At 38.9% G+C, this 288,358-nt stretch overlaps 3 protein-coding genes, 1 long non-coding RNA gene and 1 pseudogene across 21 annotated transcripts in view; 3 read left to right on the plus strand and 2 right to left on the minus strand.

Moving 5' to 3' along the window:
• Window positions 1-31,656: 31,656 nt before the first annotated feature.
• Window positions 31,657-34,937, plus strand: LOC306800100 (annotated as a pseudogene). The gene is made up of 2 exons: window positions 31,657-33,265; window positions 33,351-34,937. The product of its transcript is annotated as an uncharacterized misc_RNA (transcript).
• Window positions 34,938-96,830: 61,893 nt separating this feature from the next.
• Window positions 96,831-103,316, plus strand: CCK (cholecystokinin). Its single transcript, XM_079299942.1, has 3 exons — window positions 96,831-96,976; window positions 98,483-98,740; window positions 102,653-103,316. Exons 2-3 carry the CDS (start codon window positions 98,485-98,487, stop codon window positions 102,787-102,789), a joined length of 393 nt encoding a protein of 130 aa, XP_079156068.1. The 5' UTR covers window positions 96,831-96,976; window positions 98,483-98,484; the 3' UTR covers window positions 102,790-103,316.
• A 4,678-nt stretch (window positions 103,317-107,994) lies between these two features.
• On the minus strand, window positions 107,995-232,283 carry TRAK1 (trafficking kinesin protein 1). Of its 6 annotated transcripts, none has more exons than XM_079299930.1 (18): window positions 208,877-209,033; window positions 187,710-188,002; window positions 172,546-172,740; window positions 147,453-147,529; window positions 144,173-144,289; window positions 138,417-138,517; window positions 137,502-137,610; window positions 135,683-135,761; window positions 135,173-135,303; window positions 134,594-134,668; window positions 133,193-133,330; window positions 131,557-131,633; window positions 129,304-129,540; window positions 128,054-128,370; window positions 123,638-123,853; window positions 114,935-115,037; window positions 113,546-113,632; window positions 110,822-110,961 (listed from the first exon to the last, which is right to left on the minus strand). In XM_079299930.1, exons 1-17 carry the CDS (start codon window positions 208,960-208,962, stop codon window positions 113,590-113,592), a joined length of 2,394 nt encoding a protein of 797 aa, XP_079156056.1. In that variant the 5' UTR covers window positions 208,963-209,033; the 3' UTR covers window positions 110,822-110,961; window positions 113,546-113,589. The 6 variants fall into 6 exon arrangements, with proteins under 6 accessions (XP_079156054.1, XP_079156053.1, XP_079156052.1 ...); XM_079299929.1 differs by having other exon boundaries at window positions 123,524-123,853; XM_079299928.1 differs by lacking the exons at window positions 113,546-113,632; window positions 208,877-209,033 and adding an exon at window positions 232,074-232,283 and having other exon boundaries at window positions 107,995-110,961; window positions 123,524-123,853.
• Window positions 232,284-234,553: 2,270 nt separating this feature from the next.
• LOC306799224 lies at window positions 234,554-240,365 on the minus strand. Its single transcript, XR_013773559.1, has 3 exons — window positions 238,793-240,365; window positions 238,053-238,157; window positions 234,554-235,244 (listed from the first exon to the last, which is right to left on the minus strand). It is a non-coding gene; the product is annotated as an uncharacterized lncRNA (long non-coding RNA).
• An 818-nt stretch (window positions 240,366-241,183) lies between these two features.
• The window catches only part of ULK4 (unc-51 like kinase 4), a 217,325-nt gene continuing 170,150 nt past the window's right edge, over window positions 241,184-288,358 (plus strand). For 6 of the 12 annotated variants that reach the window (XM_079299920.1, XM_079299912.1, XM_079299915.1 and 3 more), the window contains exons 1-19: window positions 241,184-241,270; window positions 242,663-242,863; window positions 244,989-245,088; window positions 247,844-247,983; window positions 249,393-249,552; window positions 251,085-251,186; window positions 252,004-252,087; window positions 252,718-252,793; window positions 253,441-253,536; window positions 255,266-255,390; window positions 255,510-255,579; window positions 258,937-259,036; window positions 259,474-259,578; window positions 261,664-261,724; window positions 263,599-263,780; window positions 265,201-265,247; window positions 266,062-266,140; window positions 277,444-277,551; window positions 281,832-281,915. In XM_079299920.1, coding sequence (XP_079156046.1) covers window positions 242,726-242,863; window positions 244,989-245,088; window positions 247,844-247,983; window positions 249,393-249,552; window positions 251,085-251,186; window positions 252,004-252,087; window positions 252,718-252,793; window positions 253,441-253,536; window positions 255,266-255,390; window positions 255,510-255,579; window positions 258,937-259,036; window positions 259,474-259,578; window positions 261,664-261,724; window positions 263,599-263,780; window positions 265,201-265,247; window positions 266,062-266,140; window positions 277,444-277,551; window positions 281,832-281,915 — 1,857 coding nt within the window. In that variant the 5' untranslated portion in view covers window positions 241,184-241,270; window positions 242,663-242,725. The other 6 variants (XM_079299917.1, XM_079299922.1, XM_079299919.1 and 3 more) reach the window with 6 other exon arrangements.

Consider the following 288,358-nt stretch of genomic DNA (forward strand, 5'->3'; position numbering starts at 1 on the left):
TTTTATGGTGTGCAGTCATCTCACAATAATTCTGTCTAATAAAAGCTCCAGAGTATGCTTTCAGGAAAAAGCCTACCAAGAGTGTAGAGAGCAAGAAAGATACCTGAAGTGTGACAGAGGGAGAAAGAAGTAGCACAACAGAAAGGTAAAAAATCATTTTCAAGCTGTTATGTGCTTTTGGAGATGCTCCAGGGAAAAAGAGTCAGGCAGTTCTAACCTCTTTAGGATGAAAAACTGAGTACTGTAGGGAAGCCCATCTTTAGTGATGAAGATCCATTCATCTTTGGATTAATTTTGGCTGTGAAGTTTTTCTTTATCAGCACACTACATTGACATAAAAATAAATTAGGAAGGAATGAAAGAGAGGAAGAGAAAAAAGAAACCTAATAGGCAGGAAGAGTGAAGACAGTTAAACTGGCCTTTTATTACTGCTATTCTTTTCCTCTCTGCAAGTGATGTTCTGCTATAATGCATGGATCAGCAAATGGCAAAGACCATATAGTGCTGCCATTAGAAAAACATCCATAAGATTTTAAGTTTTTGTAGCAATCGGGTTCTTGAGGGAGAGGAAGGCTGGGAAGAGATAAAAGGAGCAAATGAAAATAATTTATTTGATTGATTCGCTCATCTTTTTTCTGAATATAACGTCAAACAAACTAACCATGTTTTCCCCTCCAAATGAGTCACTATCCAGTTGTCTCTTCTGCAGTGACTCTAAATGAGGGAAAACTGCATGCAGAGTGAATGAGGCACAACTGTTTAATAGTATCCTATCTCTTATTGTAACACATACTGACATTCTTTAACTCTTGTTCTTACCAGAACTTTCAGCCTGGGAAAATGGTTCCCCACTGTCAGAGATGGGTATGTCAATTCACAGGTTTTTGGAAGGATGCAAGTCCATCCCCTTTGAGGTTTGCATGGCAAGGTTTTGGCAGTGGTGTGAGGGGCTACAGGGGTGGTTTCTGCAAGAGGCAGCTGGAAGATTTCCCTGTGTCTGACAGAGCCAATGCCAGCCAGCTCCAAGATAGATCCTTTGCTGATTAAGGCTAAAACCATCAGGGATGGAGGCAGCACCTCTGGGAGAACATATTTTTTGTGTGTTTGATCCCTCTGTGGATCATTCACTTACAAGTTGGATTTGATGATCCTTGTAGGTCTCTTCCAACCCAGAATATTCTGTGATTCTATGATATTAGTGAAAGGGGGAAAACAGGACAACAGCACCTATAGCCAGAGAAGAGCAGAGTGAGAAGGTGTGAGAGAGCAACTGCAGACACCAAGAACAGTGGAGGAGGGGATGGAGCAGAGGTTCCCCTGCAGACCATGGTACAGAGCAGGGTAAGTCAGGCTGTTCCCTGCAGCCTGTGGAGATCCACAGTGGGGCAGAGATCCACCTGCTCATGGAGACACCCACGATGGGGCAGGTGGATGTCCTGTAGGAAGCCTGGAGCGGTTTTGCTGGCAGGACTTTTGATCCCAAGGGAGACCCATGATGAAGTTTGTGGAGGACTGTCTCCCATGGGAGGGCCCCACTCTGGAGCAGAGGAAGAGTGTGAGGAGGAAGGGGTGGCAGAGACAGCGTGTGATGAACTGATGGTAACCCCCAGTTCCCATCTTGCTGCCCCTCTGTAGGGGAGGAAGGAAAGAAAATTGGGAGTGAAGTTCAGCCTAGGAAGAAGAGAGGAGGAGAAGGCAGAGGAGGAGGAGCAGCAGCAGCAGGAGGAGCAGCAGGAGGAGGGGGAAGGCATTTTTAAGGTTTGGGTTTATTTCTCATTATCCTACTCTGATTTGATTGGTAATAAATAAAACCTATTTCCCCAAGTTGTGTCTGGTTAACCTTTCATTATATTTTCTTTCCTCTGTCTAGCTGAGGGGAGTATAGAACAACTTGGTGGAAACCTGGCATTCAACCAGGGTGAACTTGTCACCAGGCAATTTAAAACATTTTTACTGGGTTGCAAACATGTTTATCTCAGTCAGGTTTTTCATTAGGAATGCCACCTTGTTTTGTGCCACCTTGTTTTGTGCCACCTTATTAGTGCCATGACTAGCAGAGTTCTTCTGAGTTTTTACAGGAAAAAATGTGCCAATATCTGGGGAGAGGTGATTGTTTGGTTTTTGCATTCATATCAAGCAACTTTTTGCCCCACAGCTTTGAGCTACAAGTAGGGCTGGTTCTAATACAGCCAAACCTCCACAAACCACACCTCACCCAACAGTAACATTGCTGCTTTTCAAACAGCAGAAGACAGAAAATGAAAATAGTACTTTTCCTGGCTGGTAACCAACACTAGCAGGATGCTCTGCTTCAGGAGGTGTTTTTTTTTTTTTTTTTTGTCATATACTGAGCAGTAGAAAAGGGAACAGTACACACTGATGCAATAACAGTTTCTCTCTGATAATTTATGTTTGATGTTACAGAGCCTGTGGGATCTATAGGCAAGGAAGGACATGTCAGACGTGTGGAGTCAGGTGAGTGTGCAGTCAGTTGCAATAAAACATCATGTCAGTGGTGTCTATATATTGGAGCACAGCAAAAGAAAGGCAGTGCAAGTATGAATTTTCATGGGAGGTTGCTTGGAGTTTCTTGATTGGTTTGGTTTTGTTGTTGGTTTTTTTTTTTTGGTTTTTTTTTGTTTTTTTTAGTATTTTTGGGTTTGTTTTATTTTTCTGTAGCATAAAACAACACAGAAACAAAGCTAAGCAGAAACACAGTTCCTTATCCTAAAAAAAAAAACAAAAAAAAAAATTAGAAACCAACACCCCCCCCCCCCCCGCCCAACAATACTAAACAAAAAAACCTAACTGTGACTGAGAACAGAAGGCAGCATTTGTGATGGAGAGCAGAAGGGAGAACAGACATGAGACAATTCATAACAAAAAAGAAGGAACTCACAGGTCAATTGCCAAAGAATGTGAGGCCAAGAATATAACACTGCTAGCCAGAAAAAGGGTGCAAAACACAAGGGAGTAGGGAAGACAGTGCCTGATAAACTCTCATATGGGAAGAGAAAGATGCTGCACTGAATTAATCAAAAATGAAGTACTGAAAGGCTCAGAGGAAAAGTACCACTGTTTGAGAATTTGGCAGGAGGTAGGTCTGTGGGTCTTTACTAGAAGAAAATAAAAACTTGAGATGAGGAAGGTACAAGTTCCTTTCAGACTGGTGTAATGCATAAGATTTTTAGGGAGTTAATTATGGCTTCACTTACTGTAAGATTGACAGTCTACAGAATGAAAACTCCCCAGATCTCCTCTCCTACCCCTGACACTGCCACCCCTTCCATTTTGGCCCTGTTTGCCCAGTTCCAGCTCACTACCTACAGCCAGGTAGGCTGGACCTTTCTTTGGATGGGAGTGTGTGCAGCCAAAATCTCTGTGGCCAAAGCAGGATAGAAACCCCCCTTCCTTCCCTCCCTGAGAGAGTGCTCAGGTGGGGGTAGTGCAAAAAGAAGGTGTCCCACCATCTGCCACACCTTCTCCTCCTTATTATCTCATTTGTTTGTGTGGCCATATTTATGCACTATATTAATCTAACAAACATTGCAACACATGCATTCTCTTCAAGGAGAGAATTTCTAGCTCAGGTTTCTGAATCCTAACCCCTAACACAAACTACTGGCTGATGCCATGTGGATCACTGTAACATCTCTCATGGGCAGGTCCCATATCATTATTTTAAGTACAAGACAGGGAAGGAAACAATTCCAAAATAAGAGAAAAATCCTAGATCTTGTTTTGTAGCTTGCACTGCATTACATCATGCTTCTGTGGAGCAGTCTTGGAAAGGTACAGTGCCAAGAAGCAGGGGGTAAGCCTTAAACATCGTGATTTAAATCTGACTTCTCGGCCAAGCTCCTGTTGATGGCACTAATGATGAGTCTGCATGTTACTGTACCTCTAAATAAAGGTGATGTAATTTTTTCAGCCAAATTGCTTTTTGCTGCCTGGAATAGTTACATTATTATGTTGGATTATAGTTACACTACTCAGCAAATATGACTGCTGTGGTCAGTATTGCATATTGTAAATAGCTTTTCTGGATTTAGTGTATAAGCTCCATACTGCTAGTGTTCCTGAGAGAATACATCTGATGAGTACTAGGAATATGTATTGAATAAGTCATTCAATTAGGGCTATCAGTATTGTGTAATCACAAATTAAATTTATTAAATACAGGTCATTTCCCCTTGTTGCTTGACCTGCATTAGTCATAATGCAATTGTCTGGATACTACTCTGTTGAGCTTATAGGCACAATACCTCATTTCAAGTTATTTTCCTATAACATGGTTTTCAATTTCTGATGCATTCTGAACTGAGATCTGATCTGAAGTAACACCTCCACACAAGCCTCTGAGAGCATCTCTTTTCTTTTCATGAGCTGCAAGTGAACCCAAGTGAAATGCAGGTGATGCAGCAGCCCACAAACTTCATTGTGCTAATGACAGCAGCCATCAATTTGCTAATTCTAAATTGAGCAGAGGATCATGAGGTATAGATATATCAAGTTATGCAGCATATTAATTATGTGTATGAGCAAATGCACTGCTTTGTCTCACTTTGAGGTCCTGATCTTTGAGTGTCACCTTTTAATGCCAAGAATTAATAAAGGAGATGATACCTTCTGTCAAAAGATATTGGTACTGACATGACCAGGGGAAAAAAAGCAGACAAGCTGTAGGAAGTAAAAGCCTTTCTTCAGATCTGGAGTTTACTTATTTTAATGCTAAATAAGGATGGAGAATGATCATTCTGAATTTGTGCATGTCAGACCATTTGAGTGAAGTGGTGGTATCAAGATGGAGGTGGCAGCAAGTTTACTTACTCTGTGGAAGTAAACTTACTTATTACTAACTTGAGTAAGTTTATTAAGTTTATATTATATAGTTATTACTATACTCTATGGAAGAGAAAGAGACAGGACTGAGACACAAAATATTTTTTAAAAGATGAATACATGAATGAATGAATCAATCAATCAATCCATGCTTACGAAATGTGAAATTGTGCACAGACACATAGGAAATGCAGTGTGACATAAAATGTGTGTGACATAAATGTATTGTGACTACCAAGTCTGTGTGACTGTTTTTTTAAAAAAGACTATAAAATGACACTTCAAGTAGCTTATCATAGTCTAAGGCCATGCCTTCCTGTAAGACTTTGTTTCTTAGGCTATGTCTTGGTGTGAGCCCAAGTACTGCCATGACATAATAATAAACTGTCTCAAGGAGCAGTCACAGACTCACACATAATTTAGAGAACAAGAACTATTGTAATTTTGAGCAAGTCTATTTGCCTGTATAATCCAATTGGATCCAAAATTCATAATTTCACTTCAAAACAATAGTTAACTCTATAAAGCCTTGACAAGTTACCATCAGCAGTGTAAAATGATCAATACAGCAACGGAGTCTGCAGTCCTCATGTTTTAGAAAAGGAATTAGTGCAGGAAGTAAAATGTTCTCAGAGGCATAGAAAATCAAATGCAAATTTCAGTCTAAAGGTCAAGAGCAGATAACATTAAATACAACCTTTCATATGCCATAAATGCACTGAATATATTTCCATCTATTTTAATACAGATAAAGGGACTTGCATTCACTCATATTTTAAAAGCAATTTTTAAAACAGTAACTCTCTATGCAATGCTCTGGCTCCATTAACTCTTTTGTATAGTTTTGGGCAACAAACCTGAGATGTCAAGGGCATGGAATAATTCAGCACTTCATATTGACTTCAGAAACACAAAACATATAACTTTTCTGGGTTTTGACATCTTTTTATTCTAAAGCTTTTGTTTTTACTTAATGATTACAATAGTTTTATGCCCTAAATGGAGGATATAAATGTTGCTAAGCTATTTCTTGCCATATTCTGCTTTTGAACCATTATGGCTAAACCTCCACTGGCATCATAAATTTAAAAGCAGGGTATTTGAAGGTGGAAACATGGAGGAATGAACCTTTATACTGACATTAACATGATCCCTTAGCCAAACACCAACATAAAAAAACATATGTTGCTAGATTAGATGACTTCTTTCTCACAAACTCCCTTCATGGCATGACATATGGCATATGGTTTCTGTAAAACAAGGGAAGGTTTAAAACACACTGCTAGGAAAGATGGCTAAAAAAACATATGCAAAACACAGGACATTTATCAACCAGAGACTGTCAGAGGTGTGAGGTAAGGAAAGCAAAGGAGAAAATGCACAAGAGTCTAGGATGATGCAGCAATTGTTTGCTTTAATCCCTCTTTAACAAATAGAGAGAATAAAAAAAAGTTGATAGCATTATTCCTATCAGAACTTAGAAGAACTAACTGTCTCTTTGCATGGCAGCATGTATTGTGCAGAGCTCAGCCAGTCAAGCAGAAACTGGAATAATTCCTGTTGTTTCTTCCTGCTGGAAAAAGGGAAAAACCTCTTTTGCAGTACAGCTGGTCTCACTTTTCACATAGCTATTTTGAAATTTTATCTAATTGTATGTAGATTTTCTGCAAAAATGCAGTCTAAATAATAAATTAATTGAGTGAAACTTTTTATAGACATAAGTAGCAAATAGCAGAAGTGTTTTTCTTACGCTTCTGCTGGATGACTTACACTGCAACTAACATAATCAATAGAATAAACTTGACTTTTTTAATATAAAATTAGTTTCCTCCAGAGACCTGGGGGGGAAAAAATTAACAATAGGATTTAATTTTTTTCTGTAGTTCTAACTTTTAAAAGCTATTGAAAATTGTCCAAAGTGGCATTTATTATTATTTTCTCTTTTTTTTTTTTTTTTTTTTTAATAATCCATAAATTCTAAAACAATTTTATTCTTATTTTTGGGAGAGAAACTTAGTTCACATAATTGGGCATCACACTTGGACAAACTAATGTATTATTGCATCTAAATGCTTAATTAATAATCCTCTGTGTGTGCTGGTGTCTGAAAATGCTGGAGGAATACTAGGCAGAGGAATGTGCTAGGGTATTAATCCATTTTCCCTTTTTTTCTTCAACTTGGCATTTACACACGCACAAAACATAAAGGCAAGTAAAACTTTTAAAATGTTTGCTGTCCTGCCAATTGTAAAACACAGCCCCAAATCCTGCCTGAACATTTAACTTCATTTCTAGAGTGTAACTGAGGTCCTCTCTCCCTCCTTGTTTCCAGAACTTCACTGGGATTTCCTGTCATGGGCAGCAGTGTGATCTGCTCTTGATAAGGTGTGGACATCCCCCAATCTCTGAGCATTCCCAAACCTAGCCACTTAGGGAAAAAAACTGGATATTTCCCTGCCCAGATATCCTGATGGGGTAGAAGAGGCAGAGGCCTTCAGAGAATGTACCATGAGCTGGTACCCTGTAGAGGCAGAGCATGCTTAGAGGAGAGGAATAGGATACTTATGCGTGGTTTTGTTCCTCATTTGCTCCTCAGCTGCCTGTTTAGAATCCCATTCTGAGGTTTAACACTGACAGAAATCCTTAAGCACCTCTTTCTGGTTTCTTAATTCTACCATATCCCTAAGTCATCAAGTGATGACTTAGCTGAAAAGGGCAAGCTCTAAGATGTGCTCCTCTCACCAGTGTTAAGGTCAGGTGGCACCTTCATCAGCTCATGCAGGATATGTTTTGTCCTACCTGGTCTTCCCAACATGAAATAAAAGCACTCAAGGGACCAATTTGCATCTGTGGATTCCTGTAAGCAGCAGACCCCTAATACTTGGAGAAGGAGCATGGTGAAACTTCCATGTACCTTTTCACAGGACTGACTGTTACTGCCATGCTGGGCCAATATTCCATGGGCAGTGGCTAAAGTCCCATGAAGAGAGATGTTTCTAAAGTTGGAATTTGGAGGAACAAGGCTTAGCAGTCTGGTGGAGTCTCTTAGCTCTTCAATGGTGAGGTGAAGAGAAGCCCAGGAGAATTTATCCCTTCACAGTGTTGACAAAACATTAAAGCTGGGCCAGCTTTTACAAGCAACAAGACAGGTGCAAAAAATATAAGAACCTTTTTCCCTTGATGAATCCATGTGAGCAAAATAAAATATTTACGAGGAAAATATAAAGGAGAATCACCTCACTTGCTGAAATATTCAGTTGAGTTTCAAGGGGACTTTTAAAACATTCATTTGGAAGGTTTTTCCAGGTGAGAAAGACACAATTGTTTGGCACTCTCTCCCAGAAATCATACCTAACTTGCGTTTCATCTCCTTTTCCTGCCTTTAGGGCTTCAGCAACTTTTGGATTTGTCTGTCCACAACATCCTTGCTGGTTTTCTTGATTTCACTTGAGATAAAATAAGCCATCTCAATTCACAGAAGAACTGACCCCTGCCTTTAGCTATGCTATTCCTGAGATAAATCAATGTATCTTCTTCACAGTTCCCCCTAGATTACCTATCTGCTATAAATGTTTGCATCTGTAGATTTCATTATGGGCATTCTGACTACTTCCTGCCACAAAGGGGGTATCTCATTTGTTTTAATGGTTGTAACCATTCCCACTGGTGTAGGACACAGACAAAGCAGTACATACTGTGGCTGCCCATAAGCAAGGGAAGAGGAACAGCCCTGTCCAGACAACCTGAAGTTGCCCTCCTTCACCATCAAACCCCAGGGTCACTAAGTTCTGGGCTAGGTAAATTGTTTGCAGTCTTACCATAGCAGTGTGGACCTATAGCTCTTAATGAGAGTCATGGAAATTAAATTGGTTTTGCTTAGACCATGTGCACAAGAGGCAGAATCATCTCTTCTCCCTGAAGAGTGAAGGATAACCAACAAGCCCAAGGAAGGCCTTTCAGCTCCATACACACATTCAGGTTTACAACAGCATGTGTTCCAGCTTTATGACAGGCTTAGCCCAGGACACTTCTGCACATAAGCTTTCAAACAGCACTCAGCCTGCTAACCTTCATCACCACTCCCACTATCACCCTTTTTCTCTCTGGCGTGGTGCTGTTTATTACACCCCTTATCCTGCTGGAATTACAAAAGCATTTAATGTATTTCTCACCACTTGAACAGAATCTATCCCTGAACTGAATCAACCACAATCAAAAGGGAACATTTAAGACCAAGAGCTACTACATTTCCAGGAGTGACCTGGAATCACTTAAAGCATAGCAGCAAAGGCTGTATAAAGAAAAGAGCCTGATCATTCCCAAGATCTCTTTCTAGCTAGAGTTCCTGATCTTTTAATTGGATACAATCCCTGGTTGCTATTACCAAAGAGAACTGAGTAGATTTCATTTTAGCTCAGAGTTATTTAGCTTAATTACCCAGCAAAAGGCCTCGAGGTATGTATGTAAAATATAATTAGCATATTTTACTTGAGGCAGTTAAGTTGTTCAAAGATATTAGGGATTAAATATTGCAGTAAGGTCCTATAAGTACACATTAAGCAAGCTCGTGCAGTGTTCCTTTAAGCAATGTGCACCAGTTTAAAAAAGGCATTTGTCAGTGTACCTTAAGAAAATCTTAAGAAAGAAGAGTTTTATCCTTGCTGTATTGCAGCCTCAGGCCAGGACAATAAAGGAATGCTGTTTGCCTTCTCTGTGTGCTCAGGAGACCAGAGGTAGCTCAGATGCTCCTGCTTCCATCTGGCAATGCAACTCCATCAGTTTTTCATGGCAAGGCCAATTCTTACTCTGAACTGTAAAAACTAGAAAAGTGGTTTGAGTAAATTAATGTATACCCTGAATTGCTCAGAGAGAGAAAATGAGACTGAGACAGAAATATCCCTCTCCTTGAATGATGTGTCCATTGGACAAATTTTGATATATCTGCATCCAGCACTTACTGATACTAATTGGGGAGTATCTATTAAATGCCTTACAAGCTCAGATTGTTTTCCTCACCCCCTTTCTGAATTTTGATGGAAATGATTTGATTTAATGCCCACTGAGATCCACAGGAAGTCTAAAAAGGGAACAGGACACAACCCCAAAGCTGGACTACTCTGATATGGAAAAATGTTAGAAACATTGCAATAAATAGTGCTATTGACAATGCAGTCATTAAAGTAATGAGCATCAGATCCACTGTGGTCTCTTGTGAAGCTTGTGGAAAGGTGTCAAGAAGCAGCTGCACTTGAAACTGACCCCCAGTCACATTTCAGGTCCCACTTCAAAGACTCTGGAAACTTTGGACAAGATTTATATCAATTTCTATTCTGTGGAGATTCCCAGATTTATCATTCCATGGAAAGACTTATATGTTCATTTCTCTGATAGAAACTGTGAAATTTGCCACCTGTTAAGGGAAAGTAGCTGCTCAGACACAGTCAATTCAATCTCAGTGGTTCAACAAATATAATTGACCAGCTGGGTCATCTTAAGCCAGCGTTTTTTCTATTCAATATGAAAAGAAATAAAGTGAGAAAATGTCAAAATATTGCACTTGCATCAACTCAGCTTCAGACCACAGAAAACATGGAACTGTAATTTAAGCAGTTAGATTTAACAAGGCAGAGAAGAAAATGGGAAAAATCCTCAAGCCCAAATCATAAGCAGTAAAGCTTATGGAAGCTTAAAATAGAAATGATGAATAAAGATTTTTTTAAAATTAGTTATTTATGATATTTTAAATATTTCTTTACATCTGCTACCAGAAATTCCTTTCATCTCTTCTGTGTAAAGCAGTACTGCTTTGGAAAATGTCAAGTGAAACTGATCACTGAGGAATAAAATGTTGATAAATTTGTAATAAGGATACAATAAGTAATTAAAAAAAATTGTATTCATCAGCTCAGAGAACTGACTTAGTTCTATCTTAGTACAAATCATTGAAAATTAGCATGGCTGTAAATCTTTCAATCCATATGCCACTTAGGGATCCATGTCCATCTTGGAGCAGAAGAGTTATTGCACAGTGATGAATTTGCTTTCTCGACACCATTATTTCAGGAACAGCACAGCAAAATTACATCTTCCACAAGGCGAAAATCATTAAATACCGTGTGAAAATTATTTAATTCAGAAGTGCCACATAGCATTCAATTGAATGGGTATAGACAGTTCATTTATTTTGAAATATTTGTATTTGTCAAGCTGTCATGAGAGCATGCACCCTTGAGGAAAATTCGCTTTTGCCTCTGCTACACCATCTCAGACAGAATTTGTCATTTGATAGGCAGCTGTTATTACTTGGCCTTTTACACTGGGCAGGGACCTGTTTAGCAACAGATCAGTCCAGTGGGGCCCCCCACGTCATTGAAACAGACAGGAAAATAAGCTTAAACATGAGAGAAAAAAACCCCATTTTTACTGTGAGAGTCATCAAACTGTGTCAGAGGTTACCCACAGAAGTTGTACAGCCTTCCTTGTTGGAGATATTCAAAACCTGAGTGGCTATGGCCCTGAAAACCTGCTCTAGCTGACCCTGCTCGGAGCAGGTGTGTTGCACCTGATGATTTCCAGAGGTCTCTGTGCTCTCAGACATGCTCTGAGTCCATGAACACTTTCTAGCTCATGTTTGGCACCACAAGGACAAAGCCCTTTTCCCCCTGTCCCCACATACCTCCACACTACAGTGCACAGGAGACCCTGAAAAGAACTCAGCAGTAAGCAGGGCTTGTGCTGCTTCCATGACCAGCTGTGATTGCACAGGGAAGGAAACATTCCTCTCTAGGTACACTTCAGAACCTACAGACTGAGCTTTGGCACATTCTTTAATAAAAACTTAGAATACTTTTTCCTCAAAAAAAACTCTCAACAAACCAACCAACCAACCAACCAACCAACCAACCAACCAACCAACCAACCAACCAACAAAAAAACTACAACAAAAATAACAACAACAAAAAAACAACAGAAGAATCTAAGGCAATTTTTGCCTTGGCATGCAGCTTTGAAACCTTATATTAACCACCTGTTCCTTACTGCCTTTATGCTCTCTCCAAGATGCTTTTCTACCACATATGTTTTCCCTATTTCTCCTCCCATGGCTTTTCTTACCCTGCATCTTGGATGGCCCTCATGTGAGGACACTTTCCTTCCTAGCTCTACTGCTTGGACCTCACTGTCTCACTGGAACCATTCCTGTTTTATAGGCACCTGCAGCTTTGGAATGTAGAGCATACACCTGTGTGTACATGTATCTGTATGTGAATTTATGTCCAGTCAAAATGGAGGTCTTCTCTGGAGAAGGACTTTAATCTTATTGAAATAAGGTTAATCTGAAATTAGTTTAAGAGAAAAGACAGTATCATATTGCTAATTGGATGATTTTTAATCTTGCAGGTTAGGTCAAAATTTTCAAGAGAATGACCACTCTGCTGTCTTTGAAATCAATAGAGATTTATCACTAGTTGATCCTTTTGGAAATGATCACCTTAATGGATATTAATAACAACAATCAACTCATGATTAAATCATCTTACTGAGGAATTGCCCATTCATTCAGCAGACATTTTGGAAGAACAAAAACTCCCTCTGCATCTTCTCTCATGTTCTTGGACTCTTGCCAGAAACAGCCCATGTGTTTATTCTCCTGTCAAACAAACTGAATAAAGAAACCAAAGTTGGGAAGGAAAGAGCCTACAACCCCAGGACCTCCAGAGCCTCAGGCACTAGCCTGTGTTCTGCAGAACACGCACATTCTTCTGGTCCTCTGCTCACCTCTGCTCTTGCACATACTCTGTTTGCATCGATGGCACTGCTTGTACAAACAACACAGGGATTAGACCCACCTAAGTATCTGTCCAGGAAAAGAGAAACAACTCAGGAATTCCAGTAGCTTCTGCCTTGGGTCATTTGTTAACAGCCTCTTGAGAGGAAACGACATTGCTGAAACTGCAGGTTTCCAAACCTCTACCAAAGCAATCAATTTGAGAAAAAAAAAATGCTTTCAGGTGGCAAATTCTGCTTTGGCCCCGCAGGGAAAGAACGCCTTTCTTTTTCATTTATACTCATGTGCCTGTCAAGCAATACTCATGGCCAAGTATAAATCCTTCTGAAAGTGCAGACACTCCATAGAGGTGGAGTGCCAGTCCCAGGACCTGTCTATGCACCCTGGGTGCAGATGCAGTTAATTTTAATTCCTTTGGAATCTACAGTCTGTTTAAATATAAAAAAAACCCACAAGCATTTGACAGAGACATCACTCCCCCTAAGTGCTGATAATACCAGTGTCAAACAGATTTCTATGGCTTTGGGGAAAACTGCAAATATGATTCGTATTAGACTTACCTAGCAGAAAGATCTCCTGTGTTGTTAACATTATTTCTTTCTTATACTTACAAATTTTATTTTAAGCTGAAAAAACCAAGCAGGGAAATATAATAAAAATGAATGGGTGGGAGCCTGCTTTGAAAGGGAAACAAATTCTGGAAAAACTGCAATGAGATTTCATCAAGGCCTATCTGCTTCTACTACAATCAATTTATTTTGCTACTGATTTTGATTGTTCATTTTTATCTGTAAGCTGCCTGAAAGCACAGCTGTGTACTTCTACATTCATCTCATCCACAGAGCAGCATGTGACTGAGGCACCTGAGACAACAGAGGAGTAACTTGGTAGGCACTCCATGGGCAGAGACCAAGATGATCACTGCAGGATGTGACCAAGACCACCAAAAACCTCTCACTGACTGTGCTGAGATTGGTACAAGGACTCTTTGTGGGAGCAAATGCAACTTTCTTATGCGTGCAGATTGTAATTCACACATTCCGCAAAAAATTAACTTCCAGACCACAGAAAGTCTTGGCCTTGAGAAGGATCTTCTTGTACATTACACAGACATTAAAAAAAAAAAAAAAGTGTTATATAATGACTGTGGAGTTGCTGTATGAAGTCTCTATATTGTACTCTCTGCACTGAATTTTACCTCTTTATTATCTCTACACTACTTCTCTATGATAAATTGGATTATAGCACAGATAGGAATGGTTACTGCAAATATCCTCTGGTACTGCATTCAGAAACTTCTTATTATTTTGTACTTGACCTCCAGATTCTATGGGTGTTTTTCTACTGAAAGGAAATGAAATGGAAAATTCTTATCAGCCTTCACACTTTGTTCTTCTAGATCACTTCACTTCCAAACAATCCCTGCTGGCACAAAGATACCCCTTAATTCCAGGAAATCTGGTAAAAGGGATCATATTCAACAGAGCATAAGAAGTTACAGGGAGCTGCTGCTTTGGGGGAATTTCTCTTTTGGGGAAAATTTTATTGCAATGTTCATGCTTGTCATTCCTTCTCCTTTTTTTTTTTTTTTTTTTTTTTTAGGTTTTTTTTTGTTTGTTTTTTGGTGGGTTTTTTTTTGTTTGTTTGTTTGTTTGGTTTTTTTTGTTACAAGAATTTCTTATCCTGGCATGTTTTTTTTCTTATTTTACACTCTGAAATACGACACAACCGAAGAGGTGTAAATTCTCCTATCTTAAACTTATTTCTCTGAGTTGTTTTACATTTGCTGCTTTTGTAATTCTACTGGACAAGTATTTGCTCTTTCAAAGAAATGGTAGAAAACACTCATCTTAAAAACTCTGTGGTATTCAAAAAGCATGATTATGAAGAGTTACAAGAAAGGAGCCAAGAATAAAACAATTTTGTATACCACAGTATAAATATTTTTCCCCTTATTTTGATACATTATCTAGTTTAGTTACCCAGTTTCCCAAAAAGATCCAGTACAAAAATAAACACAGATATAGCAAAAAAGGCTGGCTAAAGGTAAGTCACAAAGAGAAAAGCAAACTCAGGGTTTTTTAGACAACACACTTTCTAAGATAAGTTACATATGGGAAATGTAGAAAACATTTATAAAAATAACTTCTACAAAGTTATTAGAGAATCATAAATTACAGACCTTAAAAAGAACTGCTAACAAATTTGGGATAACTTGTTACTTTAGATTTCTAATACTTTTCTCTACTGAAAGAACTAGTCTCCCTATTTTCAATTTTTTTCATTTTAATTATAATTCCAGCCTTATTTATATAGTTATTTATTCCTACATAGGCACACTAATTAAGTGCAAAGGTATGACATATCAGACAGGAGAACTTGGACCTTTTGGCCTTAGTTTAACCATATGTTCTGTGTGACAACGCAACCTTGTGCACACTTGCACACCAACACACAGACAGACACACTCCAGCATAATCAGAGCCTAGATTTACCACCAGCCTTCTCTGTCCATATGACAATACACATGAAGATCTGCTCTGCAGAAAAGTTTGTTGGGGTTTTTTTCTAGTTTATCTCTAAATGCTTTATCTAGGACAGTCAGGACACGTAGAAGATTAGAAAATCCATAGAAAATTCAGTTGTGTTTTGCATAGGTGGATTTGAAGATATTAAAGACTAGTGCCAAAATAAAATAATTTAAATTATAGATCTTAGCATCTGAAAAGGAAAGACAATATATGGCTTTGGGCAGTTTGGCTCAACTCCCATCAGAAACCCTGAATGACAGTTTGCTTTTAATGAGTAGTTTAAAGCTGCATTTTTATCTTGTGAATGGAGCACTGACGTCAAGAGCCATAATTCTGTGTACATCTATATTTGAAAATGTGGGGTTTGACATTGTTTTTTTTAAAGATGTCTTGATGAGACACTTGTAAACACCAAGCAGTTCATGTCCTTGCCCTAATCTTCATTGACATTTGACCATTTGCTCTGCTGTCTTGCACAAGATGCATGTTGACATTAGGCTGCCATAAACAGTTGATGATGGTGGAATTAATGGGCCGGGAAGAGAAGGCCATGTTGTAAATTTAATCCTCATTCTGGATTATAGGTTGATCAATGGTACTGCATTGTGGCTGCCCTATTGATATGGGAAGCTCAGGATTCAATGTGATACTTTCTTCAATATTGTGACTGGCGTTTTTTTAAAAACAGGCTGGCACAGCTTTGCTTTCTCTATACTTTCTGATCAATTATATCTACTGCAGGATTAAAGTGTGCCATTTGAAACAATTTAATGATTGAACTGAAAAGCTTCCTTTTTTTTGAAAGGGAAATGAAGAGATGATGCATCTTAGAAAAAATTTTGCTGTCTGTAGTAATGCCTCATAAACTTGCTATAGCTCTTTATAGACATTAGAAAGAACTAAAGACTCTTTGTTGACCCGATTTAGTTTTTCACTGGCAGCTTAGGGTGTTAGGTGACAATAATATCTGTTCCCTGAACCCAGAGGATAGTCTGTCCTAGCTGCTACAGAATAAGGCCTCTTTCTCCATAAGGCAGAAGGTAAAGAGCACAAAGAGCTTGCCTACACTGAAGGCAGTTTCTGTACCTCAACCTATGCACAGTGATACCTGTCCTCTATCTCCCAGGAGCTCTATCACATACTTCCATTTTTCTTTGAAAATCAGTGTTTGTAAGGTCTTCTCTCAGTACATTTAAAATTATTTCCTGAGAAGATAAATATTAGGAAAGAGATTTTTCAATGTGGTCAATTTTCTGTGCATAAATGCACTTGCAGGGATGCAGGACAGGCTCAAAGTGAAACTTTCAGGAGCACAGTAGGGAGATTCTAGGCATTCTTGGGGATCTAGAAGCTTTTAGGTGCTTTTGGCAGAAGGCTATCCAGCAATTAGTGATTTCATATGTGCATTAGTCTTTGAACAATATTTCTGCAGATACTCTGCAATAACTCAGCAGATTCCTCAATTCTTGGGTCTTTTCCCCAAAGTTTGAAAACAAGGCTAAATGCTTTCAAATGTGGAACATGACTTTCAAAGGTGCTGGCCTGTTTTAAATAGCTTATCATGTCTGGAGTTATGAAAGCAGGGTGTTACTTCAAATGTATCAATTCACCAGGAGCACAGTATGTAAAGGCTAAAGGGTCCCAGCCTGCAGCATGTTTTCACATCAAGATGGTCATTCACCACAGATCAGAATAAAACGTTCTGTTTTCACAAAGCTTTGTCTTCTCTTGAGGGAGGATTTTCTGGTGTGTTTTATGATCTGATTCCTCATTATCATTTGTGGTAATGAATTAGTGGTACTGACTTGCAAATACTGGTTGTATCCCATGGAAAAGTAATCAGTTCTGATTGCATCACTTCTGGAGGGCAGTTTATCGCACAAAATAGATGAGCTGTGGTCATGGAAGGTGTATTGCTACATGCATAAAATAGCACTAATGCATAGAGAAAATATTGGTTTCTATACCTGTGAATGCTGTTTTTAAAGCCATATAAAAACTTCAGTTTTTGCAATAACAGTTCTTTCTCCCGCTAACATTTCACACAGATTTTTCCTCTTTATTAAACTTACTGTTGTTGGACTGAAACAGGCTGGAGAGGATTTGCTCTCCTTGGCAGCTGCTGAGCACAGCTCAGGCTTTCCCAGGGCCTGGCTCTCCTACAGATGCCCCAGGGCTGCCCTGGCTCCAGTGAACACCCTGCCAGCTCCTGTTGGCATGAGGCAGAGTGGAGCCCAGCCATCAGCTCTGAGCAGAGTGTGTCTGGGGGTGCAGCAGGATGTACCCTCGACCCAGCCAATGCCGGCAGCACCTTTAGCTGGTGCCCGGCCCCTCCCAACCCTCAGGTGAGCATTTTCACTTCCATGGCTGGGGTGTGGGACATGCAACATGCAAGCTTCCTTCCCCAGGTATAAGGAAGCTGGGAGGAAAGCAGTGGCTCTGAGGTGCCAGCTACCTGGAAGAGCACAGCAACACACCACACCTTGCTTTGAACATGCAGGTACAAACCCTAAACATGAAAATGTCTACTCTAACTCCCTCATATCTGTATTAGATTTAAATTGCTGCTGTGTTTTGGCCTGACGACAAATCAACATTGAAGTAGTCGCCTGGATTCTTGGTTTGGGTCCATTTTAAAAGGAAGATTTGAGTCTTAGAGGCTGGTAGTGATTCTCAAATATATTCATTTTCAAACTGTTCCTTGATCAAAACAAACCAGAGAACAGATCAAACGGGTTACTCATATCTTCAGGCATCACCTGCATTTTTCCATCTCTAGGAATACAGACACAAAAAACCACAATTCAATGAAATAGGGAAGAACTGAGGGGTCAATAAGGAGGAAAGGAAAGAGAAAAATGCATCACAGACTTGTTAGAGAAGGATTCCTAAACAGACAGATGAGGATAACATGTTATATCTGCCAAAATGATGAAAAACAGATTGCAAAATAAATTAATAACAAAGGGCAGCATCTGCTGAAAGATGAGAAAAGTGGCTACATAAATTTCTGATTTATTCCAAGGGGAAATATGACAAACCCACAAAACTAAATCAGAATATATTATAATTTTAAATTTCTCCTTCAATGCTCTCAGTCTGATGAGCTGTTGTTTTCCTGTGCACTGCTCAATAGTAGACAAAATAAATTGATGTGTGGATAAGATTAATCACAGTTTGTTAACCATGAACAAGTTTAATTAATTAAAAGGGAAGAAGATAGACGGACACCCATCTCAAAAAAAAGCTTGCTGTGTGATCTGGAAAGCCAGCCAGTCCAATCAGGAATCTGACTTCCACATTAGGCAAGCTCATGGAAATTATAATAAAGAATCAGCTCAGTAGACACAAGAGCAATATTCAAAATAAAGCAAAATCCTTTGTAAAATACAGCTTTAAATCAGAAATAACTTGAGTGCTATGACCAAAGATGTTTTTGTTAGTATGGTTTATAATGTCATGAGAAGGTCCCTTACTGGGTGCTTTTTGACACCTTGTTTTAATGTAATTCAGCAAATTTGACTAAAATTTATATTTGGGATTTAGATTACTAGAGTAAAAGTCTATGAAATGTCAATCATAATTTTTAGGCAAGGATAGAAATATATGATCAATTTTAAAAATGGAAAAGGTTGTCAGTGGTACTGATGATTTGATCTGTGATGATCAGCAGATTAAGCAGTCCTAGAGTAAATAGTGAGATAGAATAATTTATTACTGGACAAAAAATATTCAGGATACTGAAAATGACTGAGACTCATGATACTGAGAGGCTGGTGACCTCTCTGTAAAACAAAACCATTTAAAAAAACCACGATATATACACCATGATGGACTCTAAATGAGTTATATTGTATCAGAAAAAGGTCTTGAACTCAGTGTGGATGGGTCCAAAATTTAAAGGAATAATAGTTACAATCTAGAACCTCTCCAGACGCCTTAAGAGGTTACACATGAGAAATAGCAGCCATTGCTCTAGTAGCATACATTGAAAAACAACTTGAGCAGATTTCATGACCCTAAGTAGGCTATTTAATTTATAGGGGGAGGGAAAAAAAAATCAGAATATCCCAAATATTGCTGTCCCAAAACAAGTTGTTTCACCCACTGTGCAGGAGGCCAATCCCCATACGAAGTTGAGGTATTTGATTTATTTACAGTTTTGCACAGAAAAGGGTGCTGCATGCCAAATTCACAAAGCCAGAACTATGATTATCAAAATTTTCACTATTTGTATATCTTAGCAAACAAAGGCACTAATTTTTTTTTTTGGCTAAGAGTTATATGGTTCTCTTAATAACTAATGTTCTATGTTCTGTTGGTTAAAAGATTCCCTCTCTTCTTCTGCTGATTAAGCCACGTGTTCAGTGTTTATCTTGGTTTGATGGGTTTCTTGAGCAGGGGTTCTGTGAGGCAGTGGTTGTAATTTCCCCCTACCTTTTCAGCTGGAGCTGAATTCAGTAGTGTTGTTGAGTTGCTTTAATAGTTTCTTCCCTATCTTGGGTGTTCTGCCAAGTGTCCTTGTGGCCCATAAGTTCTGCATTCTTTGTGTCCACCAGCAGTGGTACATCTTTCTCCTCAAGCTTTGTCAGTCTTCCCCTAGTTCTGAGATCATTGAGGCTGTAAACCTTCACAAGGCAATTCTATCAACAAGTAATCTAACTTCCAAACACCTGGATATCAGCATGTCCCAGCCCTTGAGCTGATGAAAAACACCTTACATTGTGTACCTGGTTAATAACATCCTTCACCTGCAAAATACATTAAATTCCCCAGCATTGGTAACATATGACTTAGAAATCAGCCACTGCCCATAAATAAACTATGCCCATGTTTATGTGTAGAAACTACTACACAACTCATAAAACTAGCAATGCCATATCTGTAACCAAGAATTAGATATTAACTGAATATAGTAAAGAACAAAGCACTGATTTCAGAGCAGATGTACATTATATAGGATGTTTGATAGACACTGCAGGCCATCCTAAAAAAAATAAGAGCTTTGTTCTGGAAAGAATATTTCGTGGAGAAATATAATTAACACATTCTCAACCGGACAGTCTTTCTATTTATTTTCAAAATAAAACAGTCAAAGTTGTTCTCAGAGGGAACAAATTAAAAGGAAAAAAAAAAAAAAATCCTAAAACATTCAAAAAACAAACACAAAACCCACAAACAAATAGCCCCCCTCCCCCCCCCCCAAAAAAAAAATTGCTGCTGCCCCAACTTCCTTCCCTATTTCCATTCTCCCTGCAAAGGATTAAGCTTCTCCAGTTTGTTCTAAAGAAAGTGCCCTAAAAATCTTATTTTACTGACAGCACAGAAAGATCAAGCATGACAGGACAGTGTCAGTTCTAATAGGGGCCTGGATTAAGTGAGATTGCATTGATTAACATTGGAGAGGATAGTGCTAAAATTCAGGGGTAGTGTCTGAGAGGTTGTGCCAATTTAAAGCAGTTCAACTCCTTACTTGGCATCAGAGGAAATGAATACCAACTTATAATTAACATAGCTAAATATGAAGGCACATGTCAAAAATTGGAAATTAAATTAAAATAACTTGCATATGTTGCACAGTTATTCCAGTGCCCACTTCCAGGAAATGTTGCCAAAGAATAATTGCACAAAAAAATAAAATTGAGCATTAAAGAGCTGGAGTCTTTAGGATTGTATTAAAGCAAGCAGTAACCAGTGCTAAGGTTTCTCATAATTTGAAAAAGTGTTTTAAGGGAAATAGACATTTGTAGACAGTACCAGACTTGATAGCTATACACAAAGAAAACCCTCATCCACAGATACTATTCAGATGTTCTTCTTTACTTCAGACTTAGGGCTCTGAGGCTCTTTTTTTAACCTGCCAATCCCTAACTTTACATCCATTCACAACTACTTTTTCCTTGCTTTCTTACTGAAGCTGGAATAAAACATGACATGGTTATGTGCTTTCAGAAGTTTCTCCATCAAACTCATGAAATATCTCTGCCAATGAACAACAGTGAGCTCCTCCTTCTCATTACACTGGCATCTAAATTCCCCGAGGATTACTCAAGAAACAGGAGCTGCAACCATCATAAATATTCCAGTGTAAAAACATTCTAGAAAAATAAGAGACTGTGTGTAATGAGTAAATAGGAAGAGTGTGTGTATTACATGGTAAATTAATCAAAAAGTTCACTAGAACTAAATCCTTGTAGTGGCTAGAACATCGATGAAATCACTGGTTTTTTCTTCTTCTTTGAAGAGACATGACAGTTCTTCAGGGCTTAACCTAACACTGGGCTCCTCAATTTCCTGCTAAGTTGTTAGTAACACTGGAAAATCACTTTCACTTCTGGCAGATGAGCTGTGTAATATGGACACAAAGACAGTGTGCTCAAACAAGAAATAATTGGAAAATTCCCAAGGGGGCTGGTTGGTCATTGGTTTCTCTACCCTAGTTTGGAAATGCAAAATATTTTTAATTCAGTTAGATTCAGACCAAAATAATTTTTTTTCTTGACCTTTTTCTCACAGTCTGCTTTCCATAACCTGCCTTTCTTGAACATATTAAGGAAGACTTTTTGGTTACTCAAAAAAGGGTTTTCAAAATACAAGCTACTGCCTCAGTAAGATGCAGAAATCAAGCAATTTCTTCAGAATGTTACAAAGTAGAAGTCAGCACTCAGTTTATGAATGTGTCTTTCTCTATTATAAGCTTTAAAAAGAGAAGGGACAATAACAGGATCAGGACCAGGATTAGCAAGAGGTAACCACCTTCCAGAGAGTCCCTTTGTCAGCTACATTCAGCTAAGTCTGAATGCATCAAAGGTTTTTCTCCTTTCACATTATTCTTGGAGCACTGTAGAGTGAAACAGCCCAAGTGTCAGGAGCTCACAAGTCATCTGCTTTTCTGGACAAAAACTTGGAATTAGCAGATTATGAGTGCAGAAAAAAGCCTATTCAAAAATCTTGGTGAGGCTGTTCTGCTGTTCCTTGTCCCAGCATCCATCCACAGCAAACATAATGAGGTCACTGCCACACAAATGCAAAAACAAGTATTTCTGTTTTCATGGCAGGAACAAGTAAAATCTGTTCAGAAAAGCCACCAGAATGTACAATGGTACAATGTCTTAAATGACAAAAAACCCCTGCTGATTTACCCAACCAGACTTTACAGTGCCAAGGCCTAAAATAAATGAGGGTGGCTCTGAGAAACAAGGAAAAAGACAACACCTGGCAGCTTTTCTGACAAACCTCTCAAGCAAATCACTCTTTCACAATTCAAATTCAGAAGCATTAGAAACAGAGTATACACACATTCTTTGAATGCTCTTCAACCTGATCAGCCTCACCTTTGTTCTCATTTGTTGATCCAAAATATTTTGCAATATTCTATATCATAGATATTAATTACTCCAGCCACACCATTTCTGAAAATCAGGATTCCTCCATCCCTATCTCTTCTGCAAGGATAAATCCAGCAAACAGAATGCTTTGAGCAGGTGAGCATGATTTTAAACAAGTTCCTGCTGCACCACATTACCCTCTGCAATAGATGGATGAGAAATCATTTTAAAATTGTAATTTATTTCACAAAGTCAAGGGTATAAACAATCTTCTTCTGCCTCTTCAGCTGTGGGCTCATCTCTCTCTGGATAATGAGATATATAGATACAGTTCTTTATGAGGAAGAGACTTGATTAGAAATTAGAAAATACATTCTAACTGGTGAATGGAACAGATACAGGATTATTACCCTTAAGGTAGTGGACTAAAATCCAAACCTCATCTTTTAAAGACTAGCAGTACAGATACATAACAATGCAGAATATTTGTCAGGTTTTGCTGTTGCTTAAGTCTGGGTAAAAAGAAAGAACTGACAGATATGGATCCCATTTTGCTGATGTCTTCTGCCAACATTTGGTGAAGGAAAATATTTTTATTTTGGGATAGTGGTGTAAATATATCTATTGTAAACTGAGGATAAGCCTGATAGTTTTCAATCCGTGTGTCTTCTGGAATATATAAAAAAAATTACTTTCAAATTTTCAGTGTTAATGTTGTAATCAGCAATCTGGCTACCTAGCAAATGGGATGGTCCTGACAGAAAAGAAAGACCACAAATACCTTGTCTACAACTTCTCCTGTCTTATCAAGAGGTCTTGAGAAGAAGGGAGCTCTGGAAAATTAAGATATGCCATTAATGAACAGAAAACTTCCCCTGGAACAGAGTATACCCTTTGACCTCTGGGAGCTGGGTCCTCTCAGCTGTATGGAATGAGTAGGACAATCATAATTAAACAGCCATTGTCTGTTTTAAACTGAAAGGGTGATTTGCATAAAAAAGAAAAAGTGGCTTCTCTCTGTAAAGGGAAAATTATTCAAATAAGAGGATTCTTAACTCAGGCTATTCTTTTTAATACAGAAAAGCTGTTTGATTATTTGAGTCACTGAGGTTTATATTCATACTGTCCAAGATGAAGATACTTCAGTTAGTTAGATTTTGGTAAAAATCATGTTTTCTGACTTGCATTCTTCTTGCAGAACTCCATGCTGCCTTTCACATTTCTAACAAACCCACAGGAACGTGTACTTATGTCACTCTTCGGAAAAAGCTGAACTTAATTATGTATTCCTTTTCCTCATGTGGCATTTCTCTGCTTCCTTTCCCATATTTAGTACAGGAATACTACTACTAAAATAATTTACAGGGAGATACAGGAGAAAAAAAATGTTTTCATGACTGTGAGAGGTCTGATACTATACTAGAGTTTGAATTTTAGCTGGTTAAACATTACCCTGTGTTTTGGAAACAATAATGTTACTGAACTTCACAAGGGAGGCTTTGAAGCGAAATCAGCATTAGTTTCTTCATCACCCACTTAAACAGATCCTTTTCCTGCCTTGCCCTCAGCTGATGTCAGCAGAGACTTGTCATTGCTCTGTCTTGATCTCACACGAGTTAATTTTCACTCACAGCTTCATTAGCAGTGCAGTAGCAGCAGCAGAGAGCTGACAGACTGCTCAGCTCACCAGATGAGATGAGTAAATACTCCTGTGGTCAGGCAGGGCAGAACTTCATGCTGGTGCAGCTCCAAGCTGTACCAAACCAGCTACTTTTAAGCCATGCTTGGTATAGGCACATTTGCTGCAGTTTGTCACAGAAGCTGAAAATCAGTAGAAGTAAAATTTCATGTTGATTTGCATCCTATGCAGTGCCACCAACAAGAATAAATTATATTGCTGAATTTGAGTCCCTGAATGTAAGTCGAATGGACATTCTTTGGAAAGCATGGAAATGTGCTTTGTTTCCCTGACATACTTTAATTGGCAATTTGTGATACAAGTCACCAGGATGGTGATGAATGGGGTACTTTCCCCACATTCAATTTTCTTAGCCAATAACTAGGGAAATAATAAACCAAATTCTACTTGAAACTACACTTGGTGCTATCTCATTTGGTTGAATTATATTAAAGGACAGATTTCTGCAAAGCAGCCACTCCTCAAGCTAAAGCATTACAGTTTTAATTTTTTTCCTTTCAGGTGTACTTTGGAAGTAATTACTGCATCTCAAAAGTTTCTAAAGCAAATTAACTATTCAATTCTGTTCTTGTAATTTTTTCTTCTTTTTTACTTTCCTAAATAGTACAAAGTCCACTTCCATTTCCAGTTTTTTTCCTCCCCATGCTCTCATTATGACTTTTCATTTCTTTTCCCCAGTCTGTCTCTCCTTCATCAATCCTGCCTTCACTGTTTCTCTCTTCAGATTCTGCTACCCAACCTGCTGTGCCATTGTAGCTTGTGTCATTTTGGACTCACCTTCTCAATGGTGAGAAGAGAGAAATTCCCAAGTGTGGGTTCGTTTCACCCAGCTTCAGGTATTGAAGGGCTGAGTCTGAAGCTGATGACCCTTTTGGAAACTCATTTTTAATCCATAGAAGAGAAATGAGCACTTTTAATGACCAATTTCTCCTATCATTAAAAGGACATCCAACGGGTTGCCCTCCACACAATGGTACTATTCCTAACTAATCTGTGGATAAATACAGCTGAGATGAATTCTGAAGCTGCTCAGGTTTGACAGTGAGAAGGTCTTGGTGCTGTGAGTGGCTCTAGGGGCAAAAGGAGAGTCTGAAACAGTTCACTTGCTGACAGCTGATTGATTGCTGAGCACCAAACAGCAACAGTAGTCAAATGGAAGACAACAGATGGATCAGTTGAAAATTCCCTAAATTAAATCCAACTGCAAAGGTGTCTACTGCATTTACTTTCTACCTGTAGTAAAGGGGAAAATGTCTAAAAGGAAGAAAATTTGATATTAGCCACATTTATAACTATAGCTAGATTTTGAATACACGGTTAACTTACTCAGATAGCAACAGCTGTGAAAGATATTAGAAAGGTTCTGCATTTTAGCCCTGCATATAGAACTGAAATTGGAGAAAAATGTGAAAAATAAGAAGATTCAAAACTCAGTGACACTGAATCCCTTAGAAGAGACTGGACTGTTGATAGCAGCCACTAAGAGCTCTCTTTTATACAACTGAACCCCAAAGGTAGACCATTTGGCAATGCAGTTTAGATTGGTGAACCAAAGACATCAACCATGTTCCCATCAAGAATAACACTTGAGAAGGGCATGTATGGTAAGCATAACAGAGGGTTCAAACAGCTACAAGAGCTGAGAGGGCACAAAGAGCTTGCCATCTCTCCTGGGTACTACTGGGTAGCTTATACCAGATAGACACTTGGTATATATTCATTAAAAACTTTCTGAAGGGCACTTTAAAACATTCACAAGGGCAAAACCTTCAGGAGGCTTCCTTTCAAAGCTAGAACAGATTGCTTCCTTTCAAAGCAGATTGTAAATATTTCTAACACAAATATTCTGCCAGACACTCTAGCGAAGTAGCCTGATACATCACAACTGATGTTTCCCTTCTCACCATGCAATCTTCTACCAAGTCAACAAAATCCAAAAAGAAGCCTCTCTAGCCAGCATAGCTTGAGGACAGTACCCATAGTTTGATAGACATCATATCTCAAACAGATTTGGCCTTGGGGCAATGGAACAGTTGGACAGAGTTTCTGCTGGAGATTTTACTACAAAGGCAGAACATAAAACAGGTTTTGTGAACTTGCTATCACAACAAGGCCTGAGACCCACCTGGAGTGCAGTATCTAGCTCTTCAGTCCCTGACACAAGAGGAACATCAGCATGCTGGAGTGAGTCCAGAGAAAGCCTCCAAGATGATCAGAGGGATGAAGCACCTCTCCTATGTGAAAAGGCTGAGAAACTTGTGTTCAACCAGAAAAGAGTTAGGAGAGGCCTAATTGCAGCCTTCAAGCACCCAAAGGGAGCTTACAAGGAAAATTAAGAGGTCTGTGCACAAGACTATGTAGTGACAGGACAAGGAGGAGTGGCTTCAAACTGAAAGAGAGTAGGTTTAGATTAAATATTGGGAAAATGTTCTTCACTGCAAGGAGGGTGAGGTACTAGAACAGGATACCCAGAGAAGCTGTGGATGTCCCATCCCTGGCAGTGTTCATGGGCAGGCTGGATGGGACTCTGAGCAACCGGATCTGCTGGAAGGTGTCCTTGTCCAGGTCAGGGGTTTGGAACTGGGTAATCATAAAGATCCCTTCCAAACTAAACATTTTATGATTTCCTGATTCTATTCAGGCACTTTGCTTTGAAGCCTTGATGATTTTTTCCTTTGATTTTGCCTAGGCATTGGGCGCAGGTGACCAGGTGCTGGCAGTGGGACGGCTGTAAGGGTGGCTTCTTTGAGAAAAGACCAGGCTGCCCTGTGCCAGACACAGCCATTTCCAGCCAATGCCAACATATTTATCACAAGACATAGCTGACACAAGAGAGAAAAGCTATGTAAGTCATAGCCATACAGCCAATCTTCTTCCAGACACTGCCTTCTGCCATGTCAAAGCAGCATCTTTGCCTAGTTCCATCCTGTTGCTTGTTAGGTTCTTCATCTTCCAGTCTCCCATTATTACTTTTTCCTGTGATCACTGTGGTCACTGTGGGGTGCACCTGCATATATCTAAGGAGTTCTTCATACTTCAAATGAAATAAAATAAAGTTTTGCTAACTTGATGCATTAACTGAATTCATTTTTACTGCAATATAAGTAAGGAGCAGGATTTTTGCATCTGTACAGCAAAAGACTTTGAAACAAATCTAAAATTAAAAGAGGGGGGAAAGCAAGAGTAATCAGATTACAAATTAATTCATGGGTCAAATTCATTTTTGCCATTTCCCTATCTTGTCCAGAATTCAGTATGATCCATGAAAGTCTGAAGCAAATAAACCAAATTTCTCTTTTACAGAGGCACCATACAAGTATGGATCAGAAAAAAAAAAAAAAAAAAAAAAAAGGTGAAGTGCAAGCAGCAGAAGCAGACAGCACAGCATGAAGGGATATCCTTTATGATTTATAGTAAATCAACTTCATAAGAACCTTGCTCTTACATGAAATATCTGGGAACAAAACCTGATGTAGCAAATATTTTTATTTCTCAATCTTTTTGCATGTAGCTGATTTAGAGGCAGTTGAAAAGCGCTCAGCTAAAGTATAGTCTAAGTGACTTTTCTGCACTTGAATTTTTAATAAAAAGTGGGAAATAACATTAGTTTTAACATTTCCAAGGGTTCAACAGCAACTATGCAGGTGGTGGGAAATTGACTGAAAATTAAAAAGTACAGAAAACCAGAGAAAGTTTTAAAATCTCAATTGGAACAGGAAACAGTGGACTAAACAACTTACCTAAAAAAGAGATTTTTGAGTGTAGATCTGCGTCAGAAAAAAACAAGATATAACAACTATTGGTTGTACCCGAGCTGAAGTGGATTAGTAATTATGGACTAAGATGGTAATTATCCATAGGATTCATTTACGTGGAGATCTAGGGATTACAGCTGTCTTTGCAGATGTACTAAAGACTGAAGAAGAGCTGGTGGCTGAGTGCAGAGAATATTGCTGACATTCTTCATCTTGGACAAGTGAAAACTTGGAGGTCACTACTCAGAGTGTTTCACTGGATCCTTAAAACTAGGAAAAGTTGCAAGGGAGTTACCCACTCTCTCTCTATAGATCTAGACGAACAAAACTTTCCAGTCTAACCAGCAGGTCACACTCTTCTCACTTCCCCAAGCTGCATAGCTTGGCCTTCAGATGCCTCTTTAAGAATCCTGAAGTTTTTTGTTGCTCAAAACGCCTAAGCACCACAGATTTAAGATACTGATTTTCTTAATCAGTATTAGCTTTCATGACACCCAACACCATTCCCATCAGGTTCCCATCTCCTTTCTTCAAAGCCTTTTTGGGGAGCTCCAAAAGAGATGAAACTCAGCACAGACAAGACAAAAATGTAATGGACTTAAAATCTTGCTCCAAGCACTTTCCACAGATTGGAAACCTGACAGATGCAATTAGACTGTAGGTCAGTAACAGAGCTGATACTCCCTAGAGACCTATTTTTTTTTTTACCAGGGAGATGACAGTAGAGTTTCTGAGGTTTATCACATTAAATGTCCATTTTCATAAACACATCTAAATATAGAAATTAGATGAGCTAAAAAAACTACAGAAACAAAGCTTATGAATGAAAGCAAAAGGGCTGCCAACAATTAACTTAACTTTACAGTAATAGCTTCAACCACAACATTTTCCTGAATGACTCTCTTGCTCTCTGAGGCATCAGTTCACATAGAAATGTAGCATTTTCATACAGCTTTTCAGCTAAATGGTGAAGATGAGACTGAAGAATGTTAAAACTGGACAGTTTTTATTTTTACACCTGGGCAAACCAATCCAAAGCTGCCTTACAGAACCAAAACAGAGAATATAGCAGTGCAGAAGGCTAAGTGAACGCATCTTACTGGCAAACATTTAGGAGAAACCCATCACCACTGTCAGTGGAATAAGTCCATAGATCAAACAGTTTGGATTATAGAAGTAATATTTTTCTGCATACTAGTATTTTCAAGATGTGTTTATGTGCCTCAATTATACAGAATTTAATGGTAAATCAATAAAAGTTTGGCTAGGGGTGCTTTCATTCCTTAGACTTAACGTGACTTTAAAATGATGTGGAAGAACTGGTGGAAAATACTGTGTTCATGAGGGGCCAGTGTTTTATATTTGTGGGGTGAAAAATATTAGTAGATTTATAGGAATTTGTATTACCATAGCTCTGTAAAAAGCTTTGGGAAAGCTCTCTGTGAAGTTGAGGTTTCAGCTTCATATGCAAAAATATGAGACAAGTTACAACAGACTTTTTTCCTCTGTGTTTCTTTAAGAAGAGCATTTTACCTGATAGGACAAGAAAAAAAACCACTGACTTGCAAGATCTAAAGAAAAACTGCTTTTTCCATCAATGACTTGTCTGGTCCTTAAGAATACTACATACTTACTCAGGATGGTTCTTTATGTTCCGTAGTAAGGGAATGAAAAATTAAAATTATAAAACCTTTTAATTTACTCTGCAAACATATTATGATGCCTCACAGCCGTGACAAGTTAGGCAGTGAAGGGACATGATTCATCCTAGGCCTGAACCACCAGGATTAGATACTGTGGGATTTTGTCAAAGAGAGCAACAGACTCACTACATGTGACAAGAGATGCTGCTGCTTACATGGGTTTTGGAAAATTACAAAGTCACTTATTTTATTTTTAGTCCCAAACCAGCAGCCATGAGGGACACTTGGGGCCAGGTGGCTCAGTGGTGAATTACAGAGGATCATCCCAGTGGGAAGAAGAGCCTGAAAGTCATCCCAGCCCCACTGGCACTCTGCACCACCAGCATCAGCCTTAAACCAGGGCCCCATCCACACAGCTCTTGAGCACTTCCACAGAAAGTGCTCCACTGCCTCCGCTGGTCAACTTCTTCCAATGGCTGACCACTCATTCAGGGAAAGAGTGTTTCTGACCTTTAAGTCAGAACCTGCCCTGGTGGAATCTAAGGCCTCTAACCTGGAAAGAACTGCATGCTGATCCTTTGGGATTTATACATGAAGAATGAGAGCAGAGAGAGGTGTTGCTCCCTGGACTACACAGCACACTGAAACAACTCTGACACCCTACAACTCTTCAAGAAGAAATGAAAGTTGGCTTTAAGATGGAGTAGTAGTAAAACAAATAAAATAAAAACTTAAAAAAAAAACCAAACAAACAAAAAAAATAGAGTAAGGATAGGAATAAGAATTAGAAGATAAAGAAAGAGTAGTAGGAAAGAAGAAGAAATAGCTATAGAAATTGGAAGAAGAAAAGAAAGAAAAAGTGGAAGAAGAAGAGGATAAAGCAGAAGAAGGAATAGTAGCAGCAGTAAGAAATATTAAGAAGAAAAAGGATAGGAAGAATAAAAAGAATAGGAAGAATAGAAAGAATAGGAAAAATAATAAGAAGAAACTGTAGTAGTAGTAAATTATAATAATCATAAATCTAGGAATAAGAATAGGAATAAGAAGAACAGGAATAAGAAGAATAGAAATAAGAAGACAAGAAGATAAAATAAAAGTAGTAGTGCTTTCTGTCCTCTTGCTCTGTCTCTGAGACCTCTTTGCTATTTCTTTCTATCTCTCTACCTCACATTTCTTTACACTTGATGCAAAGTGATACAACAGATCCAGAGTCTGTTGCAAGAGACTGTGTCAAACTTGGCCCCTGCCATGGGAGGTCCCTAGGCATTCCTACCTGGCCCAAATGTATATCATTCCAGGAACTCTAGGTTTTAGGGGTACCCTCACCACCAAGAAGGCCTAATGGACAGCATTCAGGGGAATGGCACTGGGATGCACAGAGCAATGAGGTTTTCTATTTCTTCTGTCTCTGTCACTTGTTTTTCTCTTTCTCTCTTTGTCTCTATCTCTCTCTCTCTTTCTTTCTCCTTTACTGTTCATTAAACCCCATACTATTGGCTTGGGTATATAATGGCATTTGCACCTTAATTTGTGCAGAGGCATTTCCTCATGTTAATAAGCAGATCATAACAAGGGCCTAGAAGCCCAAAGGTCCAGGGGCTGATCCATGACACTTGCAGTGGTTTTAGCTGTGGAGGGGTTCTGGGGTGACCCCTTGTGACAGACGCACCTTGCGGCATGGCCCTCAGTGAGGTGGGACATTGTGACACCAGGGGTCTTGTGACATGGCAGAGCCACATCCTGACAGAGGGGGTCTAAGGGGCACAGAGCCCTGGGGTGCCCAGTCCCGTGAGAGCCACTGTGTCGGAACAAAGCAGCTCCTGGGACCTCGGCAGCTGCTGCTGAGGAGGAGCCCACCAAGCCACTGACTCCCGAGGTGGAAAAGGCATCAGGTTCTCTTGTCCTCAGTGACAAGGATCCAACAGCAGAGACACACAGGTCAGTCCTGCCACACACAGCCCCTCACACGGCAACCAGGCCCTACTGGACTTGGCCCAGCACGTGAGCTCTGGGACCACGAGCCAGGCTGTTATGGGTTATGTTTTGACTAGCTCCTCTCCCTACCCTGGTCCTTTGGGTGGTTCAGTCAGGGACGTAAGGCCACCAGCTGGCTCACAAGAAAAACGTCCACTCCTTGGGCCTGGTTTGATGACTCTGTGGTCCAGTCTGACATGAAGCACTGGCCCTTCACTGTGGTGAACGATGCTGGCAGGCCCAAGGTCCAGGTCGAGTACAAAGGCGAGACAAAGAGTTTCTACCCAGAAGAAATCTCTTCCATGGTTTTAACCAAAATGAAGGAAATTGCAGAAGCATACCTTGGAAAGACTGTTACCAACGCTGTAGTGACTGTCCCAGCCTATTTCAATGACTCCCAGCGCCAGGCTACAAAAGATGCTGGAACTATTGCAGGGCTCAATGTCCTGCGAATCATCAACGAGCCCACAGCAGCTGCCATTGCCTATGGGCTGGACAAGAAGGTTGGTGCTGAAAGAAACGTTCTCATCTTCGACCTGGGCGGCGGCACCTTCGACGTGTCCATCCTGACCATCAAGGACGGCATCTTCGAGGTGAAATCCACAGCTGGGGACACCCACCTGGGCGGGGAGGACTTCAACAACCGCATGGTGAACCACTTCATCGCCGAGTTCAAGCGCAAGCACAAGAAGGACATCAGCGAGAACAAGCGCACCGTACGCCGCCTGTGCACCGCCTGCGAGCGCGCCAAGCGCACCCTGTCCTCCTCCACCCAGGCCAGCATCGAGATCGACTCCCTCTACGAGGGCATCGACTTCTACACCTCCATCACCCGCGCCCGCTTCGAGGAGCTCAACGCCGACCTGTTCCGGGGCACCCTGGACCCCGTGGAGAAGGCGCTGAGGGACGCCAAGCTGGACAAGTCGCAGATCCACGACATCGTGCTGGTGGGGGGCTCCACGCGCATCCCCAAAATCCAGAAACTGCTGCAGGACTTCTTCAACGGCAAAGAGCTCAACAAGAGCATCAACCCTGATGAGGCCGTGGCTTACAGGGCAGCTATGCAGGCTGCCATCCTGTCTGGAGACAAGTCAGAGAACGTGCAGGACCTGCTGCTGCTGGATGTGACTTCCCTGTCCCTGGGTATTGAGACAGCTGGAGGGGTCATGACAGTGCTGATCAAGCGTAACACCACCATCCCCACCAAGCAGACCCAGACCTTCACAACTTACTCTGACAACCAGCCCGGGGTGCTGATCCAGGTGTATGAAGGGGAATGTGCTATGACTAAGGACAACAACTTGCTGGGCAAGTTTGAGCTGACTGGCATTCCCCTGCTCCCAGGGGGTCCCTCAGATCGAGGTGACCTTTGATATTGATGCCAATGGCATCCTGAATGTCTCTGCTGTGGATAAGAGCACTGGCAAGGAGAACAAGATCACCATCACCAATGACAAGGGCCGGCTGAGCAAGGAGGACATTGAGAGGATGGTGCAGGAGGCAGAGAAGTGCAAGGCAGAGGATGAGAAGCAGGGATAAGGTGTCATCCAAGAACTCCCTGGAGTCCTATGCCTTCAACATGAAAGCCACTGTGGAGGATGAGAAGCTCCAGGGCAAGATCTCTGATGATGAAACAGAAAATCCTGGACAAATTATTTTTGGTGGCCCGTACAGGGCAACCAGGCCCTACTGGACTTGGCCCAGCACGTGAGCTCTGGGACCACGAGCCAGGCTGTTATGGGTTATGTTTTGACTAGCTCCTCTCCCTACCCTGGTCCTTTGGGTGGTTCAGTCAGGGACGTAAGGCCACCAGCTGGCTCACAAGAAAAAACGTCCACTCCTTGGGCCTGGTTTGATGACTCTGTGGTCCAGTCTGACATGAAGCACTGGCCCTTCACTGTGGTGAACGATGCTGGCAGGCCCAAGGTCCAGGTCGAGTACAAAGGCGAGACAAAGAGTTTCTACCCAGAAGAAATCTCTTCCATGGTTTTAACCAAAATGAAGGAAATTGCAGAAGCATACCTTGGAAAGACTGTTACCAACGCTGTAGTGACTGTCCCAGCCTATTTCAATGACTCCCAGCGCCAGGCTACAAAGATGCTGGAACTATTGCAGGGCTCAATGTCCTGCGAATCATCAACGAGCCCACAGCAGCTGCCATTGCCTATGGGCTGGACAAGAAGGTTGGTGCTGAAGAAACGTTCTCATCTTCGACCTGGGCGGCGGCACCTTCGACGTGTCCATCCTGACCATCAAGGACGGCATCTTCGAGGTGAAATCCACAGCTGGGGACACCCACCTGGGGGGAGGACTTCAACAACCGCATGGTGAACCACTTCATCGCCGAGTTCAAGCGCAAGCACAAGAAGGACATCAGCGAGAACAAGCGCCACCGTACGCCGCCTGTGCACCGCCTGCGAGCGCGCCAAGCGCACCCTGTCCTCCTCCACCCAGGCCAGCATCGAGATCGACTCCCTCTACGAGGGCATCGACTTCTACACTCCATCACCCGCGCCCGCTTCGAGGAGCTCAACGCCGACCTGTTCCGGGCACCCTGGACCCCGTGGAGAAGGCGCTGAGGGACGCCAAGCTGGACAAGTCGCAGATCCACGACATCGTGCTGGTGGGGGGCTCCACGCGCATCCCCAAAATCCAGAAACTGCTGCAGGACTTCTTCAACGGCAAAGAGCTCAACAAGAGCATCAACCCTGATGAGGCCGTGGCTTACAGGGCAGCTATGCAGGCTGCCATCCTGTCTGGAGACAAGTCAGAGAACGTGCAGGACCTGCTGCTGCTGGATGTGACTTCCCTGTCCCTGGGTATTGAGACAGCTGGAGGGGTCATGACAGTGCTGATCAAGCGTAACACCACCATCCCCACCAAGCAGACCCAGACCTTCACAACTTACTCTGACAACCAGCCCGGGGTGCTGATCCAGGTGTATGAAGGGGAATGTGCTATGACTAAGGACAACAACTTGCTGGGCAAGTTTGAGCTGACTGGCATTCCCCCTGCTCCCAGGGGGGTCCCTCAGATCGAGGTGACCTTTGATATTGATGCCAATGGCATCCTGAATGTCTCTGCTGTGGATAAGAGCACTGGCAAGGAGAACAAGATCACCATCACCAATGACAAGGGCCGGCTGAGCAAGGAGGACATTGAGAGGATGGTGCAGGAGGCAGAGAAGTGCAAGGCAGAGGATGAGAAGCAGAGGGATAAGGTGTCATCCAAGAACTCCCTGGAGTCCTATGCCTTCAACATGAAAGCCACTGTGGAGGATGAGAAGCTCCAGGGCAAGATCTCTGATGATGACAAACAGAAAATCCTGGACAAATTATTTTTGGTGGCCCGTACAGGGAAACCAGAAAAGTCAGGGTAGGGAGAGGAGCTAGTCAAAACATAACCCATAACACAGGCTGTGCCTGAGATGCAGCAATCCAGCCAGCAGCCGGAGCAACAGAGGGAACTGGAGCAAAACATGGCTGCAGAAGCTGAAACAGGAGCTTCAGCAGAAAGGGAATTGGTCCCGACCTCTGCCCCTGCTTTCAGCTCAAGCTGCAGCCAGGCTCAGCTAGACTTAGCCCAGCAGAAGAGCTGTGAGAGTGTTCCTTGGAGAGGAACAGAAGGACCTGGAGCAAAGCATTGCTGTTGTGATGAGTTAGGTGTGGTGTTGAGGACGAGATGTTGAGTATGCTAGGGAGAGGTTCTGTTAGGCTTGGCATTGCTATTGACATGTACTTTTGTTGTTTCAGTGTGGTTTTGAACTCTTTTCTGTTCCCCCCCACCACCCCATTGAGTGGTGGCTGTCTGGCAGCTGTGGGTGGCTTTTGGGGCATGTGGGGAAGGGACAGTGCTTGCCCCTTGTGGGAGGCAGCAGGGAATGGGGGACACTTGTTGGGAGGCCCCACAGGTGAGAGTAGCATCACCAATCAAGATGTGACAAGAGCTCCACCAGTGAAAGGCATGGAAGAACCTAGAAGGACAGCTCATGGATGAGAGGAATGTCACATTTGTCTTTACAAACAAGCTGTAGATCTGCTGGTAGATAAGGCTAGCACTAAGAGATAAAAGAAACAAAGGGATGGATTCCACTGATTGATGAATGGAAAAAGATATTTGCCTTTACAAAAAAACTGGAGGTTTGCTGATAAATGAAATTGGATACTGGAAGATGAAAGAAGCAATGGGGTAAAACTATGAATTCTATAAGAATTAAAAATTAAAAGGAAGGGTTATCCATTAGAGGGGAATCTCAGGTATTAGGCGTGCAGGGAAGTCTGTGCCTCTCAAGTACCTCAGCCAATGGGGAAAGAGAGAGGGAAATGGAGCTGGGAAAATAGGATAAAAAGGAGGCTGCTTCCTCCAAAAATTTGAGAGATCCCAGGGGAATTCCCCATGGCCTCTCCTTTTATTTAAATAAAGCAAAGGACTCCTCTGTCTCCTTTTTGGACATAAATTTCTGGTGTTTGTGGTTTTATTTTCCTGCCATGGATATTCATGAGGCTGATGGAATCTGGGGGTATAAAGGGCAGAGACACCATTTTGTAAGCTGAGCCTCTGCTGAGCAGGAGGAGTCTCACTCCAATCCCAGCACTGCCCCCTCTTTGTTTTGTAAATTTTGATGGCTTCTAATTAAATTTTATTTCCTCATTCTGGCCCTAGGTTTGCGTCATTTCTAACTGCTGGAAAAGTAGAAGCAGCAGCTTCAGGAGAAAGGGAATTAGTAGAAAAGAAGAAGAAATAGGAATAAAATTTGGAAGAAGAGGATAAACAAGAATAAGAAATAGCAGGAGCAGTAAGAAATATTAAGTAGAAACAGGATACAAAAAATAAGAAGAATAAGAAAAATAAGAAGAATATGGTGAATAGGAAAAATAGGAAGAATAAGAAATTGTTGTAGTAGTAAATAATAATTAGTCTAGGAATAAGAAGAATTGGAATAGTAAGAAGGCAAGAAGATGAAAAAGTAGTGGTGAATAAATAAAATCATTGTAAAGATAATAATGATAATAGATATCCAGTTTAAATACACATCCACACATCATCTAGTCTCACAGAATTGTTGGGAAGGTCCTTAAAGATCATCTAGTTCTTTGCCTGATTACCTTCTGCTCTCATGCTCTCTCTCTGAGACCTCTTCCCTTTTTATTTCTGTCTCTCTTCCTCACATCTCTTTTTAAATAAAATCCACCTTTGATAAAATTTCTATGTTGTCATCATATGGTCTCAGTTGCACCTCAGTTCTGGCAGAGCACCTCTCTATCATCAGGAGATCATCCCTCATTCTCTGTCCAGCCTGTCTTCACAGCAGAGGTGCTGCAGCTCTGAGGATCTCCATTACTCTCCTCTATATTCATTATAACAGGTCTGCATCTTTTCTCTGCGGGGTTCCCCAGACATGGGTGTAGTCTTCCGGGTGGGCTCTCACAAAAATAGACCAGAGGGATAGAATCACCTCCCTTCACATGCTGCTCTTCACTTATTTCCGTGCTGCCTAGGACAGGGGTGGTTTCCATACCTGGGAGCACAGATTTCAAGCTGACCAAATTTGTTTTCACTGCACTTTAAAATTTGCATCTGGAGGAAGTTACCACATGATTTCTTTCACAGAACATTTTCTTTGTGGGTCATATTGCACTTAAGACAGCTATGGTTAACTGCATTGGCAAATTTTTAGGCCATCTTTCGCCAACCTAAAGATATTTTTGTAAGCCTTCAGGATGCTAACTTAAATATACTGGCTAAATTCCTACCTGAAATAGCATTTCTATTTTTTTCCCCTTGTCAATACCTCATTGAAAATTGAATTCCAGTCTAGCTGTTTGTCAGGGCACACTCTCCTGCCATAAGGGCATTTAATTTTGATTTGCATTCCACGCTGACATCACTGTGACAGAGAGATTAACATCTTGTCTCTAAAAATATCTGCAAAAAGTCGCAATTTGGTTTGTTACTATTTTAATTATTATTTTCTCTGGTTACAGAGAAGTTTTTCCTCCTCCTCCAGACTCAATGTGTTTGTTAGTGCCTCTTCACTGTCATGCTGTGCTAAGTTCAGAAGCCTTGTAGCAAGTCATGATTTAGCTCTTGGTAAAGTCAATGGATGTGCTCCCATATCTATTTGTTACTACAGAGCCAGGTTGTAGTAACATTTAGAGGTGGTGAAGATGGGTATTCTACATCTGCCTCATCCAAAAACACTAGCTTGAATAATATTAGACTTGCTTAAATGACAATAAATTTCAACTAAGTGTATTAAGAGTTATCACCTCAGGCTTCTCTAACCAGCCACAGAATCGCTCTACCTTTCACCATTGTAATGTGATACATGTAGTGGAATTTCACAACCCCAAGCTGTGAAAACCTCCAGAAGGCAGTTTTTTTAAGTTTCTATGTCCAAAACCTTCCCTAGAGTTCCCAGTAATGATATTAAAACTATTTTATAATAGATTGTGTAAAATCTAAACAGGAGAAATTAAGAAGAAAAAATGAAGTACACAGATTTTAGTATTTGAGTATTTTTAGTATTTAGTATTTTTAGTATTTGAGTTGTTCCTATCAAATGTGTTCAATATGTCTTAAAAAGTGCAGCCTTTTGTCTTACCACTTGCCTGTAACTTCTTATATTTTCCCAATTTGTTGACTCGGAGTCTACCTGCACTCAAACTGCTCACAACACGTAATCCCATAAAAGAAGGTGATTCTAGGATTCTTTCCTCTTGACTGAGCTGAAAAAGAGTTGCTGGTATAAGGTATTACACAAAGCAAGAACACAGAACAGGCTATAATCTGTGGTGGGGTCTTATTTTATAAGCTGAACAGCAACTTTAAAAATAGGGTCTTTTCACCCCTTTATATCACTTTCCTGTTGGGCTTTTTCTTCTGCTTTTCACATGTAGTAAAATTTGATCAGTCTTTCAGCAACTCTTCTAATTTCTGGTTCCAAAGGAAGATCAACTCCTTGCTTTCCATTTTTTTTGTGCCAATAGCAGCAAAATATTGCTGTGTTTTCCCATCCCATTCTCTCCTCTCTTGCTGTTACCATCCAAGTTACAGTTGAATTACCATACTCTACTGAACATCAAGGCAAGCACTGAGTCATTGGTTTTAATTGCCACCAGGTACAAAAACATCCAGACAGGAGAGTCCCATCTTAATGTTATCTATTTCTTTTAAGTTTTCCTTGTCACTTTGTTCTGCTTGTTTTGGCCCTCCATTACTCCTTAGGAAAAATAAAAGTGGTCCCTCTGGTAACAGAGCAGATACCTGCTCTGCTAATCAAATGGAATAATCACTTACACTATCTGTAATACAACATTAAAAGGCCAATTAGATCATTACTATCTAAGAGAATAACCTTTCAGTTTAATGGCATCCTCCAGATACTAGATTATAAGACTACATGAATTATTCATATTAACAAAATAAATCAGCTAAGGAGGGGAGCAACTGATTTTCCTAAATGAATGACCTGAGCATCATAGAAACCAAAATTATTAATTCTTGTTTAAAGACAGTAATTGAAAACAAATGAAAAACAATCAGGGCAACTCTGAGAAGAAGTGGACAAATTAATAACCAAGATATTTTAAACAGAAAATAACTCGAGGTATTATTACTCTAGGTGAGAGTACTGTGATCTCATGGGGAAGCTGACACCCTGCTCAGAGAAGAAGCAGCAAGGGGCATCATGAAGGAAATTCATTATATGCTTGTGATAGTATCTCCTGAAGGGCTCCCCTAAACTCAAGTGTAATATACTTACACAAAGTACATTAAACAAAGGCATCCTCCCATCCTCAGGTCTCTTGTAGGTTGTGACTCCCATCCTTCAAATCTAAGGGCTCTGTCAAAATGGTATTGCCACAGGGCTGATCCACAGCATTAGCCAGACACCACAGGACTGCACTCTGCCAAAGTTTCACGTTGCCTGATGGATGACTGACAGAGGACTAGAGCTTAGACAATTCTGCTGGCTTGAAAGTGGAGGCAGTGAAGCCTGTAGCTTGTCAGACATTAGTGTCTGAGTCCAAGAGTTTAAAAGAATCATCATCTTTTCTATGGTTCATTTCTGTCATTAACTTTCTAGCCATAGAACTAACTTCTTCACTATACAACCTTTTGGATCATTTCTATATCTCTTCTCAAAAAACTCTCCTACATAAGCTTCTCCACAGTCACAGAACATGATTTTATGAGACATCAATTGTCTTTTAAAAGACATATCAAATAAAACTGCAAAATATATCCTTCCGTCTTTTCAATCTTTTGCAATTCAAGGAAAAATTTCTACTTAAATCAGTTCAGCCTTCACATGTTCATGTCTCTTGATCATCATTGCTACCCTGTGCCTGATATTCTTGCCTGATAGGTTACCATCTTCTGCTGCCATATTTGCAAACAGCCTAAGTTCTGGCATCCTCAGCCTCCTTCATGGACACTTCCTGAGGCCAAACCCCTCATTAATATTTGGATTACTAATTTACATTCTATCTGTCTCACATTGCAGAGTCATTTATTGTTGACTGACTCTCTGACACCTTACTCAGCTGACTTCAGCTTTTCTTCATTTTCTAAATTCAAATTCTTATGTATAAAGAGCCAAACTGTAGAAATTTCTACATTCTACACATTTCTACAGCTGGTAGAAATGCTCTCCTCACTGGGATGATGTGCATGTCATCACTGCAGAACTCAGACTCAAAGGCCAAAGGCAGCTCTGTAAGTAATTCAAATGATTGACCATACAACAAAGAAACTGTCCAGAAGCAAAGAGGACAAGAACAGCCATTTCATATTTGTTTGAAGCCTGAGACTAATATATGTTCTCTGACAATGACTAACTTTAAACATCCAGGGAGAAATACAAGAATAAGGCAAGTATGAGACACCATTCCCAGCAGTTTCTGCCATAGTCTATCCCTGTAATTTTGATTAGTTTGAAAATATTGCAATACTGGGGGAAGGGCTCTCCTCCCCTCCTGCATGGTTTCATTGCATCATGTACAATCCTGTTTTTTGTGACACTGAATTTGAGAACATCAACCTCAGAAGTCTTCTGAGAGGAAAATGTTATGTAATTACACTATAAAAATCAATGTGGCATTAGAATTTTAAGGAACTGAGTCTAATCTATGTAAGCAAAGAGATGGACAAGAAGAAGGAGAAGACCACACTAGGAAAAACAGGAGTATAGAAGATTGAGGTACAGCCATAGAACAAAGTTTAAAACCATAGGGGCACAGACTCCTCAGGCAGTTAGAACTGGATACAAGATTCTTCAGTTTGAGTAGTCCTCTCCTGTATAAAGGAAATGTATATTTCATCCTTTGTTAGAGTTGACAAACTTTTATTTTTACCAGCTAACTTCAGGAGTGGATGTAAATGTAGAGAATAGTAGTGAATGGTTATATATTTCTGATAAAGCATGGAGAAATCCCTAATTTTGTTCAAGGCAAGGGTATAGTCTAAAAAATTATTCTTACAGGGTTCTGGTATGTACCATGAATTTTGCCATGTGAATATCCCCAACAGTAGGAAAGGTAAAGATTAAATTTTGTTGTAGACATAAGTCACATAAACACAGGGCAAATGTTGCAAAAATTAGGTGTCTTGATCTGAAACCAAGAAAAGGCTCCAACCAAGACAATGAACACATGGAAACTCAGATTTCTTAACACTATCAAGGACCAATCAGCTGTTCTTTCAATACTTAAATGTGCACAAATGGACTAGTGCTATTCCTGCTATCTAAAGTGACATAAAATTAACTTTCTAGATATGGGTAATCTTGTGTTTAAATTTGATCTGCCATACAATGCCTTTGCCTTTCAAACCATCACTTGCTCCCTGATTAATGATTTAAATACTGTTCCATAGGGGAAAAAAAGAAATTATAGTCCTATTTGCTCATGATGTTGCTGACTTTGTAAAACTAGCACAATGTGTTTACCAATAGGTAAAGACATCGTGCTAGTTTTACAAAGTCAGCTTGAGGTGTCTATTTAAAACAGTTAAGGGAAAAAGGATTCAATTGAGGCTGTCCATTCACATACACAGATGCAACAAAAAGACATTATGTTGTGAAAATAACAGTCTGTGTTTTTTACATTTAATATTGCTATATAATCAGTTCATGTAGATGTGGTCTTAAGTTATAGCAAGCAAAGGTACTCACCTTAAATCAAAAAAATTACTTGGATCCTAGGCTCTGGTTTGAGATATGCTACATCTGAACAGTATTGTATATAGACTGACTTTTAGGCAAGGTTTTTTGTTACTTCCCTATTCAGATTCACAAGTAAAGGAATGATAAAGTTATCAAAACTACTGGAGAGTTTTGGTTCCTTACCAGGGGAAAGGTTGGAAAGGAAGTGTTGCACTTTCTTCTCCTCTTTGCACTAAACATAGCATTAGCTTTTGAACATGTTTCAAACAAAGCCTTTTTCAGACTGAGATGAAAATATGCCAGTTCTTCTGAATCACCAGCAGATAAATAGGTCAAAAGTACTCTCACTTCACGTCAAAGCAAAGGCATTGTAAATTACTCATGGTTTTTAAATTACAAAGACAAATTTGTCTATGATGATGCCAGTTATCCATTATATACCTGCTTCATGCAGTTCACCTAGTATTTTCCAATCAATATTATTGATCAGCTGCCAGAACTACTTAGTCTCTTTCCTTCTTAAGCTCATCATTACATCCCTACCAAACAGTCTTTAATCCTCTCGTGACAAAGTCCAGTGTAGCAAAAGCTGGAAGCTGAATTTCTTCACTGTTGTTTTCCTTCAAAAGCTCACTTTTACTAGAAGAGCTGAGACAAATACAATACAACTGGGATAGAACTATGCCTCTGTCTCAGTGTTCAAAGTGATTGAGACAAAAATTACTTTGGCTAAAGAACAATTTGGTGAGGGGGATAAGATGTATCAGAAGCAAATGACAAAAGACAGCCCGTTATAGTTTGTACTGTGTTCAGGTAAATCCATGTTGCAGTAAGAAAGGATTAATGAATCCCAGTACATCCATCTCATACAAGTATTAGAAATTTTCAATGTTACTTTATTATATGTCATGGGCTGTTACTAGAAAAGCATAATATTAGGCCAGGAAGAGCCCTGCAGGCTGGGACTTTCTAGAAAAATAGGGGATAAACCATCTACTTGTTTAGTAGATATCCACACAAAGAACAGTATTAAAGTAGTTTTAGATTTTATAGCTAAAGAGGAATGAAAAGCAGTGTACTACAGCAGGACATACTGAAATATCTCTTGATCAGGGCTCGAAACCCTGAAGGAAAATAGGTAAAAAGATTCAGAGTTCTGCCTGTCCTCTGGCTCTGTCCAAGTTAATTGCAAACTCCTGTTGATTTCAATAGGATGGGGTTGTCTGAGGGCAGCAGAGGAGCAAACCATTGAAGATAATAACCTGGCTTATAGACAGAAATTAATAAAATTTTAAGTTAGTATCTGTCCTCAAATAGTTTAAGCTGGATTTGTCCAGAAACACTGTTAGTGCTAGGGACCATTTACATCCATTAAAGGTCACATCATAACATTGTAGTTGCATCTTTTAACATGACATCAGATTAGCATTTGTAGTTCACATTCATAGAAAATGACATTAATTTACAGGAAGCAGAAGTATTACTCACAAATACATGATCTGACTGGACCACAACAATCTCTCTGAGGTAACACACAGTTTCTAAGATGAATATTTCTCAGCAAAGAGTATGAACATTATCAGCAAGACAGTAATCTTATTAAAAAGATATTAGAACCCTATTTTTATTTCTATGTGCAGTACATTACAGTTTTTTCAGGAGAAAGATCAGGAAATTGATTGCTTTGGTATTTATGCTCAACAAGATAGAAAAGCATCAGGTCACTTGGAATCTCAAATGAAAATCAGCCAAAAGCTATTACCCACAGTAAATTTCAATTACCTCTCTGATCATATTTTGTCTGTCACAAGCATCAATGATCCATCAAACAACCTTCATCTATATGCAAGAATCACAAGGTGGTACATAAGGTGGAAATTCTGTGCAGGACATTTCCAAATTCTGACTCCTGTGGTTACAAGCCAAGCTGAGTTTTTCTGTACACAGTATGTTTTCTGTTGTGATGTATACACACAGATGGTGACACTGTAAGACAGTTTCCTACTGTTGTAGGCAGAACCTCAATCCATAAGGACTTTAGCAAGGCTTCTCATTGAGTAGTAATACTAAGGAGCATGAAGTTTTACAGATTCTCCCACCACCCAACACTCCCCCCAGAAAGTTTTCTTTAAGGTTGTCCTAGTCTGACTGTCATGCAGTGTAATACAAAGACAATAATGTCTTTCTAGTAATGCACTGAGACAGCATAACCCAATTTCAATATATGTCATATAGGTCAGTATATGTATGCTATATGACTTCTGAAAGAAACTAATTTACTAAAAGAAACCAATTTACCACACATGTATTTATGAGGACAGACAAGCATTCACTTTCTTTTAGTTTAAAGGGGTTTTTTGTCTTTTTTTTTTAAGTCTTTTTGTAAGACCAAATCTCCTTCTGTCATGGCCTCATTTACTCTGTCAGTCAGCTTCATACTGCTCACCATTACCTTTTTACTCTAGTTTGATGGCTCAAAGGGACTGTAAAGCAGATGTAAATTAACCTTATTTCTACTCTGAAGTGTTTTTTCTTTGCAGTAAATGAGAATTGGGCTCGTTCTGTCTTTTCTCTCTTCGTACTCACAGACTCTGACTTTGGATCTTACAAACTTAATATAAGGTTTGAATATTTCAAACACTAAATGAAATTACATAGAATTTTAGAGGTAAATACTTGCCAAGAAACAGGATCCCAGAAAAGTTGCTGGAAAATTAACTCTAGGAATAAACTAAAATAATTTGATTTACTGATCAGTTGTGCATTTTTATGGGATTTTTCTTTTTATTTTTGCTTTCATTACTTTGGAATTCATTAGATAAACACTACTTAAAACTAAAAACAAACACTCAATAGCAGATGTCAACTACAGTTCTGGATACTGGAATGAAATTGCAGGGATTACAAAGAGATGTGGATCTCCACTCTTCCAAACTGGCCATTCACAGGTTATTTGTGGACTGTCCTCTGCTCTGATACCACCTGTGAAACAAGCAGTGCCATCTCTGTCTAAGGCTCACATGGATCATCTTTCTGTCTACCACTTGAAGGACACATTACCTTGCCCTGAACAGCACAGAGCCATGTAAATCATTATATTTCTGCTGATAAGTGACATGATAAATACATTTTACATTATAAAATAGTTGGTGAAAATCTTTTCATTGCTACATTTTCTAAAGAAAATGTGTGTGCCATGGCTACTTCACCACAAGACTCAGTCTTTGAATTTATTTTCACTCTTGCTGGGTCACAATCCAGTGGAATCTTCAGAACCACAGTGCTGCATCTTTAGGCCAAGTTCTTTTCATTATGATTCAGGGTAAAACTACAAGGGACTATGTTGGATCTACTTCTGTACAAATGATCCAGGTAATAATTTAGACACTTAGAACTCTGCCTGACACGTTTACTGCCTTGCAACATATAGGGAAGTAGAAGTGTTTAGTTGGAACTATATTTTATTGTACACTGAAATTATATATGTAAAAAATTTAAAAGGATGGCTTTTGACTGCATGCTCGTATTAGAATAATTTCACAGTTGCTCTGATTTATTCTCAGGGAGAAGAAAACATTGGCAGCAAGCCACAATTTATTTATTGTGCTTACACCAGAAGTGACTATAGCATTTTTAGTATGTCCCTTAGGACATACTAAAATGAAATCTCTTTTATTTCTACTCTCCTCCTTTTTTTTCTTTCTCTTCCTGAAAATTTTAGAAAGGACATTCTATGAAAGGATGTGACTCAGCTTGTCTCTTTTATCCTTTTTACAATTCATTCCTTTAGGGATTAAGAGTTCTCACAGAAATGTTGCACTGAAACAACCTTTAGGCAAGATGTAGAAAAAGTGCCAGCACTGAGATGGAATTTAAGCAATATGCTGGTTGATTCTAATGGGGAAGGACCAATCTTGAGAACAACTGAGGTCATTGCAACTTGCATTGACCGCAATTGAACACAAACCTTGAGTTGTAAATAGTACTATCTTCATACTTCCCTAAATATATCTTAATTTAGCATTAGAACATAGTCCAAGCAGCTGATTCACTAAATGCTTCACTGGCACAAATGAAGCAATTACATTTGACACAAATAGCCTGAGCAAATTGGATTACAATAGACCCTTTCACAAGCAATACCAGGCAGACTATGTCAGGTTATGAATAGCACTCCATCAGTTTATCTTCACTCAGAACTGAACTTTTTCTCTATGCATAATTTATCTACCAATTTCACACTAAGAATATATATATTTTCTCCATGTCAAGAACTCCTGAACTCCTGAAGAATCTATATTATACCTGAACATGCTCAAAAATCCATGTAGATTTAAATTAGTGTCTTATGTATGACCTTAAGTCCAGCAGGTTTTATCTCCATTTCTTCTGCACTGTTTCCCAAGTCTGTCACATAATGCATTTCCTCATTACCAGCTCATCAGATGTCCATGAGAGCCATGTTTTCCATTGTTCAACCAGTTTCTACTACTTTTCCTACTTCTGCTTAACCACTACATTGTCCAGTAGAACTTGCTGTAAAAATAGATGTTTCTTCAGTTCTCCATAATCATTTATTTACTTTTTTTTTTTTTTTGCCAAAGCTAAAAGATAGAAATTCGTCATTCCCCACATCTTAATTCTTTCCTTTTTGTCTGAGATTGGACCTTTGAACGGAGGGGATTCCCTGAGCTATGACACCTTTTATTTTTCTCAGAGCAACCAGTGCAATAGGAGATGGAGATAACTTTTTTTTAAAATAGAAAAGTTTGCTACAAGAAATCGGGTGGGGGCTGATGATATCAAACCACATGGCAGCTATGCTTCTGCTCCATTTCAGTTTCATTCTTCCTAAAGATATCCTTGGACTAGAAAATTACATGAGGATTTCTCATAATTAATTCACATTCTTTTTGCCCTGGTAAGACCTCACCCCTGTTGAAGCATTTGAAAATATAAGGTAGCTGCTCTGAAGACGGGCATTTTGGCTTAGTTATGCTTTTTGTTTTATGATGGTTTATAGGTCTTTTATCGTCCTGATGGAAAGAGAATGCAAATGCTAATGAACCCTTGTGCTGGTTCCACATGGAAGGATGAAAGGGCGGAGGTGCCGGAAGGAATGGAGGGGCTGTCCCCTCTCTGGGAGCTTCCCCTGTGGGATGCAGGGACCAGTTGGAGGCTGATTTGGGGATTGGCATCCCATGTGGCCAATGAGAGAGTAGTTTCATTTTCATAAATCACATTGGGATGGGGTGGGGCGCTCTCTTTTGGCTTCTGGCCTCCTGGGAGGTGCGGTGGCCTCTGGCTGGGGCCCTGGGCCAGCTTGGCCCAGCACTGGCATGGCCAAGGGGGAATGGGGGAGCCACAGAGGGCTCTCCTTTCCCCCCCTCCCCAGTTCTAAGAGGAGAGGACCTCAGCTGACCATGCGGCGTGCCTGAATGAGACTATGGATCTCCTGAGCTCCTCAGAATGAGAGGAATGAGGCAGAATTTCTACTGAAGTCAGTGAAATGGAAGCTGTTTTCAGATGGGAAGAGATTGAAGAGTTGCCACTGTTAAGTAGCTGAAACCCTTTTCTGTGGGTTATAAGGGGACTGTGACTACATTAAAATTCCTTTGAACTGTGAAATATACTTGGGGAGGCTAAAGTGCTTGAAAAGAAGACCTTTTTGCTTTGAGGAAATGGGGCTCTCTGTTTTGGGACTGGAAATATGGACAGAGACATTTAATAGAAAAAGAGATAAAGAGAATTTTGGTTTTCAGCAGCTTGCCTTTAAAAGTGGTACCCCAAGTGTGTAACAACCCATAGCACAGCTCTGGAAGGACTGTGGAGATGAGAGGAGAGTCATAATCTGCAATATTTCCTGGGTGGATGTAGATTGTGAAAGTGAAATACTCCCTAAGCCTAAACCAAAAAAGGAACTTTTCTCTCTAAAGTGGACTGAAATGATTATTTGAGTAGATAACCGACTGAAGTGTTTTCTGTATGTTGTTGTTAAGAAATGTGGAATGAAGGAAGGGGGAGGAGGGAATAATCTAGGAATCTTATTCTGAATTCTTTTTTGTGTTATTAATAAATTTCTTCTTATACCATTTCAAGTTTTAAGTCTGTCTTGTCTCTGCTCCTAAATCTGATCTCTAAAAGAAATTAAATATATTAAAATTGGCAAACCCAAGTCACACTATGACAACCCTGCACTGTGACATAGGAAAATCAAAAGGTAAAATTACTGTCATATAGCTTTCACTTTTAATTTTAAGATAGGTTTTGTTTTTTTCTTATGTATAAGACAACCTGAACCTTTTCTGAAACCAATTATGATATGGAATTTTTAAAAATATCCAATATTTCAATATCTCTAGTATGTTACCATGACACAAAGTGCTGCTACTAACCTTGTGCTGTACCAATTACCAAAGAAAAACATTTCATCCACATGACTGTGGGCATGCAGGCCAATGGCTACAAAGAGGCCTTTTTGCCCTTAAGGTTGCCACTTAAAGAAGGGCCAATACTAAGGCCATGTCTTTGTTCATGGCAAGAGAACATGCTCTAATCGCAGGATGACCAATGAATGCAAGGTCAACTCAGAGAAGTCAAATTACCTCAGATTTTCCACTATGTAAATCTTCTGTCATCTTACACCGAATGAATATAGTGCTGGCCTTTCTCTTTTGGGCTAGCTCATCTAATAGCTAAGGGTAAAAAAGGAAAACATTTTCTTTATTAACTAAAATAAGGCCTCAAAAAATTATACCTGACAGCCTCATATCAAAGTAATAGCAATACACAACTCATACAGAGTTGGTATACTTTCGGATGCAGCTTTGCAGAAGAGGACTTGGGGGTCCTTCAATGTGCCCTTGCTACAAAGAGAGCAACGGTATCCTAGGCTACATTAGATATAGTATACCCAGCAGATCCTCTCTACTCAACACTGGTGAGGCCACACTTGGTGTGCTGTGTCCGGTTCTGGGCCCCTCAGCACAAGAGGGAGATGAACATATTGGACAGAGTCCAGCAAAGGGGCTCCTGTTACTGAGGGAGACACTGGAGCATCTTTCCTATGAAGAAAGGCTGAGGCAAACAGCACTGTTCAGGCTGCAGAAGACTCCAGGGTATCTTAAAATGTATAAATGCAGGAAGGGATGTGCAAGGAGTACACAAGGCAGGCTCTGTCAGTGGGGTACTCAGTGGGACATGGTGACAAGAGATGCCCAGATGATGGGCACTATCTGAAACAGAGGAAGATTCCCCAGAACAGCAGGAAACATGTTTTCACTGAAGGGGTAACAGCATTGGCACAGGTTGCCCATAGAAATGGTGAAGTCTTCCTCCCCAGTAGCATTCATCAGCCAACCTAAACATCACCATTAGCAACTGGTTCCCAGTGACTTGAGCAGGGAGGCTGCTCCTAGAGATGATCATCTAGAGATGACCTCTGGAGTCCCTTTCATCTTCAACTGTTCCGTGATTTAGGGAAATACAGTCTGAAATTTCCAGTGATCGTTTCCTGAATGAGTTGTGATATCACCTCAGGCATTAGCTCATTAACAGAGATAGTGATGGATATGCCACTTCTCAGCATCACAAATTTTGGTCTTAGTTTCAGTCTCATCAGCTGTTTAATTACCATAAGAAATTGATTAACCACTGACAATTCCTTTTAACATCTTCTTCCTCTGACAACTCCAAACAATTTTTTATGACACTATATCCAGACCATTCAAAATGTGAGGTTATGCTGATTGTTAAAGGAGTATGAAACTGGCACAGTTAAGGAAATAAAAGCAGGTTTTGTCAATTTGTACAGGAGTAACGTTGAAAATATGTCTATTCCCTGCAGAAGAAGTCATGACTTTATCACTATTACAAGTTGCAGACCGAGACAGAGAAAGATAAACTGACCCATACCAAAAGAGCAGGCAGAACCATCATGTGTTGAAACTTATATCTAATGCTGGTTTCGTTGAGAACACAGTGATTGTTACTCCATAGACCTACAATTTGCCTTCAGTGGTTTGTCTGCTTTATTTAGGCTCTTCCTTTGTGAGGGAAAGTTTCATCCAATAACATAAGCAGTTGCACTGTACTTTGCTTTTGAAGCTGGCAGTGGCTATGACAAAGGATGGATAGGAACATGTTACAGCACTAGAATAATTTAAGTCTTAACAGAGGTGATTATCAGTCTCACCCTGGTTTTTCCTAAACAGCATTGACTTCATGCTTCAAAAACACTTTAGTGATGCATCTGCACTTAGCCAAATTTGCATTTGGGAGCTATTTTTAAATACAAGTTTAGAAGCAATTGTAACTTCAGCATATGGAAGACACAGGCAAGTACAGGGTGCTACTTTTAGTTTCCATTTTTTAGCATTCAGGACTACTAAGACATATAAGTGAGAAAAAAAAATTGAGCTGCAATATTGTTTCCCATCAAGTCAAAACAAAACAAAAAAAAGCTCCTGACATATTTACCTTTTGCAGAAATGTTCTGGAGAGGTGTGCTGAAGTTACTAACAGTGTTGTTAGGATGGTTTCAGTGGTCCATGTTGGGATTTCTCTTCAACAGCAGCTTTCCCCCCACAACCCCAGACCTTCAACCACTGTGCCATACACTGCATACTGCAGGCTCAAGCAATTTGAGTGAGTGACAGCTAAGCAGCCTCAATTCTTATTCCACTTTGCCAAGAGAGGAGGATAGCTTAGGTAGTAATGTTTTGAGAGAACTTACTGAACCCGGGAGAACATGAGCCTTCCACAAACAGATATCAGACCAAATCACTGTGACTACTGCCTGTGTGGAGTCTCAGAAAAACACAGGAGAGGGAAAGGGCTTTTAAAAATTTAATTCCACTCTATAATAGGACGAAACAAAATGTGCTGATTTCTCTGTTTCCATGGCATTGAACTGCTATTTCTAGCTATTTTTATTTTCTAAAGGTTGCAAATCTTGTGAGGCTGGATCCACCTAAGGTTGCTGGCAGAAGTGCTCAGCAAACAATTATCATCAATCCTGGCTGACCAGGGAGCTCCCAGTTGACTGGCAGTTAGTAAATGCGACACCCATCTATAAGAAATGTTCAAAAGAGGATCTGGAGCCCAATAGATCATTCAGTCTGACCTCAGTGCCAGGGAAAGTCATGGAGGATATCACCTTTGGTGTCATCATGCAGAATGTACAGGACAGCCAGGGGATCAAAACCAGCCAGCAGGGGTTTAAGAAGTGCAGGCTCTGTTTGACCTCCATCTATGATGAGGTGACCAGCCTAATGAAAAAAAGGACAGATTGTGGATGTTGTTTACCCAGACTTCAGAAACATTTCCTGCAGAATTGTCCTGGAGAAACTGGCTGCTTATGACTTGGTCAGGGCCACTCTTTGCTGAGTTAAAAAAACCCATCCGAATGACCAAACCTAGGGCTGATGGTGAATGCAGCAACATCCTGTTGTGGCCTGTCCCCCAGGGCTTTATCCGTGCTCTGGACAAGGTGATCAAGTGCACTGTGAGTCAGTTTGCAGGCAACACATAAAGTTTGGTGGCAGTGTTGATCGGCTGGAGGGCAGGAAGGCTCTACAGAGGGATCAGAACAGGATGGTTCAATGGGTTAAGGTCAATTACATGAACTTCAACAAGTGCCAATTTCTGCACTTGGGTCACAACAACCTCATGCAATACTGCAGTCTGGGGACAGAGTGGCAGGAAAGCTGCCTGGCAGAAAAGGACCTGGGGGTGTTGTCAACAGCCACTGAACATGAGCCAGGGTGTGCCCAGGAGGTCAAGAAAGCCAATGGCATCCTGGCCTGGAACACCAACAGTGTGGCCATCAGGACCAGGGCAGTGATTATGCCCCAAGTAACAGTCAACAGGACAAGGCAAAATTACCTCAAGTTGTGCCAGGGAAGATTTGGATCTAATACAAGACAAAATTTGTCCACCAAAAGGGTTGTCAAGCGTTGGAACAGGCTTCCCAAGGAAGTGGTCGAGACATCATCTCTGGTGTTATTCAAGAGATGTGTAGATGTGGCACTTTCCCATGCTTTAGGGGTGGACTTGGCAGTGTTAGGTTAATAGTTGGACTTTATGCCCTTAGAGGCCCATCTAAATGATTCTATGAAAATTTTGTGCTTGAAATAGATAAAACAGTTTCAGTTAATATCTGATAAGGCTGATAGTCAGATAACATTTGAAACACAGGGACTCTTGGCCATTTCTTGTATGCTTGATCAATAAAATTGGACAGAAATGCCTACAAGCCAAAGTTTCAAGGTTCTCCTTGTTTATCTTTGCAATCACGGTCAACACAGGGAGAATGATTCCTCCTTCTCTTGTGGTTTGTACTACATTGCATATACTAAAATGTATGTTTGGGTTTTTTTAATTTACTGGGAATTCCTATACCTTTTGTGATGACATTTACCTTGTTTAGAGATGATAAATGTCTCTGCCTTAGACCCTTATGATTGGTTACTTGTCTTCCACGATGTCAGCAGATTGACTGTGACACAGTCTTACAGGGTTGCTCTTCTCACTAAGCCAGTGTGTGGGAAGCATGTCAGAATCAACAACCAGCAATATGTTCTTGTGTTGGTTTCCTTCTGTCGTGTACACTCATATTTAGAATACAGATGGGGTTTATTATGCTTCAGTTGGACTTTAAGCACACATTCACAGGGGTCACTAGTGAGCACGTAAAGCCAATACAGATTACGTCTTTGACATAGTGCAAAATGCCATAAATAAAAGTGGTTTTTTGCAGAGATTTTTCTGGGAAGAGTTTTAAATAGTTTATGGAGGAATCCACAAAATAAGGGTTACAAACAGGGCTTCAGAACTTAGATCAAAACTCTGAGAAGTGTGACATTTTTATGCAATGAAGGCTCCCAACACAGACATACACGTAAGTGATTTTCAAAGCTATGAGAGTCTGCTTCTATTTTCTTCAAAGGATTCTACTGGGTGCTCAACACAAAGAATTTATCCAGATACAGACTTTTGACAATTCTTGGCTGAACTATTACAACAGAAATTCAGCTAGGTTGAGCACTTTCATATAAGAGTTTAATTGAGAGAGATTTTAGTTTCAATATCTCAATAATTATAATGTGCAGAAATTTGTCTAGAGACAGGAAAGATTATTTTCAATATCATATCATTATTCTTTCCCTAGTTATAGTACTTGAAGCACCAAATATCTCTGAAGTTCCTCAACAGCCTCTTTAACAAAATTCTTTTTATCTTCAAGGGATCATTTGGAATAAAACAACTGCTTTTCTTGACTCAGTCTGCTTCCTACATGACACTTTGCTCTCACCTGGGTTACCTTCAAGAGAGCAAATTTTTAACATTCTGAAAGAGAATTCTATATTTAAGGTGAATAGATGAACAGAGAGTTCAAGCTGAAGTTTCTTGCAGGATAAATGCATTTCTAGGAATTTTGAGGGTTAACTTTGTTATTTAAACACAGAGTGCATTAGAGAAGGTAGTGATTGGCACCACTCATATTCTTAAGCATCACTAAGTTAGATGCAGGTAGATATTTAGTCTGCAAATGTTCACAGCAACTTAAGTCATGCAAGTATCAGAGCTTAACTCAAATCATCTTTCACAACAATCATAAACTAACTGGTTGAGTCTACATTGAATCACGTAAGGAAGGCTTGGAAATTGTCTTCTATTGATAGGCCAAAAGAGGTGAAAAATTCCAGTAAATGGACAACTGCAATTTTTTTTTTTTTTTTTTTTTTTTTTTTTTTTTTTTTTTTTTTACGAGGATTGCATCTTTAGCCACCAGATGCATCTGCCAAATAAATGTGTCTCAATTGCTGTTTCTGCCTCCAGAATAGGGCCTTGTAGTACTGGGACCATACTTTCAGTGGCTGCTCTCTTAATGCTTCCAGCATAGATTTCAATATTAAGGCTGTTCCTAGTGAAAAATTGGCCCTTGGCATTTTGAGCAAGAATCTCTCCTTGATCAATAAAAAGCAAAGCAAATTGCTTTCACTACACCCCAGTGAGTCAGTCTGCCAGACATGCAAACTGTGCTTTTCTCAAACACCTACACATAGTTACGGATTTACTCAGTTCTCTGGGTAATCAAAATAAAGAGTCTTTCATAAGAAAATTCTATCTGAAAGAATTTTTGCTATATTGATCAACACAGATAAAGGCAGAAAAGATTTATCTAATATCTCATGGTGGTCAGGCAATGAGGCTGCCTTCTTCTGTCCTGTTCTTGAACAAATATTCCCACAATAATAAATGTGCTGTAAAGACAGGGAGAAATAATCCTAGTTGAAAGATGGACTGGTAAATTCCATGCTCTTTCAAAGAGAAAACAGTCCTTAAATTGGTTCAGCTGTTCCAAAGCCTTTGCTTTTGAAGCCAACAGATGCAGATATGAACTCCCAGCTCTTTGATCCATTTGAAATGAAATAGGCAGATAGACAGTGAATACATTCTTATTTTTAGAACATTTCTTCAGAAAGTTAGAAAAATTCTGTGTCCTTTTAAGTTACCAAACTCTCCAACGGTATCTGCTAATGGGATACTTTAGTTAAACTGGGACAAGAACAAGCCCTGCCAGACAGCTTATCTTTCTGTTCAAACTTTAATTAAAGGGAAAAGACACTTTTATGGCATTTTGCACTTAAAGTTGTAGAAGCCAGTTACATTGCTAGTTATGAGACAAGTACTTACTCTTTTGAGAGCACCAACAATGTTGTCCCTGTACTAGTTTAAAGGACTGCTTATTGGAGCCCAGCAAGAGTAAATCACATTCCAACCTGCATAGTCTAAGGTACATTCAGCTATAGGGTCCTTACACTGCCTTTGAGCCCAGGCAGACACCAAGTGAAATTCAAGTTTGTTTGATTTCATTAAAACTATTTCATAGGTCCCAGTCTGTGATTCTTTAGAACACCACTGAGGCAATTACCAAGATTTGTCAGTCAAGTTCCTTTTGTGTAGCCTGGTTCTTCAGGCAATGCTCTAACCATTGGAACAAGTCTGACAATAATGTATAGAATAAAGTACTAAATAATTAAACAAGTCACTCAAATAGATATTAAATTCACAATGTATGCAATAAAAATACAAATTAACAGAATGTATTGTAGTTTTACCATTTTGGCCGTATTTAATCCTTCTCACTCACGAGCTAGTCACAAGTATTGTAGGCTTTTCTCTTCTATTCTTCAGTCAAGAATGTTGTGTGTCTGGTAGAAAAATAAAAGAGGGAAGAAGAATGAAGTCAAAGAACCAGGAGGTTCCATGGAGGTTGGAAGCAACCTTAAAATTATCTAGTTCCAATCTCCATGCCATGGGCAGGAACACTTCTCACTAGACCAAATGACTCAGAGCTCCATCCAACCCATTCCTGAGCACTTCCAGGGATGGAGCCTCCACAACTACTCTGCCATGAATAAGAGTCCAGAGCAGAGGTAAACAAAAGACTGGGAGAACCCCCAGTGTCTTTCTGGGGGAAAAAAGAAGGAAAAAAACCCAAGCATTTTGTCCCTTCGCCTTTTGAAATCACGTTGTTATTCAGTTCTGACAGATGAGGTTATATAGACAGTCTCCCCCAACCAAGATCTCACTGGAGAGTCTGAAGAACTCCATAAGACCAAGAAATAATATTAAACTTACATTCAGACATCTACTGTTCTTTCTATAGAGTAGGGCAGCAGCTACAAGGTAAATTTAAGCAAACCAAGAAAAACTGACGACATAGGAAATGTCCAAAAACTCTGTGAGTAAAAGGTGCTGACATCTCCAATTATAAAATTGGTGCATGAAAGAAGCAACTGGCTGGAACTAAGACACTGCCTTCCTTGCAAGGAGAGTGGCCAATATTGGTGCATACAGACATGCAGAATAGTTGAGGTTGGAAGGATATCCAGAAAGCCAAGCAGCTCATCTAAGTGCAATCCATCTACTTATACCTGCAAAATACACATATGCTTTTCTGAGGGGGCTGAGGCTACACAGAACTGCCCACAGTAGGCAGAGATGAGCAAGACAGCACATAAAATCTTATGGATCTGTATGTTGCTCTGCTGCTGGTAATCTGGGCATATTTTTCCTGCAATTGCATTCTGATTCACTTCCACCAACATCTAAGGACCCCTTACCCCTCATATGGATGTAAAATGCCCTGCTGAAGAGTTGTTCCAGGTAGTGGCTGGAACAATGTTCTGCAGAAGATTAAGATCAGGAATGCCTTTTCACCAGTAGTACTATTTCAAGCCAAAACATACCCAGTCTTCTCATTATAGAAACAATCCCACACTGAAGTAAAATAATGTAATTTTATTCTATTCAGAACACAATTTTATGTGACAGAATGAATACATTTCTGTTGGGTGTCAACAGAATATCATGGCTCTTTTCTTGAGTTATGAACTAGAAACTATTGAAACAAATTCCAGAGTACCCAGGTTATGCAGCTTCTGACTTAAAATGATGAGGTAGGCATGAAAAAATCCCAATCAAACATATCATTAGCAATGGCAGTGTCATCTTGTATCTTCTAGAAAGAACATAAAAAGGAAAATCCAGCAGAACCTTTCAAATTAACACCTTTTTAGAACCTTCTGACACTGAGACCAAGGCAAAATTTGACTTCAGAACCCAGATCAAAGCTGTATTTTATAAAGAGCTGACGTTCCAAATAAATCAATGGAAAAGTTCTTATTATCTTTGGCGGGACCACGTGCTTGCCTCTAAAGACCACCTGCAAAGAGTCACAAGATTTGATCTATGGCTCATTCCCATCTTCTCTCCAGAGGTTTCCTAAAGGCATGGAAATTCCTCAAGTCTAGTAAATTCATTGTGTAGACCTCTGCCTCAGCACATTTTTTATTTCACCTATTCTATCGTTTTCACAAGCTGATCCTCCAGGCAAGCTTCCTGATGTCCTTATGTACACAGGTATGATGTACGTTCATATTTTAGTCATAACAATTCATCATATACCCTATAAAAGGGATTACATGCTTTTTTTCACTTGTTACAGGGTCTTAAGATATCCTGCTTAATTTTCTACTAAACTGATATACATTATCTTATTAACTTCAAATAATATAAACAATGTATTATAAGTATTTTTACTGTCAAATAATTCAAATTATTGTCACTATGTGCCACTAAACTGAGGTGACTCTAAATCTCTTTCACATAAAAGCCTTGTGTATTACTTTTCAACTTCCAAGACAAGTCATCACCTTCTGTGTCAAGGGCTGGTTTATGAAAGATAAGTACTTTATTTTCCTCTAGTAATTTATAGAATTATTTGGGAAAAAAACTGATTCCCATCAACACTGTTATTATTCTGTCACACTAATGTTCTGCCACAATCTGTTGGCAAAATTGTTCTGAGAAAAAAGTGTTTGTGTTGATACAAACATTGAGAAGGCAACTGTATTTCAGGTCAGGGAAACAGCAAAAAGGATTCCTCTAGATATAAGAAGTTGTGAGGTAGATTGAAGGCATCCCAACCAAAAATCCATGTTTTTTCATGCTCATATATGCCATAGGGTCATTATATGTGTCAATCAGAGAAATGAAAGTGAGATTGTGTGTGTCTGTTATTTTTTGGGCCTGTAGTTTTAAAACTTACTGCAGTGTCTGACAATGACTGTGAAGCCAGATTCAAGGCAGGACTGGCAAGAAATGTTAGGCATGAAGAGAATAGGAACCCGTAATTCCTTATGAGATCTTGTGATGTTTTATACCTAATAATTAGAACCAAGAAAGCAAAATCCTGCAAGAACAAGAAAATTCTATTTAAAAACAAGAAATATTCTTGTCATTGTAGATTAAAAAGAACACACACTCCAAAGCTTCTCTATTTCTCAGAATGAGAGGAAGCTACATGAGGCCTCTCAGGCAACAATGACAGGAGAGGTACCTTCTAAGATAAGAATTCCAGCTTCAATAAAGGACTTGAGTGTCAGTGGTTCAGTTGGACAGACAACATCCAATAAGTTCTGAATGAGTTCTGAATTCAGCTGGATCCTTGGTCAGCTCCCTTCATTCTGTCGTGACAACACAATATTTTTTAACTGAATGAAACAGAGGTTCCCTTAGAGACAAATGAATTTACAGGTAACTAATACTCAGGGCTTATTTACATTGATTTATATCTGGGTGTGTCCATTTCTCTGCCTGCACAAATTTTGTAGTTCTGATTAAAACCCCCAGAGTAGTGCAAACCTCAAAAGTTCTTCACCTCACAAGGAGGGGTAGCAAAAGAAAACATATCATTAGAGTTCTCATTGTGAGAAAAAAAATTGCAGGGACTTCCTTTTCACCAGATAGCTGTGAATCTAGCATCAGATACACTGCACAGATAACACCCAGAAGAAACCAGATTTCCTTCAACTCCCTGTTCATAAAACTGCTTGTCTGATTTTGTGATTAAATGCAGCCCACAACCTGATTTATCGATTTCAGAGTCAATATCACTGCCAGACAGAGGCCTATTTTGTTGGCATTTTCCAGGCAAATTTCAGAAGAACGCAGTATTAGCTGCCAACAAAGACTCAGAGTATGTGGTTCTCACCTCCTGAGTCTCCATCCTCAAATGAATCAATGTTCCAGACCTCATGAAAGGCTCAGTGAGGATTAATGCAAACTCATGTGGCAGTAAAAGGATCCACATAAATATGTGAAGTCCTTTATAAGCAGGTTTCATTTTGTATGATGCTCTTGCCACCTGTATGCTACTATCAAGTAGTTCTGTATCAGATTTCTCACACAATTGCAACAAAGATATTAAAGAAACCTGCTTGCGCGCATAACATGGTCTGAACTAGGTAAGGAATAAAGCATTGTTTATAGTGCTCTTCCTAGGCTCAATGACTCACTCAGTATTTTCAAACAAATACTATAAAAAGCAATTATTTCTATTCCAAAGTGTTAATTGGAAGGAGTAGCAAAGACTGTATTGATGAGTATCAGTACTTGCTGCAGCATATCACTAATGTTCTTCAGAACTACACACAGTAGGGTAGTCCTTTGTTGTTAATTCACAAAGTGGGGGAATAATGAAAATTTACTACAGCAGCAGCAAATGGCTTCCTGGAGTTTTTCTAATCTTTTAATAGGAGAGATTTTAGTCCCATTTTGTTCAAATTCACACACATTATGAGGAGTGTTAAGCACCTTCCACGGTGTCCATTCCTGTGCAGTTTTATAAAGGGGTTCGACAAAATGTCACGCTGGGCAGTTGTCTCTTTAGATTGAGAAAATGCTCAGCACTATGCACAGTGTTTCCCTTTAGATAATTCACTGCTAACCCAGTTTGCACACAGTCAGACCTGTCAAAGAAGGCTGGCCCTGGTCACCTGTCAGGGCAAAGGTTCCTCCTTACTCCTGCTGCTCCTTTCTGTGCAATGAAGGTTGTTTCAATCTCTCAACTCCTACATTCCTGGGACCAGAAGGGAGCATTTTATGGCAGCCAGAATACTCACAGCTGAGACTAAATAAAAGACGATATAGCCAATCAGCATTCCACGCTGGTTGTGTTGGTGCTGAGGTGTCATTACTGGTGCCGTTTTCTCTTTAGAAAACCACCACAGTCTAATGATAAAGGATATCTTTTCCTCACTGCAGAGCTATTGTGAAACTACAAATCATCTGCTGTACTGTTAAATTAACCATAGTCTAAAGCTTGTGTTTGTAACTTTTTTTCCTACTTTGGTAGAAAACAAGGATCACTGCACTTCAAAATATGACAGGTCCTCTGCTTTTATAGGATTTGAATCTGCATTTGAATCTGTCCAGCAAGCGGCATTTATGCCTGAAATTTGTAATGAGGTGTTTAGGACTTAAATGATGAGTGGTGTTATTTCTATTTTAATGATAGTGATTATGCTGGTATGCCAGAAATTTACTGGAATCTGGAATGTGGATAAACTGGAGCCCTATTGTCACCAAGTACCAATGCTACTGTCTATAGGTCTCCTTTTCAATATATGTTGAGGTTATATCTAATTTTAGATTAAGTAATTTTTGTTCTGTTACAAAAATGATCACCCTAAATTAGCCTGAAGAGTCTTATACAGTTCCAGGAATATATACACAGAATAATTACCCACCTTCTCCACTTCACTGTGGAAAAGAATCAGGCTTGACTGTCAGCATTGTTGCCATCTCAGAACTCAGTTTAGTTCCACCCATGCTTATATGTATCTGACCCTAGACTTGAACATCCTCAGATGTAAGAAAACTTTAGATCAGTGCTTTCTATGAAGTTTATATACTATGACTACTGCCATTTCAAAAACTCAGGTTTACTGAAAAGATTGAAGAGTAAATAACTCATTAAAACTATAAGCTGTCTACAACAGGCATACAGTGCTACATCACAGTAAAGGGGAAACAGCCTTCATAATAAAGTCCTAATTATAAGTACTTTTAAGGTATTGATAAATGTTTAATATAAGATTTAATGATCAATCAATTTTTGGGTTATTAAAGTACAAAAAGTCTATTTTTTTATTATAGTTTTGTTCTGCTATACTTACAACTGACATGATGTGCAGTTCTCAGGTTTGTAGTGTCTAATATTTGTGTTTGTCATCAGTAAAGCATTTAGAAATGACACATTGATACAATATTAAAACTGAGAAGCTGTTCTACTCTATGGAGCTTCCTCTACCATATTTTTATTATACCTCTACCATTTTTTGCCTCATATTGTCGTCACTGCCTCTTCCTTCTTAGCTTCCTAAGAATGTCAATCAGTACAGCATTTTAGTTTTCTATAAGAATTTATTCATTTTCTCTTGTGCAAATTTTAAAGACCATTTAAGAGGGACACATTTTCTCTTTTTTTTATCAATCTATTCCTTATCATTTTTATGCATGTGGAAATCCACATCAAGGCAGAAGTGCTGTCCTTAGAACACCATCATCTGTTGCTACACAGTGCAACTCTTAAGCATGAGATGAATTCTGACAGAACATGAGGAGCACAGGTCCCACTGGGAAACTGATGTTTACATACCAGCTGAAACAGTTGGCAATTCTGAATTTTTTATGACAGGCGTGATAAGTTTACTCCCATTAAATTCCTAATCCCAGGAAGGGAGAATTGCTGACACTTTAGTCTGGGAGTTTGGTTAAACCTCAGCTCTAGTAATTAAACACTCATAAATCACAAAAACAGATTATAAAAGTTGGTGCACAGATACAATGGCCATTGTGAAGAATTGGTAGTATTGTTTGAGAGCAATCAGCAATACAAAGCCTGTGTTAAATGAAGAATTAACTGGTTAATGGAGAAAAAAACTGGGAGGACAGTCACAAAGTCAAGAGAGGTGAGAATCTGACTGTCTTTAGTACAGATCTAAAAAACACATCTGCTAAAACCATGCAGATGGCAAAGTTTAACAAGGTTCCATAAAGTGCTGGACTGAGTGGAGAGACTCAGACAAGTAACTGAGCAGTTACTTGTTGCAGTTGTGGGCAAAAAGGGCTTATTGTGACCATTAAGGTTCACCCTGGGGTCCAAGTAACCATTTTATCTTTCTGTACAGTATCAGTGTGGTGATCAGCACTGAGAAATTGTGTTCTTCTAAATTTTTTCTCTTGTAGGGTATAAAAAAATAATAAAATAATAGAGCAATTTAAGAAATCTATTCATAAATCGAGGGAAATACCTTTCAGTGAGAAACCCTGTAGTATACAGAATATTCTGTGCTTTTGTATGATTTTGTCAACAACACAGTGTTTGGCTTTCACAGAAATTAGTACAAAATGAAGCTTAAGGCCAAATTTCTCTCTGTGAAGAGTATTAACACATGGAATAAGCTAAAAGAGTCAGACTCTACATTTCTGAAGTCATTTTGACTAAAAATAGATGATGCACTATTCGTATGCACTTCAACTTAGTTCAATTGGTGATGATTTATGGACTAATATACTGAGGAGAGTAGATTAAATAATCTAATGGTTCTATCTCACCTTGAATCCTTCACTTTCTTTTTTACAGCAAGAAGAATGGCTTCAAAGATTAAAATACCAGTGGATAAGATTGTCACAGTCCTTATTTATTTGTACAAGGACATATAGCTCCATCTCTAGCTCCTCATGCAGTTAAGTCTTAATCTGGTAGAGGAATAAACTGCCCCTCTCTTGCTATAATGAAGGGAAAAGAGAAAAATGTTTCAGCTGCTTTCCCCACCTGTGCAAGACTGGATGAAGAGAGTCACAGGAAGCTGTAAGGGTTCTCTCCATTAGTGGAGGAAGAATTTGGGCTCAAGGCAGGAAAACACCCTTCAAGCAGGCAGCACTCCAGTGGTGACTTAGATTCATTTTTGCTTTTAAGGATTGTGCTTTCACAAACCAAACACACCATTTCAGGTGCTCCAGAGGGTTATATACTGTGACCCCACACTCCAAGAGCTCCATTGTGAGGTGCTGAATGCTCTGCACAGCCTGAAAGATGCACAGTGTACAGCACTGAAACAGAGGGACTCGGCCTGGCTATTTGAATTTCAGCAACAGTGCTCTGCAAAGGTTCCAAGAGCTGCATTTCTGAAGTGATTGAAGCTGAGTTGAAGATGCAGTCATGGATCCTATCAGAGCCTTATGAGTAATTATGAGATTTCTCATCATTTAGAGCACACTAATGACTGAAGCATTAGATTATCAGAACGTTTTTCTGGCAGTTACAATTACAGAAGATCAACAAATATTCACTCTCAGTTGTCAAATAAACAAGACAGGATATTGAAGACAATTTTTATACACTAATACAATGGCTTAGACAAACACTTAACCTAGTGCTTCCCTATCAACTCATAGTTTAATTTGCTAAGATCTGAATTTCCCTCCATTTCCCACCTCTTAGGTAAAAAAAAAAAAAAAAAAAAAAGAGAGAGAAAAAAAGCACTGATTTTTTATAAATTATTTAAATAATATTTTCTATCGCTTACACTGATGAAAAGAAAAAAAATTCAACAGTAACAAGAACAAAACCCACAAAAACCCAAGCAACATCAATAAAAGGAAAGATAGCAAGGAGAAAACAACACTATTCAAAAATATTACAATTAAATATTTCTATTGAAAATCAAATTAAAATATATTTAAATTCTTGTTCAGTTGCTTTAAATGTTTGTGGATTATTGACTCTTATTATTCTTAAGGAACTCAAATTTTGATTAAACAACTGCCATTTCTACTCTTCAGTTCTTTAATGCATGACTTTGAAAATTTCTTGGTCTTTGTGGCATTTGTAGGTTGGAATGCACATGGATGTCAGCTTCATGCTCACATCAGTCCTTAAGTGATAATGTCACAAGTAATAGTGACAGGAAGTCAAGAAAACAGATTAAACTGATATAGTAATGGGGCCTGATTATTTTTAAAAATGCTTCAATCTTCCTATAGCCCAGTTGCTGCAACTCTTACACAGTAGCAAAATTACATGGCTATTAAAGTAATACTAAAATGCTTTAAGACTGAAGTCTTATAAGAGCTGATCCACTCTTACAGAATTCATAGTTTAAAATTAGGCCAAACACTGTCACTAAAGCTTGCATAGCAAGGACACTTTGAGCACCCCACAGAGAGTTTGCTATGCTTTTAACTTTGTGTGAAGGCATTACTCAAGGTCAGGAAAATCAGCCTTTCCTCCTTAAAAGTTTCTTGAGCAAATTAGTCCAGGAGAGTAAAGAAAGACAATGGTCATTATTGAATTCAATTTTTTGTCGAGATGGATGTGTGGAAAGAAAATTCCTCTTAGTCTAGGCCTTTGCATTGTGTGCTCAGAATTGTGTTCACCATCCCCTCTGACAGATCTCTCCTCCTTGTATGGTGGTGATCACAGAATGCTGAAAATTCAGCAACTCTCACATCTGGCCACAAGCTGTCATTGATGCAGAAGTTGAGCACTGATTCTATGAAGAGCTGCACATCTGGAAAGCATGGAATTATTGATTCACCAAATTTAGATGAGTCTTAATGGAAAAAAGAAACAAAAAAAGCTGTTGGAGCTTTAGGAAAGACATCTCTGGCAATACTGTCTGGATGTCATATCAACCATTCTAATCTGAGGGTGATATAAATGGAAACTGAAAAATTGAGAATCCTTTGGAAAAGGTGTTATACAATGGGTATGGAGAGTAATAAGTAGGGATATAAGCCATGCATGATATGAACCACGTCTATCAATATAAACATATATTTTCCAATGCCCCTTTTTTTTTCCAAGTGACCCAGCTCTTATGAACACCTTTGCCATTAAAGGAATATAGAATGAAACAGAGAAAAAATCCACTGAAATATTTCTTTATTGAAGCACCTTAATATTGATGTTTTCATGTAGAGAAACAAAGCTAAAAATCCCTTCTGGAGGAGAACTCTACTTGTCTCTGATTTTGCTAAAGAATTTCTCTATCCTGCCTATTAGTTCTTTTTCACTACAACTGCCATCCATCTAAAAGCTGGCTTGCTACAGCTCATCAGGATTCTTAAGCAGTAACAAAGACAGGGATTTTGTAAATCAGAACTCATTTTATTCATGCTGTGTGTACTTCTAATTGCATAATATTAAAGCAGGACCTGTAGGCAGGTGAACAGATAAAGAAGAAACTTTAAAAAATCCCAAGCAATTAGGCTCTGTTCAATCACATACAATTTAGGGCCCAGAGTATACTGCACTCATTTAAAATTTATGTAGGTGATGCTGTCATCTGAGCTGTCCCACTGAAAGGCTTCACCTACATTTTAATCCACTACTGCACCACTCTTAATTTCTGTGTTTTCAGCAGTTCTTTGATATTCATAAATATGGAATAGATTAGCTCCTTAGCAGAAAAGTTCTCATCCTCCTCCCACCAAAAAGTTAATTCCCCTTATTTATCCAAGTCCGGATGTGATTCCTTAGTGACCATGAAGGTAAACTGAACTTCAAATTACTTTTGTATTATGTTCTTAATTTGTTCAGTGAATTCCTTAAAGTGTGTTATTAGTCAGAAAAAGCATGACTGAAATGCCACTCTTGCTAGGCCCAAGGGAGGAGCTTGATGAGTAAATCAGGAACAGGAATATATCTTTCAATTCCCAGATTCTGCAGACATTGATTTAACTATATCAAATTTGCTCATAAGAAATTTACTGGGAGTAACACTCACAAATTCACTTAGGTGAATAAAGGATTCATAAGAATACAGTAACATCCATTTCCCAAATCATTTTCCATTCCCTGATGGTAACATCAGGGCTGGATGTTACCATTTGTTTATCTATAATTTAAGTATGATTTTATTAATGAAGGAAATAAATTCATTAATTCAGGGGGAAAGCTCCCATTCATTTTTATAAGGTTCGAGGTTGTCTTCTTGTTCACTGTATTTTATCTAGGTCTTTCCCAGAAGGCTTTAAAATGTTCAAATGTCAAAAACAGATATGGAGAAAACATTTCCAGGGTCAGAGCACAGCTGAGGTAAGAAGCTCCAAACACCCTACACAAAGCAGAGTGGACTGCAGGTGGTTGCTCAGGCTTTGAGTATCTCTAAGGACAGAGATTCCACAACCTCTGAGCAACTTATTTCAGTGTTTGATTAAAATTTAAAAGCAAAACAAGCAAAACAGATTATTCTTACATTCAAATGCAATCATTTTCAGCCATTTCCCCTTGTCTTGTTTTCTTGTCCTTCAAACTACTGGAAAGTCTGCCTCCATATTTCCTTCTCCCATCAAATGTTTATAAAAAACTTGATAAGTTACCCTTGAGTCCTCTTTTTCCCCAGGCTAGACTGTTCCAGCTCTCAGCCTCTCTTTGCATGACAGGTACTCCAAGCCCTGATCCATACACATGGTCCTTTACCATATTGTTCCAATATGGCTTTTTGTCTCCTGGTCTGTGGAGCCCAGGACTGTGGTATAGCCCTCCAGATGTGTCCTCAGCAGTGGAGAAGGACCAGACTCCTGTTTCAAAATCCAGCTTCCAAAATAGTCCCTGTGCTCATGCACTTAACACCAAAATAATTTTCTGTCCCTCAAGCTAGAGAGAGAATTTGCTCCCACTAACTTTCCCAGAAAAAGCCTTGCGTATGCCCCAGTCCTCTCCTGTAACAAATTTTTTTCTACCTCTCCCCACCAGGATACCCTTACCTTCCCCTCCTGCCTCTTGTGGAGGGATGCCCATGTGGAAGTCCATTTGCTATACCAACTTCTCCCCTTCACCATTTATACCCCTAAGTCTCTCTCAGAAACTTTCTACATCTTTGCCATATAAAGATCACATTCCCAGAACTTTGGGATCTTCTCACTTCAAAGTCCCCTAGTATTGCCCAAACCCATCTTTACTCTGCCACTCTTTATGTCCTTTCCATAACTGCTCTTTGCTCTTGTATTCCATAGAAATTATCTCCTTCCAAGAGAAGGTCCTGTAAGGGCACCATACTCAGCCTCACGAAGGATTTCCTGTTACTGCTTTAAGTTAAAGTTCTGAATTTCTGCAATGCTCCTGCCCCTTGCTTCTGTGCTTGGAGCAGAGTATTTTGGAGGTTGCTAATGCAAATGTTTAGAAGACACCTGGGTCCTTCATCATCACTTGAATTTCCCCCCTTTTTCTGTAAAGTAAATTTGTTGTACTCCAACCACTCCCTGAAAACTTGCAGTAGGGAAGCTAATATCGACCTTAGCCTAGAGACATGATGAGCTGCACAGTTTCCTCACAATGTCACTTTTACTTGCAAAAATCACAGGGATTGGGTTGTACAGCTTAAGCTATACTGATGCAGAGTACAGTCATTGTCAGGATCTCAAAATCCACTATAAACCTTTTGCAGTGGAAAACAACATTCCTGTATCACTACAAGTTATTATGTGAATTAAGCTGCACATAACCCAACTCTGCTTAACTCCTCAACTTCAGTGAAGCAACTAAGGTAATGTTAATTATCTTCGCAAACCTCTCGGGGCAATTTTTGGTACAAAGCAACTGTCCTTGAGCACATTCTCATGCAGCACACGGCCATTCTCTTTTCAGCTAATTCTACGTGAGCTTAATAATATGAAAACAGCATTTAAGAATCTTTGGTATATCTTCTTGCTTCCCTTATAGCACTTTAAGACTAGGGGTTACTTCAGAAGCAAGCTGTACCATCATTATTCTGTTCACCACAGCTTACGGTCAAAGCTCAAAACTGAAGGCATAAATTGAGTTGCTGCTTTGAGCAACTGAGAAACAAGTAAGTTTTGCACAGTAGGAAACCATTTGAAAAATCACTGAAAAATGTTCAGCATTAGAAAGTAAAACACAAACAAACACAGCAGCCAAAAATTAAAGGAGTGTGCTGTGGGTTCGCAGTATGATCTACCTTATGGTCAGCCTCTCCTGTGAGCCTACACCACAGACTCATCCTTCTTATCCATTTTACCTTGCAGGATCCAGGATCTATCAGCTTTAGCCTTTGATTTTTTTAATTAAAAAACAAAAAACAAACAAACAAAACAAAAAAAACAACAACTCATCTCCTTTAGTATACTACAAGTTCTTTCCATAATAATCATTACATTTTACAGAAGTAGAATGAAGTATCTCATCCCTTATTTTATTCGTGCAGGGTTCTTTTTCCTTCTGGACCATAGCTACCATAGCTCAGAGAGGCTCCTTGCAGGAAATCTTCACAGCTGAATAGAATAACAGAAAAAAATGGTTTGAAAGGGACTGTTGGAGTACACAGTGCTTTCAAAAACCTACTGCCAAAGAATTTTAACAGATATTTAAAAGCATATATCATATTCAGGTATGAATACCAGACTTTATTCAGAGTGGTAAGTATGTAACAATTAGAATAGTTAGTTACTCTTCTTTAGTATTATCCTTTATTCTTCATTTAAAAATCACAGCAGATTTTCTTCTTCTATTTATATAAAAGGGCATCCTAAATTATTTGGACTGTGTACTCACAGGAAAAAAAATTTTAAAAATAAAAGATAATAAAAATGAAAGCCCTACAGTTTCATTTTATTTGTATGAGAGCAGCAACAGAAGAGCAGCTCCCCAAGGCACAATCAGCCAGGAACCAAAGGTGATAACAGCACTGGAAGTGCCCTCACTCATCAGGGCATGTTCCCAGAGGGTTTGTACACAGGAGGCAAGCATGGTGATAATAAGAGAATCTATTTGTGTCTCAGACAAAGGAAGGTAATGAACCAGGTTCAGGGTATGACCTGGGAACCCGTAGAGCAGATCAGGCCAAACAGGGCTGGAGATAATGCTGCAAAGTGGTTCCAGTTTCCACCCAAAAGAAAGTACTAAGCACAAAGGCACCTAAAATATTGACCCAGAAATGCTCTAAGAAGCAAGACCAGAGACAAGACTAGAGCCAAGCATAGCTCAGAGCAGGAGTGAGTGCCCAAACTCCAGGTTAAATGGAGCTCCTGGGATTACAGGCAGGAGGCATGGGTGGGGACCCCAGGTGAGGCTAGTCAGGGAGACTAAGGACTATTAATGCCCTCATGTCCCAGCTACAGTTCAATACCAGATTATCACTGGCATTAATACTCAGTATCTTTCCCAATAACTTAAATCATGCAACAAGATAAAGCCTCAGAAAATATTTCAAAGCAGTTTGCTAGTCCCTAGAAGCAGCACTATTACTGCAGTCTGAGGCTATGAGCATCTGCTTGCCAAATCCATGTCTGAAGCACACGTTACTCATCCTGGGAGCTGAGCTGCTTGCACTGAACTCCATCATCCCGAGAAGACAAAGCTGTTTGAGAAACCTTGGAGCTCAGCTGCAAGGAGTTTGAGTAGAAGCTCTGCTGAGCTTTCTCTTAAGGCTCTGGCCACTTTCAGTGCTGCAGTTATGCTTGCTCCCATCTTTTTCTCCCTTATGGAGGAGGTTCTTGTTGGCCACGCAGGCACAGACAGTTGTGGGGTGATTAAAGAGGGCTCTAGGGCCATAGTGACCCAGAGTGAGCCAACAGGAGTGCAGCACATCTCTTCTGGCACGGCATGGCAATTCGTGTGGGCAGGGCAAGCAGGCAGGGCTGCAGGATTCCTATTGCTAGTGTGTTTCTTCATCTGCTGTCTCTGCTGGGTGATAGGTTTTTTTGTGTTAGTAATGGTTTTTGCATGGCCAAAAATTGCAGTCAGTAAAGGTGTGTGTAGCTAAGTAGAGCCCTCCAAAAAGGATTCATCTGTCCAGACCCATTCCTGTGTGGAGAGTTTATCAGTGGCTTGTGGTGAAACAGGTGTATGATCTTTCACTGGTAGCTGAGCTTAGGGAGGAAGTTTAAAGACTAAGAAGTATTAGGGAAAGTGAAAGGGAAATAGATTGGTGGAGTTCTGCCCTTCCATCCTTGAGGGAGGCCCACCAGAAGTCAGAGGATTCCCATGCCTCCCACTGTCAGGCAGCAGGAGGACACCTGGTGGATGAAGAGGAGTGGAAATGGATTCCTGCTTGGGGAGGTAATAACAAAATTTCCTCCTGACCCATATCATCTACCCAGGTGACACTTCAGAATAGGTTTCAGGCCCTGGATCTAGAGGGTCAGCCAGAGGACATAGAAGAAAATTATATGACCAGTGAGCCTTCCAATTATGCATCATCTGTTGGATGGATCACTACTTCTGCCATCAAAAAGAAAAGAAGAGTAGTTGTGATGGGTGACTCCCTTCTTAGGGGAACAGAGGGCTCCATATGTCAACCAGATCTTACCTACAGAGAGGTCTGTTGCCTCCCTGGGGCCCAGTTATGGGATATTACCAAGAGACTCCCTGAGCAGATTCTGCCCTCTAACTATTATTCACTGCTGATACTCAAGGTTGGTAATGATGAGATTGAAAAGAGGAGTGTCAGGGCAATAAAAAAGGACTTTAGGGCACTAGGTCAAGTGGTTGATAAGGTGGGAACAGAAGTAGTGTTCTTCTGCTCAATCCCTTTGGTGACAGGAAAAAAATGTTGAAAGGAATAGGAGAGCCCGTGTTATTAACAAGTGGCTCAAGTGTTGGTGTCATCAGCAGAATTTTGGGTTCTTTGACCATGGGGCAACTTTTACGTCATCTGGCCTGCTGGAAGTGGATGGGCTACACCTCTTTGTTAAGGGCAGAAGACTTTTAGCTCATGAACTGGCAGAACTTGTTGAGAGGGCTTTAAACTAGGTTTGAAGGGGACACAGTTGGGCTGTCTGAAGGCAGGCCCAAGGGTGGCAGGCCTGAGCAAGGGGTGAAATCAGTAGCCCAGCTGAGGCACATGTATACCAATACACACAGCATGGGTAACAAACAAAGAGCTGGAAGTCACAGTGCAAGAGCAGAGTTATGATGTAGTCACCATCATGGAAACTTGGTGGGACAACTCACATAGCTGGAGCACTGCACTGGATGGCTACAAGCTCTTCAGAAGAGATAGGAAAGGGAGAAAAGGTGGAGGGGTAGCCGTTTATATTAGGGAGGCTTTTGATGCCATGAGTATTGAAACTAATGATGATGGAGCTGAATGCCTATGGGTAAGTATTAAGGGCAAGGCTAACAAGGGTGACATTCTACTGGGAGTTTGTTATCATCCACCCAATCAGGAAGAAGAGATGGACAACTTATTCTATAAGCAGCTAGAGAATGTTTCAGGATCATCAGCCCTTGTTCTTGTAGGTGATTAACATACCAGACATGTGCTGGGAACTTAATACAGCAAAAAAGAGACAAACCAGGAATTTTTAAGAGTATGTGAAGGATAACTTTTTGTCACAGCTGGTGAGTGGACCTACCAGGGAAGGGACTATGTTAGACTTGTTGTTTGTAAATAAAGATGGGTTGGTGGGAGATGTGGTGGTTGGAGGCTGCCTGGGGCACAGAGATCATGAAATTATAGAGTTCTCAGCATTTGGTGATATCAGGAGGAACATCAATAAGACTTTTACATTAGACTTCCCAGAAGGCAGATTTTGGCCTATTTAGGAGACTTACTGAGAGAGTACCTTGGGAAGCAGCCCTCAAAAACAAATGAGTTCAGGAAAGGTGAATGTACTTCAAAGCAGAGATCTTGAGAACACAGGAACAGACTGTCCCTGTGTGCCGAAAAATGAGTCAACAAAGCAAACATCTAGCCTGGATGGGCAAGGAGGTTTTGGAGGAACTTAGGAATAAGGAGAAGGTGTATCATCTTTGGAAGGAGGGTCAGGTCTCTTGGGAAGTATTTAAGGGGGTTGCTAGGACATGTAGGAGAAAAAATAGGGAAGCCAAAGCTCAGTTTCCACAGCATTCTCCTAGAAAAGCTGCAGCCCACAGCTTGGACAGGAGCACTCTGCTGGGTTAGGAACTGGCTGAATGGCTGGGCCCAGAGACTGGTGGTGAACAGTGCTGCATCCAGCTGGAGACCAGTCACTGGTGGTGTCCCCCAGAGATCTGTGCTGGGGCCAGTCCTGTTCAATATTTTTATTGATGATGTGGATGAGGGTATTGAGTCTTTCATTAGTAAATTTGCAGATGACACTAAGCTGGGAGCGTGTGTCAATCTGTTGAAAGGTAGAAGGGCTCTGCAGAGAGACCTGGAATTATTGGATGGATGGGCATAGTTCAGTGGGATTATGTTTAATAAGTCCAAGTTCTGAGTCCTGCATTTTGGCCACAATAACCCCCTGCAGGGTTATAGGCTGGGGACAGTGTGGCTGGACAGTGCCCAGGGGAAAGGGACCTGGGGGTGCTGGTTGACAGCTGACTGAACGTGAGCCAGCAGTGTGCCCTGGTGGCCAAGAAGGCCAATGGCCCCTGGCCTGGATCAGGAATGGTGCAGCCAGCAGGAGCAGGGAGATCATTCTTCACTGTACTCAGCACTGGTGAGGCCACACCTCGAGTGCTGTGTCCAGTTCTGTCCCCTCAGTTTAGGAAGGACATTGAGATGCTCGAGCACATCCAGAGGAAGGCAACAAGGCTGGTGAGGGGCTTGGAACAAAACCCTGTGAGGAATGAGTGAGGGAGCTGGGGTTGCTCAGCCTGGAGAAAAGGGACTCAGAGGTGACTTTGTCACTCTCTACAATGTCCTGAAAGGTGTTTGTAGTCAGGTGGGGTTTGGTCTGTTTCTCCAAGAGCAACTGACAGAACAAGAAGACAGTCTCAAGCTGCACCAAGGGAGGTATAGGTTGGACGTTAAGAAAAAGTTTTTACGGAAAGAGTGATGAAGTACAGGAGTTGTCTGCCCAGGAAGGTGGCAGAGTCACCATTTCTGGATATGTTATAAAAAAGACTGCATGAGGCACTTGGTGCCATTGTCTAGATGAGGTGTTGGGTTGGGTTGGACTCTATGATCTTGGAGGTCTTTTCCAATATTGTGATTCTGTGATCAGCTCCTGCTCTCCAGGGATACATTGCTGCTCACGGGCAGAAATCCCAGTCTATCATGAACATGTCCTAGGAGCAACTCAAGGCCAACTCAATTCTTGTTTGTTCTTCCCCAGTAAGTGCCATTGACTTTGTGCCGTGGAATCCGAGGAGTGTTTCACTAGAAAATATACAGCTCTCATAGATTATGGCTAAATTGCAGAGCATGGCCATGCTTCCCAGTTTCCAGATTTAAGTAGGCCTTGATTTTACACAGGGTTAGATCCAAGCCTCTGGGCAACTTGTTTTTCACCACACTCATCAGGAAAGAATTCTTGTATCTACTCCAGATCTACCCTCTGATACTTTTAAAACACTACCCCTTGTATTGCAACAGGCCCCACTAAAAATGTTTGTCCCCATCTAAGTACTGAAAGGCCCCAGTAATGGCTCCCTAGAGCCTTCTCTTCTCCAGGCTGAACACTCCCAATGCTCTCAGCTTTTCCTCATAGGAGAGGTGTTCTATCCTTCTGATAATTTTTGTTGTCCCCCTCTAGATCTGCTCTAACAAGTCCAGTTCTTTCTTGTACTGAGGACCAAAGAGCTGGACACAGTACTGCAGGTGGAGCCTCACCAGAGCAGAGAAGAGGAGCAGAATCCCTTCCTTTGTCCTGCTGGCCACACTGCTTTGGATGCAGCCCAGGATGTGTTTGGCTTTCTGGCTGCAAGTTCACACTTCCAGCTCATGTCCAGCCTCCCATCCACCAGCACTCCCAAGTCTCTTCCCCCAGGGCTGCTCCTAATCTGTTCATACCCCAGCCTGTGCTGGTACCTGGGATTGCCTGGACTGTCATGCAGCACCTTGTACTTAATCTTGTTAAACCTCATAAGGCTCACACAAGCTCAGTCTTCAAGCTTGTCCAGGTTCCTCTGAATGTCATCCCACTCCTCAGGTGTGTCACCCACACCTCACATCTTGGGTCATTGGCAAACTTGCCAAGCATACACTCACTCCCACTTCATCATTGATGTAGATATTGAACTGTACTGGTCCAAATATGGACCCCTAGGTGGCATGACTGATCCAGGCATTGGGGCACTGATCACTGTTCTCTGGGTGCATCCATCCATCCAGCCAATTCCTTACCCACTGAACAGTCCACCCATCAAATCCTTCTCTCCAATTTAGCAAGAGGATGTTGTGTGAGACACTGCCCAAGGCCTATGAGTCCAGATAGATGACACCCTTAACTCTTCCTTGTCCACTGATGTAGCCACTCCATACCTGCTGGATGAGACAGAAAGTTGTGTGGGGAGCTTTCCCATGCTGCATAGGAATTATGCATTATTATTCCCCAACTAATTGGGAAAGGGAATTCGGCTCCCTTGCTCCTCTGGAACATCTGCCTGTGAAAGTTAGACAGGAGGCCAGTGGCATCATATTCAGCATGAACAAACTCAAACAGTTTCTACTCTAAGCAACAATCTGATACAATATAAAAGGTCACTGAGCACTGTTCATGTCTTTAGCAATGATTCTCTTAGAAAATTAATGTATTTGAGATTTTCTACACTTCTTTTATTTGAAACACCAATGGCTTTGCTATCAAATATCAGCCTTTGTAAAACTTCATCAATTTATTCATCTGATTAAGTACAGCCATATTAATTAGATTGCATAAGAAATACTTGTGAATCTGAATACTCAGAAGGACTTGAAAGGAATATCAATTTGGTTTGGAAAGGCTATTAAAATCAAGTCACTCAGGAGTGAACTGGAGATTTAAAAGTCTTCACCATGACTTCTGGAGCATATTAGTGCTTTCATGCAAGACAGCTCACTTTACCTTCTCCTCGTTCCTTCACTTTTTATCAAAACGTGCTCAGTTCCAAGCAACTGAAGCCATTAAATCACACCAACATCACAAGTGGAAGTTCTCTGATGACGTTAGAGCCTCAGACTTAATGCCTCATTCTTGCATGTAGTTGTGCAATTAAATTAAGCAGAACCCTGTAACAAACTGTTTCACCTGCCATGTGTTCATTCTCTCTCCATTCAGTAGCAGCAGTAATTTCCTGCTGGTAGCTTTCAGACATGGCAATAAATACTTGCTAGTACATAGGAAAAAGGCACTTCCATTCCAAAAAGGAGCCTCTGTTTTCAGCATTTGACAGCAGGCAACAGCCAGCTAGGCTACATCATGGCACAGAAAGAAATTATCCCAGCTAAAGTACTTCATTCTACCTTGATACTGTGTAAAGACCATGGACATGTCATTGATGGACTGGCTTTCTCTGAGGGAAGGATAAGCCAGGTGCAGACTTGTTCTGCAGACTCATTTGAGCTTGATTTCTAGCTCTTCCTATTGAAAACTTTGTTTGGCTTAGCCTTTACTAGGCACTTGAGAATTCACACCAAATTAAAGACACAGGCATTTAGATGTTTTTTCTCTCTGCTGCTCAGACTGCCCACTGAATGGAATCCCTTGCTGTGCATTTTGGGTGGCAAATGGAGACATTTATCTTTACAAGCCATCAGTCTATGTTGAGCTAATGGGAGTAGGAGAAAGGCAGTGGATGTCCTCTCATTCCATTCCAAGACTTGCAGGGCAAGAAGCAGACTTTTCAGGTTACATTAATTATGTACATCTACAAAGCTTATTTTTCAGCAGAAAAAGGCTGTGATTCAGACACTCAACATTAGCAATTTGCTTCCCTGGAATAGCAACTCTTCCCCCACCAAGCAATACCAGAATAGCTTTGTTTCAGACAGTATTTTGGCATGCTAACTTTGCTGCAAGCAAATATAGCTTATTGGAAACAGAGACTCCTTTTAAAAGATGGACTTAATTTCATATCTCATCTTATCTAAGAAATTACATGGCTGTCTCAGCCTAAAGTAGATGTTACTATCAGCAGTTAATGTGTCAGCAAATATTGCACCACCACTGCTCTTTGCCCTGTACAAGAATGTCAAAGAAAGTGAGAAGGACATAATTCATTGTGGGCCTGAGATGGAGGATTTAAGAAATGTATTAGAATAAGTTGAGATTTCAGCCCAAATAATTAGTTCCAGTAGGTAGGTAAAGGTAGACTTCTGGCTGGAACAGATATAAATGCCTTAAGAAGAAGCCCTTTCATAGCCACATTGTTCTTTTTGCTTAAGAAGACAACTGGAAGTTTGGAGGGAGTTGTCAGATTTGACACAAGCCCAAATTGGGTGCCAGAGCTCACGGATTTTTGTTCGTCTTCTCTATATATTCAAACACTAAGTACAAACTAGGGACTGAGAAAGAATTCATATTCTCTTGACATCTGGTTACATTTCTTTGTAAATACTCAGTAAAGTAAAACCTTAATTAGGGACTGCACTAATGACCACAAGGGACAATTTCAGGTAAAGGTGATTGGTTAACCTTGGTTAAATGACAGGTGTCCACCAAGCCACTTTCTCACATCCCCTCCTTAGCTTGACTGTGAGAAAACAAGATGAAAAATCTTATGAGTTAAGAACGGGGAGATCACTCCTCAATTACCATCACATTCAAAAAAGACCTGGCTTGGGAAGACTAATTTAATTCATTGACAATTAAAAATGGATTAGGATGGCGAAAAGAATACCACCCCACAATACCCCCTCCCCCCATGAAATAAACTAGAACAAAATAAAAGTTGTTTTCCTTCCACTCCAAGGTTCAACATCATTCTAACTCTTCTACCATTGCCCTGTCCTGAGAGATACCAGGGCATGGAAAATGCCTGTTACAGTCAGTTGATAGCACTTCATTTCTGATGCCTTTTCCTCCTCACACTGTTCCCTGTTCCAGCATGGGATGCCTCCCACAGGATACAGTCCTTCACTAAGTGCTCTGATGTGGGCCTTTCTGATGACCTGCAGCTCTTCAGGAACTGCTTCATCGTGGGTCCTTTCTGTGGGGTACAGTACTCCAGGAGCAGGGCTCCAGCAGGGTTCCCATGGGTCACAGGCCCTGTGTGTGTTCCTCTGCGTGGGTTTCACCTCCTGCCAGGAGAGTGTGGGCTCTGCATGGACTGCAGTTTTCTTCAGGACACATCCATCTACTCTGTGGGCTGCAGGGACACAACCTGCTTCACTATGGTCTTGCCACAGGCAGCAGAGAAACTTCTGCTCTGGTGGCTGGAACACCTCCTCCCTCTCCTTACTTAGAACTTGGTGCTGCAGGACTGTTTCTCTTCTGTTTAACTCATTCCTCTCTCACAGCTGCTGCACAGGTTTTTTTACCCTTTATTGACCATGTATCACACCAATGATGGGCTCACCTAGAATAAGATGCATAATATTGTATAGATACAGCTCATCTCCAGCACAGAAACACACACAAATTAAGTAAAGTTTTCCTTTAAATGATTGAATATCAGTGGCAAAGTCAAAGAGAAAAGGATTTTCACAAGTATACCCACGTGGATGAACTTTCGGCCAAGAAATATTCACATGAATTGACAAAGCCAAAGAAGGAAAAGTATTTATGAGTTTATCAGTAGGGAAATGATTTTGTACAATAGAGGCAGTTAGAAAGCAAACCACATTGGCACATTGGTAGGGCACTGCAAAGCAAAGGTTCCAAGCACAGATTGTCTAGGCAATCCAATCACTCTCTAGGCAAACCATTAAGAAAGCTTTCGATTGCTTGTGAGAATGCCTCAGTAAAATAAATATGAATTATTCAGTCATGTCCTTACGTTGTTAATGCTGTGAAAGTAAACATGAAAAAAAAGAAGCTATAATATGTTTTTTATTTAGCTTCAAGGAATTTTCAGTACACTAGCAATGTAAATTGTTTCTGTTAAAAAAAACCAAAACATCAACTAACAAACAAAAAGAATGAACTAAAAACCCCAGCAGTACAGAAGAGGATTCTCATTTGAAAACAAAGTGATACAGCTACTGCAATCAGCCTGTAGCATCAAATATACCCAGAGATCTACAGTACATTCATGGTTGGTCACACCACCACATTTCTAACTGCCTTCAACTCCTGTCCAGTACATCTATTTACTGCAAATCTTAAAAGTGTTATTTCCATAAAGGTGTTGAGTTAAAAGTAATACAACCAAGAACTATGCACAAGTCTCATGAGAGCTGCATTTTCTTGGAAGGACACAATTAACAGATATTTTTTCATAGCAACATACATAGTTGATAGAACCAAATAAATTCAAATATCAGGAGGGATAGGTCCCACAATCATATTTTCAGGGAGTGCTACTATAAGCACCTTTGCATCTCGGCTGATGTGAGATTTCCTGTATTCCCCTGCTGTTGTTACATTTCCCAAAACCAGAACAGGAGACCAGTAGAAACCTGTGCATTGCTAATCAACACATTGGAGGTGACTGCATTTCCAGGACAGCTGGCAATCCTTTAAACATCATGCACACAAGAAAACAATCTAATTAAGCACTTGAAAATTCTTCAGGAAGAACAGTAATAGAGTACATGGAAGATTTAGTGCAACCATGCAATGGTTTTGGTCTAACAATGCTAGCAAGAAATCTTAGAGCAAGACAATTAATGAAATAGTCCCCTTCCTTCAATAAAAACTTAGATATGATGAGCCACCCGATATTCATTTAGTACTCTTAAAAGTTGCATAAAAAATAGCTGCCTTGGAAAGTGGGAAGCTTTAATTTATTTTTTTTTTGTAGCTGTACCACTCAATAACATTGAATAAAAACAGTAAGAGTGAAGTGTCTTATCAAAACACGGATCCCTAAAATCTTTGTACTGAAAGTGAGATATATAGAGAAGAGGGACAGAGAGTATCAGTCAGAAGGCCGTGTCTACGTCTCTCCGGACTAAAAGACATCACTTTGTATCTCATGAGCTTTTTTCACCACAGTACAATGTGTGAAATGGTACAAGGAAGACATTCTCTGAAGGCCTTCCTTATCTGTAGAGCCTCTGGACTTGAACTGTGTGTGCAAAGGTGCTGAATTTATTGTTCTTCGGCCAAGCAAGCAGTGAAAAATGAAAAAAGGAGGAGATACCACAAAAACAGACTGAAAACCAAGCTCCAGAAACAGACTGGACCAGCACTGAAAGAAGAGCTTGTGCACAACTGCATGAGAGGTTTGAAATCATAAGCAGATGCATAATCTCTTTGTTTTCTTCTTTCTTCAAAGAAACGAAACCTCACACACTCTTCAAAAATGAGGAAAAGGGTACACAACCTGGATGCAAATAGTGCAGAATTGGTGCTGTCTACAAAGGTAGTTGTCATTTTCTCAGTGCCTTGCTGGTGCCTGGTAAAACACGCTGCCTTGTGCAGAAGCTTCTGACCTATATGTGTACATAATATAGGAAACAAAGATTCTGCAGATAAGGCAAAGAATAGGGAGGAGAAAGTACTTATCAGTGTGGGTGAGCTTTAAACATACAAAAGATAAGCACTATACCAATCCTCATGCTTACGCATTCCAGGAGTCACTGTCAAAATCCATTTGCACTTAATCTAGTGGGTGAAGGGTGCCAACTAACCCTTTTGCCTTCTCTCAGCAGAACACAGGCAATGTAGAGAGGGCACTGGGAGACGCAAAGGAAGAAAAATTCCACCATCTCCTTCTGCTTCACCTTGAATACTGTTGAAAGCTGTAGTATGTGTAGTAGAACTACTGCAAAACACAAATCTAGGGATGTGGCTATTTACACAGTTCTTAGAGCAGTGCTAGTAGGAAAAAGAATGTCAAGAAAGAATACATTTTTCTTTTTCCCTTTTCCTTCCATTTTTCTGTTTATTCCACCACATTGCTCGTTTCCTTTCTCTGTTCTGCTAGACACAGTTTTCTTTCTAGAACTACTTTCTTTTTTATAATACTCCCTTTTCCTTTTCAGTCTTTCTTGTGCTCCACCTGCTTTTGTATTTGTCTCAATTTTTCATAGTTCCTTTTCGTTGCCTTTCTCCTTCTGGATTTCTCCCCTCCCCTCTCCCTTTGATGGAGGCAGCAGCTGGGAAGTTGTGCCAGCATTAATCTCCACAGTAAGCACCCATTGGGAATTTAATTGACTTGCCTCATATCTTTGTAATCAATTCCCCACGCAGCAGAAACCAACTAGCAATAGGCAGAGGTACAGAGCCTCAGGTACCTGTTAAAGAAAACAAGTGCCCCAGCACCAAATTTCCTGTAAAATCCCTTGAACCAAATGATGATTTGTGAAAGCACAGGCAAAACCCCTGGAAAGGATCAGGATCAGGAAAGCACCAGGAAGCCCAGGTCAGAGTGGGAGTCAAGAAAGATGTGAGGCAAAGCAGAGTGCAGGATGCTTTCAATATCTATGAATGAGGAACAAATTCAGAGGGAAGAAACCTCTACATAAAGTCTCTTGGTGATTCTGACAATCTCCTTTCATGTGTTTGGACTATGGAGAATGGGTTTGTTAGGCTGTGTTTTTATTAGCAAATTGAACGTGCACTGGCCATAGGCTCAGCACAGTCCCATAGTCATGGATACAGTTCACCTCATTATGACACTGCCAGGCAAAGTTTTGGCTCTAGCCACTTACCAGCCACTCTGACCTCTCAGAAGGGAGCATACACAGAGATTGCTTAGCATAGATGAAGGCACTGTGTTCAGCAGGAGAAGGAGAAATCAGCTGGTATGGGCATGACCTATGATGCACCACTTGCCTACAAGCCAAAGGACTGCCATGGATCTTTTTATTTGCTAGTGTAAATCCCACAATAACAGAATATTTGAGGTTGGAAAGGACCTCTGAGGGTCATCTGGCCCAATCTCCCTGCTCAAGCAAGGCTACCTAGAGCCAATTGCCCAGGTCCATGTCCAGAGGACTTTTGATTATGTTCAAGACTGAACACTCCACAAGATCTCCAGGTAAACTGTGCTTGTCCCCAGCCACCCCAGTAGCAAAGAGTGTTTCAGTTTGTGCCCACTGCCACTGGTCCTGCCACTGGGCACCGCTGAAAACAGCCAGTCTCCATTCTCTGTGTGCCCTCCTTTCAGGTACTCATTAAAATCCCCTCAAGCCATCTCTTCAGCCTGAACCATCCCAGGTCTCTCAGACTTTCTTCTTAGGACAGATGCTCTGGTCCCCTAATCCTTTTAACAGCCCTTCAGTGGACTGCCTCCATTACATCCACCTTGTACTGGAGAGCCCATAACTGGAAATCCAGCTGGAAGGCCACCATGTACTGGTATATGGATATGTAGCATGAAAATTTCTTCATTCCTTAGTCCAACCAGTAGGCACGAGGGGCAGGATTGCACCAGGCTGGCCTTGTGCCCTTCCCAGCCCTCCCAGACTATCACACTATTCACATCCTCAGCCTTTGTGCTGCCTTGCAGGCATATAAAACAAATCCTCGGTTTCATGCTTAGAAACACCACTGTGAGGGTTCCAGCCCACATCTCCAATATCCACACACCCTGCAGAAAACAAGGAAGAGCAAGGGCAGAGGAGCATCCCATTAGGCCCAGAGAGGATTCAGAGTCTTTATTCCATTCAATCTCAGAATGAAACTGATGACTTAAGGAATTATTACTTTTCCCCAAGTAGAAATCAAGCATCAGAAAGCAAATCTGAAATTTTTTAGAGCCTTTGCTGGGAATAGAGCCAAGATCTAGTGATTGAAGTTAAATTTTAAAAAGCACTCAACTGTTTGCTACTTTAGAAGCTGATTTAAGGCATTTAGTGCTAGAAGCTGTTAACTAATGGAAAACTCTTTTGCTATGTAGTTTTCCATCAAAGCAGACACCTCTTTAACTGTTCTTTAATGCTTTTATCATATAAGACTTTATAAACTTTTAGAGGTTATTGTCTCTTCCTGTTTATTCCTCACTGAGAATATTCAGCTGCGACATCATACTGGTGTGATTAAGACTGGAAAGTACAAGAGTATTTTTTCCTAGGATATTCCAGAATACCAAAGAAAAAGAAAAAAAAATTAGTGTCTGCATGGACAACAGGACAACAGAAGCAGCCAGAACAAGCTGATGTTAAGCAACAACTTTTAAACAGGTCATGTCTATAAAGTAAAATCTGTAGAATGCTAAAAGGCAAAATCCTAAGGGAGATAAAAAGATAGTTAAAGCTAAACACTATGAAGTTTTTTACTCAGGAAACAGTAAGTTTTGAGTTATAAAAGTTGGATCTTACCATAAAACATGCAGCACAAGCAGAACAGAGATCTGGCCTCATGTTCTGGTATTTCCTCTGCAGTCATGGAGACAAAGCTAGTGAAAAATGGTAAGGGAGCAGGTAATCAAGTGTATGCACCACACTGCATCCAGTCTTTCTCCTTTAAGATGGGCAGAATGTAAAACTCAGACCAATGCTACAACAAAGAAGCACTGAAATCTAACCTTTTCTTCATGCCATTAGATGATGGAGCAGGATATAGGCACAGAAATCAGCATCTGTCTTGCTTGCATGCCCTCATACTTAGAATATAGGATTAAGTATACCAAACATAGGGTTTAGCACATGAAGAAAACATGATTAATAACAACTTTATATTCTCTACACATGCTATATTTCAAAATGCTTGTCTTTTCCTTGGATGCAGTATGGTACACAATAACTAATTAATTACATGCTCAATGATTTCGAGAGCAGAACTACTCCAGTGTTCCAGAAATGGTTATAGCAGGATTAGTACTGTAATACTTCCACTCTTAGCTGGTAAACTGGGATAATCCTGTAAATCCTGTGAAGGAATGTCATGATACAGAACTAAAGTCATCAAAAGATTTGTGCTTCACCTTACAATTACTGAAAGATCAGCACATGTAGGTATGTGTAATGTTTCTGCAGAAAAACATTTTGCTTTCAAAATTACTCACAAACTGTCCCACTGTGGTCTGCAATCCACAGCATAGAAGAGTATTAATGAGGGAAAATAATAATATACACCAAACAGCATGTAAGGAAGGGCCTCACTTTAAGGTGTACAGTCATCCCTTTCTATAGCATCAAATCTTTTTTTTTCATTTCCACAGTCACTTCTCCAAGGTGAAAAAATAAAACAAACAGCAATGAGAACAGAAATTGCCCCATTGGGAGTTTTGTCAGGAACTCTGCTTCATTTCAAGGGACTGAAAGAGCCCTCCACCATCCTTCCCAAAACCTGGTTTTCATTTAAAGTGTTTAGATTGACATGAGCACCACCATCACAAGGGCAGAGAAGTGGTGGGGGAAAGAGAGAGGCTCAGGTATTTGCAGTTATGGCTAAAGGCAGATTTTAAGATAACAAGGTGGGTTTTTTCTTCAGCTTCATGATCTTAAGAGATTTTTTACTGATGGTAGACAATTTTTCACTTTCTGATTTATTTAAATATTTTTTAAAACAATTTTCTTTTTTCTATTCACTGATTGTTTTTTGTTTCATCTCATAGATCCTATCTCATTCAGCATGTGGACTTCACATATTATTCAGGTCTCTGTTCAATTCCTGACCCCTGAAGCAACATGTTGTGAGCTCCCTAGAACATTTATTTTCTCTCTTGCATGTGTTTTACCAGAACTTAACAGCAATAGCACTCTAATCTCAGCAAGGTGTCTCTACTTACCATTACCATTTTATTGGGCATAATAAACTAAATAAACTAAACTTTCAGCATTCAAACAAAACTTGAATTCATTCCACCCATCAAAAAAAGTCTACCTATGCACCCCTTATCCAGCTGATTCCCAAACTGTCCACCTTCATCATCTCATTTTATTTCAAAGGAAGTTCTGTGTGGGCATGTATCTGGTTTTTGTTTTTGCTTGCAAATATATTGGGTCCACAGTCAACCCTAGAAACTTTTAACTAAGAAAAGGAGGCCTCCTCTGTACAATATTGATTTTTCTGATAAATATCCTAATTTATAAAGTCTTAAAAGCCCCCCCCCCCAAAAAAAAACCCAAACAGAGATGCTTTTCTTTATTATTTAACAAGATAGGAACCAAATCCTAGGTTCTCCAGGGAAAAAAAAAGACTAAAAATGTGTGGTGACAGATTTAAAACAGTGAGAAGTCTGTGAAAAAGGCAGGAATGCATTTTGTTTAATCCTGACTTTCATCTTGATTGTGAATGAACTGAAAAGCAAATGAGAAATGAAACTAACAGGCAAAGTCTGGTACTTTGGATCAGGATTGATAAGCTAAGCAGCTTCTTTCATTAAGAGAGTGAGAAAGCAAGTTCCACTTACCTTTCATTACAGGTAAGTGGGAATACATTCCCATTTCTGCTCTACATCAGTCCAGTGAAAAGTGCCCACAAACTGCAGCCCTTAGAGAACACCAGATGCCCCCCTCTGGTTGTCCTTCACTTATCTGGTACTCAAAAAGCATCTTCTCACCTGCTAATATATGCAACATAAAATTTTTCAGGATACCTTTAGTTTTACTTGCAAAAAAAAACGGGGAAGAAAATTACTGAGTTGAGACACAAACTGGAAAGATGTCCTTGAAAATTTCTTTCACAGCTGTATTTATTAAACCAGGCTAGGGGAAGATCTGTATTCCTATCAATGCAGGAAGCAGACAAATCCTGCTTTTTTCAGTGGTAGACAAAAAGAATTCAGTTCACAAAGATGTAATCAATCCTTTTACAATTAATTTCGGTATTTGGGTAAGAGACTGGAGTTTAATGAGGGTTTTGGTGATTTCTGCAAATTTTCCTTTGCTCTGGAGCAAAAATACACTGCTCCAAACCAGATTTACTTGAGCTCTGATTTGGCTACAATTAGAGCTCACAAAACAATAATGACTGTGCTGTATGGATAATTACTTCCCACTTTCCAAGTTAGCTGCTTCCCACTGAAAAATGCTGTCCTGTCAAAAATTATGCTTATGGGAGCATTGCTTTTAATTAAAATGCTTGAGACCCGGGGTGGAATCCAGAGAAAGACAAAGCAACAAAACTCTGCAGCCAGGCCATTTGTTGAGAATGGATAGAAAGTTCCAAATGCATTGTATTTGATTTGAAACACAAGCTGAAAACCAGAGATTTCTCAAATCTCATGTAAATGACCAAATCCTGGCATTGTTCACTATTCCTACCCTTTGGAATACTCTCCTCAAATAATTGTCTCCTTCTATATATCTTGCCTTCATTCCATGCTAAACTCTTCCACCCCCCTCCCCCACCCCCCCACCCCATTTTCTATTAAATAAAATTAATGTGGTTTTCCAGTCTGTGTCATGGATACTTTTTTTTTTAACTTGACTTCCTAATAGTTTATGACACTGGCAATTTGTGAGGAATAAGAGCCAATATTCAGCTGTTGTAAATCAATGTTCCTGCAGCAGTTTCCCTGCAGGTCCATTGATTCATAGCAGTTGATCTTCTGACAAATGCATTCCAGTCTGAGAGCAGACAACACAAGGTAGAAGCTTAACACAGCAAGAAGCAATAAAGTAACATTGTGACAAAGGCCTGTAAAAAAAAAAAAAAGGTATCTTGGGAAATGGCTGGGCAAACACTATAAACCTCCTCTGCTTATTAAATAGAATGAGACAGCTCTGTCAATGACTGGAACATCATGCAGTATTTATTCCTTCCTTCAATAAACATCGATTATAGGCTTGGTGGCACATCCTCTATTCAATAGCAGATAATACCTGAATGCAGATTTCCTCTTTATACACGCTTCAGTATTCTTTGCACACACACACAGAGAAACCTGAACACATGCTCCTGAGTGTGGAACTCTTCCTGCATTTCAAACCAAGCTGGCAATACTCAACATGAAATAGACATAAAAATCAAAGAAAGACATTCTCCAGCAAGAAAATACTACCATGATCTTACACAAGACAGTCCAGGAAGCTTGTTTGAAGTGCCAGCTTGGTATTCGTGTTGGATAAGATGCTTGTAATTTCCACATCTGAAACGACAGAAACTTTTCCTGATGCTTACAGAATTGTAATTCTGCTTTTATGCTAGAAAGCAGAATTGCATGGCTTGCTATAGCCAAGTGTTTACTTGTACAGATTCAGATCCTGTCTTCATATTTGAAATTACACTTACTTTTCTTGTATTTGTGCAGAGTCAGAGGGATGCAAGAGGGGGAAGGCTTTTTTATCTTAACCTATTTTAACCTTTTAACATATTTCTCCTCAGAGTCAGTAGTGCACAAACCTTTATTGCTCATTGTCTGATTACTAATGTATTTTCAAGTGATTTCCAGTTACTTTTCATGTCTCTCATTAAATGCATCACATTCTGCTCACTGATCCTTCTGATACCTTTATCTCTGCCTACCCCTGCTGCACTTTGAGACTTGTCCCAGCTCTCTGACCTGCACTCCATTTTCCACATTTTTATTCTTTGTGTTAAAGTTTAATGAAGAATTTACAATTTAGCCAAGTTTGTTTATTTCCACACTTATTTTACCACTGTACCCCTAATATTAGTCCACTGAAGCTTTGTGAGCTAACTTCATCTTTTCTTTCAGATCTGAGCCTCACAAAATATCCCATGAATTCTCAAAGATAACTGAAATCCACCTTCTCAAACACCATTTTTATTTTCCTGTTTCTCCTGTATCCCTTCCTCGAAGATCAGAGACTATCATTTCATGATCAAATCCATATGTTTGATCTATACATGAATTTCCAGTTACTCAAAAAGTAACTGCTGGAAAAAGTGTTTTTACCCATTTTAGGTTGAAAACACATCTAGCCCCAGTGCCTTATCTCTCAGTCTCAGAGTATGTCTACACTGGGAAATTCCTGGCACATTGCTTACCTGCTAGGATTCACATTTAGCCTCTGTTGCAGCCAATCCCTCTACGAATACTATAAAAGAGGAAAGCAGGCTTCCAAAGTGAAAGATATTTAACTCACTTCCTTCCACTTCCAGTGTTACAGAATTTACAAGGAAAGGCTGAAGATTCACAGCCTGCTCCTTGGCTTTCCATGTACTTGTAGTCATGCTGAACTTTTGAAAAAAGGAGTGAACTCCAGCAGCCAAGGACTTGTGTCATCAGTATGAGGGGGATGGGGCAAATGCAAACAATTAAGTTTTGTCAGATACTTCAGAGCATTCTCAGACATGGCATAAATTCACAGCTCTAAGAACATGAAATATTCATGTAGATACTATTTCAAATGTATTTCATTATTTATCATGTCCAGTCATTCACATCCTGTTACAGAAAAAAATAATAATTTTACTTTCTAATCCAGGCAAATCCCAAATTAAAAAGGGCAAAATACCTGTGTAGAAGGGAGAGGAACAAATCTGTTTTAGCTGATCTTTAAACTTGCCCTGGTACCACCTGTGACTCCAGCCTAGTACAAAGTGTTCCAGTAACAACTGACTTGGGTAACTGAAAATTATGCCTCAGAATATTGTTTGATTAATTGCATTGTTTTCTAGAGAAGAACCTAAAATTCTCAGTGAGATGGCTATCTTCCATATGAGATTGCCAAGGAAGCATTCTGCACCAGCCAGAAAGAGTAGAGAGCCATGTGAAGTCAGCATTGTATTCTTTTGAGCATGTGAACAATATAATGCAAAAGGACAAGGGTGCCTTTTAAATTTTTTACTTCTCAGAAGTGGCAGACATGTCTTTTGTAGCTTGGCATCTACAGTCCTTACCCAGTTCTATGTTGGGACTTCATCTCAAAGCCAAGAAGCCAAGATCACATTTCGAAGCAGAATAGAAGATGGATATTCAAAAGGCAGAGATTATGCAAATTTACCTCTGCAGAAGTTGTCTACAGCCTGGATGTGGCAGTGATATCCATTCTTCTTAAGCTTTGACTAACAAGTAATTCCAGACATATTAAGCCAAGGATGGGAGCACAGCCTGGTGTTATGTTCAATGGTCTGTACCAGAGACAAAGTAGATTACTCGTGATTGACAGAAAATAACTATGCAAGATCAAAAAAAGACAATTCATTACTTTTCTGCAAGAAAAAGATGAGCTTCATCATCTGTCTTGGGCTGCCTTGGGCTATCAAGAAATACCAAACTCCAGTATACAGGTGTTTCTTCCATTTCTCTCCACTTAGTACATTTCACTGTGTTAGGTAATGATATCAATATATGTGATATTTTCCCTCTAATTAGCCTGCTTTTAATAAAGTTAAGAAGCAAGTCAAAGAACTATGAAAAATATTTTTAAAAACCTTTTACTTTAGAAAACTAAAGGGAAAATCAGAGCTCTCCAGCAAAGAGCTGTGTGAAAATGGATTATAGTCACTGTGAGCATAGACCCTTCAGAGATTCTCTCCTGTGGCTCACAGCCCCATATTTAGAGGTGCTAAAATCTTTTCAGGGACTCCTGCAAGAGTTACAGCTTTCAGTGGGCTTATGAGAAATGCATATGAGTGGATATGCCTTGCAGTGTAAGGTCTCACAAACAAGTAGTTGGCTAGCACATATTCTGTTTGTCCCTTAAAAGGCATAACAGAAACAACTATTGATTCTCTGCCCCGTTATTCAGCAGTATATTAGACAAAATGCATAATGCATGATACTATGGACACTGTATCTATCTTCCCCAGGAGTTATTGACAGGAGGGTGATTTTCAGTTTCTTTAGTCTATGGGTCTGTTTCATGAATATTGAATGCTTGTTTTCTTGAACAATATCCTACTTGGAAGAAAACACCCTAAATCCATCCCAACAATAATTGCCCCCAGAGACTGAGAAGAACAGAAGAACTGAGAAGAACAGAAGAACAGAACAGAAGACTGAGAAAAACTGCTAAAAGCCCAGCAAAACTTTTACAATTGCAAACTTTGATGAATTGCAGTATTATCTCTAACATAAGCACATGACAAGGTTAATAATGTCCTACACTTTTGCTGGTATTCTGGTTTTCTGGCTAAGACATAAACAAGAGCCATCACTATTTTCAATGCTAAAACTACTACTCCATTGTGTAAACCATTTCAGAGACAATGTAGCCATGCTGCAAAAATCTTACTCACTTTTGAGATACCTATTATTCATATTCAAAGTTTGTGTGCAACTTCCCATAAAGCGTGCTGCAACCTTGCCAGTATTTAAAACAGCTCCAAATTTAAGAATGCCTAAAAAAGTAGTGATTTAGGTTGGATCTATTTGTAAATTTTTACAATCTGATAAACCAAATCAGGCAAAAATTTTCAAGATGAAGATTCAGAAGCCTCAGATCCATCTTCACTTAACCATCTGCATCAAAGGTTCAACATGTCTACATCCCTGCAACAAGCAGATTGAGGGCCCCTACTTCACTAGGGCATTCCTTAAAATATCTTACTCTAGCCACATTGCAGCTGGCCTCAACAAGCCAAACTGTTTTTAGCAATAAAGTCCAGTTGAAGATTTCTCTTTTCATTTTGTTTTGAATAAAAATATTTAATTCCATACAGTGCAAAGGCTCTCTACTGGACCCTAGTGAGGCCTCATCTGGAGTAGTATCCAGTTCTGGGCTCCTCAGTACAAGAAAGACAAGGAGAGGATCCAGTGGGTGTCCACAAGGATAATGAGGGGACTGAAGCATCTCTCTTATGATGAGAGACTTCAGGAGCTGAGCCATTTCAACCTGGAGAAGAGCAGAATGAGATGGGATCTCATTCATATATATATAAACATCTTACAAGATAAGTGCCAAGAAGATTGTGTTGGAATTTCCACTGGTGCCCAGCAACAGGACAAGGAACAGTGGAAATGGACAAAACAAGTTCCACCTCAACATGAAGAAGAACTTATTTACACTGAGGGTGGCAGAGCACTGAACAGGCTGTCCAGGGAAGGTGTGGAGTCTTCCTCTCTGGAGACACTCAAAACCCTCCTAGATGTGCTCCTGTGTCACCTGCTTGAGGTGACCCTGCCTTGGCAGGGGGTTGGACCAGATATCTGCAGAGGTCCCTTCCAACCCTAACAATTTCGTGAAATAGCAACAAAAGCTCTTGCAAAGCTCTCAATTCTATAACCCTTCCCAGTGCATTTTAATATGAAATATCTTGTATTCTCTGTGAAAATGAAAATCAATTTTGGCATGGAAAAAATGTATAGACCAGCTTAAGTGAACAAAAGAAAAAGATGAGGAAAGAATCAGGGACAAGAGTACTCTCATGGACTGGAAAGAAAAAGTGGTGCCAAGAAAACCTCCATTATCACCTTCTCTCACACACACACACATATATATAACCACTTAGCCTTAAGGAACAATTGCAATTTGCCTATGTTCTAAAGGAGCAGGATTTGGCCCTTAATTAAAATATGGTCAAATCTTATAAACAAATTACATTAGAAACACCAAAAAGAGAGCATAGCATGAAATCTGGCTTCTCCACACTTCACAGCACAGTCTGGAAGGATCTGTGGTTGCTGCCATCCTGACAAGGCAGGTGGTACTGAAGACATCAGTCATGCTGCTCTGGTCATCAGCTCCATCGAGGAACAGCACACAGATTCCTGCCAGCCTCTTTTTATCTCTTGGTGGAAAACTCTTGTGGACATATTTCACAGACAAGTATACTCACCTGAACTCACCTGAACTGTAGGATCACTGAAGAACTGCAATGTGTCTGAGCCATGCTTGGGGGCCTGGACAGAAACACTCTGTTCACTGTTGAAGATCACAGTCAAGGAAAGAATTATAAAAATAATGAAAGTCAAGGTAAATCATAAATAATTAATCTGTACCCAAATCTGTCTTTCTAGCAAGAGTGTGATTTTCATAAAACATGATCAGTTGATTTTTTCCAGTCTTATGAAAAGTTCTTAGCTCTTTGTTTTGGCTAGCAATGGAAATATAAACAGGTGAATAAAAATCCACAAGATAAATAAGTATTCAGGAATTATTCCTGCCTGCAAATACAAAAAGTAAATATATGAAGATCTACATTTCAATTTTATTATGAAATTTTATTAATTATATTAATAGCAATCTTTAAAGATTAAAGGCTTGTCTTTAAAATAGTTCAGGATAGTGACTCAAACTCATAAGAGTGAAGAGGTTTTTTTAGACAAAACCAACAAACCAACCTGAGCTTATCTTTCTGTTATGTTAAAATATATCTAAAGTATTAGACATTCATTAAATGTGAAGTGTGGGCTTTATGTTCAGTAGTGTCCTAGGATGTGGTGACCAATTCCACTTCAAAATGTTTTGATCAAACAGTTTATCATTGTATTACTTATGGCTGGAGATATGATGGACTGGTATCCCACTTTAAGTCTTTGTCCCTCACTAAGCCTGAAGCAATTTGACACAATTTTCCTGGAAATAAGGATCTGAAAGCGTGTTGGTCATGACCTGAACTCTTTTGTGAGGATGTCACACAATGCCAGCACAACAATGCCAGTTGGGGGCATGCCCGAGAGCATCATCAGATCCAGCACTATACTGGCGTGGATGAGCATTTCAGGTATGGGTTATCCTGATCAAGTAGCCAACAACCACTTAACAGAGCTTACACACACCCAAACAGTGGATACTTCTAGAACAAGAGGATGATGTGTACAGCTTTTTTGAGGTCCTCCCACTGGCATTATCTCCCACAGAATCATGTCCTCACACAGAACCCCAGCAATCATGTGAGCAGTTAGAGCATATCACTGATTCCCAAAAAATACTGAATGTAGGTCACCTTGCAGGCAACCACCACCATCAATCAGATCAGGACAAAGGTGTGATGGCTACACCAGGGGACACCCAGTCTGCTCCTCTTAAACACAAGTTGGAGCAGGTGCCTGACACCCTTAGCTCAGCTCGACTCCAGCAGGCTGCTCCTAACAGTAAGCAGTGTATATCAAGGTTTGTCTGCTTCCAAAGAATCATTCCCCTTAGCTTTAGTTGCTCTGTCTGGATGATAATTCTTGTCTGTTACAAATAAGTAAGTGTTGGGCATGGCACACAACACATAATCCTCTCTCACTGCATCAAAGAGACATTGCAGAATTAGAGCAGCCTTGTCAAAAGTGGGGAATATTGGCTTCATCCAGTGGGCAATTTCTAGGACTTTTTAGTATCTTCTTTATAGCACTCTTATACCAAATTCCTTTCTTCAGCTCACTGCAAGACAATCAGGGTTGGTGCCCAAAGAACACTGTTATTTTTCTATTTCATTCTAGCCAATCAAAACAATTGTGTAGCACTTACACCCTCCATGGACATTTCCATCATTTCTATTTAAAAAGGAATTGTCAGAATAACAATTCATATTTTGCATCCAGGTAAATTCAATTTGCTTCCTCATTACAAAGTATAATTTAACAGCAGAAGTGAAATAACAAGACTCTAGCTGTCCTATCTACTTACACATCAAACAGAAACACTGTCTCTTCTGAAGGACACTAAAAAGCCTTTATTGGCTGTCCAGTCTGTCCAGTGTCAAATTACTTTGCTATTCTTACATCCTGATTCTAGTTTTAGCATAGATGAAAATGTGCAAATGTTTGGAAGACAAAAAGCTAAAACATTGTACTTGTTATTTATAGAACTTCCTTTTTTAGATTTTAAATTGTCTGACAAACTTGATTAGTGAAATATTTGCCTTTCCAAGAAGAGAAGTGTGAAGCAAACAGTGTCTCCTACAGCATTCTGTTAATTCCACACAGTGGAAAAGACAATTTTGTCCAGGTCCAGGCAGAGAGGTGGAGGGCACATAGGAAAAGCACAAAGTATTTTGAAAGGTACAAAAGGTACAATGTATCTCCTTTCTGTAGTAGTCTATTTTTATAATAAATTAACTAGTATGTATATATTGAAGTGTGCTGGAATGACTTCTCCTACATAAAAGGAAATATTAATTATGGAATAAAGTATAATTGCCTAAAACATAAACAGTGCCATCAGATTCCAGTACCTATGAATACGTATTTTAGTTTCATAGATAAAAGCACAATCACAGCTTCTTGCTAAAAAAAAAAAAAAAAAAAAAAATAATAATCTGATGAAGCAAGTACTTCAAGTCTGAATGGCAGAGAACTCAAGGTCTGTTAGAAACTTCTCTGAAGAAGGCCAAGGACATTCCTGAGATGAATGACATATATCTGAGTTAACAACAATCAAGAGAAGCTCCAGCATAACTCATAAAGTACTGCTGAAAACAGAGAACTTGCCAATAACAGGCAATTCATGTCTTTGTTATTTCTATCCAGCACATTCATTTCTGTTTCAAGTTTTCAGCTTGCACAAAAGCCCCTGTACTGTGGTCAGTATGGAAGATACATAGCAAGTTCCCACAGAAAATCAGTTTGGTCTTGCAGAGAGGAAAACAAACAAACACACAAAAAACATTTAAAAAAAAAAAGTGATTTAGAATTGGGTGGTCTTATACAAAGTGACTGGGTTTTTTTCTGTTCCACTTTGCCATATCTTCTGAAAACTACAAGGAACAAAATTTGAAGACATCACACAATTAGGTTTTCCAGTTGATCTATAGGGACCCTGCATACCAACAGCCTGAATTTCATGGGTGCAGGTTAAAATCCAATTTTCTAAAAAATCCAACCCTTCTCCTTGGAAAAGGGATTTTCCTCTTATTTTCTTCACACAATGGCAGGATGGTGGTTAATTCTAATTACAATCCATGAATTTGCATTAGTGCACATAGCTCACACCAGGAGTACACTTTTGAAGCAGACTTCTTTACTCTGAGGCTGGTGAGGCACTGGCACTTTGGCTGCCCCACTCCTGAAGGTGTTCAAGGCCAGGCTGGATGGGGCTCTGTGCTCCCTGGTCTAGTGGGAGGTACCCTTGGCCATGGCAGGGGAGTCGGAACAAGATGATCTTCAAACTCCCTCCTAACTCAAGCCAATTTATTTTACTGTGATTATTTCTATTTGATGCTCTTTTGTTTCCATTGCAGAGCAGTCTGTGAGTGTTCAAACATCCTCAGCACCAGCTCTGCTGATTTGCTTCCATGGGACCCTTCTTAAGATGTATCAGTCAGAGACTAATACATTAGTTTGAGGCACTGCTCTGTGAAAGGTCAGAATTCTTCAGGCAGAGGACCCAGATCCCTTACTGCTGGTCACCTGTCCAAAACCATATTTTTCACTTAGTTTTACATTCCTCTCAAGAGGGAGAAAAGAGACTACTGTGAAAGCATTTACATAGAAATTACTGAATTAAAATTAAAATTATTTGGAAAAACAGAATACCAAAAAATTATCATCTGAGTCAATATCCACAAAAAATAGCAGAACAACATGTTGTCTTAAAATATATTCTCCATTTTACATCTACAATTCATGCAGTTGGTCCTAATAATCTGTTCACTAATTCATCTGTTAATTCCAGAAAACCATACCATTCCCTTCCCTGCTATTCTCTGCCAATTGTTCCTACTTCATTGTAATCCTCCAGAGAAATACTCCATCATCTTCACATTTAAAAGTTTGAAAAATAATAATTTGACTGAACTTAGTACAGAAGATTACCTGTAAGTGTCAGGGTCCAGATGGAAGTAAAAAAAAACCCTGCATAGTGATAATCAGAACAAAAATGTAATACTTGGAAACAAAAGAATGTGTTTCTTGTCATGCACATGGACATGAAGCCACCTGGTCCCACAGGGTATCTCCCAAGGCTGCATCTCCAAGTTTGCTGCCACTCTGACACTCCCAGGCAGGCTCTGCTCCAGCTCTCAGCAGGGGGACAGGGACATGAGCATCATGGCTTGTGCTCTGTTGGTGCCAGGCATTCCCATTGCACGACTGACATAAGGAAATGTCTCCATCCCTCTGTTCTCATGCTGCCTTCTTGCTCCAAAACTCCCCGCTTTGTGCTGACACAGCACAAAATGTATGCTTAACCATGCACACTCTTTTGCCACCTCAGCTAAACAGGAGAAAACCTTTGGCAGATAAATAGAGGAAGCAGTTGGGGATAGAGGTGCCTTGATTGTCGGGGGAAGGTTAGAGAAACTCAAATCTTTTAACAGACTCTTGGCAGAACACAAATTTTAAAAGCCTGCAGTATCTAAACTATGGCATCTTTTAGCTTCCTCCTCAGGGATGTATCTATATTAGCATTTACTGCATTGCAGGGTTCACTTTAGGTTTAAATTTGTTTTGTCTATGTACTTGGATTCTTGCAATATCACTGAAGCTCTGGTGCAGTCAAAGCACTTTCCTTCCTGGTGATCTAAGGCTGAAGTCCTGTGTTAGGGCAGCCTCTGTCTCACCCCAGCTGTGATGGTGGCACAAGGCCCTCCTGTGGCTGACACTCTGCAATCCATGGTGCACACCTAGGGCCAGCACCTGACAAGAACACTGGACCTGGAACCTAGAGGTCACTGCAAATTAAATCCCAATTCTTTCCTTTTGTGCCAATAAGAAAAGTAATACATAGTCTGTGTTTCTGCAGGCAACTTACCTCAGAGTCCTGCTGTCATATTTGCTCATGCCAAACAGGTCTATCTCTGCTCAAAACAATTCTAAAATGCCATTAATTAGCATATATTTACTGAGGACAGAAACTTCCCTACAGCTTCAAACTTTCCCTGAAGAAAAAAGTAAGTAAGCCAGAAAATAATCACCAAGGACTATACATACAGGTATTATGGAATAAAATTAGGAAAATCCAGTGTTCAAGAGTCAATCACCCAGGCCATAGATCGTGCAGCACTGATGACTTTAATAACTTGACATCATTCCTGTTTTTTTTATTCCATTTCATATGGCATTTCCTTTCTGTCTGTTCATGAGCACAGCAAGGGAGCTTGGTTGGCACACATATGCACACACATACACTCTCTCACTCCATTTGTCCAATCCTGGATGTATTTATAAGTGAACTGATATTCCAGATCAGCTCAATGTAAATGCAGTGCATATTTGTTCAACCAGGCTAATATGTCAGACTTAAATGCCTGCATTTATATCCATCTGATATGAATTATGCATCAGCATATATTACAAGTGCTCTGCTCTCTCTTTTTCTTCTGTTGAGCTTTGAGCTGGTCCCTTGGGAACTCATTATCTACAGTGGGTTTCACAAGGGCTTGATGTGGCTCTACCAGAATTGTTATTGTACCTTCCCGAAAGACTGTGATACTCTTCCCAGACACCTACAGTTCAATTCAGAGTCAACTATTTAATTGTCTAATAGCAGTGAGTATTTTTCCCACTGAGCCAAAGTAGTGAAATTGAATTATCTGGAATATTACAGAATTTTTTTCCAGAGACAGACAGAGCCATTAGACACGTACTGCTGGAATAATTTCAAGGCTGTTCCTTTCTCTGGCAATCTGCTTTGACTAACATTTACCTTTTCAAAGGAGGTATTGATTGACTTTTTTTCATTTAATCAATTCGGGATGGCGATTCTGCCCGATGCCAGCACCGATGTGGGAGCTGAAAGGCAACCCGCAGCTCAGGTGCCGTATCCCGCCCGGCAATACCCTGTCAGCAGCTGGGAGGCGGTGGGAGAGCTGCTCCATCGCCATCTCTGTCACCTCCGAGCCTCGCATCACCAGGGTGACGGGACGCGGGACAACGGCATCCTTCTCCCGCCCGCTCCATCCACAGCAGCGCCTCAGCCCGGGCACCCAGGGCATCGGCAGCCAGGGCTCCCCGCGCGGAGGAGCTGCGGCAGGTCGGCCTTTCCGCACTCGCGCCCAGCGGCACGGTCCCGCCGCGGCTCTTCCCGGCTGTTCGCGGCTCCCCGTCCCTGCGCCGCTGGATCTCCGCGGGGCGCGGCGCCCCCTGCGGGCCGCGCCGGGCAGGGCGCAGGGCGGCGTGAGCCGCGACCGGCGCTGCGGCGAGCACGGGGAAGCGGCGCAGCTCTCCCCGGGAGCCCCGGGTTGAGAGGTTAAAGCACACACGCTCCCCCGTGCCCTGCCTGGGCGGGCTGGAGCCCTCGCAGCAGCCGCTGGGCCACGGCCCGGCCGCCGCTCCGCACCCCCGCGCAGCGCAGGCGGCTCCCGGCGGAGCCTCGGCGTCTCGGGGCTGCCCGGCCCGCTTCCCGGAAAGGGAAAAGCAGCCCGCCCACTTGCGTGTCTCCAAATTGTGAACTTTAAGCACATATTCCGCACAGTGACGCCTGAGCCCAGCGCTGGGGCTCCAGGGATGAGCTGCAGGGAATTTCGGGTGGTACCGCACGGCTGCCCCTATCGGCCCTGCCCGTCCGTCTGTGGCAGCCCGGGCAGCCCGGCATGAGGGCGCTTCCTCCATCCCCCGAAAAGCAGGAGGCGGGAGGGCGGGAGAGTGTCCGAAGCTGCTGCGGATGCCCTGGGCAGCACCGGCCCGGCTGAGGGCGCGGGAGGGGACAGCGGTCCCTGCAGCGGCCGGGGGAGACTCTGGCAGTTCTGTGTCCGTGAGGGAGAACCCCCGCCGAAGGCATCTCCACGGCTTTCTGCGGGGATCGTCCACGGCTTTATGTTTTGCTTTGCTTATTAAATAAAATGAGTGTCCCGTCTTTCCCGAGCAGATGTTCGGGAGAGCCTGTGAGAGGAAGGGGAGGATGGAGGCATTTGCGGCCCCGGGCTCAGGAAGCCGCAGAGATCGGAACCCGGCGCCCCAGACCCCGCACCTGCCACCGCTGGCGAGCGCGGCCAGGGCGAGCGCTCCCGCCTGCGGGCGACTCCCGACGGCCGGAGCTCCGGTGCTGAGGGCACGAGCCCCACCTGGAGCCTCTGGTCGGGGCGGGAGCCGCGGGAATACACCCCGGCTAGGAGCATTTCAATCACCCAGCTGCAAGCAGCCGGGGTCTCCAGCTCCTTCGTGCCCAGCCGAGCGCTGCCCTCCGGGAAGAGTCGGGCACGGCCGTCGGGGCAGGGCAGCTCCGCACAGCTCCGCATCCCGCGGCAGGGAAGGAGGGAGGGAAGGAGCCCCGCTCCCCCCGCGGAGCGCACCCCCGGGGCGGGGAGGGGCGGCGGCCCCGGCTGCGTCACGGATGTGTAAACACCGCCGCGGTGCCCGCCGCTATTTAAGGGGCCCAGGTTGAGTCTCCCCCGACTTCCCCGCTTGGGCACGCACGGGACTCGCTGCTCCCGACTCGAGTGGGACCTTGGAAAAGCGCAGCGGAAAGGTAGGTAGCACCTCTTCTGACGGCAGTGCTGCTGAGGGTGGGGAGACAAAGGAAATGAGGATACCTACTGCTTACCTGTGCAGCGGCTCGGAGGGCATCGCGCTCTGTGCCGGAGGAAACGCTTCCCGGCTAGGAAGGAGAATCCCGGCCGCTCCCGACCAGCGCGGGCAGCCGGGCGGAACCCGGCACGGGGTGCGGCGAGCAGGGCTTCCCACCGCTGGGAAGGTGGGAAGAGAACCGGCCAGCAGGGGTGAGATTTGGGCTTTGGAGACCGTAGCAAGGACATGAATACTTAGATGTGTGTGTGTGTGTGTGTGTGTGTGTGTGTATTCACATGTATTTGTGTGAAAAAGTAATACAGGACTCGGGACAGCTGAAAGGGCGCAATGCACCTTCGGTTTCTGAGTACCCAAACCTAGTTGGGTATATCACCAATAACCACGTCGGAGTGACGTTTCAACTTTCTTCACTTGTCTCCTGAGAACATTTTAATACTTCCATGTTTTATATACTGTGAATGATTTTGACCTGTGTGTATGTGTTGGGCAAATAAACCTCGTTTTATTCCTTTTTAAAATTTAAAGGTTGTGTTAAGTGTACTTTTAAACAAGCAGAAGTGAAGCAGTTCAAAAAGTCTCACTTAGCTGAGATAATACGTGTTTTCAAGTGAAAATTACACCCATAGCATGAAGTCTTGTTTCTTCTAAGAATTGAGAGTAATTTCTCTGTTTCCAGGAAAAAGTACCATTTCAGCTTATGTGATAAAACGATTTAGTAAACCAACATTATTTTGCTTTGTACACATTTAAGGAAGAAGTAGAGATCTAAAATCTTTGTTTAGTCTGAAGAAGATTATTAAATTGCACTTTATTTCTTACAACTTTTAACTATAGAGCTTCTGTCACTCCAGCTATTAGATCAAATGCTTTGGGGTAGAAGTATTAGATTGTGGTTTTTCTTTCACTGGGGCAAGTTTTTGTTGGTTGTTTTGTTTTTGTTTTTGGTTTTTTGGTTTTTTTTTTCTGTTGTGTTTTTTTTTTTTATAAAGGTTCTTCATGGAACTGGTCAAAACTGAGTAGTAACAGCAGAGTTTTATTGCAATAGCAAAATACTGAAATGTTCGAATCACAAATTTTTTTCACAGAGATGGAAGATGGATTCAAGTCCCTTAAGTTTTTATGAAATACAACTTCTAAAGAAAGAAAAGTAAATAAGAATGAAGTAGATCAGGGAGATGCAGCACGTACTAGGCTGGAAGAAACAAAATTAATTATCTGTATCTTCCTCTTTAGCAGGGATATTTAGCTACTTACGCATGTATTTTCCAAATTAAGATCCCGCAGTTACCTACTTTAAAAAAAAAAAACAAAAAAAACCCAAAAAAAAAAACCGGCACAAGCCTGGTTTGCTGCGAAGCCAACATCCCCAAGGGAAGGTGGGGTCAGGGACTGCACAAAATGTAGTAAATCTGGTGATGTAAGAGCCCACTGTCCCTCTTCTCCCCAGCAATGTACAGCGGGCTGTGCATCTGCGTGTTCCTTGCCGTGCTCTCGGTGAGCTCCCTCGGACAGCAAGCTCTGGGCTCGCACGATGGGAATCCTCTGCCTGCTGGGCTGGAGCAGAGCCTGGCAGAGCACCAGCGGCACTCCCGCGCTCCGTCCTCCGCCGGGCCCCTGAAATCCCTGCCGCGGCTGGATGCCGCCAGCGACCAGAGAGCCAACATCGGCGCCCTGCTGGCCAAGTACCTCCAGCAAGCCAGAAAAGGTACCGGCTGCAGCCTCTTCTGGGCCACTGGGAGTTCCTGCAGGGGCTCCTAGGAGCTGAGATAACCCTGTCATCATCTAACGTGAATTCCTAGAGAAGAATTTAGATTTTGCCTGGTTATCCCTGAGGCAGACAGCATTCCAAATGCCCCCTTCCAAAAAAAGAATTTCTTTTTAGCAGCCTCTGACTGAGAGTCATATAAAAATAACTGGAGAAAATGTCACCTACCCCTTAGGTTATAGTCCAGCTTTTATTTGTAACTATTTCCATTGCCTTGTTATTTTGGTGGTATTTTCAGTATGTTGTATCTCAGAAAAAGCAATTAGGTTTTCTTTAAGGTTTTTTCATTTAGGTAAAATCATCCCTCCCTCTTCTAAAGTTAGAAGAGCAGGAAAACTTTTCTGAGAATAAATACAGACCAAATGGCTAGCTTCACCTCAGTCAGAAATCTCTGTACCAGGGAAATATTCTGAGTATTAGATTTCTCATATATTTGTTCCCAGAGGTACTTACAATAACATGAAAGCTTTCAAAACATAGAATTCATATTTATTAGTGCAATAATTAAAAACAATGAGAAGTAAAAGCATATTTGCTTCAATACACATGGATTCCTGGAAGGTTTTGGTCTCAGGCAACCTGGGAACACAATCTTGCAGTTATCTAAAACCTCCACAGCACTGTGTAACAAGGACATGAGGTATCAGTAGAGCAAGAGGCTTACAGAGAATTCTTATAATAAGATTTATTGGTCACCTGAGGAAACGTTTGTATTACCTAAGAGAGAGTAAAGCTATCACTGTTGACACCCTGCAGGACATATTTTACATAGGCAGAAAAGCATGCCATTGGTGCTGCCAGTAAGAATGATGGCTCAAAATCATTGGTCACTGAAACTTCCCCAATAAACATTTTCCCTTTTGAGCTGTCTCTTTTCTGTACTGCTCAGTGTCTCAATAGGGGAACACCATGACAGCCCAATTGCTGTGGCCTTTTGGCTGCCAACCTCAGCAAGAGCCACTAGAGAAATTTTGTTTACTTGTGAAAGCTTCACTCCAACCTTTGCCCTGCTCTAGACAGAAAAGAAATCTAAGAAGGAAAGAGGGTTTCAAGTGAAGCCAGTAATTGGGATTAGGATTACCTGGACATGCAGACACTGAGAAATTAATTGACACCCAGCCTCAGACTGTGCTTAGGATAAAGTTCACTTTCTGTAAGTAAGAGCTTTCTCCACATAATGAAGATCATTTAACCCTCCCCTCCTGACAGCTTCCCTGTTGACCTCTTTGCTAGGCAAAGCCTTATGCTTATCTGTGATGGTGGTCTGCAATTATGAGATGCCACTCAGAACACAGCCAAATTAGAAACAACAGAAAAATCAAAGGCTTTCAACAATGCCTGAAAGATTTCATCTCATGTTAGCAATTTGCATGATATCCATTGAGGAGCTTCTTCTAGCTGTTTATGCAATTTAATGGAAAGTTAATTCAGATATGAAATCCCACAATTCAATGCTACACCTAAAGTTCTTACTTATTGCAGGAGTCTGCAAAGCAGAATCCTCATTACCTTTCCCCAGCCTAGTCATTGTTGTCCACCCATATGGAAACTGAACTCCTCTTTCTAGTTTATGTATCCATTATATTCTCTTAAATATGTGGCTGACATTTCCAAATAGATTAACTGGATAAAGTGAAAAGTCCCCATTTGGATTTAAGATGTCTTTTTCTGCAAATATTAATATGAGGGACAATTTCCTGCATATATGTTTTTGACATGTATAATTAACTCTAAAAAGGGTCTGGAAGCAGATGTGATACTCTTGTGATGTGACTAGGCTAGTTAGACTCTAGCTTGTAGATGCAGTTGCTGGTTACAGGAGAGAAAATTCACAGGAAAAACAGTATTTGTTTTATAACATACATATGTTGTTCCCATCAAAACTTTATATTCTCATTTATTGTGAAGACTCTGGGCAATACTTCAGAAATCTCTGTAGAACACTTACATCTACTGTATTAGTCACTTGTCTAAACCATTATAATCACTAGAAAATTCCATCTAGAGGGAAAGAGTCTGAGCTTTTGTTAGTGTTAGCAGTCACCAGTAGTGGCATTTGCTGTCATGATTAATAGAAAGGCTAGGTTTGTAAAGTATTTCTAGTTAAAACAGTGAGAGAGCTCAGTTCTCTCAAAGGCTTGGGGATTGATGACAGCTCTGTAGCTGAACTGCTACAATCTTGAGTATGTTTGTCATACACTGATTCTGCAATACCCACATGACATCTCTAGTGGGTTGAGGAAAGGTAATTATGATGCTGTTGGGAAAATCTGTGACCTAGTTGGGAACTATGTTCATCAGGAGGCTTTCAGCTGCAATCTGGCACCATGTAGAAGAGATGCTGCAGCTCTCAAGCTGGTGACAAGCACGTTTAATGTCCTCTTAGGAGCCCTTGACCAGCCAGAGAGTTGTGGGAGCCTTTAACACCCTCAGGTCAAGGCAGGCTCAGAAGTCTCTTAAGCACCAACGTCTGAGTGATGGTTCTGTGCTGCCTGAGCCCTGCCTGGTTATTGTGCCAAGGAGCCATTGTCATTACCTCAATTGCACTTTTTGAATTATGAATGTGAATTTCATGGGGTTTGAGCATTTAATGATAGACCTTCTATTCTAGAGAATTTTTTTTTTGTCATTTTGTTCTAGGTAAATGTCTTAAACATGGCTTTTTTATGTTTGTGTGTACCTTCAACTCCCTGCAACCACTAACAAAGCAATGCAGTTGCTTTTTGTTTTACTGGGTCATGTTCATTATAAACCATTACATGAGGAAGACCTTGAGTTAAAAAAGCACAGAGCCAATAGAAGTTTCTTCAAAACACAAGAAACTGAAAGCAAAGCAATTGTGTAAATTTGGATATGTGGGATTTAATTTGGGCTCCTTTTCCTTTCTGATCAAGCCTCAGTCTGCATTGAATACTAATATAGTAAATCTGCCCCTTCCTCACTCAAAACTTAACTCCATCTAATAATTGTTATATATCAATTCTGTCTGTTTTCAGGGAGTACAGAGAGAAGTAATTTGCCTTTCCCTGTAATTTTAGTTACACCATGTGGTACTGTGATAACAGAGGATTGCAGCCATTTTCTTTAAGCATAAATTCTCCTTGCAAATGGTTTGTGCCTCTTCGATGCCTTAAGCAAGGCATACAGAAAGGATAAGGCAAGATTAGAAATCAGCACCCAACTCTGCTGTGAAAAGAATTATGAAGCCTTTGGATAAGCAATGAAAAAATCCCTGACATAGTAAAAAGCCCTGCATAATTCCAGCATCAGGTATCTCTAACTGTGAATTCCAGACACAGCTTTCACCATTTCAGGACTATTCCCACTTTTCCACAAAACCTAGGATTCATAACTCTGCCCTGTTTGTTACCAAATTTGCACTGTAAGATCTCGTGTACTTATATTTATGTCTTTTTAAGCAACATGGGGCTGTGGTTATTTTGCACATAGGGCCAGCAAATATATGGGCCAGCAAACCCTGTGGGAGTTTATAGGAATAGTGAGAAATATTTTGGACTCTCTCTCTCTAGTAAAATAGGGAGGAAAAAGGAAAAATCTGTCTATATTCCTTCCTGCCAGACAGGAGCAGCATATTCCTGCAGCAGGAGGTAGAAAATTATCTGTTTATTTTGCACTGAAAAAATCCAATCCACTTCCAGGACATTACTTATGAGGTTTCTATTGGTGTTTTACCCAGTGACATGACAGTGGTGCTACATGGCCTGAATTAGGTCCATTTCAACTATAGCAGACATCTGCTGATGAGCACAAGCCAGATCAGAACATGGGTGAAGCTGGAAAATGTTTAATGAGTCCTCTTATTCTCTGCTCTCCCAAACACTTTTTTCCTAGGTTCAGCTGGAAGATTCTCAGTTATGGGAAACAGGGTACAGAGCATTGATCCCACTCACAGGATAAATGACAGAGACTACATGGGCTGGATGGATTTTGGACGCCGCAGTGCTGAAGAATATGAGTATTCTTCCTGAAGAACACCAAACTATAGCAAACGAGGAAAAAGAAATCACACTCCCATGTCTGTACAAAAAGAGATAAATCAATTTGTTGTTCTCTTTGAATCAGTGTTTTAAAGTATTTAAAATCATGTATTTGACATAAGTTTGTCTGTAAGACTATAAAATGCAATATATACATATGCAGACTTTTCCAGAAAACGTTTTCTTTCTTTTGTGGTTTCTCATACATTGATATTATATTAAAATGATTTCACTTATCCCTCCTTGTCCTGTCACTGCATGTTTCTGGGTGTCTTACTATAAAGAGAGTCAGCATAATGCCTTCAATTTGGCACTGTAAACATATTCCATGTGTTAATAGTCAGATTATCCACTTTTCAGAGAAATTTTGTGTCAGTCCCAATAGCTTTGATCTCTAGGGAACATGTCCAAATATAAACACAGCAGCACAATACTGCCAGAAAAGACCAGCTATGGTGACCCTGTTTGCAAAGCACTGAGTTATTCACTGAGCCCACATGTGGGCAGTGAACAGCCAACAGTGCCAAAACAGTGCAAAAGAGGAATGACACCAATGTGTTTCATTGTCCTGACTTATCTGTTTTATATTGTGAATTCAATGTGAAAGTTCTGCTGATGGCTGCAAATCACAGAATAAACAGAGCATTCCCTGCTGTGTGGTGAGCCAAGGATTCATTTGGGAGGGGGTAAAGACAGAGCAGAAGGTGATCCTGAGAGGGAAAGGTACAGGATCAGTCTAGTCACAGCATCCTTACAGGAGAGAGGTGGCTCCCAAATACCACAGAGGCTGAGCTGGATATTGCCCACCGATGTGGAGAGGAGGAGGGAAGCTCTGCCCAGCTCTTACCTGGCTCAGAGCAGGGCAGAGAGCCCCAAGTTCAGAGCTGGGCAGTGATCCCAGCTTGTGCAAAACCAGCACCCTGCAGCTCCTGCAGTCAGTCATTCCCATCTGCCCCTGGGCAGGCTGCAAAAAAATTGTTTTACCTGCATGCTCCTCCACTACCACAGGTAACCAGCCTCCCTGCAGCTCCTTCAGCAGCTGGATCTCACATCTAAGGAATGCCCTAAATTGTAAAGGAGGTGATTTTTGCATTGCATAACTCCCAGAGTTTCTCCCAAGTGTGTTCACTAATACAAAAAGGAAAATGTTTGTCACGTGCAAGAAAGCAGGTAAAAGGTTTCCTGCCAAAGGAAAGAGGCAGCAATTTCTACAGCAGTTGATAGGCAAACACAAAATGTATAAATCAATACATAAAAAATACTTGCACTAAACCAAAATTCTACTAAAACCAACCCTGAGAAAAAAACCAAAATGGTTGTGCCAAGGGCTGAGCACAAAAACTCTTTGAGGAGCTGCTCCCAACAGCAGCTGGGAGAGCAAACAGCACTGCAGAATTTGCAGTGAGAGTTCAGCAAACAGTAACAGGGAGTGTTCTTCTCTCATAACACCGAATATTTTTATTTTTTTCTTGTGGATCTCATCCTGAAAACATGGAAATGCTTTTCTGCATTTCTTCCTCTCAAGCTCCTCCCAGTCAACCAGTTTCCAAGCCACCTAGCCTGGCTTTTTTAGGTTCCTTTCAAAGCATAATGAGTCCTAAATCACCTGAATTCTCTCTTTGGTTTTGGTTATTGTTCACAGCAAAATAGTGCAAAGTGCCCATTTTTTCCCCCAAAACTTTCAAACAAGAAATTAAAACAAATTAATCTATTTTTTAACTGAGGAAAATACAAATAAATCTAAACCCCCATTTATTTATACATTTGCAAAAGTGATGTTACTTTTAAAGAAATTCACTGCTATATTTTAAATTAATTTCAGGAACATTCAAGCAATGATTTTAAATGTTTTCAGTCCTGGCTTATACTAATAAAGGATTTAATACTGTAAAATTGCAGGGAGGCTGGGAGTGGGTGATGTTACAAATCAAGCCTTACTACTGCAGAATGTTGTCATTAGGAAAGAAAACAAACCTTTTCCTTTTCTCCTTTGTTTCATTTCCTACAGGCAGATAGATGGAGAGACAAAGATGTTCTTTTCCTATTCCTCTCTTCTGAAGGTGTCTGAAGATGTCTATGAAAGTGCACAGCCCTCAGGGCAGCCAGGTGATGCGTTTGGCAGCTTTTACATGTCACTCCTCCAGGAGAGGGATGCCTTTGCCTGACACACAAAAACGGTTTCAGCACCTGACTGGAGCAAGTGAGTGTCAAGAATAAAGAATTGCAGGGGGAAATGCAGTAGTTATGAAGAGGGACTGTGACTCTGGGACACAGTGCTGTTCCTCGAGACCAGGGGAGCTGACTATTAGCAGCTACTGGCAGCTCAGCAACATTATCCTCATTATCATAAAATATCCATCACCTGCTCCTCTGGGAACACAAGAAATTCCCCAGATAGGAAAGAGTTGTAAAGGCTGCTGAGACACCATTCAGCTACCAGGTGACCTGGAGGTGCTAATTTGAGCTAAACAGGGGAGAGACAGCAAACCTGGGAAAGTCATGCAGCCCTGGTTGCTGCAACCCTTATCCCAGGGCATTAGTGAAGCCACTCTCCAGGCTGTCCTGTTCTAACCCAGGGGAAACAGCAGCCTCAGGAATGGAGGCTCTGCTGGGTAGGAGCCCCTTGCATCCAGCAAAGGCTTGGGCTGAGAACTGCCCCACAGATTCCAGCACACACAGCAGTGCATTGACACAACCTCCTGGTGCTGTCTGGGATGTGAGATCTCTGGCACTGCCAACTCTCTTAACATTTAATTTAGCTTTATCCAAATTTATCTTTATGAAAACATGTGCATAGGTGCTAAATTTACTCAGCTGAAATAGCAAATCAATACCTTTTTGTGTTTAATTGCAGTGTATTTTCTTCATGAGCTTGATCCTATTAGGTCTGTCCCAGCTTTATTAACTTTATTTCAAAACAGTTGCTGGGCAAATCTCCATGAATGAAGCAGCTTGCTGCAAACTCCACATAAATTATTTGGGAAAAGCTTGTGGTTCTGCTTTTGCAGAGTTGTGCATACAACAGCTGTGAAAAAGGTGCAAATAGCAAGTGGTCCTTGTGGGAATGAAGGGAATCCCAGGCAAGAGAGAGAGAGCACCCATGCCTGGGGAGGGGGCAGCTCTCCCTGGGAGCTGGGGCTGCATGTGAAGGAATCCTGAGCTGCACCAGTGCACTTGACTTTGTGTGTATTTCATACCAGTGTGGATCCTGCTCTCCTCTCCCCAGTTTTGATGCATCCCCAGCTGCTCCATCCTTGCTGCACGTGTGCTGACTACATGCCCCAGCCAGATGTTCCCAGCTGCAGCCCAGCTGTGCACATTTCAGCAAGCCTGACAGCAGACCAGGCAATCCCCTCTCCAAGGCTTGAGCACAGGAATTTGCAAGTCAAACAAGATGAACGTTTCCATGTCCCAGCAGAACAGCAAAAGGCTTCTCTGCATGTTCAATTTTAGTATCTCCTAAGTTCATTAAAATTCCCTTAAATAAAGAAAAAACTGGCTGTGTGCTTGTTCAAGCTTTAATAATTTCTAAGTACCTATGTCAATTGAATAGCAATTGGATTCAGCACAGCTTGAAACCTATTTCAGCAGGACAAAAATCTCTGTCATCTTTTAAATACAAACATTACTGGCCTCTCAAGCGTATGCAGTTCTCACATGAAAGCCCACTGCCTACATTATAGCCAAGGATATTGCTCAGCAGCAATAACTTCTAAGGCCTTTTATTTTCCTTACCATTTTGTGGTTTGTTGGCTCGTTAACTGAATTAAAGCAGGTCTGAAGAGCACCCAGTGAGATGTGATAGCACAACTGAACAAGGCTAATTCCTCACTGTGAATACAAGCCACAGGCAGCAGGAGCTGTCTGCACCAAAGGTAGGCAGGCCACATCTCACCAGCATTTCTGGGCTTTTCAATTCAATGTAGAGAGCTGCCAGTAAATACGTTCAGGGAGTGGGGAGGAACTCTTAAACCTCTGTGCACAATAGCAGTATCTTGGGAGCCACCCAATGCTTAGGATACCCGTAAAAAGAAGAGGGGAAGAATCAAAAAAGGCATTTCTAGCTAGTCTTGGCTCTCCAAAGAACATCCCGTGTTCCAGGAGCCATCTACAGCCCAGTCTTAGACATAATCCACAGCACCTCATCTTCCTCTCCCCTCCAACCCAGATTTCAGATGAGAATTGATAGAAGCAAAGATGCATCCAGAAAAGTTTCTGAGATACTTGAACATTGCAAGGGTGGAGAGCAATTTCAACACTCTGTCTTCTGTGCACCTCAGAATCAGCTATCACCTTCCCTGGTTTGGCACTTGCTTAACTCATGCTGTTCCCAGTCAAGGAGGCTGGATGCACAGTGCTTCTCCTCCCTGGATCCTTCCCATTAACCATTAACTTTCCCACCACCAGCTTCCCTCAGACACAGAGCTGTGCAGAGAGGAAGGATGTCTGTACTCACTGGCAGTCCCTGGCTGTGCCCCTGGCATCAGCCTCTCTCAAAGCTGGTACTGGGCACTGCACCACACTAATGAAAGCCCTCCACGTGTTCATTTTGATATTACTGCTGTCCCATTTTGTCTCTGTAGGAAGTGTGTGATATAAATGCTATTATTTCCCTCTCCACCTCACATGCACACACACATCCTTTCTCAATGAGGCTAACATTTCTAAGAGTTACTCCTGATTATTCCCTCCTCCAAGGAGCTTTTTCATTACTTTGCTTTCACAATGTGTGCAGTTTTTTTGAGCTTCTCACTACCTGATGTTTCATCACTGTAATGCTCCCTCCCTCAGTAACAAAGATATTGGCTAACAGAAGACCTCAGTCCTGTCTCCTTCAAAAACAGGATGTTCCTCCTTATTCTGTACTTTCACATTTTGTCACTACAGGTTTTGCACTGTATTAGGCAGGAGAGTGCAAACTCCTCAAAATACAGAAACCATACAACATCCAATTCTGCATTGCCACAATTCAATAAAAAAAAAATCCAAAAGCACATTCTCTCTGTTCTTTTGACTCAAGTTTCACTGATTTCAGCCAACTTAAAATCTGGAAACTTTTCAACCAGTTATGTGTCTAAGAATTTAAAAAATCAAATGATGGCCTCTTATTTTGCTTTAACTAAGAGATGAGAGCAAATGATCAAGAGGGAAGATTTATTTTAAAAGAACAGGAAAAAGTTGAATAACACACAACAATGCAACTTTTCTGTTATTTTATTGATATTAGTGAAGAAAAAATTAAATTTCATAATTCTGATGTGTTACAATTGCTTTCTCTGGTGGGTGGACAGCTCCTACATCTTATTTAAAGGCTAAATAATACTTCCCAATTGCATGATTAACTTCTACAATTTAAGTTCTCTTATGGTATTGCTTTCTTCCTCTGGGAATATAAAATGGTCCATTAAGTCCATGACTTTTTTTCAGAATCAACTGTTATTCTATCTACTGGTTTAAGATACATTCAAATAAAAAGATACTTAAATGTACTTGCAATAAGTGCACACATACAACAGCAAACAGAGCTGATGGCATTTTACTAAAACATTGTAAGTTCATAGAATAAATAGAAGTCTTCAAACACATGCTGTAACTGACCGATGTGTTTTTTTTCTTTCTCAAAAAATATCCTTAGTGTCCATAGCACTACTGCAATAACTACTTCATTCAGAAAAAAACCAAACCACCCACCTATCTCTTGTCACAAAGACTAAAAGACAGATTCATTTATACAAGAAATTATCAGTGCTAATAATTTAGTAACAGTCTGGTACAAATGGCAATTCACGGCAATTACATGTAGTGTGACAATGCTAACAAACAGGGAGCTTGAATTTAGGTGCCACAAGAAGTGCAAAGAAAAGAAAGTGGATGCTAAACCCTCCCTGCTTTGCTCCTCTCCACCCCCTCTTCCAAAAAATATTTATGCCTCAGCTCTGCTCTAGAAACAAGCTCCCTCCAGTCTATTCCAGTTCCAAGGTATTTCAAAACTTTCTACAAGCACCCTGCAGAAGGTTAGGAGAAACAGAGAAAAAATTGCAATATAATTAGGATTGCCTGGCAACTAAAGGTTGCATGAGGTCTTAAGTTTCCTTTCTGAAAAAGAAGGGGTTATGAATTTGTATGGCAGGTGCTTCCCTCACTCTAAAAACACAGCGAAAATGAAGCATTTCCCTATTTTTACCTATGCTAGGGTCCAACTTTGGATGTAAAAGGCTTTTCTGAAAAAAGAAAACCGAAAATGTGTGGAGAATATTCTCACCCTGCTTAAAAGGCCACTGTCTCTGACATGCATGAAACACGAAGATTAGCGTGAGGGCTGCAAGCTGTTCTTTCCTGCCTGTACCATTCCATTACTAAATGTTTTCTGTGGTTCTCTGCTGAGGTTTCAAGGACTCACCTTTTCCTAATACTGTTTTTGCTACATGTTCTTTTATAACATTCTTATCTGTCGATCTGTTCCGCAACTTGGACTTCTAGGAAGTCACTGCCATGTTTACCTCGCGAGTTGTGAAAACTGTTTTCTTTGGGCGCACTGACAAAGCGTGTTTCAGTGGCAGCAACACGTAATAAAGCATTTTCCCTTCCACAATCCAGTGCAGCATTGAAGAACAAAACAAAAAAAAACAACAAAGAAAGAAGTTGCACAAAGTGTAAGTGTGCCAAAGGAAACAGCAGTGGTAGGATGTCAATATCCCAGGTACCCAGTAGGCCTGCTGACCTCAACACAGTATTAGTTCAAGTTTACAATCTTGGGGAGGAGGCAAATACAGAACAGGAAAAAAAAAATATTTCATCCATTCAGGCATAATAGCCAGGCACTCTAATAACTCAGCTCAACTCATATACAGAGGCAAAATTAAAACTACCACATGTTAAACTGAGTGCTTTTTTCAGTATTAACGAAGCACAAATGCTCCCATGCTTCAAGTGATGTAATGAGAGGTCTCACATAACACATTCAATAGCTTCCCATGCACCTTTGACTCAAGTTAGGCTAGCTACAGAATTCACGTTTTTCTAGTCAAGTTATTTTTTGTTGGTTTTGCTCTTCTGTTTTTTTTTCAGTGCATCTTAAAAAAAAAAAAAACCTTTTCAAAAGGTTAACAAGTTAACCCTAATACAGCAATCATAACATAGAGCCTTTTGCACTTGATTGAACAGTAAAATAATCCAATTAGTTACAATATATCTGGTACATATTTACACATTTTATACAAAGTTTACACATTTCTCCCGTTAGGCACGAAGTTGATTTGTCGAACTCAAGAGGCAATGAAGGGGTGGTGGGGAAAGGAAAAGGAGACTGGAGAAAGAATCTGAGTATTTTCATTTAAAAAGACTAGCTGTAAAAATAAAGTCCTTCATCGTAAGCTAGTTTGCTTCGGGAGCTTGGTTCCCATGAGGATCCCTGAAGTGAGGGATGTTGGGCCTTTCATCTGCATGCTGGAACCCACCATGGTGGGGAAGCTCCGATTCCTTCGGATGCCAGTGTTCAGCTGGATGCCTCCGATGGCACTGGTCACGGCAGGGCAGCCCAAGGGGAGACCGTCAGATGCCAGGCCTCCAGGAACAAGGGCCCTCACTGGTCCTTGTGCCCCACAGAGAAGAGGTCCCTGGTCATCAGTTAAAGGAGGGGCTGACGTTTGCCCTGAACTCACAACTTTGGCAATACCGAACCTTCTGACTTTGTCCACGAGATTAAGGTTGGAAACGGACACGTCAGTTTGGCTCTCACTGTTTCTGATGTTCTTTTTATTCCTCACCTCCTTCAAGATTGAACTAGCAGGCTTTGAAGCCAAGAAGTTGTCATAAGGTGGGCTGGTGCACTTGAACTCAAAAGACGGAGGGGACGAAGAAGGTGTCTGCATGGGTGAGTTTGGTGGAGTGGAAGGAATGATCGCCATTTTTGGGGAGTACGTGTTCAGCAGGGTGCTCCTGCTGGCTCTGTCCCAGCTCTGTGGATTGTATACTGCTGCTGAGATGCCCCTTTCCTTCAGCAGCCACACCAGCCCCAGGGACGTGCTCATCGTCGTGGTGGATTCCCGGAGGTTGGTGAAGGACTCGGCCAAACTCAGACGCCGAGGAGTGCAGGGAGTAGCCACTGGGGTGCCTTTCAAATTGCTAATGCTGCCACAAGCTGGAGTAGGTGCTGCGTTAAGGCTGAAAGCAAAGGAGCACTCAAATTATTCTCTCCACGAGAAAATTAAAATTAACTACAGGCAACATTTTAAACCCTGAGCAAGGCCTTTTATCCATTTGGAGAGTGCACAGGACACTGAAAGTTCCCAGTTACCCACAAATGTGATTGCCAGTGCAAAACCACCAGATCTCACAAAACACATCTCCAGTTGCACATCACAGAGCCCAGTCCTCACGGGATTAATGTCACTGCCAACACCCCCCACTACATTTCTCCTGATGAACTATTTACAAGTTTGTGATCAACACCTTTATTTTCACTTCCTGATCTACTAGCTGTCACAACTCCCAGTTGCTTCTAAGAGACAAGGAAATGTGGGAGACTGGACTAATGGTATAAGCAAGACATCTACTTTTAGTGTCACTTCTGAGCACACAGAACTGAACACTCATTCACTAAGGCATGGTGTACTTAGCTACTCCAAAAACGAGGCATGTGGGATATCTATGACACTCCAAACTCATATCTGAGAGAATCCCAAGAGCTCCATGCACCTTCAGAGAAAAAAAAAATCCAACTTTTTCTAACCATGTGTAAATGATGGTGTTTCCCACAAGTACACATGCACAAATAATTAAAAAAAAAAATTCCACAGTAATATCTCCTAACCATGGGTTCATCACCTCTAATGGCATGTAAAGGGTCTTGCACAATGCAACACTTAATGCTAAAAAAGGATTCACTGACATAAGATCACCACTGTTCAAAAAGAAGGAAATCTATTCCCTCACCTTGCCAGGTTAGCAAGTAGAAGGAACTCAGCATAAAGTCAGACAGAAAGTAAGGCCAGTGCAAAACAATGGGAAAACTGGGAGCAGCTGGGAGGGGAAGGAACAGGGGAGAGAGTCGGATCTTCCTTTTTCAGCAGAGCCATGCTGTTGGATTGCCTCAGCCATAATGTGTGACTTTAATGTAAGTGTGGTTCTCTGCACAAGAAAATCATCTCAAAGAGCCACTTTGAGACAATCTGGTTGGATTTCCAAGAGAAGACTCTGGCTAATGACTAAATTGTATCTTTTTTGCCCATATAGACAAAAAGGGCTGAGATGGTGTTGTGACTGTAATATTCAGTCTCATTTCACCTTACAGTATTGAACTCCATATAGCCAATACTACTGTGCAAAACAGGTTAGACACCTGGAATGCTTTCAGCTGCAGCTTCTGGTGAGCTTAGAACATCATCTAGATCCTTGGTTTACAGTGAGCAGGTGATGTGAATTCACACAACACTGGAAATTCTAGTCCCATGGTCCAAAAATCGGTGTATCTTTAAGGCACTTCTTAATAAGGAAAATATTAGTCTGATGCTATGAAATCTCAAATCATGTCTTCTTTTCAAGGCGAAACAGGATCTGACCAACATGATCTCTAACACTGATTTGGAACTATACCAAGCTCTACCATAAGCAAGTGAAACTGAGGAAGGTGAATTGCAGCTGTAATTCAACAAGAGGAATCCCATATATTCCTCCAGGTATACTGTAATGAAACACTTATTTGAGAAAACTGGCAGATGTGATTAGAAACACAGCTTTACTTAGTGGCTCTGGATGCAGTTTCCTTGCACCCCCGTGTGTGCTGTGGCTGTCAGTGCATGTGGCAGATGTGCTAAGGCACATCCTGATGTCCTGCCTGGGCTGAGGCAGCAGGGGAGAAGGATCTCTCCCAGCAGAGCTAAGGAGGCCACACACACCCACTACAGCAACACACACACTCTGAAGGCAAGGCTGAGTGGAAAGAAGTTAGTTTACAATTCTTCTCTTCGGCACAGATTAAAGCTGGACCCTGATAGTTCTGATTCCAGCAGAACTAAAGAGCAGTGACACCCACTGTGGTACATTTCCCATACAGCTAAATACAGAATACAGAAGTCTTGAAAAGCATGAGGGAGAAAAAAGGAAGAGAAGTTTCTGCATGAACTGACTTTCTACAAGATATGACTGTACACATTTCAGAAATCTAGACATATGGTGTTAATTACCAGGCTTTCACCATATCCTAATCACTAGATGAAAACTATAGCACTCCAATGGTTTATTAACTCCAACAGCTTCACTCTTTCTAGATACAGATTCCAGTTGCACAGATATCTAGATTAGTATTTCTACTAATTTTTCTGCACAATTATACACTACAGTGCAGTTAAAATAAACCAAGCCATCCCTGCAAGAAAGCAGTTGCAGGCGTTGCCTTTTTTTCCATTTGATCATTTTGGCATTGCTTTAACTGGGAAATATTTTTCCCATCAAGCTGAGTAACACCGCAGGGTACCCTGGACACAACCACAGAAACAGACTCAAAGTGGCCTCAGCAACTCAGCCCAGTGATGGTCTCAGGGTTAGATTGAGAAAAGAAACAGATAAAGGAGCATTTCGTTTAGCTGGATGAAATTTAGTCAGGTTAGAGCAACACCTGGGGTAGCACAGGTTAAAATGCAACCAAGTAGGTAAATGCCAAACCTCTTGGGGTTAGCTGGTGCCACACACACTAGCATTCCTTGTACATGACTCTGCCAACACAGATGCTGCTGGCAGTGCTGCTCACCCCCAACCACGCTGGGTCACAGTGTCTGCCCTATACCTTCTCTATCACAATGAGACATAACGCAGTTTCTCGTCCTCCTCACATGACCTGTGAAGAATCATTCATAGTTGGTAAGGAGGAGCTCCTTAAACTTCTGCTGGAAACATAATTTTGTTTATTTTGCTCTTTGTACACCTGAATGAATGATGAATGTCCATTTAACTAAGGCAGCTGAAAATGCACTGAATCTAGCTGTCTTTTCTGACTGATTTGTTAGATTTAGTACCCAAAGAATTTATTATGATCACAACTAACAGCAATTCAACAGTAACAGGAAAATGAAAATAGAACTGCAGCCATATAAGAGGATTTCTTCAGTAATTGTGCTGAGGGGAAAGACAGAAAAGAGTAAAGAAAAACCAGCCAGGCCACTAATAACTTAGTTATTAGTCCCTTAGAAAGGGAAGCAAAAAAGTTACATTTAAACATCACATATTTCTTTTCTACTTGACTAGTTTTTATGTTCAATACCCTTACTTTTCATGCCCTTCATAGGAAGTCAGTGCCTATCTCATGTCTAAGCAAGGGTAGACACAACACCTCTGCATGAGGACCTACACAGTGGTACACCTGCACAGAGGAGCTGGAAGGGCAGAGAAAGCAATGAGACATTGTTCTTATAAACAGGAAAGAACATTCTTTAAATCCTGATTTGCTAAGGGAGGAAAGCTCTCTCCTTAGGTATGAAATTCACACACACCCCTCTGGTTCTCAGATCTTCACCTTCCATAAGGCCACAGAACTGCCTTCTGTTGGCATGCAGTGTCTATACTGCCAACTGCTATTGCATCATCAGCTAATTACTTTCAGTCTGGCAACTATGAGTTAATTTCCAATAACTACACCAAGAAACAACATACACATCTCCCTGTTTCCAGTTAAGGAATATGTCCTCCTCCACTCCTCATGTAGTTCCTGGATTTCTTTACCTGTACATTCCTTTTTCTTCTGAGAAGAAAGGTTTACACTTCCTCCCTGTAAAAACCTCTCATCTTTTTCAGTAAGAGATTACATTCTGTGCATTCACATATGAGGACTACAACTATTCCAAGATGAGGAGTAGCCAGGTTTGGATATCAGTTATATCTGATTCTGCAACATCTCAACTAAATTTAAGAAACTTTGATTGGCTTTTTAAAACATCACACATGCCTCCCAAACTCAGGCTGCAGTAACTCAAAATGGGAGGTATAATTGGCGTGTGTGTTGTAATTCACCAATGCCTATGCTTATGATATGCTATGCTATATTATGCTTATGCTATATATATATATGTAAGCAAATTATGCATTTGCTTAGAGGGGAAACTCTGAGAGAGCTGAAGGCTTTGCCATCATGAGAATCCCTTACCTTGGCGTGACTCGTGTGAGCTCATCGGAGGGGTGCAGAATGCGGCAGGTGGTGAAGGTGAAGGTGGAGTTGGTTTGTGACATGCACTTCCCAGGATGAGGTACTAAATTAAAAAAAAGCAAATTCTTTGCATTTTACACAGAAAAGGGGAAAACCAAACTTTTGTGTGCTGATAAGACAGATGCAAAAAGTGATGAGGCACCTTGATGGGATCAATGCAAGAAAATGAAATGCCCAGGTACTACAGTGTTAAACAGACACTTGTTCTACAAAAGAAACACCTCTAGGACTCCAAGGCCAGTGCTAAAAAGGTCTGCTGAAATTTGCCCATGATCACAAACACTGCAGATTAAGTCTTGTTCAGACCAAATTTAGGCCAAGCAGTGCTTGAAATGCTAGCCCTTATCTAAACTAATGCAACTTGCATCAGTGGGAAATTATAAGCAAAATTTTCTAGTACCAGCTCAGGAGCACCAGGATTTTCTAAATGCTTGTGTCTTTCAGCTTTTAGATTGATCCACAAAAAGGTATCCCCATTACTTCTCTGTAATGGATCCATCTGCTAATGCTACAGGAATACAGATTGCTGGGGTGGGGAGGGGAAAGACAGACATTAATTACTGTTTCTCTGAGTTTTCATATCCACAATATAGAAAGTGGTAGTTTTTTGGATCCACTACTGTACATCTGTGACATTTCTCGTGTCTATGTGATTAGGTTCTTTAAAAATTAATGTCCTCAGCTGCATAATATAGCAGTTTCTGAATATTTGTAGACAGTGTAGTAAGCAATTTCCTAACAAATGTGGCTGTAAAACTGCCACTCTGATGATAGATCAGTGATTTGGGAAAGAAGCAGTATAGCTCAGTTTTAAAAATGAAGGACTTAGGCCAACTTCTTTCTTCTTAGCAGAAATACTTCTGTGGCTGTATTAATCTGCTATATAATGCAGCTGTGGCCACCACAAAATAACTACAGAATTTAAGAGCCATGCATCTGAAAAGCTGGTTGAAGAACACCCAGAGTTAAATATTACATCAAATATATCATGATTGCATAGGTTCTCTTACTTAGTAACCAAACTTAGCAGTGGTCAAAAGACATGCACAATAAAAACCATGTGCACCTCCCTCCCCACCAGTCCTACCCAACCTTCTGAGCCATTCCCTGATTAAGCCACATTTTAATACCACAGAACACAACTATTGAACACATTGCAAAAGACAGACAGACCGACCAGCTAGACCAGACACCATTCTGAATTCCCAGAGCAGCTCAGCAGAAGCAAGGCAAGTCTTAATTGTGGCTGTGTTCCCTTTTTCACATATAAAGTATCACAGCTCCAAAACAGTGTGTGTGGTTAGGTAGCCATTTAAGAACACATATAAGCAGTGTGTGAGGGGTAGAGCATGGCCAGTGTGAACAGTGGAAGCAGAAGTGGCTGAGCATACAGTGTGAGGTAACTTCTAGTCAGCGCTGGAATGTACAGCTGTACATTGAGAAGGATATTTCTAAGGACCCACTGGAGTGTCATGTTAACACACTCAAATGTTAGCACGGCATAACATAACAACAAGCTCTACTTCACCTCCAGAGATGGTAATTAGGATGCTTCAGGAATCCAGTTGCTTTAGAGATTAGTGTGAGCACTACAAAAGCTATTACAAGGGAGCACAGCCTAGCAATCATGATTCTCTCCATATTGTAGAGAGTTATAAGAAAATCTGGAGAAAGAACTTAAATAACTAGACATGAAAAAATTGGTTATTTAGAGAAACACAGGACTTTAACATAAATCAATTGGAAACAAAGCAATTATCCCTGGATGATGAATAGAGAACAGAATAAAGCAATGCTGGTTTAAGATTGCAAGCTCAACCCAAAGCACACAGCTGTAATACAATCAGTGCATTTTCCCCATTTGTCATATCCACTGGGCATCCCCTCAGATTGGAGACAGGCACTTTGAAGGAACAGCTGCATTAGCAAAAGCAAGACTCATTGTTATTAATGAGTCAAAGATAGGAGAAGGCTGCTAAAAGTAGAGAAATCACTAACTCTAATCAGAGGAGAAAAATTGAAATGATGAAAAAAAATCTATCGATTTCCAAGGATGCATTTCACCCTCAAATACCACTAAGAAAGTGCTGTACCAGCTTCATCCTTCATCAGTCAACAATGGGTTGTACCATATTGCTGTAGCATTTTCCATCCTTTGGACACAGTAAAGAGTGAGAACCTGTTGCTGTAAATGAACAAAGTTTATCAAATACAAACAAAATTATTAATTTCTAATGTAGTAATTTTACAAATAAATGGCCATCTCCTGAGTTGGTAAAAGTTCATGAGGAAGTAATACATTTTTCTAATAATGAAGACTATCTTCACATTTACATATACCAAAATATTCTCTTGAATATAAACATCTGCTCCATGTAACTGTCTGAAACCAAGTGTTTTACATATACTCTTTTCCAAAGTAGTTGCAGTTTAACAAGGCTTCATATCTGTATGAAAAAGAATCTGTACATAATTCAGTGCTTAACAAAATTTGCAGAAATATCATGTAATTTCATCCATCAGGAACCCTGTGCAAACTGTTAGTGCATTTCCCCTCCTAAATTAAAATTAAATCTAAACCTAAAACTTATGCTGTCTCATTTATTAACACTCACAAATTAATGATTCTTCACCTTATTAAGTTTTCTCAAACAATTCACAGGCACTATGGAAAAATGCAAACCATCATAGCTGAAAGGGACTCTTCTGTAAGCACAAACACTATTGCAAAAACTCCTTTAAAAAAAAAAAAAAAAAAGGTTGCAGTCAAACAGAGTGCAGAGAGCTCCATCTTCTGGTACAACAAATAGGGCTTTCCTCACAAAACACAAAGCTGATTTTATGTCTCTTAGAGCTGTCTCAGATCCAGCTTCAGGACTCCAAGCCTGTGGGCCATTCAGCTAGGTGTGAACAGCCAAATAGATACGTTTAGGACATGACCTTCTACCCAGGGAACTCTCAAAAGCCCATTTTATTGGCATTTTCAATCAGCTTATGCAGTGGAAGGTACAAAGTTACAGCAGACGAACAAGTGGCTTGCTCCACCCACAATACAAATGAAGTGTGAGGAAGATTTGTAAGAGGTAGCTATACAAAGACACCATTAACTTTTGTACCACTGTATCAAAATTCAAATTTGTTGTTATGCTGAGGTAACAGCGAAGAGGCAGAGAGCTCAAGATGACCAGTAAATCTTTGCACTTTGTACAAACACCTATTCTGGTACATACAGATCTATTAGGAAAATAACTTCAAAAAAGTTGGGAGATCTTTAGAGTACTATTTGATCCAGACTGGAACGAAGTTAACACTTTAGTCCAAGAGTGAAGCAAGCCACTCTGCTCCATCATTTTTTTGGCATGTTGCAAGGAAAGGAGGGAACCTAGTGCACTGGAAATAGGGCATTTCTCTGCGGAAACAGGGATGGAATAACAATCAGACTGAGGCATCCTCAGAGCAACAGATGGTGTTTTAAAGCATTGGAAGTCTATCACTGAATAGAAAAGTTCTGCCTGCTTAAAAAGAGGATAATGAAGGACCATTAGGAGACTTTTTTTCCCTACAGTGTGATCATCTAGAATACAGGCTATAGACTTCACTTTTGCCAGTTTGTGCCACTAATTCCATTCATGGGTGAGGTGAACTTACTGGAAACTTGGTCACAAAACCCCACTAGGATCCACAGGACAACACAGTGGTTTCATGTAGTGTCTAGATTTAGCAGAGTTCATCCCTTACAGGTAGCTAAGATAGCCACAGTGAAAATGCCTGGCTGACAGAACAGGGGGAATATAGAGTAGGCTGGATCTGATGTCTAGGTGAACCACTACAACAAAAAGGAGATAAGTGATAGAAATAACAGCTGTAAAACCTGAACATGGGGTGCGCCTAACAATGTAACAGTGAATACTCAAAACCGCCAAGAATTCATACATCTGCACCAGGAGCGTGGCTTTTGTTATGTTTCTTAAACAACAAAATTATTTTCTGAATATATGATTTTCCAAATTTTTCATTTATTTTGCCTTTGGAAACAGAAACAAGAGGAAAAATCGAACAAAGGCAGCTTTTCTTTGGACAGGGTGTTCTCTTGGCTGAGATCACTTTATCTTATGTATATAACCACTGAGCATAGATGTAGAAAGACTTAAAAGTATTTAATGTGGCTTCAACATAAGTTTATGCAGGCTAGGATCCCCAAATAAAATTCAAGCATTTTAACAGCATAGAAAGCAACTACTGACAAACTTTTTAAAAAGAAATAATTACTTGAAATGTTCATGCCATTTGAAAATAGAATATATTTATATGTATCAATACCTCAGCTCTACGAAGAGTTACAAAATTTATTGCTTTTCTGTACAATGGTAACTTTTTAGAAGCATGTATAGTAATCCTGCTAGAAACAACTCAAACATAATACATTCATTACTTGTTGTGATTTTAAGCCTCTATTTGGAAAGCCCTCCATGTCATGGTTGAGGTCTAAGCATGAAGTATGAGAATGCTGATCCCGTAATGCTGTGCACACATCCATTCAAAGCAACCAATCAGTAGAATTAACAAATACAGGTACTGAAAGACCAGTTTATGCACCCAATACTAGCAGGCAATTAAGCATACACTGCATCAAGTGCAGTCCTTCCAACTGCAAAATTAGAACATTTATAACATTATTAAGTGCTCTGAGTGGCTGGTGTTTTGTTTGTTTCTTTAAGGAAAACATGAAAGCCAGTGAATTAAAAAAACACAACAAACCAAACAAAAAACCAACCTGTACAACCCCTCCCTCCAAAACAGATTCTGTACAGTTTTATAACATACTAGTTTCTTTCACAGAAAAAAACCAAAAAACAAAAAACACCAAAAAACCCATATTGAGCTTACTAAAAATTTGTGCTGCAAAAATTACTTGTCCCAGATGATTTTAAGAACGCGTCCTGTAACTTCTCTACAATTCCACTTACACTGAGAGTCTACACAAGTGATACACAAATCTCAACCTATTCCTGTGTATTTGGCTAAAACTGCAACTTCAGAATTCACGTAATTCCACAAAAGTCCTCTATAAAGTTAACTCTACCCACACATAGACTAAGTGCAGACCATAAGGCATATGTGTGCTAACTTCTGAAATGTTCAGTGCCATAATTGGGACAGAATATGCATTATGGTGAAGGTGCTGTTTTATAGATCAATGGGTACCACAGGTTTCAACATAGGGACAAGAAAACACAAGGAACATAACTTTTCCTTTTTTTGTCAGAATGATGTCTAACTGTAGCTGTCCCAAGAATACAATATCTATTACAATTGTTCCAAATACACTTGTTTTGGCTACAAGATATTTTTTTGCACCAGCAATGTTTGTTCTCCTGAGCCTGGACATTGACATAAGTTCTTGGGCTCACTTTGAGCAGCACTCTGCACACACAAAATGACAATATGAATAGTGCTTGTAAGGGCTGTGACAGAGAACGCATCCAGTGCAAAAAAAGGCAAGATACAAACCTCAGAGCATGCAATCTACTGAAGGAGAAACCTGCCCAACAGACTAAGATAACCTATACTTGCTGGGAAGGTCCTTGTAGGCACTGTATTACTAAAGACCTCTTTTGGTCTGAGGCTAGAGGATCTGTAGCTCTAGATGGGCACTTTATGGCCTGCTAATAGCAACTGTAAGAACATACCTGCTGGCTTTTACAGACCTGTTGAATGAGATTTTTCCATAATGGAGCTATTCTGGATTACAAGCAAAGGCACCATAGCTAGAGATTGTGTGCAAGATTTTTCTTTCCTTCCCCCTTTTTTTTTTTTACTTCCACATTCTCTAGCAAGAGTTTATTCTGTACGTTGCCAACTGGAACCAATTCCAATCTGGAATAATGCAAGCTATGATGTCATAATCTTATACTCAATATGTCACACACACCCCTATCTGCCTTGCATTTCCTACAGAGAAATCTACAACAAAGAATGCCGAGGAGAAGCAATGGCTGCACAATCTCCCAAAATATATTCTTTGGTGGGCAGACTGTGGATCCTAGGAAGTACTGCTCCATTAGTAAGTGCCTACTCTGATAAAATCCACAATCCTCTCCTCCTTATACAATGCCTGACAAATTGCTGCTTCAAGTAAAAGCAGCAACACAACCAATAATGTGGTAGCTCATGGCTACTCCTAAATCCTATGTAACAGGACAATTTGAAAGAAGGCAAAAGAATGGGAAATAAAAGATTTTGGTGCACTTGCTCATTCTACAAAAATTTCTTAATTTTGACCCATTTATTGCTGCAACGTATTAAAATGACTCAGCGAACAATACAAAAGGTGAAATAAAATTGCTAGAGCAATTTCATTGATTTTATCTACCTTTGTCAATTTATAGGGAAAGCAATTTGCTTTAAAAACCTGTCTGAGAGAGACTTTTCCCAGGAAAAGTTAGCAGTAACCAGTAAAAAAAACCTGTTCATAAACAGTGACCTTTATTCAAATCATAATGGCGACAAAAAATGGAAGAAAATACTATACTTTCTTATCAGTTTGTAGTCACAGAGAAGGCCTACATTTACTGCTCTACTCCAAAGAAAGAATTCTTTCAAATTATTACCCAGAAATGTTAGACTAATTTGTTCTTTAAAAAAAACAAACAAGGAACTAAACTATATCCTCATCTGTTTAGCCCATGACAATGGGTCTTTTACTTTTTTGACATGTTGCTGTGTTGAACACTCTTACAATCAGAAAACTTTTAAAAATGTAACCCAAGAAACACTTTTTTGCACATTTACTGTACCTTGAGTACATGAAGAACTGCTTGTTCCCTTCCTCTCTACAGCAACACATTTTACAATTAATCATATCTTTTGTTGAATCTTATTCCCTAGATCCTAAAAATGCCAGTTATTTCAGTCTTTGATTACTTCAGTCCATGTTTCTCATACCTCCAGCTTTTCTTGCTGTTGTTACTCAGACTCTTCAAAATTATAAAAACCTGGATAATATCCAAAATGGTACACAACTGCCTGAATAAGCATTATTTATTTTCACATTAATTTAAAAAAATAATAGAAACTTCCCTTCTGGAATCTCATAGAACAAGAACAACTTTTGCAAGTGCAAAGGGAAGTTGAAGGGTTTGGATGTTGAAGAACTGGAACAGGCTGCCCAGGGAAGTGGTTGGATCACTACCCTGGGAGGTATATAAAAGATCTATAGATATGGCACTTAGGGACAGGGTTTAGTGGTGGACCTGGCAGTGCTGAGTTAATCCCTGGACTCAATGATCTTAGAGGTCTTTTCTGACCCTAATGATTCTATGACTCAAAGTTTGACCTTAATAAAACTGACTTCAGAAAGTAGCTTATACTCAGTAGCTGAAAGCACTGAACTGCCACTGCAGTAAGAGCTGAAGATACTCTTCATGCCATGATAATAACAGAAATATTATTTAGCCCTGAGACAATCGAATCTTCCAAAGACCAGCCAAATATTAAATTATGATTTATCCCAGAAAAAAGAGAGGGAAGGAAATGTCTTAATTTAAAGTAGTTATATAAAAAGAAGAAGTCTGGGAAAAAAAAAGGAGTTCTGGCAATTTTCTGATTCTGGACTAAATATAATTCTTTACCAGAGGCAAATCTTAATGAAGACTATATAGCTTATTAAAATAAATCCCCCCCAAATGCCAAGAACAAGAGAGAAACCACACAAACTCAAAACATATTTATAGTCTTGAGAATAGGTAGTCTTGTGCAATAATAGACTGCTAGTGTCAGTTCAGAGTATCTAATAATCCATGCAGTACTGTGTCACTTAAAAATGTCTACATCGTAATACAGTATAAATAGGAAGGACAGGATTTAATAGTGTGGTAGACAAAGAATAAGGGAAATGTTATTAGTCACTGCATAAAAACATCCCCTTAATTCTTTATCTCAGAAGGACTATAAAAACAGGTAACTATATCTGAGGTAAGTGAATTAAACTTTCAGAATTTCTTTGGTGATTTTTCAAGGCACTCCATTTGTTTCAGCAAAGACAAGGCAGAGGCACCTTTAGTGCACCAATCATTTAGTCTTCGTTTTTCCCCGCAGTACAAAAATCTAAAACGTGCCATCACCTCTTAGAACTGCCAGAAGAGTATCTGCACTACAGTAATATACAATATATGTAATCTGTACATTACAAACACACAACAGTGTGTGCTCAATACACACACAAGCAGAATACATGCCACACAAAGGTTTGTGAATGAACCACTTCCTTTTAGCAGCCTTCTCTTATCACAATAGAGTAAAATATTTACCACAGATGCTGTTACTGAAAAACAAATTAAAAGATTATCAAAGAAATGATTTTTGAGCCAATGTTAGAATGGTTATGTTCTAACCACTGCACGCACTATCGTGCAGAAGCTACACACAAAGCAATATTATGGATGCTGTTCTGAAGAGACGTGAGAATGGCCCAGTAATCAAAATCCTGTAAAGATGTCAGTTTTACTGGACTTAATGAGTTTCCCTCACCAGACCCCTCATCATCGTCAGTCGCGGACTCCTGCATCTCCTCTGTGAAAGCCTGAGATTGGCGGGGGTTATTCTTGCTCTCTGAAACAGTCACTTGTGCTTGTGACCTCTCACCTGAGGTCTCTGTGTGCTGAACTGGCGTCGAGGTAGTTAGGCCCTTGTAAGAAATGTCACCTGTCTCATCTTCCTCATAGTCATTAAGGCAGTACACTTCATCCAGATCCAGGTCTAGGGTCCTGAAGCCCTTTGTGACAACCCCGGGCCTTGGGTCCAGAATCCCACCCAAGTGAGGCTGAGCCAGCTGCTGCCAGTGGTGCAAAGTGGCAGAACCTTGAAAGGGAACAGAAAGACAACCAAAATCAATTAACAAACAATCCAGGACCTAAAGACAAAGTCCCACTTCATTTATCCAAAAGACCAAAGGTTTGGGAGCTCCAAACCTTAAATGTTTCTGTGTTTAATATTTCTAGAGAGACATGCTACAGCACAAAACTGCTTCACCTACTCTGCAGCAATTTCACACCAGTGTGAAATGAACTGATCACATCAGCACTTATGCAAAGCCTGGTGGTGAGAAGCAGCATACTTGTGCACATGCACGTCCCCTCCCCATAAAGATCCTCATCTGCTTCAGTTCCCAGGATTAAGCAGGAGTAGAAGGAATTTACATTGTAACAGTTGATCTGAGCATCATCACAGAAAGCTCTAAGCAGAACATACACCACATATTCCCACATTAAGCTCAAATTAAGAGAAGTGCTAAAGACATGCCAGAATTTTCTACCAGTAGCTAATGGAAAGACAGTAGTCACACAGATTGCACAGCAATTCTAGCTTTGTACCACATGTTAGAAAATCCCATCAACTTCAGGCACATGTAAGCAGATATACAACTCTGAACTACAGGTCAAGTTAAATAACTATGTGGGCCCTATGCTACAGGAATTCAATGACTATGGAACTGAATGCTACTGTACCTGTAGCGTCATCCTTGGCAGAGAAATGTTTTGAAAAAGGAGGTGCATTTTACAGAGAAAAGCATTCAATATTCAAGGTTTAATAGGAAACAGTCAGAAACAGCAATTGATCAGGAAAAATTGATATATACACCATAATGGGCCCAGTGAAATCAGGGGAGGATTTATCTGCTTCCTTGAGTAGCAATTAAACACTGCTTGCAAGGGCCTGCATTTTCCTGTGTGCCCACAATTGCTGTGTTGAAAATTGTGACGTAAAATCACACATGCCCTATGACACAAACAAAACATCTTTCTTTTCACCTCTGCCAGATCAAATCAGAGCAGTTTTTGCAGTCTTATTCCCGTTCCCTCTCTGCAAAGCAGAATACCCACTCATTCAACAAGCTGCACACAAAAGTCTCACCTATGTTTAAAGACCAAGAATGTTCAATTCATTGCATGGTGTATGTAAAAGCCTAAACAACTGTAATGCTTAGAGAAGGGGAGGCTCTCATAAGTCCTACGGAATGAAAAAAATTGTCATTTCACATATTGCACTTCAGGAAATTTACTGCAAACAGGAAGTGAACAGGGAAAAACTCTCTAGAATGCCTGGGAACAAGGGATGGCATTTTAATTAAGCCCATCTCACTTTTTAAGATTGTAACTTTTTAGCTCAGAATAAATGGATATGCCAGATTACTTTGGCTAGTGACCCTATCTTTTTTTTGCTTTTATTTAAAGTCAGTCTAGAGGGATTAGAAAAAATCTGCATCCTCGAGGTTCAAGAAGTAGAAACTATTACAACCCCAAAATGAGACAAGAGACATCCTTATAACTTGTATTTACTTCTGAATGGTCACAAAGGCAAAGTTTTTTGCTTTTTTAAAGAAGCAATACCCCAGAATGTGAAGAAGTGACAGATGCTGTCAAGCCTTAACCTAAGAGCAAAGATTTTCTGTCAGTCTACTCCAAGGATTAAAGAACAAAGGAAATCAAAATCTCTTTCTGCACTGCATGCAAGTATAAAAAGTCAATTAACTTCTACATGCTAGCTTCTGAAGATGTAATCCTTTTCATCTTAAAGCACACCAAAAGTTATACTTAAAGTAAGCCTGGCAGAATGCAAACACTTAATTTTTAATATATATCTCATATTTTTGTGTAGGAAATATATTTACCAATATAACTGCATTTTGAGCTTTAACATTTCTATTAAAACTACAGAAATCAAAATTACCTAAGCTCCATCATAAACAAGAGTACATCTGAGCCTAATCTTGATCTCATAAAATGTATGTAAGGGAGTTTAATTTTTTATACAGAGAAGGAACACAAATGCGTGTTCCAACAACTGTAAGTCCCCAATAAAAAGAAAAAAAGAGAAAGCTGCAGGAGTCAAAAGAAGAGGCAAATACAACACTTATTTGGCCTACATTCAGTTCCAGGTTTCTAGCAGACTGTTTTGTAAATGATCAGAAATAGCTGGCACAAGGGAGTTACTGTGTAATGGTGGGATATGCCACTGAAGGAAGAAGGAATATAAGAGCAAAATAAGTATATGGATGAAGCAATTTTTTTTCCTATATTCCTGATATCTCTGCATGATTGCCCATATGCTTTAAAGATCAGCAAAAGCTTAGAAATTCACAATGCGTTGCTTCCACAATTGCAGTGAAGCAGGTGAAGACATAACCAGTCCAAGTTTTTAGTTTTTCAACAGTTAGTGCTATTCCATGCTTATGATACAAGTCACAGCTGCATAGTTTAAAACAAAACAAAACAAATCCCACTGGACTATAACGAAAACTAATCTGACTAAAAGCCACGTAAGGCAATCCTTCTGTTTGACTGAAGGAAAGCATGTGGTGTTTTTTTACAGGTGCAAAAGAAGATAAATTTCTTTGTGCTTCTGTCACCTATTTTTCTGGGGATTTAAAAGATTGTGTTAAAGGAGCATAAGTCATTAACCTATAGTAAATTTCTTCTAGAACTAATTTTTATTTCTTCTGTTTTATGACATGAGCACCCAAAACAGTAATAAAACCAAAGACACAACTGTTTATAGCAGTCAGCAGGTAAAGCAGAATATTTTTCCCTAGTAGTCTGACACCATCCATGAAGTTGAAAAAAAAAAAAAAAAACAACTAAGACTCAAGAAAATTATTTAGAAAAAGCTATGGTGAAATGAAAAAAAAAAAAAAGATATTCAGTTAACAGAAGTTAACAAACACAAAACTTATGAAACAGGCAGACACAATCATGCTACAAGTAAGATCTAAAATCAAACATGGCAAGTACTTTAAAAGGTGCAATAATTTCAAGTGAGAAATGACCAGTGAAAACATTGAACAAAATCAGGGGGAAAAAAAAAACCCAGACAGATAGAAAGATGATAAAGACTTTAAGAGTTTATTGGAAGACAAAAGCAGATATAATGGGATGGTGACAGTGGTAACAACTGAAAACTGAAACAAAACATGATCATCCTTTCCCTCATGTGGTACAAGAACTTTTAGGACCATTTAAAAGAAGCTATGAAAACAAGCTATTAAAATCTGCTCAACAGTATGGGTTTGTGTGCTATGGCTATAGTTTCTTTTGAATAGGTAGATACAGTACATCACTTTCTTCAGGACATAAGAACACTTATTTTTGCTTCTGAGTACGTGTCATTCTATATGCTCCTTACAGACGAAAGAAATTTATTCTAAAAAGATGCAAAAAAAGGACTTCTGCAATTAAAACACACACAATGCAATGCAATACAAGAATTCTGTTAAAGGAAAAGAGAGAGAGAGAGAAGCCAAAGCTGAATGATGTGACCTAGTGTATCTGTGAAGTACTACAGGAAAACTTTATTTGGTTTAAAACCTGGAAGAATTGACTCAACTAACTTCCAGCTACAACCTGAAAGAACTAAAAAAACCCAGGCAGACTATACTACATGTGCTTTGACAGCTTTTTTTAAACATTTCTATTGAAATTAACTGTTAAGTACAGCTCTAGCCCTGACAACCATCTATCCCTATCTTGCCTTTTTCCCAGACAACGAATGAAGGAAATTTGACTTTAAATAAACCCACCTCTTACACACATGAAACACAAAGCCATAATGACTCATGTGTGACCACTCAAACAACCCATTAAGTCCAGAGATAATTCTGAATCACTATAATAGTCTTATTAGATCAATTGAACTAACTGAAGTAGGTAAAGTCCTTTCCAGATACTAATTTACAGGACTAGTTGTTTAGATTTTATAGACTTATCCACCTTAATTTTCCAATTATGAAATGGTAGCATTTAGGTTGGATGTAAAACTGCACTGCTGATGTGCACACATGGCCTGTAATACTTATTTTACTGCCTTGACTGGGATTGTTTAATACACTTTTAAGGCTTGTGGAAAAATATAGTAGCTAGAAGATCTCAAACCAACAGCGTGGAGTACTGTCTCTAAAGTAAAAAGAATATGTATTGCAAAGATTTCCTGCTTTCTGGTGATGGATTAGAGACCACAAAGAGTCACTAATAACAACAGATAAAGGCCGAGGCCCTTTGTTATCACCTTCTAGTGGTTTCACAATCTGAAGCTTTTCTGGCAGGTAGGAGCGACTGCTGATAGACATTCCTGAATATCCAGTGAATTCTGAAAATCTGGAGTGAGTTCCCAGTGACATGATGCTCTCTGTGGGGGTAACGGTACCACTGTGGAGTTCTCCCTTTTCTGCCAGTTCCCGCAACTTCCTTTCCTGCTCTTCCTCAAAGAACTTGCGCTCCGAGAGGTAATTCTCCCGCCTGAGGGAGAGCCTACGAAGGGCAGTCTCTAGGTCACTGGAGCCTGGAGTCCCTGGAGTTCCAGGTTTCTTCAGCCTGTCTTCATTTCTAGAACATAAAGGGAGACACAGAAAAATTAAAAATAAAAAGGGTGGGAGAGGAAAAAAAATCCCATTTTTAGAAATGTTTAAGACTTTCACATGACAGTTTTGAGACATTCCCTTTACATTACTGTGTCTGGGAACAACTGCTACTCATCTTGAGAGCTCAAAGGCAAACACCAGTCTTTTGTTTAATCTTTCTATTATTTCTATTTCTTTCTATTTATCTTTCTATTTTGAATCCTAGTTCCTGACTGGAAACTCCTGTGTACTTTATTTAAGAGCTTCCTCCTACAAAGAGATGAGAGCTGTCTGCTTGTTGTGTGTCTCTCACAGTCATACAAACTCAGGTAAGCAGGCCACATGTTAAAGGGCCAATGCTGTAAGAACACCACAGTGAGCCACATTATATTATACTGACAAACATACATTGTTTTGAGGTATTAAGCCATTTTTATTGAAAAGTATATACAGCATAGTGTGGAGCTGTACTGGGGGAAGAGACAAGTAGCTAGAAAAGCAAAGTTCTGATTGGTTTAATTCACAGGTTTTCATATTAGGCAACCTACATTTTATTTATTTTGAGGATCAAAAAAGTTAACTGTAGCTACCTCTGGGATCAGAACCCCCTGGCATTTATGTAAAATGGTGAAATTTTAATTATTTTTAAGTGTTGACCCACAAAAACAAAGGATGGGTTTACATCATCTGGTGCTCTTGCATCTTAGAACAGGTGTGAGTTGCAGACACTGACTGATACACAGTACTTTCTAACACTTTTCCTTTTTAAATAAACCTGAGTGCTCAAAAACTATAAGCACAAAAGAGATTTTGAAGATATATTCCACTGTGGTACATAAGATGAAAGGAGGAAAACAGGAACTCATTGCCTTTATGTCACAAACAAAGCAAAAGAAAATTCCAGTGTTATGGTACTGACCCATTGTCTGAGGACTCTGTCTCTAAGATGATACTATTGGTCTTGTTGTCTATCATAACGTTAGAGATGTCTCCCCCATAGAAACTGGAACGTGGAGTGCTGACACAGCTGGAAATTACTGAGTTCATGGCAGAGGACTGGTTAGAGCCTGGGATATTCATGGGTGACGGAGTCATAGATCTCTGCTTGACAACTTGATTGACATTTCTCACTGTCTCAAAGACCCGCTTCTGATGGCTGTAAAACACACACAGTTAATAATCACTCAAAGACTTAGTACCAGGAGAAGGAACAGAGAAATAGGTAACAACTTATTAACAGCCCTTCTTATTCACAGATCTATCAAACACTTTGGCTTTACATATAGTTCTGTAAAGTAGTATGCACAGGGTCCCATACTAGCTACAGTCTGGCCATTACACCCAATCCATTAATATAGTTCTTCCATCACCCTACAATATTTCTGACAGAATGTTTGACAATTATGTGCATGGACCCTTTCAAATACTAATAAAAAATAAGTGAAAGAGCATTTCAGTACATCAGCTAAAAGTGCCTTAAAGCCATTATGTAAAATTGAGTTTTTAAAACCCAGAATTGATCTCCATTCAACTCTCAACTATAAACTGACTAATCCATTTTAAAAGAGAATTTGAATTTACTCTCCTGTGTATCTCCATACAAGCAAGTCTTATATTTTTTTCTCTTTGAAACCAATATCCAACCCGCTTAAACAGTACTTTAAAAAAAGGAAAATATTCCAGAAATATAATGGGCCAAGAATTGAGAGAGAGGATGTCAAGGTTGGAAACCTAATTTTTGACCTACTTCTACAGTTCATTCTTTATCACCTTTGTGTTTATACCCTAACAAACACAGTTCATCTGCTCCAAGACTGACATCAGATGACATTTCAGCAGAAATTGCTTGACAAAATAAAATTACCCTACATCATGCTGTAAAAGTGCCACTGCTGCTTTGTTTTACAGTTCAACAATGGCTGAACACAAGAATAGTACATTCCTTCTATCTGAAAGTAACACTGCCAGGTTGTAACAGTGACTGCATGCCTTAGGATATTTAATGTAATTTAAATTTCTTTCCTTCTGGCGCTCAATAGTTGCACCCTTTGTGTGGAGGCTCCAGGTCTTCAGCTTTATATCTTTATGAGGTTGAATCTGAGAGTATTTATCAATAAATAGTCTCATTGAGCTTGCAGTTACTACCACTGCACTAATAAATAAAACCAAGACAAGTCACACAACCAAAAAAAAAGTATCCTCCTCTGGTATAGGCAAAGTAAATAAGACAATCTAAAGAAGTTACAGTAGCTTTAAGTTATTTATTAGAAAGATGAAAGGATCCTATGGGGTTTGAGCATGCTCACAACTTTCTGATCTTACATTTTTCTAATCAACATTTCACTCTGTCAAACCCTTATTTACAGTTCTTGGCTCAGGCTCAGAAAGGTCAGTGTATGCGTCAGGCATTTTGTAAATGAAATTAGAAGGTTTCTGGGAAGTGCCTACTGTACCTTCCCTGACTGTCCTGTTTTGTAAACTCTGTTTCTGTAACAGACCCTGTAAACTGGATTAACTTATTTCAAATTAAACAATCCATGCTTTGTACAAATCTGTGAGATAAACCTATTGGAGTACACGTGCACCTGGAATCAGTGAGGCCATTTATTCCAAGCTGTGTCTATCTATAGCTTTGGGGCTGTCGCAAACACTTAACTTGTTTCAAACTACTCTCTCAGTTAATTCAACAGAACTTCAGCACAGGTGCATCATGCTACATACCCAGCCATTCCAAATCCCTTACTGCCCTGATGCTCTTCCTGTAAAACTGGATTAGATCAATTGTTACCTGGTGACTTATGTTATAAAACTCACCAAGAAAAAACTCACTAACTTGAACTCCTCCCCTAACTGGTAGCTGATGAAATCTAGCATGGTAAAATGCAAGAAAACAAACCTTTTCTCATTGTCAGCACTCACCAATGGGGGAAAAAGTTTACAAGACAAGGCAAAGCCAATATATAGGTGTTTTCTTTTGGCAACATTAGGAGAAAATAAAAACAACTCAAAAACTAGGCAATTTGTTCTCCTTTCTCTCTATCATTCACATTCAGCTAGAAATATTTCTTTCTAAATATCTAGCTTAACTATTTCCTGGTTTTTTTCTTTTCTCATCAAATAATTAACTTCAGATATAACTGATCAATTAGGAACCAATTCTTTTCAGTCATACGCCAAGTCAGGAGAGTCAGGTTCATCTAAATGCAGTTCTTTCCTCATTGACCCTTCTATTTCTGCTGCCAAAGAATCCTGTTAAAAATAAGCACAAAAGAAAAACAAATATTATAGTATTAATAGGTTGGCATGATAGAAAACAGTAAGTAAAAAAGAGTATTTGTAGAAGAAGAAAAGGAAGGTTTAATATGAAAAATGACTGGAAAACTAATGTAGATATTTAAAGCACTGACAAAACATGGCTTAGCTTCATTTTCTTGCAGTATGTACCACCTGATGATACATAATATCCACCAAAGAACCTTAAGGAAAGCACTGTAGACAACAAGATGATCCAGCTTCCCAGACTGAATTGCATACTCAGTAACACTCACCTTTCACATATAAAGTTTTGCTCTTTATGTTCTCATTTAAAATAAGCATAAAACCCACAGCATTATCCACCCATCCACAAAAATGACATGATTCTTGGTTTAAAGCACTGTATACTTTCTCCATAAGGTTAGAGGTTACAGGCTATCAATTTTCCATAGCTGGTGTGACTAGGTGTTACTGCTGGGTGTAGTGTCTAAGTACCAAACACTAACAAACCTAAATGATCTTTTGTCCCATGATTCAATATTCAAATATCATTTTCACACAAAGCACATAAACCCATCTTAGCACAAGCATGCTTTTCACAGCTTTCAGCTGTATTTGTGCAAGCACAAATTATTTTTCCAAGCACAACTTGTATTAATAAACATCTACACTTTAATTTGGCCTGTGTTCAGTCTCAGAAGGGAGCACAAAAATGCAAGCTAAGCCTTTGTTGGCAATTTACTTCTTGTGAGCACAAATAAAATGTGTTCTTCAGCAGTAAGACAAGACAAGGCAGGCCAGATTTTGTGGCTTGATTACATTAACATACTTTAAAAGAAGCCACTGATAACAGTCTTCAGAAGTAATCTAACTACTCTAAACACAGCAAGTTACTGGACACATTCTTATCCACTCTTTCTTTTCATTTCATTGTGAGTACTGCATATTCCCTGAGCTTTAAATGTCAAAATCACATGAAATCAGGTAAAGAAAACACCAGTGAAACCACTGTAATTTTTTGCCATAAAACAGATTAGCAACTAACATTCTTTTAGTGAACCACTGAATTTTCAGTCAGCATAAAACAAGAAGGTATGCTTTTAACCTTGTTCAAAGGTTTAGACTGAGGAACTAGAATGTATATCATAAATGACTAGAAATATGTCATGTCTGGAAACCACTCTTATTAGGAAGTTATATCTCAAAGGATATTGAAGATAAACAGGTAGTTTCCTAATGAACATCAGATACCACAGTACAGGAAATGCTTAACAAAGATATACAGAATGTGTAAAAACCTGTTTTTGCTACCCAGGGTTCACAGCATAAGAGAGCTGCAGATTGTATATAACACTGCAGCAGAGCTGCAAAGCACAACTGCTTCAGAACCAGGTATGCAAAACTGATTACTCAGATATCCTTTAACACTATACAATTACACATTTCACCCGTGCTTATGTCAGACCTAGCATCCTATCCCAGAAGCTGTAAGTCAGATACAAACACACTTCCTAGGCTTGATGTCTGCATGTTTTTTCCTTAAATCTGCTTACCATAGGGAAGAGACCAAGGGAGTGGTACCGACGTGATATAGCATTTGGCATTGTCTTGTTTCTAAGGTTTTTCAGCTCTTCTTGAGCCTCATGAAGCATTTCCATGCACTCTGCATACTTGTCTTCCAGCTCTCGCAACTGTAACATGGAGATAACAGTCCAAGACTTTATGGGGTGCACTATTACCATAAAAATCCTGTACATTTTTTTAATACTAGTAAGCAAAAATGGTGTAGGGAAGAATATCCTACTTAAAAGCAATCGACCTCCAGCAACTGACTAACAATTGAGGATCATTAAGAACATGGATCAGTAATGGGAAGGCAGGCAGGGAGGGTCACAATGCAGAAGGAACTGTTTGCTCCAATTCCTTCCCTATATATCTACATGAAGCCATTGTCAAGGAGAAAATACAGAGCTAAAAAAGTATCTTCAGTGTGATCAGGTTAAGTGCTTAATCACTGCCATAATGACCACAGTGGCAAACACCATGGTCTGAGGAAAATATATTCCACAATGGAATGAAAGAATTCCAAATGAAGGAATTCCAAAGGACTTAAGAATTTTAAAGCCACGACTTCCATACATACATACATATACACACAGAGCTTTCAACAGCCTAAGACCATGCTTTATTTTTAGCTTTCTCAGGAAACATATCTTATGTAATCACTCTGTTCTAAGAGACGTCTGTGCACGCTCACAGCTTTTGGGTTCATCAGCCATTTCAACTAAGTTTGGCAAAGGAGCAGAAGTCTGAAACACCACATTCCTACAACTTTCATAAAAATCAGCTATCTGGTTTAGAAAAAGAGATCTGGTTCATTTTCTTTCCTAAGAAAGCAATGGAGAGGCATGAGCCCAATCTTTGCTTAGCACCACAGATACAAAAGGTCCACCCACTAGAAAAGCTTCTCTGGCCATTCCTACTCTCATCACCAAGTAATTCAAGTGCAAGACACATCCTGAAGTGATCAAGTTCTATTCATTCCATCTTGTCCACCTTTTTTCATTCCATGTGAATGTAGCACCCATAAAACAACCAGAAATACTGGACTGCCTTATGTTTATACACTGAACAAACAGCACAAATGAGTTCTCACTTATGTTATCTCACAAGTCAAAATAGGCTGCAATTACCAGCCTAGAGAAGTCAACCTCTAAAGGCTGTCCTGTACAGCCCAGAAGTCTCTGTGTTTCAAAATGTATGTCATTTGAAGGAGCAAAGAATAGGGAAGAAAAGGGTTGGAACTCTACTAGGAACATAAGTGTTCCTCCACTTCATATACATAAGCAAAACTATTTCATAATTCTGATCGAGCTCAGACTAAACCTCTCCTGGCAAAGTGAACAGTCATTGCTTGGCTACTAAATTATTGTATTCCAGAGTAATGTACTCACCTCTGCTGTGAGCTGTCTCTGGGCATCTTTAGCTGCTCCCAGATGCTGGACAAGTTCCTCATTTTCAACTGCACACTAAAATATGCAAAAAACGTTAGAAATATTTCCATGTTTTGTCCTGTGATATTTGTATCCTATACTACAGGTAAGTAGAAACATTCTAACTTTTTTCACCTCTCCTTTGCAGCAATATTAATCTCCACATTAGTTTAAAAACATTTAAGATGTTAACACAAGAACACACAGCATTAGAATGCGCCTTGCTAAATAAACATCCAAACAAGTATGTGTCCACTGAAATACTTGCACTGACACTGTTGTCTCACTGACATCATTCAGAGCAGAATTTTGTATCTAATATTTAAAATAATTTCAACTACTGCATTTGATAAACCATATATCCATCTTCTAATAAACTGAGGCTTTCTAGTCAAGTATGCCAGATATTAAACACCAAGCATGGTCATCCACAAAAGGTGAAATATTTCCTTTAGACTCTAGTACAGAGAGGATTTTAATCTGTTGTCCAGTTATATTAGTAGCAAGTAACAACAGTAGTCTTTCAACTGGATTGCTTACAGCTTTTGCCTTTTTCTGCAGGTCGACTATTTGAGAGAGAAGGTGAGTGATTTCTTCTTGCTGCCGGGCAGCATCTTCAGTTTTCTTTGCTAACTCTTCGGAGATATTGGCAATCTGGATGTTTGCATCCCCTTTAAGGTAAGTAATTGCAATTAACATCAAACACCCAAAATCACAAAAGCAAGCACAAAGATGTTCTTTTGGAACATCACTTGCTTCAGCAGAATCCTACCCCCAATTCACAGTAAGGTATTTTTGAAATACACAGTAGGACACAAAACCAGAAAGGCATCAAGTGCACACGCTGCAAAGGAGATCAAACATTTTCAATGCAAAACTATTTTTAAATAAGAAAGATTTAGCTTTCAGCCAACATTTTCTCCTGCGAAATTTCAGCCTTTCAGAAATTTTCTCCTTATAACCACTTATAAAAGGAAAATAAGTACCACAGAAATTGCTTTGTTTTTTTACTGAACTATTTCAAAAAAGTGTAAAGAAGTAGGGACATACTTAGCTCTTTTACACAGTCATTGACAAGTTGTTGTTCTTTCTCTTCATAAGTAATTGTTTCAGTCTTCAGCTGACAGGCCTGTTCAAGAAATCCACACCAAATATGCCACATTAGCACATTTGTTCTTTGCCAGTCTGTTGTTGCACTTCCATCTGCTTCAGAAAGACAAGCTATTCTAATCACTCCTTCAGGAAGACAGTGAGAAACTACAGTTTTTGCCTGTCCTCCCACATGTTCTGGAAAAAGAGGCCAGGTGAACATTCAGCAGAGACATTACTGTATGGAGAAACTTGCATCATCATCACTATATCCCCACTAGATGTCACTTGTGTATTTTGCACTAAAAGTAAAAACAAAAAGAAAGGCTTGGAGAAACAAAATATTAGCATGCAGAACTTGATATCAAAAACTAAATAAATGCTTTAAATAACTGAATAAAAAAGCATGCTATTTGATCCTATTTGAAAAGTTCTGGCACTGTAACCATATATCCCACAAAAAACCCTTAGTGCTACCTCCTTCTCTGCTTTGTCTTTTCCACTCTGACTGTGGGAGTGCCAAGAGCAGAATGGCTGCAGCCAGCTGGTTCTGTCTGGCACCACCTCAGTGGGTCTGTAATAAATTCCCAAAGCTGAGGGCATGCACAGTCACCCACAGACTGCATCTGTGAGATGCAGAGAGCCACACAGCTCACAGGTTTCACATTTGGCTTCATCCTGTGCCTTGCTGGCACAGACTACATCTCCCTGGATGGGAAGGCAGTGCTGCATGGGGTTTCCTACCAGCTCCTGATGCAGTGGCTCTCTCAGTTCTAACATTCATTGTTCTCAGACCATCTACTTCTCATCTTCCTTGTGTAACTTCTCAGTTAAGAGCAGCAGTCTCCATTACCTGTGCATCCTGTGCAAAGGTGTGGCACTACCAACTTACAATGGGCTTTGCATTTGCAGTGGGAAAAGCAATACATTCTGTTTCCATTTATTCACTCTTAGACCAAAAGTATCTCTTCTGCTATACTATGCTACGTGTATGAAAAGTGGTAACATGGTCCCTTGGTTTGAAAGTTGGATTGAAAATAAAATTATTCACATCATATTCAATTATTAAACTTTTTAAAACTGTGTAATCTGTGAAACAAACAGAATATTATAAGAAATAAAGGAAAGCACATTAAATTTAAAATATTAACTTCCTTACTTGAAACACAAAATTAAGAAATGTACTGCAAATTTAGGCTAGCAATTATTATTTTCACAACCACTAAACTGGTATCCAAGACCATGCCAGTCTACAAATCTGAGATTTGCAGCTCAAGTCACACATATCTGCCAGGTCAGCCCTTTAAAACCTGTTTCAAAAATGCAATCCTGGACTCCAAAATCTGCCCATGCTCCTGCACATTCTTACTGCACAAACACTGCTTTGCATGTAGCTTCATTTGGAAAGAATTTCTTCACAGAAAGGGTGATAAGACATTGGGCTGGAGTCACCATCCCAGGAGGCTCAAAAAAGGACTGGACATGGCATTCAGGTCTCTGGCCTATTTGATAAGGTATTGATTGGTCAAAGGTTGGCCTCAATGACCTTAAAGGTATTTTCCAATCTAAACAATTTTGTGATTCTGTGTAGCTTCCACATTTCAGTCTTCTTTCATTTAAAAAGATAAATGAAGGTGATTAAACAACTGCAGAGAGATCTGTTATATGTGGAATTATACTCTTAGTTAGGCTCTCAGCTTTTAATACAAGCTTCTCAATACCTGTGTTCTAGTATTTAGATGAACAACTACAGTAAGCAAAACAAAATGAGCAATTTCACCTCAGATCTAAGCACAACATTTTCCTCTTCAAGGTCCTTGAGTTTCTTTTGAAGAGAGTCCAAATGAAAGTAGTTCTGGACAGAGGAAGAAGATTCATTCCTCTTCAGCCTTGTAGGAAAAAGCAACAATTTAAAATAATTTTTACATGTGTTATGGCCAATCTCACAGAAGCACAGACTGAATACAGGTCTCAAAAGCAAATAGAGCCACATGAAATACAGCTAATTCATGACATTACTTTTGGGCAGCAATAAATTTGCAGTGAATTTCAAAAGAATATTTAAAATTTTTATTTATTATTCACCACATTACCTACAGAAAAATTATTCAGCCAAGGCTAGGAGAAAAGAAACCATATTACTACAGGGAGCAATCCAATAGCTCCTGATTAATGCTGCACATGCTTCATCAGAATGCAGCAATAACTCTGCAAGGGCAGACAGCCCCTCAGAGCCTGCAATGCTGTTCAGCCAGCTAACTGCCTGGAACCCAGGCTGCAAGCCACGCTTCATTTCTTTCCCACGGCTTGGAAATTTCCCCTAGTGCCTTCAGAGGTCCTTCAAGCACAAAGGTCACATGCAGCATGTTCTAGCACATGCAAATGGGCAGCTGTCAGTGTGACCCACGGCTGTCCCACCACAACCATGACCCAGTTCCTCTGAAAGCTGCAGTGTTGTGTCAGCAGTCTCCCTACCTACTATGTCCCTATGTCTCCCTACGAACCGTCCCCTCCTGGCTCTTGTAACACACCTGGACAGCCAGCTGGCTCAGTGCAAATCCTTCCAGCTGCAGCCTAGCACCAAGTTCTGAGTCCCATTTATAGTTCCAGACAATACAGAGGCAGTTTTACCACTTTTCAAAGTTATTAAATCATCCAACAGGTGACAATTCCACGCTGCAGATCAATGACTTACGGGGTGGAACAGACGGACTCCGGCTCGCTTTCCTCAGCGGCGCTGGTATAGAACTGGAGCAGCTCATCTTTCATGGACAGCTCGTGCCGCAACTGAGAAACCTGCACAAACAAAGAGCTCACTGATCAATAAGCTGATTTTCTAGTCACATTTTTAAGCAAACCCACCACTAATTAGCTTGTTACTCACCCTCCAGGTATCACCTTGGACTAAATTAAGAGTCAAAGACTGAAACAGAACTATTTCTTTCATTTCTTAGAAAGAAGGGAAAGTGTATCTTTTAAAGTAGCCACTAAATGGTTTTTTACAAGTCCAAATATGCAATTATTCACTGCTATTAGACATGTTTCTTTTTTACCTTCTTTAAGATGAGCAATCCTGACTCACTCTTGCATTAGTCTAGATTCACATGCACAGTAATGGATACATTGAAATGATACAGCAAGAAATTAATGTGGCACAATCAAGTCAAACATTGTTTTATCCATCTCGTGTGATGACTATCACCTGCTGGCTTGGATGTCAACCTTGCAGGCCTCAGACATTTCTTCCTCTCCAAGAGACTTTAAATAAAATTACTGAAATGCTTGTGTAATAGGTTACAATTGTGACTCAGGAGCCTGTTGAGCTGCAGAACACCACCACAGAGTGGGAGGCTGCTGTTCTGAGGCTGTTCCAACAGTGGAGGCTGCAGTCAGTTTCCAGGTTTTATTGGCTCTAGTATAGTAGTTTGTGGGATTCCATACTTAGCACACACATACCTCAAAAATGAACAAAACATCAAAAGTGGGTGATTAAGATTCCCTGTAATTGTGAGCTCCACAAACATAATCTTTGTTACTTTATATTGCTATTCTCCAAGTAAAGAGTTAAAAGCCTAATTAGACACTAGCACATACACCACTTCACAGCTGTGATTTAAGATGCCAGCAGCAGGAGATTACTTTTATTTGCCTTGCACAACTATAGACAGCATAACTGATGAGATGCATCCATTCCCTGACACTTGCACAACAAGACCTGGCCCTCAGTTTGCACTTTCCTATGTAAAAAATACACAGTATGTTTCTTTCTATTAAATTTCTGCTTTTCATATCGTAAGCGTACTTTGCTTTGTAGTTATTATTAGAAAAGAAATAGAGAGTATCAAATCGAGTTCAAAGATTTGAACTCCATTTTCATCGAACAAAAGAGCAGACACCATCCCAAAAAGCACTTGAGTTGTTCAGAATTTGAAGCAAACAAGGTCATTTACTTAACTAAGACTGTTCTGCATAATGAGACATCCTGAGACATGGGTTCTACATAGCAAGGGGAAAAAAACCAGCCCCATACAACTACATTTTAGAAAACTATTAAATAAAACCTGAGCATTAATTTTTGGAGGCTCGCTTTCTCCATTTCAGGAAGAGTGAAAATGCTGAACCAAAAATAACAATTTACTTCCCTTCAACACATTATAACTTAGTATCTTTAAGAAGCAAGAATTCAGATACTGTCTGTGGGTGGACACTAAATCATTTCCAGCTCTTGTTACTGGGGTTTTTTTTCTATGAATTAAAAAACTGAGGATACTATTTTTACTGCAATTTCCGAGCATTCCAATCCTCCAAAAAAGGGTGAGCAGTCAGAAAGTTTGATCTTTTAACAGAACAGGACCTGGAACAGACACAAACCAAAACATGGGTGGTCCTCCTAAACATTGGGTACAACTTTTTAATTGTGAGGGTGACTGAGCACTGGCACAGGTTGCCCAGAGAGCTTGCAGGGTGTCTCCAACTTCGGAGATAGCCAAACACCCTCTGGACATGGTCCTTGGCAATGGACTTTAGGGGGCCCTGCTTAAAAAGAGGGTTTGGACTAAATGATCTCCAGAGCTCACTTAAATCTCAATCAGGCTGTGAAACAGAACTTACTACAGTAACTTCTAGCTACACCTCCCCTTGATGCAGCATTTTGTGGTGTGCTAACTTTGGTGAGCAGCAAAGCACCCACCAGCTGAGCATACAGTCTGCCACACAATTCCCATAGGATGAAGAAGTGAATTCAGAAGCTCAAAAGCAAGAAAAACTTCTTGCTGAGGCAGTTTATAAATGAAGCAAGCTTCCCATGCAAGCAAAGCAAAATAAGGAATATATTCACTGTTTTCTATCAGCAGGTGCATGTTCAGCCACTTACTGGAAAGTGAGACCTTGGCACACAGAACTGTAACTTGTGAAGACAAACACCATAACCATGCATGTCCCAGATTCCTCCTCCTTTCCCTGACCTTCTATTGTTGAATGTAACAACATTAGGTATAGAAGATCCCTTTGGACAGTTCAGGTCAGCTACCAGAGCTGCGCACCTTCCCAGCATCTTCTGCAGAGGGTGGACAGAGTGAAAAAGGGTCAAAAAAAGGCTGGGGAGGTTGAGAGGAGCATGAGGGAAAAAGAAGAGAGTCTGGTGGATGCTGGGCAAGCACTGCTTGGCAATAGCCAAAACATTGTTATCAACACTGATTTAGTCCCAAACCCAAAGCACAGCACCAGGTAGGGCTGGTGAAGAACATTATCAGCATCCCAGACAGACCCAGCACACCTTTTCCCACTGCAAAACACTGGACTTATTTTATGAACAGAAACAGCCCGTTCTACATTTTCACAAGCCACCACAACATGTGCCCTCTGGAGCAAACACTGCCACGTGTTACTGTTGCACAATCCTGATATTGTCACCAAGCACTAGAGACTGAGCCCTTGCTGCCCATGGGACATGGCCCACGACACCCCATGAGCCAAGCATGGTGCTAACTCATCTCTTCAGGCTTTTAATTGCCCCTGCTGGCCTGACAGCTTTACTCAAGCTCAGAACTAACTCAGGAAATAGCTATACCTATATTAAAATAATGTAAGTAGAAGAAAAAATATCCTCACACAGAGAAAAACAGTTTAATGACTTGGGACCTTATTCACAGGATCAATCTTTACTAAATCATGAACAACAGTTTCAAGAGAAGAGCTGTTTTGTTTTCTTGACAACTAAGTGCTTAGCAGGTTAGAATTACTGAAAAGGAAGACACTGTTATACTGCATGTAAACAGCACTCATACAAGTAACAAGTCAAAGAGCATTTCTGTCTTTCCAACATTAATTTCTACTCTTAATAGACCATAAGCAATGTAACCTTTTTAAAGCCACCATTCCAGATTATAATTCAAATTTTTCCTTTCCTCTCACTTTACACAGAACAAATTCAAACTTGGACTTTGAAACCTGCTATCATCAAAACACAAACTCTGACAGGTGACCTGGAACTCAAATAACAGGTCTAGAGGACTGTATTACTCAGAAGTTAACAGAGGTTTGAGGTGGTGTTATTTGAGGACTTGCATGGCATTGGAAGTGTTGCCATTTAAGTTTCAGAAACACAGAACAAAATACTTCCAGGAAAAAGAAAAAGAAACTGGGAAATATAGAAAGATTAGGAGAAGCTAAAACCTAGTGAGCTACTCCATACCAAATACAATTCACATTGTGCAGCTTTATGGTTTACATTCCTTTGAGAATATTCATTTCTGAGCTCTAATGTTAAAGCAGACAATATCAAAGTGTAGGCAGAACCATCCCAGAAAAAAAGAACATGGAGCTGTAGCATTCTTACTGAATAGCAGACAGACACTGTACCTGGGAACTACACTCTGCTGCTGAAAAGGCAGACACCCATCTCTGTAAGCAAAATACTTTACAAATAAGAACGTTTCCTCAGTATACTGTTTATGCTTCTAGAATATAATAGTGAAACAGTAACTTGAGACTGAAGGGTCTGTGCACACACTAAAGTGCTTGCTTCAGTCCACTCACCCTTGTGTTCTCCAGTACTGCAAAAAATCTCAGTTACATCAGCTTTTACTAAACATGATCACAGCCACTTCTTAACTTGACAGCATGTAACAGTGCAAAACTCAAAAGACAAACCCAAGAATCTGATGCACTTTGCACAGGTCTTTATAGCTTTGACATGTACCCTATCAACGTGGCATGGCACCAGCACACAAGAAAAACTCAGTCTACTTAATGGGATGAATAGAAGGTTTTGTCGTAACAAAGGTCAAAGAGATATAAAGCAAAAATATTCATGTCATGAGATAAATACAGATATAAAGCTAAATTATTCATGCCATGATACATATACCAATGAGAACCTTAATTTTGCACTACCAGCCAGAAAGAATTTGGCCCTGTATTACATAAAACATATATATCCCAGACAAACCATTTGTAGGCAATTTTGACAGAATTGTAGAAGTATCAAATAAATTATTTTATCTTTTCTCTTTTCCTTAAAGACAGTTGTCTTAGTTATTACTGTTCTGTTCAAATATTCAAAATTCAGCTTTAATAGAAAATCTGCAAACTACTAAAAGGCAGATTTTCAACACACAAAAGCATCATAACTTTAAAGTCTGATGAGCTGTGCCTCAAAAGCATCAGTTTCTGAACGAGTCAAAATAACAGTGTGAAAGAGGGGTGTTGACAGAACATATGGCCCAACATACCAAGCCACCTGGTAAGAGGCTTATTTCTGATGGCACTTTTCCTAATGCTGCTCCTCAGTCCCACTAAATAAAACCAGACATGGACAGAGGCAGCTTGCCCCTGGTCTCTACCTTCCTCAATCAAATTTTCCACTCTGGATGGATGGTATGAATGCAGAGTCTTGCTCAGTCACCTTGCACATATCTAGTACATGTCATATTGACCAATACACAAATAAATTTGTCTGCCTCATGATGGGACTTGGGCAGCAGGCAAACAGCACTCCTTTGGGAGAAAACACAACTAGTTTTCCATGCCAAAAAGGGTAGGTACATCAAAGGATATTATTTCATTGTGTGTGCTCCACCACCATTTATCACACATCACCGATCACTCCATCTGTGAGTGAGATACTTATATGTCTTTTATGTGAGACACTTACAATGCAACATCTCACACTTCTGAGCAGTGTTAATTAGGAACCATTTTAAAGGTTTTTACTCCACTGTAGTTCACTGTTCTGCTCTCTGTCTTGCTCAAAACCACAATGGGTGAGATTCAAAAATCAAGGTCTCTGCCTCAGAATATGAGAAACAACATTGGCTCCTAACTCATTTATTAAGTTGGAGTTTAGTGACAGTTGTACTTACAGACAAAGAGCTCTTTTAAAGCACAGGTGCTATGCTACTTGAAATAATATAAACTTTCTTGTGAGTTTTATTGGTCACACCAGTGTGTGCACTTCCAGCCCAGAAAGCCAGCCATACTCTGGCCTGCATCAGGCATGCCAACAGGTTGAGGGAGGTGGTTCTCCTCCTCAACTGTTCTCTGCTCAGCAGTCAGCTCTGGAGTCCTCAGGACAAGACAGACATGGACCTGTTCAAGCAGAGAAGAGCCACAAAAATATCCCCTTCTCCTATAACAGGAGGTTGAGAGCATTTGGGTTATTCAGCAGGGAGAAGGTAATGGTGTGGAAAGACCTTATTGCAGCCTTTGAGTACTTAAATGAGGCTTATAAGGAAGATAAGGACAGACTTTTTAGGGTCTGTTGTGATGGGATAAAGGTAATGGTTTTAAACCAAAGGAGAGCAGATTTAGACTAGATGTAAGGAAGACATTTTTAGCTGGGTGGTCAGACACAGGAGCAGGTTGCCCACAGCCAAATGTATGGACAAGGCGAAGCTAGAAGGAAATTCCCCCCATCACTACATATACAGCATTCAGGCATAAAAATCTTACCTCTTCTCTGATGTGTTCAACTTGCTCCTCCAGGAAATCATTTCTTTCTGTCAGTGATTTATTCTTCTTTAACAGCGACTGGCCAATCCGAGCAGCTAATTCTAAGTCCCGTTCTTTCTGTGAAGCAATAAGAATAGAAAGCCAATTTCAATTTATATTTTTGTGATCACCAAAGGATCAGAGGGAGGGTAAAACTGCCTTGAAAGGGCAAGAACTAGCAACAATAAAAAGACTTTTCCCTTCTGTGAGGGTTTATTTGTCAGGGTTTTTTTGCTGATTTTCCCTTTCTGTCTTGCGTATCTTACAACAGCATTATTCAGAAAAGACTGACATTCAAAGCATTCTTCAGTTTCTACTTGCTCCACCTACAAATAAAAGGCAATAAGCTATGCAGGAGTAGAAGCCAGTTACACCATAATGAATGTTCAGCTCCTATTTTTGTGTATGCCAACTATTAGTGCTTTTGTACAGAAACAAATCCTAACTCTTTCCTTCTTGTAGATGCCCCAAACTACATTAAGTGGCTATGTCATTCTTGGCCCTTTTCCTCCCCCTCCTCTATGAGCACAGTACTGGAAATCACCTGTCCTGACAGTTCATCAGAGGTACCAATAAAAACTAGAAGCTTATCCTGTTGATGGCATGTACATATAGATGTCTCAGCCTTGCAGAAGCTGGTACATGGGACTGTAATCTGCCTGGGAGATGATGATAAACTGCATAAAATTTTGTGCTGTTCATTAAGCATTTCTATTTATCATTTTTTTATTTAACTACTCGACTTTTTAAATAGTAGTAAAATAGTGCTGTGGTTAACTCCCAAACATATCCCAAATGGTAGTTCAATACCATTTGAGGAAGAATTTTCTCCCTGTTACTGAAAATACTGCTTGGAGCTTACTTACTGCCCCTGACTACCACCCAGATTTTATGAATAGATGATACCTTATGTCATGCATATGTTAATGACAAAGCCTCATAACCTACAGCTACTGTTCACATGGATTTGAAGTCAATGAATTTGAATGGAGAGGCTTTCATAATGGAAAAATAATTATATAATAACAACCAGTAAATAAAAAGAGAGGTTACTGACCAATGTTGTATCTGCAAATAGCATTTTCCAAATGGTTTCTGAAGGTCAGACTTACATTTGCATTGAAAGCTACTGGCATTATCTAGCCACAAAATCCTAATGTAATCTTATGTACAATCTTTCAGAACAATAGGTGCCACAGTTATCCAAAACATGCTTGGATATATTTTAAGCCAACTTATTGTTCACTAATTTGGCTAACCTCATTAATACTGAGTGGCAAAAATACATTGCTGTGGTTTTGACTCTACAGAGGAGGAGCTATATAGCAATAATGTTATTTAACTTCCAGTTTGAGGAATGTTAGTGCATGTCCATGCTCTTCAAACAACCTCCCCAGACTTTCTACATAATTTTTAGCAATTCAGCTCTAAATCTCAGTTTAGGGACATGCCTCTTACTCACACAACGATAAGGAACCAATTTATTACAGCAACGTGTAAAAAAATAATACTGAGAAGCAAGACACATTTACACAATTATTAGAAAAAAGGAGAGGAAGCAGATTCATGAAGAAATCTGCTCCAATTCTTACCAAATACCCAGGCAGGCCTGGTGCCCCTCCCTTTCATTAGTTGCAGTGCTATAGGCACAGATTTCTGAAATTCCTGCATACATGGTGTTTCAAGATTTTATCTTTCCTATCTTCCCAAATGCTGCAACCTTTCACTATCAATGTAATGCAAGCACCTGAAGCTTGCATGAAGAACAGAAAAGGGTAGCTTTTGTTTTTTCCCCTCACTCGTATGTGACAGCAACAGGAGGATATAATTCTGCAAATGGACACAATCTCTTATGATAACCACCATAGAGAAAACAGGGAAAGGTGCTATAAGTCCACCTATCCCTAGGAACAGAACAATTTCATTGGAAATTATGGTCAAATAAAACAAAAATATTCACTGGGAAGTGTTTGTTTTATTAAAGTTTGACATGTTATACACTCCCTTATTTTCCCCTTCCAAACATCCAGATACAAAAGTACAGAAGCAACTTTAAAACACTTGCTCCTGTGAGTGTGCCTGGATCTATGGACATCTGGCTACAGGGAACTAAGGGGGGGAACAGTTTGGCAGAATGCTGCCATCTTTATTAGAGAAGCTGCAGACCAAATGCAGTAAATATCAGCAAAACAAGGCAAGGGGAAAATGGCACAAACAAGTTAACAGACTGTAACTACAAGGTGATGAATTATTCCAGAAGTCTTTTGGGTATCACATCAGTTTTACCAGGTAATTTGTATTGGCTCAAAGCACAAAATGTAAGACTGTATTGCATTGAGGAGTAACCAGAACAAGATATAAGCATTTATTCCCATGCTTGTTTCTTTGCAGAATTAGAGGAATAACAGACCATCCAATTGGCTGGAAAGACACCATTTTGACATTGCTATTGCAATAAGCAAGCAATTGAGTATAAAGGACTAAATTGCAGTCACCCATGAACTAATACAATAGTAAGAGTTTTCACCTAAAGAGTTACTCATAAGCATTTTTGAGAAAATCATTGCTCAAGTTTACTGCAGAAAAACAGCTAATTTTAGTCAAACAATTTATGATGATATTTATTGAATATAAGCATAGTAATGTGACACTTGCTTTTTAACATTTCTTGAGTGCTAAGGATTACAATACCAATTTTTATAATAATAGTATTAAAAAAACTACAAACAATCACCAAATCAATCAAACATAAGGAAAAGAAGGAAACAAGACAAACACAGGACTAGATATTTTCTAATTTTGTGTCTATGTACTTCTCTGGAAAGAAATTATCTGAGAAAATTATTATGAAAACAAGCCTGTGAGCTTGTTTTTATTATATTCTGAAGAAAATACATCCATCAATAAGGACATTCAGTTTTACATTTACATTTACTGTAAAAATGTGTGATTTTAACATGATTCCTCCTCCATTAGTGCAAACATTTGGCCAAGAACAAGTTACATGGCCTCAACTGAAAAAGAACCAGAAGTAATAGAACCATTTGACTGAGGTAAACAAATGATCTTTATGTAGAAAGAATATTTACCTTACCAATGAGATAAAGTGTACATACACTTAGAGCCCTTGTTCCTCCACAATGGAGGACAATCTACCAACAATGTTTAGTAGTGGCACCATGTAATTCCAGTACTACTTTGTCACACTCTGTAGAGATCCTTCAACACATGGAATACTTGCCTCTTCAAGAAGACGTGTTACAGCATCTATGTCATTGTATGTCTTAGTCATCTGGCCCACTCTTTCAGCACATAAAACTGCAAAGGAATAAAGCAAAATGTTAATCAGATAGGCAGTACTACAGGAGGAGGATCATAGAATATTCTGAACAGGAAGACACAACAAGGAACCCTGAAGTTCAACTCCCACCCTTTTCAGGAAATAATTTTCTAAGTTGAGATGTGCATAGATTTTCATCTAAAAAAATGCTTATGTCAACCTTTGGATGAGCATATAAAGAGCTAAAATCACAAAGCAAAAAAAATCACAAACAAACAAAACTTAACTCCCTCCCTCCCCAAACCTGCCCTCAAAAAATCCAAGATTCATGTGATACTGGTAATACAAATGCTCCTTTTGTAATAAGCACTTGCTTGTGACAGTGGCAGAACAAAATTAAAATCCTAAAACTTTATTCTCTGAAGAACAATATCTTGAGTTTATTAAAAATAAACCAATCAGGAAGTCAGAACAGATGTTCCTAGATACATAATTAGGATTCCATCATGCCACCTACTCGTATGACATGCAGTACCATTACTCCATGAATAAGCAACTCCAGTACTGTTAGGGGTACTGTTCATCAGAGAGAGACTATGTCATATTAAGTTGATAAGAACTGGGTTTTATGGTACAAGACAGCAAAGTATGTATGCAAAATAAGAAATGGTTTTTGTAATACCTAGCCACACCTCAGTGACCACAGTACCACCCATAATAAATACTTACTTAGACTGGTTGAAATTGTTAATCACTAAGGCGGAACCAGAAGTTTTGTCAGAATGAACAAAGTTTGCAAGAGTTCAGTCTACCACCACAGGTGATCCTCTAAGAAACAACAGTGACTTACTAAGAAGTCAACAAGTTTTCAAAAAATTCACCAGCAGTCACAGCAAACAACAGCACTTTCTGCTCTACCCTTCTATCCTTTGTTTTATTCCAACTACACTTTTCCCTCAAACCCTGTAGTTCTGGAAAAATGGACTGTTAATGAAATTCAGTGGATCACATGGACTGTGAGTTATCAGGCTGCTGTACCCTGAGGTGTTCTTCGAGGGATTTACCCTTGGCAATGTCACTCAAGGCTCTGTCTGGCAGATAAGCTAATGTTGTTCTAGTGCACACTAAGGCAGAGGAAGACACAGATCAGGCCAAATAGGATTTATACAGCAAGGAGGAAAAAAAGCAGAACTGTACAGTAATATTAACAGGAGACAGTTTGTCACATTAAGGAAACAACACTACCTAATTCATAAATATACATATAATGTATGTATAATATATTTATATATCTGCATATATATAAATACACAGCTGATCACCACTAAGACACATTGATAATACATCAAATGCAACAGTACTTAGATATCTGTTGAAATTTTGGAGGATATTTTTCCCTACCTAAAGATCAGAAAATTGCTTAAATTATGGCAAAAAATTAAATTTCTTCATTTATTTTCCCATTTCTCGAATTCTACTTTTGTAGATCACATCCTAAAAACATCTATAATATTTGTTGACATGAGTAGTGCCAGTGAACTCCAAAGAATGCTGTACAAAAGCATTCAAAATATAATTGCATTTATCAAAATAATAAGTCTGAAAGTGGTAACATAAAGGAATTTATGCTTCAAGTAATAACCTGACAAACATGACATATCAATAGAAAGAATAACTTTACCAGAAGTAAAAATACAGTACATCTGTAAACTACAAGCTATATTACCCAAAAGCAGACTACTAAGGATTCCACAGAAAAAAATGCAGTAACTTGCAGAGAGCATTTGCCATAAATAAAAAAGGGGTTTAACAGAAGTTTTCCATGAGAACTTCACATAAATAGAGAACGTGTAACGTTCAGAAGACTATTCATACACACACACACACATACACAAACAGACATCAACATAAACTCAATTTTGTTTTAAATACAATAAGTTAAAGTCATGCCATAAAACATCTATCAGAAATAGATGCTGATGCCAGCAGGTTACCAATACAACTGCACACTAAATAGCTCCCTTGGTTACAACATTCCATCACTACTATAAAATAATATTTGACATTGTCATTAGCAAGCTCATTTCAACTCTACCTAGCACTAACAATCACCAATGGGCAGGACTATGGCAACCTTACACCATCCTAATTCAGGTAAATGTATAACCTTCCTAACAGCCAGGCTGATAAAAGGGTGGTGTTCTCACAGACAGAATGAAGTCACTCAGCTGATAAAGGTTGATTTGTGTGGATACTCCTTTGGTTATTCCTTCAGAACTTGTCATTTAAACTTTAACCTGGCAATCCAATACCACAGCATTATAACAACAGACATTACCAGCAGCAAAGCAGAAACTGGTCACCAATAGATTTTATATCCAGAAACTTCCATCAAAGTTCTGTTGGTGATTGTAAAAACAGAGATCTTCACACACTACTCAGTCAGTGTAAAAGGGTTTCAATCAGAAGTGTCCCTCTATGCATCCACTTCATCCAAGTGGAAATAAATGTCAGTAGATTGCATATAATAAAATCTGTCAGCCATCTACTGTCCATACTACTACTATTACATACAATACTGTGGAAACGCAGAGCTACTAACTTAAATCAAGGATTCCCTTTAGGAAGGATGGCAAACTTGCAAAGAGGTGTTGCTTTCAGTTACTCAGAAATCAAGGCTTGTGGCGAAGAGAAGGTGAAAAGTAAGGGGAAAATGGAATTCAGAAGCATAATTTAAAAAAAAAAATCCTAAAAAGTATCTAAATATCTAGTTATTCAGCCTCCACAGACGAGATAACATTTGGCCAATTCCTAGTACAGCAGTTTTTATTTCTCTAGTGATCAAAAAAAATCTATCAGTGAGAAAGAGATTGTTTTGAAAAACCTTTAGAGGTGTGAATCAGTGAAGTATGCAGCAGAAAAATACCCCCCCCTCCTCCCATGCCATCCATGTAATGGATCCTGCATAGTAGGTTTCTAGCCTGCTGGAGTTTCTGATGAGTATGAAAGCCTAGTAATGCTGTAGTAAAGATAAAACAAGAGCAAATGAAGGACAGTGCCTTGTAATGCAAAACCTACAGTGCCAAATTACGGACCTATTTTTGCTCACTCACACATCAGTAATTTTTTGCTTGAGGGTGATAGGGAGCACTGTGTCTAAGTGTATGGATGCATGCAAACAGCCAAACCAAATATACTTTGCATTTCTCAGCTTATGGAGAAGGGTGATTGACAATACAAAAAGAAAGAATAACAAAAAAAAACCTCACATATTTTCGTTAAGTGCTTTGAAGCTAACGTCACCAATCCAAAACAGGAAGCAAAGAACAGAGAAAGTTCCCATCACATTATTTTCATGACAGCACTAAATACATGCTACTGGGGACACATTTGCAGTTCAAAGTATTTCAGGTTTTTATTTAAAGCCAAATGTGTAAATGGACAAACACTACACAAATCAAACATTTCTTCTGCCTTAAAGTACCTGGCACTATCTTTATTTCATCCTAAAGCCTGCAAATTTACTAGTAACCACATTCCTGCGTTTCCTAAAGTAGGTTGAGCTGAAAGGATGTACCCTGCATTTATTTCTTGTCATCTAGTTAGTGGAGCACCGATTCCCAAGCTGAAGATGCGCTGGGACATGGAGGAACACATGCACTTTCCTGGATTGCTCCCTGAAAGTCACCTATTCATCAAGTATGCTACTTAGAGTAAAGGATATCTGCAGGAACAGGAGACAGCCATAGAAGGGAAGGGGATCAGGAACACCACTATTGGCAGCTTCTGCAATGAGCCACCACCCGCCATACAAAGGAGTCAAATAGAAAAAGAATGTATCACCAATGCCAACAGCCACAGGTATTCTCAGCTCTTGTTCCCTGCATCCCTCAACACATACTTCCTCTTCATTTTTGAGATCTATCAACCAAGGATAAACTAATGAAATAAAAGAGAGCTGCAGCTGTTGAACAGGAAAGTCCAGCTCCCATTGCTCCTCTTCACATCTATTTTCTAACTACTGCGAGACATAAGAGGGCTAAAATGACATTGTAAATTTTGCTTTTAGGGCAGGTAATATTGACATGTATAATTATAGTCTAACAGGGAAGGCCCTAGTGCATGAGGATTTACTTCATCAGAAGCTCCACCAGGAGGAAATTAATACTGTCCATAGAGCACAGATGTTTTGCCTTTTAAACACCCATGCTTCTAATTGGCAAGGTGTTGGGAGGAGCCAGTGCTTTATTTCACAGTTCCCTACCCAAAGCCTTTAACTATGGCAAGGCCTGCTATATTATTGCTCAGTCATGACAAGCCCTGGCTCACAAACAGCTTCTGTCTTGTCCTCCCCTGCTCACAGCTCTGACCAAACACCAATGATACAACGGCAAGGGCATTGCATCCTGCAGGTTGCACATGGAGCCACGCAGAACACACGTGGCAAATCTCACTGAACAGCTGTGCTCCCTTCTGCCACTTGGCAAACAACAGCCCTCAAAGACCCTGGCAGACTTGGACTCTTCAGTTCTCCATGGATTCAATCCTCAAAGGCTATTGTTCACACTCCAAGGATAAAGCACCCACTAAAAACTACAGCTTCAGTTCCAGAGCCACTGACAGTTATGGCACAGGTTACTGTAAGCACTACATCAACTTGAGCCAAGCACTTGTGGAATTCTGAAATTGTGCCATATTAGGTATATCACCTTTCAAATAAACCCAGGAAAATTATACCTCAAAAGTGCTGTCAGCTGTTAATGATTTTTCACAGTTAATGACGAACATGGTAGCTTCTCCTCCAGTGAAGAGGTGTTTTTGGCAGCCCTGGCTAAACTGGGGCAGAGCCTTCAGATCTGCTGTTTCCTGCCACATTTGAGACAGCTCTAAGAGAATACACCCATCTAAAGAGCTTAGAATTTTAAGATACTACTGCTACCAGAGCTTGAAGAATGTGCTTCTGAGTCACAACTTGCTAGAAATCCAAATCCTAACAAAACAGCCCAGCAGTTCCCTCAGCTTCCCCCAGCCCTCCAAAGCAGGGAGCAGGCCAGCTGCTCCAAAGGCAGACAGAGAGGTCAGCGGTGGTGTGACCCTGGTTAGAGGGATAAGGAGTGGTCACAGCACACCAGCTGCTTCACAACTGTCAGGTCACACTGGGCGAGCTCTGTGCAGGAGCCTGGAAGTCTGGAACAATGCTGTGAGAGATACATAGTCAGGAAGTTCAACAGACAATCCAATAGATTCGGTTTTTGTCTTCTTCACATGCTACAGCATGGCTTACTGTAATTTTAATGGTACAGTTGGCAAAATAAAAAGCTACAGGTACTGATTCTTCTGGAAGAAGAGATTTTATCTTGCTGTTTAAGGCTATAGTTGAAGGAGTGTTTGTTTACTGCCATTTCTCTCATAGGGTATTCAAATAGCTTAGCAAGTCCAATATTAAAGCCTCACATAGAAACCTTTGTTAGTACTTAAATTCAGGATCACAAAAAAAACCCCAAAAAACAACAAATCACTTCTTTCACTTCTTTTCTAAAGCCTCTGCCTGAAACCTCAGGCAGGGAGTAATTTCAAAGTACTTCCTCTAAGTAGGACATGTACTGCATCAAATTTCCTAGTGATAAATGAAAAATCAAGTTAAAAGAAATTTCAAAAAGAGCATCAGACACTTGTTCCTTCTATTAGCATAAGCAGATCAAGAAATGGTAACTTGAAAAATACAGATATGATATGAAACAAAGAAAATAAGAAGTCTCTGTAGAGAACACCTTAATTCTCTTAATTGCCTTAATGCATACATCATTTGCAGATACAGCTCATGATAGCTCTTTTCTTCAAAGTTAAAACTTTTTTTTGCAGGATTATTTACTACTAGCCACTGAGTTACTGTCTTGACATTTTCTTCCATTCAAGAAATGTCTAGACTGCAGCCAATGTAACTAATAAATGGGTGAAAGATTTAAACCAGGATCTGAACTGTCCATCTTTAAAAATCCTAAAATAAAGTTACAAGCCTGTAAGCCACACATTGTCAACTGTCTCCTTTCTTAAATAAGTGATCTTTTCCTATTCCAACTTTGAGATGGAATGGTTGTGCCAAAGCTTTCAAGAATATGACTCCTCTCCATCTTTTTTGCTCTAGCATTCACAAGATTCCAGAGCTCTGAATATCCTCTATCCTATTGTATTTTACATTTTCTGAAAGTCAGACCCCCTGGAGTGCCTGATTTAAGATGTTAATAGTGATCCCAAAATTTATATTTTTAAATTCAACTTGATACAGATTCTTTGCATGTTTTTACCAAGTACTTTAGATAAAACTAGTACATTAGCAAATGGAAATGGCTGCCATCATAGATCCTACATGGGTAGTCTTGTCCTATCCCAGATGCAAAAGCAAGAATCAAAACATAACTCCCTTTCAGAAACAGCTGACCCAACAAACCACTGATCAAAGGAAGCTGCCAGGCTGTCCTTTCACAGCTCAAGTTCCTTTATGAAGAAAATCTGAGTAGACACTATCAACAGATATCCCTGAGCAAAGTTTCACTGCAGTCAGCCCCAAGGCCAGCTAATCAAATGAAAAGTAAATATACTGCTGTCAGGGAACTTTACAATTCCAAAGCAATGCAGTGACTCTAGGACTATTCTGCCCAGACCCTTATGAAGGTGCCTTCCACTCTCATCAAGACTATAATATTAGTTCTGTGATAGGCTCCAGAAACACGACTGAGGGGACTTACAGCATCTTAATGTCAGGACAGAGAAAAACCTCACTACATCAAAATGACTATGGAAATAATAGTCAAGAACTGAGTACACATCCTGCACATGGAACAGGACAAACAGTAAAGGAATCTCAATGATATAATTTTTATCCTCTTCTTTTAAATAACTATAAATGGTTGAAGTGAAGCATATCCTCTGATTTCCTCTTTCTGGTACCAGATTTACAGCCAGATATATCTAAAACGCTTCTTTTGTTCAGGATGAAAAGGCTACATGCTGGTGTTTCCATCTGCTCTACTTACAGAATGGATTGTCTCACCCATTCTCCTAGAGAAATACTACCCTTTGCAAGCACTCCCACATGCAAAAATACATAGAAACACCATATATAGGTTTTGTGTATCTGTATCTCTGCTAAACTGAGTGTGTAAGTGACATGAATGCATCTGTAGGGAAGAAAAGGCATCTTTTGAAGACATTTCAAACACATACTGAGCTATTGAGAGGAAGGCACTGTAGAAAGACAGGGCTAAATTTATCCCTGATGGAACTCAACTTTTTCTTTTCCCCTTCTCAAGATCAATAAGAACAGCTTTAGACTGTTAGATCTGGAAGAAAGGTAAAGTCAGCAGAAAGAATAAGAACAGTATGATGCAATCTTCAGCAATAATTCCATTGCTAAAAAAGTAGGAATAAAATATAAAAAAATGCCAGGATTGTGAGGGAGTTTTTACAGGAAAATCTTATTCAATGGCATTCAAAGAGCATGGCTCACTCACTCTGAACACAGGAACTGTTAACCATGAGGTGAACAAGGATGTAAATTCACATCACATCACCTTTTCTGTGCTAATAATCCTTCAAAGATCCTCACATCAGCTTTACAGTAGCTTATTTGGAAGTAACAATTCTCTACCATAAAACTACTGCTTCAGAGCAAAATTTACAGCACATGAAATATCAAGAATGGGGCATCCAGCTTTTGCTGCCTGAAAACCTGAAAAAGGTTACCAGATTGGCTGGAATCAGCCCTAGAATAGGTATTCCATTCTATACAGCAGATGCACAGGGGGATTTTCAATGCACGTGCATTCCCATTTCCATCTGACCAGGGCAGTTGCCCATTATTTCCAGAAAGTATGACAACATTTTTGGGTTGGTTTCTATATTGAAAATTTAAGTCATGAGACCCCAAACTTATTATTTCTGTTTATGTGCTTTCAAGTTCATGGATAAGCACAAAATTGCTGCTCTGTTCTAGAAGCACCTGCTGGGAATGACAACCTAAAATACACAGTTTCATAACACACACACATTGTGTGCATATAAAAATGCACTACAATTCCAGATTGAGAAAATTTCCCAGTTTCTGTTTCATTATAAAATAGGTATTGCACAGCCTACATCTGTTGATCATGCCTTTCTCCTTTAAGTAAGTATACATAAATTAAAATTTCTCTTATTTAAGATATTACACAAATATACTTCATCCAAATGCACTGGCTACACATATAAATCACAACATTTTGTCTATGTAATCCACAAATATCACTCAAATCCCTTGTATGTTGCCATGCTATTACCATGAAAGATTAAAAACAAAAGGTGTAAAGTACCTTCTTCCAAGATATCAAGGCTCTGCCTGTTAAAAGTGCATTCCCTCTCATTTTCCTTTTCACAGTCATATTCATAGCTTTCCTCTTCGTTTACTGACATTGCTGCAGTTATCCCAGATAGACAAGAAATGATGCCTTAGTCTCACAGGCGATGGGAAGTCATTCCCTTGGAGTCTGTATTTCTGAGGAGAGCAGAGCAAGGTCTCCACAAAGCAGGATACCATCTTTTCTCACTCACATGCTCAGCCAAGGAACTCCGGAGAGACTGAGTACTTGTCCTCAGTGCAAAAGCTTTGAGTTGTACAGATGGGGTGGAGGAGGGAAGAGACCATCTGTCTAATAATTACTAGAAGGTTGGTATTGCTCCTCAGACCAGCTCTGACAGTAGCCAGTTTTTGCTCAAAAGCCCCACTAACATTTCAGACAAAGTCAGTGGGTTGACACTCCTCACATCAACGAGGCTCCCTCTCTTCTGCCCCTGCTCTTACAAGTGAAGTGGTAACTCCCCACAAGTGTCTCAACACGGAAGTCTGGCCCAGCCTCTGACTGTCACACCTGGGGAAGGGTGTGCACCAGCAGAGCCATAAATCACCTCCTGCCTTGCCCAATGCAGCGAGACCTCACCGGAGTTGTGAACAGCCTGAGCCTGTGCACACACAGCCAATCCCACCCAGCAGAGAGATCTTGATACCCAGGGCTACTGTGCTGCACAGTCTGACTGCAGCATCCACCACATGCTAGAACCATTTAGTGAAGAATTAGGCTGGGGAAAGGAACTTTTTATTACTTCTACAAAGGATAGATTACACTGGTACAAAGAACTTAAATGACACATCCCATTAGCTGTCAATAACTGTATTTTCCACAGGCATTTTTCTCCTCGTTTGCTGAGAAAAGAAATACCTCACAAGCCCACATATGGCACCCAAGTGGATTTTCAGGGGTGCATGCATCTCTTCTTTGTTCAGCAAAAAAAAAAAAAATCTCCTGTGCTCAGACCTCCTGGTTTCCAAGAGGTTTTGTTTACTAATCTTGACTACACACATAGGGCAGGCTAACTTTCTTATTTAACTTTTGTAGCAATAGATATTTAATGTTTGCTAAGCTGCCTCCTTTACTTGCAGTGGCAAGCAGGTGCCCTTTGCTGCTAAAGCATTCCTATCCATGCCACAGGGCAAAGCATTTGGAGGCAAAGTGGGGGTACTGCACAGCAAAAGCAACTCATCATCCTCTGAGGGGACAACTGGTAGGAACAGGCAGACAAACTTTACATTACAAGCCAGCAGAACATAACAGTTTGGGTCATGTAGGAACAATTTCACTATTGCCTTTTCTCTAGTGGTGAGGAAGAATGGGGCTGTATGAGATGGGAAGTAACTATTTTTACACAATAATGATGAATGCTTATGTTCTATGTTTAAAACTCCTCATACTTACATGCAAAAAATGTAACAATGTTTATATAAATAACAGCCGAAGGATATGAAACACATGTAAGTGGTTGCTGAGGGGAAACACTCATTTCTGAATAAAGATAGATTTTGCCACATAAAGCAACTTGATCTTTGACTGCCAAAATTTACTGCAATATTCAGCAACAGCAAAAACCTCAAGAACTCTTTCTCCCGACATCATTACATTAAAATATGCAATTTTACTAATAATGAGAATTACTTCTAGTTTCTGAAGCTTAGAGCGTTTGTGTGTTCAGTTCTTCCCTGTAACAGTGAATCAACTCTTTAAAAAATACTTACAATCAGATAGTAAGGGTCTTGAGTACCTATCTTCCATTCAGTGACCATTTATTATATTTCAGTAATAGCTAAAAAATGGAAATTGAGAGGATAACCAAAACAATATTAAAAGATAATTAATATAATAATATTAATATTAAAAGAATTCAAGAACACCTTTTAAAGCCTAGGGACAGAAAAGTCCACCCTTGCCAAACATGCTCTGATTTTAATAATCCTGACAAGAGGAGAACTACAGGTAACCATCTAGTTTATGAAGGACACACTGAAATGAAGCATGTTGCTGTCCAAAACACATGACAATATAAGGAGAGCAACTGAACATTCCCACAAGCTGGATTCTGAACTGTGACTCATATCAACTCATGCCACACAGGAGGACTTTGACTTTCAAAAGCTGAGAGAAAGTGTTGCAATTCCTATTTTGATATCACCATACGATAAATGCTGGAGCAAATTTATAATGGGTGGAGAAGGAATGTATGCCCCACCTTCACACTATTAACTAATTTTTCATTTATTCTGCATTACACCCCCTTAGCAGTGCAGGATCATTTACTTACTAAAGATTACAAGCCTGGTTTCCAACAAACACCAAACAATAAGCAGCTATGGAAAAAAATAAAAAAGAAAAAAAAAAGAAAAAAGAGCTACATTGTATTCCATTCTGAAAATATACAATCTAATCTAAAAGATTCAAAAGAGATTTTTAATATTTTCTGTAAACTTCCTTAAAGTCCCTGTATACTCAGAGACTTTAAGAGTATATTAGAATGAAGATTATTTTTAATGAGTTGCCACTGGGAAGTAAATTTGCTGTATTTGCTGCAATCCCCAATCTGAATTAGCAGCTAAAGACCTTTATCTCCTGTGAGGAATCTTGTTAAGGGGGTTGCAGTGCTCCAAGCACACTTGCAGTACAATGGCTGCACTGAGGCACAGAGTATATTCAGCAGCTCTGCCATTAAACAGGACACACACAAACCAGGAGCTAGTATGAAGAAGGGTGAGGCTGGACACAATACAAACAAACCTTCATATCCTGACTCATTATCTCCAAGGAACTGCAATGCATTCAAATCATTTTAACTTCTCCTTATCAATAAAAATATCTAGCTTCTGCACAATTAGCTGTTACTAACAATGCTGCATCTAGAACAAAGAGATTCTCTGTAAGCCAGCAAGTCTAAAAACGGCAGATGAAATGGCAGCACTTGGATTTAAACATCCTGATAAAGAAATGTGGGTGTTCTGGGGTGGGCTCTTCAGGGAGAGTGATAAATTGATTATTGAATGTGTGCTTTCTGTTAATATGTACAGTCAAACAAAGTCAGTTTGTTCAAATTTTTACAGGTTTCATGTCTCCCACTCTTTCAAAATCCCATACAAAGTATCTTCCGTCACTCAACCAAAAGGACAGCATGTTACTCTTGCAGAAATGGAAAGAAATTGAATTAATGGGAAAACACTTATCTGGATACTTAGCAGTAGAACAGGACAAAACCAAAAAATATCTCTATGCTACAATGTGTGTTGCCTTATGCGACTTGATAAAGAACAGAGTGTCAATGAAGGAGTAAAGAGAAAGAAGTGGCATGGTAAAAAGCAGAAAAATAGGAAAATGGTGTCAAAAACTATGTGAATATAAGCAAGGTTCAGCTATATTTATGTATAAAGGACATGGGAACACGACGAGATCAACCTGAATGAGCATTTAACTGCATACCTATAGAGCAAGGGCTGTTTCAGAAACTCCATGCTAAAGGCATTTATAAGATTCTCCCAGATTTCAGTAGCATACCCAGTGCCAACATCCACTAAGATTCAGAGTAACACCAGGGTTACTCTGTCTGCAGGAATGGACAAAACAGGGCCAAAATATGAGGGAGATGATGGGTCACCACACTAATATAAGCAAGGCAACAGTAAGTAATCACTCCTAAGAGATCAAGCAGAACAAGCAACAACACTGTCTGCTATTGTTAAAAAGAAAGTTAGTGAGCTTGCTGATAATTGTATCAGCGGAGTGGAAAACAGAATAGACGAGGGAAGCTCTAAACAATAACTGTGAACCTAGCAGGTGGTAGAAACATTTCAACCTGAGTGGGAAGAAAATACAGGAAGGGATGCTGGAACAAGATGGAGTGGCTCAGGCAAACATAAAAGTGGTTAGAAGGTTCAGCATGTGTAACAAACCAGGCACACCATGGGTCTGGCAGGGGAAAAAAGGGAAAGTCACCATTTCCTCCACAAGAAATTGCAAAAACTCAGGGCCAACGAAAGGAGGAGGAAAGATCCAACTGCACATTCACAAGGTCATCTGGAATTGTAGGCAGCTGAACTCATGCATTGTTATAAACTGTTGAGATAGAAATAAACAAGTAACGGAAGAAACCACAAGAAAAGTAATTTGCTCTAAAGTCAGTCTGGATTTCTCTAGAAAGCATTGTTCATTAAAAAAAATATTGCACTAAGAGAGAGGCAGGGAACAAGCATATCCATACAGATTTCTATGGATATATACTTAACTTTTTGTTTGCTTGTTTAGCAGTTTGTGGGGATTTAGTATTATTTTTTTTCACCCAAGTTGTAGACAAGATTTTTAAGAATGTATTTTTTTTCTATAAAAATATACTTAGATGAACCAAAACTTTTATACTGTTATCTTTCATAACAAGAGCAGAAAAGTTTCAGCTTATCCCCTTTATCACTGGTTCTGTCCCCAAGTGTGCCATGAAAATACATACTTTCCTACTCAAGTACAGGTCTAGCTCTTTCCCCATTCCACCTATACAATATACTTTGTTTATACCAAGAAAGGTGACAAGTACAACTCCTATTATAAAATATTATACTTGAAAATAAATGCAAAAAGCACAGTGTAGTAGTTATTTATAGAAGTTTCAATTTATTGTAATGTTAGTTAACACCAGTGATGCAAATAGAGTGTGACATTTTATTGTCTATTTTCATCCACTCCTATCAAAAATAAACTCTGGAAAGGACCTTATGTAAAAGAATTAATTAACTATTCCAATCCTAGAAAGTCTTTGTCAAGACTTATAAATTGTAAATTTTGACCATTTTTTCTTTTGCAAGATATTAAAATAATACCACCACCAAATGCAAGTAGAAGACATCATTACTGCCAGTCAGTACAGAAATTCATTACATGCGAAGTAACAGTAAGTTACTTCTTTACCTATTAAGTTAAATAATAGCATTAAAACCTTACATCCTGATACAATTTTAGAATGTATTTTTCTTTGAAGAACAACATATGCTGTTAAAATAATTATTGAACAAAGGAAACCAAATGAAGTCACGTGTTTTAAATGGAAACCTGACTCCCAGAGGCCCTGACAAAGAATGTATGAACAATTTCACTGGAAAAATAACTCTGCAGGATATTATCTTGTGAAGATTCCTATTAATTTTAATGTGCCACCTACTATTTTCCAATGTTATATTTATCATGAAAGGTGAACTGGGTGGGATTCATAACTGAATGCACACATACATCTGAGCTCTGGAGAATCCATGTATGGCAGAGAAATTGGCTCTCTAACTGTGTTTCAATTTGTCTTAAAATAGATATTCAAAACAGGTCAGCTGAGCTGCAACTGCCTATCTCACTATACTGAATGTAAAGCGAATCTCAGGAAAATTACTCTGGCATCAACAAACAGATGGCAGAAAAATAAAAAACGACTCCAGAGACAGGCATCTCTTTTAACATGTCATCTACTTCAGGTTTTTGGAAAAGCTGCATTTTCTAATATACTGATGCCTTTTGTCAGCTACCACAATTAGAATACCTTTCTTTGTCAAGGGTAAATGCCAACACTATTTTAAACCCAAATGAACATTCCAGTATCTAAAATTGTGTCTTCCACTACATATCTCAAATCTTCCTCTCTCTCACATACCTGAACTCAAAGAAGTAAGAAAAAGTTAAACCCTATAAAATTCTATGAATCCCATGAGACTGCTGCTCACCTGAGAGGCCAGAACAGGACTGACAGCACTACCCTTCATCATGCAAAAACTAATACTTTACTTTAAAAGTAATAGTAATAAAAAATGCAAAAAAGCATTATGCCTTACCTGCTGGAGAGATATTTCGCTATCACACATTAAACCTTTCTTTCTCTTAAGAGAGAACTTCCCAAATACTTCAAGTAGACAGGCAGCACATACACAGCTGACTCTGCAGATCTTGCCTCATGGATGAGGTATTCTGGGCAGGGGCTCAGCACTCACAGGAAAACCTGTAAGCCCAGAATCTGACCAACCACTACTGTGCACCTGAGGCTCTCATCCCACAAGGTATTTAAATGTTTGCCCAACACCTGTTGCTTATTCCATTACCATGGAACTCCCACAGTTTCTCCAGTGCAACATACAGCTTAAGACAAAATAGGTGAGCAGATCAGCTCTTAGCACAGACATTCAGACACACCACCCTTCCACATGACACTCTGCCCAGACAGACAAAGGATCATAAAAATGAACAACTGAAAAAAAAAAAAAAAAAAAGAAAAAAAAAAGAAAAAAAAAGCTACCTGTGGGAGCTTTAACCTAGGGGAAGCTACAGCTTCTATTGACTGCACAACTGGTCTGTTAAGCTTCTAAAAGCAGGCCAACTCAGGCTGTTACATCATGCAGATTAATCAGATGCTACAGTATTTACTAGGGTTAAACCTAGAGGATAAAGGTTACATAATGAATTCAATCCAATTTTAAGTGGTCACATCTCAAATAAATATGCACCTTTCTTTTTGAACACCTGGACAGGAATAATCAATTAAACATAAGAGAAGCTCAAGTGTAACAAGCTTCTGAAACTGCACTGAATTCTGAAATCTAGTACTGAGAAACAAATGGAGGCACATGAAACTCAAAAGACCATAAAAAAACATTCAAATTTTGTCACCCTTATCTTTAGGCTTCACATCCACTCTGGTATTGTTATCAGAGCACTATCATAGAAATATCTTTATGTTTTACATATGTACATTATTCCCTGGGCCTACACGCCTTCCTGCTTTCTGTGCCTTGCCTCACTGTGATCTTGGACTTGACTTGTTTAAGCTAAGCTCTCCCATCAGAATAAAATCCATATAAACCTTCTGCATTTCCAAAGGCTGGATTTTGCTTCAGAGTGCCATCAATAAGGGATTTGGACTTTTCCTTGCTGCAGAGAATACAGTTTTAGCAATTCCTTACCCATTCTTGTGTGCCTTCTATCAGAAGCCTGATGAAAACACTTGATGTCCAGATACAGAAATAATCACCCTAGCAAACATTACATAAAAAATTGCAATCGGCACAAAACATAATGGTTGCCAGAGTTTGTAATTCTTCCAATTCAAAAAGTTAACCTGCTCACTTTTAAGAATCTACATTTTTAACGTCTTTCACAGACAAATAACCAGAGAGAAAACATGCACTATCTACTAACACACAAATATATACATATTAGAGGATAGTGGTAAAGCAGAAAAAACACATACTTCAAACTTGAACCAATAATCAATCTTACCGTCGGTATATTTAAATTCACCTCAATTATTGTCGATAGCTTTTCGAATATTCTTTCCCTTGCCTAACGACAGCTCATATGGATTGTATGCTGCTCTGCCACTCCCTTCAGAGAGGAAAAAGCTATACAGCAATCTCTTGCAGCACATTCACAAGAGACGCTGAGGTGTAAAAGAGGTGCAGGCATCTCTGCTACACCTGGGTGTTGCCTTTTTCTGGATATTTCCTTTTTAAAACCATTGTACAATGATGCTCCAGTCTTACGAGCTCAAAATTCTGCAACAAGAGACTAGAAAGAGATATTTACCATCCGTGCATTCTTCATAATACCAGTCCAGTTCATAATAATCTGCTTCAATAAATTTCTGCATAGTCAGTATCCTTCAGAGACATACAGGAGATTTCACTTCGCTGCTAAGGTCAAGTGAAATGCAGCCATGCCTTCCTGCCTTTGCAAAATGCCAGAGCACAAGGCAGCTCACGGGAAGCTGAAAATGAGCTGCACATCTTCACTGAGGCCACAACTAAAATAAAAGAGGGGTGTGAAGGGTGTACTTGAAAGAAAAAAAAAAAAAAATAGAAAAAGGATGCAGAAAGGAAGCAGATGCCCTGGCGGCTCCTCTAATAAAGAAGCTCTGCACAGAAGCCTTGGATGGGTGTTAACAAAATCCTCCTATCAAAAGGCTGATGCGCTGACGTTGGGGACACACACCACCGCCCGGCTGGTTCCAACTCACTCCGTTCCTCCCCAGCCTCCACATCTCTTTCAGGCTAATGTGTTGCCATGGAGATGAGCTGGCTCCAAAAGCGATGCAGAGATGAAGAAAATGCATTTTGCTGTTTCTGGCTTTAGAGGCTGGGAGTCCTCCATACTGGAAACAAAAATCGCTGCTAAGAAAGATGATACAACCCATTGCTACAGCTCACAGAACAACAGCATCACACTGTTGCAATTCACTAGGGACATTCAGCACATTAATAATGAAAATCTAGTCCATCACTACTCTTATCCACATACTTTGATAAAAGCCTGCCTTCCCCATGGAAAATTAAACTATATTACTGCTTTGTTACATTATTCTGGTCTGATATTAATAGAATGCTTTTGGCATCCTGCTGTTGAGAAATTCCAAACAAAAAAACCCCAAGAAACAGCAAAATTAAGATAGCAATACATTTCTCCTTGCAAAAAAAAGCTAATCTGTATCTACTTTTTGCCCTCTCCACGTATCACTTCCCCCTTTTTTCCCCCCAAGAATCTAAGTTCCACAGTTGAAGACAAGAAGTTAGGCCAAATTTTCACTACTCAATTCCTAAAAATGCTGAAGGTTATTATCCTGAATAACTTAATGTTTGTGTTCAGTATTTTGGAAATGGAAGAAAATACTTCTGCAACCCCCAATAAAACTGTGCTTAAGCTATTACGAGAAAACTTTCTAGTGAACAGATGACATTAAATCATCAAACACAGCAATTCAAAAAGCATGTATGAATATGTGCAGGTACAGATACCAAGTGGACTGACATCCATTTTGTTCATAATAAGCACATTGTCTTCACCCATTTTTCCCCCTCTTTTAGGAAACGCAATTTCTTTGCAAACACCAGTAGAAGCACTGGAATAGATTAAGTCACAACTTAAGTTGACTTAACCTATCCTAGTAGATTAAAGTACGAGGCCATATTGGGTCTGACCAGGGAAGTCTGGTGTCTGTCTAGCCAAAGACTCCATCTACAAGAATAGCCATGAGCAGGCAACAGAGAACTGTCCAACATTTCCCACAACTGCCCTCCCAACCTCTAATTTCTTCATCTTCAGAGAGATACAGCTATTGCTTTTAGCAATTACTGAACAAGTTATCTTCTCTGTTCTTGAGCCCACATACATTTTTAGCATCTCCAACACTCTCTTGCAAGGAGTTACACACATCTACTGCTCATGATATACAAATACCTCACCTTTTGCTTTGCAACTCACATTTACTAACCTAATTTCATGCTTTCAGCTCTGGAAATCCATCTCTCCTTTTCAATCACTCATGATTTTGCAGGTATCTGTTAAGTTCACCCTCACTCATGTCTCTTCTAGGTTGTTATCACTTATTCTAGTCCCCGACTTTGCTTTACTGTAACAGAAATAGGTAAGGCATAGTCAAGCTAGGCAGAGGAAAATGCTTTAGTTTCTTGACGACATCAGTATTTCAGCTTTACTGGTATAAGAAATTATCACTGCAGTAGCTTTGAGCTTTGCAGAGTTTCAGTTATGCACACCCACAAGGAAAAAACTATACATGCTATTAAATGCAATTAAGGCTACACTGTTAAAATACTGCCAGAGAAAAATAAAGGTTCCTATGGCAACATCAACTCAATTGCTCTGCATATAAGCTATTTGTTCCACTTGTATTATTTTTGTCCAAAAGATAATTTCAGTCTGGTAATGTTATTAAATAAGCATTTAAAATAGAAAGAATTAACACTGGCTACCACCTTAAATTGCTACAGGGACAACCTCCTTTTTGTTTTTGCTGACATTTTAAACAAAGGAAATCTTCAACAATGCTAGAATTTTCTTCTTTCCCATGGCACACACACTCCCTTTCAATGAGATAGGATAAAAATAGTTCAATGTAGGGGTTTAGGGCTTTTCTATTTGTTTGTTTAATGGATTTTTTTTTTTAACAACTGATTGGAAACATACTGGTATAATTCAGAAAGGCATTACTTTTCTGCGGAGAAAATCACTTGTGTGGCCAAATGATTTGAGAACTCCTCAAGAGACTTGGAAATACGGAATGAGTGTATTATCTTGCCAGCATGAAGACAGAAACCCTAGGCAGATAGAATACTATATATCCAGGTATTCACCCAAGCATCCCTTCAATTACATGAGGAATTGTATTCCATAAAGCTGGAACGGTTGTCAAGTTGAATGGGAATTTGTGACCAAGCTGACAAAGCAGCTGCCCACTTGCAGAACCTACTTTCAACCTTTGCAGCCCTACTTTTCCTTTCTACAGGGGTGTATCAGATTCATTTTATAGTAAACTTATCAGAACAGTACATTTTTCAGGTGGACTGATTCTACAAACTTTGAACCTCTGTATTCCAATCTCCATGTTGCAATGCTACATTTGGTCAGGGCATTACTGTGCTACTTACCTAGAAGTTCATGTATAATGGGACTAAAAAAAGATTTAGGGTAATAGGTCTGCAACTACAAGGAAGCTGCAATTTCCTATTCCAAACCAAAACACAGTTATTCACATTTGTTTGCCATTCTCTTTCAGCTGCTAAACTGTGTAATGTTTCTTAATGTTTACTTCTAATAAACAAACCCCTCCCCTTTTATCTGCTCTCCACAAACCCCTCCCCTTTTATCTGCAAAGCATACAGATTGATTAAAAATTCTAGTAGCCAACCGAACAGCTAGACTAAGCATTCCTTAAGTCTGTGATTACAAAGGAATTTCATTAGTCAGAAGAGATGGCTTGAAAAGCTCAGGAACCCCCTCCTTCCTTTTTGCTCAAATAAAGCCATACTGTAGGTCAAAGTTAAACTGATTTGCCTAAACTACCCAGGTTATAAAAAATACACAAACCTTTCCCTTTGTTTTGATGCCCAGAGGAGCTGGAACAGAGGCTGGACAGAGTTAAGGGGACTAAAATGGATATTTACTGATAGGCCTTCAAAGGCCACACCTTGGCAGTACCAGTCATGGCTCCAAGATGGAAACAAAAGAGAGCTGGGTCATGAAATCTCACATTTTTATAAGTTTTAGTCCATTTGCACGCAGGAGTCCAATTTATAGCCTAAAATCATGAAGTTTCATCATCCTTGCTTGCCGGCCAACCCTCCTCTTTTCACTTAGTTTATGCTTAGGGCCTGAAATTTTAAGACATCGTCCTTGAGCCCTCAGTTGGAATATGACTTTTGTCTTAACCACCCAAACACAACATTAAAGCACACCCAAGCAAAACAGAAAAAACTTAAAACTGAAGGTATCAGTTTGAAGACAATCTTTGACAAAGGTGCTTTTACCTACCCCAGCAGCATACTCAAGACTGTAGTGCACTGTTCTGCTAGGGTGCAAAGTAGCAGCAAGTCATCCCTGTTGACAAATAATGTCATAGCATGTCACTATAAATGCTGTGTTTTCATGCTTAGTCATTCTCAGCTTTTTTCTCCATTCTGTAAGGATGCTTTTTGAAACTGAACACTGGAATTGGATGGGAGTATTTCCATGGCAGCTGCAATGGATTATCTCCCATTTGATTACCTCTGGGTCACATTTCTTCTCTTGGCTACAGCCTCAGGATGGTTCAGATAAGTAAACACCATATCGCATCATCATTTTCTACAGTCACCAGTACAGTCACTACCACTCAGGATAAAGTTGCCCATCCCATTAACATTGTCTGGAGTCCCTTTTTATCAGAGCACTAGCTGTACAGGCCACCACTATGCAATGCATATTTGATCACACTCAAGCATTGCCACAACACATACTTTCCAAGCTGACAAAGAAGGCACATTTAAAAGTCCCACTGATTTTCAAGGATGGGCTGACCTCACCTGATATAAGGAAAAGACTCTTCTAACGCAGAAGAGGGTCAAACTATTGTCCCGCTGGAACAAAATTATTTACCATGAGACATGGGGCAGACGGATGAAATTAAAGTACTTAATGACAAAAAGCTATTTTCCGCATGAAAGGATTATTTCTCCCTTCCCCCAGATAATTACTGGAGAGCACTATTTTTGCATTTTTATAAAATCAAAGTTGATGTCTTTGGCAACCTTCCTGCAAAACCAGCAGTATAGTTTAACTAAGGTATCACTGAGCACACTTAAATACTGTAAATAAGACCATAACAGCAACAGCCAGGCATTTAAGAGAATATACTTTTATCTAAAATTTAAAAAAAATAGAGAATAAAGCTTTAAAGATACAAATTTTGCTCACTGTTCACCAGCTGGAAATAATGTACATTACAATCTCCTCCTTTTTTTTTCTTTTGTTATATATTTTGTGGAGACAGCAAAAACATTTGCAAAATTAAGTTGAGCTTAATACACACTCAATTGGCTAAACAAAAGTATTACAGCTGCATGGTTATGACCTATTTTTCTAACAAGGCAAAAAAACCTACAGAGAAACATGATTGCAGCTTCCTGGGAGAGAAAAGGAAACATTACACTCATGGAATATATATAAGGGAGCCCAGAACAGGACGAAGCACTCCAGGCATGGCCTCACCAAAGTCGAGTACAACTCCCTCAAACTGCTGGCACCACTATTCCTAATACAGCTCAGGATACCATCAGCCTGATTTTCAGCAGAGTTCTGTTTCTGGCTCATGTCCACCAGGATGCCCCAGGTTCTCTTCTGCAAGGATGCATTCCAACAGCTGGACCCCAGCATCTCTTGGTGCAGGGGGCTGTTCCTCCCAGCTGTAGGACTTTGCACTTCCCTCTGCTGAATAGCACAAGGCTGCTCTTGACTCATGGCTCCAGCCTGTCAAGGTCCCTCTTAAAGGGAGCACAACCCTTTGGTGTCTGAGCCACTCCTAGATCCTGCTTGTGTCTCACCCTTCCTGATGCTGCACAGCCTGCTGACTTCCTCTTAACTTCTCCACCTGGTGATCACTTTTCCACATTCAAGGAAGCCATCTCTCTCTACCTTAGGACAGTGAAAGCTCTGGGCACTTTCAGCACACTGACCATTGCAGGGCTGCCTTCCCAATCTGAAGCTGTTGGGCCAAGTCTCTGCTCTGAGGGGCAGGTACTCCAAAACCTGGAGAATGCACCCTGTGGCACACTGTCACCACATCTGAAGACTTAGGTTATTCTGAACTCATATCTGATGATCCCTTCTTTGCACCGTTCCGGGGAAACTACTGCATCTATTGGCTGTGTCTGGTCATCTCTAATGAGCAGCAGCTCCAACAAAGGCTAAGGACACCCTTGGGTCAAGAGCTTCTCTGACCCACTAGGATTTCCTGAGGACCACACATTCCTGTGGCTCACCTTACCTTTACCTTACAAGAGTGGGCATCCTCAGTTTCTCAGAGAGCTCCCAGAGGGGCCCTCTCTTACTAAGGTGCCAAGGAAAAACCCAGATTGGTGTGCCTGTTCACTGTCTCTGGTAGCTGTGCTCACAGAGATCTAGGCCTGGATCTCACACAGACCTCCTCACAGCCTCCAGCTAAAAGTAAGCTTGACTGCCCCTAATCTGGAGCAGGGAGATGTATGTCATTTTGCTGTATCATACTTTCATTTAGGTTTACTTAAAAGACACTCTGCCTCAACAGTTTAATGAGACTGGTCAGATGACACTGAATTTATTTGATTGTGCTTTAGGATAACATCAGTTTTATTTTATTCATTTGGCAAAAACTGGCTCAGCCTTCCATCTGAAGGAAACAATAACAAAGATGTGCTTTGGAGTTCCAGAACACAAAAGAACAGTTGTAGGCCTAATACTATTAATTTCTTCCCCATTGTCTTCTTACCTAATGGAAAACTAAATTTTAAGAACTAATTCTTTATACCACCTATCCTGTGTTATAGCTTAAATCCTCACAAAAAGCAGTGAATAAATTAAAATGCTTGGATATTTGACTATACATTTATCTACCAGTATCTTCAAAAATTACTTAAAAAAGAGAGCTAAGTAGCCTTATGGCCATCTCCTTGTGTTATGTGGCCCAGAAAATTCTGATTGATTCTGAGCCTTTGTCATTGCGAATTCGACTGAGGATCTCAAAAAAGCCACAGGAAGGCAGAAAAATCTGCTCTAACAAGCCACAGCAGTATGCCTAAGGGTCATGCTGATCCTTCTGCTATAGGGATCAACACAGTGGGAATCTCATCACATTTCCACCAACAGGTTATAAATCACCATCAATCTCAACATGGAAACAACAGCAAGGAAATTTTCATAAATCACTGAAAAATTAACTTTCAAAGAGACAAGTTACAGTACTTGCTCACACCCTCATCAAGGTTTTTGAAATAAACCAGACAAGTAAAAGAGGAATAGCTTAATTGCAGCACTGAAAATTGTGCAAGCAGTCACACCCTGGAACACTCTCCAAAGTGGTGGTGGCATAATTCACAGTGGTGGCAGAATAATTCACACAACCTTTGTACCAACTTACTTAAAATAGTATCTTTACTTTCATAGTTTGTTGTGCCATAAACCAATATTTACAATCAATGCAATAATTTTGAAATATAAAAATTTATTATACTTTTACATTTTCATGTATAGGTGGAGTCAGTGACTCGCAGTTTCAGGCAGCTATGCTATCCAATTTCTCTGTTGTTCACAGCTTCATTTTCAGAGAACAATAGAAAGGTTTGTGTTGGAAGAGACCTTTAGAAGTCACCTAGTTCTAAACACTCTGCCATGGGCAGAGAACCTTCAACTAGACTGGGTTGCTCAAAGCTTCGTTCAACCCCACCTTGATAATTTCTAGGGATGGGACATCCACAACTTCTTTGGGCAACTTCTGGTGCCTCACCACCCTCACAGTAAAGAATTTCTTCTATATAACTAACCTAAACTGACCCTCTATCATTCAATGTCATTATCCCTTGTCTTATCACTACAGGATGTGCTTGAAAGTCCCTGTCTTGCTTTCCAGTATCTCCCTTCAGGTACTGAAAGGTGCTCTGGAGTCTCTCCAAAGCCTCCTCTTCTCCAGGCTGAAGAACTCCAACTCTGTTGGCCTGTCTTCACAGCAGAGTTGCTCCAGCCCTCTGACTGTGTCCCTTTGAACTCGCTCCAACAGGCCCACATTCTTCTTACGTTTGAGGCCCCAGAGATGGACACACACTCCAGGTGGGAGTCTCATGAGGACAGAGTAGGTGGGCAGAATCACCTCCCTTGACCTTGACCTCCCTGGACCGGCTGACTACTGTTTCTTTTGATACAGCCCAGGATACATTTGGCTTTCCTGGCTACAAGTGCACACTTCTGGATCAAGTTGAGCTGTCGACCAACACCCCCAAATCCTTTACCTCATGGCTGCTCTCAATTCATCTTCCACACAGTTGTATTTTATATCCATCCCCACCAGTCACACACCTACCATGATCTCAGCTGGTAAATGAAGGACACTGCCATGGGGATTTTTTTGAGTTCCTTGTCCCACTAGCAAAACATTTTTCCCATGGTTATTGCATCAGTCCACCCACACAGCCAGTTCTGCTTGTGAGACAGGTCTAATCAAGTTATAAGACCTTGCAAACCTTACATTTCAAAGTATTTATTTAAGCCAGCTTCTGTCGTTTTTGTAACAGCACTGATGGGCTGCTACAAAACCAGGGGCAGTACACTTGATTTCGGGGATCAGCTTCAGCTTATCTCTTCACCCTTTCCAGTGTTTTTGTCTGTTTGGGGTAGGTGGAGAGCATATGTAAGTTATTTACTAAAATACTTCATACCCTGAAGTGAAGCATGAACATCAGAAACTCAGTTCTTCATATTATTGACATTTTTCTTTCTGCACTCCTTACAAAGTGATTGTTCAGATGCTTCGAAATGCAATGAAGCCACCTTTGCACAGGTTTGTGCTGAGCCCTGTAACTCATCTCTTCTGGAGATCTACAGTGCCTCAGTAAGTCTACCTAAATCTACCTACTACTATAACCCATGTAAATCCACTGATATCGCTTTAGCATAGCAGTCGTTGAGATGAATCACAGTCTTCTCTAATTGCACACCTAAGTCAATACCCACAATGGAATAAATCAGAGAGACATGAATCCATTCACATGATAAAGTATCTACAGGCTCTAACAAAGGAATGAATAACCACAAAGGTCAAAACTCTATTCATGTTCCCTCTAGGCACCAATATATTTTTTTTTTCTGATAGTATGAATATGAACAGAAGAAAGAATGAAGAGACAAACCACTTCAACCAAATAGTTGGGAGTTTGGGTCTTCACAAGGCTTTTCTAGAAGCTTAAGCTGCAGCAAAATGATTTAATGTCATTCTGTGATTCTGGCACACAGAATCACAAAACAACAGTGCAATATGTCAAAGAATACATTCAAAAAAGTGGATATGGAAAGAGGTCTAAGTCTCCAAGTTTAGAAATTTCATAAAGAAATTTCAGTTTGAGAGAGATCACAACCAAAAAGAAGTATTTCAGTTTCTCCAGTATCTGATAATGTGGAAAGGTGCACACACAAATCACAAATGTAACGGCTGTTCTTGATTGAACGTTCCCTTCATTTTCACCTACCACCATCTTGGAGACCAAAATAGTAAATCACAAACAGTTCTTTTGGTCTCCACAGCCTTCAAAGAATTGCACAGTACTTCAAAAAAGGTAACAAAAATAGCACTATTTTATTTGTTTCTCAGTACAATTTCTGAATTTTTGACTTACGGAAGTATTTCAAGGTCTCTTCTATTTGCTCAGTTGTTAAGTCAATATTGGCATCAGGGGAAATGAGAGGTGTGTGAAGCCAGTCGTCGTGGTCATAACCGTAGATTGTATCTGCTCTTAGCTTATAATGAGGCAGCTGCTCTTCCAGGAGACTGATGATTTCAACTTCAGGAAGATTGGTACTATTGCACACATCTGTTAAGGGAAAGGAACAATCTCTGTTAGTTACCTTGAGTACCACACATACAAGCTTTCAAAGACTTTAGTTTGCTTTGATATCAACAGGATTTTGCTGCATGTAAAGAACAGCTCAATACAAGTAAGTTCAGAAGATATGACTAACAGAAATTAGCCCAAAATATCATATTTTCTAGAAATACAAGGGCATGCTCTCTTAGTGACAAGAAGCCTCATCTCTAGAAGCAGGGACATTTATTGAAGAGTAAGTGGGCCAGGGTGGGGAATAGAGAGCCAGTTACAACCAGACTATGAAGAAAGGATTAGTGCACACAGGAATGTGCATCTTTTTTATGTTCTACTTCACAGATAATTTTTAGCTTGCAAGCCTTACGTATCTCCTTAAATTGGTCTAGGACTATCATTTAGTACCACTGCATTTTTGTGCCTTTGCTGCTGACAGATTTTTCTCAAGAAATCCAGGATTGCAATAGCAAGCAGTGTCACAGTTCACACCTAAGACACACTGGTAGAGATGATTACAGGAACTTCCAGGGCACCTTCTGACACTATCTTGACTTGCATTCTGTGCTATGGGTCCTTATGCTCACAAATATATTAAGTTTGCACACAGTTCTGAAAACAAATACCAACAGCCAACAACAACTGCAAAAATGGTACGAATAAAATTAGAGCATTAAATTTAGGACAAGAGGTAGCTGAGAAGTTTTAACATAAAAAAAACCTCAATTCAAGGCTCATGAGGACGGTCAAACACAGGCACAGACAGCTTAGAAGTCAAGTAAACAATGCCATGAGCACTTAACTCTAAAAGACCTGCTTTTAGTAGAAGTCAGAGCAGCTCCTCCTGAGGTACCTTATAACCTATATTATAATGAAGAATTTTGAGAGTGTGCCAATAACCAAAAGTCACAATAGTTCTAAATATGTAAGCTTAATTATCATATACAATTAAATACAATGTCATGCTAAATATTTATTAAGAAATTCAGCAACCCATTGTATGTTTTCAGTAAATAGAATACACATAATCTACACATTTTCCACACCAGCATGAAGAGAAAACACCACTGTCCAGCACAACTCCTACCGGTACAATATAAGGAAGAGATATCTAAGCCTTTTTTCAAGAGCAATGAACCAGAGCTCCCTCTTTAACCAGTGTCATAGCTCTTGTAACTCTTGCTGAGACTCACTCCGGAGTAAACAGTGAAGACTGCCAAGGTCTGAGCACTCCCATGTACCTTCACACTGCCATGACCAGACACATCATAGTCCCCAGGCAGCACATTCTGCCAGAAGCCACATGTACACCCTAGCCCTGGTGCTGCCCTGTGTAGTGCTACAAGCAGGCCTGTGCCAAGCTCTGTTCCCTCCTGACACTGACTCATTGTCCGGGTTTCCTGGATTGCTGGCATTTGTCTGATGATCGACCCCTGGAGAGACAATTTGAACTTGCTGCCAGCACCTTTGCTCTGCTTGGGAACAAAGGAACTGGGCTGTGCCAACAAGGATTGTGCCCTTCCCATCCTGTCAGCTGCCTATAAGGCAGCCCTGCTCTTTCTGCTTCCTGACAAAGGGACCAATTTTTGTAAGAGAAACTTACTCCTTGTTATGGGCTGCACTGAGGTAGACTGGCAATTCCACTATAACTTAGTGGAACTCACCTCTGTCAAAGAAGGGAAGGGAGGAAGGAGAGAATGGGCAAGTAACACATACCTCTGTATACATCATCAATTAACTGTTTTTTACCTTTCTATGCCAGAAATAATATTTTCAAAAGCATCCCAAGCACTAAAAAGTGCAAGAACATTACTATTCTATTCAGACAACAGGGCAAAGAACACCAAGATGAACTCATACTGTCATTGTCCTGCCTACATATTTTACAAAACTCTGAAGATTAGAGCCATAATCCTCTTGGGAAAGTTGTGCAGTACTTTATGGTTCAAGGAGTCTGCTTATCTATCAGGAGCTATTCTACTCTGCCTTCATCCAGACTGCTCTGCTGTTGTACATGTGTATCTTCCAAGCCTCCCTGCAGTTAGATGCCCACATGAGCATCTGTTTTTATAGAGCTCTGTGCAATGTGACAATCAGCCTGCACACATTTTAAGAGGTCCTTACAACCTTCTCAGAGGGACTACTGGCTTAGACAGAGAAACAAGATCCGCTCCCCATGCCTTGAAAGATGAGAACCAGCCTGTAACTACAAACTTTCTTTTCACCTGGCTATCTTTTTAATGGCTGACAGCATCATCTCAGTGCCTGCAACCAGCGCAGAAACAACAGCTGATCTTCCAAAAAACACCTGTTGACATCCACTAGATATTCAAAAACCTTTCTGTGTACATGGACATATAAATTACTTTTTTTAAATACATCTACCTTTAGATTACCTAATCTTGAGATTGCTCTCAATTTCAAGATTATGGAGTTGATTTTTTTTTTTCATTAGGGTTGTTTTGGGGGAGTTTTTCTGGTCAAAATGTTAGTTTTTATCTTCAGAAAAAATGCAAGAATCTACAGAGCTCAAGATGATGGTCTTGGGAACAAAGAAATTAAAATTTTGAAAAATTCAAACCCTTAGTGTCTCTCTTTTTAATTAGGATTCCAAAAGAAACAGACTTTATAGATAAGATGAGAAAGTTTCAGTTGTACAGATAAGTAAATTGCTTTGTTTTATGCCAAAAACTAGTGAAAAATGAACGCAAAAGAAGCAACCAATGAAATGTGAGGAGAAAAAAAAAACCAACCCCATACATGCACACACACACAAAAAAAAAAAACTCCATGCAGTTTTATAGAGGAAGAGAAAACCACTAGAATGTGAAGGTGAGGCAGTAAAGTAATAAGAATCATCATGGAAGACAAGTCAATCAAGAAAATGTCTCTACTCTACCATATAATAAATCCTAAGCATTTTTAAGCAATTCAAAAGGCCTAATAACTGGAAAAGATATTAATGAGTAATTGGAAAGGCAACTTCTTATGATGCTATGATGATGTTATTGTCATTAGCTTCTACTACAATTTTAAAATCTGCCTACCAGGAGGAAGTATGAACAGGCTCTGATGTAATTGCCTATTTAGAAAAACAGTACACCATAATTACACTTGTTCATGACTAAACATTAGTTCACCACTTAAATCACGGTGATATTCTCAGTGCTACAGTTACACAACCTCTTCCCCTTCCCTTTTCCTGCCCTCCCCTGAGATGCACACATTTGTTATAAGAAGATATACAAACTAAGACCAACCCCCCATCCTCAAATACCAGGCATATTTTTATAAGATCCTGATTGTTTCCACAGAAGTTTTTTTTATTATTTCTGATTAGAAATGCAAAAATAAACAATTAATTAACTTCTCTACCAAGAATACCCAGGACATCATCTGTGATTCTGATTTATGATTAAGTTAACTGATTTCCAACAGATGTAAAAGCACATCTTCTTCTCCTAGGTGCTACCTTCATTTTATTGAGAAAAATGTAACACCTTACACTTAAAAAAATTACTGATAATTGATTTTAAAATGATACAAAAAAATGTAGCTAAACCATATCCTTTCGAGTTGCTGTTATGGATTCTGGGGTTTGTAATCTAAGCAATTGTCAACTTGCAGTTTTCTGGAAAACATATTTGCAAATAAATTTCTACAAGCAGATCAAAACCAATATAAATAGTTAACAAATTATGAACCCATGATTCTTAGTAAAGCATTTATCATTTCAGGTTCTGCTAATGCTCTTGCAACTCTATAGCTTTCAGCCCTTCATAGAAATAAATATTTTAAAAAGCAAAAAATTTCACTTTCTTTCATATTATTTTTGAAAGTAACATGTTTCTACGGCTTTAGTTTCTTCTTAGTTTAAATGCATGTACACCCCACCTCACTTGTTTTGTTGCAAATATGTATTTCACCATGCCCTGTTCCTCAGGAAATGAAGAAGGTACTCAGTCTGCTTTGCAGTAATTTTTGACAACGCTCCTCCTCGTGCTTTCTGCTTTCTAAATAAGAGTAAAGCAAACGTTTTCAAAGACTTGTCCTGGTTATTTTCTTGTTATAGTTTCTAATCTTCTCTTTTCATAAAGAAGATGCAGAACACTCCAGCTGAGCTCCCTTCTGCATATTTCTTCCCACTTCAGTATCCCTTGGGTGGCTGTTAAGGGATTACCTACTAGTTGTTTTGGATCTTTTCATACATTGGCATTTGACTGGCTGGTGTGTTTCTCCCTTTCTGGACATATTAAGCCTCTCTACCCCATGCCTCTCAACTTAAGACAGCCACTCAAGTTTCACTAGTTATTTCAGCTTACTTGTATTTCTTTATATTAAAAAGAAATTTTTATTATGCTTGCTGATCTAGATACCTTTGACTATTTCATCAGTTCCCTTTCTTCTAGGCACATCTCTAACCATACAAAATGCTCTAAATATAGAAAACCAACTCTTCACTGAAGAGACTAAAGTGAAGGCAAAAAGATGGCTTCTTCCTTTCACTTTTTTTTTTTCCTTTTGCTTTTTTAGTTTTTCACATGAAGAGAGAAATAATTTGAAGGACTCTGGAGGCTGGTGAGCCTACAGGAATGGAATTAGCTGCTCTCCCTTGGAGAGAAGGCTCTTAGGCACCCACCTTAATGAAACCGGGAAAGATTATTCCTCCTATAATGCCCCCCTGCTCTATTCAAATCATTTGTATCCCCCCTTGTTCCTCCCCTGCACCCTCAGAAAATTGGTCAGTTGTTCTACCCCTCCCCTGCACTTCCCTATATAAACCCCTCTCCCCCGACCCTGTTCGGAGGTTCTTGTCCCTGGAGCGCTTTGGAGAGAAGATCAATAAAGCTGCTCTTTGGAATCCCATACGAGGCTCCCATCCCTTCCTTCAGCGTCACCAATCCCTAAAGGAGCTAAAATCACTTTTGCCCAGGAGCAAGGATGCTGCCTGTGCCACCAGGGCATCTTTTGAGACACTGCTCTGGAAGGTCATAGCACTCCACCGTCGCCCCACTGCGACAGAGGACAACTACATGCCTAAGTGACAATAAGAATACACTTGGTTATTTTCAGATGCACACTGACATCTTTCCTTTGCTGACAAGTGAGCAAGGAGCTGATCATAGAGAAAATGGAGTGAAAAGTCTAAAACAATGGGAGCTGACTGCACAGCTCTTCAAGGAATGCCTTCCCCCCTCTGCACATAGACACACAGATCACAAGGCATTGTGTGGGGTGGTCACTCACTGTCCTTTGCATCCCACGCTCACAGAGACAGGCAATGCATTAGGTCACTTCCCATAAAGAGTTACATACATACTTAGCTCTCCGTGTTACTTGGCTGGGTGGAAATATGCCAGCATCTCATAAACAAGTAATACAGCCTCAGTCAAACTAACTTCAACTCCAGCTAAGTTCAACATGAACCACAGGTAGATAGCTTTGAAAATCTCATTCCTGTTAACATGATCACCTAAAAGCATCTCATCTGTCAAACTCTATTTCCTACCAGGCTTTTGGGTTTCAACTGTTTATGGTTATAGATGTATCTTACTGTAGGAAAGAAAAATCTAGCTTGACTGATAAAGAAGGAGCACTTATTCTATTTCAGCATGAACTTCTTATGATTAGTACTAATTAAATTCAGAGAATGAACGCAGAACAATGAGAAAAGACAAGGGCATGGGGAGTGTGGCAGTTAACAAATACCCCAAAACATACAGAAAACACACAAAGAAAATGAATGATACAAATATCAGAGCCTGGTACCTGCAGGAGCCTCTACAAACACAATGCAAACAGCTTATCAGCACAGTCCTCACAAAGAACATAAAATATACAGTTTGTGCCTGTCTGCATTCTGGTTCAAACCATCCCTGCTCTTTATGGTTTTACTGATTTACCTGTGAGCAGAGCTCCTCTCCCAAGGTTAAAAGGACTCCCAGGTCTCCACAAAACCTGCCAGCAGTACAAAAACTGCCACCTGCTGGCAGAACTGCCTTAGTACCCAAACCCCCAAATCCCACAGGACTTTTTGCCAGTTTTCCTCTTTCAGCCCACTGCTGTAAGTGGAAAAAGCAATTGCTCATAAATCCAACTCTGCCAGGAACCACGCTAGGTTAAGGACTCTGCTCATGAAGTGGTGTGCCAGAACACACGTCATGATAATAAAGACCACAAGAAAACTATCCAGTATCATTCCCAGAGCAAAGTGCCCCTGAGATGCAGTCTTGATGGAAGCCAATACCTTGCAAACAGCACACAGTGGCTGTGCTATCCAGAAATGCCTCCTCTGAGCAAAGGGAAACACCTGCTGAACAGAAGTGGTGTGTGCAGCAAAACAACTCCACTCTGGGTGTGACTCTAGGGAAGTGCTGGGCTGCTTGGCAACCTTCAAAACACAAGCTTTGGTCATCAGATTGTATCACATGCTCACCCTGAGCATCTTCCAGGAAACTCCACTGCATCAAACCCCAGCAGCTGGTGCTCAGCCCACAGCCAGAAAGGGGCAGTCTACATATCCTCTCCTTCTTAAATACAAACAAAGCAAACAAAAAAAAGGAACAAAAAACAAACCTCAAAGCGAACAAAAATACGGCTCAGTAGCACTCTCAGGCAAATCTTTCACTTCTCACAAAAGAACTAAAACATAATCTGTCACTACCTTTTGAGGCATCTGAGGAAAGAGTAGATATAAACACAGTAACAAAAAAGAGAAACAAGGAAACTCTCTGAAGAAAGCTGGAAGAATAAAGAAATCTCCCATTACTTTATGGGACCACATACTCCTCTCTTTGGTTTTCAGTCCTGTCCTATTTCCCACACACATTATACTCACCCCTAACACCTAGCTCTCTGAGTTTTTTGTGGTTTTTTTCAGGTTCTGTTTTAAATCTTGGAGAATGGACAGTCAATAAAAAACAATTCCAAAAAATAAAAAGCACACAATATGTGCAAAGGGGTCACTTACGGTGTTGGCTCCATACAAATTAAAGATGCTCTGCAGAAAAGGGCTACAGCATGGAAGCTAAAGTCCAGCCACATGTAACACACAAAATCAAAGTTCATTAGGTTGAGGCTATTCCATGCCAAATACTATAACATTTTGACTGCTGGTTTTGCTCTTTGTGACACTGAGATTAGCCACCTAACCTAGATCAACAAGCACCCAGGAGGCCATGACTACATTAGCATTCTCCTTTTTCAGGAGACCCACAAGCCTAACCATATTCCAATGATGGAAGAAAGAAGGATGGTCTTTCTCTAAACGTTTTTCCAACAGGCATTTCCTGGCTGCTTGGAACAGCCCAATAGCCTCATCCTCCCCATGCTTTCTGTATATTTAGACAGTGATGGAATGAACTCGTCATTATCATTACAAACAGAGCCACAGAAAAATGAAAAGCAGAGGGAAGAAGAAAGCACGGCTGTTGAAGAAGAAAGCATGGCTTATAGTCATCCATTATTTGAGTTCCACAGGGCCATGGAGACAGAGTCATTAAGTATTGACTGAAATCTATAATTAGAAGTATTTCTTGAGCATTATTTAACCATTACAAGCATATGTACAGAGCAATAAGCAAAACCCCAGAAGTTACCACATTCTTATTCAATGTCAGTTCTAGGATGCCCAGAATGTGGCTAGCTGTACTGAAACTGCACTGAAGTCTTTCAAATAATACTGCAGAACTCAGGATATGTGTTTCAATACAAATCAAGTGCTTAACTTCTCAGGCAATGAAAAAAAAAAATCTAATTCACTGACTTGGCCAAAGGGAAAGATAGCCTTAGCATCCTTATACATCTGAAGTCTCACTGCAGGCTGCAAAGCCAAACATCTGGAAGGAAAGCCCTTCAACATGAAAGGTCTCATACCTCTAAAACTCAGACTGCTAAAACAGCTGTTGCAGCTTCTGTAACTTGACTGGTATGGCATGACATGATTTGAAATTTCAAGTCCTGCCACACCTTTAACCAAAGTTGTATAACCTTCTGTCTCTGAACATGGAAAACACACAAAATCCCAGCTTCCACAGGAAAACAGAAGATTCCATGCCAACCTTGTTTTGGCTTGGCCAAAGACACCTGCTAAAGACTAGGATAAAGTTGAGTATGTCAAAGCTAACAAAGATGAAACCCCTGGAAGGTATAGTTCCAATCTGAGGAATGCCACTGTTTACCAGGTCAAAGACTCCATGCTTTGGTTCCATCCTACATACACATTCCTGCTAGGTATAAAACCTGAGACAGATTTGGCGATTTGGCCCATTAAACTAATAGGACTCTACATTATACCATAAATTTAAATGAACTTCACTTTAAATGAAAGTATAGAAATGTTTCTCCCTGTAGATAAATGCACCCATAGTACTGATTTTTACATGAAACAGAAAATAAAAGGAAACTTTGCTACCATGGCTATTCTTTTAGAGTAAGAACAAAAGCTATTCATGTACTAAAGGCATGCTGGCAGCACACTGTTCAGCAGCAGTAAGAATTAACACATTCATTAACCATTAGGATCTTCCAGCTGCCAAGAGAGACTGCGAATGTCTCAAAAACTCAGTGATAAATCACTGAGTATGAAAACTCTGAAAAGCAATTGTTCTGCTTTTCCTTGTTGTTCAGCCCAACTACAAAATGTGCCAACCACTAAACAATGACTGTCAACAAAGCTTTCTCAGAATCACAAGCAAAACATGAGAATTAAATCTCATGTAGCTTGCTCTTTACAGATGCTTACCTTAAGTGAAAAATGTGTTGCTTAAGGATGAACACACACATACATTGAGGGAGAAAGGCAAAGCTGAACTTCATGTGTTATGGAACTAAATTTTGGAAGTTTTTTCACATATTTAAATGCAACAATAATCAAATGTAGCTATTTAGTCTTCCTGCACTATTCATTACACCACAACAGGAAAAGGAAAAATGCAAGCCAAAAAAAAAAAAAATCCCCAAAAAATCTACTACGCACTGGCCTCCAAAAATAAAATCCAGAACACTGATGAACACTTTCTGCTTTAATGACACCTACTTTGAATAAAGTACATATTTAGGAATGGTAAGTGCTTCCCAAAACAAGGGAAAACTAAGAAGAATGCCTTTAAAAATGCCACACGGGACTTGTAATTCCAACAGTTGCTTTCATAGTGACTTCAAATTGACAGTTTACACTAAAAAACATGGATCATATTAGGATGCATAAATAAGTAAGAGGGCTAGATAGGGAGCACAGCAGAATTCTGCTTAAGGGAAAACCAACCAACCAAACGTCATCAAACCACAAAAAGATAATCCTTGATAAAACAAAAACATATGTCCAAGATACAGATTAAGAGGTAGTGTAACAACCTGACACAGGAGAGGAATCACAAAAAAAACCACCAGGTTACTTGAAAAGAGCTGGAAAGCAACAGTGGGGAGGACGGCGGGGGGGAGAATATGCACAAAGCTGATTAAGAATGCACCAAAAGCCAGACAGAAAATTCAAAACGAAGGCAATGATGCAGCAGGCACAGAGAATAAGATAATTTTGTCAGAGTATGCTAGATAGAAATACAGTCAGACTCATAAAATTGCTCCAGTCATGCCAAAGGAGCTATCATGTTAACAGGACTGGCATTTTCAGAACACTTTAGAGAAAGGAAGATTGTTCAGAATTTAGCATTCGCTGCTTACAGAAGCATCAGGAAAGAGGGAAGAAAGACCAAAACTAGATCAAACTTACAGGATGAGGCCGGTGACAATAACTTACAATAAAGAAAATGGGCTGAGGAATGGACCAACATCCTCACAGCTTTATTTACAGGAGAGACTAAAAGAGCTGGGAGAGGAGTAGGCAGGGGTTTAAAAAACTACAAAGGTTTTTAAAAATCATGACGATAACTTCGTAAGGGGAAAGAAGAACTGATATTCACCAAAATCCAGCATAACTAGGACAAATACTGACAGAAACTGCAAGACTGATGTCCCTGCACACAGGAGTAGCAACCATGAACTTCCAGAGTAAAACAATCAGCACGTCCAGACAAGAAAATCTGGCATCTTGGTGGGGGGGTGGGGATGGGGCGTGTGGTGGGGGAACCACACCCACACACACACACAATGGAATGGAAATTCTGTGGGACCTAAGCATGTATTTCAAAATAAAGTGATATACAAAGAAATGGTCAGAATGATGCCACTTATTTGTAGGATCAGTCAGTTATCAAAATTGGTTGATGTTGCCATGAAGAATGGTAATCTGATGGAGGAGAACAGAATGAATCTCTGAATCATATGGGAATATATTTAAAGCCTGAATAAGGATAGAGGCATGATGCAAACCCAGAAAAAACTTTCTGCACCCAAACGTTGCTAGAAGATTGTGTGAATGAGGCTTGACAGCAAGAGCAAGTTTGTTTCTCTGGATGTTATGACTCCTTCCACCACAGTCACTGCAGAAAAGTGCAAATTACATAACCCACAAGGAAAGTCAAACAAAAATAACACTTCTCACTGACACCATCCTGCTGAGAAAAAAACCACATTTCGTGGTTTGACCCCTCAAGTAATGTAAATTTGTTTTAAGGAAAAAAACAAATAAACAAAACCAGCAACAACAACAATGAAAAAACCCCAAACCAAACCAAAATGAAAAACCCAAAAAACCCACAAAAAAACCCCAAACCCCCCCAAAACAACCCAAAAAAACCCAAACCAAAAGCCCCCACTACTTTTGCTAATTGCAAACAAAGACAGACACAGAACAGGTTATTACCACAGTGCATTTCCCAATAATTCAACAGTCCTCAGGAAATTGTCCTGAACAGCCAGAAAACACACTCCTACATGCATCTAGTAAGAGTAATTAGTACAATGAACAAACGAATCATGCAAACTAATGAAGGAGCTGGGCAATTTAAATTACAGTCCATTCATTCTCTCCCTTTTCAGAGAAGGATGAAGGAAACCTACATGGCATATTAAGCAGGTAGCACTTGAATTACAAAGTACACCATACCAAAAATCAGTGCAAATAGTGAGTATTCAAACATGCAAAAGCAGACAAAGTTAACTAACTGAAGATGTCTAATGATACTGTGTAAAGCATATTTTAAGAGAAAAAAAAAACAACACAACCAAAAAGCCTCGCAAAAATATTCTGGCAGTCAGACAGCTATCACAAGAGTAATATCCAGTGATATTTCAGGCTTCCATCCCCACTGTATTCCCCATTTCCAGGAGGATAGGATTTGTCTGACAGCAGCTAACAGATAAGAAAAAGGCAATCAGACTAAGAGGCTTTTCTAATTCATAAAAATAGGACTACTGAGCAATTTAGTGATATTCTGCTTTTTCATGTCAAGATTACATCCCTTCCTGCTCTACAAAAAATGAGATGGCTGTGGTGGTGGTATTAGAGAAGAAAGGTCCCAACTCCAGTTGCTCTTTTCATCAACATCTGATCATACAGACCAGAAAGTATTCAGGACTGCACTGCAATTACAGCAAAGACAGAGCCTGAAAAGCATTTCCACTCCCTTTCTAGCAAAAGGAACACTAGATGGTGCTAGATCCGTATTCCTATTTCTATGCTCTTGGATGAATGAATGCAGCAAGAAAAAGAAAAGTTAAAAAGAAAGAAAAACAACTAGGAAACAACAGGTGCCTCCCACATGTAGTGGCACCATGCCACTTCCATACAGTGCTGCCCCACTATCTACCAACCTCAGGGCTTGAGTTTTCTGCCCATTTACCTGCAGGAGCTCCACAATCAATAGCAATAGAAAACTTGAAGTCAGACCACACTGATCTTTTCTCCTAAATCTTGCTAACAAAACACAGAATAAAATATTATAAAACAGAAAATCTATTACAACTGCTACTGAGTCAGTTTTCAGGTTTAGTGTTTAGAAAGTATGTGCTTCACCAGCACTTTTTTCATACCTCTTAAAACACTTACAATTTTTTTCAAGGGATCAACTATCCTATTTCATTTCTGTTCTGAAGTCAGCACAGATCCAAATGCATTTACCTGCATAAAACTTCAGCACCTATGAGCTTTGGATGGAGATTTAGTATCAAATTCAGTGGGAAAGGTGCTTTTAGGGTTCTGTCCCTCTCAGACACCGGCTTGAGGAAATTTTTCAGCACACTGTTTTTGTCACTTGGGCCCAGGCCTACAGTGCTTATTGCCTCTGTTATACCAACAGAATTGTTTATAGGCCACACAATAGGACCTATTAGAGCTGTGACCTAACTAAAAAGTAACCCTCATCTCCTCTCTGACACAAAAGCACAGCAGGGATTCTATCCAGACCAGTTGCCTGAAATACCTCTAAGTTGCACTCCCACAGAAATTTGCTCAAGCACAATTCTGAGAAGGTTTGGGGACAAGAAATGTTTAAGTCAACCCTATATCAAAGAAAATATGCTTAGCACAATCAGAACGTGCAATGCTCTCACTGAATCTGCTCTTGGGTCCCAGGCAGGAAAGATGGTGCTGCTGACAGAGAATGCCAAAGTGCCTCTCTACTTCTAGCAAACATAATGGGAAACAGAAACAGTAACAAAAAGAAAAGGAAGCAGCATTAAAAATTCTTTGAGCATCAATGGTCTTAAAACTTTAAAAAGCAAAATGCACACATCATATAATTTACTATGATCTATATCAGAGATAGCTCCCATTACCATTAGCTTGCTGCATTCCAGAAAGCATCACCACACTACATTGTGCCTCAGTTTCCCATTCTTTTCTTAACTGTGCTCAAGCCTTTATTTGCAGGAATTTTTGCAAATAAACTCATACAATAGGCTGCAGGTGTTAATTTAAGACTAAAAGAATATATAATTACCCTGACTGCTGAACTTGAACCCTAGGATGAGTCAAGGTTTGGCATCAGAAGAAAAAGTATAGTATATGCAGACTTGAGCAATTTTTTTCCCCAGAAACAATTTAAAAATAGAAGTAGTGACAACTTTTCAATCAGAACTGAACAAAGTCTTCATGTTAAAGTCTGTAACAATCCTGACAATTCAATCAAGTATTTATCTTTCAGATTGTTTCAGGGGTATAAACTGCATATCTGCACACAACACTGATAAAGATTTTACAGAGCGAATATGAAACTAATTCTTGACTTCCAGTCTATGCCCTCTGACACCTTTAAAATACCCAATAAAAAGCTGAAACTCAAAAATCCAGGAACACCAAAAAAACTCCACCAACTAACGAAACAATCAACAAAACCACTGCTATTTCTACTGCAAGTCACATCATGTTGTCCTTAGGTCACTAACAGTACAAATCTGACCCTGCAGAATAGCAAATCCATTTAAGAAAGCAATTTAGGACTAATCTGTAAACAACACTTGGCTGAGAGCTAAGCAAAAAGAAAGATTCAGAAACTGTATGAGACTTGAAAGAATGTGAAGTAGCAAGAACATGCACTGGCCTCCAATTAATAAAAACTTTTTAAACATTTAAAAGTGAGTTTGGCCTGTCTTTCAAGAAACCATAATCATGAAGGCATCTTGGTTCTTTAAAGAAGTTGGTTGTCCTGGCTTGTAGTCAGAAACAGAAAAACAAAGTTAAATTCCTGTTAATAGAGAGGGATTGAAGGGGAGAGGCCACAGCAAACAGAACAGATTGCAAGATCTTTCTACAAGAGGCCTGGAAACAAGAGTTATATTATCTGGAATGAATTTATGTGATGTGTACTTTCTAATCTACCTAACAAGCAAATACCTAAATGGAAGTCAAAAGGATGACCATTTCTGAACTAACCAGAGCTCTAAATCCATGAAAACAAGGAAGGAAGGATGGCAAGTAAGTTTGTTTAAACAAAACATTTGCTTTATGTAGATGCATACCTGACAAAGTGACTCGAGTGTTAATCCTGCTGCTTGCCTTTTCAAGGAAATATGGGTGGACTTGAGAGCACCTCTGCCCTTTATTTTCTTCTTTCAAAATATCAGCCCTTAGTAACTACACAGCTGTTAGGCTGAGCTAAGCTAAAGCATGCTACTAAAGCAGCTGCTGACAGTTACCATTAGCTAGTTCTCTGATTTAAAGGCTATTCTAGAAAAGCCTGAAAGTAACTCAGAATAAAAGTATCTGGCTGCCAATTAGAAGGACCTTAGTCTTACTGCTGTTTTTCTCGGACATTTCATTTCTCCCTTCCAAAAACTCAGCTGACTCCTCAAACATTCCCAAAAGGACTTAGAACTCACAAGGTCATATTAGGCTAAAAGAAGCCTCACAGCTCAGCCAACAAACCATGCATCTGGAATGGAAGCTGCCTGTCATTTTATGGCCATAAGCAAAACTAAACTGAGTTACAGTGATTACTTGAACACAAAAACTGGATCAGCTGACCACAGCACTAAGAATCTAATTCTACTTAAAATACCATACTTCAACAAATATTCCATTTATTTGTATGCATCTAAAATAAGATATTCAACCTTTCATAAAAGCATGCAGAAGAAGCTATTCCATATACATTAACTTTTACTGTTCCAGAATGAATGTGAAAAAGCGAAATAGCTTTGAAAAGCAAAAATATGTACACTAAAAATGTTGGATTCTATTACTCATGTTTTTCATATGAGAAAGCAATTAGCATATGAAGATAAAAATCAAAATTAGGCTGACCATTAAGACAAGCATTCCATAAACAAAGGTGCAGTGTTCCCTTCTCTTCATCCCTGACTTCAGTTATTTTCCAAGCAAACTTTCAAATGGTTCAATTTCCCTAGTACATAAATACAGTAACCTGGTTTCACAGCTGTCATTGACTTATTTGCAAGGACCTTACACATTACAAAGTGCTTTAATCGAAAATCCTGGTGCCTGTGAAATCTCTTCTTAAACAACATAAAATGTGCAGAACAGCGGCAGAGCTATTCATGAGCTCAAGAATGGAAGTTTAACTCTACACCTAACTCTACAGCAAGGTAAAGGATTGACTGCTTACCAGTAATGGTGCAGGCATCTCTGTACTCTCTGCAGTCTGGCTCATCATCTCCCACGCCTTCGCTCACATAGTGCTCCTCGTGAACGCCTGTGTCGCAGGCTAGTACTGCATGGTTCGACAGCTCCGAGGGAGGCACAGCGGCGGCCAAAGTGCAGTCGTGCAAAGCTGTGGCGTCCAGCTTGGCAGGTTTCACAGGCTTGTACAATGTGCCATCAGGGGGACCAGCACTGGAGACTGGGGCTGGCTGGCACAGATGGAACTCCTTCTCTTTGCTAGAGCTGGCTTCAAGAAGTCTGCAGAACACAAAAGAAACAAATGTTCAGTTCAAGCCATTCCAACCAGTGCATATCAGGACAGATAATTTTCTTTCTCTTAAACATTAGTTTAACCTGACAAGTTCAGCAAATACTAAAACCCCTACACTCTTCACAGAGCAGCTGCCTATCTCTGCACTTTGCCCACTCATGTGCACTCTGCACCTTGCACAGTGGCAAAGTACCAGTCCTTATACTGTGCTTTTCACCAACAGCTGATTAAACATTCATATTTTTGCCACACCAACTTACAGTAAACATAATCCATTCACCTTGGCTCATTCACCAACTTTCTCCCATGTCAGCCAGGTCAAAGTTGTGTAAGCCAGCATCTGTATGAGCCAGGTCATACAGACAAGCTGCACATCCCTAGCTGATTTACTGGCACTTGAATAATAATTTATCATTAATCAACTGATAGCAAACAGTGATCAGAAGTACTATAACCGTACTAGACTTTCCACTGTACAGCTCAGCCCCTCACCCACAGACTGGCAGCTGGTACTTCTGCTCCCTTTACAGAGAAGACAGAAAACAAAATTCAAGGAACCCTGGGTTAAAGGACTGACCACACTGCTGCTCGCCAGTGTCTCAGCCTCAAACTGGGAATGAAGTCCCTCAAGGCTGGATACTGATGCCCCCAGCATGATGCAAGTGTCCAGAGAAGGAATGAAAAAGAGCACACTTCCCCCAAAAATTAACCAAACCTTTTGCATAAGGAGCTAAAGGCACTGCAAAAACTGGTGGTATGTTACTGCTTTTGGTTATCAGCAGTGTAAGGAAAGATGCAAATGCTCCATACTGCTAGAAAAGGAAATGTGGGATAAGAGAAAAACAGACTTGGGAAAGGACTTGAAAGACTTTATATATGCAATAGCTACAATGCATAAGCAGAAGCTGAAGCACAAGCCACACAGGAACACCCAGACAACATGGGGAAAACAGGAAGCCAGACAGCAAGAAAACACAATTGCACTGATTTGCAAGCAGCAGGTGTGGATGCAAGTCCATATGCAAGTGCAGCAACAGAAATGCCTTGTTTGGTGCTTCACTGAGAACCAGAACAACAGTCTTCTTGAGAACGCTGTATTGAAAAGGCTCTCTCTAATCTCTGGAACGTGTCCAGACAATCTTATTTTGCTGCTAAAGTCACACTCAGTATTTTGGCATCCTGTTTTCTGGCATTTCTCACCAATAACATTACTGCTTCACCAAAACATGACAGTATTTCTAGAAACTCACTGCAAAACCCAAATATCAGTCTCTAAACTGTCAAGACAAAGATCAGGCATTTACACCTTCTGGGAGCAAGTTCCAGAAAAGTCTTGCAACAAAGCTGGAACACTGCACCAGCATCATTTTTGTCTACCTATTTTTTCCCTTCAGCATAAGAACAAAAAAGCAAAATTCTCTCCCTGTTTCAGGAGGTCTCAACAAGGATACATTTGCACTGAAATCAGAACATAATAACTAGAAAGCAGATGGGCAATATTAACTCTTGGAAAAAACACCCTTATACACAAAATAACATTTCATTAAGTTTACCTCAATTACATACATTTGTATTCCTGCATGGTATCATTTAACCTGGAAATACTTCCCAAACTCAGAGGCTCAAAAACTGTATTTTGTAAGGACTGTAACAGCTAAAGGAATATACTAAATTGAATGATAAATTTATACCATACCCTAATAAAAATTACACCCTACTGTGGCAGCTGCAGGAAGAGAAAGTTCCACTCAAGTGCTTTAACAGAAAGTGTTATGGTTCCCCTGCAGAACATCCATTATTCCTGCACTATCATGGTACATACTGAAGAGAACAATGGGGTTACTTGTACTAATTACTTATAAAATGGTCCCCTTTTAAGTAGCTCTTTAGAAATTACAGTACTGAGATTACTGATATTAAAATTAGTTGCTCAAATGAAGTTGGAATCAAAATGCAAATCTTAATTTTCCCCTCTGCACTGAAGACAGAGAGATAGAAGATAGAGTTTAAACTATAAACAAAAAGTACTGGAAATACACAGACTGGCTCTTTAGATGGGCTCAATTCTGTCCTAGCTGCTAGCACACATCTGTGAATTACATTTGTTTTGGGAAACTGTTAGATAAGTCTGTTGTTATGAACAAGGCCATGACTGTGATTTAATAACTATAAGAATCAACAGCACTTTTCAGCTTTTCTTGTCCTCCTCCCCAGGCCTTTCCTTAGCAACCTCAGGAAGCCAGTAAGAAAACAGCACTCCTGAATGAAACAATACTGATAACCAAGCTGTGATTTGTGTGCAGCCTTCAAGTGAGAATTTAAAATCTTGTAACTTTTCTGAACAAATGACATCCAACATGTGATGTACCTGACCACGATTTCTCTCCCACACAGTCCTCACCAAAAATACTTTTGGGCAGAACATAACATTCCAATGTGCTCTAGTAAGTTGTGTTGAATGAGTTTAACCTCTTAACATTCACTTCACTGAGGCACTATGGAACCATTTCTCCCTCTCCTCTAAGCTCCATCCCAACCTTTGGCTCTGTTAAGAGTAAATAGAGATATGCACCCAGAAACAGAGGTCATCAATGCTCTTCCTTCAAACAAACTGTTTCACTGCTGGCACTCATGGAAACTAGAAGAAAATAAGCGTGAAAGCACAAAGAAGGAACAATAGCTAAATGCCCCACAATTCACAACAGTCTGTCTGTTCTACCACAGAAACACATGGAGCATCTACATGAGACAGTCAAATGCATGTTTAAGAGAGAGAATTGGCCTTGATCTTAAATCCTTGTATCATGGAAGAAAAAAGGACAACATAATTGTGTGCGTCTGTTTCCCTTCAGATTTATTAAATATCCTCAGTTCTCATAAACACAGAGGAGAAATGTTGTTCACTCTTCTAAAACTTACAGAGGCACTATTTGTATGGCCTCTCTTGCAAGGCAAATATTACCACCTAATCCACACACACTCGTCATTTAAACTTCTACATCTTGTTATTGCAGAAAATAAAAGCAAACTGAAACTGAGCAATACCAGACTGCCGAACCAGCTATGAAGAGAAATGGAAATGGTAGCTACTGTCCCCAGGAAATACACAACATTAATATTTCTCTTTAGTCAGCGTCGCCAGCACATACAATATTAACAAACAAGATTATACAAATTGTTCTTGAACTCCTTGGTATTTACTCATTCTGACATACAAATGAGGATAATAAATCATTATTGGAGTTTTGTACTTAATCTGACATCCAAACAAGTGCAGGGTTTGTAAATCAGATTGTAACTTTTCTTAATGAAAATTCAACCCATTCCACTCTTTTTACTGCGTATATCCACAGCAGCCTGCATATAGGATTTAAATAACTCCTCTGCTACCTAAGATGACATAATTCGGCTTTTGCCTCAGTATGGTAAAAGCCATATTGTACCATTTGCTGTATTGTACCATTCCTCCCAGTCTAACTACAACAGTCTGAGGCCAATAGACAGAGGTGGGACTAAAGAAATATTTGATCTAACTAAATTATTCAGTGTAAACCAGTTTGTTGAAAGAGAAAAATTCCCTAAAGTTTATCATCTATATCTTTCTACCAAAGCTCATTCTACTCTTAAAAAAAAGTCAGTTGTTTGTTGAAAGGCAATCATTCCAACCTTGCACTTTGTTAGAATGATCACACAAGCACAAAGACTTGCTCATGCACACCACCTCTGTAGAATGCTCAAATTTTGGTCTAACCCAATAAATGCCTAAAACAGAGTACTGGCATGATTGCTATATCAAGACCTTAAATTCTACATACAGCCAACACCTCTGCAATCTAATAGTACATCCACACAATAGATGGGACTGTGACTGCAATGTAACCAAGACTTGATGAAGAAGTACATTCGGTACTGACTGTAGTGTACGTGGCAGCCCAGATTACAAGAGGCAAGTCCAGAATTGAGCTGTGATTAGTCAGCAAGGTGTTCCACTTACAAAAAGAAAAAAAAAAAAAACCCCAAAAAAAAAACAAAAAAAAAAATAAAATTCAGCTTTGCAAAGCAGTTCAAAGCTAAAATGTAATGGTTTTGAGATAGAGGGAAAAAAATCTCCTCAACAGCCAGCCATTTCTGGGGTCTGGAGATGAAAAAAAAACTGTTCATTTTTTCTTTGCAATTTGTTTTATGGGAAAAGGGTGGAGTTTCATAGATTTAAAATTTCATATACAAGCAAATAAAGAAAAAAACATTTTCTTTTCCACTGTCATTTGAGATAAAAGCTTTTCTTTATTTAAGTATAATGCAACTTAACTCTGAATCTAAATACACAAATGACTTAGCAATCCTTCTTCCTCCATCAAAAGCAGAAGACGACACAGATATTCACCCATGTGCTTATCTAGAGCCCAGCAATGCCTAGTAAGTCATCCATGACTTTGCAACATTATTCTTACCACCATCTTGGATTGTAGCAACAGCAATTTACTGTAGTTACAAAACATCTGAAACTCCTAATGTGCTACCCAAGAGCCACATGCTGCACCTTTTGGTGATTATTAAGCTTTGAGCTATTTTTAATTATCCAGCTCAGATTTTGTGATTCAAGCACTACTTTTATTCAATAGTCTAAAATGGCAACTGGGACACTGTGAACATCTGCCAAGTTAAAGAAATATTTATTCCCTCTGTTAAGGAAGTATCTTTCCAGAACATCTGACTAAAATCTTCCAGGTCATCCTTTTGCTATGCATACTCTCATATGCAATTGAACTACGCTGTTTGGTTTAGAGCAAAAGCAAAACCTTTTACTGTGAGCTGGCTGGTTTTGAATAACAGCTCTGGTGCACATGAACAGTCAATTCCCTTTCAGTAAGAATCTGAAAACTCTGCTGCAAGATGCCCTTCAAATGCAACTTGCTGTCTTACAGGGACATGAAACTTCAGGTAGGCCCATGGGCTAAATCACCAACAAGTCATCTGGCAAGTACCTATTAAATTTTCTCCTTTGAGAGCTTCTAAGGCACAGGTAAGTGGGGACATTCAGCCCAAGGTGATAAGCTAAATCTAACCTAAAGTAACCCCCTCAAATCAGTAATGAAGATTTATGAAGCTTCAGTGTTTTGATCTAGTCATCCCCCCTTCTGGCCAAAGTATATGCTAATTTAGACAGAACCACAAGATATCAAGGGATTGAGAGAGCTTTCTAATTTTCACATCTGCCTGGAGCTTCAGAGCCCTGATCCTATATTCTCATTTACCAGTTCACTGACTATCATTTACTAAGTAGTAACTGCTGCTTAAAACAGATCAGAGGGTTTTAGAATGTACAAATTCCACCCTTTTATTGAAAAACTTGAAAGAGTCCCACCAGAAATGTCCTTCCTTGTTTTCTGCATCACAGTTTAAAACAGAGGCATTTCATAGATTTATAACAAGTCTGATAAGTTTCACTAAGTTGTTTAAAAAGAATCCTCAAAGTTCTTATCTACCCCCCCTCAAAAAAAAAAAAAAAAAGCTTCAGATGCAAAATGCTCCACATAGACACTGAAGCAAATCAAAGCTATGTATGTATTTGTATGTCTGTCTCATCTGTTAAAAGATTAATTTGCTCACCTACCTTTGTTGTTTGGGAAAATAATTGATTGAAGCAACTTAGAACTGCTTTAAGTATTCAACTACTTCTTTCATAATGCACATTTTGGAACTATGAAAGTTTATTTTTTTAATTTAGAAACAATTTCGTCACTAAGTGGGTGGGTTCAAAAGTCAAAATGCCTTCTTCCACTTCAATACACTGTGTCAGACCTTGAAGAAACAACTATTTTCAGGTCTGGCTTTCACACTTAAACAGTGAATGTGTGCGTGTGTGTGTAACTTTCAGATAAAGGCTGAATATGATCCCAAAGAATTTACTGAGTTGTTTCAATTATATGCTTTAGCAGATACTCTCTTATAAACGATGGGGTTTAGCTTCTGCTCAGAAGCTGTCTTTTAAACATGCAGAATGCTGACTGCTTAGTTAAAATCTCTAATTCAAGGGACATAAAGAGTCTAAGCACCATAGATGAGTGATAGAAGTGAGAAGCACTTTATTTACCTTCAAACACTTTACATAATTCTGCATTTCTCATGTTACAAGAATTCCAATAATTTTACAGTAAAAACTAAAGGGACAAACATCTTGGACAACTCTAGACTACATCCTTACCCAAAATTTTGAAGTCATTCAAGGCCCTTTTAATCAAACTTCTTGCCTAAAATTTCTAGCTTTTTAGTACATTCTAATCATACTCCATGCTTCTTGTTGGTTTTGGATTTTTTTCTCCTTCACAGTGGGATTAGGAATGCTTTGACCTAGCCAAATGCAATGTTTCAGGAAAGTATCAACACCCAGTGTTAATGCCACACACTATAAAGGATCTTGTCAAAGTATATACCTCCCTAAGAAAGGCTGTTCTGCCTGTGAAACTATAAAAAAAAAATTCAAGCTAAAAATCTGAAGGGCTTCTAAAATCACTTCTGCAAAGCCTCTTAACAAACAAGTACTAAGTTGATGAAGGCATCCAAAACCAGAACAATACTTGGTTAACTGCCAATGGCATGGTAACGTCATTTAGAATTTAAAAAACCACCACTAGAGAAGAAAAGCCAGAAAAGCAGCAGCAACAACCAAAAAGCTGCTTAAACCATAACATAACCATGTACAGCTTGAAATCTCACTGTCAAGGTACCCAAAGCTGCTGCTGTGGCCTTTTTTAGCCTTATTTGACTATTAGGTCATCAATCAAAACACTCATGTTTCCTGAAAAAATGATGAAATCAAAACATCACAAATAATAAGGCTCTTACAAGAAAACCACACCACTGCTCTCCACAAACCAAAGTTTCTCACCCTAAGAATTGGCCTTCAGAAGGAGCCCATCAGTCTCTTCTCCCCTCAGGGCACGGGAGAGTGGAAGCCTACTGTAAGACAAGCCCTGGGTTTGACCTTTGCAGCTGTGAGGGCACAAGTGTGCTCTCACCCAGCTTTATGTAACACTGCCCTGCTCTGCTGTCGAGCTCCTTCAGGCAAACATTGCCGGGATCTATAAATAGTTCTCCCTTGTGTAAGGCTCACATTACCTCGGGAGTTTTTACAGTTCCCTCTCCTTTTATTAAATATAGGCCAAAAATCATGCCCTCCTCCATCTCCTCCCACCATGTCCCTCTCTCAATGAATAAATAAAAATGCAAAAATGTAAATGATGTATTCCCATTCCTGCAACACCTCATGCTCCTGGCTGGGAGATCTTCAACTGTGTGTCTGCCCTGGAAAGGGAAAGCTGTTCAACCACCACCACTAGTGCAGAGTGTACGAGAACTGCACGTGCAGGCAAACAAGGAACTCATGAGCAAAGAAAACAAAGCTCAAAGGTATGGCAATGCAGAGTACAAACACTGCAAACATGTACTTCCTTTTCACACCCATGTGTGTGCAAGGTTCTCACTGAGTAGATCACTGTGAGATGGATCCAAAAGGCATGGACTAATACTTGCTGAAGGTAAGATCTTATAACTTAAAAGAAGCAAAACAAAACAAAACAAAAAAATCACCAAATCAAATTATTTTGGATTGGTCTGCTGTTATATTTAGTATGTATGGACTCCAGTCTCAAACACAGTGAACACAAAGCTAGAATACAAGAGCATCAGTTTTGGTACATAAACACCATGCCTATCAGCCCATCTCCTTATACCACTAAAAAAAGGCAGGTATCAAAGATTTTTCAGGGCTCAAGTATGGGGAAAAGGACCACACCAACAGCAAACCAGGTCCTCAAATAATATGGGTGGGAACAGAGATAGCAGAAATACGAAAAGCTCTCTTTACACCACAAGATAATGGAACTCCCCACTTCTTTACTTCTCCACAAACCTCAAAGGCTTTCCAATGAGAGTTTCAGGTACAACTTTTCTGCTGGTTGGGGAGTGCTGTTGATTATCACAAAGTCTCTGAGCTGCATCAGCTGAGGTAACATCACTGTCTCTGCTCTGAAGTGCTGAGCTCACTTCCTATCCACAGGAAGGAGTAGTGAGAGCACTTGCCCAGAAGCAGAGTCACAAATGCACTACACACACATGAACTAGCTACTTGTACAAGGAAAACAAAACAAAACCTCCCAAGGACTCATTGAAAAATGACTGTGCCTAGGACAGCAGGCAGCAGGTAAAGATATTCAAATTAAAATCTGCTCCCATTCCAAGCTAAACCCCTGATGAGCCAGCCCAGCCATACTTTCTCAGGGCAATGCCAAAGAGCAGGGGAAGACAGCCAAGAGACCATGCCACTGTTGGTTTCCCACCACCCCTACACTACTGTTTAATCAAAAATACAATAGACCTAATTGCCAGCAAGTTAGGGCCAAGAGTTTTAGTCAAGTAACTCTAAACAAAGAACAGACTGGCTCAAACCAAATATTTATCATGGTTTAAAACCTGGGGGAGAGGAGGGAATTTTAATCTTGTTTTGCATAACTACTGTTCTTCTTGTGTTACAGGAGGAATTTCTCATTTTCCACCCTCTGCAATGACTTGTAAGAGTCTACATGGAGATGGAATACTTTAAATTTTAAAAAAATACTGATTTACAGGATTGGAAAAAGTGTCATTATTTCAAATTTTAATAGCTGACCTGCTGAAAATATTTGAACAAAATATCATATAACACAAGACTGCTGATTTTTTTTTTACTTTTTTTTTATTGCATTTAGTCAGTGAGAGCAGGGATAAAAGGAATTCAATTTTTTGCAAATTACCCTAAAAAAAACCCCAACAAAAACCCACACACTGTAACTCCTGTGTCCTGATCCACTTATCTACAGACTAAGTTGAATAATTATATAAAAATATTATTCAAAAATAAGACCAACAAACAAATCCAAACCCTGAAATAAAATCTGCTGAGTAAGAATACCCTGGTTTTTACTGCCTTCAGAAATTAAGAGATTTTGAATATTCTGTTGCTGCTAGAAGCAATTTCAGAGAGAACTACTGGGAAGCTTACCTCCAAGGACAGTCAGAGCACCAATTCCTGCTCTGAGTAAGATGCTAAGTTGATCTGCTTTGGCTCACCAGCATCACTGGCCCTCAGTCCCTGGCAGCAAGCCTCTCCACGTGCTTGAGCAATTGGCACAATCCAGCCAGAGCTTTCATCATTCTTCAAGGTGGCCCTACAATCCTGAACACCCACATTTTCTCAAAACCTATCCCATAATTTCTTAACTGGCTGTTAATATCCCTGGGCCTCATATCCATTTTCTTTTGCCATCTCTGATTAGGTGTGTATGGGAGCAATGCTTTCAACCATGCACTGTTATGTTTGAGAGGACACGAGGGGAGGGAACTGAACACAGCTCTGCAATTATAGCCCCGCTCTAAAGCTTTGGGCAGGGGGAAATACAGATCACATCTTCACGGCCCTTGCCAGCCCAGAGAAAGCCAGGTCTCCAACACTTGTTGATATCTGAACCTTACAAGTTACTTTAGGTACCAGTGTTGAGGAGTGACATAACCAGACCACAAATTCCAAAATATCCAGCAATCCAGGGCCTTATACTGAAGCCTTGGTCACATGGCCTTCCCAGCAACTGAGACATGTGCCCCTGACTAATGAGGGTGCATCTCAACACACACCATTCCAATGCAGGACTGCCTCCCTCCAGCTCCCCTAAGGGCCAATGGCTACAGCAGAACAAAGCCATTTCACAGCCGGTCTCAAATGGCTACATTGTAGTTTAAAACATGGCACAATTATTCTGTCAAGTCATTTTTCTGCTTCTGATGCTTGTGTGCAAACATCAAGAATAGAATAAGAAAACCAGAATTTGTTGTTCAAAGGTTGCTCTGTATAATCGGTATATTATCATATACATGTGTCTATGTTCTTGGGAACCTAGAATTGTTTATCTTAACAACAGGCTGTGGAATTTTAGGAAACGGAGCCAATTATCCATGGCTAAGTGCCATTAAAGTCAAAGTCACACAAGTAAAGATTTTAAAACAGTTTTTTAGAATTCAAAGGGCATTAACATGAAGATGGCAAGAGCAAAACTGTGATACAGTCTTTACACACATACAAAAAAACCCCATCAATGCCAAACAGAACAAAAGAGAAAAAAAAGTGTCCTTACAGGGGAGAACTACACAAGAGCTTAAGCTAGGTGGTATAAATACAAATTAAATACAATACTGAGACCAAAACTACTGTAAGCAGACTAGGCAAGCTGACCTGCTTTACCATCAGACATCTCAGATCCTCACTTGTCAGTGTGCCTTATGACTTATTTGTATCTTAGCATCCAGTAAGAAAGCATTCAGAGTCTACCAACAGCTTCAGGCAAGCAACCCAGCCAGCTTTCCATAAGGAAAACAGTTTTTAGACAAATCTTTTTCCTCTAGGTTAAGGATTTTATTTTTTGTGTGCAAGACTGAAATTTCTCTGTAAGTGGAACTTTTCACTACAGTACCAAAAGCAACCTTTCTTGGGCAATAAAAAGAATTGAACCAATTCAGCAAAATATTACTGAGACATGCTACATGTAAAAGCACAGAGAATAACATGTAGCTTCACAAGGTTGGAGAACTCAGCATTTGAAGCACTTCTTTATAAAATTGAAAAATATTAAAGAAATCACAAATGTTGCCCAACTGCAGTTTAAAAAAAAAGCCTCTCTCAAAACAAGTATATTATGATGCTTAGAAATGTCTTCCTTCAAAATGATTTTTCATGACCTAACTTGGCAGAGCAATGGTCCTATCAGCCTCAGAACCACAATTAGAATTCATTTCCCTTGACTCATATATACTCTAGCACAAGGAAAGTTATCATTCCCAATACCCAGTTTTCTCAAAATAACTGTAATAAGACTGGAACATCCTCTGGATTTTAACTGCCCATGGTTATATTTGAAGATGATACATTTTGAGATCATAGGAAAGTATCACTAAAGCCAAAGTAATAGTCTGTCTATTTGAAAGACTCACATTTTTTATTTGTGCAAGAAGAAGTGAGTTTCTGTCAAGGGAAGATTCAGATTTCAAGAGCAACAGAGAAAATGGAAAACAAGGCCCACAAGTATAATCCTCAATATAAACACAGGATTTCCTGAAAGGAACAGATCTCTCTACCTACTCTTTTAATTCCCTGTGTAGGTTGCTCATTTGATATATAAACTCTTACTTGAATGAAAAAAAAAAGTTAAAAAGAAGCCAAGATTTGACAACTGAAGCCAGTTACATTAAAAAGTACTTGGAGACAGCACACCCTCAATTTCCTTATTTAAGCCTTCCTTAATTTTCAGTTCCCTGTCCAACATATTCTTACAGCAGAAATCAAAGCTTTATCATATCTCTTTTACTGTCAAGAGATAATATGAAGCTATCCTTGAATTGAAGAAGGTCTAGAGAGCAATTCTTTGCAACTTAATGTGGCAGAATTAAAAAATGAACTTGTATAGAAAGAACTGCATATCACATAATTAAGAGAGAGAAATTTTAGAAAAATACTTTTATATTCTATATAGGCACTGACTTCCCTGAAAAGAAGTCGATCTACTTAACTTGTTTACATTTCATGTAGAAAAGCTTTTGATTTAAATTTAGACATGCTTTAAGCATAAGCAAGGTGAAATATTATAGTGTATCTACCAGGGGGTTTGGGCTCAAACACAATTTTCAATAAGAAATGCTGGAATAACATTAAGAAGTATGCCAAATAATGGCAAAGATCTCTGAGCTATCACCTATCCCATGCAAATAAGTTTCAGCTTCGTTTAACAAATTCTTGGTCATCCCTTGGATCAGAAGAACATAGCAGTCCAGACAGTTCATGAAGCAGTTCAAGCAAAACACAAGGTGGTATTCTAATGCAAAAATTGCAGTATTTCCTCTACCAGGATACATGCATCAAATATTGTAGCTATACCCAGCACACTGTAGAAATGTGGCTACACTAGACCATCCTTACATCCCTTGTTGTTCCAGATCCAGTTTTCAGAAATATACTGTTTATTCACCTGTACCAAATGCAGGGTTCAGCATGACCCTCAATTTCCACCAAAAACCATTTTCTGTTCTTCTCAGCAAAACACTCTATCACGTTAAAACCTTCTCTTTACATTTCTCTTTTATGCACTTTAATGTCTCTGTTAGGTCCATGACTCAGTTTTCAGACACCTGTCCATCACCATGGAGACAGAAAAGAATGCATATACATCATTTACAGTACTGAATAAAAACACCCTATTGATATTCATCATTAGGTTGGAATCTCCATGGCCAAAACAGGAAGCACAGACAAGTTTCCCATGACTCAAGCTGAGCAGTAATTCCCTTGTAAACTTCCATCATCACCAACACCAGCAACTGACAGGTCAAGGCCAAAATAAGCCACTGTCCTGCAGTTCAGAAAGGCAGCCAGCTTTCAAGAAGCAGTAACAGCCTCCGTGGGGTCAATGTGTTGGCAATGACAAGCTACACCAGAACCTTCCTTCCCTGACCTCTCTGTCTTTAAACAGATTTCCGTGGTAGGTTTGCAGTTCCACCACTTGTGCCCTTTCTTCAGAGCTGCTGTTCAGTGCAGACTCTGACAGCACACACAGGCACACACAGGCACCCACAGCAGCTGCCTGCACAGCTCCAGCCTGCAGCCCAAAGTGTCTCTGTGCAACCCGAGAAAGGCACACTGCCACCTTCTCAGCAGGGTGAGACACTGCTGAAATGCTCTTCCCAGCTTCACTCTATACACTGACTGAAGGAGAAACAGGAAGGTTTATTAATAAGCAGGAGGAAAAGGTCAGCAGCTTGACTTAGATCCACGACTTTCTAGGCTAAGATCACTTGCCCAGTATGCCAAACAGGTCAGGGAAGAGAGTGGTTCCGCCAGAACAGACTGTGAAACTCCAAGCAAACACCACAGCATACACCCAATGTGATCTCCCACAGAATCCTACTGATAATGCTGCTCATACAGTCATGCTGATATGGAATAAAAGGGTGTTTTACAGCTCCTACTGATTTCTGATAATTCATGCTAAATCTACAGTGAGGTGGGAAAGAACAATGTAAAACAAGTCCAGACGCAGACAACAGATGACTCAAGAATTGGAAGTATGCTCTGGGTGTTTTGGTGGGTTGTTTTTGGTTTGTTTTTCAAGTTCTCAAAAAACTTTTGCATAATAGTGCCATTTCATAGATTTTTATTCTTCCTCAATCTTTACATTGTGTTCAGACTTAATGCACTGAAAACCAAAGCTGCTCGTTTTCAAAGGGCCTTATACAGAGATATCAATTTATAGTGCAATTAAGAAACCACACAAACCTCAAACACACAGCTAGAAAAAAGATACTATTTTCTTGCTGCTGCAGTGCATTTGTGACCTACTGGAGGGTGTTTAAGTGCAGGTTTTTGAATTCTGACAGATTTTTCCTCTTTCCCCCTTCTACAATAAGAAGCTTGATTTTGCAGTCATGTGTCACAACTACATCACTTAAGATATATTCTGCTCAGTTCTTTAAATTTATACATCTATTTGCAAATCAGGTCAAAATAATGTAGAATATGCATTAGTGCACAGTGGCAGTGTATATTCCCACAGATTAAAGCAGGAAGGGGATTTGAGCATGCTCTACCCTTGGTCCAAACATGCATGCACGTAATTCAGCTGCACAGTGCTGTCAGGACATTCATAGCTCAAAGTTAAAGGCAACTAGAGAGAACACTGACCACATCATTTTTATGTTACTCAGCAAAATCATCAGCGTTAGCAGAGACATGCATGCCATAAACTCTTTAAAACCAAACATTTCATGTTTAGCTACCATAGTACAGTTTGCATTCATCACCAATTCCCTTTGTTGCAAGACAAGGGACAACACTGCAGCCACCCGGTTTTAACCATTATGGCCTGTGATCTTCAGACAAATTACAAACAGATTTTTTTTTTTTTTTTTTTACAAGCTGTAAAAACAAAATTGAACTTCAGCTAAGAATTTCGCAAATTATCCAGAGAACAACACATGTTCTACCCGAAGTGAGCAGAAACTATCCAACTCTACAAAACTGAAGTGCCATATGCAAAACTTTCCTACAAACATCCTATGCCAACAATACAGACACTATAGTGCACGACTGGATGAAGCCCCAAAAACTCCACACAGCTGCACACATAGCACAAAAGGTGGCCATCACACAACACCGTGAGCAGGACCAATGCTTACCAGTCAAAACAAAAAGAGATGATATTCACCATGAACCCATCCTGACTGGTCTGAGGAAACACAGACAAATATCTGCAAAGTTATTTTCAAGTAAGAAAGGGAGAAGGTTTTTCATATCAGATAAATGACACTACTCCACTATCAAGAAATAGTATGGTGGAACATACAGAAACTACCCCAAAACAGTAATAAGAAAGAAGGATGCTCTTCAGCATGCCTGCAAGCCTTCCCGTGCATGGAGTGTTCGTCAATGAACACTGTCAGTAGCAACTATCACAGCCTACCTTACTTCATCTTTGGTGTCCTACAGAAGTGAAATACACATCACTGAAATGCATCTGCTATGTGGCAGCATTCCCAGGTATGCCATTTAGAGAAGTCCCAAACCACTCTGAATCACATTTAAAATTCTCCACCCACAGGTTTTCTCAGCAAAGAAACATTAAAGAAAAATGCATTCACTCAGCCATGGAGACTGAGAAACTGGGGGTGACCTTTGATTATAGCACTAAAACAAAACACTCATTAAAAATAAGAAAACACTGCAAGAGAGGAAAAGCACACCCATCTACTTAGGTGAGTCCACTAGCTATTCTGCCATCTGGAAAAAACAGCAGCTTTCAGCACATAATCATGTAAACTGGTGGACTCTTGTGCTTTCTGAAATTTATCTTTTGACATAACAGTTCTATGAAGAATATAGGTCAAATTGAGCCTCATGGGAGTTTTACCAAATTTTAAACAGGAAAGAGCTGCTTATAGCTGAGTATTATGGCCAAATGAAAGGTTCCACAATTTAAAACTATTTGCTCTTTCACTGGCACTGTTGTCTGCATTATCTTTTCTTAGGTACTGGAGTCAGGAAATGGTCTAGTACAATAGCAAATGCAGTGAAGAGATTAATCTAAATCTGACTTTATACAAACTGTCTGAAGTCAGAGTCTCTCCACTATGACAGAGAGAAGAGCAGAATCTCTCAATTCAGTCTAGTTAAAAGGTATCTGTTGAGATCCAGGCAGCCCTTGAACATCATCATAGTGAAAAAGAAAATTTCCACTTGTGCAATTCTATCAATTTTGCCTCAGTAATACAGAGATTATTCCCAGCCAAACAATAATTCTACAAACCCGGGAAATGTGCCTTCTCTTTACACATTATCAGGAAAGAACAATGCAGTAAAAAATGGAAAAAGATGGTTAGGAATGAAAGGTACCATCTTCCCCTAGCCCATTCCAATCCACTGGCAGGCCCATTTCCCCATAGCCCATTCCAATCCCTTTTCCAGATCTCCGCCAGGGCTCTGTCCCTCAGTGACTAAGAGTCTCACCAGACTGCTAAAAATAACTTCTCAACTACAAGACATGCACATTATCAGCGGAAAACATTTCTGCAAACTTAGTAACAGCTCCACAACTCAGTCTGATGACAGAAGAGACTGAATAGGCAGACTAAAGAGTGGTTGCTGAGGCAGGGAAGCCTCTACTGCATGCCCATCCATGACCACCTCAGACAGAACATGTATCTTTTGCCCCCAGGTCACAGATATTTTACAGACAATCTCAGAAAGTTGAGGGTTTTGCATTATAAGCAATACTTACTATAAGAGCTAAATATATTAGAATGATATTGATAATTTGAACTTAATGCACTTAATTATATATTGCTTTTCAATTCAGCAGTCTTCCATGATTGTTTCAGTGGATGTGTTCAGAATTAACATGAAATAACATATGTAACATTCTGTAAGCAAGTGGAAGGCCTTCCACATTCAAAGTTATTTTTCCTGCTATAAAACAGTAATAAAACAGACAGGGGATTAAAAGACTTGCCCATGTCATATCTGTATGGATACCTGCACTGTTGGTTTTGCTGCGTCACCTGCATGCTGTGACCTCTACAGAAAAATGCACTTATTACCCAAAGCCCTGAACTACAGAATCAAAGGCCACACAGTCGCCAAAAGGTATGTAAAGCATGTCTCCATCAAGCCTTGAGAAGGGAGAATAATTTTAATGGCACTTTATGAAATGGAAAGAGTGCTTCAACACGAAAAATACCCAGTCACTTGTTCATCTAACAAACTCTGTATTTGTAATTTTTTTTATTCAAAAGCAACTTACCATCTATCAGAAAGACACAGAAAATGCAAGACTCAGAAATTTCATACACAAAACTGTCCTCCCTACAAAGATCACAAATTTCTGCAACTTCTACCACCCAGTGCTACCAAGGAAAAATACTGTGACTTATTTTAAAAGGATGAACAACATGGTTCTTGTGTCATGACAGCCAAAACTCTGTAACCAACCACTAAATCCTTGGTTTGACTCTTACTCCTCCCCTTATTCTATATGGCTCAAAGAAGTTATCTTTGTTCACTGAGAACTTAAGTAGTGGAACATTCATCATCATTTAAAAAGTTTTTGAACATGAAGGTGTCCTACTTACTCTGGTTTTGTCATGATGTTGAGGTATTTCAGGTATTCCCATGGAGGACAACACTTTTGCTTTCATAGCATTATTTCCCAAACTAAATTCACCAGTTATGAAATTACAGATCTGTAAGTACAATTACATGTCATAAATGGTGATTGCATTAAGGACTGTAATTTCAGGAAGACTCAGAGTGGTATCAACACCACTTATTCCAGACAAGCTTTTTTCTTGTACAGTTAAAATCCCAGCTGCTTCCAAAACAACACTATGATTTTATCCCAAATAAATTTCTGGTAAGAGCTGAAGTGATACTTGAAAGCCTATTTTTTTTTTTTTTAGTAAAGATTTAAGAGTATGAGTGGCTTTTTTCCTAATCCTGATGGAAATTTTAACCAAGCCAAACTTTCTATGGCTACTGTAAACACAGAGAGAATCCACCCATCCATTTGTTTTTCCCATGACACTTCCATCAGAGGGCAAGTCACATCAGTTAAGCTGTGACCTTCCTACTCATGTTTTGTTAATGACTAGGCAAGAAACAAGGAGTTTTCTGAACAGTTAAAAATCAGGGTGCTATTGATGTAATAGCTATAATTTGAAGCTACAGCACTGGGAGACATACAAATAAACTAGTTCCAAGACAAAGAGAAATAAAGAAAGGAAAAGGAGTAGAAATCCCAGTGACCTTTCATCTTTCAGAAGTCACTAATGCTTCTCAGTAAGCAGAAGGATATCCTGACCAGAATCACTACTTATTTCATTTATTCCCAGTCAAAATTTTCAGGAGCAGCACCAAAAAAGTTTACTGAAGACTCCACTGAAAGCTGAGCAAATCAAGACAAGTGCCAGTATCAAAGGCCAATTTTCTTTCACTCTCCCTGGTACAGTCAGTTGTAGTTGTACAGTAACAGCTGCCATTTTACTCCATTTCCTGAGAATAGAGTGGGGATAAGGTAGGGAAGCAAACAAACAATCTGATGAGGAACAAATAAAAATAAGCTCAAGGTCTCTCATATCAATACATGTCTATATTAGAGTTTCCACATGATATCTGAGCTGTCTATATTAAGCCTCTCAGGCCAGTCTTCCACTAAATTAAGCTCTTGAGTGGCTTAAAGTTCACATGATTTTTAGAGCCTATCTAGGCAGTTATTCTTTCTGCATCTCCTTATCAAAAGTTTCTTTGTCAGCTACCTTTTTCACCTTCAAATCCAGTTCTCTGATGAAACCTTGTATGTGAGAAGTCACATGGTATCAGGAACCACATTTCCTCTCTTTTAGAGAAAAGGGATTTCAGACTGAGGTGAGATCAAAGGCAAAAAAATTATCACAGTTGTTGATAAAATAGTTACAGTACTTAAAAATCTAACAACATGGAACCCAGAAACTGAAATACACTCTTATCATTTCTGATTCTCACGTTTTCCCAGTAATTCCTGTAACAGCCTCATGATGACTTGAAAGCAAACTGTACTGCTCTAAAAGGTCATACATACTCCTCAGTCTTTAACATCTTATTTGAATTGTCTCAGAATAATTCCAGCTAGAAGTTCTAGTTAGGGAGGCTAATAAATGTATTATATGTCAGTCCCAATACTTTCAGTTCTGTTTAAACATTTAAGTTATTATATTTCCTTGCCAGTCTGTGCAGACTGCAAGTTTTAGTACAGATTTACTGCTTGCTTTCATCCAAACTCCTTTCACATGTGTGGAACCAAAACTGCTCACCAGACAAGACCTCCTGTTTCTTACAGCACCTTTGACATAAATTTCATCTGTGTTCAATCTTCCTTCCTAGTACACAGTTAACCAGAAAGAAATATTTCTTTTGATTGCACTCCATTTCATAACAGTACATACATTTAACAGCAACACCTGAAATACACAAAGTGGGGTGTGGGAGAGGGTTCAGGGTTTGAGAAAAAGTAAGTCTGCTGAAAATATCTCTTAACATGTTCCTTCAAAAAGACTTTCTCTCTACAAACTGAAAATTGCTCGAAACCTGTGCAAGGCAGCTGCTCCTCTGTAGTTTAGAGATAAACAAAACAACAGTGGGGACAAATTCTAAGTCACGCTGTGATGAATACAAGCACTTTACTGGAAGTAGACTTACCTAAAAGAAAAAGCAAATGTAAGTAAGTAAACAGGGAGAAAAATTCATTGTATTCACTGTATCTTTATGTTCTTTATGTTCTTTATCAGGAGGAAAAATGTGAATTTACAAGAGGAAAAAGAAAAAAAAGTGAGCCATACAGAAATGAACAAGAGCAGCCCATTAGATGTATTTCACTCAAGAGCTTCAGATTTCTTTTTTTTTTTACTCTACTCCCTAAACCCATGGGCATCTACCAGAATTTAAGTGCAATTCCATTGCAATATAATCCTACCTGAACCAGTGGGGACACAAGGGGGATTAAAAAGAACCAACAATAAGGGTATTCTTTCTGCCTGATATGAGCTCCATCTCTGCCTAACTACAATTACATTCCTGTACTTTGCAAAACATCTCATTTCCTACCCTTTGCTTTCCTACAATAGTCTGAAAACAAGTGTTGCACTGGGATTTTTGAGTGTGTTAAGGATTTTAGATATTGCAGGTAGTCCATACCTAAAGTATTTTTATAAAGTTTTAAAATGCAAAGCTTTTCATTAAGAAATGTCAGCTTCCTTCAAGTCAGTATATCACAGAACAAGAAACAGCTATTATGGGTATGCTCAAAAGCTCCCAATGACAGAAAGGCCCTTGAAACTACTTTGGAAGTTGAAATTGGTTTTGTAACAAAGAACATGTGAAAAATAAACTTGATTAGAAGCAGTTGCAAAGTTTTTTTACAAATTCACCAAGCATACGCATTCTTTTCATGGAGTTCAGACACAGCCCAGTTAAGCTATAGCAAAAAGAACCAGCAAATTATAAAAAGTTGCTCCTTGCTTGATTATAACAATGAAGATCAAGTTGAGGGGAAAAATCTAAAGAGCTTTCCTGCCTTCCAGCCACCAGAATACAAGAATGTAACTCTCCAACAGCAATCTAGTATTCCAGAGCCATTGGATTTAAAAAGAAAAACTGTTCTTAGAAAAAAATTCTACAAAGAAGACAGTACACATTGCTCATGATTCATTAATAACTCTGAACTGGTTTGCTTTTTCTTTTCCTGTTTTAAAGTTCTGGTTTTGAACTTAAATACAGATAAGAAAAGCAAACTCAAATCACATCCAGAAAATAAGCTTAATAAAATGACTACAACCTTAGTCCAAGACCTCAGGTTTCAAAGGAAACACTCATGTCTAAGCTCCTTATATTGTAAGAATTTTCATTTCAACAGAATGAAGTCCAGGATACCAATGAGACAGGCATCACTAATGGCATGCTTCAATAAACAGGCTAAGAGCTACCAAATTATCTATCAGCATATACAAAGCATATTAATACACATAGCATATAAATATTAATATCAGGATTGCGAGCAGAAATTGGTGACAAATTATTTGTCCTACAAATATAGGACAATACAAATACCTCAAATATCTGCAATTTCTCTGCAGCTGAAAGCCTGCAAAAGTGTGCAAGCAATTCCTCTTGCACCGATCTGCCTGTTTCCAACACCGCACATATTTAACAATGATACCACAACTTAAGAGACCAGACACCCAAAGCAGTTTTATCTGTAGCCTTAAAATATTAGCTCAGTTTCCTTCTGGTTTATTCTCAAAAAAATCTCACAGTAATAAATAACCTGCCAGTTCACCAACATTCGACATGGAGGCAGGGAAGGAGACAACAACAGTTAACAGTCATCCTTGACCCAGTGAAGCAGAGTAGACTGCCACTAACCTACTTTAGAATACCAAAGCATAAGGCTGTAGCCCTGCCCCACCAGTCTAGAGCTGCATCTGAGAACACAACAGCAGCTCAGCAGTATTTGAGGAAGACACTGGGCAGCGTTATACAGTGCAACAGCCGAAAAACAGCACACAACTCTGCTGACTAAGGGAAAATGAAAAGTACTAAAGCAGCATTTGCCATGTTTCTTTGTTTTGTCTGAGTTAATTTCAAACATGGCCAGCGATGCCTCTGCACACACACTACATACATTGTATGGTCAAAGTTCAGCTTTAAGAGCAACAAACAGTATTGGGGGATTATGGCTCCATACCAGCCCCTGCTGTACCTGGTTTTCAACTCCTTTTGCTTCTGATTATCTGCATAGCATTCTTCCTTTCTTGTGTCTCCTTTTCCCCACCAGAATCTCATCATTTGGCCAGCAGGCTTGCTTTAAGTGTTGCTTCTATTTGTGTTTCCCCGACATGAACAGTTCTTGATGCTGTAAGGTCATTTGAATGCAATTGAAACTTTGGCTCACGCACAAGTTTCCTCACCCTCTCTTGGCAGAGCAGTTACACAAACTACCAAACTGAATCAAACAGGGTTAGGCTACTCCTCTTTTCAGTCTGCTGCATTAAAACCTTGATATTTTAAATGCATATTACAGTATCTACATTCATAACCACGTCCAAATTTTTTAATTGGAGAACAAAGCTGTAGAGACAACCATAGACAAAAATCCTCCAGACAGAACAGACGGTAGCAAATCTTTCCTTTCTAAACATCAGGATAACACTGCAAAGTGTTTCCAGAGCCTTCACAAAAGTAGTAAGATTCATCTACAGAGCAAAATAAAGCCATACTGTAAAACTGCATACATCTCAAAAGTCTAAGGCTTTCTGGTGCATGTGCTGAAACACTCATGAGAGAACAGAGCTACGAGCTCATCTGGCAATCACACATACTCCAACAAATTAAACCCCTTTTTCCTGAAATTATCCTTCAAGGTAAAGCCAGTCACAAACTCTGCCCTTCTCAAAATGACATTTTTATATAAGGCATGACCTGTCACCTCAAGAGACTTCTACAAATTTGGAAATATTTATCATTCCTCAAGAAAACTGTGAGCAATTTCCTTTCTTAACTTCTCCAAGACAAGTCACACCAGTTCTCAGCCAGCCTCCTGTTCCCTCACATTAAGGAAAAGTTTGGCATTGCAGCCACCTCTTCTCTGAGCACCAGGAGCTTTTTTGTGGAAGGATCCAACTGAAAACAAAGAGTCAAAACAAAGGATGTGCAAACAGTGCCTTCCAGGGACAAGCCTGCACCAAGGATAAACTTTTGAATCTTTGTAGATATGAAATGCAACTCCCTCTGTGAAAAAAGTATTCCAAACCAGATGTTCCTTCAGACCTAAGAACAAATAACACAATTTTAATCATTTCTCGTCTGATTTTGCTTATTATAAGTCACCTCCCCAATCATGTCTAACTAAAGAGATTTTTAAATGTTCAATTGTAGTTAATCAAAAGACATGCGCTTACATTAATAGTTACTTACCATTTGCTTACCCACTGTTACTTCCCAGTGCTTCCCACTGCATCAAGCTTGTGGCTACTGGCAACTCTACTCTGCTCCAATAACAAAAAAATCCTCTTAAAAGAAGTCCCTTCTAACCCAAACCATTCTGATTCTGTGACTATTCCTCAGTTCCAAACTGAGCATAACTGCATGACTGGATAACATCCAGCCTTTAGGATACATGAACTACCATTTACTTGATCAGTGAAGCTGCAGGTATTCCCAGTGCCTTTTCACACCACTGTTTTCCTGCTTCACAACACTCCTGACTTTCAAGTTTTAACGTACTAAAGTGCAGAACTGCTCCAAGCATCAGGCTATGATTACAGCAGACTGAAAGTCACCATATGGTGAATGGTGGATTTGATGAGGTGATTTACATTTGCAAATATAATTCTATTCCCATGTGCATTTCTATTCTTTGTCATAAGCATGAACTGAAACACCTGCAGTAAAAGAAATTAAATTTGAGCCTGATAGTGAAACAATAAGATTTAAAGTAAAAACAAAAATTTTTCATACAGAACTGAAGTCTCCTTTCTTCCCAAAGGATGCAAAAAAGAAAAAAAGGAAAGAAACACCACACTAGACACTCAGTGATCAGTTTAAAACAAACCAGAACAAACATTTGCAGCAATATGCAAATACAGCACTTACAGTGGTCAAGGAAGGAAGTAAAATATTCTTTTAAAGGCTGAAATTGCAGAGAAAAGTGTTTCTCTCCAGCACCATGGAGAACTAAAAGAGATCTCCTGTTCATACCCTTTCTGCACAAGTTGGGATTTCAAGAGATGCTTCTCCAAAATAACAGTTGGTAGCAAAGTACCTTGTGAAAATCTATCTTTCGTTTCCATTAACTTTTAAATTAAGTTGCAAAACAGTTTTTCTGAGAACTAAGAATTTTTCAAACAACACTTATCTTTTAGGTTTCCCAATGAGTCCATGTAACTACCACTGCCCATCTGTCTTGCTCACGTATCTTCAGCAGCAGGAACATTTGCTGACTCTATAATCAAGAATGAACTGGCAGTAAAATTATTTATCCTCTGCCAGACAGTGCCACTATTAAATATCGAGGGAAATAAATTAGGATTTAACTCCAGTTGACTGGCAAATCTTGTATAGATACAGACAGATATAGGCTATTTATACACAGATTTTTATGAGGTCACCTTGCTGACACAATACAACCTTCAAAGCCTCAAGACATTAACCAGGTGTCTCCTGCCTACTCATTGTGTCAAAATAGTAGCACCAATCCAGCACTGCATGACCTATTACCACCCATCTACTCACACTGCACATCCTCAAGACTGTCTGCTTTGTGACAGTACAGCAAAGTTGTTTCAAGTAATTTAAATCTACTGCCTGGCACATTTATTCTTTGACAGTCCATTTGCTATGGGGAAAAAAATACCACAACCTAAAAAGCTCCCACTTTTATAATAAGCCTACATGTAAAGCACAAAAAAAACTTGATTTCCTTTACCTACAATGCATTTCAATTCAATGTTTCTAAATTATTTCATCAGTTTGCAATGTAACTTTCACTACCATCTTAGCTTGGTGGTAAGGAATGAAAAGATCATTCTCTTTAAAAACAATCGAGAGAAACTGGAGGAAGTAGTCACTTGCCTGTGCTAACAACTAGTATTTTTTACTAATGCAAGGTAATAAAAGTTTGTCCTTTGTAGTAACCAGTATTGGGCCCAGAGAGTGTTAAGATCCAAATCAAAATAATGAAGCAAGACAGTTTACAGAGAAAACTGTGGATCATTTTTCTAGTGAAGGATATCCTTACACTGCCCTTTCATACCCACACAAGCAAGTATGTGTTCAGTCCAAAATCCTCCCCCACCAGCTTCCCTGAAAACACTGTATGTAGGCAGGATAAAGTATTACTCAGAAGTAGAGCATTTGGAATGTGTCTCAGCTTTTCAGATATCCAGCTATAGTTAGTAAAGAGCAGATTATTTCCTGAGCAAGTGAGCAGAGTTTAGACTATCTTAATATTAAAAGTATAAAAAAATTAGATGGCTACTATAAGAAAGCTGTAAACCAAATACAAAGTTCAAAATTTATATAAAAATATTTAAGCCAAATACAGACTAAGTTCAGAATTGAGACAGATTTAAGACCTTGCAAAAAATAGGCTTGAGGAATACAAGAACTCTCCACTTTCTTCCTCATCTAATGCACATAAGTCTAGTGTCAAAGTAAGTTAAAAGCAACTCAACCTCAGAAGTAAGACTAAAACAAAAGCAGTTTTTCCCCCAAATACTACTTTTTTGTCCTAGCAGTCCTACATCCCAAGAAACAAAAATCAAACATACCATCATCTTCACTCCCCTCCACCAAATACACAATTGAAGAAAAACACACAGGCCTTTTACCAATCTGCACCATATAGACAGAAAACAAACCAAAACCCTGTGGGCAGAAGTAGAAAGCAAATGATCCTTCCTTGCCTCAGTTTAGTATGGTAGCCCGATGGCAGTACCCAACTCGCCTCTGTCACTGAGTTATGCAAAAATGTCAACTAGCTGGATTCACCTATTCCAGATAATCAGTAGGGAAAGTTTTACTGAGGATTAAAACCAACCAAAGACACCCTGAGGTCTCATCCCCACCTCCTGTCCTCCTTCTCTACACACAGTATGCTCACTCCACACACCCACACAATACAAGACAGCTGCAAGTGTGTCTCCATGGGATGTGCCAAGTAAAAAAGTAGTTTCCAGTTTGAATCAACCACTGTGGGTCATTCTTATTTAAAGATGGAAAGAACAGGTTCTTCCTTACTCTTCCTTTAAATTACACCAAACAATTCTTGCCCAGGTTTTACAACATATACTCACATGAACAAAGCACAAAGTTCACACATTTAAAATGAACCTTACCATTCAGTGTTACCATGAAAGGGAAGAGTAGAAGGGAAGCAGTGATGCTTACAGGGGGTATCTAAATGAATATAGCTCTTGGGGAAAAGAAAAATTATTAGAGAGCTCAACATCCATAGACTTGCACAGAAGCCCGTGCCAGGGACCTGCAGGGACTGGCTGAGGAGCAGAGATCAGAGCCAGGTACAGCCAGCCTGTGGTAAGAGGCAGCAGCTGCAGAAGGCTGCATCAAACATTCAGTACACATCTGCCCCTATCCATGCAGGAGCCTCATTTGCCAGACGGCAAACAGGTATGAAAGACTGTGTGGCTTTTTTCTGAAATCAGTTTAAAGCAAGGCAGACAGCACAAACTGAATAGACTGTCAGCTCATTTGAAACAAGAACTGGCTTGGTGTCATCCCAATTATGATAAAACGCACCAAGACAGCGTCATGAGGTTCCCAGTAGAAAAGCAGACAGCGTGCATATGCTGTCCCTCCCTCAGGCCCAAATTCCCTCTGCCTCCAAATCCATTATTTAATACTGGCTGTAACTATTAAAACCAAAATTTTTCAGAATAGACATTAGATTAAAACCAAAGATAAAAATTCAATATTTTCATTTTCATCCACAATTTTAGAAAAAAAAATTAAGTGTGCTTTAGGGGATAGATTACTTAGGTGAAAACTCAACTGTTACTTATCTTAACACTAGTGAAGACAATTCCAACAAACTCCTGTATGCCTCTAAGCAGCCTGACCTTCGTTCAGCCTGCATCTGCAATCTGAAACACTAAATTGATCTCTTCATTTTTCAAATGTCACCACAAAACCATCACGATTGTTAAGACTAAGTTCACGTAGCAGTAAAGTCAACCAAAGCTCCAATTCTGCCCTCAGTTACAGTATAGCAAATCCAGTCAGTATAGCTGTGACACTTTGTATTTGCACAACAGTAGTAGTGCAGTAGAGTAGAATATAGAACTGAAAGTCAGCAGCCAAAAGACAATTTAAATTAACACTATAACTGCTTAAATTTAAACTCTTTGGTTGGTTGGCAGATGTAAACACAAGTCTCCACCAAGAAGAGTATCCTTATCAATGAGACAAGCTAAGCTAAATTACTTATACTCCAACAACCCCATCTAACCACACATACCCGCAGAACATCTAACCTCTCCATTTGACAGCTCAGTGTTGTATTCAGATATGGCACCATTTAATTATGAACTGGATTGCTACAAGAGAATAGGACAGTTAACTTACTGCTGTTTAATGAGCACACTCTTGTTAGTTGTGAATACATTCACTGTACTCATTAAATCAGGAGGCACTGGAGTTCTGAATACATCATTAAAAGGATCCAGGAATGCTGTTACTTTGTTCAGCATGACTACACACTCTGCTTGACAGTTGGAAAATGAGTAAGAAATGTAAGCCCCTTCCTGTTAGGCCAGCAGATCTAATTTAAACTAGGACGCAGGAAAGAGAGTGGGAGAATCTGCTTCTTCAGAATTTCACTCATTTTAGAACACCCCACTGCTGACTTGAAGTGGAAACACTCAGTACTGTAAGACAGCAATAAAAAGGAAATGTCAAGCTTCTGGAGGGGAGGGCTATTTAAATAATAAATTACTAAGTAAACAAACATATTCACAGTCCATTTTCAATACACTCAAGGAGTATGCATTAATCTATCAACCTGTCGATTAGCATAATGAACCTTCATAAAACCAATACACACACACTCCTAACATGGTAGTTCCCGCACTATTTACAACATACTGATTAAAGCTGAAGGACTGAAACTGACTAGTAGGTTCCTGTACATTCTCACAGAGGAGACTTAAAACATATGTTCAGTGAGAAAATGAGTTTTGTGCCACCTACCCACAAAGATATACTCCCACCTGAGAACCTATATGTCTGAAACAATCTATAGTTACAGAGAAATTAAAATACTGTCAATTGTCCAGTTCAAACCCAATGCATGGGAGCACCTTCTACCAAAAGAAGTATGTGAACCAACATCACTGATGGCATCACTGGAGTTGCAGGGCATCCTGGAAGTTAAGATTTAACAAGTACAACTGCTCCCTCTAAGCACATCCTTGGAACAAGAAAATGTATTTATGCAATGTGTTTATGACAAATCTTTCTTCTCCTCCCGCCTCATGCACAGAGAAGTTCAGAACTGGGGGAAGAGTGGGGGAGCTGACCCAAGCTTAATACTCTCAGTGCAAGGCTCTGTGAGACTCAATCACTTTAATCCAAGCAGTTATTTTTCAGTTAGAAAGTAGTTGATACTGTAAGAAGCTATATAAATACTCAACTGTAGTCAAACAAGGGCTGCTACCTATGAAGGCAAGCTTAATACCACAAGCACATTTAGCTCAGTCTCCTTCCATCATGCTGATGTGATAGTTCAACTCATACCTGAGAAAAACATGCTCTAACCAGTCATGTTAACACATTAGGACTTTGCTAGCTCCAGGCTTCAAAACAAACCTCTGGAGCTCATCAAGATCCCAATTTTATCACTTTTACCGACAAAATAATCTTCAGGAAGAAATCCTTCTGATTAAGAAGTCAGGCTTAATGCAACATGCCACGACTAATCCTCTTAAATTTTCTCTGGGTCTTGCACTGTAATCTCAGTAATGCAGAAGAAACTGTTCTTTTCATAGGAGCTTTGTGGCTGTGTGGACAATCTTACTCAAACAGCAAGTGATTACCCAGTGCTATCAACCTGCATTATCAACACAGAAGTTTCAGTACACAGTCCTGCTTACTTGGGGTGCAACCACACTGAAATAACCACGTATAAGATGTAGAACAGCACTCCTCACGTCAACCACTACAGAGTTCTGGAGTCACAGCTCATTGCTCCCCATACTGCAGTACACAGATGAACTCAGCTCTTTTAGACCATACTGTGGAAACAGCCTGAAGAACTACCTAGCTCTCCAATGGTTTTAAATAGTACCCTTACCAGAAGGTAGAAAGTAACATTTTGGGGATAGGGAAATCAAAAGGAGATATCACATTCAGACTAGATCTAGAGATATATCCCTTATCAGCAATATGCACCTAGAAGTGCATCAGAGCATTTGATTAAAATCCCAGTTCACTGATTTAAGAACAAAATAAAAAAACCCAAAAAAACCCAACTTTAGTCACCCACACTGCTCCCTTGGTGTCAGATAAAACAATGCAGAGAGTGAGTACTCAGATTTTCTTATCAAGGGCATGGTCTGTTCTTCTAACATCCAGCAAGAAACATACACAGAGAAAATGCATGCAAAAGAGACTCAATAAGAGCTACATGTTAGAGTGCTTAATTTGGGTCCTTTTTTTTTTTAACTGTACTAGAAAGTTCTGTATGAGAGAGCTGCCTAATAGAGTTTGGAAGCTGAGAGATGAACACATAAAAATTCATAAATAATAAACTTCTCAAGTGTTTCATTTTCTTCCCCATGTGCTCAACACAGGGCAACTCATGCACCATCTCAGCTGGTTTAACTCAAAAAACATCACATACTTTGATGACAGAAAGGAAAGGATGATGTACAGGGAACTGTTTAAAGAACATTTGTTGTTCTGCTTAGCAACAACATAATTCCATGGCTAAAAACCTATAAAACATTAGATGTAGAGACATAATTTTTACCTGTTATAAATAGTTTGCATTCTTCATCTCCTTACCTACTTCTGATCTGCCATTAAGTCCGACTTGCATCTTTCTGGCAGATACCTCCCTTTTGCTTTTTGTACAACACAGAGCAGCTTGTGATTTATACTTTGAGGATATTTAAACTGGTTAAGTGACTTACAGAGAGAAAATAAATTACACATTCAAAACAAGACACACACGGTCTTATGACAACAAAAGGAAAGAAAAGTCATGCTTTTCTTCATGCTATGTGCTGTATCACCATAACATAATAAGAAGGACTTCTGCTCAAAGACTTTAATCTCCTTATTAATACCTCTATGCTCTGCATATATTACATCTGGTCTTGCATCTCATCATCATCATCATTCAAAATCTTTGCAGGTACAGCTTTGCATTATATACTTACACAAAAAGCAATCCAACAAAGATCCTGTCCAGCAGTTGTAAGGAAAAATACAAAACAAATACTTAAATGGCAAAACACATGCACTTCCAAACTTGAGGTCTGGCTAGACCCTCAAGTCCTCCTTTTCAAGGAAAGCACTTGTATTTACTCCCATAAACATGATTTTTGTTCTTGTTTCAAATACTCCAAACTGTTTTTTAATACATCCAGGTTAACATAAATATCTTACCCAGCTACACAGGGAAAAAGAATTAAATTCTGTTTGTTGAATGGCAAAACAATCTGTCAGAATTTCTTTTTCCATGTATTCCGCTGCACCATATGTGGGGGCTGGAACAAAGCCTAAGAACATCTGCCACAGACTTTAAAACCCCTAATAATAGCACAGCTGGTGTCCTCAGCCTTATGATCTCAGCACAGACTCATGTGGCCACTCCTGACTCTGGCCCCCAATCCAGGCAAAGCACAGAAACCCTCAAAGGTTGGATACGTTCATTCATTCTTAGCTCAATTTGCATTTTGCTAAAGAACCAACACAGAAAGCAAGCTGAAATCCTTGTATTTTTAGCAGTTCAACAGTCATTGTTTCCATAGGACTTCCCCACTCTCCTTTCATTACACTCCAGTTTAGCAGTATTCCATAAAAAGAAGCTCCTCAACAAAACAATTGCAAATCTCAGGGATCCAGGGTTAGAAACCTAAAATGCTTAACTACACTACAGAAGTGGTTTTTGCCTTTTCCTCTTCCACTAAACTCATGGACTACCTTCATTCCTGTCCATTTAATTTACTTACAAATGAATATTGCCACCAGCTTGCTTTAATCATGTTCAAAAGTGCTGGTTTATCAACGAGAAAACCATATTCCAAAGAAGAAACAAGGATGACAGAAGAGCACAGAACTCAGAATATGAAACTATGTTTAAGCTCACAAAGAGTCAGCATTGGGCTCTAGGAGGTATTTACCACCCAGATGTGTTAGGAAAATGTCTAGGATCTTCTATGCCCAAAGCATGCAACTTTGTGAAGGTGGGAACAAGGAAAGCAATATTTGGGTGGGGGGTGAGGTTTGAGACTTTTATTCCCTTCAGTCCACACTCTGCCCCCTTTACTCTTTCATCTATTAAAAAAAGTGTAGGTAGCTTCCAGCAGTCAATGGGCATGAGTTCAGTTTAACATAAGGTGTGCAGGTGGACCTGTGAAAGGCACATTTAGTCACCGGCAAAGCACAAAGAGCTGGCTACTTTAGCAAATTGCTGTATCCACAGTAACAACTGACAGAATACTGAACTCTAAATTCCAAGAGCAACCCATTTAATCCGACTACTTTAAAATGCCAATGTGACACTAATATCCTCACCATAAAATGTTTTCTTTCCCGTTTCTCATGAGGGAAAGAGACAAAAATCCCCAAAGCAGAGAAAAGCAAAACTTTATAAATTCCCACACTGTCTAACAATATTGGCCCTTTTAAAAGAAGAGACATTTAGCAGATAATCATTCTTAATTTGTACCACATCACTGAACAACAAAGGAAAAGAGAAAATACAGAGCAAGTTACTTAATAGTTTTATATAAAAGTACCAAAGTCTGAGAAAAGACAAAACACTAGACCAGCACAGCTACAGTAATCAATTTGGCTGTGACAAACATATTTACTGTAATGCATCAGTTATATGCTTTGCTCCTTCTATCACCCTCTATCTGATCTGTAACTCCTCTTAGAGTTATCAGAAAAATGAACTATGAAAAAGAGTACATTTTAAGGAGTTAGGCAAATTGTCACACCTTTTCAAACAAAGTCTAAACATCAGCAAAAATTATATCTATGGAGAAAAAAAAACCTGCAGCAGGAATATCTATAGAAAGAAAAGATAGAGCTTCAAACAACATCAGTTTGACCATAAATTCTTAATTCCAACAACTATACAACACAAGTCCAACAGAAGGCTGTATTTACGTTATGCTGTAGACTTCTGATGGCAAATAAGAAAAATTGACGGCTTCAATTTTACCTTAGACTCCAACTGGGAAGCAAACTGTGCAATGGCAGCAACAGCTGTATCACAAGTGTTGAATGTGGCCATAGCAAATATCTGGGCTGGCACCAGTAATGAATTACACTGCTTTTTAAAAATAAATTTGACATCAGACACATTAAATAAGTCTACTGTTGCTGTGCTGTCCCTTGTGTAACAGATACAGTAGCCACATATAAGACACATGATGCCCTTCAACTTGGCAGAAAGAGCTACTGTTTACAAAAAAGCATAATCTCACAGAAGCACAAACAATTTGCAGAACTAACAAAGTTCTCCTGTTCCGCCCGTAACTGCTGTCTTGGAGCAGGCACAGACCTACTGCTCTCTCCAGATTTTGTTTTCTCACTTGCTACAAGCCAAATTTTTTCTGCTTTATTTCTGGTGCTACATGCTGTAGCTACAAGTCTGCTGTGACAGAAAGCAGGGAGAGACAAGGAGTTCTTAAAAATGGGTTAGTACTTCCACACTTCAAAGAGACTGACCCTGGCTATCTGCACTATTTCAGCCAATACAATTATGTCTGCATAAAGTTTATAGGTGCTCAGCCTTCCTTTACTCAAAAGATCAGCCTACAAATATGGAAAAGGCCAGGAAGCATACCCTGCATGCTTTCTAGCCCATCTACATGCTTTGTCTTCCTCTCAGCAATTTCTCAGAAACCAGTTTTCTCTTCCTGAGTATTTCAACATGTGCCTTTATTAAGCAGTCCTGACAGAACTTGTATTTTTCTATTCAGGAAGCTACAGGTTGGGGGACAAGACAAATAAGCCTGTCATAGGACAAAGACACAATGCAAACATTGTATAACTGCAAAGTGAAGTCATTGGTAGACACAGTAACCACGACCTGTAATAATTCCTGCCTGGCCTGATTCCTGCATCTGGAAATGTATCTCTGAGAGTAATGCTGCACACAGTCTGCCCAAAATCTGGGGTGGATGGTGGAGCTGTTCTAACATGAAAAATTCATCACAAAGCTCACAAATAACATCAGATCACAGTGCAATTATGAAGAAGGCCTTCCAAGCCACAGTTATACTTGGTTAATGAATCAAACCTGTACTTTAAACAGCCTTAATATTCAAAATTACGGTTTGATTCACACCACCTATCATTTTATATAGGGGTGATACGCTCCAGTGAAAGTAACTTGGCTAAATTCAACTCAGTGTGTAACAAGCCCTTGAAGCACACACCATGCAATCATTACCTATATCACTATGTCTGAATCTTGTACCAGTTGCTACCCCATCTCAAATAAGTATCCAAAAAAAGTTAACAGAAGTGGATAGCACACTCACATTACCACGACTTTGTACTGCTTTGAATATAGTCTGCATACAAGAAGCAAAACCTGGACAAAAGACCCAAGGCAGCATCACCACACACAGCTGAATTTACCAGCATGGAACTGAGATAGGTTAAGAGACTAATCTGCCCTCTGGTTTAAAACGCCTCCCATCAAATTCCAACATTGGATAACCCACCCTTCCAGGCACAAATGTTAAGTAGTACAAAGACAGTGTTGCCAAGAAATACATTTGCTGCTTTCCTACCTTCTTCTCATTTAAGCTGCATGTGCACTTTACCAAGAAGTACTATACGCCAGGACACAATAAAAAAGTGGAAACATCAGTGCTTAAATACTAGAAAAGCCTCTTGCAAGTGCAAAAGAAAGTTATTTCATGCTTTCATTTGCTTTGTGGTTATTTGGAAGTATGCAACTACAAAAGCTTCAAATAGAGTAAAACAAACATACACTGGATGCAGCTCACGTCAGCAGAGATCTCTTAACCTGAAGGTCATATTGTCAACACTACAAATGTGGAAGCAGCTGCTGACATTTTGACATGGTCCCTAAACTGCAGCATGGAAGATACAGAAGACTGTAATTCAGAGACACATTTGAGGTGCCAAAGACTCCAGACACCGTCAAGGACTCCCACTCTTTTTACCTCCACAGCTGAGATACTGTATATACTATTATCAGCCAGGTTACTCTACAGTATTCAGTAACAGTGATTTGGGATTTTTTTGTTTTGTTTTTAATTAAAAAGCAAGAAGGCCAGTGGTCAATATAGATTTCCAAGCCAAAATACTGGCCCTTTTGGCTCAAACATCAGGTCTTTTAATGTTAAAGATCCTTCCAAATTCTACTTCCCCTCTTCCAAAACACACTCACCCACCCAAACACTGTATACCTTTCTCCTCCACCTTTTTTTCACTTAAGGCAGGGTAAGAGGGATCTTCACTCAACAAGAAACAAGTAACAACCTGTTTAACCCTTGTGACTTAAGTTTGGGTTTGGCAAACTGTGTAAGAGTAAGAGGCAAACTGTGATGAATCAACATCCACTTTGCTGTCTTCTGCAATTATTTCCCAAAAGGGCGAAGATAATCCTCAAGACACAAAAAACAAGCAAGCAACCCCTATAAAACTAGCAATGCACATCTTCATGGCTTGGACTTTATTCAAGGAATCATCCCCGAGTTACAGGGCCATATTATGTTTCTCATAATTGATAGGCATTTACATCTGTAAATATCCCACTTTCCAACATCTTTTAAAATCTATTCTCCAAAATGTTGCTTAATCCACTTCTTCAGAAATGCTTTTTTTAAGGTCAGTTTTAGCAGGCACTTAATGAAGTTTTTGTTAGACAGGCAATAACGAGGTAGCACAACTTCTTTTGGCCACAGCAACTTCTTGGTATATTTTGTGAGAAGGTATTTAGAAAATAAATTTATAAAATAGTTACTTGGGTTTGGGTTTTCTTTTAAGAGTTAAATCATAAATAAGAATTTATATGCACATTATCTATTCTATTTAACCTTGCTTGCTCATTTTTCTCTTTCAGAAGTCTGTTACTTCCAAGAACTTTACAAACCATTAATAGATATCCTGAAGAAAAATCAGGGGAAAAAAATAAATGGATTGCCAATTTCTCTGTTGGAGCACTCTTAAATGAGAAGACATAGGAAACTCTATAGCACTCAACAGACAAAACAAAGCCAGAGAAAAAGTATGTATTTAAAAAAAAAAAAATAGGGAAGAAAAAGCAGATCAGCCAAATGCAAGAATTCATAAAAGATGCTTCCAAATGTCTTCAGTGTCCTTAAAGAAAAACCAATGCATTAATAATCTAAGATTCCAAACTCCTTTCACTTCTCTGGTGGTAATGGACTGTAGCATTAAACAACCAAATGTCCAATGCACTCCCTCCCAAAAGCTATTCTTTAGCTTCACATATGCTGAGTTCCAAGCTGGCACACTGCTGGATAATAGGTGTTCTATCACAAAGCAAACAACAGTTTCCAGTTAGAAATCAGGGCAATCAGGAACCACTTGTTCCCACTCAAGAGAAATTAATTACCTGTTGTAGCATTTACATCAGAGCGGTAACAGGCTGAAGCCCTGGTCACTTTTCCAGTATCTGAAGTTCAAACTGAGTATTTTAGAGCTGTTCAGTTTAAGGGTTCACTAAATAAAAAAAATAAAAAGCCCACCCAAAAAAAATTTTATTACCCACATTATAACAACTGGTTTCTTACCTTTTCCAGTCAGAGGTCTAAGGAACAAAGAAGAGAAAACACTATTATATCTGCTACAAGAAGTCATGTTATAAACTGATCATTTTCTTATGCAGCCCCTCCTATTTCCTCTTACTCATTTCTCCTACTGCAACATTATATCATGTTTTATCTACAAGTTATTCCGGCTGGTCATAGGATCAAAACAATAGGCTTGCTCCTAGGTGCATTCAGGAATTTCCTCTCAGCCTTCTTGACAAACTAATTAGGGCTAATTTAACAGATAAGAGAGACAGGATTGGGCATTTAATCCTTCCCGTGCAAATCTGCTAACCAAGAGTAGTAAAATCATGTTGCTGCCTTTCTTTTATTAAGAAAAGAAAACAAACAAAAAATCCAAAACAAAAATACCCCAACAAACCACAAAACAAAACTTCCACATAACTAACAAATCATACAATTTTGATGGCACTAACTCATTCTTAAAGAGACCTACATAACTTAAGTCTCATTTTTAAAGAGACCTATATAACTTGATGCCTGCAGGTTGAATACAAGGTGTGGTATTATACACCTAAAGCAAACTAAACACTAATTGGCCATGCCTGCACATTCCTATGTCACCTTTGTGCCATCCCCACTGTTCATCTAACCCGCTAAGGAAAGAGAAGCTAGCAGTAAAACTAAAACCAAGGAAATCTAACCAAATTTTAAACCCACGTTTTTCAATTTGCCTCCTTGGCTTATTCCCAGGGGATACCAGTAAGAAAGATGTGTGGACAAAGGGGCACACACAGCTGGTAGGACAAGGCAGGACTATTCCCAGAAGAGATGGCAAACTCTGAGCCCAGGATAACCTGGTTACAAAGCACAGCCTCCAGGCACACGCCTTCCCAGGCACCTCTGGCTAGTATTAGTGTAGGCTGTCCTGAAAGCACAGCCACCCTACTGCACACTTATCCTGGATATACTCCATTACTAGTTGTAGAAAGGAAGAAATGTCAGCTTTAATCCTACTATTTTTAAAGGATAAAATTAACTATGATAAACAATAAGGAATATTTAAAAATACAATTTTGTCCACCTGAATCAAACCCTCTGCCTAAAGAACAGTTGACAAGTCATCTGAAATTTCTTTTAAGGAAGCATCAGCTTTACTTTAGCAAATAAAATAAATTTATTCCAGTTCTTACTTCTTACTGTAAACATTCATATAGATCAACACAATGCATTTCACACTACCTTCTGATAAAAACTCCAAAACATTCATAGTCATAGCTATATTCTGTGTTGGAAGGGATCTTAAAGGTCAACTAGTCCAAATCCCTGCAGTGGGTGGGGATGTCTTTCACTAGTCCAAGGCCCTATCCAGCGGGACCTTGATCACTTCCAGGAACAGGGCATCTGGAGCTTTGCTGTGTGCAATCATTTAAGGTCCTATCATTATGATAAATTTCCTGTTATCAGGTCTACCCAACAACCATTTGGGAGCAACAATAAAACACAAAATATTCCTCTATGAGTGAAATAAGATCATAATAAAATCATTCAGACTGTATTTAAGAAATCCATACCCGTATTCAAGATCTACACCCAACATGCAATGACATCTGTCTGCCTTTTCCACAGCGCTCTTCATTAGATAGGTAACCACTGTGAACTGTTAATTCTATGTTTGTCTTCAAATTACACATGGTTATGATCTTTGACTTTACATACCAACATTTCTTGATTTAATACATGACTCATTCCATAAAATCATCTATAATTTTTTAAAGACAGTAATACCCCCAAGAAAAAAACAGAAAAGATTATTGTCCTTTTTTCCTAGTCAAAAATCATATTTCCCGTCTCTCTTTCCTGCTATTCAGTATAATACTACTGAGGGACATCTGAGAAAACCTTCCAATTTTCCTCCTTTATGTCAACATACAGCAGGTGTCCTCTGAAAGCTGACAAATGGTACAAAATGGGTGCAGCGTTTACTTTTGGAGAGTGGATGTTAGTAAGTCAGGCCCAAGAAACTAAGACTGACTTACTTTGAACATTCTTCAGTTAGCAAAGTGAGAAAACTACACATCTTCCTGGTGTTCTGTTCCCAGCCTGCGAAATCCCAGGCTCACATTCTGAACACTGATCTTTTCCATAGCAATATACCATAGTCAGCTTATTAGTCCACCTATATTACTAAAGTAACTACTGCAAAAGTAGCACCATCTTATTCTGCACAACCCATCTGCCAGATGTGTTTCACTTCTGTAAAATGTACTCAAATTACTTGAGAAAGTCGTACACTCCTCAGGGAATGTCTTCTGGGCCACATGGAAATTTATTTTTTTTTTTGGTAAGAGAATTAGTAATGCACACTATCAACCACAGTAATGTAGGAAAAAAAAGCGCCGAGGTAGCACACATGTCTACTGAGGTTGCTGCCTGTTTTACATACCCTGTCAGGCCCTAAATAGCTACAGAATGTGCCAATCCACTGACCCCAAGAGACTGTTAGCCTTTTAACAGAGATTCACAAGAACTGGATTTAATTCTAGTACTGGCATAAACTCCTGAATTACTGCAAATGTTTTGATCTTGCTGCCCCCCATCATCCATTGCAAAGTAAGAGAAGACCAATTTTAGTGATCTGTGAATGCTTAAACAAACTCAGTTCATTAGAAGTTCACACTGAGTATTTTGCAGCTTTTGCAATGTTAAAGAGCAAAGTATTTAGGAAAGTTGCATTTGCCTGAGGTACAACACCTCCTAAATGAAACCTCATTTAGTAGATAAAAGCAGTACAAGTGAATGTCATGGAGAAATCAATGATCTCTGCAGAAAAAAAAAAAATAGCAAAACATACATCCAATAGTTTGACAGTACACTCCTCTCTGGACTTTGGGACAAAGGACTCATCCAGATAAACGCAACATTTAACTTTTCTCAGCTTTTTCATTCTAATGGCTTTTGATGTCTTGCAAAACCACAGTTTTTGAGAAAGCCACTATAGAGTAAAATACTCCTGAGCAAATACAAGAGTACTCAAAGATTACAAACACCTCATACAATCAAAAAAGCATTTTCAGTTGAGATTGCCTTACATTGGAAATGTGTGGCTCTCAGGTCAGCCTCAACTCACTAAGCCAAGCCACAACATGCTTGTTTACCACCTTACAACATTACATGATCCTCAGGAAACACAGCCATAAAGGACTCATTCTAACATGGCCTTCACATGTGCAGTTTTGCAGAATTCATTACAGGACCAAAGGCCCCAAGAAGGTAATATTTTTGCTTAATCCTGGTCTCCACCTCCCCCATAAATACCTGAAAGTACTCAATACTGCAGTTATTACTTGAACACAACAGAAGTCCACCATTTATTTCTGCCATTTGCAACTACAGCAGAAGATCTATTGCAAAAACACATGTTAAAAGAAAGACTGATTTCTACCTCATCACTTTATATCAGCAGTGCTTAATACCTCAGAAATAGCTACTATGAGCAGACACAGCTGCAGATAAAGAAATTCCATTTAAAATGGGTCTAAAGGACAGTCTAAGGATTTTGGCATTGCTCCAATGCCTTCCAATTCTGCTAATTTTACAGGTTTCACTGTGGCAATAGGTTTGCACAGATTTGAACTGCAAGGTTTCTGCTTACTGCAGAGGAGTGTCTGCTGCTCCCCTGCAAAGTATGCAACTGTGCAGTATCTGATAGTGAAATGAGGCTTTCTGGGACAGGCAATGCTGTAAGTAACACAAGCTCCACTTAAATAAACACTGAAGAGGATAGTAAAAGCCTTCATTTTCCATAGCAGACGTTAATGAGATTTTTTTTTAAAAATACCCCTCTCTTGAAACAAAACTGCACTTCAGTCCCCCTAGAACACCAAACTGTGGCTACTGTCAGACCATAATCCATACAGGGTCCTGATTTGCTTTAAATTAGATTAGAGTATGACATTATCAACAGCTGCCTTTAAAAAGATGAAATTTAGAATTTACTTGAACATACAGTGCTCTTAAAGTGCACGGATTGATTCCAATTTGTAGTAGTCAACTAAGCTCTTCCAAGAGGCACATGTAAGTAACTCAATGTATCCATAGCTTTCATTCTTCCTCTCTAGGCTATAGAAGTTTCCACTGTATGAACACTTTCCTAACCTCTGGTTTCTATTAAAAGATGGAACAAGTCAACTCAGCATTAAACTTCATTGAAAACTAATGACAACAGTTTTTCTGTGTTTTCTTCGAAGCATGGAATTATTACATAGTAGAGCAGGGGGTTCACACATTTTTTCCTTTAAATGGGAAACTAGATGAGAGGTGATCTCTCCCCTCTAGTTGCCACTGTGAGGCCACATCTGGGGTACTGTGTCTAGTTCTGGGTTCTCCAGTACAAGAAAAAGATGAACACACTGGAGAGAGGACAGTGACTGGCCACTAAGACAAAGAAGACCAGGGCATTTCTCCTGTGAGGAGAGGCTGAGAGAGTTGTGACTGACAGCTGGAGATCTCATCAAGTGGTATAAATACCTGCAGGGAGGGAGGCCAGAGCTAGGTTCTTTCAGTGGTTCCTAGACAGAAGCAGAGAGATGGGCACAGACTGAAACATGAGCAGTTCCCTCTGAACATGCAGGAACACTTTTTCCCTTTGAAAGTGACCAGGCACCGACTGAAGTAGCTCAGGTAGGCAATGGAGTCTCCAGCCTTGGAGATACTCAGATGCTGTCACGACACAGATCTGTGCCAAGTGCTCTATGAGAACTCTGCTTGAGCAGGCAGGTTCCGATGACCTTCAGAAATCCCTTCAAATCTTAACCACGCTGTGGTCCACCAAAGCAACCTTTTTAGAGAGTTCAGTATTTCTCTCTTCTGTTCACACAGGTGCTCAGAGCCAAGAACATGCCATGTTCATTCCAAGAACAAAAATATGCAGCAAGTTATTGTCAGCCTCAGCATCTCATTTACCAACACACAACTAGTCTTGGTTATACCAGACCTTGGAGTGCAGCAGTTACAAAATCAGCTCATGTTCACTAAGGACTACTCTCTCATGACACCAAAGTCCCATTCACTTACTACTATTGCTTCCTTTGCTCCCTACTAACAGCTGCTCAGCTGCCCAGGATGGACAGTCTAAAAATTAACCTTAAAAACAGCTCTTGTCTGAATCAATGGGTCGACTCCAAACACCATAGTATGGAAGGGGATAGAAGAGAGAATCCACACTCATGGGAAAACTTGCTCTGCTGGGCAGCGGCACGGTCTAATGTCAAAAGAAGCCAATAATGAAACTTTGCAAGGGCTTTTAAACCAAGTTCTTCCCACATTTCCTCCCTTCTTTCTAATACCCTGCTACAGTGTTCTGAATTTCTGCTATAAATACAAGCAAAACCAAGAGGGCTCTAACATATTAATCTACCAGTATCATTACAAAAAAAGCCTCAAATATGCACACAAGAAAATACAAGTTACAGAGTAGCAATCTCATTTGCGTTTTCAGCATCTAATGGACACCAAGGTTGGAGAATCTTGTCCAGAGAAGCCACAAGATAAGGCAAAGAATCAACTCCAGTAAGGCCACTGATTTAACTAAAGCAAATCTGCCAACATAATTGAATCTAAGAATTATCTCTGAGCTAATCTGTTTGTGCTATCAATAAGCCTCTTAGCTGGTCAACCATAAGCAGGATGACTATATGGCATGACTTTTTGCACTGTAATCAATAGGCTCCAATAAAAACAGAAATATTGGTGAATCAAAGTTCAAATAGAGGACAGTTTTAGACTAAGAATAGTATCAGTGAACTCCTGAAATCTACTTAGGAAGCATCATGCTATTCACTACAAAGTAAAATAAAAGTGCTTGTAAACTCACAGCTATCTCAGTCAAACCACTGAGTAAGCAGGAAGGCTTTGAACCAGACACCACCAGATATCTTGGAAAGTCTATGTTAACAGGAAGTTCATTCTCAAGATTTTCATCTCTCCGAGTAGCACTGATCCCACAAATGAATACACAAAATTGAGCCCTCCATACAGGTGCAGCATTCCAAGATGCCAGTGGCATTGCCTGTGGAGTTTTAATGATATATGTATGACCAGGGAAACATACCTTCACGGCACAGGCACTGCAGACCACATCCCAGTTTTACAGTTCCAGCCTTACACAGCTTCATAGTGTAACTGAGCTGCCTACAACTGACAAGCCATCACTGTCATTCAGCGACTAGAAAGTAGTTCTACTACTTACTATGTTCTTACAATAACTCTGAAAGCCACTTGGTGTGCAGTCACTACCAGAATCTGTTCCTTTTCACAGCCTTTCTGAAGAACACAAGTGACAATCTCACTCCCAGCAGAATCAAGGAAAACAACATGAGCATCACAGGGGATGCTGCCTGTATGTCTTTGCTCATTTCACAGGCAATTTAAGTGTATTTATTCTTGAATGTTGATCTTAGTGCAACACTAAACTTCTTACAGAGGTAGAACTGCCAGGTACATCTGGAGAAAAGGAATCGTTCAAAAAGAAAAACAGAACTAGTTGTAAAAGCCTTCCTTTCAACAACATTACTCTGACCAACAGGAAAAAGCACAACTCCCATTTCCATATTGTGGTTATCACAACTCCCAATAATACAGACCAGTTCTACCGGTCTGGCTGTCCTTGCATTAATATGGAAGTATTGGGAAATAAGTAGTGTGTGAAGTAAAATGATAGTTTTGTAAGAGTTAAAACAGAGTTATTCAAAGATATACCAATTAAGTAACCCAGCCTAATATTGGAGGGTTATTACAGCAGGCACTTATTTTTATTGAGGTAGAGGAAAAGCTATATGGTACAAAATTCTAAGTAAAGAATCCACAAATCTCTGTGAATTAACAAGAAACCACCAACTTTGACTTGAGTATCACTCACAACATACAATGTCCAGACAACACAAAACAAATTTTGTCCTACAAATGCTATTTCTAGTCCTGGCAGGAGGAGCACTAAACTACCTCAACTCTGGAAATCAACAAAATTTTAAAGACTTAGGAAAGAAATGTATTTCAAACAAACATAACTCATATACTGCCTTCTTGCTTAATTATCTCTCCTCTCCCAAGGAAAATTTTAAATAATATAGGAAACTTATGAAGAAAAATATGTAACTTTTCTTGGTTTTAACCTCTTGCCTTTCAATACTGCAGATGCTGCCTCAATGACACTCATTCTGACAATCCTTTCTACAGAGCTATTTAAAAAAAGTACCTTGCATTCCGTTTACAGTCTATCACAGCAGACAGAGTGGGAAGTTTAAGCATTTTTCCTTTTCAGGATTATAGCAACAACACTAAGAAACAATAATATTGATCAAGTACACATTTAGAAGAAAAATATTTAACCTGCACTAATTTCTGCCATACTAATCTCATTATTCTATCCCAAAGAAGATCGGCTAGAGTATAAATAAAATCCTCAGAGCACACTGCAAGATTAGGATCAAATTACATCTACAAAAGCAGCTGGTAATCTGCTACAGGAGACAGAATGTGTGAAGCAGCAAGGAGCCCAGGCATGAGCTGCAGAAGAGAGGAACAGGAATTCCCACCAGTTCCAGGCAAATCCTCCCAATATGATCTTGCTCTCTGGTACATACAAGCTTGCTTACTCCCACGAGCTCTCACTTGTGTTCCACAAACTGAGTGTCACCTTAAAATACATTAAATATCCACGGCAAAACTTATGTATCACATCCTGGTCCTGCCTATTAGCCAGGACTCTGGATTAAACTAGTCAGATGCTCAAAGGCTGCTGCAGCAGTTGGATATTTCACTGGGATTTTAAGCACCCACATATCAAACATGGGGCACCACACAGAAATGCATGTACCTAATCACGTTAATGCTTCCTTAGCATACTGTTGTGCTGCCCAGTGTTCTAGAACAGGCACACCAAGTTCCAGTGTGAATTTTCGGTTCATAACTGAAAAAAAGATGAACAGATTATTTTTGTCTGGTATGGGACTTTTTTGCACTAGATCCAGAGATCCTACTTCTTTCCACTATCATCCATCATGCAGTTCAATTCGCTGGCAAGTGGAAGCTCATTCATGCAACTGACAAACTTTTTACAACATGAGAAATTTAAATTCTATCCATTCTATCTGTTCATACAGCTGTTTGGTCTTCACTCAGCAGTTCACATTAAAAGCTAAAAACTCTTGCCTTCCATTAGGATTTTTACCATCCTGGTTTTCCTCCCTTGCAATGATGCTCATTAAAAAACAGAGAAGTAAGCTTAATGGCTTAATATAATTTTCTTATTGTCATCACAGGTTGCTCTGACTCAGTTTAAACAGGTTACAGTGCCTCAGAGAAGGCACAGTTTTGTGAATACAGTCCCTGGGCTTGGAGGCAACACTCCCTCTTCTAGACTTCTTCTTGTAACTCCAGAAGAGCCCTACTAGGACAAACACGTTTAAATCCGGAGCAATTCTAGCACAGCCAGAAGGCAGGGTACTACAAACAACACATATACAGTACACATAGCAGTAAAACAGGCACATATGGCAAACTGGTCATCATAACTGTTGTTTGGCTTGGTTTTAACTTTTTGTTGTTGTTTTTGGTTGTTTTTTTTTTTTTTTTTTTTTTTTTTTTTTTTTTTTTTTTATTTGCTGTTGCTCTCCTGATTGCAAAAACCATTACACCCACGACTTAATCTCAGCGGACTGAAAGGTTCAAATAAGGTTACAGATTGCAAAGCAGAAAAAAGTGTCCGCAAGGAGACTTCTCTTGAAGTCGGAGAGAGGGAGAACATGAACCCTGGCTCCCACTCTTTACCAGAAGTTCAGTTTCTTTGGAAATTTCCTAACTCTTCCCTAATTTTACCTGAAACAATCTCACCTATAGATGAAAATTCAAAATCGTCAGATGCAAACCAAGAGAGGCACCAAGACCTCAAACTTGCTAAAAACCATAACGGAGTATTTCAGTCATTTTAAAGAGTGGAGTACTGCCAAAAGCTATCCATAATCCCCAACGCTCTGCGATGGCTAGAAAGCTACTTCTGCATGCGGGGGGGCCCTTGTATCTGAAAACAGCAGCAGTCTAGCTGCAAATAATGCAGAGGCACAATTCTGTGAGCGATTCTTGACCTTCGATACGCAATTCTACTCTTCTTTCCTTTAAGGGGAAGGAACAAAAGAGCGCAGGCAGCAGAGCAAGGCGCAGCGCCCGCCCCCGAGCCAGCCGGCTGTGAAGGTCGAGGGGCCCGAGGAGAAGGAAGAGCGGCTGCACCTTGCTCACCCCCCGTTCCGCAGCCCGGCGAGCGCCGCAGGCCTCGCCGGCGCACCGCAGCCCCCGCACCCTCTCGCTCATCGGGGGCAGCGGCGGCCGCACCGGTGCCCCCGCGCATCCCCGCCCGCCCTCCGCCGCACTCACCCCGCTCCGGGCCCCCCGGGCGGCGGGGCGCAGGCGGCGGCGCCCCCGCGGGCCGGGGGAGCCTCGCTGCCGGCGGCGGCCACCTCCGGGCTGCTTCTCCCCTCACGGCTCGCCCCCGGCCCGCGCCGCTGAGAAGCCGCGGCGTGCGGGGCGGGCAGAGCGCAGGGGCTGCGGTGGCCGGCTGGCTGCTGCTGCTGCTCCCTCCTTCTGCCGGCGCCTCATGTGCCCTCCTCCTCCCGGGTCTCTCCTGCCAGGCCGCTGCGGCTCCAGCTCTAGGCTCTCTAGCGGCGCCCGGGGACCGCTGCGAGCCCCTCCGGCCGGGCGGCAGCGCACGTGGGGCGGCTGCCGGGCGCTCTCTGCCGCCGCTGCCGGGCGCGGAGCTCCTGCGGCCGCGCAGCCTCCTCAGGAGGCGGGGCGGCGCGGACACCTCGGGGGCTGCGGCACCGCCCGCCGCCGGCGGGGCAGCAGGAAGGGGCGGGAAGCAGGGAACGCCGCCGCCGGCTACCTCGGCGGCCGCTGGCTCGGTAATCGCAGCGCTCCCTTTCCCGCCCCCCGGAGGCCATTACCTCATGGCCCTGCCCTGCCGCGGAGGAGGGGCCGAGCGTCGCCCGGCAACCGGCCCCCTGCCGCGGGACGGCCCCAGCGGGAGCGGCTCGGCGCCGTGCGGAACAGCCCCAACCCGGTACCGCTCCCGCAGCTCCCGGGACACGCACGAGCCATCTGGGCTGGTCTGAGAGGCGGAGAGGGCAACAATGGTTACGGGATGTATTAAGCACCAGAAATTCCTCAAAGGAAAAGATTTGCTATGAATGTCTCATATACAGAGAAAAGTCTCAAGTCCAAGTTTTTTTCCAATCTTTTTGGTGGTGCCCCGCGACAGGACAAAGAACAATGGTCATAAACTAAATCACGAGAAGTTTCACCGCAACATGAGGAAGAACTGCTTTGCACTGAGGGCGGCGGAGCGCTGAACAGCTGCCCATGGATGTGTGGAGTCTCCCTCTCCGGAGACACTCAAACTCTCCTGGATGCGTTCCTGCGTAACTTGCCCTAGCTCACCCTGCCTTGGCAGGGGCTTGGACAAAATGATCTCCAGAGGTCCCTTCCAAACCTGTGATAAATGTAATAATTATTAAAGGGGGGGGGGGAAGGTGAGAAACCCAGAACAAATCAGGACTTCATATATTTATTGAAGGAAAGTTTGATTGGCTTTGTCTGCCGGCAAGGGAGTAATAGAAATGTGTTCAAGGTCACAGCTGGTAAGACAAAAAAAAAGGTTGCAGTCATGCTGGTGGTGACAGGATTCCAGAAGCGTGGAATAACGTCCAGAGAGGATAAATTAATTCAGGGCTCGACCCTGAATAATCCATAAAAAGAAATTATCCAACCATTCACAGATGCAAACAAAGAGAATCCCAGACGGGGATGTATGTTTTTGGGTGACGGAAAAGAGAGGAGAAACATTGTGAGAGCCAACAGGATTCTCAGGCAGCTGCTTTCCAAACAGGCGTGTCTACAGAGCAAATCTCCAGCTAGTGATTTAAATGGGGCATGTGAGTCAACCTAAATGCTTGGTGTTGCTGCCAAAACGAAGAGGCTTCTCTCCCCACTTCTCCTGTGGAGGAGCCAGTACTCCTGGTTTTCCCAAGGGCTGGCTCTGCTACTTAGGATTCCCCAGTGATGTCGTTTACTAACATCACACAGAACTAACTGTATTTTTCCCATATCGGTTTTCTGCCCCATCAGCAAACTGATTCACCTTATCATCATAGAAGTATCAGGAACGAGCACAAAAGATGAGCTGAAACCATTAGTCTGGGAGGAAAGGGACCCACCCCTCTGGTAACCTTGCACTCTTAAATCATCTCAGTAGCCTCATCTAAATCCTCCCTAAATTAGAAAGCTCAGGTTGCTGCTAAGAAGTCTAACAACACAGTATCACTTAAAAGGTTGGTGCCTTCCACTTCTCATCCTTAGCTGAGTCCTCCTATTGCTTCCTTTATGTCTGGTCTTGAAGACGTGCGACCCTTGCCAGTGAGCAAGCTAAATCAGGAGGCTTTAAAGAAGAGTTGTTTTCTGATTAATACTGAAACAGCTAACTATGAAATCAGATGAGCGACAGAAGTTGCACAAGAGAGGGAACAAGACTGAGAGGTTGCAAAAGATGGATGGAGCCCCAAAGCAGCAGCTGGAAACTTGTTATCATGTGTAACATAAGGCCGAGACAGCAGTGAGGACGAATGGTCTGTACAGTGAAGGAGAAGTAATTTTGAGGAACAAGAGTTTGCTCTGTGCCTTACATAGTATAAATGAGAAGCAGAGTGACATAAAAAAAAAAAAAGAGCTTTCAGTTCCAGAAAAACAGAGGAAGACACAGAACAGAAGCACCTTGGAATCCAGCCCAGGAAGAACATCAAATGCTGAGGGAAAAAAAAAAAAAAAAAAAAAAAAAGGCAGAGGGAAAACCAGGAAGTAGAAACAAGTGTCCATGGTTGGAGGTTTCTTATTGAGAAAAACCAATTGACCTGTCACGTCTGTAAGGAACAAGGGTTTGAGACGTACTGCTGAGACTGAAAAGACTCTTGTTAAAGAGAGCAGAAGTCCTTCACAGTGGGAGAAATGACAATGGCATGCACTATTTACATCCAAACACAGTATGTAGAAAAGAGAACTTGGGGCTATGGGGACTGCCAGGTCCTTGCATGCAAGGTGTACATCTGTACACTGGTCATATGACATGGTAGCAATTGTTTGGTGGCGTTATGCCAAATCCTCCTGATGATTTTTTGGTCATGTGGTGCTATAATATATGTAAGCATACTCCACTGCATTTCTATCACCAGTTCAATTTATCCACCTAATAATTCCAAAGCTGGCAATTGACACATTAACCAAATACTTGCAAAAAGTTTCCTAGATTTCTCTGCTCTCTTTCAGTTTTCATTATCTTTTCCATTTCCTCTCTCTTTTTGATTTTACTACATATGATATTATCATCATAATATTTTCATACTCATTCTCACTTTTGCTCCCTTGATTACATCTCTAAAAGAAACTTTATTTCTATCCTGCTAAAATACAGCATCTTTCAAATGTACTTTTCAGTGAGCATGCTGTTGTTTTTCTTGTATTCCTCACCATTTGCTGTCCGGAGCACCTCCTTTATAGGCCCTGTAAAGCAATCAAAGAATACAATAAAAGCTTTAACAGCATTTGAAACCAATTTAAGAAATTAGTGATTAGTTTGCCAGCTGAAGACTCCAATTGCAGCTGCAATTGTGGGGTAAAGGATTTTAATCTCAGAGAACAAACTAATTCCAGTGGGCATTAACAAGTAGTTGGAGAGAAAAAAACATTCTCTAAAACATACCCTATGTTTCTGAATAGCTGTCACGAGTTAAAAAGAAAGGAGTTGCAGTGCTCTCTCTTTTTGTTTTTCCTGGTGGTAGTACCTGCAGTTATTGGCCCCGTTTCTCATGCATATCAGTGTGAACTAAGTAATGCTGCAAATCCTTTAAAAAGATCTATGAAGTGCCTGCATAACACTGCCTGTACAACATCCTTTCTCATTTAAATGGCATTTTCTGTAAAGCTGTTATTGCTTTTACCTGAATATCAAAACACACAGATACTTGCAAGTTGTCTTACTGAGCATTAAAAATTTTAATGAAAATTAAAAATGTAAGTATTTTGACTGATTTTATCTTGGTTGATATTTGGGGGCTTTCTTTGTTTTGAAGAGATTTTTTTTATTCATTTATTTGTTTTGTTTTACAAGACATTATGCAATGCTACCTTTGCTGGAAGAAACAAATCAGAAAAGCTTTTCTTGTTCAGAGCTCTGTGCATCTTTCAGCGAGCATCAGGCAGCACCAATGCCTTTCCCTTCTTCAACTGCATCTCTGCTGGAACTTTCTTTCCTGTAAATGGGCAGTATCTTTCAGGAGCAGTACCAAATTATGGAGCTGGCCTGAAGTGTTATTGTGACTGACCTAAGGAGAGCTGATGCTGATTTGAGAAAAACACATGGAAAATGAGAGGCTAAGTAAAAAAAAAATTAAAAGTAACTTTATGGACCAGCTAAAACACAAACACAAGCTGAGGAGAGAAATAAAATAAAGATGAAAAGATTTTAAGGAGAAAACTCATAAAAATTTCATGCATTGTGGGTCATAAAGAATAATTATGGGAAAAGAAGCATTATTCCAGATTTTACACTTTGATTAAAAAAACCAAAACTAATTGAGGCAAACTGTGACGCAGAGGATGGGGTTTTGCACATATTTTGCAATAATGAGATGCAAGTTGGAATAAACAGTTTGTAAAGATCAGATTAGCATTATAAATGAAGTCAGATAAACAAACAAGGAGGAAATTAAATGAAAGGTAGTGGGATAATGATAAATATGCCAGGCATGCATTTTGCAAGAAAAAGGAAAAAGCCCATGTAATCAAGCCAAGTCAAATGAAAATTACACCATGGAATGAGGATAATACTTCTGACATTGTGAATTTTAATCAGAAAGTAAAAGATATCCTGAGTATGCAGTCTGAATCTTCAGAATATGCAACATAAAAGCCACTGCTTGCTGCTGAAACAGAGAATTTTTATGTGTGATAAAGAAGCATGACTTGTGAGTACAAACTGCTGGATGTAATTGAAGAAAATGGGATGTTCTCCTGCCATGTTATATCTAGAACAGATGAAAATAATTAAACCAGTATAGCATGTTTTACACACGATCACATTAGAACAAGGAATAGTTTGAATATTGAAAGACACACAAAAATAAATCATTTTACATAATCTCAAAATTACGTAAGCACAATGGCAGTCACTGAAAAAGCAAAATATTGACAAGGCCTATTCAGCTTCCCTATCTCAGCAAAACAGTCATCATCATATTTTGGAAGCCAGCAAGTAGGCTTAGGTGTTGAGAATGCTGTTAGAAGTGAACTTTACAGCACAAGAGTGTCAACTCTGCCAGCCAGGCTCACTAAGCCAGTATCAGAGCTGATTATACTCAGGATGTGACATAAGAAATACCTGGCAGAAACTGTGGTAATTCATTACAATTAGCTCCATCTCCTTAGCAGCTAATACAAACAAACAGACAGGAAGTTGGTCCTGACTGCAGTATCATATAAAGAGCAGTTACTGATTTCCCATGGAAATCAAATTATTTTGGGAAGGTAAAAATACCTTGTAATATGCCAACCTTTAAAGGTGTTAACTCAGAGAATATTACAATTTTCAGCATCTCACCACATCTCTTTCCACCCTTAGACATATGCAAAGCATTGAGACCATAACAGAGGAAAAGGAAACACAAGCATAGCATACATGTAGTACTGGTGACCTTGCAAGTTGATCCAGTGAGGTGAGATTTTGGAGCCTTGTTATTGTACAAGAAACCACTAGCAGTTTTTTTGCCTCGCCAGTGAAACAAAACACAAACTGGTTTGCAATAATGTTTTGAAAGTGTAGAGGACAACTCTTGGATTGAGAAAACAAATTTTCAAACAAGAATCCCAGACAGCAACTAAGAATTTGAAGAGTCATTGCTTTTTCCAAATATCAGAAATACATTATACTACAAAATTTGAATTTATTTAATGATTTGAGATGGACCAGAAAACCAATGTGGCAAAATGATAATATCATATCAAAATGATAATATCATATCAAAATGATAATATCATAAACACATATTAATGTTACCACAAAATACAAAAATAAAGAATAATAAAGTTTCATTCAAATGATGAAAATATGACCCAGTTTCAAGAGGATGTTGAACAATAATCTGAAAATAAAAAGCACAAAATAAAGTTGTGCCCATGTCCTCCATTCTACCAAAAAGGTCAAACACCAGAAAAGTGGCTCTATACACTTCCCAGGAATGGCAGTACTGTCAAGGCAAATGGAACATAAGAGTATTTTTCAGAGTATTTATTTCAGCAACTGAATCATCATACCCTAGATGCCAAGAATAGAAATTCTCTTGAGAATGGGGTCAGTCTGGAATAGAAATAAACACCGTGTACTAACAAGATGGAATAGAGCATGAGTAATCATGATATCTGGAAAAAAATGAAAAAAAAAAAAAAGAAAAGCTTGTACACATGGCAAAATAAAACAGAACTGAACATCATTTTCAACAGGCATTAGAGCAGACTGAAAATCACATCTTACAAAACATGGAAACACACTTTAAAATTATAGGCTACTATATTTTTATATATTAAATATATTAGTCAGACTTTTGAGAACCAGGCAAAATGTTAGAGGCTTATGCAGTACCCATTGAGGGTAGAGCAATGAAGTGTTGAAGCATGCCTGAACTATGTGCTTGCAATCACAAGATCACAGTTTGCCTTAAATTAGATCATATATTTATTTAAGAACAAGAATTTGATTACATTTGACTGTCCCGTCTAATAGCCAGGCAAATAGCAAGGCTGAGTTTGCTGCATAGATTGCTAGGAGTATTGAAATGGTGCAAACAGGACAGAGAATATTTTGCATTCCGTTTTTGAATGTTGAAAATATTCCCACAGAAAAGTTCACTGCAGTACAATGCTTGAAGTCATGTTTGGTAACTGGATGAAGGAGTAACAAACAGAAACACTAAGTAAAAGGCCAAAGATAAGAGTCTTATAATTACAGCCCTGATCTGTATTTGTAATACTTTATTTCTGCAAGATAACTCTCATACCTGAAGCAACATGTTTGAAGAGAGAATCCTCCATTCTTACACCAAATTAAAGGGAAAATTCTTCATCTGGAGTGCATTGAAACTGTGCACCCAGACAGCAAGAAACATATACGTGTAATGAAATGTGTATCAACAGTAAAAAGTGGGTTGGAAAAAAGGTGATATAAGTTAACATGTCTCCCTATGTCTGCCTTTAATTACACTGAATTTTTTTTATCATGGAGACATTTAATTTCAAAAGCTATAAATCTCTGGTTCAGTTGTTACTAAACATTTTTAGTGTGTTTCTCTTGGTCTATTTTGTAGTGCTATTGCCACTATTATATTAAGATTTCAACAGACTTCATTAATGTCAAAGTTCACAGAATCGCATTCCCCCAAAATGGGATATTTACCCCCTTTGCATAAAAATAATCCCTGACTTGGACTAATTTAACAGAAAGAGTACATAGGCCGAAACATGAGAAACTTGGAAGAAAAGTCAGTAACTTATTGTGACTTACTTTTATCTTCTTGGACAGGGACAATGAAATTAACTTATTCTAAGATGTGGCCTTGAACTGCTGCCAGGACTTGTGTGCAACTGAGCTAATACTCTATTCCTTCTTCTTTACATCAGTCATTCTTATCACAGCCACAGATAAAATACACATTTTTTCTGAAATCTAAATAAATCCCTCTTCAAAGCATACTTTTCTTGTGCTTATTAATAGAATGTGATGTCTACTTACGCATTTGGTTTATTTATATCTAGTCAACTATTCATTTACATTAAAAAAAGAATGGAAAAATTATCTTACTTGTGCAGCTTCAAAGCTGTCACTTCATTGATAATTACAAGTCACCTCTGCAGTTACCAAAAACTTACAGTGTAAAATGGGACAGAGCACCAATTTTCTCAGCCTGTCTTCATAGGGGAGGTGTTCCATTCCCCTTATCACTTCATGGCCTTCCCTGGACTTGCTCCAACTCTTCCATGTCCTTCTTATTTTGGAGGCACCAGAGCTGGATGCAGCACTCCAGGTATGGTCACACAAGAACAGAGAGCAGAGGGACAGAATCACCTCCCTCGCCCTGCTGGCCACGTTCCTTGTGATGCAGTCCAGGATACCTCTGTCTTTTTGGGCTGCCATCCCGCACTGCTGGCTCATGTTGACTTTTTTGTCACAATAAAGAGGGGTTTGGGTTTTGGGTTTTTTTTTCCGTTTTCAATATTACAAGGGTTTAAAATCATCCTGAAGTCTTCTTGAGAGTGGGAGTAAAAAATCTGACCATCTGTTATCATGCTGCCTAGAAGAAACATTGAATCCTTCCTGTAAGTGTACTACTTTTACTGATATTGGTTGAAATGGATCAATGGGTTCAAACCTGTTAGGAGGTTAAAATAATGGTGAGTCAATGAGAAAAACCAGAATTCTTTACAGCTTGCTCTAGAGCAAATGTTTTAAAATGTTTTGTTAGAATCACAGAATGGTTTGACTTGGAAGGGACCTCGAAGACCATCTAGTTCCAATCCCTGCTGTGCCCAACCCTTCACTATACTAGCCCCATCCAGGGCTGAACAATTCCAGGGATGGGAATTGCTCCACAGCTTCTTTGGGCAACCAGCGCCTCACCACCCTCACAGCAAAGATTTTTTTCCCTAGTATCTAATCCAAATCTACTTCCTTTCAGTTTGAAGGCCCTTGTCCTGTGACCACAGTTCTCGATGTTGCCCAAAAGAAACGGAATTTTTCAAGGGCCTTACAAAAACAAAGCCAGACAAGAAAAAAATAAAGAGAAAACCAGATCCCCATAGCATGAAAAAACAAGTGAAAATTCCACGTTGTTGTTAAACACAGAAAACGCTTATTTCAAGGGCTAGTCACAGGAAAAGTGTCCTTCAATTAGGCGCTGGCAGAAGGCCATGGCAGGGCTGGGGACGCTACTGCCCTTCTGACGGCGGAGGTTGCCCGAGCAGCCCCACCAACACAGGCTGCCGGCAGCGGCCGCGCCTTTCCCGACGGACGCGCCAGCCCCTGCGCCCTCCACACCAACATCCGGGAACGCCCCCCGCGCTCGCCGCCCGGTGGTCCCGCCCTGGCCCTCAGCCCAATGGGGCTCCACTCTGCTTCCGGCATCCGGCACCGTCTCCTGGAAACGGGCGTGGGGTGGCGACCATCCGAGGAGCGTGCGGAGGGTGCGGGGACGCAGCCCGGTGGGACCTGGCGGTACATTCCAGCTGGAATAAAGGATAGCAAAACTCTCCAGTTCCCTAAGTCAGCCTGCCTGCTGAGTCAGTGCCTTTCCCTCTTTCCTGTATTTTGTGGCGCGCAGGGACGAGTGTCCCGTCCGGACGGTGCCTCCAGGACATGGGAGACTCCGGCCCGAGGGCGGGGCTCTGCCGTTTCGGTTGATGGCGGCAGCGGTGGTCCATCCCTCGCCGCACTACGGCTGTCATTCCCATCTTTCCGCCGGGTGCATCCCCCGCACACACAGGTACGGTTATCGCTCCCTCTCTTTCCCGCCGGGTCCATGCTCCCCACACAGGTACGGCTGTCGTTCCTACCCTTTCCCTCCGGGTCCATGCTCCCTACAAAGGTGCGGCTGTCGCTCCCACCCTTTCCCGCCGGGCCCATCCCCGCACACAGGTACGGCTGTCGTTCCCACCGGGCCCATCCCCGCACACAGGTGCGGCTGTCATTCCCACCCTTTCCCGCCGAGCCCATCCCCGCACACAGGTACGGCTCGTACCTTTCCCGCGCGCGTTCGCGACCGTTAACTGGCGGAGCGCGCGCGGCCAGCGGCCCCTCACCGCCGCCGCCCGCCGGCCCCCCTCCCCCGATCCCTCCCCCGATCCCTCACTCGACCCCTCACCGCCCTCTCGCTCCCTCCGCCGCCGTCCCTCGGTCCGAGTGCGGGAGCGGGCCCGGGGCGGAGCTGACACCTCTCGCTGGAGCGCTCCTGAGCCCCCGCGGCTCCGTGCCCTGCGCTGCAAGTGCGGCGGGAGGCGGCTGTGTCTGCGGGGCCGCCGTGCAGCGCCTCAGGCCTGGCCGCCCCCGATGGGAGCGCGGGAGATGGCGAGTCGTGCACGGGCTGCTCGGTTCGGAGTAGTTTTGGCCGTTCCCTCGTAAAGAAGAGGAAACCGCGTCTCCTTGGGGTGCTGGTCTTGTATCCAGCCCAGAGCAAATCAGTTCCCTCGGCGCCTGGAGGTTGGTGCTTTGGGTGCTTCTGTGAAGTTTCACATCTGCTTCGTTACAGGTGGTGGCTTGGGAGGCTTCCATGACGGCCTTCTTACCTCATCTTTTCACTTTTTATATCAGTTTATTTGATCTCGTTTTTACTTTTATGTGAAAGTCCATCTGTTGAAAGACTGTTTTGTGTGTCAGAGAAGCTGTGGGTGTCCATCCCTGGCAGTGCTCAAGGCCTGGTTGAATGGGACATTGAGTACAGTGTTCTAGTAGGATGTGTTCCTGCCCACAGCAGGGGCACTGGAACGAGATTATCTTTAAGGTCCATTCTAACCCAAGCTATTCCATGATTTTATGATTCTATGCTCTCTTGGTTTGTGTACTGAAATAAAGGCATAGCCATTGCTCTTGAGAATCAGAGACTATTCTCTTTTCCCTTCTTCTCTTTAATTTTTACAGATATACTATTTAGAATTTGTATCTACTAGCCTATCTATTTCTTTTTTGAATAAGATCTTTGGAAGTGTAAAATTCACCTATTCAAAATTTTCATCACATTTCCTGGGAAAATGGTCTTCTTTGAAGTAATTATATTCAATCTTTCTAGAAGTATGGAATCTCTATTCATGGTAATTGGGAGAATGAATACTATATGTGAATAACCATTAAATTTGAAGGCTTCCCCTTTCTCCTCCTTTAGGTTTATTTGTTTATGAGACCAATGCCACATTTCCAGTCTGTTGCCTGTGAAGCATCCTAAACCATGGAGAACTTTGTTTTGTATGAGGAGGTTGGAAGAGGAAATAGGACAGTTGTTTATAAAGGAAGAAGGAAAGGAACAATTAATTTTGTTGCCGTTGTTTGCAGTGATAAATGCAAGAGAGCTGGAATAGCAAACTGGGTAAGTAATAGTGTTTCTTTTCCTGCTAAATCAGGGAAAAACTACAGCCTACAGAATTCTGGTAACACAAGTTATAGAAAAGTACTACATGCTTCTTTAGATGGAGTTTGTCACATTTAGATCAGCTTCTCAAGATTTTAAGTTCTTATTCTTTAAATACAGTTTTCTTTTAATGTATTTATATTTCTTCATGTGATTTTATTGTCTTTTAGATTGCTTGCATAAACCCATGTTTACAGTCTTACTGTTTCCATAATGTGTCAGTGAACTTATAAAAACAGTTATGTGTGGTGGTTTGCTTTGTTTTGTCATTGTGCAAATCCAGTGGTAGCAGAAACTTCCAGTGCACAATCAATTTCTTACTTAGTGAGAAGAAATTATTTTTGATGAAAGAATACCATTTCAGCTAAATCGATTCTGGTTTCTAAAACCTTGGCAAAGCTTTAAATATGATATTTTCTGGAAAGGAAACTGATACAGGTACACAGTTCAAATATTTTATTTTCTCAGTAGGTACATTTTGTTTCTGCAGTAGGTTAAACTTGGCTGGATGCCCGGATCCCACCAAAGCCACTCTATATCACTCCCTTCTTCAACTGGAGTCAGAAAATACAGTGAAGGGGTCAAAATAACTGCAGGGAAAGATCACTCACCAATTGCATTCACAGGCAAAACAGACTCAATTTAGGCAAAGTAATTGAATTTATTACCACAGTAGGATAATGGGAAATAAAATGGGAAATAAAACCGAATCTTAACAACGCCTTCCTCCCATCCTTCCTTCTTCCTGGGCTCAGCTCTACTCCCAGTTTTCTCTCCATCCTCCCTTGCCAGAGATGCAGGAGATGGGGAGTGTGGTCAGTTTATCTGACACTGTCTCTGTTCTCCTTCCTCCTCATTCTCTTCCACCGCTCCAGCGTGGGGTCCCTCCCATGAGTGACAGTCCTTCCCACGGGCTGCAGTTCTTCATGCACTGCTCCAACATAGGTCTCTTTCCACAGGGTGCAGTCCCTCAGGAACAGGTTGTTCCAATGTGAGTTCCTGGATGGTTACACATCCTGCCAAAAACTGGCATGGGCTCCTCTCTCTGTGGGTGTGCAGCACAGACTTCTGACAGAGTCACAGCTCCCTAGGGTTTCCTCCTGCTCTGAAGTGGGGTCCATCACAGGCTGCAGGTGAATCTCTGCTCTGCCATGGACCTCCATGGGCTGCAGAGGGACAGCTTTGCCTCACTTGCCTTCACCAGGGGCTGCAGGGGAATCTCTGCTCCAGCTCCTGGAGCACCTGATGCCTCTCCTTGTGCACTGACCTTGGTGTCTGCAGAGTTGTTTCTGTCACATGTGCTCACTCCTCCCCTCTGCTGCCCTTGCAAAGGAGTGTTTTCTCCCTTTTGAAATGTTATCTGGGTGGTGCTGCCACCATCACTGATGGGCTGGTGTTGGCCAGCAGTGGGTCTCTCTTGGAGCTGGCTGGGATTGGCTCTGTTGGATGCAGGGGAAGCTTTCAGCAGCTTCTCAAAGAAGCAAGTCCTGTAGACCTGCCCACCTGGCTACCAAGACCTTGCCATGCAAAACCGCTGGAGGTTCATATTCCCTCTCATTGTTTCAATGATCATCATAACTTTTTTGTTCTTAGAAGTGTATTAGTCTTACAGATCTCTTGGGGATACCTTGCATACCACTGTAGCAAGAAACAGAGGCTTCTGTAGGGATTAGGCCACGTAGGTGTTGTAGAAATACAGATTTTCAGAGTCTTTTGTATGGTTTTCCATGTCTGATAAGAACAAGAATGATGGAAAAACTTCTTTTAGCTTCCTCTTGCTGTATTATCTCTCATTTGTATTGTTATTGAAAAAAATGTAAGAGTGCAAGTTTGACTCCAAATTCTGATTACCAGTTTGTTATTGTTTTAGTGGTGCAAGAAGGTTAAATAGTATTTATAATTTTGAGTTGGGAACTTAGTATTTTTTTTTTTTTATTTTAAAAACAAGTGAGTTGTGTCTGTGAGGTCTGTGAGGAAAGGGTCTGTGAGGAAAGTTATCTTTTCTCAACATAAATATATATATATATATATGTATATATTTATGTCTTTCCCCCACTTAAGTATGTTTAAAACTTCACTCTAGGTTCGTCTGATTCAGGGACTCACACATAAGAATATAATGACGTTTTATGAATGGTATGAAACAAGCAACTATCTCTGGCTTGTAGTGGAATTATGCACAGGTAAGATAAGCTCAAATGTGAACATTTATAGAGTGAGTATTTATAAGAGATTTCTTACAACTTCTTTACAACAAATGCTTAGATTTTTGAAAAAAGCATAATTATCTGATTATTATCTTGAGAAACCTGTTTATATGTAAAAGGAGTTTTGTTCTTGAAAACATTTTTAGAAATCAATTGAAATCATGCTTTTTCTCTGCTTCACTGTATGTGTCTTTGAAAAGTTAGTTGAGTTACATAGTGTTGGATTTTAAGAGCTGAAGAGAGAAGGCCAATCAGAGAAGATACAAGCAAATTGTGAATAGCCAGAAGGTAGCTCAGTAAAAATTACTTGAGAAGTTTTCTAGGGACTGGTAGCTTTGGCATTCTCTTTTAAAAGATATCAAGAAGCAAATCAAGTTATAATGTACTAATGACTTAATATTACTAAAATTAATTTTTTATCAAAGGGCAATTCAGCAGCAAAAATGAATGATTTCAATTCTTTTCCTAGTCAGTGTAAGTAGTTTGACTTCCATGTTAAAATTGTAATTTGGGAACTCTGGGAACCCAGAACTGCACTAAATGACTCACTTAGTTTTGATAAGTTCTTATCAATCTATTAAAGGAAGCTTGTAAAGCTTTCTGTCATTGTGATGACTGCATGTTTTGAACTTCTGGTAGCATGCTTTCCTCCATATGGAAAGGAAAAAAATGAAGGCCAATACGCATGTGATGCATGTTAAGATTTTGATATCTGGAGTTCATTTAATAGTAAAAGTCCATGTTACACCCAGCCTTTTTATTTATCCAGAATTCTGTTTGAAAATCTCTGAAAAAGAAGTTTTGAGAATAAAAAGTCATTTTTTAAAGTGGTTAAAAGTGATTTTAATGGCTCATAAGGATGATTTGGTCTACTTGCTTAGTTTATCTTCTGGTTACATATTTAAGCTATTAGCCAGGCAACCTTTTATTGTCAAACAATTATCAGGTGTTTTACCTTGCAGTTTTATAGTTTACTGGAAGGTGAGTGTCTTGGAGTTAACTTACATATACACAGGGTAAGATATGGGTTTCTTCTTAATTTTGAGACTTAATGAGACCTGAAAAATGCTTTTGAAATATGGAAGATTTCTCTCACTTGTCTCAAAGATAGTTTCTGTTGTCAGATACAAAATATTTCTGTGTTGCTGGTTTCACTTTTTTTTTCTTTCTGTGTTTGGCCATATTATGAAATTATTCTGTATATAGTCTTCTAAATTGCATTGCAAGGAACAGTAATTAAACGTGATGGAAAATTCTTTACTACAGCTCTGTTGAATGAGCTTGATTTTAAAGGAATGACTGATTCACTAACCAGCATAAAAAGGCTTAGAAAGAAAATAATTTTAAGATTTAGCAGCGCTGAATAATTGGAAGAGTACTGTAATGAGAGACTCTGAAAGAAATGACTGATCAAAAGGAAAAAAAGTTCAGGAAAATCTACTGTATGATTTGGAATAAAAGATCTAGTATCTATTTCCATGAAAAGCTTTCCTAATCCCTCTTTCATTCAGGGTCTTAAATTTGGGAGTTGTTTTTTGTTTCGTTCTGTCTGTGTTTTGGGGTTTTTTTTCCAATCAACGTGGTTTGGCTAGGATATAAGCAGCAGATAGCCCAGGAAACCTATAGGTAACTCATGGCATGTAGACTGAGGTGTCAGGCAAACAGATTTGATGCAGGATTAGTAAAGGACCCAATGGGGCTGAGAAAAAGGATTTTGGGCAAGATGGAAATGTGGAGCTCAGAATAGGGAACTGCAACGGGAAGGAAGAGAAAGAAAGAATGAACTTGTGGGAAATGAGATCAGAAGAAAACTAAGTTCCATGAATATTTAGGATGGGAATGACTCAAATGGGATGGGTATGATGACATATCTGAGAATCACTGGAAAATGAGGACGTAGGTGATGGGGGAGGAAGAGAAGTGTGTGAGGTAAGGATACATAAACTGTAAGAACTAGTGGGGAGAAATGTAGAGTATGAAGCTCAGTGAAGAATAAGTATAGCATATTTGTGAGGGTTATTTGGAAGGCTTTGTAAGTGTAATCTGATCATAAACAAAGGAAGGGTTGGTTGGAACTTAATGGAAAAAGAGAGTGATGATTTTAGAAGGGCAGAGAAGGGTCTCATGTTAGAATAAGAAGTCCAGAGAGCTGTGATTAGGACTTACTGGTACAGGAGCTGGGATTTCTGTGAGAAAGCTAGAAAGTGCTATAAAACAAAATAATTTATCTTTTGGACATAGCTGACCTCAGGACCTCAGACTGTAATACAGTTTTACTATTTCTGTTGTATCTGAATTCAGAACATGGCCTGTCCTTAGTTTTAGCTACTGTTCACAGAAGTTTATATCCTGCTGATGGTATTATTTATTCTTTTAACTTGTGCAGCAGGAATCTGGTTAAGGAATTTGAATAAAATCATGGGGTACTATTACACTGTGAAGCGACAGAGTTTCTGTTTTTCTTTTTTCCCTTGTTTCCTTCGTAAAATAATATTGAAGTGAATTTGAAGTTATGCAGTCAGTTTTATTTCAGATAACATTAAGATTTTATCACAGTATTGAAAATAATTTTTTGTACATCTTAGATTTTGTAGATATTAGATATCATGATATATTTTTAATATCCACTGATACTAGTTTTTGATTGTCATCTTTTGAAGAAGTTTATGTAATTGGGCATTACTTGTGTCATCTCTTGTTTATATCCATATGCTGACTATGTGTATTTCAGGTGGTTCTTTAGAATCTGTCATTGCTCAGGATGAGTGTCTGCCAGAAGATGTGGTGAGAGAATTTGGTGTTGAGCTGGTTACTGGTTTATACCATATTCATAAGAATGGAATTATCTATTGTGAACTGAAGCCTGGAAAGGTGAGGAGGGGTATTATCAGTAGGGACACTGGATGTTACTTTTCATGCCATCAGCATTTACTTTATTATTTGTATTTTACTGTTTGGAAGAAACTTACCTCAGTTGTGAGGAGAGTTGAGTTTTATGATATGTGTGAAGATGATCAGAGATGTAGGTTGAATATTTTATGATGTGATTGATTTCTTTCCTTGGTGTATATCTGATACAATGTGATAGATTCTTTTTGATTTGGTGTACTGGTTTAATTTAATGAAAGGTTTTAGTTCTCTGTCCTTGGACACATAACTTTGTTGTTACTCTATCATGCTGCAGAATATTTAGCTGTTCTAGAAAATGCTAATGAGGCAGTAAAGTTAACTAAAGTTTGTTTGTTAATAACCTTCTCTATTGTTTGCACCTACCATGGAAATTATCATTTTATTAAAGATGATAATAAAATACAAAAATAGAAATATAAATACTTGTAAGGTTTAAGAATATAAGTTAATGCAAGTTAAATACAAGTATAAATACATGTACAAAAATACAAGTCTTTATGTAGTTTATAATTTTGTGTATGTGTGTGTAATTCATGTAGAGGTTTACCAAAATCTGTGCTTGTTTTGACTCGTGTAGTCACCAGAGTACAACTATAATAAAAAATTTTTGGTTAACAGTAATTGGTTGTGACCTTGATCTATAAGTGATCAAGTTGCCATTCTCTGAATCTTTGGTAAAATCTTCCACAATTCTACTCAGTTCCTGTCATTTGTGGACCCAAAACCACTAAAAGTTCATGAGTAAAGCATGATATAGGTGACTTAGTAGTCTTCCAAAAAAGAATGTTGCTGTAAAGTGCTCATTTCAACAGGAAGTAAAAGGCTAAAGTTAAGGCTTCTTATGTGCCCCACCTCCTGCTTCTGGCTGAATGGGCTATTTCTCCAAACACGGTTTTTGCAATTATAGAGTTTTTAGTTGCAAGAATAAGCAGTGCCTGGCCAGAGAAAACTCTCATCACAATCAGACAAAATCTGTGGAAGTTTCTGCTACATAAAATGAGAAAAATTCCTTTTTTTTTTCCTTAAATGAAGCCGTGTTTGGTTTTATTGGACTTTTATTTTCCTATGTAGTTTTACTCTACTTTAACTTTCTTTTCTCTAGTATCATCGTTTATTTCGATTTAATAAGGAGTGAACAAAAGTGCACATTGAATCTCTTAAGGGTTCTATTGGGGCACTTTTGGTTAAAAGAAAAAAAAACTATTGGCATTGACTTAAAAGAATAACTTCTGTGGTTTTGGTTATGGCGATCCTCTCTATGTACTTAAATGGTTTGAGAGTGGGATTATTTTTGTCATAAGTTATTTCATGTTGTAAATTTCAGGTTTAGTATATGATACTAGCATACTGGATTTTGTTTGTTCTAATAGATTCTACTGGAAGGGTCTGGTACTTTGAAATTCAGTAGTTTTTGCTGGGCTAGAGCAGAAGGTGAAGACTTGGAAAAAGTTTTTGGTTTAGCTGGAGCAGAAGAAGGTGAAGATATTAATGAAAGCATTCCACAGAGATACTTTAAAAATGGCGTTCAAGGTATGAGATTTTTACTAGCCAGAATTAACTTACACCAAAGAGACAGAATGAAAAGTTGGAATATCAGTGATTATGATAAAGAAAAATGATTTAGAATTAATCCTGTTTTGTCTCAGAAGAAAATGAACTATGGAATTATTTATGGACTTTTTAAAAGTTTGTGCTGCAGGTGCTCTCTGTAAGGTCTGGAACCAAATGCCATTAAGTTAGTGTTAAAGAAATACAGAAACTTTGGGAAGTATTACACAGAACTATTGCATCTTTCATTGGGCACTGCACTGTTCTACTTTCATTGTCCTTTTTGATGGCTGTGGTCTAAGGTATTTCTGGACTGAGGCCAGCTCTTTCACTAACTTAAAGAATGATAATTTCATTTTAAAGTCTGAGAAAGTTAATGTGCTTCAGTTTCAACAGGCAGATCCATCCAAATGCAGTAGACTGCAAATACTATGTTATTTTTTTTCATTGGCTAAGAAAAATTTAGAAACTTATTTTTAATCTTCTGAATATTTTATTAGTCATTATCTTAGAACATCTCACAGACCTCTATTTCCAAGATAATGATGTCTCATATATCAGTTACTTTTATCAGAAACAACGGAAGGCTTGGTAATATTTTCTGAGAACAAAGAGAGCTTTTCTTGCTGTAAGTCCACATTGGGAAATAGTAAAATCAAGATCAGGTCTTTATTCAGGAAGAAATACAAATCTAATCTCTTTCCTGTTGCTCTTCAGAACTGTTCTTATATGTATGGTAATGAACATTTGTCTCTTAAAAAATTAAAATCCAGCAAGAAAAGAACTCAAAATAAACTTTTTAAGGAACTATTGAATTGGCACTTTTACTGAATTAGTTTATTTTTTTAGAGATTTTTTAGAGATTTTTGAGAACTGATGGGAACTACTATAGAAATAAGATTTGTGTATTTTATTCCTGTATGAAGCAGAAGAGATTTGTGAATAAGCTGCTATAATTTGATATGTGATGTTTTCATAGTGTTTTAGTGGAAAAAGATCCATAACTGTTTAGATCAGTGATTTCAGTGGCTAGCTACCTTATTTTTTATAACAGAGCTTTCTAAGCTAGTGAAGGTTTATTTCTTGGGATAGTTTAAAAAAAAAAAGAAATCCAAAGTCTAATATAACATAATTATTTCTGTTACTCACATGAGAATGGTTTACCATTCTCATTTACCATTGCTCAAATTGCCTGGCTCTGTAAGCTGTTAAAGAAAATCAAAACATTCTTTGCATTAATCATTGTGTCTGAATAGTGCAGCACAAGTCAGTTTGGTAATAGAACTGAAATAAACAATAAAGTAGCATATATAATCCTACAGAATCCAGTTAAAGTATAGGAAAGGAGTTCTTTCCTTTGAATTTATTTACATTTGCTATTTCAGTTTTCTGGTATGTTGGGTGATGATAATCTATAACTCGGTGAAGTTTGGAGACAAAGTTTGAAGTATTGAAAAGGATGAATGCTGAAAGAATAATCAAAGCACATTAATTATACATTCTGTATTTTGTAGGGTTTCCATTATACACAGCTCCTGAAGTAATAAAGGGCGACAACTTCTGCAAAGCCAGTGATCTGTGGTCCCTGGGATGTTTGCTCTATGAAATGTTCTCAGGTTGTAAGTTCGTATATTTATTTAATATCTGTGATACTGAAACATAGGTCATGGCTGCAGAGCAGATTCTTATGAACTTTCTAGGGAAGTTAGGACATATAAAAATTTGAGACAGGTTTTGAAGATTTCTTGAGGAATATACTAACTGTGCTTAAAAGACAAAAAAAAAGTCTTTATCCAATAATCAGGTAAAACAATACTGTTAAGTGGTCCTATTGACAACAGTTCTAACCAATATGTAGGGTTTAAATACTATTATTTAAAATTATGGCAGCCCTTGAATTCTGACAGTATAGTGTTTTTTAGCTCCTTGGTATTAAACTCTGTGTGCAATATTTCAACCTTTGAAAGAGAAAACTGCCTCACTATTAGACCTAGAGTAATTTGGTTCCCTGCCCATAAAGTACCCATTAGCTTGTGGTATAAGGAAGCTTCATCACAGAAGATAATTACACTGCAGCCTTCTTAAACCTTAAGCAAAACACTGATCTGTTGGATCAACACAGCAATACAGATACCGAGATTTCTGCCTTTTCCTGTTGTCTCATTTCTGATTCATATAGAGCTATCATGGTCACCTCTATCAAGCCATCTTTGGTGCCTCTTCCTGTCCATGGTTTCTTTTGATGTTCATGATGAAAGAATTTAATCCAAGATTTGGAATTTAAATTTACAAGAAAACTTGATAAATAGTACTCAGACTGAGGCTGTTTGTTTCTTTGGATGCTTTCTCAGGAAAACGTGCTCATGATAAATCATTGCACCTTACAACCGTTTTGAAGTTTGCCTAATCTGTGAAATACACTTCTGTTTATAGGAAAGCCACCATTCTTGTCAGAATGCCGTTCTGAATTAATTGAAAAAATTTTATCTGAAGATCCGCTGCGACCAGGACCAGAAGGTAGTGTTCTGTCATTCTTCAATGGCTCAAATCACAATAATACTTACAAAGTTAAAGCTTTGATTTATCCTTTTTTCTTCTGAGGCTGGTTGAAGGAATCAGTTGTTCAAAGTGAATGTTAGTAATGCCTTCCTGTGATAACTCCTTGTTAGTATGAATGCTTGTTTCCCTTTTGACAGAGACATATGTAATTTACTTTTAGTTGTAAACACTAGATCTACCTACTGGGGTGGAATTTTTGATCTTGTTCTTTCTGGACATCAGTGTTATTCACAGAGATCCTTATACATTAGTGACTCTTTTTCAGTTTAAGCAGTTTTTAACTTTACTTATTTTCTTCCTGATGGCTATCTGATAATTGGAGGATGCCTTTTTTTAAAGTTACAGATTTAAAAAAAAAATATTTGTTTGATGACTGAGAATTAGTAGTTTGTTTGTTTTGTGGTTTTTTTTTTTTTTTTTGAGGATTCTTTGAAATGCAGAGTATATATTTAAGATTCTTTATAAACTGAGGTTTGTTTTCAGTTGAAATTATTATCAAAATTTTTAACGTGACCTGTTGATAATAGTGTGGTTTACATTGGGTGATGATTGTTTTTGCTGTCCAATATTAAGTGTTTCTATTTACAGATTCTGCTTTTCACAAAGCTTCTGCCGAGTTTATCAGTTTGCTTGATGGTTTACTTCAAAAGGATCCTCAGAAAAGGTAAAGTGCCTAATCCATGACAGCTGTTTATGTTGTTACCTCTGGAGAAAATAATCATTATGATACTGTATATATAGTATTTTTTCAATGGCAAAAATTTCATCCCTCATTTAAAAGAGCAAACTGCTTTTCTTAGATGAAGATATATAGAATTAATGTTTTCATTAAGTGCATCTTGGCTTTTTTTTTTTTTTTTAACCTGGTGCTAAATAGGTAACTTTTTAACAGAATGATAGGCAGTTATGTTGGTTTTGTATGTCAAAACCACTGCAGCAGTTTAGAATTGGATGACTTTGCTTTTCCAAAGTAATGGGCATATGTATTTTATTAGGCTTTAACCTATACCTGTTACTGTTCCATTCTTAAATAATTTAGGGCTGTAAGTTACAGGGTATGTCACATAATTTACATGTGGGATAGACTCTGCAGTTTCCTTCATTCTAATTTCATACTTCAGTTATGTGAGTTTTCTATTCTGATTCAGGGCAAAAAGTTTGTCCTGTTAGAAAACAGATTCATTGTCCAAATAAAAGCAAACAAGGATTCACTGCTCTGTAGTGTCTCTACACTACAAAATCTAGTCTGGTATGTCTCTGTGGAGTTGTGCCTAGCCACTGCTTTTACAATTTGTTTGTTGCTTTCCAAAGGCTGAATTGGACAGACCTACTGCAGCATCCATTCTGGAAAGGATCCCTTAGACATTGTGGTGGTGGTTCTGCAGACAGACAGGGCACAAGCTTGAGGTACTGACTGTTCAAGGAAGATTTCTTTTAGTAAATATAAGCAAAGATAAAAAATATTTTGTTTTGTGTACATTTTATAACTTTTGAATTTTCTTAGAATTTTCATGAATTAATGAATGGAGTTTTACACCATTCAGTGGGTGGTTTTGGATATTTAGGAATTGTATTATCCTATTGGTGTACTGCACTGTCTGTTCACTTTCAACAGACTCCTTCCTGCTAGCTATAGAATATGTTGAATTTCACTTCTGAGCTAAATGCTCTCATTTAAATTTATTTGTTTATATATTATATAATATTGTTGTATGAATCTGACTTAGTCTTTAGTAATTTTTTTTGTTTGTTTTTATGCATTAGGCTTAGAGCCTCACAAAGCCTATCAGTGCAGCATCTTAGAGCTGTGGTTCAGTCTTATAATCTTGCAAATGCAGCTGACCCATATTCTTTGCTTATGACATGATTAATCTGATAGTAGGGGTTTTTTTTCTAAATTTTTTAATACTCTACACTGCTACATATACAGAAATGCCCAAGCCTTTTGCGAAAATGGTTTTTATGTATTAAAAAGTTATTTTTCTTCTAAACTCCTTTTACCTTGGTAGTTTTTGTGTTCCTAATTTTGAATTAGGACATTTAGCATTGTTTTTTATGTTACTTTGTTTTAAATATTTGAAAGATACTTCAGGTTTCAATCTGGGGAACTAATGTCAAAATGGTTTTAGAATGCTGAGTGTTTTTTGTTGTATCTACTTTAAAATTTTCTCTCATGTTGTTTGATACCTATTTCTGATACCAATACTGCAGTATTTTTGTTATTAATGTTTCTTATAGTCTGAGATAGAAATCTTTGTCTTCTAATTATATTACTGCTTTCATCTGCAATAAAAAAAATTAATATTTAAAGTTTATATTGTAAACCTAAGATTTTATTCAAGGTTTTAGCAAGACTTCTCTCAACAATCTGATAGTGCTAATTTTGGGGAATTTTCAGAGAACCAGAAGAACCTTAATCTAGAAAATATTAGGCTATTTGGCCATACTCTTGAGGTTTTTCTAAGGTCTCTGAAATGTCTACTGGTGTATGCACTAATTGACAAATATGACATATAAAACATTGTCTTGACATGCAAAGAAAGGTTAATACTCTCTCTTTTCCAACTGTGAGGAATCTATTTTCATCACAGCATGGCTTGGATTAATATTTGATATCCTGGTGAGCCTTCATTAAGGTTTTATGACCTAGTACTGTATGAATAATATAAAGACATGTTGAAAAACACCCAAATAACCAAAACCAAAAATTGCACTCAAGTGTGACATGCAAATCATTCCACAGGTGAAAATGTGGTTTTAATCTAGGCTACAAACTTTATTATTGAAGATACGTTTGTTGTGACTTTTTCCTGTGAAGATTAAAATGTCTGTAATGCTTTTAATATTTCTTTAGTATCTCTTGTATTATATAATATTACTTTGTAAATGTCTTTCATTTGAGTTCTAATGATAGAATTTTTAATATTCTCCAAGTTATTTGCTGTACACTTATTTTTCATCATTGCCATTACCAGTATAAAAATATGTCCAACACATATTTAAAGATTATATTTATTGTTCTAGAGAATGACAGCTAAACTGTATGCTAACAATTGCAACAAGTAATGGATTTTTTTTTTAATAATCCATCCTTTTTTTAAAAAAAAATCTGTAATTGATATAATTTATTAAGCAGCAGAGAAGACACAGAATCATCAGTTTCTTTGAGTGCCAAAGAGTCAGTGGATGCTCCTAAAAATCCAGATAACCTGTCATCCTCAAGGGCAGGTCTTAAACCACCAAGCGATTCTTTCAAAATAGGTAATAATGCTCATTATGTTACTTTTTAGTTATTTTATCAATCCCTACCAACATATTTAGTCTCTATGTTTAATTTCATTTTAATCTCTGAAAGCAAGTTTATGTTCTCTTTTTGGTAGAAGCTCAGACTGAATTGCGCCCCAAAAGTGTAGTTGATGGTGAATCAAATGAATCCATATTTCTTCTCAGGTATGAAAACCTTCTTGTAACCCTATATGCTTAGTGTTGATTTTTTTTCTCCTCTGTCTCTTCAAACTTTTTATTATTATGACTCTAACACTGTGTCTGTGTCTCCTTTTAAATTTTCTATTGCTAGTTAATAAATATTAAAATGCATTTGAAGAGCTGTGAAAGCCCTGTGTGTAATTAAAGCTTATATGACTTTATTGATCTTATTTTTGAAAGTAAACTTTTGATTATGTGTCTAAACAGAAAGCTCTGACCTAAATCCAACCTTCCTTCCTTCCTTCCTTCCTTCCTTCCTTCCTTCCTTCCTTCCTTCCTTCCTTCCTTCCTTCCTTCCTTCCTTCCTTCCTTCCTTCCTTCCTTCCTTCCTTCCTTCCTTCCTTCCTTCCTTCCTTCCTTCCTTCCTTCCTCCTTCCTTCCTTCCTCCTTCCTTCCTTCCTTCCTTCCTTCCTTCTCCTTCCTTCCTTCCTTCCTTCCTTCCTTCCTTCCTTCCTTCCTTCCTTCCTTCCTTCCTTCCTTCCTTCCTTTCCTTCCTTCCTTCCTTCCTTCCTTCCTTCCTTCCTTCCTTCCTTCCTTCCTTCCTCCTTCCTTCCTTCCATCCTTCCTTCCTTCCTTCCTCCTTCCTTCCTTCCTTCCTTCCTTCCTATCCTTCCTTCCTCCTTCCTTCCTTCCTTCCTTCCTTCCTTCCTTCCTCTCCTTCCTTCCTTCCTTCCTTCTCCTTCCTTCCACTTCCTTCCTTCCTTCCTTCCTCCTTCCTTCCTTCTTCCTCTTCCTTCCTTCCTTCCTGTTCCTTCCTTCCTTCCTACTCCTTCCTTCCTTCCTTCCTTCCTTCCTTCTTCATTCCTTCCTTCCTTCCGTCCTTCCTATCCTTCCTTCCTTCCTGTCCTTCCTTCCTTCCTTCCTTTCCTCTTCCTTCCTTCCTTCCTATCCTTCCTTCCTTCCTTCCTGTCCTTCCTTCCTTCCTTCCTTCCTCCCTTCCTATCCCTTCCTTCCTTACCTGCCTTCCTTCCTCATTCCTTCCTTCCTTCCGTCCTTCCTTCCCTTCCTTCCTTCCTTCCTCCTTCCTTCCTTCCTTCCTTCCTTCCTTCCTTCCTTCCTTCCTTCCTTCCTTCCTTCCTTCCTTCCTTCCTTCCTTCCTTCCTTCCTTCCTTCCTTCCTTCCTTCCTTCCTTCCTTCCTTCCTTCCTTCCTTCCTTCCTTCCTTCCTTCCTTCCTTCCTTCCTTCCTTCCTTCCTTCCTTCCTTCCTTCCTTCCTTCCTTCCTTTCCTTCCTTCCTTCCTTCCTTCCTTCCTTCCTTCCTTCCTTCCTTCCTTCCTTCCTTCCTTCCTTCCTTCCTTCCTTCCTTCCTTCCTTCCTTCCTTCCTTCCTTCCTTCCTTCCTTCCTTCCTTCCTTCCTTCCTTCCTTCCTTCCTTCCTTCCTTCCTTCCTTCCTTCCTTCCTTCCTTCCCTCCTTCCTTCCTTCCTTCCTTCCTTCCTTCCTTCCTTCCTTCCTTCCTTCCTTCCTTCTTCCTTCCTTCCGTCCTTCCTTGCCTTCCTTCCTTCCTTCCGTCCTTCCTTTCCATTCCTTCCTGTCCTCCTCTTCCTCCTTCCTTCCTTCTGTCCTTCCTTCCTTCCTTCCTTCCTTCCCCCTTCCTGCCTCCCTGTCCTTCCTCCTGTCCTTCCTTCCTTCCAATTCCTTTCCTTCCTTCCTTCCTTTCCTTCCCTTCCTTCCTTCCTTCATTCCTTCCTTCCCTCCCTCCCTCCTCCCTCCCGCCTCCCCCCTCCCTCCTTCCTCCCTCCCTCCTTCCCTCCCTTCCTCCCTCCCTTCCTCCCTTTCCTTCCTCCCTCCCTCCCTCTGGCTTTCAAGCCAAGAAGATTGTCTAGTGAAATGCTTCTCTTATCAACATCAAACTGAAATATTCAAGTTTGAAAATATTATTTTAAGCTTCTTGCATAACCTGAAATAGGACTTTTGTACATAATACTGTGTAGAAAGGTTATTTTAGTTGGTTTTAATAAAGTGTTTTCATCTCACTTATGACTTTCATCATCACAGCTAAACATAGCATTTGATTTAGCAAGCTGCTCAAAAGAAAATCTACAATGATATTAAAAATGATATAACATAAAATCCAAATAATATTTTTAGCAATGTGATTCATTTGTAATTACACTAATTTAAATGCAAATTTGAAATGTAATGCAAACAATTAAAAAATGTGTTCTGAAGTTCCCATTGCTTCAATGATACAACTTCTGAAAGCTGTATATGTGATGTCTAGTAAAGTATTAAAACATTGGAGTGACAAAAACTTGCTTACCTGGCACTTGGCACCAGAATTTAATTAGCTACTGGAGTGGTTAATCAGCTTTTAAGAGCAGTGGCTTCTTCTACTTCTAAGTGCAGATGGAATAGATCTCATGCAATTTAAGTAGTTTAATTCAGCAATCTCTTGTCCATCAGAGAACTGAAAAATAGGTACTATTATCTGTATCTCAAACATATATGAAAGCAAATTGGTTGAATTAATTGAAATTAAAAAATGAACAAATCTACATGTTTTGAAGTATGTGTCAACTTAGAATCATAGTAAAAATACAATAATGTATTTTTTAATTTAGTTGTTTTTTCTAATGGAGAAATCTGATTTGCAACTAAATGTGTCTTGCTTTCTGCTAGTCAAGAAAACATGTTCATTCGAAGTTTTTGATTTAACTAGTTTCCTGGCCTGCCAATTACAATTCTAAATTGATTTAAAATGTTTTAATTTAAATTATTGTGTACTGTAATCTGAAAGTTCACTAGGAGCATTATGGCAATTACAACTTGGCAGTATTCTGGTCTCTCCTTTCTTCATTTTCTGATCAGCAGACAGGATTTTAAAAAGTAAGAAAAGAAAAAGTTAAAGGTAAACCCAGTTCACAATGCTACACAAAAATTAGGAAGTTTTTAATTCCCATTACTTAGCCAAAACTTAATAGTCAAAACAGAATAACATAAAATAAATTGGAATTTTTTGTCACGTTAATTTGCTTTGTATGCTTTTTGTTATTAGGAGTTATAACGGTTTAGCTTCCAGTTTGTTGTGTCATTATGGCTGAGAAAATAAATTACATTCATTTAATAATTTCAACAAAATACCGTCTTCTGATTTCTAACTAGTAAAGAAATCCTAACCTTGTCAGAACACATTTAAAGACAGAAAATTCGTGTTTAGTTAGGGAATCAGGCAGAGCATAGTGTAATTTATGTTTGCCAGCTTTGAAAATTTGCTTCTTGTCATGAAAATTTCAAAAGAGCAACAAGAAACTAGTTTGCAATGAAACTTAATCTGTAGTCCTTATTGGTTCTTAATTATTTTTTTTCTTTCTTTTGCTGAAGTTCTCGTCCCACGCCTAGAACGAACTCAGCAGTAGAAGTATGTGATACTACTACTGTCCCAATCAAAAATTCTCCACAAGGAGATTCATGCTTGAAAAAAGTGAGTAAAAAGTTGATATTGAGGGATGATGGTATCTCTGCAGTTAAATTATTAGCCTGAAGTCTGTGGCAAAGTTAACTTTCTTTTGTATCCTTCCATAATTAAGTTGTTTGAAAAAAAATATTTGCAGAACTTCAGATGCAGGAGTTAAGAAAGATACTTAGTCCCTTTTTTTTTGACCTAGTGCATAAAAGACAAGTTATCTTCTTTCTTCTCATTCTTCATTTTGACCCAATGCTTTTTCCTACACTGTGTTTCTCTTACCATAATTTTTAGTTGGTCCTATCTGCTACTACATAAATAAAAAGCAAGTTAGTGTATATTTCCCTGGCCAGGCTGCTTGGTGCAATTTGAAATTAAATGTTTTGTGAATAAATATGAATTAACTCTTTTTTTGGTACATAACAATTTTTAAAAAAACCTTGTTCTTGTTCTAGGCAGAAAATGTATGCTCAAGTCAGCAGGATATGGAGTCAAAATTGAAAGAGCTCATTTACACTGAATCTGATCTTATCGTGACACCAATCATTGACAATCCAAAGGTATAGCAAAATAAAATAAAAGATTCAGGAACTTGTGTTTAAGACTATTTTTGCAGATAAATTTTTAATCTGGGTGAAACTCATTTCCTGTATTTTATAGTCCTCATTTTAAAGCAGTTCCACCCAGTTATCTGGCAAGCTCTCATGCAATTTTTTGGCAGTCTTTATAATCCTATTGTGTTGCTAATTTGGAGGAGTGAGTTATTTTGGGATTGAATAATAATATTAAATAATATCTTACAAGAAATAGAAGCTACTAAATGCTGTGTTCAGTGCTTTTGTAGTTTGTTTACTGATAACTTGCTTTGATATCTGTTACTTAAATGAACAGCAACCTTTGGTTTATTATACTCAAAACAAAAGCATCTATGAAGCCTTCTAGGTTTGGAGTTAGACTTTTACAGAGTAACATTTAGTACTCTTTAGACTTCAACTGTGATAAAGATTCTTTTCAGCCTGGCCTGATTTTCTCTCTTAAAGAACACCTGATGTTACAAGAAATGTTCATTCTATTCCTGTCATATGGATTCTAATGTGCTAGAAGTTTGCAATGAGTCTCCTGAGCAGGGAATTCACAGTTAAGTTTGACAGTAAAGAGCAAACAAAAAAAGAATCAGTGCTCTGCACTGCAATGACAGTGTAACATACATTTATAGGCAGATGTATTGGTAGAAAGAATTACAGGCAAGAGCCCCTTTGGTCTTCCTTTTGTTTCTATGCCAGGAAACATTAGGCAGTCTTAGCAACTTTACTCAGTGAATTCCTGATATGGGGAATGCAAGATTTTTCATTGGAAGTGAGCATCTCAACTCATTAGGAATGTCTCACAGCTTTTAGTTGCTGTATTGCTTTAGTATTCACAATTCTTTTGCTTTGTTTTAATGGATTTCTTAACACTTTCAGAAACTAAAAGTCTTACACAGTTAGATAAGTAACTGCGAAATAATACTTTTTAAATATGTTTGGGATGATAGACATTGTTCCTAGTGGAGATTTTCAAAGGTAATTACTTATTTGAATACTACTGTTGTCAATTTCTCAGTTCTGTCTCAGGACTTTGACACAAAGCCTTACTCTTTCATTGCTCCTCTTCTTACTACAAGTTTAAGAGATGAGATTAGGGGTAGGTGCAGACATTCATGTCTGTGCACATATAGGCTAATCTCTGTACCATGCAATGCCAGACTCAGAATTAGTGCACAATAGCCCACTAAGTTCTAGGGACATGTAATCAGAGTCACTGCCTGCTTGGTGATGACTCTGTAGTCTGCTTTTCAGACTAGAGGATGATACTGACACCTGGTAAATCTGAAGAGCTTGCAGTATAATCCCCTGAAAAGGGATTTGCTAGATGCTAGCAGAATTCTTGAAAGCACATCAGCTTAAATTGTTAAATTTCCCTGTGTTCTGCAGATCTATGGAATTGAAGACCCTTTTAAGAAAATAGTTTTCTACTTAATACTTCATCTGTCAATGGCTAAATTCCATTACTCAGTTACCTTTTTGAAAGTTCTTTATTTACTGAAAATAGCACTCAAATGCTCGGTTACTGAGCAGTCATCCAATTTCATGATTTATAAGAAAATGAGGGAAAAATAGTCCTTATACCTTAAGAATGATGAGCTGTTGATAATATGACTTTTTATATTCGGGAAAGGTCTAGTAAATACGTATGCATGTATTTATTGTATGGAAATGAATTGCTAAAACTTCTTGTTTTATGAGCTGTCACCTTCATAGTTCCTTTTGGTAGCTTTTGAAACTCAAATGCAAATATTTTTCTGCATACAAGAGAGATAAAAATGTAAACTGAAAAAATCCTGGGATTTTGTTATCCCGTTTTAAAAATCGCCTAAGTGGAAATGCTAGCAATATGATTATATAAAAACCATGGAGTTAAATCTCAGATACTTACTTGAAAGAAATACATACCAGAAAACAATGGAAAATTGCTCAGTAATGAGCAGTAGCATGTACACCCATCCTGTATACAAATTTTGCGTCTTTGTATTCTCACATTCAACTACTTGAAGATTTTCTAGAAATGTGTTAAAACTAGGTATAATGTGTTTGGGTTTTTTCCAGATAATGAAGCAAGTACCAGTTAGATTTGACCCGAAAACTTTACATATACCAGCATATTCAGGTATGGATCTGCTGAAGTTTCTAACAAGTTGTGTGTGTGCTGCTGTAACTCACTACTGTAAGACCTGTACCTTCCCCTTGTAGATTATACATGGCCCCAGTTTCGGAACTCTTAATTTTTTAGTTGTGTATGCAATGTTTTTAGCTAGACCAATTTTGAGTAGCCTTTTCAAGTAAAACCACTTAAATTATATTCCTTTCTCATCTGCTTTCTTAATTTACAAGTCCTCACTCAAAACTTTTGCCATGAGGCAGTGTTTAGTGTGGGAAAAACAGCATGTTTTTTTTCCAACTGAGAGATTGAAACTGAAATATTCAACCAAATATGTTAAAACTTGATAAATGCAGGTGAACAAGTGGCAACAGGATCTTAAAAAGTTCAGTGTAGATCAGCCACCAATACTAGGCAGCCTTCCCGCCTTTAATCATGAAATGTTATGGCATTCATGTCCCAAAAGATAATGTAAAATTTTTTGGGATTTGTCTTTTTGTTGTTATTAATTTTCAATGTTTAAAAATATTTCTGAAAAGTAAAGTCAGCTCATTGTCATGAGTGTAACATTTCTTCCCCTGAAACATTTCCTCTAGTCTTTTTAAGGAAAATACTGGACTGTGCTTGAAGAGGAGTATCAGCCAGATATGGAGTCCTTCTAGAGTTCACATAGTACCTCTTCCTAGGCATAAGAGTTCATCTTTTCTTTCTGTAAAGTGTGTATTTTGAAGAGTTAATTTGTTGAAGAAATTTTATATTTGGAAAGGAGGACAACATCCTTCAATCTCCCAGTGAAGATTGTAACTGAAAATATTTTTAATTTTATTCATCCAAAAATGATCAAATTTTACTGCCTAAGGGGAATATTATATTTCATATTGCATTTAAGTAGTTGTCACATTGATATTCTGCTATGTTTTACTGTGGTCAGTATTTATTTAATATGGGACAGTGTTTTTTATTGTTGTAATGCTTTCAGAGTTGTAGCTTTCTTCTGGACAACTTTCTGATTGTTTTTGAGGATACTGAATTTGATGCTGCTCATCAGTAATGATTAAAGATAACATGAAAAACTTCAAATGAATACCTGAAAGCCAAACGTGTTTTCACCTCTACTAATGTATATTTACCTGCATTAGAAGGTGTTGTTATTTAAATGTAAAATCGGCATAAAAGACAGAAAATGTGCTTTTAAATTGTCTATACTGGAGCATATCAGGATGGCAGAGAAGTTATTAATAAATAACTACGAAACTGAGGGGCATGTATGGCTGCAAGATTGAAACTAACTTTTGAGACTGATAAGGAAGTCTGAAAAAAAATTTCAATTTCTGTGCTGTGGTCAATGAATTGAACCACAGTATATATGTTAATTGTCCATGTGACTTAATTTCTTTGTGCTCCTTCAGAAGTCTTCCATGTCCTAATTTGCTAAGGCTTAGCTAGGTGGATATCTACCTGTATGAGCGATTATACATGTTTTCAGCTTATTTATTGTGAGCAGGTTTCACTGGTATTTGTTAGATTTTGCCTCAAATTTACTTACAGGAAACTACACTTATTAATAATTAGTACTGCTACCTTTCCTAAGCATAATACAGATAAATATTTCCTTGAATGATTTAGCAGGTTTGCACTTTCAAAAATGTTTTGAGGCTTTCATTTCTGAATTTTTATCGTTTATTTCTCTTCTTGCTTCCATTTTGATTTCTGTAATCTTCAGATATGAATTATAACATGTTTCTTTAGTATTTTAAGTCCTAAAATTGTAATTAGACTCAAAATTCCGAACTTACTTATTCATGGTGATGTTACTTTGTAATGTGTTAAAGCTACAGCAAAGATCCGTTATTTTTAACTATTTGTTTTCCTTTTATGGTTAGCTGAGAAGTTGTCATCTATGAAAGAAGTGGACTGGAATAGCTTCTTGAAAAGAGTATGTGCCCTGCTTGATTCCAGTGAGAAGAATACAGGAGCAGCACGTTCTAAACTGAACTTATTGTACTATCTGTGCACTTTGGTTGTCCACAAGGAGATTGCAAACAGGCTAATTAGCTCTCAGCTGGTAAGTAATAAAGCTTTGAAGGAATCAACATGGTTTGCATATGTGCCATTGTATCAAAAATTAGCTGGTTTTAGTTATGTTTGATAAAATCAGTGGTGGGCTAGCAAAAATACGATGTTGATTAAAATAAAAAACCAAAAAACCAATTCCATGTTAGGTTTTTAAAAAGAGCTGAGGGAAACTAACTCTTTGTCTTAGATTTCAGATACATTTACATACGGTTTTTTGTATTAGGGAAAATGTTGGGGTAAAAACTAACCTTCATGAAGAGTGTAAAATAATGTAGGGTGAAAAATTAGTCTTTGTAAATCATTAAGTGGCAAAGGATAGTTTAAAGAGTTCATATATTAAATGTTAAGTTTATTTAGTCATATAACTGTAAAGAATAGCAGGAAAGCTTTCTAAAGAACAAGCAGTAAAATGTTCAGTAAACAGGGCTCCAAGCAGTGACCATGCTCTCTGAAGAATCTGTTTTGGGATTTCACATTTTAAAAACTATTTTCTACCAAACAATTATACTAGTATGCTCTGTAGTGGTTTAACATATTTCTTCAAGTTTTGCATGTGCAGAAGAGAAACAGACTTTCCCCCCCCCCACCTTTTTATATAAAGGTGTCACAGAAGTTAGCCTAAGATGATCACGCTTTTCATTTTATTTATTAGTAAGTAAACTACTTTGCTCTCCTACATTTGTAATAAGGCACCTAAGTTAAAGCTGAGATGTGTTATTGTTACATATAAGATACTAAAGACAAAATAGCACTATCAGAAAACCGTATGCAGGAGCATTTAGGTTGGAAGCAGTGGTAGGTCTTAGGCCTTATCATTCCTGTGAAAACCAGAAACAGAATTGCTGGAAGGTATATTCTATTATCACTGGAATTTGGAGCAAAGGGAACAATAATCCAGTAACTGAATAGCCAATTAACAGAACATTTTAAAAATGAGCTAATTAATAATTGTGCAGTTTGGTTCTTAAATGGCTGATTTTATATATTAACATTCATTATTCTGGTATTTGCCAACTATTTTGATATTCAAAAAATCATTTAATATTTGTTTTATAATGCTATATGCTGAGCTCTGTGCTTGTGGGTGAAAACATCAGACCTTCTTTCTCTAAACAGTGTTATTTGGAATGAAAAAAAAAATCTGACATTCAGATATATGTTTAGTAGTTTAGTGTAAGGCAGAAATATAGAAAAATATTTGTGTTTTTCCATTCAGGCTTTTTTATTTTTTATTTTTTTTAATCAGTGTTTGCACATTATCTACAGTATTTGTCTGTGATAATACTCTTACCAAATGTTATCTAAATACATTTTTATGAAATTACTAATATTTTGATTTCTTGTTTATAATTTGGAACTATCAGATCATTGAAATTCACTGATGTTTATTTATCTTCTTTGAACTATAGTTTCCTATATTGATACATCAGTTACGTGCAGCTGCAAACTGGGATATGTAAGTAAAAACTATTTTAAATTATTATTTTCGAATACAGACTTGTCAGTGAATTTCATTACATATATTTGTTAACAGGTTATTTGAGAAGCTTTTTAGCATGTCAGACTGCTGTTGTAACTGACAAGCAGTATGATGATATAAAATTGAATTTTTTCATCATTAAATTAATATATTGCTGTTCTACATTATGAAAGGTTACAGAAACTCTGTAAAATTTTATCTAGATAATATAGAGCTTAGTGTATCAAACAGAGTTACTTAAAATCACTGAGTAAAATAACTCCATACCATGATAGAATAAAATAACTATAATAGTAACTTCTTTTTCCCCACCACCTGTCAGGAATAGTTCAATGTGATAGTGCCCTCTGCTATTTGTTTCATAAAGTTTGATTTTATTATTCCAATTTTTTCCTTTAATGAAACATTGAAAACTGATTGCTGATACTGAATTTCTTTTTCTCAGCTCTCCTGAAAATCCCATAAATTATCTGTAGGGGTTTTCTTTATGGTATAAAAACTGAACATGAGTGTGACGATCAGTAATCCTAACAAACTAAAGAGCCTTCACACTTTAGAGCTAGAGGAAAGAAATGGCTTTATGGATATATTTACGTTAAATTAGACTGAAACACTGAAATAACTTGTCAATGCAAAGAAAATCGAAATAAGAAGAAAATCTGAACTGTAAATAGGATGTCAAATTTTTCTGCTTTTACAACCTGTGTAGATTATAAATAGGATAGAATTGTTTTTGTAGTATTTTGTAAATGTATTTCCTGCACCTACAAAATATTTATTTGATACACAGACGTGCTAATGTTGCTCGAGTGATTGGTTTACTGGCGTTACACACATCTGAACTTGGAGAAAATGTACCTGTTTCTGAGGTAACTTTTTTTTTTTTTTTCAGCAGGGAGTTTTTTTAATGTTTTTACTATTTTTGTCAGAAGTTTTCACAGCATTGTTTGTTTTGAACCCTGCTTTATTTTCAACTCATATGTAAAAAATGTAAATATAATCAATTAATTGAATGTATAAATTTACGAGCTTATTCTATGTAGTCATAGTTCTTATCTTCGTTAATCTGTGGCCACCAATGATAAAACTGGCATTTTTATTTCCTTTTCATAAAATCAAGTAGTCACTATCATACTTTCTGTGCATGTAGAAAGAAGAAACTGACACATTTGGTTATCCTGAAATGTAATTACTGCAATTAGTATAAAATGGTACAACTGATTCTTAGAGATCTTTTTCTCAAAAAAGAATTTATTGAGATGGGACTAATTTGAGATTTCTCACAGTTCTTAAAGAATGTGTGTAATGAAGGGTAAGTAATTTTCTTTGGAGAAGAAGAGTGTTTTTAGTTCTTGTTTGATATTACATGGTCAGTAGTTGACTTAACAAAAGACTGATTAGATTAAATGGTTTTACTGTCCTTTTCTTGCAAGTGACACATGCACACAGATTGTGAAATCTTGACAGAATGTGCTATTAAATGTGTGTTTCAAGTGTGAATGTGACATCTTTCTTCATGAAGTCAGAACTTAATGGGTGTTTGAATGTAAGACCCAACTGCTGAACACAAGTTGTAAATATGCCTGTGTGCTGTGCAAATCTGGTGTAGGAAGATACAATTAGTGTCAAATACCTGACTCTTGGAAATGCAACAAGGCAAGTGTTTTGCTGGTTTAGGTACCTCTCTTTTCTTCTTAATGAATATTAGAAATGATTGTGATTATCTTGCTATGTTTCTTAACATTGCCATTCTGTAGTGAAAGCTGAACTCAAAGAATTATTGTTGTTACCTAGGGTTTGCTGTTTGTTTTGTTAAGTTCCAAAGTAGGCCAAAAGTCCTTATACTTGCATTCACTAAAGTTTGGAAGTCTTTACTAACAGTTTTACAACAATTGAATTCCAGGTCACAATTTAAGTATGTTCTTTTATGTTGCAGATTTTTTTTCTGCTATTCAATGTTTTTAAGTTAAAATACTCAAAAGCAATTTTGAGATGTCCATATAGCTTTTGACATCAGATGTTTGTTTGGATGGTAAGCACTAATATGTTTAGCAATAGTTTTCCTGGCTTCACAGTTTCCATCAGAAAACACATATCCTAGTCAGCTTTTCTAAATAAAAGCAATAGATTGAAGTATTTATACATTGAATTGTAATATTATTTTGTTCAAAATGTTTCCAGTGCTTTTTTTTAAATTACAAGTCATTCACAAATAGAATTTAACATTTTTAGAGGTATCCATATACTTCGAAAACCAAGTCCAAGACCAGTGACATTTAAACTGAAGGAGAAGAAAGGAAAATTAATTTTCATTTTGACTTTTTGGCCCCATTTTTATGATAATTAAAATTAATTTTTATATGTATTCATTGAGAAAATAAGTTTGGGGTTTTTTTTTAATTAACAAGTCTGAGTTAAAAATGCATCTACTGTTCTTTGTTTAATGACATTAATTCCAATTTTTTTCTCTCAAAGTAATATCTATGAAATAAAAATTATTTTAGTGCTTACACAAAAATATATTGAGGAAAAAACCCATTGAACTCTAATATTTTCATGTGTTCATATTTATTTTTGCATATATAATTTAAAATCCAATAACAGTAGGCAGTACACAAAACACAGTAGTTCATTTATAGGTAAAATAGGAAGGAGATATTTAGGAATTTCGCATCTAGAGTTGTATTCCCTCTGCTCCCTTCAAAGGGATCTGTGAGTTGAACAGTCTTATTAACTGTCAGCTATTTAACGTTTTGTGATGCTTTAAAAAAACCCCCACAAAGCAAACCTTTCTATCAGCATTATATACAGGATTAAATATAATGCTGTAATTTATCCTCTCATATGAGCCATCTGATACTTCAGGTGAAGTTTATTGGTGGCTGTTGCAATTTAGGAAATGTCAAAATCAAGCTGTGTCTTGAGCTGAATAACATAATCTAAAATGGCACTCCAGGTCTAAAATGACAGATCTAGATCTTAGAGTCTGAAGATATAGGAGATCTGTCTCTTGGTAGAGTTTTTTGTTTTCTTTCCTTTTCCATTCCTAGTGACTTCTAATTTGATTTGATAACTGTTTGATTTTTTTTGACCTGTTAAATAGTTGTGATCTCCTTTGGCTCCAAAATTTGTTCCCAAGTGTGAAAAGTCAATTGAGAGCTTGTGAATATGCAATTCTGGAATTATTTTTGCCACATATAAGTACCATGCTATTTATGTCAAGTTTTCTTTCCAGTTGTTATCACTTAGTCATGTTCCATTAGCAGTTTTGTTGTTACCTCATGACACACTCATCACTTTTTTGTGATTTCTTTTGTACTTTTAAAGTAGCACAGGACCTGGTAGAGATTCATGCAGGTTGCCACTGCTGGCCCTTACATATTAGAAGGCTGACTGTTTATTTCTACCCTCTACTGCCTTCTGCCCACTTAGACATTTATTTAAAGATAGTTCCTATATCCTTGAGGTTGAATCTGTACCTTTACATTTTTTATTACAAATCATAGGAGCCTTAAAATCCCTAAAGAGGCAGAAAAACTTTAGAAAAGAAAAGAAGCCTGAAGCTCATTTTACAGGCTAAAGTAACCTTTCACATAATGCATGCCAAAAGCCTTCAATTTACTTGTCTTTGAAAAATTAATGTTTTGGGGTTTTTTAAGGTTTTTTTTTCCAGGGAAGCAGGGAACAGCAGTTTCCTTTGACTGTAACCACCAGAGGTCACTAAAACACAAAATAAAATTAAAGTAAACTACTTTTTTGCAGACTAGGCAAGCATGGAACTGTGTACTATCTTTATTCTGCTGATGTATTTGAGTATGTAGGTCATATTAGAAAAAATTAGAATAAATGAATATTTATATTTGTAAATTCAATGGTGGTTGATCTATTTCCAGTTAAGTATTTTTAAGAAGTATATTGCATTGATAAGAAAAAGATTACACTGATCTTAGAATACAATAGGGGAACTGATCTCTTTTATAACTGCGTGTGAAACCTTTTATATGCAATTTCTTCTATTGTGCAGCTGTAATAAAAGATTTTAATAGGTCATATTTTTTTCCTGACTTAACGTAATTTTTTCCCCCATGGTATTTGCCTTTATAAATCTGAAACATAATTTTCTCTTATTTATTGCTAGTTATTTTAGGAAAACACCTACACTTTAAACTTTTATTTTTGTATTTAAATTTTGAAAGTAGTTATTAAAATTCAGGGATAAAACCCTGTTCCTTCCAGGATTCTGTTCTTCATCTTACAGGAAAAAAATTCTTCCATAGTTAGGAAGTCTTGTTTCCATGTGTATCTAATTTGGTGTATTTATTAACAGAAGCTATTGTCCTTTCCTTTCTGTGAATATACTGGGCCTTCTGCCACATAGGATGCTGCTACACTGATGTGACATTCTGGACTCACTCTACCAGTTTACTAAGAGATGATGGAGCAATTTATCAGTTTGCCTACATGTCAGGAAGCAGTGTCCTTCTCTGTCTGGTAGGAAACCACCCTGAAGTTGTTCTCTGCCTGGCCTTTTTGGTGGCAAAATCTAGTTCTTTTCCATACCTTTTTCAAATTTACTAAATGGGAATATCAATCTCACCCTATGGCCTAGGCAGTTGTTCCTGTTTTTTATCAGACCTTGATCCACTGCTCTACTTATGTTTGAAGGATTCAGAGAACCTGCTGCATCCTTCACACTGTGAGCTTCTTTAGAAAGTCTTTGGCTTAATGTTTTCCATGGCTCAATTAATAGACTAAATATCCCATGAGGGATGACAGCATATCAGAGTATCTCCATAATACTGAGCTTTGATTCCTTTGTCAAAGTGGTGAAATATCCAGATTTCTCTTTTAATCCAAACTGAAACTCCATATAATTTAAGCCTTTTTCTTTCTGACTTTTTATTAAAGTACAATTTAGTGGTTGCTGGGAAGCAGTTGTGTAGTTACAGGTGTAGTTTTGTGACCTGTAACTCTAGCTAGCTCATTGTGTCTACATTGTTCACTGTCTACAGTTTGTTGTCATTCAAATTCATACAGAATGCTAATTTTAAGTTTCCCTCTCTGATACCTACTGTTTCTAGGACTGTCCATGTCTGCCCATACTACAGTGAGTTTCAAATAAAAATGGTTTGATTTGGCCATTTATTCCAAACCTATTTAGTTTTAATGCTGTTTTATTGTAAAATGACTTTATAAATCTTCTCAAAAATTATCATAATTTTAGTGTATCCTTGTTTTCTCCAAGGGCTCTTTCCTTGTTTTGATCTGATATGTCTTAAGTGGAAAAAACCCACCATGAGACCTAACATACTCAAATTAAAAAAAATCTGTAGTCAGGAGATAGAATCTGTAGGAGTGTGTGTGTGTGTGTGAGTATTTACACATGTTCGTATACACATATATTTTGTAAATTGCTTAAAACCTTACAGTTACCTCTCTGACAGAATCAGGATTGTCATTAATACTTTGGTAATAGTGTGAGGAGTTCTATGAAGTTTTTTGAGTGACTTCTAGTAAACTTTCAACCTCCATGATAAATTTATTCAAATTATTTTCAACAACCTGGTTCATTGATTTATGACTTACATACTTGCCTGGGGCACATGGCAGGAAAACAAATGAAAAATTGACATTTCTCAGGTAAGCTAGCAGAAACTCATGGTGTGTTTGAGAAAAGTTCTTCTGAATTAATGAAGAGAAAATGAAAATATAATTAAATTTGCAGTGAATATATCTAGTGTGACAATTCTGGATTGTTGGAGAAAATATTAAGATTTCTTATCATAACTGAAAATTCTCCTTTTTCCTCTCAAAATTATTTTTATCAATCCAATTGATTTAGCCTGCTTTATGTTTGAAGTACAAGCCAAGCTGGTTGTAGAAAACAAGGAAATTTTCAACTAGGAAGGAGAAAACGTGTATTGCTGATTATAGGATTAAATAACTTTTTGCAATTTTCTTAAATTAATTGCCTGACTGAAGCAAAGGTTCTACCATTTTAAATGACATTTAATTGACACTGCTTTCATAGTCTATAAAATTTACTCTGTTTTCTTTGGCAGGTGAAATAGTACATTTTTCCATTAACATTATATCAGTGGTGCTGCTAATATAACTGTAATAGTCTTCACTTTAGTTCTTCTGATAGTAAAGCTGCTGTGTTGCTTTTAGGTATTTTCTGTTTTGTTATTTTTGGGATGATGAAGATCTGTGCCTCTAGGACCCTTTCCTTCAGCAGATAAATATCTATGTCTCTGGAAGTGATATGTATATGTGTCATATTTGTCATATATACTGGAAATATACTTGGGGTGTGAAAGGCTGGGGGAACTAGATGGAATAGTGTTTCTGTAGTTAAAATAATTTAGCAAGAACTTTTTTTTTTTTTTTTGTGGAAGAGTGAAATATTTGCTTTTGTTACATTGCTACAGTATTAGCAGAACCATTGAATATGTACAGAAAAAGAAATGTGCAGTTGGCATTCTGTCCATGAGCAAGAGAGACCACATGGAAAAAAAAATGGTGCCTAAGCTGCTTGACATGAAACAAATTATTTTTTCCATTAACTTTGGAAGACACATACCTGTGTAAGGGCTTAAATATCTCCTGACATTATTCTGATACTGTTTATGTGATGTTTGCAAAGTCACATCATATAATATTGCCATTCTTTGTGGTGTGCTGTAAGTTTGTTGTTTTTTTTTTTAATTAAAGTTTGACGTAGCTGAGATTTTAAATGTATTTTTAGTATTTTCAATATATTTTTGGTACTTTAATTTTCTTTTACAACAGCCAACTTTGGGCCTATGCAAGTTGTACAACTTGCACACTGAACTGTTTAGTTCTTACAACTAAGTGTTTACCTTAAAAATTAACCTAAAAGAGAACCCTTTTTCCACCTTCATTTGTCTTGCACTTGTGAATTAATCCTGTCATAGACTAGGAACCAAAGAAAATAATCCAGCCTTTTGCTCTAAGGCACACACTTGATTGACACAATTAGGGTACAGCATGTTTTTGTGATAGAAATTGCACACTGGTGGTAGCTGAAAAGCCTAATTTCCTGCTGTCTTCTGATTACTACAAAAAAGACACTCAAACCAGACTCAGTGTTAGGGAAGATTTCTTGTATATTTGTTGTAGTCCTATATTTTCTTCTAGAAAGTACCTGACCTTTCAGCTGTCATCTGGGGGAAAAACAAGTTATTTTAGTCTGAAGCACATTTTAAAAATAATTCTTTTGGGAAAAACTGTTGTTTTGTCCAGTTTGCATCTTCACTGAGCAGAATGAAGGAATTTGCAGTACTCAAAGGGAGCTAATTTTAAAGAAAATTTGTGGAAAATCCCCTATATATTTTTTAAAATATGAAGTATTCTATGTAGAAATAATCAATCTAAAATATTCTACATGTATATTTTATTGATGGGCATTGGTCTTTGAGTGTCATCAAATGGCTTCTAAAAAGTGGATAAAAGGCTCAGAAAGAGATGATGATTTAGAGTAACTTCAAATCAATTTGTGAATAGAGTAAAAACAAGGAAGAGAAGAGAAAAAAAGAAAGAAAAATGCCACTTCCTTTTATGTTCCTGCCATCCCTTATTCTGTGGAGACAGATTTCCTGTTTCAGTTTGCATTTTTAGATGTAAACCAACTTCAGTTGGTTGCCACTGACTTGAATTTTTAAGGCAGAAATCTTTGCCTTTTGGGCTCCTGAGCAATCTTTCTCTTTGCTTGCCTTTGGCAAAAATAAAAACAGGATCTCTTTGCAGATAGAGGCAAATATTTTTACCTGGTCCTTCCTGTGTTTAAAAAGCTTCAAACTTAAGTGCTGGGATAGAAATCAGGTATATTCATTAACATCAGCTACTGAGCTCCTGTGTCATGACTGTCATGACAGACTGGGAGAAGTAATAACATTTTTTTTCCTTAAAAATAAAACCCAGGACCCAAACAAACTCCAAAGCTTGTTAACAATGCTTTTACATCCATTTTTAGTTTCTTACTAAATGTACGAGATTTATAAGTTAAATTGCTTCTAATTGTTTCTGGTTTTATCCCTTTGGGACCTTGAATTAATTCCAAAGCAAGTTGAATTTCCTTTTGAGTTCGTTACATCTGGTTTGACTACTCAGTTATTAAGACATCTTCCTCTAGCAGTTACGGAAAAGTTGAAAAGAGAACAGTTTTCATAATGCATCAGTTTTGCATTGTATTCCACCTGGTAAAACATTACACCTCCATCTTATATTTTTCCATGGAGGAGTTGTAGAGAAGTTGCAACAGGGGGTTTTTTGTGTGGTATTTGGGGGTTTTTGTTGTTTTTGGCAGGGAGGGGTTGTTGGTTTTTGTTGTTGTTAAGATGTTCAGAGAAAGCTGGTATTTTATTTTTTTTTATGTCCTTTTAAAGATGAGTACTGGAATATTACTCTAAATTCTTTTCTGGTTGGTGACACTAAAACCATGGCATACTTTCTCAACCTGATGAGAGTGCATTTCTCAGAGAAAAGTCAGATTGCTTTGCTGTTACTTGCCCGCATTGAATGATGTGTGTGTACTCGCAAGAAAATGAACTAATATATAATTTCCATTATGCTTGAGGCATAGACAACTTTTATCACTGTAAGGGTTTGCAGAATTGCAGAAGTATTTTAATTTCCACTAATACTTGCATACAATCGTCTTAATAGATCAAAGATGTAGTAATGTTGTAAATCTGTACATTGCTACTCTGCAACTTAAGGTATAAAATACCTTCTTTTTGAATATGCTATAATTTTCCCTTCTGAAATCTTGAAGTTGCATGGGAAACTTCTGCATACAGCTTGAAATAGATTGAGCATCTGCCACAGATAGATAGGTTCCACACAGTATTGTTATAAATTAAGGCAATGACTATCCAGATACAAAATTTTATTTTTTCTTTTATTTTTATAACTATACTATATCTACTCAGTTTGACAGCTAGAGTAAAAGGTGTAGGTAATTTATTAAACTTAAGATACTTTTACTAGGCAGTGTAGGACTTGCCATCCATTACTATTTAGTTTTACAAAAGGCAAGATTTAGGCAGGTTGGAAAGAAAAATAAATATACTGTAGGTGAGAAAGAGAGTTTGTCAGTCTGTAGTTAAAATAATTTTGACTTTTCTATTGTGCATTTTTCCACACACACTGTGGTGCTTTCTTTACCTTAAATTTATACTACATTTTAATGTTGAATCAAAGTGTCTAGGTAGGTTTTTTTTTTCAAGTCTTACGTTTTTTCTTATGAAAGGATGAAGTGTCCTGTCAAGAGCTGGAAACAGTGTTTCTTCCTCCTTTTAGGTAATTTCAAATGTGTTTGTGAATTTATGAACACTTTATATTGTAAAACATTTAATTTATTTTATAAATGTGTTTGTGTTTCTGTATAAATGTGCTTATAATACAGATAATGAATCACAGTTTCCTGTTCCACAGCTTTCATTGCAGAGGACACAAGATCTTAAATAGGTTATTGGCACAGACACTGCCAGTTCAGTGTGTGACATACTCTGTGAACCCCATTTCCTGCACCTGTATAATATTTGATTATTTAATTGTGTTCAGTGAAGGGAGGGAAATCACAGGGCAATTCTGTACTCTGTGTGCACTCTAGAGAAAATGAGGCCATTATATGAGTGTGGTAAATAAAGTCTTGTATATAAGAGATTATGAGTGTCATCTGTAATGTGTAGTAACTATTTAATGTTTAGTGCCTTCTGCCATAGTACTTAATTCTTGTTATGGAACTTCTTACAGTTACTAAAATTAAGCCTTAATGGAGAAATTTATTATAATATATGAAGATAAGAACTATAATATGTCATGCAACTTCTGTTTCTCTAACACATTTAGCACAAATCAATCACTAGTAGCTCGGATTTTTTCAGACACTGCTTCCCTATTGTTTAATATGGTTTTTAAAAAAAAAAAAAAAAACGTGAATTTATTGCAGTGTTGAGTATGTTTTTTGGCAATTTATTTTAGTGCACAAGGAAGGAAATTGTTTCTTAATTTAAATTTGTTTAACTTAGTTTTACCTCTTTTTTTATCCATATTTGAGGAAAGAGTAGGATTTAGATTATGATTACTTCTTTTTCTTAACAATTTAAAATAAAAATAATAACTAGAATATCTTCAGAATAAGAATAATAACTTGTCCTAGAATCTTGAAGGAGAGTGAGGAACAATAATTTCTGTTCACCAATATGAAATATTGTTCTTGGATTTAAATTTCATTAATTTTAAATCTTAAATTCTTAATTTTAATGACAAACAAACAAACAAAAAAAATCCCAAAACACAGAAGATGGATAATCAACCCAGTATGCTTAATGTTAATGACTGTTTTTTTTAAACTTTGATTGAGTGGTAAGGCAACCAAACAGAACTTAGTACAAGTGAATATAGTGAATATATAGTTTGCTTCACACAAAGGTTAATTAATGGTTTTGTTTAATATAATACAGGATTTAGAGAATTGTAGACTGCACACAAAAATGTATTTAAATAATGTGTCATCAAGATTTTCCAATATATTAATTATGATTTGAGAAAACAAGTAATTCAGATGCAAAGCGGTATTAATATTGATACAGGCTTTTCTTCTGGATGAGATTCATCATTAAAATTGATAATTTTGAGCAGCCTGCCTTGATCCTTTATAGCAGATGTACAAATTGATTTGTGTTTTCTTCAGGTTCTGCCTGCAAACAAGCAAGTGTAAATTAGGTGTCATGATGATTTGATGTCCCTAGCTAGTCTACTGGAACTATTCTCAGCAGCTTGTGTTATCATACAGTTCAGAAATTTTATGTAGTTAAATACTATCTTGTGGTGGGGTCACCCTCAGTCTAAAGAGGCAAAGTTGAGGGATATTAATTTGGTAAATGTAATCTCTGTTAATGCCACAGTGGCAAGGTACTTTTAATGGTATTGATTTCACGGTCAGAATAATTCTCTAAATATATTTCATCACAAAAGCAAGAATAATCCTGTATAGCTGTAGAAAGGAAATATAATAAAGGAGAAAATGCTGTCATTATGTGTTCACCATTTAGTGCAGAATTGCACTTAATCAAATTGACTACTACTTTCTCAAGCTGACATATTAAAATCTTTAAAACCTACTGATAAATTTGTTTCTTAAATATGAATGTAAAGTTCTGTCTGGAATGGCAGGCTAATTAAAGTTCCTGAATAAAATGTGTAGAAATTCTCTGAAAGCAGTTAAAGAAAACAGTTAATGAGCATAGCACTACTTAAAAAAACAGGGAGAAGGTAGAAGTTTGTTTAGTAGATCTTTTTGCTTTGATTTGAAGACTGCATTTCATTTTCATATTATTTTACTGTACAAAGATTTGACTTATGAAGCTACTAAAGTCAGAAGGTGAAGCAAAACAAGGGAAGTTGAGGAAAAAACTCCTTGCTGCTCTAAGGAAGAAAAAGTGCTTTACTGCCAAGTACTTTTACATGGGAAAGTGATTTTTTTCTAGGTCACTCACACAAGATGAATCAAATTTTCTGATTTCCTTACATCTCTTCATAAACAGCTCACACACACACACAGACGTACATATGTATATACACACACATACATATATGTATATATGCTTTGCATACAGAAATTCATGAAATGCAAAAAACCAAAATGATATGTCCAGTTCTTACACAGTAAGTCACCTGTAACCTTAGAGATCAGGAGACAAAACTTAAATAGTTCTTATCCTTTGATATAATATTTATGCAAAAAACATCATTAAAAGTTTCTTGCTGTTTATTCTTTTTGTAACCTGATGGAGAGAACTTTCAGATCTTGTGACAGAAACATAGAAACAGCATACAAGCTTTTTTTTTCCTGTAAGATCTTTTTTTATTGTCCCGAGGGAAATGAAAGAACAGATAGCTGATAATTTGTCACCTTGGCTAATTTCGTAATGCATTTTTCTCTATATTAATATATAATGTTTTGTAATAATTATTTTTTTCTTTTCTTTAATACTTACTAAATCTCTTGCAAATGCCTCTTCAGCATAAGTGAAGAGTGCATCAGTAAGGTGGTGTTTGAGATAAAGCTTTTTATCTTTATTAGTCCATTTTACTTGACAAAATACATGTGTTGATTATTGATTCATTTTTTTTCAAAATTTAGGCTATTACACTTTTAACAGAACTAATCAGAGAGAACTTCAGAAACAGCAAATTGAAGCAATGCTTTTTACCAGCACTTGGAGAGCTGCTTTACCTCATAGCCAGCAAGGTAAGACTGAAAGTGATACTTGCAAATTTGGCAAATGTGAAAAAAATTCCCATGGAAATGTAGACCAAAAAATCAAATTACTTAGTCATTTATATAGTTAGCTATTTCTGGTCTTTCTGTCTTCTCTAATACTTATTCTGCTTTAAAAGCTAGTCTGATAATTAACTTTGTCTGAGATTAATTAAAACAGCATTTTTCAAGTGCAGAATTTTAACTTCATAAAAGGGTTTAATCAGCCACCATAAACACTGCTGGCCTCCAAGTAGCAAATCTAAGGGTTCAAACATCTAAGCTAGAGATGTTGATTAAATAGGATGTATGAGGACAGCCTAGAATATCAATACATTTGATATATTAGTGTATCTTTATATCTAGTCCGTATTAAATCTTATTGTAGCATGGTTGGATTCACATCACGGTGGAAAAGGAAATGAAATTATCCTGACTAATTACAAATGGATGTGTTTAGTCTTAATTAAAACTGATTTAAGCCTTCAGTCTAGAAATAATAGATTTACATTAGAAGTAATAAGAAGTAATCAGTTATTTGTAGAAAAGAAATACTGTCAATATTAAGAATTGAAGTTGACATCTCCTTCAAACCATCACTTCTTTTTCCTTATTCTAAGAATAAAACGCTCTTTTACTTAACAGAAATGAAGGCATCTTCAAGCAGGAAAAGTCTAACCTTGGCTTCTCTGAAGCCTTTGTATTATCTGCATCATCTAATAGCTCTGAATGCTGACACATTAGTTTAACACGTCACTTGGTAATGGAGCAAAAGTGGCAAATGAATTGTTACTTTGGCTTTAGTTATGGCTTTGTGCTGAATTTCTAGGTTTTATTTCTTTATCTTCTAGCTCCTTTGCATGTTTCATGTGGTGTAGTGGTTGCCTTGTTTTTGTAGAATAACAAGCATTGTCTAGTTTTGTTGGACAATTGCCAAAGTGTTTGTCAAATACATGCTTACAGAACTTATAATGAGAAGTTATGTTCTGTAAAATGCATCCACACTCACAGTTGAAATGTTTTAATACTTGCTCGGTTTCCTCAGGAGAGAAGATTTGCACCTGCTATCTTCAAACAAATAAACTTGTTACGAACAAATAAAACACCAACTTGAAAATTATATTTGGCAGGAATATTTTACATGGCTTCATTTTATTTTGAAATTAAACTCTGATAGCTGAAACAATTCTGTTGACACTGGTTGTATAACACCAAAATGATTGGCACAGTTTTTTTCCTTCTGAAAATGTGAACTGACAAATTTTTCAGTCTGTGTATGAATTTCATGTTTGAAGCATTACAGCTTGCACATAAATCACAACTCTGTCATATTTCAAGGATGGTTATACAAATACACACATGTACACACACAAATATTAATGGGCTGCATTAGTTACACCTAAGAAATTGTTAGAGTGTAGAAATAAATATTTGAACACATATGAGCTCAAGACACTGTGTCTTGGTAAAATTTAAAAAATACCAATGTGACTTTTGTGCTTGGAAATACTAACCATTCCATTTTTTGAAGAAAAGCTCTGTTTTATTTTCCGTTCTATATGCATTTAACTTCAGAATACTGTAGTATTGTAGGCATTGTGTTGCTCATTAAACTGCTGAACAGGAGTGCTGAATGACCTTGCCAAAATCATATAGCAAGTCAAGGGTAATATGATAAATGAAACCAGAAAGTTTAATGCCAGCTTTTATCTTTAAACAGCAAAGCCTTATGGCTTGACTAATAAAGAAAACAAATCATAACTGCACCTAATTCATTAAGAACTATACACTTGTTTTTGTTGTTTCCTTCTATTTTGTGCTTTTTTTTTTTTTCCTGCTTGACTGTTTTATCCAATTGCTAAATATTTTCATTTAAACTGTAAGTTTTTGAGGTCGTGGCTGATTTTATTTATTCATTTATTTATTGGGGTTTTGTGAAGTGTTTCTAGGTCCAGCCACAATTTTAATAATAAATAATGGTAAAGATTAATTTTTTTATATGAACATTTATTAAATCATGAATTATCAAATACTTAAAATGAAATTCAGTTGTTTAGGTGCAGGATGATTAATGAAAAAATAAAAATGTAAAATATGTAAAATAAAATTTCACAGTTTGCACATCTCTGGCTTAGAAAATACGGGGAAATGTCCAGATAATCGTAATGGTCCTGTCCAATCCTAAACTTTCATAGTGTGTACTTGCTTATGAGTTCTCATAAGTAAGATCTTACACTCCATCTCTGCATTTTTATTCTGAACAGAAGGCAAGAGCAATTCACAAGTCGCATGAACAGACTCCAGGGAGTATGTTCTCATACTTGAGTGGATTGCCTTGGGGGAAAACTTTCAAGTTCTATGTAATATTTTTATTCATTTTGTGTTGTTTATGTTATTAGGGTGCAGAACCTAAAGTTTAATCAAAATCAACATGGGTTGTAAGCAAAAAGTAAGAAGATTTCCCAGTGTTTGGTGATACATTTTAAATTTGTTAAGTGTCAAGTGCTGTATGTTATGTTTAGGTAATGAAGAATGATACTAAGTTGCATACCCCTTTTGGGTTTTAAAATTTCTAAATAGAGATTAAACCTTGCAGGAAGTCTTTAGTCAGTTTGAAGAATGGAAAAACTATTAATGTTTTAGGATTGCACAATTTTTTATGGGTTTTTATTTTATATCACATTTAATATGTATGATTACAAAAGAACTTGAAAGAATTTCTGGTTCACTTAGGTGACTACAATGAGAAACAGACTCATGCCAGTTCCACCAAAGATTGTCATTTTAACTCTGTTTTGACTCCTAGTCTTGTTCTGCCTCTTCTAAGTAGAAAGGATTCCACTTTTGCCTCTTTGGCAGTAACCTACCTTTACTTTCTTGAAACTTGGGCTGTGGTTTTTTTAGACTACACACAATGTCTTGGAAAGTAAATGGTGATTACTTGTTAGCATGTTCTTATTCGGATAAGATGGAGGAGGTGAAATTAAGTGGATCTGATGTGTGTCAAGCCACTCTTGTTATTATCATTTATATCGTCCTATACATCCTAATAAAAGTTAGCAGTAAAAAAAATTTACAAATGCAATATTTAACAGACTCATTTTCTCTATGGATATATGTGGCAGATAAAGTTTTGTTGTCAATAAAGAAGGAAAATTAATTTTACGATACAATTCAGTAATAGTCTTCCATGCTAATATGCCATGCTTTAATTAAATGTCTGAAATGATCATATCATATATGTTGAATTGCTGTAAACCACGCAGAAATCAGCAAATTTAGAAAGTATAATTTGTTTCTACATCATTAACCCCCACTTTGCCTATCCTGTCCTTTCTATTAAAGCCAGTTCATTAGAATGCTAAAAATAATCTGAGAATATAATTAGTGGAGTTCAATTGCTGAAGAAATTACTGTTTGTCATCTTCTGTCTATTTACTAAACAAGTTTTTCATGATTTCATGGCCTGTCATCTTCACACTATCTAATGCCTATTATTTCTTGCTTTCTTTCCCTATATTTTTTCTACTTGCTAATATCTCTGTGTTACCAGTCTGGATATGGAAGTTGCTGCAGTTAAATCTCAGTGATATCCAAGTTTCCCCTTTTAAACTTAAAATTTTACAATAGGCTATTACTGGGACAGGGGGAAGTGAAATTTACTTGTAATGGAAAAATTAAGCTCTCATTCAACTAGTGGTGAATTAGTCTCTCTAATAGGGTGATTTCAAGGAAATATACATTAAGATCTTGAAACAGTGTTCGTATGTATTGAAGGCTATACCATACAGTAATTTTTCTTATATTTTATTCAAAAGAAAGTTTACTTTTTTTCCTTTTTACCTACTAAAAAAAATTAATTTTGCTTGTTTGGTATAATTAAATCACATTTAAAGAGAAGCATTTCTACTCTTAATGATCAATTGTCTCTCTCTGAAGTACTCAAAATGGTTGAGAGGAATGAAAGACCAGACACTTTTTTGTGTCTGTGTGAATTAGGATGAATTGATGAGATGTAGAAATATTAGGACAAATTTTGTTATGGATTTTGGAGACTACTTAAATAAGCTAATAAAATATCAATCTCAGTGCTGCACATGAAATAACATTAATTAGTAATAATGTCCTAAAATTTAGTATATTTAATTGCATGTCTTAATTTAAAATGTATATAATATGAACCTTATTAAGAACATGCTACTCATTTTTTATGTGACTGAGATTGTTGTGATTTTTTGATTTAATCAGTTGTGCCGTTGGCTTCATTTCAGGAGGAAAAAGGGGAGCACCCCAGGGAATGCTGGGCTGTTCCCTCAGCTGCTTACACTGTGCTAATGAGGTGTCTTCGGGAAGGGGTAAGGCTCTTTCATGGTCCTCAGTAGAATTTCTCCACAGTAATAACCCTTTAGGCATTGTGTGAGGATTGTAGCCTGCAGCGTTGCAGTACCTTGTCAGCCAAGCATTGCTCTTGAATTCAAATAATCATAAGATCATGACCTAAGCAGGAGATTAATGCAGGGTTGTTCTCTGTATATTCACCGTTTATCAATTGCTGCTTGTGTTGGGGGAAATGGGATAGTAAATAAAAATTATTGTTAATAAATGTGTAGTTTATTAATGATGGTGGCATCTTTTGAGAAATATTCTGACAGTTTGTGTTGCAATTTGAATTTCATATGTCTTTGTAAATCTTTGAGCAAGATTTAGGTTAGTTTCTTGAAGTGGATGATACACAGTTTTTTAAAAGTGCATTGTTATCCTACTGGCTTGTCAGTATTCTTTTGAGGCAAAAAAGTAATTAGGTTTATTCTTGTACATGTGCTATACTGTGGTCTTCATTGGTTTTGGTGATGCCTTAGCTGTGCTAGAAGAAGGGAAGAAAAATATGCATATAGTCCATTTGTAAAATGAAAAAGAATTGAGTGAGGGTTTACATTCATTGTTTTTATGAGACACTTTATTTTTGCCCAAGGCAAAGCTCAAGGCAGAAAACATGTCAGAGGTTGCTAGAAGGTGGAAAGCAAGAGGAAATACCTTTTCTCCTTCCTTTTTGAGATCTTTATTGCCTACAGATTGTGATTAATAAAGCAAGAGCCTAGATGCATTTTAATATCTTCAAACCTTCACGTGACCAAGAACACAGAACTGAGTTTGTATTGTAGACAATTTCCAGCTCATAATTAAGAATAAGATGTCACTCTAAGGCACAGTAGTGAGATGCTACTTAATTATAAATTTAGTAATGGAAGATTTGCTGTTTCTGAATATACAGTGTGCAGAAACTAAATCAAGACATCCATAAGACACTAATTTATTCTTATAAAATAAAGTCACTTCTTAGTCCTGAAGCATGTCAAATTTTTCTTAATAATTTATCTTGATATATTTTTTCTTGAAAAAATGACACAAAATAGAAGTGCATTTGCCATGCAGTAGTTCAAATTAAATTTAATGGAGCATAAATTAAAAATTGTGTCTAGGCTAACCAAGTACATCTGTGCACTTCTACACTTTCTGTTTGTGAGGATGCTCATTTGTTATGTAGACAGATATATTTTTAAAACATGTTTGACGCTGTAAACCTACACAGGACTTTAGGATGGAATGGACCTCTGGAGGGCATCTAATCCAACCTGCTGTTCACAGTAGGTCTAAATAGATCAGGTTGCTTAGGGACATGTCTATTTCAGTCTTGAATGTCTCTAATAATTATGGTCCCACCATCTTCTTGAATGGTCCGTGCACCTCCTTAATAGGAAAAAGTTTTTACTTGTTTATGATTGGAGTTTTCACTTCTGGCCATTGCCTCTTGTCCTGTGACTGTGCAGCTTTGAAAACATTTGTCACCAGCTTTCCTTTATTACAAGGAGGTAAGCTTTACATTCTTATATTATTAATAATTAAAAAACCACAAAAACATAATTAATTGCAATTGTTCTAAGCTCAGTTGTGAGTTAAATAAATTTTACTTCAGGCTGTTTTCTGAAGTGATTATGGGCTTATTGTCTCAGTATTTATGAAAATGGCAAGCTTTAACTTTTATGATAAGGTCTGAAGTATTGCAGTACATTGTATATGCATTATAAATATTAACTTCTATTTTTTTATTGCCATTTAGGAAGCTTTATTTGATTTATTTAGTAAAAATTCAAGAAAATAAAACCAATTCATATCATTCAGTACTAAGGTTTTTATAATTTTGAGTTTTTTAAACTAAGTTCACTGTTCTTGAGTTTTACTATGAACTACTCTGAAGTGTTCTTGGATTTCTGAGGTTTTATAAGATTTGTCATTATCAAAGCAGAATTGCCCTCTGAAACAGTAGAAGAGGAAGAAGTTTGAAATATGTGTGTCTCTCTTATTTGCCTGTAAAGGAACAAAATGTTCAGAAAATGCAGGTAGTGTCATTTCCACATACCTTCTGTGCCTGAAAATCTAACAGTCACAAAAACGTGTATGAGTCAGTGGAAGGCATTTAGGGTGATAGAAGCAGAAAATTGGGAAAGTCTTTTATCTGTAGGGGAACACAAGTTCAGATTTCCTGCATTTCAGTGTTGTTAACTTGAGATAGAAGTTGATTTTCAACTCAGGCTAAGAACAGTTGAGTTTAATTATCTGTCAAAGTAAGGGAATTGGTACACTCATAAATAAGTTAATGATAGGCTTGATTTGACACGTTTAGTCTTGGTATAGTATTGCAGTCTGTCAAAATACATGCAGTAAACATTTTCTGATATTTATTTGTTAATTTTTTCCAACAAGTGTTTCCAACAGTGAAACAAAATGCCTGTTTCAGGCATCTGTATTTAAGTTCAACTTCTAAATGTTTGTGTGCAAAGGAAGGTCCTGATTTCTACTGTTAAAGTGTATAGCTGTTAGAGTTCTTATGTTATCCAGTCATGCAAGGTACTTTCTGTTTCAGAAAGGATGTTCTTATTTAATATTGAGTACCTAATGCTAATGTAACAAGCATTTTTTTAATGTATTTTGCTTTATTTATTCAAAACTGCTTTGCTGAAGTTCCCCTTTGGGAATCAGTGGATCATCCTGTCTCTGATTTGAATCTTGTCATTGACTCTGCATATATTTTTTTCTCTTCATTATATTTAAGGTTCAACCCACTCTTAACTAAGTGAAATCTTCACTTTAGTTCCTATTTTACATTTGCTTCTATTCAGTCAATTCTTTCACCTTTTTGCTGCTCTAATTTATCCCTTAAGTTTGTCCCTCCCTTTAGATCCTCCCTAGTCTTAGAACTGATATTTTTTCCTGTATCCAAATCACCTTTTGATGTGTTTAATAATTTTTCTTCTCTGATTTGGTCTGGATTATGTTGCTTGGATGAGGTCTCTCACTGAAACTATACAGTGAAGTCAGAAACTTTGTGCAAGCCTCCTTTTTAGTCTTCCTGAGAATGGAACCATTGAAAGATTGTTCAGAAAGTTGGTATCTGTCCATTTATCTCACAAATGGCATGTAAATTTAAAGTACACAATTACATGCAATTGTAGTTATAACTTCATAGAATCTCAAAAAAATATATGCCAGCAATACACTTGCATGGATAAATGAATATATGCATATTAGCTGTATCTGGCTTTTAAAAGATACATAACCCTCTCCTTTTATGGAGTGGCAAATGGGGAATATATTTGAGTCAGAAATAGTGAATGAGTTTATGAAGGATAATTTTCTGTCTCTTGGATGTGCAAGGTACAGTGTAAACAAGATTTTTAATAAATGAGATCTTGCCAGAAAGCTATATAGTGCACATTTCCCTCTTCCATGTGGACTTCCTCCTTTAGGAGGGAACAAGATGTAAGTCTGGGGGCTTTGGTTCGGAACAAATGAGAAATTTTAATAATAAAATAAATCTTTAAAAAATAATTGCCAATATGTAATAAAAGTTTGTTTCGTAATGTGTATTCTTAGCCAGAACTGTTCCTTAATAGTGAATTTTTAGGAGAAAGGAGAATTTTGAGGAGAGAATAAAAATCACAGCTGTTTTCTGTGAAGGTATAATACAGTAGTACAACAGGATCAGTTTGAATCATATATATTCTCATTTTTATTTCTTCTTTAGATATCAGTTCTTATATTGGCAGAACTGCCTGTATAATTCTCTGAATCATATACATTATCACTTTAATTTCTTCTTTACATATCAATTCTCCAGTTTACTGCCAGAAATTAAAAAATATGACGGTATTTTAAAGGTTTTTTCTACAATTTTCTCTTCTCTCTGAACGCTTGATGTTGCAAATTGTTGCCAAGCTAAGATTTAATTCTTAGAATCATGAATGCTTTGGAGGCTACAGCTTTACTTAATTTGTAGGTTTTTATTCTGTCTTCTTAGATTAAAGGAAGAAGTGTATTTGGAAGTTGATTAGAAGAATTATGTGGAATTCAGTGTTGCTTCCTAAATCCTTTAGCTTTCAATGTTTTTTTATCAGTATTATGCTGTTACTCAAATGTGTATATCTATATTTAGTATAATATAAGATCATAGAATGTCCAAGTTGGAAGGGACCCATAGAGACCTTCTCCTGTTCTGCACAGGGCATACCAAGAGTCACACCCTGTGCCCAAGGTGTTGTCCAATCTCCTCTTGAACTCTCCTAGGCTCAGTGCCAGACCACTCTCTGAGTGAAAAACCTTTTCCTGATATCCAACTTCAACCTTCCCTGGCACAGCATCATGCTGTTCCTATTACTGATCATCAGAGAGGAGAGATCAGTGCCTGACCCTCCACTTGCCCTCAGGAGGAAGTTGTAACTTCAGCAGTGAGATCTCCCCTCAGTCTCCTCCAGGCTGAACAAACCCAAGTGACCTCAGCTGCTGCTCATACAGCTCCCCTTCATAGCCCTTCACATCTTCCTTGTCCTCCTTTGGATGGTCTCTGACAGCTTAATGTATTTTTCATATTGTGGTACCCAAACCTGGGCCCAGCACTTGAGGTGAGGCCACCCCAGAGCAGAGCAGGATAATCCCCTCCCTTGCCTGGAGATGCTGTCCCTGATGTCACCCAGGACATGTTTAGCCCTCCTGGTTGCCAGGGCTCTGCTGACTCATATTAAACTTGTCATCAACCAGGACCCTCAAGTCTTTTTTCCACAGGGCTGCTCTCCAGCCTCATTCCCCAGTCTGTCCATACATCCAGGGTTGTCCCAACTCAACTGCAGAATCTGGTACTTGCCCGTCTTAAACTTCATATCATTGGTGATTGCCCAGACTTCTTAATTTGTTGACGTCTCTCTGCAGGTCCTCTCTGCCTTCGATAGGTCAACAGCTCCTCTCAACTTAATTTCATCACTAAAGATTCTTTAAAAGGATCATAAAATATTTTATCCTAACTTTTAATAAAAGGAAGTTATGCTATTTTTTAGTAGTATGTTAGTTATCATAGTGGCTGTAACTTTTGTGCTTCCAAAATTTTTGCTGCACTGTTAAATTTATAACAGTCAGTAAAAATATCCAGTAGTTTCAGTTATTTAAAAAAAAAATGGAAGTAGATGTTTTCATAATGTTGATTTACCTCCCCTGCTCCCCCCATCCCCCCCAATTAAAATGGAAAGACTTGATTTAAAAGAGTTTTCTTTCAGTAGTTTGCAACTTTTTATTCTCCAGGTATTTGCATTTTCACTCAAGGCTGTTTTTCATTAAGCATCCCTGACTTCCCTAGAAACGTGTATCTTCAAGTGTTCAACATGACTGAAAATTAAGAGCTTTAAGTGTGTTTTATAAAACTAATTGAAATCTAAACCTATTGAAAATAAAGTATGTTCTTTTTTTATACAGTTCTATTCATCGTTTTAGATTTCATGCAGTTCATGATGTAGACAGAGGGTTACTAATATAGTGAATTGCTTTACTCATATCTTGAAGATCCATTTCTGTTCACTGAAATAGCTTATGTAACATCACTGGATGAGTCCTTTAGTTAAGAGGCCAAATATTAAAGTCAGTCTTGCCTTGCAGACAGCTAATTAAGCAGAAGATGGTACAAGTCTCATTGCTTAGATAGTGCTCAGGAACAGATACCAGAGGAGCTGAAATGGAAGGTCCCAGGTGGCAGCAAATAGAATTACTTTGGCAGCATCATTGAGCTTTTAGAGCACAGTGGTGATACATTATAATTTTCTAGTCAAAAGTAGCAGGACAATCTGGAATAGGGCATAACTCATCCCATCAGTTTTTGAAAGGAAATAAAGCACATCATCAGGACCAAATTTGATAAAGAAAAGCTGTAATTGCATCTGGAAATTTCTTAACAGTAATAATAGCTATTATCCACTATATATTGCTTTGATTATGATTAATTAATGGGATTATAGTTAATTTATTAAATGTTTATGCCTACTTAAATTAGGAGTGGAGTTCCAATTGACAGTCTTAATAATCACTTCATATGTAAGAAAGACTTAACTTGACAATTGCATTTCAATTATGGATTAGATTGTTATATGCATCATATTAGTCAATTTGATAAATACATGCATTTTTACCCTAACTGTACCCCCCTGAAAAAACTGAATGCAGAAGTATAACTCACAGAAAAAAAAGATTAAAACTGAACGTTATTTATAAAACATTTTCAGAATTTTAATTTTAGTAAACATGTATGAGTATCTGTGTTTATCTGTATATATATATATATATAAAAAATCTGTGTAATGCAATATTTTGAAGTAATCAAAATTGTAAAAAGAGAGAAGCCTAAATTTTCTTTTGTTTTATTGCTGCAAATAAAAAGGAAGACCACAGAATTCAGTGGAGTTTTTACGTGAGTGTAACCACT

Source organism: Erithacus rubecula (genome assembly GCF_903797595.1).
Source record: "Erithacus rubecula genome assembly, chromosome: 3".
NCBI lineage: Eukaryota > Metazoa > Chordata > Aves > Passeriformes > Muscicapidae > Erithacus > Erithacus rubecula.

What these genes read in the sequence shown, in the direction of transcription:
- CCK (XM_079299942.1), top strand. Translation starts at nt 98,485, where the DNA reads ATGTACAGCGGGCTGTGCATCTGCGTGTTCCTTGCCGTGCTCTCGGTG. An exon ending in CCTCCAGCAAGCCAGAAAAG is followed by an intron (nt 98,741 to 102,652) that starts GTACCGGCTGCA and finishes CTTTTTTCCTAG; the next exon opens with GTTCAGCTGGAAGATTCTCA.
- TRAK1 (XM_079299926.1), bottom strand. Translation starts at nt 208,962, where the DNA reads ATGATGAGATTCTGGTGGGGAAAAGGAGACACAAGAAAGGAAGAATGC. An exon ending in CCCTTGGTCTCTTCCCTATG is followed by an intron (nt 131,634 to 133,192) that starts GTAAGCAGATTT and finishes TATTTTTAACAG; the next exon opens with GATTCTTTGGCAGCAGAAAT. An exon ending in CTCACACGAGTCACGCCAAG is followed by an intron (nt 110,962 to 114,934) that starts GTAAGGGATTCT and finishes CTTTGCTTTCAG; the next exon opens with CCTTAACGCAGCACCTACTC.